This window comes from Amblyomma mixtum, chromosome 9 (assembly GCF_055824585.1).
Source record: "Amblyomma mixtum isolate Tamu chromosome 9, ASM5582458v1, whole genome shotgun sequence".
Lineage (NCBI taxonomy): Eukaryota > Metazoa > Arthropoda > Arachnida > Ixodida > Ixodidae > Amblyomma > Amblyomma mixtum.
In genome coordinates, this window is record NC_143020.1 from 67,871,451 (window position 1) to 68,156,167 (window position 284,717).

Here is a 284,717-nt window from a genome sequence, read left to right on the forward strand (position 1 = left end):
GGCACACCAAGATACACATGGGGCATAGAGCACTGAGTACTCTTCACATTTCATTTTTTCAACACAAAGAATATAGCACCTAAGTTTACACCTGCATGAGAATATTAAAAACAAGTTTAGCATTAAAGGGACACTGAGGAGAGCTCTATTATTATTTTTTTAATAGCAAAATCCGATAGTTCGGCATTTCATGGCTTTGTTGCCACTTGGCCGGCAGCGAAAGATGCATTTATTTCTAAGAAATTTGGATTCGATTTTGAAATAGTTTTTCCCGCCGCTCTGATTCAAACTTGGGATTCTGCTATGACGACACAGAACTAAGTGACGTGAAACATGACATTCACATGACGTAACGCAGACTCCGTGATTTCTGGCGGCCAGCAGTGCGGCCCAGCAGCAGCCGAAAAGAAAGCTACCGCCGGCCGCACGTTGAAGGCATCTATCGGCTATTGCGGCCGTCACTTCGTTTACATTTGCACCGGCGTTTTGCCAGCGTTACAATGGAGCCCGTTCTCGAAGTCGTCAACGAAGTTCTCTCAAATAGACGCCTTTAGCATACCGTGTACCTTGTTACCGTTAGCGGAATACCGGGAGCCCCCATACCGCTGAGAGCAAGCGCTGATTGGTCCCGGCGCAGCAGGAGCGCGCGTAGCTATCGGGTACGTGGCGCCATCTGGCGACGTTAAAAAGATTTGCGCATGCATTTGCTGCGCCTCAGTGATTCGTAACTTCTCGTGTCCTAGTGTTGCTAGAACTATTGGTTCTAGCAACACTGTTTTGTCCTATGACGCCATGAAGCTTGTACTTGCGAGTTTGGCCTGTGGCGGCGATACCTGCATTTTGGTTCTTGCTCTTTTCTATGTTACAGGAGCTTTGTTGTCAGTATGAATGGCGTTTTTGTAATCAGGAGCTGGTATTCTGTCGATGCAAGTCAACTTCAATTTCTCCTCAGTGTCCCTTTAACTAACCAGCTCAACGCTAGAGCATTACACCATACACAGGGCCTGCGCACAACCTCGAGAGCTGCTTCTTGTCGCTAACCGTAGTAATTCGAAGCAATTTTAATCAAACTAAAGCATACATGAAGTGCAGTTTACAGTGAAGTGCAAGGGCATTCAATACAACCAGTCGTTCATCGAGTAGGCACAGCGTCGTGATGCAGCCTCCTGGCCGCAGATACGCAGAAGGTTCGAAGTGCCTGGAACGAACCCTCAGGTCTCGCAGCAGGCACGGCTGAGGTTGCGGCAGAACTGCACCCATATTTTGCGCCTGGACATGATGCAGCGTGCACGTTATACAACTGCACCCAAATGGATACAATGTACTCCAAACGTCAATACGCCATGATTCCTTTCACCTAAATGCAGTACGTTATATCTTAACTGTGGCAGTAAAAGCTCGCGCCAAGCATCCGCGCCTCAGAGTGCGGTTACGCTCCCCTGATACCACGCGGCTAGCTGCTTTTCTATGCTCAAAGAGTGACGAAAATGAAGCAACGAAATCAGTTTACAATTAAGTTGGCGTGCATGTATATGTAGAACGGCCATAACTACTGCTGACCGAATTCAGTTAAGGCACCGTAAATTGAGCGCACATACACGTGGTTGAGTTTCGATACTGTCAGTTGCGAGGGGGTCCTCAAATTGGCTTCACGGTGTTGGAAAACCCAATAATGTCATGTTCAGAGCTGTTAGGCAGCAGAGTTGGTTTTAAATTGGTCTTGCAGTCATTAGAAGGAACGTGGTTTCTCCTGAGAGCACGGTGTCAAGTTCACGTTAATGCGTGTCGGCTGTACGAAACTAACTATAAATAAGAAAAATGGTGGGCCTCTTTCGCACACGCTAGGACTGCAAGTGTATGCCCGGCGGTTTACTTAAATATCCCCGATAGCATGAAGCCGAGTACGCATGAAACGATTACAGCTACGAAACAGACGCGAAAAGCCCGACAAAAGCATATCTAGAGCAGACAACAATGGCAAGAGCTCACCTGAGAAAGTACAGCCAGGTACAGTGGGAAGCGGTGTAGTAAGACACCACGGTACCTTCCACGATGTCGCAATGAGCACGAAGAAAACTTTCTTCGCATGCCGCGAGCTCATCTTCAAATGAAGAGCTAAAGGCGTCAAACGAACACTGCGAGCGTGACACAACGACAGGAAAAGGTTTCGCAGTGGCCGTACGCCGAACGAACCGGTACAACCAATAAACCTGCTGCAGCGGTGCAGCGGGGTGCACATATAACCAAATGGTGACAGAGAAGCGACGAGCAAGGACGAAAAAAACTTCTTAAAGAGGCCATTTCGCGACCAGCGAGCTTAATTTACACGCTTTCCCAGACGCGCCGTTTCAGACAGCTGGCGATAAGGAATCGCTTCGTAAGCTCCACTGCTGCTCGCAAACCGAAACACGGCCTACAAAGTCGGGCTGCAAATCCACCGCACACTCATAAACAGGCGGCGCAACAAGAGCATTCCAAAAAGTTACAAAATTACAAAAGTTACAAAAGTTACAAGTTACAAAGTTACAGAAAGTTACAAAATGTTTTGTTAAAATAATTTGCCTATTTTATAAAACGTTGCATTCAAATATTTATTTTTGTTGTTGTTGCTGTAAAGCATTTTTATTTGTTCTTTTGTATTTCTTCACATCAGCGTTCCGCCCCCCAGACTGGCTGTGCTGCAGTCGCGCTAAACCTTTTTTGAGCCCAGCCTTCGCCACCGTTCCATATCCGCCTTGCCCTGACCGTCAGACAAAGACAGTTCACAGGCGGCGTAGTAGTGAGCTAGCGCGTGTGAAGAGCGATGCCTCCCTCAAACCCGCAGTACACGCTGGTCGGGTTCTCCCCGGAGCTCGACTGGAGGCCCCTGACTTTCCTCAAGCCCATTCAGGCCAACCGAGTGTGCAGTGCATGCGGGCTGGTCTGCAGAAGGACAGTGTTGCTGCCCTGCATGCACGTGCTGTGCGAGTGTTGCTACGACCAGTGCAACCAGGACGGAACGCACGTTTGTCCGCTCGACGGCCACGAGTGGAAAGATGAAGACGACGTCGAGTGGAGGGAGTTTCCATCCGATCAGCTGCTGAGGAGAGAGGTGGGTGCCTAGGCCTCAACCCTTGTAAGGCGAAAGCCTTTTATGGCTCATACTCGGGACCAAGGTCATGTACGATGTAACGCTGTCTTCCATGAAAAACGCGGTAATTAATCAGGATACGAGAAAAAGAGTGGTAGCATCAGATAGAGGGGACAAAATGTAACCCCCCCCCCCTCCCGCCAAGTTTGATGACTGTAGAGTTATTAGTTAATTCATTATAGCCGATTATAGCCGAAAAAAACAAGCAAACAAAGAAATGCCGGCCGCCGCGGTGGCCCAGTTGTTATGGTGCTCGGCTGCTGACCCGAAAGACGCGGGTTCGATCCCGGCCGCGGCGGTTGAATTTCTTTGGAGGAGAAATTCTAGAGGCCCGTGTACTGTGCGATGTCAGTGCACGTTAAAGAACCCCAGGTGGTCGAAATTTCCGGAGCCCTCCACTACGGCGTCTCTCATAGCCTTAGTCGCTTTGGGACGTTAAACCCCATAAACCAAACCAAACCATCAAAAAGTTATTTCAAGGTGAGAACAGGGGTTCTTCTTACCATACAGAGATTTAGAGCTTGAGGGCTGACTTAACTTTAATAAACGGGCTTTAATAAACGACTGAGTAGAAAAAAACGTGCAGCCTGGTTACTTTTCACAAAGACTGTACGTGAGATGGTGTCCACGTGCAAAAAACTGTGCTTTCGCACAATATTTTGGCCGTAGCATCGGTAAACCACAAGCCGTTAATTATACCCATTTTCTTCTTCCAGCAGCAGACTCTGAAAGATACTGGAAACGTCATAGTACCTGCACACTTAACCAGCTCATGCAGTCACCCGTAATATCATAGTGACGTGGGGCTATACATCTGCTATAGAGCTCAAATTCAGAGCATGTTTGATTGCTCATTGGTATATTTTCACGAGACATCTCTGTAATCCAAAGCTTATATTCTCCATTCCTCCTGTCGACTTTACTGTTGATCGACGAAGCTTAGGTATAATAGTAGAACCGGTTTCGGCCTCTTCCCTTCTTTTGGTGATGCGTTCTGAAAAGGAGCGCTGAAACTCCAAGCGATATTTTTCTGCTTTTCTGAAAATGGCCGCATTGTGCCTAGCTAATGTGAAGTGCCGTCTGCAGACGGCATCTTGAGAAGAATTAGCATGTTGAACCAGCATTGTGAATGGGTTGTATCAGCAAACTCTAATTTAGGCCCAATGTTTAGACATCATAGGGCGACATATCACCAGACAGACTTCTTGCCGTAGGGCCATTCCTTTGGTATGACGGGGAACTAGTTTTCCTTCCACTTCGTCGCCTGGATGTCTCTTGTGCTGACATTCCTCTAATACTGCTTGCTTTGTATTTTAACGTCAGGGCGTACACTCAGAACATTATTTCATCCTTATGAATATAAAATCATTAAGAAAAACACCCCGTATAAATACGGGGTGTTTTTCTTAATGATTTTATGTTCATAAGGATGAAATAATAAACACCCCGTATAAATACGGGGTGTTTTTCTTAATGATTTTATATTCATAAAAATGAAATAATGTTCTGAGTGTACGCCCTGACGATAAAATACAAAGCAAGCAGTATTACAGGAATGTCAGCACAAGAGACGTCCAGGCGACGAAGTGGAAGGAAAACTAGTTCCCCGTCATACCAAAGGAATGGCCCTACGGCAAGGAGTCTGTCTGGTGATATGTCGCCCTATGATGTCTAAACATTGGGCCTAAATTAGAGTTTGCTGAAACAACACATTCACAATGCTGGTTCAACATGCTAATTCTTCTCAAGATGTGCAGTCCATTAAGAAAGAACAGCTTAATCAATGCTTTAAGTTCCGGTTAGCTTAAGTTCAAAGTGGGCTCCCCCAGCAGCACTACAAATTGGCCCAATATTGTAAATACATCGACAAAGGCCGGCTTTGACGATAGCTGTGACGTCAAAGTGTGGTTATATGTCACATGAGGCATTAAAAAACTTATATAATTACTGCTTCATCGGTTTAATTCACTACAGTGCTGAAGCCAGCCTTCCTCAAGAGCCGGAATGACAACGTATGTAGAAGCACCGATTATATTGCAGTTTTTCATTCCTCACGTACCCTATAGCTTCTCTTTGACGTCACAGCCATTGTTGGGCTGTTGAAACCGAAAAAGCACAAAAAAGAAATCCGAGTATAAACTTTTTTATTGTTCGTAGGAGGACACCACGTGATATTCCGGGCATAATAAGGCATTACGCCTCATTACAAAGAAGAAAACACGCAGCCAAAAGTTAGGTGCATAAACTCGTTCAAAGAAAAACTCCAGTTTAGCTCACTTGTTACGAATCGAATCTTTAGAATGTCAGCAAAAATACTAGAACGCTAGCAAAACTGATTTCTATAGGACAGAGATTCCACCTTTTTTTTTTAATTCAGGCGCAGCCCCGCTGGAATTACATTTTGAACATCGCGTAAAAACGAGGGCTAAGCAAGACACACGCACACACACGAAGCTCTGTGTGTGCGTATTTTCTTATTTTTTCACGCTGTTCAAAATGGAAAACGTACACCAAGTCGCCAAGCTTTCCGTTCTAGCCGGAACAGTCAGTTCTAAGCTATTCAAAGCGAATATATCTCTCTGACTACGCCCAACGGTCCACAGTTCTCTCACAGTAAGAGAAGCTGTCCATTATCTGTCCTTTAGGACGACTTAATCTGCCTTTCTTACCGTCACAATCATGTGGTAAAGCTGAGCCAGCCGTAGACAATAGTCCACGCTGATGCTCCAAAATCACTGCCCCTAGCGCTGGCGCCCTCTTTTTGAAGGTTTCTTTACCAATTATTAGTTACGCTACGCATTAAATCAGAAATGCGCAGATCGTCGTTTCATATAAAGTGTTAATCATCTTACTGTTTTTTTTTTTCATTTCAGCTGTTACTTGGTATGCGAATTCTTCCCGAAAGAAGTTTTTGATAGTGTTGAAGCGAAACGTCTTTTAATATCTGTTTTGAAATAAACTAAGTAACCCGTCCTTTTCTGTCTACGACCTCGTCCTTGCGCTGTTTCATCAAACACCCAATGTTGATGAATGTTGATCGCCCAACTATCCCGCACCTCAACTCCTGTAACTAACCAGCTCGCAGATGTTTGGTGTTGGTAAGTGTGAGAAGCTATCACAGCTCTCGACGGCATGGGTCCGCATCTGGTATTCGAAGCCTTAAACCACGAAGCAGGCGGTATCCTTGTTCGTAGGGAAGCACTTTCAGTTAAGCGGCTACTCAAAGTCTGACGGAGTTAATGGAGCACAATTATGGCAGTTAAAAAGAAAGCAACGCAGTGGCGGCCGGCAGGCTCCCTCGTGAGTAGAGACCAAAGTTGGCGCTTTGCTTTGCAGTTGCGTTGCCAGCGCCCGACAATGTCCGATGAGCGCGTTGGCTACCCCATCCGCCATCATACGTGACTATTTCCAAGGAGAAGTAACATTTTATTCATAAACAGATGGGTACATGCCCACGCTTTATTTACTTGAGCGCAATGCTAGTATCTAAAATAATTCCCGTAGGCTGGTTTCCATAAAACTAGAATTTGATACTAGCGTTTTCTCCGGATTCCGCGAAAAACTAGCAGGTATCTAAGAACACCGCGTGCTGTATATTTCACTGCAACGGCAGTAGATGTGCCATTCCGCAAAATCATCGCGTCTCCTCCGAGATGTGAAAGCTTCAGCGTTAAAGTGAGCGCGGGGGAGAAGGAAAGGCTCTGTTCGGGTGGCCAGCCCTGTAATGCGAGGTGATTCTGATCGTGCAGGAGAGGGGGAGGGAATCACCTCGGGTGGAGCAAGAGGAAGATAACAGGTACTATCAGTTATGAATGAAACGCCAACAAGGAAACTTAGGTGACATCAAAAAAACACCATAATATTAGCTCCTGGAGATGAAATGCAAGAAAGATTGATAATACTCTGGAAGAAGAATATTCGTGCCTCCGAAGTCAAAAGAACATGAGCTAGTCTTGAGATTCCCCTGCCTAAAATATTATTTGGCGTTTCGTGGCTCAGTTGTCTTGTTCGCGTTTCATTATTACGGATAGTACAAAGGCCAAGGCGCCCTATGAAAGAGGAGGGGTTGTGTGAAATGACTGCTGGCTGTGCGTAATGTGGACGATCAAAGAGCCACAGTGTGCCGGGTAAGGGGGAAGATAGACAGCTATAGCTACAAATTCTAACAGCTTAAGAGGGGAGGGAAGAGCGAGAGGGATGTTCCGACAGTTCGCAAGCGCACTGTAAAAGCGCCAGCGGCCTCACGTCATTGCGTCGCGCCGGAATTGACTGACAGCATTTTGCCAACCAATCGCACACCAGACCACGTTAACGCCATCACCTGTCAGAAAGCTGGTTGGTTTGGTTGGTTTATTGGGGTTTAACGTCCCAAAGCGACTCAGGCTATGAGGGACGCCGTAGTGAAGTATCCGGAAATTTCGACCACCTGGGGTTCTTTCACGTGCACTGACATCGCACAGTACGCGGGCCTCCAGAATTTCGCCTTCATCGAAATTCAGCCGCCGCGATCGGGATCAAACCCGCGTCTTTCGGGACAGCAGCCGAGCGCCGTAACCACTGAGCCACCGCGGCGGGGCAGAAAGCAGTGCTTCAGTTCCTTTTACCGTGAACGGACGTGTTTGCGCAGGTAGAAATCATATATACAATCAAAGGCAACCACCACGATCATTGGCTTAAAGTTCATAAGCATTGGTGGGCAAAAGCTAAAAGCCTCTTGATCCAAACACACTGCGCCGGACGTCAAGAAGACCGCTTCTTCTAAATGCAAACGGAATAAAATTAACGCAAATTTCAAAAGCCTTCTCCTCTCAGAAATTCACTGCATCAGTCCGTGTGAGAATCCGCCACTTTTTATTTTCTAGACACATGCTTTGAGATACGCTGCAATACAAAACTCAGCATTCGCATCAGAGAAAACATGCAATGTTCTTTAGAGGGCACGAAATTTCAATACAGGAACGGAGGCGCCTTCAGCTGGAGCCGCCTCTGCAAGGAGTAAAACAGGGGGACGTGTTGCCCCAATACCATTCTACCACAGTCGCCTAAACAACGCGAGTGAAGTTCGTGGGCCAGTGGCAGCAAACCAAAATAGCTACTTTCTTTCCATTTTTCTCAAAATCACTACCATGACCGAAGACAAATCAAATTGTTTCCATTCTATGCAGAGTTTATAACCTATCGAAATCTGCATTACTCAATCACAAACAATATGTTCTGAACAGTGGTGCAGGCTCCTATAAACCGAGTGGCTACTGTGCTCACTCAGGTTCAAATCAAGGCAGCAACTCGAACTGAACGAGAAGACTGTCGCTTTCAACGCAGCCGCTAGTGAGTAGTTCACCGAAGCTGAGCGCGTTACCATAGAAGTAAACACTTCTGTTACGCAGCTTTGAGGGCCTCTGGAAATTTTCTAGACAAGGCTCTGGCTCCCCTTCGTACTCCCGTTTCGAACCGTCTTTGGGGTGCACAATGCTCAGCCTTACTTTGTGCTGGAATGGCCAGGTAACAGAGTCGTCCATGTCACCTTTGTAAAGGGTCATCAAAGCAAAAAGCTGCACAGATTCACCGAGCTTTTTCAGGTAGATTCCTGGCAATAAGCGGTACCCGCGCAGGTACACATGCTCGCTCTCATATTTCGCCCAGCCATCCTTTAAAGCTTTCTCTTGGAGTGCTCGAACACTTGGTACAGTGAAGGTGGACACCGTTACCAAGAGTTGAGTGTGCGGCAAGGTTGCTCTGATTTTGTCCAGTAACTTGTCGTTATTTTTCTTCAATTCAGCTTTGATGCCAGTCACAGTCTGCGTCATATGGTCTCGAGTCCCGCTCGTCGCACTGACCAGTTCATCTCTCAGCGTTTTTTCAAGGCTGTTGATGCTTGCTGAAACAACGTTAATCTGAGCAGCTTGTGTGTTCCAAATCTTTTCCGCTTCCTGTTTAAAGACGGTGAGGTCACGTATCTTCTCATTAAAAATGTCTTGAGTTTGCTGTCTGTGAGCGGCCAGTTCTTGTTCTAGGTTTTCTTTCAGAGTGTTTATGCCCTGACAGATCCCGTTGATCCTGTCATCATGCATGGCGTTACCAGCGACCATTTGCTGAAGAAGTTCCCTCATTTCCTTCGCCTGCTTTTCAAACGCCGCTCGGAAGGATTCAAAGTACGTTTTGTCGTCCTTGAAGCCGACTGGTACTGGGTCTTCGATTTCAGCACGCCTCGCCGGCGACAAGCAGTCTGATCTCAGATGCGAGCCTACGTCACTGCATAGAATCCTGGTAGAGCACTTGGGGCACGATACAGAGTGGTGTCCACAATTCTGCTGGAAATGACGGGATATCTCCGAAGCTGCTGTCACAGTCTCGCAGCCACACTGCTTGTTCCAGCACTCCACCTGCAAGAATAAAGCCGTAAGTACTATTTATTTCATTTGTTAACTTAAACAATACAGGATAGGAGGGTTACATACGGGTGCGAAGTACTGGGTTAACATTGCTATGAGAGTACAGATCTTTTTTTACACTTTGAATGATCTCAGATGAGTAGGTCAGAAAGGACATAATGCTGCACTCAAATGTGGTTCGCTCGATGTTATGTACTTCATACTGAGGATTGAGTGCGGAACGTCAGAAAGGCTCCCCCACCTACTTTGCTAATACGTCTTGAGGCCTGTCACGTGAAGTGAAATTTACGAAAAGGGGCAGAGAATAATGAATACGCTACCAATTACTCATCTCAATTCTCAATAACTCGAGTAATTTCACTACCAAATGCTTAGGACGACCATGAGAAGATTATCATCGCGTAACTACGTGCAAGCAGCAAACTGCCTGACGAGAGGAAGCTGGAAGCCTAAATCTTGAACCATGCAAACCCCAAAAATGGGATCATGGAACAGGGCGCCGTAGCAGTAGCAATCTGGTGGCCCTCTTTTCATTTTGTGTCTTCTTTTCTTTCATTGCGCGTTCGAGATACGGCTCGATAGCCGGGGCGCGCACCGTCATGATGCGACCAAATGCCCGCGCGCACATGGCCAACTTGTCGTGGAAGCAGCGCATTTTTGAAACATTGAAACGAGCCAAGCGACATGTCTGCTGATAACTAAGGTCACAGTTGGGCTATCTGGGTCCGGGATGCCGCCTGTAGATTGCGTTGCAATGCACTTTTCCGTTGCTCCTGCTCCCGCCACGTGGAGTATACCACTTTTTTCTCCGATAGTACATCGAGAAGTGCCACAATTACCGCCTTTTTTTTTTTGAACGCCAATGAGGTGCTCCGACGGAATGAATCCCGCAGTTTGGGTTACCAAGTTTTGCCTACGTACTTTTTAATATATTCAAGGTATATCAAGGTCAGAGCAAATGACGGAAAATAGCATGGAATTATTCACAGAAAAAAGCGACGCTTCCCCGATGATACCGACGCCTCAGCTCTTTGAAAGCTTCTTTAAAGGGATACTGAACCTTAATTTTACTGCTGCAGTTATTATGTAGACGAGAGCTGAACCTCTGAAAGTGATGAATAGAAGCTTTTACAAAAAAAAAAAAAATCAGTGCCGCCGGGTACCCACCGCTGATACAATAGGTACAGTCGAGCGCGATTTGAAAGTTATCGCGCGAGCGTCGACCAGCATAGCATTCCAGGCACCTAGCGGCCGGTTTTGGAACAGGAACAATCATGATTTTGCACTCTTCTCTTCCTCGTTCGCTGTTCCATACAACAACCATTACCCCCGCGACAAACCCACCGCCCTTTCTCTCTATTCTAAGCTTTACATTTGTTGCAATAAAGTGTGGACTTGGTTACTGCGTTTCTTCGCGGGCGATAACAAAATTGGTGGGGAAGATCTGGTAAAGCCAGTTCTTGGCACTTCTTGATTTCAACGACTTTGAAGTTGGAAAAAATATATCAACGCAGCATCGCCTCGTCATATCGCCTTTGTTCACCAAATAATACCAAAGAATACGTCGTGCGCACTACGATCACTGCCTGTTCGCAGAACCACACACAAAAAAGAAACTGATAGCCTAGCAGGGAGTGACGGCCGCTGAAAGAACAGCAAAAAGAGTGAGGAAAGCTGGCCTGATACCTCCCTCGCCTCGGCGGAGAATTCTGGGCCATGGCGCTGTTCATGTTTCCGGTCGACGCTCGCACGATAACCTTCAAATAGAGCTCGACTGTACAAGCTTCCCCTGGCCTGGCGCTCGGCTTTTATCAGGGGGAAATGCTTGGGAAATGGTTCCTTGACCTCACCTTGAGCAAACAAAAATACCTTACGCTATGGCGCTCTTTGGCCTTTGACGCAGCAGAATCGTATATTCCAGCAAACATTTAAAAAACAACTTTGCACCCGTAAAGGAAGCTAAGCAACAATATATCCAGCGTCGTCCGCTCTTAGTACCAACACGGCTCACCGTGGCCGCACATAGAAGCGAAGCGATGGAGACAGACAGACGAACAGCAGGCAGTGTTTGGTGTTGCCTGCAAGAGCGCTTGAACATCTGGCATCGTGCTGCCGCCTCATAGCAGACGACACGAAGCACCGCCTCCAGACTCCTGTGTCGCTTCGCTTCTTTGTGCGGCCACGCCGGATGCGCATATTCGTGGAAGACCTTGACACTCAAAACAGGCAGGCAGCGAACGTTTTCATCATGACGCGCATCTGCGCCGGCAATAGATGCCCGCCATGGTTCCATCCCTTATCGAATTTGCGGACAGCGAGAGCTATATGCGCCTAGCCAGCCTATGACGCTGTCGCTTTGCACCTTTCTGAGCTGAAACATTAAGAACAATGAAATTGTGATTGGATGCAAAAGTTCTAGATAGGCCGCTTTCCCTCATACATCGCAGAACGCATTGCTGTTTTGATGCATATGCTCTAGGAAGTTTGATGCTCTAGGAAGCCAGAATATTTATCGGCATGCGTAGTTCGCACTTATCGCCATTCAACGCCCAGAAAAAGGCCCGCTCTCAAACTTACTTGTTCATGCTCTTCGTTTGTCGCAAACATCTCTCTTTTGATCACAGAGTTCGCACACACGCGCTACCCTCGTCGTTTCTAAATCTGATACACTGACGTTCCGCGCATACGCACTTCCCAAATGAGCACTAGCCGTAAGGCAATATTGTTACACCTACCGCCACCCAGAAAGCTGGCTCAAAGGTTACGAAACATTTTCAGCGGTTTTTAATCGGAGCAAAAACACCGGAGCCTGCTAACGGCTGCTGAACTCGCACACTCGAGAATGCGGGAGTAACTCCCTTCATCGAAGCGCAACAGTTGTTGAAGGCGCATGCGCAAAATCGGCACCTAAAATCGGCCGACTGCGCGAGTTCTCCCGAACGGCACACAATACCGTATTTCTTTTCACAAAGCTTTCGGCTGTACTATAAAGTTTGAAACGGTTAAGAGGATACGCTCACATACTGGCAAACTAGTCACTTGTTCCATTTTTAGTGACAGAGAAATCGCATGCTGTCAGTGGTATGTCTCCAAACTTCGAGCTCCCAACGAAGCGGGCAATAACGCCTACAGACCGTGTGATGAGATTCACTGGTCATTGACTATGGTCAAACACAAATGACGTTTCGGGAGCGCTACGGCTCTCTTGTTCGCAAAAAAATTTGCGAACAAGTGAGCCGTAGCGTCATATGTGCTTGACCATAGACAATGAATCTCATCAAGCCACGATTCCTGACCAGGTTGTATGCCGTCGAACCCTCGACCACCTGCAGACCGTGTGTTTCCACTAATTAAGGCAAAAGCCTTCAATGCCTCATAGTGTCGTGACCAACACGTGTTAGCAAATGTGTCCGCGTTTCGGACGCATACCTAAAAACAAAACCGAGTAGGAAATTGGTCGAGTTGGGGAATCGAACAAAGGTCTCCGGAGTGCGAGACGAGCGCGCTAATCACTCCGCCATGCCAGCTCGATGGCTAGGAATGAACAACTGGCTAATACGGCGTCTTCGTTCACTCCCATCCTCCTCCCTTTCCTTACGGCGAGGTTCAGGTGTCCACCGATATATGCGAGACAGATACCTTTCTGTTCCTCAAAAACCAATTTACCGTGTAGCCGCCGCGGTGGCTCAGTGGCTATGGTGCTCGGCTGCTGGTCCGAAAGACGCGGGTTCGATCCCGGCCGCGGCGGCTGAATTTCTTTGGAGGAGAAATTCGAGGCCCGTGTACTGTGCGATGTCAGTGCACGTTAAAGAACCCCAGGTGGTCGAAATTTCCGGAGCCCTCCACTACGGCGTCTCTCATAGCCTTAGTCGCTTTGGGACGTTAAACCCCATAAACCAACCAACCAATTATCGTCTAGCAAGGCGTAGAGCCGTACAGGCGATGTCGTTCTGTGGACTCCCTGGAAGCGTCGCAAGACGCTGTCGCGTTCCACTCTTATAGGCGAAGCTTAGCATCTTAACCACACACCGGTGACACAAGCAGCAACACCGCGCTAAAGGCCTTCGCCTCACCGCACTTTAGGTCAACAAAGTGCCCCCCCCCCCCCCCCCCTTAATTTTTTTCCACCTCGCTCACCTCTCTGCTCAGGAGCTGTTCTGCGCGGAACTCCCTCCAGTCGACGTCTTCGTCCTGACACTCGCAGCCGTCCAGCGGACAGACGTGTTGGCCTTCTTCAGCGCACTGCACGTAGCACGACTCGCACAGCGTGTGGGAGCATGGAAGCAGTTCCGTCTTGGGGCGCACCAATCCGCAAGCACTGCAAACTCTGTTCGGTGGAAGAGGCTTGAGGTAGTACAGGGGCCTCCAGTCCAGCTCCGCGGAAAATCCGACCGACGTGTACTGCGTACTTTCAGGTGGCATCGTTCGACACGCACGCCCGCGGCAGTGAGCACTGATGGAACTTCCTCATGAACCCCGCCAAAGGCCGCTCTTATCTCTTTTTTTTTTTCTAAGCCGTCGTCATGGCGACAATCGCTAAACCGTGGCTCTGCACCCTCTCCCTGATGGCTCCGTGCCGTTCGCGACTGGCTAGGCTTGGGCAATCACTTCTGCGTCCGCCAATTGACCTTGCGTCCGCCGTGTGGTTTTCAGCGTTCTTCCAGAACAGTTCATTCGCATCGAAATCTCGGTTTCTTTCTTTGAAGAAAAAAAAGCAATACAGGAGCATAGAAAAAAGTGTCGTTTGGCACTTCACAACTACATGCGCACTTATTCTGTCTCATTGGATTAACATTGTTGCTGCAGCTGGGTGCATATCAAAATTCTCAGCACTCACAATTTTTATATCGCATTCTCTTAGCAAAGCACAACGAGTGGGTTTGATAATGAAATTTCATTTCAGATGTCTTAATGCAGGCCTCATCGCTTTCGCATTTTAGAGGGATTAAAAAAAGGCAAAGTCCTTAAGAGAACATTTACGAGAAAATTCATAAATGCTCCTTGAATTGACATTTACTCACACTTGTTGATAGGAAAGTGGTAAGTTTTTAGTTTTTATTAACTAGTCTTTAAAGTAAGTTACCTCCAAACGAAACTAATTTTGTATAGGTAAAATGAATTCCTAGATTACTTAAGTGCAATCGCCTTGCACTTCAAGGAAATGACAAGAACTTTCCAAGCAATAATAGCAGCGACAGTGATATTGTGTTACACAAGCCGAATAATGAGTTCGTTACAGCAAATTCATCTCAGTCATGGCTCGTTCCACAAGAATACAGTTGTTTCTTTTTCGTATATTCGGCCTTAAATTCTGTACTAAAGCAGTCGTAGTCAAGATTAAAAAGATATATCAATTCAGAGCTAATATAGAGTTTTATCAGAGCTGGGCTACCGCTCTGCCAATGCGGTAACGCGTTGGTGTTGCTATTAGGCACCTTTAGCATACCGTGTACTGTGTTAGTGATACCGGAATACCGGGAGCCCGCGCGTAGTGCGCATGCGTAAATCGCCTTGACGGCGCCAGATGGCGCCAGGTACCCGGCAGCCGCACGCGCGCCTGCAGCATCGGGACCAATCAGCGCGCGCGAACCGGCGGTGAGTGGCCTTCCTGTATTCCGGTAACGGCAACGGTAACACGGTACATGGCATGCTAAAGGTGTCTGTTGTTGCAGTTCTTACTAGGCCATTTTACTATACAGTCGTGGTTGCCGTAATTTATCGTACAAGCCGGAGAACCCGGAATCGAAGCCGAGCGCGGGGGCCGCGTTTCGATGGCGGCGGAACGCAGAAGGCGAGCGTGTGCTGCGCGATGTCAGTGCACGTTAATGATCCCCCGTTGGTCGAAATTGTTCCGGAGCCCTCCACTACGCCACCTCTTCCTTCCTTTCTTCCCTCAGTTCCTCTTTTATCCCATCAATTACGGCGCGGTTCGGGTGTCCAGCCAGATATGCGAGACAGCTACTGCGCCTTTCCTTCCCACAAACACAAATTTTCCTTTTCACACAAAACACTGAGCCAACGAGACTGCCACAGGGCTTCGCTCGCTAAAAGAGCGTGCAAGGTGTCCAATGGTGTGAAGTAAACACACATAAAACAGAGGCGATGTGGCAGCGCGGGCTTGCGACGAGTTTGACATGCCCCTCTCCAGTGGCGCGCGGGCGCTCGCGCTATCAAAATACACACACGTACACTAAATGTCATGAGTCAGTGTATGCACAGTACAGTAAACCATAGAATATGCGAAAATCAAAAACCAATACCAGCGTAGTTAACCAACAACATCATCACTCCTGGTACCGCGATGCAGTTACGGGGAACTAGGCAAAAGTCATACAAGCAACAGCGATGAGCGGCAAGGCACGTAGCTTTGTACCGCTGGCGATAGGAACAAAAATAAAGGGAAATGGAGATAAGGAGATTTCTGCGCTGCAGCAGCCCTGAGAGCTAGATAAGCATGTCGATGATAACGCTTCCGCGAATGGCGACAAGCTGCTCACGGGTTCGCCATTTTCTTCCTTTCTTCCCCGTTTGGAGTTGCGGTGACGACAGTACTTATGGTGGGTGAGTTGGTAAATAAAAACTATAGAGAATGTTCACGACATTCGAATCAGAGCGAAAGCACGGTTTTGTGTTACGTAGAAGACGACGATGAGAGGGCAGTGCCGCGGGACGGAATGCTCGCGCTAGGCCAGCTGCGAACCGTCTAGGGAACAGGCAATGGACGATATTGCTCGGTGTTGATACCCATCGGATATGTGCCTATATACCAATAGCGCATGAAGTTCGTATTTAATTCTTCAAAGGCAAATTCGCGTATAGCAGGAACACAGAGCACCACGAAGGAACTGCTTCAAAGCCGTTCGTTAGGGCTCTTATTATTAGAGCAAAAAGCTACTCCTCCCATGCTGAGCCTGAAGGTCATCGGGCTTCTAGATTTGACCTCTAACGGGAGGCGCGCCGCATGTGCAAAATCGTACGTGATAGGTGCATTGATCTTCCTCTCCATCGACGCCATAGCTACGCGCTTGGCAGTCACGTCCGCCGCTGCGCCGATTCAATTCGAGCCGAGGAAGTAGTGATAGCGCTTGCTGCCGCCCACTCAAATTCGAGAATCATCACGCACTCCCGAAAAGCATGCGATCATTACCTGGCAGAGGAGATCAACCCCTTAGAAGCTTGTATTCTAATACGGACCTCCACTGACCCAAAACCGAAACGAATCATTTGGGCTCCTGGCCACCAGGACTTACGAGGTAATAAGGCCGCTGACGCGGCTACACGAGCGCTTACTCACCGGTCTCCTCATAACAAACTCTTCTGGCTCGCAGACAAACCAGCCGCTTCTGCGGTTCAGGAAAATCATAACACATTATAACGACAACCACAGCCTTTTCTTGGCCCCTGAAAAGGGGCTGAGTAAGACGGAGGAGCGAACTTTAAGTCGCCTGCAGACAGGTACTCTACTCTGTCCCGCAATCACCAAACATTACGATAATAACAGGGATGGGTGATGCCCGCACTGTGGGGAGACCTGTGGTATCTTACACATGGTGGGGGCATGTACTCAAAATCCCCACCTCCCCCCTTCACCTACCCCTTCCGTAGAGGCATGGGAGACTGCCCTCCTTAACTGCTCCTCTCTTGAGTCCCAAAGGGCTCTGGTGAAATGGGCGAGAGACGGGGCCTCGTCATGCGGTGTCCCGGACTAGGGACGCCGACCATGTAGCGGGCCCACTCTGTGGCTCCCAAACTCTATTCCGCCAAACAAAAGTTTTCACCACCACCACCGCTGCCCCAACCGCCGGTCTGGAGGCTCGCTCTTGCACTGGTGGGACGTGATGCATCACGTGATTTGCTCTCGCTGAAACAATTTGCTGTCGATCATGAAGTCATGAAGCAATAAAAATGTACAAAAGCTAAACCGTCGCTAACCATCCTTTACAAAGCCTTCCTAGCTCAGCTGAGTTGAAACACAGCCAGTTTATTCCCTTGTGCTCCCAAAATACTTGGAGCATAGCGAACGTCGGTGGCTGTCGGTGGCAGGAACGTTCGCGGTAATCACCTGACCCACTACGCAAGGACCCCGGTTCGATTCTCATATGATCTTAATTTTATTTTCTTCGCAAATAGTTTACATTCTGATATGTCATAATGGTGTTTGCGTCATGTTCCGGCATTATAATCGACAAAAGGAAATTTCTTTTCTACACCCCAGGGGTGTACGCACTTTACTGCTATCGCTATAAAATCGACCGAAACTAAACGAAGAATCAAAGTTACGTGTGATGTATGCATGCCACAACAGCAATTCTCTCAGTGAAGAAGAAAACAGAGAAATACCGCGACATCTTTGAACGTCGGCCCTTGCACGGGACGAGTATCTTGAGTTGTGACGTCATACAGCCTTGCAGCTGTCGAAGAGTTAGTAATGACGCAAACTACAGGATTGTACTTAAGCCTGCTTAAGAGCGGAAATGTGATACCCTTTCCTTTTCTTCTCGTTCTCCCCGCCGTTTTCGTTTCCAATTATTTTTTTTTAAATTTTATTTCTGATTTTTACTTCTGTTATCATCACTATCACCATCATCGCTATCACCAGCTATCCCTATCTCTGTCCTCCTCAGTATCACTATCTCTGGCCCTATCACTCTCTGTTTGGCACTATATCATTAGCTATCATTATCACTCCCAGGCAGCACAAACCGTTGGCCCAATATTGGGAGTCTGTTGGCTATGTGTGGCCCTATACAGGACCAATGTTGCCTTCATTGTCCCCATATTGGCACTGCCACAATGTGCCATTTCCAACATTGGCCCTACTTGTCCGATGTTTTCCCCATATTGGCAATGCCGCTTAGTTACACCTCCAACGATGGCCCTACTTGTCCGATGTTTTCCCCATATTGGCAATGCCACTTAGTTACACCTCCAACGATGGCCCTAAATTCCTGCTGTCGTCCCCATATTGGCAGTGCCGCCTCATTACACCCGCTATGATGGCCCTACTTGTCCGCTGTTTTCCCTGTATTGGCAGTGCCGCTCCACGACACACCAAATGATGTCCCTGTGATTATATGTGGTTATTTCTCTCAATCCGTTTTTTTTAATATTCGGACTTGTTTATTTATTTATTTTTTATGACCAACAACAGCGCTAGCGTCGAACTCTGACGCGAAATTACAATAAAAAGCGCGATGTAATTGGTTGCGCGAAAGTGAGCAGAGGTCAGATTCATTCACGAAGGTATACGAATTTTGAAAAGCGGCGTCTTTTGTAATTATGGTATGCAAAAAAAAGAAAGAGAGAAAGAGGTGCCACAATCAAGAAAATGAAATTTCGATTCGAGGAATGGTATAATAACGCGCTAATTAACGTACTGCCTCGCATATCTCTCGCATACCTCGCATACCACAGCCCCCGATTATAGGTTGCCGGTTCAAATTCGTGTCTCAAGATATAGGCTCAACTTAACTAATAAGTTTATGCTGCACGAAACGCTGAATCGTATTACACAATCCGGAATACAATGCCTCACCCACAGGATGCTCACCCTAGAAAAAAACAAATAAATCGCTTTTTCCACTTGGTCACAAATTATTGCGTGGCGCATTTTGAGAGAAGAAACGATGTGAGTAAAACGCGATTTTGGTTTTATCGCAAATAAACAGTTGACGTGAACAACTTGCTGCGCATTTACTGCGTGAAGAAGCAGCAGACGAGAAAGAAAATGTAGATGTATGTTAAATTAAAAAAATAATAATAAGCGAACAAACGGCTCTGCTTCCTGAAGCCGCGAAGCTAAGGTGGCTAGGTTTTTTTAATGTCGCAAATTGTTTTGTTATTCTGCTGTGATTTTTGGGTATTCTATAACGACGGCTCTAGCATACGTTTTTGCTTTAAATTATCACGTTTATCAAATTAAAGATCGGAACTTTTTCTCGGTCGCATTTCCACTAGTTTTTTTTTTTTGCCTTTTCTTTGCGCGTATCCTTAATACCAATGAGCCATAACAGGTGCATTGCTGATTAGCGCGCCGCGTCATTTCGAGCTAGCGCAGACACGCACGGGTGGGCCGCATGACGGCTTAGACCGACCTGCCTACACTGGTGTGTATAAAATGTAGAGTATTCGTCGCTCTAGAAGCGAATCATTGGATTATATTGATGAATGGTGTTGCTTGGACGTATGTCATCCTACTTAGTCCGCCACAAGTATCATATATAAAACACTCAAAGAACACGCATTGTTCCCGCTAATTTTATTTATTGTTTTATATTTCCGGTATTTTCATAGTAACACGTTTATCTCAGCTTCAACCAAAGAGGCACACGACCGCAGAGACTACGCTAATGTTTGGAGCCGTTTTGACGAAATTCATGCCCAAGCTCCACGTTTCCACTTCCAACATCTCCGCATTGTCGTTTCCTTGCCGCTTTTCACGTGCTCAACGCCTATGGCGCACCCTCCGGACATTCCGGAATTCTTTCACTCATTTCACCCCCCCCCCCCTCTCCACCCCCTTTTTGAAGTCCCATACAGCCGCCTTTTGCCGGGCCGAGCCTCTTTGTTGGAAGAGCGCTGGCCCTCACCATGCTAGGAGTTTTTTTTTCCTTTGTGATTTTAGGTACACTGACCTTCTCTAACCTGTTTTCCCCTCGCGCCCAACTAAGCGCAACGCCGCTCATCCACCCTCCCTAGATTTTCTTCTACCCCTTTTCCAGCTGCCGTTTCTCTTGCTGCAGCAAATTCTCCGAAAAATATAAGAAACCTGTCCCATCGTCGTCTCCTCCTTTCCCGAACACTCGCCCAACGAGTATCGCCTGTAGCTAGCAAGGCGGCGAAAAGCCACACAACCAGCGTGCCGACGAAGCATGCGCGCTCAAGCTGACGCCGTTCGTTGTCGAGAATCCGCACCCGATACGATTTGACAATTATGACGGAATTCAGTAGCCTGGCCTGCAAGATTCTATTTGTGAGTACCACCATACTTTTATATTGAAATGTGTTCGGAAATGAATATGGTTCTTGGCGTAATTGCCGCTTTGAATCAGCGCCGACCTTTTTTTTCTCCGGCAGGAAACGAGAAAGCGACAAAGCACTGGCGCCAACTTCTGAATGGCAACTTTCACAGCGAAATGTCTAGCGCAAAGGCATGCACAGAATGGTGAGAACTTTATTTTTCAGCTTTGAAAAAATGGATTTACCGAACGTTGACTATCTCTTCAATCACCGTGGCGGAGTGTCGTGTGGCCCGACTCATGTTGCGTTCATTACGACATTGGTCGTCTATCGTTTGTGCAAGATGAGTACCAGAAGCGCTTATTCTTTCACTGCAGCAGTTTTCTGGCCGCGTGTAATATTCCCGTGCCGGGTGCCCTTGTCTTGGCCAGTTGCAGGCGTACGAGAAAAGCGGAATTCCTGGTCCCAGCGAACTTTATCCATGTTGTCTCGGAATTAATCACCCATGGACTAACGGAAGAGTGATTTCGTGTGGTTTTCAAGTAAGATTTCCGTCTGCCCCGTTACATGCATGCCAAGCGGCATCGATAATCTGCTTACTTTAAAAAAAGTGTATTCGGTCTCCTGCGTTCAGCGCATTTCGCAAAACTGTGCAAGCCGTCTTTGCATGGAATATTATATTTCATAGCGAAAAAAAAATTGCTCACAGCTGTTCAATAGGGAGGAGCTGCTACCACCTGTGCCATACTTTGCTGGAACAAAAAGGCAAACAACCAGCTCGCAATAGACATATAACTTTGATAGGAAATATAAAAATAGATTGATTTGTATTAAACACTATATTTATCTCTTTTTGTGACTTTCAATATGCATTTGAGGGTGTGACACGGCAAATTGGGATTAGAAATTAGCAATACGGTGGGAAAAAATTGTTAAATTCAATTCAACATTTTGCTATTAGTGTGGGGATTTATATTAAGAGTCATTTAGAAATTATACTTTCAACATACGTTTCGAGTACCTTCTCGCACACTGCGCGCCACTAAGATCAATGTGTTATTTTATTTCTTGTCTTTTTTCTGCGATGGTTGTACTTACACTCATGATCACATCATGCACCTCTTTGCAGCTGCGATGTACAGCCAGGTCATCGTGCAAGAGCTTGGCGAGGAATTTGTTTCAAGGCACTGCAAAAGTTCTCTTACAAGAGGAGTGCAACGATTAGTGCCGATATGACTCATCGATTCAGCGGCTCCGGCACAATGCATTTCACGATGTACTGGCACCGTAGATGCAATAAATTTTGTTCTTTGAATCCGTTCTTTCTTTTTTGTATGTCTGCTGACTGCTCATATGTAAAATGTTACACATACAAGCTCCGGCTGGTGGAAAACAAGCGGTATATGTCTTCATTGTTGCTGGCCAGCAAGAGGTTTGGTACAAAACTAGGTGGGACCCCCGATCGCGTACAATTTCCCACTGGCCTTGCAATTGATATGCCACCTATAAAAGTTAGATCAAGGGTGGAAAAGTGGGCACAAGTCGGAGCAAACCTGGGGCTATTATTGATACTGGCGGAATGTGGGCATACTATTGGCGCGAATTTCGGGCCATTATTGACAGATCGACTGAATGTGGGCATACTATTGGCGTGAGATTGGATGAATATGGGCATAGTATTGGCACGAATGTCGGGCCATAATTAATAGATTGGCTGAACATGGGCATAGTCTTGGCACGAACGTTGGCCATTTGTGGATAGACTGGCTGAATGTTGGGTCAATGCTGGCAGCTAGACTGGCTGAGTATAGGCACAATCTTGGCATGAATGAAGGGCCATTGTTGGAAAAAGTCTCGGATTGCTCAAATGCCAGTGTAGGACCAATATTCATGCCAATTTCCGCCACTCTTTTGCCACTGTTGGACCAATCAATTTGTGCTGCTTGGGACTACCACCATCATGTCGGCCATAATATGTTGCTCAATCAAATTTTAATTTTTATTCTAATTACCGTACAACTTATGATTGGCAGTTCGTGCGGACACTTTTGCGCACAATTTCCGTTCTCCAGCTTCTGTCGACAGCTTCCGTCCACGACACTCATGCGCCAAGAAAGGCTGATGCCTCAAAATCAGTGAGCGATCTGGTTGAAGCTGCCAGAGCTCTCAACCTGGTATTGATTAAGCACATTATATTACTCATGGTGTGTTCTTTTTGATGTTCTTCTTGATGAAAGTTCTTGTTGATGCTTTCCTGCTGAAATGCTTCATTGTTTTTCAGTCTGAAAATAAGGATTAAGAGTACAGAGGGCAAAAAGCTTGCCTAGAACAAGCTCTGGGTTTATTTCGGTCCGAACACGCGATATCTAGCAACAGCATTCGATTAAAAATGGTCTGGACGTAAGCATGTTCAGCTCAACTCATCGGATTTTGTCTTCATTTTTTTCCTTTCCTATTCGCAGCTGCTTTGGAATCTGCGGAGCGCACAGTTCGCTCGTTCTAGACACGAGTTTTGCCCTTTGTACCTTTCACGCCTTCCGACAACGAAGTGAGCCAAAGGAAGAGCGGAACAGAGGTGATTACTAGAGCCGAAGCGACACGAGCTCCACCGTGTTATCAACAGGGTACATCCAAAGCCGCATTCTACGATTGTCTCCATGGCGACGGCTCGAAATAAGAAGCGAGCAGAACGGACTTTGGCGGGCCGTAGGAGGACGTCCTTTCAGTTCCAAGCGAAGCGAACGGACGTGTTGAACAAGATGCCTCTTGGTAGCACGCTGTACACGCTTGTGGGGTTTTATCCGGAACTCGACTACCGGCCGCTACTCTTCGTCAAGCCTATTCCACAGCATAGGGTATGCAGCGCCTGTGGATTGGTTCGCAAGAGGAGCGCATTCCTTCAATGCATGCACGTGTTGTGCGAGTCCTGCTATGAGCAGTGCGCTGCGCCAGCCTCACACATCTGCCCGCTGGACGGCCGCGAGTTCCAGGACGAGGAGGTCGATTGGAGAGAATGCCCTGCGGATGAGATGCTTCGCAGAGAGGTAAGGGATGAGAAAAAAATATCAAGTGGACTTGCGCTTTGCGGTTTGATACCATTAAGCGCCGCATGGTTGAAGGTGACTTTGTCGCAGTCGAGGGCTACATCGGATGAATCAGTGAACACTTTTAAAATTTTTTAAAATATAAGCTTTTGGGGTAGAATTACGGCCTTCGAAGCATAGTACTACCAGGGTTGACGGACACTAAAAAAACAGTGAATCGTGTTAAGTAGTACGCTGGTTAACTAGTTTTTAATAACTTTTTCAACTAGTAAAGTAAGGCGCCTACCTGCAAATCGAGATTTGTAGCCGGTCGTTAGTAGTAGCAATAACAGTTTTTGGAATTTCGAAAATGCGAATACCCTTGACGCTATGTCTCGACAAAATTAGGCTTTTTCAACTAGTTACGTGCTCTGGAGTTGCTTTGGCTGCATGCCTTCGCGAGCGCATGTGTTTCCGCACGATGCAGGCAAATTTTGTCGAAATTATTGAGGAGCCCTCCAGTAGGGTACCTCTTTCTTTCTTTCTTCTTTCACTCGCACCTTCCTCTCTTCCCTTCGGGCGTAGTTGAGGTGTCCGCCGAGATATGTGAGGCAGATAATGCGCTATTTACTTTGCTCAAAAACCAATTTACCAATTTATTTATAGGCCCAGATTGGTAGTATAACTTATTTCGCAATTTTTCTCACCAAATCGCAAATTCTCTCCAAAACAAATTTGCCATTTACCGGAACAAAGCAGTGTCAAATTTAAAACAAAAACGGCGTGCTGAGTTCCTGAAGTTGTAACAGGAATGGACGTAATGACTCCATTCGTTTTAACTTTGCAGGTGAAGTGTTGGAACGAAAAAGCAAACTGCGGGGCAGTGATGCCTGCGCACAGAATCACCCAGCACTTTCATCGTGAATGTGCTCATCACTCGATTTGCTGCCCCAAGTGCTCGGCCGCTGTTCTCTGCTCCGAGATCTGTGCGCACTTGGGATCAAAATCCTGCAGTAGAGTGACGCCTCGCGCATCTCGACGCCAAGGTGTGACCAGCTGCAACGACATAACGGCACTCCTGACATCTCTCAGAGAAACCCTGGGAGGGCAGGCCGGAGAACTGAAGGCACTTCTGGAGGGGCTCCTTGTCGAAAGTGGCGCCAACAGCGAGATACTGAACCAACTTGTTCATGGAGAAAACCGCTGCCAAGAAGCGCTCAGGCATGAACTAAGTAAAGGCATTAACTACATCAAGGAAACAGTAAGGCAAGAAGTGGCAAAAGCAATGGCCGAGCAACGTGACTGTGTGAACAACTGGTTGCACAAAATCACCGCGTTTAGCGAGGAAACTAGACATGGTTTGAGTTTAAGCTTCAGTAGCATCGGAGAAATTTCCACCAGCATGCAAAGATTGGAAGCAATACATAAAGATGAGTTGGTGCAACCAACGAGAGAAAACCTCGATAAGGTTTCAAAAATTGCAGATAGCATGGAAGAGGCAAAGAAAGAAGTTCAAGAAAGTAAGAAGGCGATATCTAGCATTGATAAAGTGCTCCGATACCCTGAGATACAGGTAGCGCACTGCGAATTTGTCGTGGAAGGTGTGAAGTTCCTGGAAGAAAAGGCGTTGGTGCTTGGGCGCGCTGAGTACGAAGACAAAAAAGTCTATCTCCGTGGCTACCGAATTGCGCCCGGAGTCTGCATAGAATGTATTTATGACATTGGAATGGTCGTGCACCCGCAGTTCCGAGTACACCAGAGTGACATGGACGACGCTTTGCTATGTCCACCCAAGCTAAGAGTCAAAGTGCGTTTCGTTCATCCAAAGTCGGGTGCCGAATGTGACAAGACAGCACTCGGTTGTTATAAATGTGAGAGAACGCAGGAAAGAGGTAGTTTGTTATGGCGTTCAAAGGATGGGCGCTTGCTCTCTAGCCTGTTTAAGGGTGGCTTTGTAGAATACAACCAGCTTCGAGTAAGGTTCGAGCTCCTGCCATGGTTGGAGCTTGAATGAGACCAGAAGCCAAGTTTCGTCGCTTATAGGCTGGTATACTTAGCAGCAGTTTTTTATTCCATGCTCTGTGTCCTAGTGTGCGGTATGGTGAAGGCTCCTCGGGCATTTCTGGCCATTACATGGTCACTCATTGCTTTATTTTAATCCCTGGATGAGGGAAATATAACCGCGGTCAAAGTGCCATATCCCTACATCCGGCTCTAACCGGAAAGGTAACGTCGGTAGCTGAAGTGTCTCAATAAAATGGGCGTTTACTTATCACTTCATGTAGTTCAAGATTTTGAATGTATGTTCCACAAAAAAATACGGGACATTTTCTCTTCAAAGAACGGTGCTTCCATCGACGGAGAACAAACTACAACGACACTTCGTTTGAAGGCAAACACTACCATCGAAGACGACGTCCGCTACTAATGACAAGTGCGCCGAGGAGTGCATGCTCCTGACGATGTAGAAGTAACTTCTACGCGACAGCGTATGGCTACAGCTCGTTCGGACGAAAAGAAGTCGGTGCATTCGGCACTGCGTGTCGCAAATAATAGGGGGCAGAGGAAAAAAAATTGTATCATGGTAATTTGCGGTTCTAGTGATTGATTTGTTTGTGATAGGTGATGACGACTTCACGAAATCGTTGTAATTATCATTTTTAAGGAAATTAAAAAATGTAAGAATTGGAAAAAGGGAGGCTCAAAGGTGCCACAATGCTCAGAATGAAAATCCATTGCTTGACGACGCTATTTCAAAAATTTAGAGTGTGCATTTCATTAATTAATTGAAACGTTTAAAAAATGAAAAAATCCTTGCTGAAAAAAAGTTCTATAATGCAATAACCTCATAGAGGCTTCATCATAGAATATCATGCAAATTATGTGATATATCATACAATTTGTATGATGTTCTATGATATCTCTATGATGACTGTATGATTTTACAGAAATCTATCACATTTGTATGATAATGTTCTATGATATGTATGATAAGTCTATGATATATGTATGACAAAGTGTATGAGTTTATAGCATCATACAAATTTTTTCAGCAGGGATGCGTGCAAAAGTGTCAAGCTGATTACAGTGGAAAACCTAACCCACTACTCTATCGCGCCATATGAGGATTCATCATCATCATCACCGTCATCATCAGCCTGACGACGCCTACTGCAGGGCAAAAGCCTCTCCCACGTCTTTCCATTTAACCCTGTCCTTCGCCAGTTGAGGCCCCCGCATTCCTGCAAATTTCTTAATCTCATCCGCCCACCTAATTTTCTGCCGCCCCTGCTACGTTTGCCTTCTCTTGGAATCCACTCCGTTACCCTTAAGTACCAGCGGTTACCTTGCCTTCGCATTACATGCCCTGCGCAAGCCCATTTCTTCTTCTTGATTTCAACTAGGATGTCATTAACCCTCGTTTGTTCTCTCACCCACTCCGCCCGCTTCCGATCTCTTAACGTTTGCAGTGACGTAAACACTTTTCCTGTATGGCCAGCTACAGTGAAGTTATAGAAACAAAATTCACTATTCTCTGAAGACTGAATTTTTCCTTACCTACGAAGTTGCATTTACGTGCCACATGTGTTATCGAAAACTAGACGCCCTGACAAAGATATCCCTTATCAGCAGGAGGATTAAATGCTAACTGACACAAATGATGTTACATCGGGGCCCTCCTGCAGGCCAGAGGTTACTCTAGCTGTGACCGTAGTGATGGTGCTGTGCACGAGGTTAGCTGGTCCAGGAAATGTTTCTAAAAAGTTTAGAGCAAAATAAATCGCTATTCCACCCTTCGTAATTCATGTCAGCGCGATATGGTACACATTGTGCATTTGGAATGAATGCAGTTGCCTAAAACGCTGCAGCCAAGCATGTCGCCATACCTGTGACGATTGTGTATGGTTGAAGAAGGTTACGAAGAGTGTTTTGTGGAGTGAGCAATTTGCTGGCGTGGACCTGAGCGTCTTGTCGAGCAGCACGTTGCAAGCAGCGTCCAAGAGCTTTCGCCCTCAGTTTGGTCCCGCCCATGGTGGAAGGAAAGAACTCAGGAGAGGCGGTTGCCTCTCATTTTTCGAAGCCGCTCCCCACTGCTCACCAAACACCCCGCCCCCCCCCCTTTCCCGCCATTTCAGCACTCTTGCGCATGCGCAGCAGGCAATGCAGCAGACGACGCTGCTGCGCCCAGCGGCAGCATTGGCTGCGGCGTCGGCCAAAAACTCCCAGTGGTCCTTGCGAAAGCGCGTGACTTCCGGAACACTTTTTTGGCCGGCAGCTCGGAAAGCGAGCGCCTATGCTGAGCTTTCTTTCCTCTATAGACCCGCCGCTTTTCTGAGGTTCTAGCCTCCTACAGATGCGCAGCTTTGAGTGCACGAAGCTCCGCGTTGGCAGCGTCCATGCCCCTCTCGCAACACGTTTGACTCCCCACGTCACCTCTGGAGCCTTTGGCATAGCTGAACCGGTTGCACGATGTTATCTTGAGCGTCGTTTCAAGCCATTTGGCATAATTTAGTGCGTGCGTGTGTGTGTGTGCGTGGGGGGGGGGGGATGCTCACGGGGTCACAGACGCTGGACGTTGACGACGTCGATGACTACAACTGCTGCGCGGAGCCCGGGATCATATAGAATTAAGAGGTATCGCTTTCAGCCGAACAAGAAAATGATAAGGCACGGAAGTGGAATGCAGTTTGTAATTAAAGATGGCAGATGGACGATAAAATGACTGGGATGTGCGTGAAATCTCCACAAATGCCCGCTTTTTACCGGGCTCAGCGCTAAATGCAATCTCAGACAAGCGATACGTTTGTCTGGCGCCAATCAAGGTCGATGTCCTTAAGGAGATGTAACACGTTCGGCGGACACGTATAGTACCGCAAGACTCTAGCCCGTCGTAAGCAACAAGAGAACGACGAAGCAAGAACAACTTTCAAGGTTCTTGCCGCTGAAAAGCATTTATACTTATTGTTAGGCTATGCATCTTCTCCGCGCCTCCACTCCGGACAGAGCGCACTCCAATTACCCAGTGGCAATAGTTTCCTGTAAGACGGCAAAAAATATCGCACAAAACTGCGGTAACAAAATATACACCTTTGCCGCCTTGCAGTCGGGTCTTGCGAAAGGCCTGGAAACAAAGACTCTTCAACTTTTATTTACTGATGGTCAATCGGTGTCAAGTGAATTAGGACAAGAAATAGTTTGTGAATGTCCAAATAAAGGGTCTTTTAACGCTAGATGAATGTTACATGTAATCGCACAGCACCCCATCTTCTTTTGCCTTACCAATCTTCGTGGCCCATGCCAGTAAGATATTGTTAAAAGACCTACGACCAGATTTGGACATTCGAGTTTGCAAGCAATGCTTGTGGGTCCGTGCGTTACGATCGTCTCAACGGAATAACACAGCCATGCTCGCCCTCTAAGAGTGTGAAAATTCAAATAAAACCGCGATCGCTGAGTGTTGCATACAACAGCAGTCTCCTAGTCCATTCAGCTGCAACCCGAGCCTTCGTTATGAGGGAAATACAAACTCAATATTTTTGGTCAGGAATTCTCTTTTACGGGAAAATTATAAACCGCAAACTTTATACTCTCCTGGCCTGGTGCATTACCGTCGTTGAAATTCGTTGGGACGTTAATTCGTGTTCGCGAATTTACTGCACAGTTTACGAGGTGCGAAACGCTCACGAAACACTGAGTGTTCAGTTACTCTGCATAGTGGTCTCGCATTTATATCACCACATTGGCATTAGCGTTACGCGCATGTTGTAGAGGCTGCCGTTTCCTTCAATAGTTGGAGCATTCGGGGGCAGTAACCAGCCATGAGGTGTGGGGGTGAGTGATAGGCGTACATCGTCTACGACTGTGTGTTCGCCAGTGTATGCTTTCACCCATTCGTGGGCGTCATCCCGATATCGGGGCTGCCGATGCACCTTCCCCCTCCCCCCTCCTGGCATATCAAATCAAATAAATGTTATTTTCTCTTCAAGGAGAAAAGGGGGTGACGGGTAAAAGCCGCATAGCTGCGGCTTGACAGAGCCCGGCCCCCTCTATTTACAGTTCGGCAGTAGTGCTAGTACAGATTATACAGGATTCAATTTCATAATTCAATTCACAGACCTAAAATTAGCACCCTACAGAACAAAACACTCCAGATGAAAGCACATCCAGTTATAAGTACATTGAAACACACATTCTAAAACACGTCAGGTTTTAAAGATTAAAATTTCAAACACACTCAGATTGAAACACATTTAGTTTAATAGTTTTAAGATTTTAAAATTCTGGAAAACGTAATCTTCACCGGTATTAGAATTTAAAGGCATATTATAGCAAAACAAAGCATAAAAAGGCACCAAAAAACAAAGCACAAAACACAATCATACAAGAGAATTAATGGACGTTGGCTATAAGGAAATGTCATGTAGCGCTCGTATTGACATCTTTTCTGGGTAGGCATCGATGAGCGCAATGCTATTTAGAAGAATAGCAGCTTGATAAGATATGGACCGGCGACCGTACTCTGTACGACAGTGAGGCACCACCCATGCGTCATTCTGACGTGTATTGTAAATGTAAATGCGTGGGTGAAGGTTTAGCAAATTCAGAATGCTCTGATTGCACGCCGATACGGATGAGCGATATGTACACGCTGGACGATAAGGTAAATGAATTCCGGGGGAAGAAGCTTATAGCAGAAGAAGTAATCAGAAGTGTATGCATGACAAGGAACATTAGCAATAGCACGCAAAGCGCGGTTCTGACAGACTCTAAGTGTCTCTATGTTTTCTTTCGATGCGGTTGACCAGATTAAATGGCAGTAATTAAGTGTCGACAAAAATAGTGCGTTATAAGTTAAGCGTTTAATTGCTATTGGCAAGAAGTTGGGGTGTCTATTTAGTATCCCGCAAACCTTACTAAGTGTGTTGCAGAGCGCATCAACATGCTTGTTTTATGTAAGAGTTTTAGATAATTTTACGCCAATAGTCTTAATTTCATTCAGTCTTACCTTACCTTTTACCTCTTCGCAGTCTAAAGGAATTTTTCCCATGATGTTTACCTTTCTGTTCTTAGTGCGGAAACGAATAGCTTGAGTTTTCTTGGTATTCAACCGCAAGTAATTTCTTTGCGACAAGACTAACTAATGATAAAGCGTGATTTGCCGAGCAGACTAAATTATCTCTAGTTGTTCCTCTGAAAAACATCAGTATCATCCGCGTACCCAACCTACGTAGCTGTGTTTTGAAGAGAAAAAAATGTTGTTAATATAAACAACAAAAAGCACAGGTTCACGAATACTCCCTTGCGGTACGCCGGAAGTGATGATTTTTATGTCTGAATTGTGATTGTTATGGCTGACCTATGGGCACCTGTTTTCAGGGTATGAGGGGAGGAGACGATTTGCACTACCGCGTATTCCATAATGCTGCAGCTTAGACAATAAAATTACATGATGGACGCACTCAAATGCTTTCGTGAAATCAATATACAGTCCTAGTACAAGTTCTTTGTACTCAAAAGAGTCAATAATAAATTCTTTTTCTGTTCATAGTGCGAATTCTGTGGATTTGCCTTTCAGGAAGCCATATTGGTGCGGCGAGATAAGTGAGAATTTGTTTAAGAAATTGTAAAGGCACGTGTGCATTATTTTTTGCAATCCTTTTGAAAACATCGGTAGTACGGAGATGGGACAATAGAAATTTATGACATTTTTATCACCTTCTTTATGTAGGGCTACCTACCACCTTTGCAATCTGCATGTTCTTGGGAAAACTGCTGCACTCCAGAGCTAAATTGTATACCTTATTCAGGACAGGTACAAACAGGTCTAGGATATATTTCACTGGGGCAATCTGAATGTCGTTCAGATCCTGTGATTTAGAATTTTTAGCTTCTGGAATGCAGCAATGATTTCCGTCTTAGTTGTGGCGAAAAATACCATAGTGTTACTAACTGCACTTGGTCCAGGAAGTGGGACAGAGCTTATTGGTGGTTTACTGCTAATGGTGCCAACTAGAGCACTGCATGGGCCTCAGTCGGAGGCCCAAGCCCGTCCCGGGCCCGTGACCTGAAGCCCGAGCGCGGACCAGGCCCGCGGCTTCAAGCCCGGGCCAGGCCCACTAAATTATCGTTCTAGCGAGCCCGGCCCGGCCCGTGAATCCCGGAGTGAAGCCCAACCCGAGCCCGGTCTGGCCTGTTTCACAGTAATACTTGAGGTATACTGCTCACTCAGAGCAAGTAGAGTGCTACTAGACCGATAAGAAATTGGCCGACAAAGGGTTTGAAACCAAAGTTTGGCTTGCAGAAATTTGGTTCGTTTTAACACAGAAGGTAGTGATTAAGAGTAGTGCTCGCCAGGCCCATCTTTTGGACAGTGATCTCGTTTTGGTGCGCAAACTCGGAAGTTCCCAGAGCCAAATAAAAAGGGCTGCATACACGCGCAATAGACTACTTTGTGTTGTGCCATGATTTTAATCAGTTATATTTTACCGTCCGCGAAATATAAACATTAAAACTGCCTAGCAAGCAGTGGGATGACATTTTACAGAAGTAAATACTCGTTTTTCTTAATTATGGTATGTTTATAGGGTTGAAGTACTATTCCTAGTATACGCCCTGGTGATAAAATACAAAGCAAGCAGTATCAGAGCAATCTCAACCCAAAAGACGTCCAGGCGACCAAGTGGAAGGAAAACATAGTTGCCCACCATACAAAGGAATGGCCCTACGACGAGAAGTCTGTCTGGTCATATTGTCACCGAGCAGTTGGTACAGGTAGCGCCGCGTCCAGACGGCAGAGGAACGCCAACAACGAGATGATGCCAGCGCACACCGAGACGGCCAGGATGGAACGTCGAGCTTCGTCTTCTTCAGCAGCGAACCGCGTGGCGCACGAGCTGCGTGCCGAACAGCCGCCGAGCGGCTATTGTTGTAGACGCGGCATTATGTCGCCCTATGATCACTAATCATTGGGCCGAAAGTGGATTTTGCTGAAACAACCGATTCACAATGCCAGTTCAACATGCTAGTTCTTCTCAAACTGTGTAGTCCATTAAGAAAGAACGGCTTACTCAATGCTTTAAGTTCCGGGAAGCTTAAGTTCACAATTTACTCAACCCCGGAGCACAACAAATCGTCCCAATATTGTGAATGCATGCAAACGACGCCTGTCACGACACTTGTGACGTCAAATAGATGTTTTAGATCTCTTGACGCATGAAAAAACTGATATAATCCCTGCTTCATCGGTGTAACTCACTATAGTGCTGAAGCCAGCCTTCCTCAAGAGCCGGAATGACCATCTGTGAATAAGCACTGATTACGTCACAGCTATTGTTCAGCTGTTGAAACCGAAAAAGCACGAGAAAGAAATTCGGATATAAATTTTTTATTCCTCGTAGGAGGACACCGCTCATTACAAAGAAGAAGACACGCACCCCAAAGTTAGGTGTTTATACTCGTTTAAAGAAAAACTCCAGTTTAGCTCACTAGTTATAAATCACCTCTTTTAGAATGTCAGTAAGATATTAGAATGCTAACAAAACTTATTTCTGCAGGCCAGAGAATCAAACTTTTTTTTTTAATTCGGACGCAGCCCCGCTAGAAGTGCATTTTGAACATTGCGTAAAAACGAGGGCTAAGCAGGAAACACGCGCACACACGAAAGGCGGTGTGTGCGTATTTCCTCCCTTTTTCGCACTGTGCAAAATGCAAAGCATTCACCAACTCGCCAAGTTTTCCGTTTTGGACGGAATAGTCTGTTCTAAGCAATTCAAAGCGAATTTTTCTCGGTCCCTACGTCCAAAGGTCCACAATTGCCTTACAATTTGAGAAAAGTTCTTTTACCTTCCCTTTAAGACGACCTAATCTGCCTTCCTTAGCATCACTATCATGAGGTAAAGCTGAGCGTGCAGTGAACAACAATCCACGCTGACGCTCCAAAAGCACTGCCCCCAGCGATGGCCCCCTCTTTTGTTGCGAAAGCAACACTACGCGAGTCGCCGAGCCATTTCGCGGAGCTGATGAAAGGTCATACTGCGCATGCGCGAGGAGCAGTGACGTCACATGGCGCACAGCTGGCGCGCCGCCGCCGTCGCTGCACGGGTGACTCAGAGGTGCCGCCGCCGCGCTCGCCAGTTGCGCATGCGCAGTAGCGGCGCGCGGCTAGCGTGCCGGGGCCGCCGCGGGCAGCTGTCGCGCGCTCTCCATCGCCTCTCTCTCTCTCTCCTTGTTGCATTCGCAATGTACCAGGTTTAACGACAGCTAAACCACTGCCAATTTTTTTCGAGGTTTATTTACCAATTCATAGATGCGCTACGCATTCAATCACAAATACGCAGATCGTCGTTTCATATAAAGTGTTAATCATCTTGCTTTTTTTTTTCATTTCAGCTTCTACTTGGTATGCGAATCCTTCCCGAAAGAAGTTTTTGAGAGTGTTGAAGTGAAACATCTGTTTTAACATTTGTTTTGAAGCAAACCAAGTAACGTGTCCTTTTCTGTCTACGACCTCGCCCTTGAGCCGTTTCATCAAACACCCAATGTTGATGAATGTTGATCGCCCAACTACCCGCACGTCAACTCTCGTAACTAACCAGCTTGCCGATGTTCGGTGCTGGTAAGTATGAGAAGCTATCCCAGCTCTCGATGGCATGGGTCCGCATCTGGTTTTCTAAGCTTTAAACCAGGAAACGGGCGGTCTCCTTGTTCTTAGGGAAGCTCTTTCAGGTAAGTGGTTACTCAGTCTGACGGAGTCAATGAAGCACAACTACCACAGCTAAAAATGAAAAAACGCAGTGGCGGCCGGCGGGCGCCGTCGTAAGTATAGAGACCAAAGTTGGCGCTTTGCTTTGCAGTTGTGGGGCCAGCGTCCGACACTCTCCGATGAGCGCGTTGGCTCTCCCATTTGCGATCATACGTGACTATCTCCAAGGAGAGTGAACATTTTAATCATAAACAAAGGGGGCACATGCCTACGCTTTATTTACTAGAGCGCACTGCTAGTAGCTGAAATAATTCCCATGGCTGCTTTCCATTAATTTCCTACGGACTCCGAGAGAAACTAGCAGGTATCTAAGAACACTGAGTGCAGTATATTTCACTGCGACCGGCAGTAGAGTAGTTTCCCAAATCATGGCGTCGCCTCCGAGATGTCGAAGCTTCAGCGTTGAGGTGAGCGCAGGGGATACGGAAAGGCGCTGTTCGGGTGGCTAGCCCTGTAATGCGAGGCGATAGTGATTCTGATAGTGCAGGAGAGGGGGGGGGGAATCACCTCGGGTGGAGCAAAAGGAGGATGATGACGTGTACTATCAGCAGTTAATGAAACGCGAACATGGAAACTGAGATGATAAAGTAAGACCATAATATTAGCTCCTGGTGACGAAATGCAAGCGAGATTGATAACAGTTCTGAAGAAGAGTATTCGTGCCTCCGAAGTCAAAAGAACATGAGCTATTATTGAGATTCCCCTGCCTAAAATATTCTTCTAAGAGGATTCTTATTTAAAATATTCTTATTTGGCGTCTCGTGGCTCAGTTGTCTTGTTCGCGTTTCATTCCTAGCGGAGAGTACAAACGCGAAGGCACCGCATGGAAAGTGAGTAGGGTGTGAAATGGCTGCTGACTGTTCGTCATGTGGAGGATCAAAGAGCCACGGTGTGCCGGGGAAGGGGGAAGATGTACAGCTCTAGCTGCAAATTCGAACAGCTTAAGAGTGGAGGGAACAGGGAACGGGATGTTCCGACAGTTCGCAAGCGCAACGTAATAAAAGCGCTGGCGGCCTCACGTCATTGCGTCGCGCCGGGATTGACTGACAGCCTTTTGCCAACCAATCGCACACCAGACCACGTTACCGCCATCACCTGTAAGAAAGCTGGTTCGTTTGGTTGGTTTATTGGGGGTTTAACGTCCCAGAGCAACTCAGGCCAGGAAAGACGCCGTAGTGAAGGGCTCCGGAAATTTCGACCACCTGGGGTTCTTTAACGTGCACTGACATCGCACAGTACACGGGCCTCTAGAATTTCGCCTTCATCGAAATTCAGTCGCCGCGGCCGGGATCGAACCCGCGTCTTTCGGGACAGCAGCGAAGCGCCGTAACAACTGAGCCACCGCGGCGGGGCAGAAAGCAGTGCTTCATTTTCTTTTACCGTTAACGGACATGTTTGCGCAGTTAGAAATCATATACACAATCAAAAGCAACAACCACGAACTTGGCTTAAAAGTTTACAAGCATTGCTGGGCAACAGCTAAAGGCCCCTTGATCCGAACACACCGCGCCTGACGTAAAGGAAATTATTTTTCATAAGTGCAAAAGGAATACAATGCAAATTTCAAAAACCTCCTCCTCCCAGAAATTCGCTGCATCAGTCCGTGTGGTCATCCGTCAGTTTTTATTTTCTTGACACACGCTTTGAGATACGCTGCCATACAATAGTCACCATTCGCATCGGAGAAAATTTCAATTTTTTTTTAGAGAGCACGAAATTTCAATACAGGAACGGAGCCGCCAATCAGCTGGAGCCGCCTGTGCAAAGAGTAAAAGTCGGGACGTCTTCCCCCGATATCACTTTACCACAGTCATTCAAACAACGTGAGTGAAGTTAGTGGGCCAGTTTCAACAAACCGAAATAGCAACATTATGTTTCTATTTTTCTGAAAAATCACTACCAAGACAAAAGATCTATCAAAATGTTTCCTTTCTACGCAGAGGTTATAGGCTATAGAAATCTGAATTATCAAGTCACAAGCAATACACTCTGAACAGTGATGCAGGCTCCTATAAACCGGTTGACTGCCGTGCTTATTCAAAGTCATGTCAAGGCAGCAACTCGCACTGAGCCAGAAGATTGTCGTTTTCAACATAGCCGCCAGTGAGAAGTTCGCCGAGGTTGAGCGAGTTATCAAAGAAGTAAGCACCTCTGTTACGCAGCTGTGAGGGTTTCTGGAAATTTTCCAGACAAGGCTTTGGCTCCCCTTCGTACTCCCGTTTCGAGCCGTCTTTGGGGTGCACAATGCTCAGCCTTACTTTGTGCGGGAATGGCCAGATAACAGAGTCGTCCAGGTCACCTTTGCAAAGGGTCATCAACGCACAAAGCTGCAGAGATTTACCGTCTTTTCTCAGACGGACTCCAGGCGATATGCGGTACCCGCGCAGGTACACATGCTCGCTCTCATATTTTTCCCAGCCATCCTTTAAAGCTTCTTCTTGGAGTACTCGAACACCTGGTACAGTGAAGTTGGACACCGCTACCATGAGTTGAGTGTGTCGCAAGACTTCTCTCATTTTGTCGAGAGCCTTGTCGTTGTCTTCCTTCAGTTCAGCTTTGAGGGCAATCACAGTCTGCGTCATATGGTCTCGAGTCCCGCTCGTCGCACTGACCAGTTCATCTCTCAGCGTTTTTTCAAGGCTGTTGATGCTTGCTGAAACAACGTTAATCTGAGCAGCTTGTGTGTTCCAAATCTTTTCCGCTTCCTGTTTAAAGACGGTGAGGTCACGTATCTTCTCATTAAAAATGTCTTGAGTTTGCTGTCTGTGAGCGGCCAGTTCTTGTTCTAGGTTTTCTTTCAGAGTGTTTATGCCCTGACAGATCCCGTTGATCCTGTCATCATGCATGGCGTTACCAACGACCATTCGCTGAAGAAGGCCCCTCATTTCCTTCGCCTGTTTTTCAAACGCTGCTCGGAAGGATACAAAGTACGCTTTGTCGTCCTTGCAGCCGAATGGTACTGGGTCTTCGGTTTCAGCATGTCTCGCCGGCGACAAGCACACTGATCTCAGATGCGAGCCTACGTCACTGCATAGAATCCTGGTAGAACACTTGAGGCACGAAACAGAGTGGTGTCCACAATCCTGCTGGAAATGACGGGATATCTCCGAAGCTGCTATCACAGTCTCGCAGCCACACTGCTTGTTCCAGCACTCAACCTGCAAGAATAAAGGCGTCAGTATTTTTCATGACGTTTTGTTTCCTTAAACGATCCAGGATAGGAGTGTTACATACGGGTGGGAAGTACTGGGTTAACATTGCTATGAGAATACCGATTTTTTTTTACACTTTGAATGATCTCAGATGAATAGGTCAGACAGCAATTAATGCTCCTAATAGGTGCACTCAAATGTGGTTCGCTCGCTGTTATGTATCTCATACTGAGGATTGAGTGCGGAACTTCGGAAAGGCTCCCCCACCTGCTTTGCTAATACGTCTTCATGTCTGTCGCGTGAAGTGCAATTTAGGAAAAGGCGCAGGGAATAATGAATGTTCTACCAATCTGAACACTCGTAATTTAACTCCCAAATGTTTAGGACGACAATGAGGAGATTATCATCGCGTAAATGCATGCGTGCAGCAAACTGCAGCACGAGAGGAATATGGATGTTTTAGTCTCGAACCATGGAAACGCGCAAAATGGGATCACGGAATAGCGAATTGCTATTGCTGGTTATTGTTCAGTTAAACCCCGTAAATGTTTTTCTAGGTGTTATTCTTTTATATTTGCCTCAAATCCGCCACTTATGAAGCCCTTGACCGAGTGAAGATGCAGTCTCTCGAGCGGTTGAACAACGCCGTTGATCTCACAAACAATGAGCGCGCCTCACCTATTCTCTTTCCTCCTTACCAGCGAGTCCTGTGTAGTTTAGACGTTGTTCAGTTATGGAATATTCCGATGCACTGTGAGTACACTGCAGGTGCGGCACATTTCTTTATGGCATTTACGGATCCTTTTGTGTCTTCAGAAACTGCAAATTTCTCGTTTTTATTTCAGCCATTTATACCAGCAACACCTTCGGCAAACTCTAGACTGCATCACTGATCTGTTCAGCTTGGGTTAAACGCCATCGTGACGGACACGTGGAGCTTCTGTCACGCATTCGAGCGAAAAGATACGAGAGGTACTTACATGCCTTCAACTGTAAACTACTGGGGCTCACGTTAATTTTGTTCCTAACAACTTAAGGGAAGGTGTTAGGTAAGATAGAAGGCCGAGAAAACTTCGCACGAAGTTTTCTTTTTCTTTCCTTTTCTCTTTTTCTACGTTTTCTTTCGTTTGTCTCCAAAAAAGGACGCAATTCAAACGAGATTCTTTTCCGACTCATGAGATCAAAACGGTTATTGGATTAGTGTGTCTAATGCCGGTTATCACTCGTGCCGTAAGAGACAGCATGGTAACAAATTTATATTAACTGACGTTTTTGAACACGAGTAAAATTTTTTTTACACTGAATTTTCGCAGTTCGCTTGCATCAAGAACTCAAAAGACCTGTGAACACGCATCACAGCGGAAAATCCTAGCCTTTAAATACTGCTATTCAACGCTTCAAAGCCAGAGCTACTCAGTAACTACGGCAGGAAACTAACGATGCCTCATTTAATGCTCTCCGAAATTTCTATTCCACCACTCATCTCCATAATCATCAGACTTACTACGCCCACTGCAGGAGAAAAGGATCTCCACTGAATTATTTCCTGTGGCAGCCGCGGTCTCCTGAACCCCGCCAAATTCTGAACCTCATCCGCCCACTTAACTTTTGCCGCCCCTGGTACGCTTGCCTTTCTCATAGAATCTAGTCTTTTACCCTTAACGACCATTCATTATCTTGCTTTCACATTCAACGCCTCTCCAAGTCCATTTCTTCATCTTGATTTCGAATAGGATGTCATTAACCCGCGTTTCTTCTCTGAACCACGCACTCTAATCTCATCCTGCCCCGCCGCGGTGACTCATTAGTTACGGCTCTAGGCTGCTGACCCGAAAGACACCGGTTTGATCCCGGCCGCACCGGGTAAATTTCGATGGAGGTGAAAATCTAGAGGTCCGTGTACTGTGCGATGTCAGTGGACGTTAAAGAACCCCAGGTGGTCGAAATTTCCGGAGCCCTTTACTACGCCCTCCCTCATAGCCTCAGTAGCTTTGGGACGTTAAGCTCCCACAAACCAAAACAAACCTAATCTCTTACTGTATCTTTATGTTACACCCATCACGTAAGCACAGCTGGCTGCGTTGTCCTTACTTTAAGTTGAACCCTTTTCGTTAGCCGCCACATCTGTGCCCCAAACGTGAATGCCGGTAAGATAAAGCTGCTATGTACTTTTCTTTATATAGAATCTTGGGCCATTACGGGGGGGAATAAAAATTAGTTCTTTGCATGATTGCTTCGGAAAAAAGCGGCTCTGAGTTACAAAGAAGCAGGACGGAGAACCGGAGATATGAGCGCCGGACGCGAGCAGCCAGCGATAAGCTCGGCGAGAGGCAGCGGATGCAGCTTCGATAGTCGCCCCGACGAACCCCGGTAAAATAGATAAGAGGCGCTCCTGTGACCGTCAGACAAAGGCAGTTGCTCAGGCGGCGTAGCAGGGAGCTAGCGCGTGTGGAGAGTGATGCCTCCTGCAAACGCCCAATACACTCTGGTCGGGTTCTCCCCGGAGCTTGACTGGAGGCCCCTGACTTTCCTCAAGCCTTTACCAGCCAACCGGGTATGCAGCGCCTGCGGACTGGTCCGCAAGAAGACCGCGTTGCTGCCCTGCACGCACGTGCTCTGCGAATGTTGCTATGACGAGTGCGACCAGGGCGGATTGCACGTTTGTCCACACGACGGCCACGAGTGGCACGACGAAGAGGACGTCGAGTGGAGGGAGTTTCCATCAGATCAGCTGCTGAGGAGAGAGGTGGGTACCTAGACTGACACCATTTTTTATATCGCACTGTCATTCCCGTTTCTTTGTTTGGCAGAAAAAAGTCATGATCTCCTAGTTGCCACTAGGACTAACATATTTCCATGCACTGAACACTGAGTGCCCCGTGAAAGGAGGTATTGGAGGATACTTCAAACGCATGCACGACCGAACTACATAAGTATAGTCTAACCTTAATATAACCTGCACTAGGAGAACGTCAGGGGAAGGGCAACAGATACGGTTTTTTCATTCGCGCTGCTCGCACCCGAAGTTAATCATTATTCTTCAGTTTCACTCAAAACAGTCTCAGTGTGAAAAACATCTGCTACAGCGCAACTTGGCTCTTTTTATTCTTCTTGCAAGGCTTGCGTTACATTAAATGCGTCACACTTTCCGCCCCTCATTGCTGCTTTCTGGGAAACCCATGTCGTGAAAAACAAATACTTCCTCATCATGCAGTAAGAGAGCGTCAGTAACCACGCCCAGTCGCTTTTGCTATCACGGGCCCATGAGGGCGGCACGAAAAGTGGCAGGGGTGATGCGCGAATGCGGGAAGATCCTGGCAAAATGCTCTTATCTCGCTCCTTATCTCGCTCCTTTTGTCGCTAGGTTCCGTGACGAGGCGCACTCGCAATGGCCAGTCAGCGTTCGCACGATAGGTTAAAAAATTTCTGGCTGCTCTTGCATGGTACTTCAAAGGTGTGGAGAGGTGTGAATAAATGCTGCTGTTTCTTCCCGAATGTTTTCAGTGCAGTATATACTGGGTATACGTAAGAAGCCTCACTAATGACCCGTAAAGCTTACTCGGAGGCCTGGAGAGGTTCAGCAAAGCAGGACACGCATTAATGCATTATTAGTGAAACTGTACGGTTTGAGCTGAGCCCTCCCTTAATGCTGTCGTCTTGATTGTGTGTGTGCGGCTCCACAAGTAGCCCATACTGTTAAAATCAGAAAGGTGTTTGTAGCGCAGCCCCTTTATTTCCTCTCGCAGCCGACTTCTATGAACGTTTTCAGAGCTTGACGACGGAATAAGAGAATTGAAAAACAAGATGTGTGAGTCGGATGAGCTGACTACTCGAGGGAACATCTCTCCATTTCTGGTTTTTCATGAAAAAGACAGCCTTCTGTTTATATATATATATATATATATATATATATATATATATATATATATATATATATATATATATATTTGACTACCATGGCACACCACAATGCAACACTAGTACAAGATAATTTAGCCAGAAGAAAAGATAAAGAAAGCTGCTGGGTAAGAATGTCGCGTCTACTATCGCAGACCTGGTTTTTTTTTTATTGAACAATAGAGTATCTGAAGAGCAACTGCTTAATTTTCCCACCTGTTGTATTTCACTAGGTTCGAACGGCGAGCACTCAAGTCGAACAAAACTGCCCGCAATATTTTTCCATATGTGTGTGCAACTCTTAATTACCACAGGGTTGATGATATAATTGGTATTTTTAATAAAACGCTACAAAATATCTTATTTTTGTTTTCGTCTATCATTTTCTTCCAGCAACACGTAGCATGTTTGCCCTGCACCGTGAATATGAAAGTAGCTTACTTTTAAAAAACCTGGTATCGTAATCCTTGCTCTGCTTTGATTACTCTTCAGCGTGAAATGAAGTCAGGTGATCCAGTAGGGTTGGGGCTGATATGGAATAAAATGCATTAGTCCTTCCCGCAGTAGAGCCTCTTCGTTGGGTTTCTCGTTGTGTAGTTCGAAGAGACGCGTATGTCATATGTTGTGATGATGATGATGATGTCCTCAGGCTGAATGTTATACTCGTCTACTACTTCAACGTTGTCTTGCCAGCTTAACCGGACAGCACGATATTTTAAGATGATACCTGTACGATCAATTATGCAGCGCACACAAACGCGGCTCGTACACAGTGTTAATCTGCAAGCACGTAATTGCTCCTGCCTTATCTAGGGCAGCTTGGACATTAACTGATATTCAACTACGGCACACTCCCAGTCTAACTCATGCCATCCAGAAGCTATCTTCGTCCTTTACTACCTTTTCTAATTTCACCTGAAAGTCATAAATTGGCCTCGTACATGCGCAAAATAATAAACAATTTTCTGAAAAAGTGCTGCATGTAGAATTTAGGCATCAAATTACATTGATGCCCCAGTGATGTCAAGGTCAGCCGGGACCTGTATTTCTATCCAGGTCAAGTAGCCTTCCACAGATGCCTATGTATCTCCCTGACTCTACCAGCTTCTTCTACTACTTCCTTTTCTGATTCCTCGATAAGCACCTGAATTACATGAATAACCTCTTCTACCATTCACGCACCTGTGTAAACAGTGTAAGCAATATCTCTTCATCGAACGATTCTGCGCCTATGAAGTTGTGAGTGCTGTTGCTATAAGGCCGATGTTCTTTTGTAACTCAGGTCCCTCTGTGGACGGTAGTAGAATTTCACTGCAGACTACCCCATGCTCTCCGTTCCGTTCGAGTACTCCATGAAACGCAGCGAGGCTTTGTTTATGCACTAAGGTACAGTCGTCAGCATGCTTGACACGAACGCTAGAATGTGCGTCCTGCACTGATATTACAGCCCCTGAGCGCTGGGCGCTGAGTCCGAGACCACGCGGCACGGCCTGTTTTTGGCGGTTGGAGACAGCTCGCTCCTTGCTCCCACCCTAATATTGTGCCAGACACAGAGGCCGAACCGCAGCGGCGCTAATGCCAGTGGAAGACACGCGCTCGAGTATTGAAGGGCATCTGCGTATGATTCAGAAATCAACGAGCTTAAAAGGGTCAAATGTGTTAAACTTGCAGGTAAACCATGCAAAGTCCTTTTGGACTATCATTTGAAATGGTAACGTAATCGCCGATTGAAATCGCGACGGCCTTCAAGCTTCTCCGCAGCGTACAGTGTCCAGTGGAGGGGGGCATGACGTCGTCATCGAAGATATCAGTACATTTCCAACGCATATTTTGCTCAGGCGTATCGCCTGCCTGCGTGTAGGATCGTGTCCATATGCTTTTTGGCAGCGAGCTTACCTTAAGCGTGCCGCGGATATCATCTGGTATGCGGACATATTGAATTGTTACCGAGGAATGAGGGCAAAGTACCACCCCCCCCCCCCAAAAAAAAAAAAAAAACCTTTTAAATCAACAAGAAGCAGTATACTGGCGGCAACTGCAAACGGGAACCTTTGCGAACTTACATATACTAAGCAAAATGTACCCGGATCAATACTCGGACATACAAGGTCTGTTAGAAAAGTATCCGACTTTATTTTTTTTTTTGCGAACACCTGATGGACATAAAACAAGCGCGCTTGCATCAGCCGACCTTGAACCTCCGTGCGCATGCACGAATTTTTTCCCGCCTGCCGATCTCGTCAGTCGCTGGGACGCAGCGTTTGAGTGAGGCAGTGCGCAGTGTTCTCGTCGGTTTTTTATTCCAAGGAAAATGACGGAGCGACAGGAGCAGCGCTACTGCATCAAATTTTGCCAGAAACTGGACGACAGCGAAATGGGAACCGTTCGGAATATTCAGTACGGCTTTCGGTGAAGATGCTATGAGCAGCACACAAATTAAACAATGGTACAATTGGTTTAAAGACGGCCGCACATTGGTGGAGAGCGAGCCACGCTCCGGTCGGCCATCAACATGCCGAAATGACCACGTCATTGCCGAAGTGAACGCTGTGGTGATGCCGGACCATCGTGTGACTATCCGGGAAATTGCGCAAGAGGTGGACATGAGCAATTTTTCTGCACATTCCATTATCACCGAAGATTTGGCCATGGAGAGAATTGCGGCGAAATTCGTGGCGAAGCTGCTCACGATGGACCAAAAGCAGCTTCGTGTTGAAGTCTCACAGAACATGCTGAATTCCACCAACAGTGACCCCGACTTCATCAACACCATATTCACTGGCGGCGAGTCTTGGGTGTACGGGTGCGACCCGGAAACCAAATCCCAGTCGTCGCAGTGGAAGCATTCCGCGTTGTCAAGACCAAAAAAGGCCCGCCAAGAGCGCAGCACTGTCAAAGTGATGTTGACTGCTTTCTTTGAATCCTTCTGTGTGGCACACCACGAGTACGCACCCTACAGGGTCAAACAATGAACAAAGTGTAGTACAGGGCTGTTCTCCGTCGCCTACATGGTGCTGTGTGGCGCAAGAGACCGGAGTTGAGGTCAACAGGAAATTGGCGCATTCATCACGACAATGCTCCTGCACATTTCTCGCACTTTATTCGGAATTTTTGACGAAAAGCCAGACTCCTGTAGTTCAACAGACTCTTTGCTCTCCTGATATGACCCCCTCCGGCTTTTGGTTGTTTCCCAAAATCAAGATGCCATTGAAAAGTGCGCTATTTCAGACAAGAGAGGACATTATGGCTGCAACGACAGCTGAGCTAAACTTCATTCCGAAAGGGGCCTTTTCGGAATACTTCCAACAATGGCAGCACCGCTGGGAGAAGTATGTGGAGTCTCAAAGAGACTACTTTGAAGGTGATTAGGTTTACAATGCTCAAGTTATGCCAGTTTTTTTTCTCCGGCCAAAGGTCGGATACTTTTCTAACAGACCTCGTATGCCCATGGTGTGGGGCCAAACCCACCCTATATCATATCACGTGGGAATGCAAAAGAAACGAGGCGGCTTTCCATAGAATACAAAGTCCGAGTGCGGAACAGCGGGAGAGTTTGTTCTCCAGCGGCAACCCGTTTCTCCAGAGAGAACTGGTCATCCATGCCCAGCGAGCAGCCAAGCTCAGCGGTGCCCTGGAATAGGGGCGCCGACCTCTGTCAACCATAATAACTTATAAAATAGAGCTAATACAGTTTACCCTATCCTATCCAACGCATAAACGGCTGCTTGCAAACCCCGCCGAGTTTTGTTTGGCAGCATCCAAAGAGGCTCGGCAGGGTGCGAATGATGGCAGCGGGAATTTGAAACTGTACCTTCCGTGACGTCACACTGAACTTCCTCGCACTTCTCCAGTGCTTTGAGGAGAAGCGCAAATTCAATCCTCGTTTGGTTTTTTTTTTTTTTTTTGAGGGGGGGGGGGTTAAACATCCCAAAGTGACTCAGGCTATGAGGAACGCCGTAGTGGAGGGCTCTGCAAATTTCGACCACCTGGCGTTCTTTAACGTGCACTGACATCGCATAGGAAACAGACCTCTAGAATTTCGCCTCCATCGAAATTCGGCCGCCGCGGCCGGGATCGGACCCGCGTCTTTCGGGCCAGCAGCCGAGCGCCGTAACCACTGAGCCACTGCGACGGGGCTAATCGTCATTTACGTCACTAATTCAAATGCTAGTGAAAAAACACTTGGCATGATTTAGCTACAGCATATTGATTGGAATGCTTCAATATCGCGAAATTCTCAAAGAGTGGCACAGTCGTGCCAGCTGTGGTACATTTCGACTTCGAGAGAGGTCTTATTATTTTTCGCAACAGTCTTCTTTGTCCACTATCTCTTTCAATTGCAAGGTCAACAAGATATCGTGGAAGGTCTAGCCTTGCCTGAACGCGCCCGTGTGTGCAGCATGAACGTACTGACATGGTTGCTGTTTAGCGACCCGCTCTTCTACTGCTTAAGGTTACCCAAGCGCGTTCTCTCGCGGATGGACAAAATTTACCGCATATGGGACGAAAAAATTGCTACATCGGACAGCGAAACGCACAGATGTAACATAGAAATTTAGTTCAGTGAGTGAGTGAAAGAGTTAAAATTAAAATGTGACCGTATCATGGCATTCACGCATCCCAGCTGCCAAGATTCAACTTTCCGGCTCAAGAAAACGCGAACGACCATACTGCCCTGTGCTTAACCAAAAGATTAGGTGAAATCGCAGGAAGAATGATATTACCAAAAAACTGAACTGAGTATTTCGAGAGGTAATGCTCATTTCTGAGTATATCCCTTTTTTGACTCGCAGGTCAAGTGCTGGAATGCGGAAAAGGGTTGCCAGCAAGTGGCAGCTGCTTCCACGATCCCCCTCCATTTCCAGCGGGAATGTGTGCACCATACTACTTGCTGCCCAAAGTGTTCGGTCAGCGTCCTCTGCAGCGATGTGTGCTCCCACCTCAGATCGGGATCTTGCGGCTCGTTGACTGACGCCTCTTTGGAATTCCAAGGACACTCCAGCCTCAAGGATGAAAATGCGTCTCTCGCAGCTTTCAGAGAAGCATTTGAAAAGCAGGCGGGTGAAATCAAGGGCTACCTCGAAAGAATGAGTGCGGATATTAGCATACATGGTGATAAGCTGAATGAATTCTCTCATGACATCAACACATTCAAAGAAGCTCGTAGGCAAGAACAAGAAACTGGATTACAAAACTCTGAGAGTTTGAGAGAAACCCTGCGTGAACTCTCCACGTCAAACGCTGAAATAGGACTACAACTTACCGCACAGAGCGCTGCAGTAAACCGCGTTTACGCAGAGATAAACCAATTAAAAAAAGGACTGAAAGATGGCTTGGCTAATGTTGGAACGGAAACTGCAGGGAACATGTCGCAAATCACAGCTGCCCTCGAAGAAATCAAAACAGAAGGGAAGAAGTTTGATCAGAACGCGCTTGAACGCATCACCAGTATGCTTCAAGTCATTCAGCTTAAAACAACACGGTGTGAGTTTTTTGCACGAGGCGTGAAATCACTCCAAGAATATGCACTTAAGGAAGGAGGGGCATCGATTTACAACGAAAAGTTGTACCTGCGCGGATATTGTTTGTCCCCTGGACTAGCTTTTAAGAAAGAAAATGGCTGCGTGACATTGCATATTGTCTTGCAGCTTCACAAAGGTGACCTGGACGACGTTTTGCCTTGGCCATTCTCGCACACTATCCAGCTGAGCGTCATACACCCGAAAGGACTTGCCGAACGTGTGGCTGAACATAAAACATTGGGAAGTGAGGAGTACTATAAGAAGCCAACGGATTCAAGCAGCAAAAGCGCGTGTATGACAAGGAAGTCGTTTGACCTCGCAGATTTAATTAATGACGGCTTTGTTGAAAATGACAGGCTTCATATTAAATGGGAGCTCCTCCCTTGAGTTTTCATTGCACTGGTGCGAGACGCAAGAGACAGTATGTCCCTGTGACAGGAATAAGACCATTCTTTTTCTTCGTGATACTAAAATAATTGTAGTGTGCTTCTTGGCCACTACAATACTTTTCACGGTTTTCTGAAAATAAATTTGCACTAGTTATTCATTTATTTATTTAGAACATACTGCAGGCCTACAGTAGGCCCAAGCAGGAGGGGCGAATACATAATATATGCAAAAAAGAACAGGTTTAGCAAAATTAAAAAATGTTAAATACAAGTTGTAACACAAAATACAGCAATAAATACAAGGCTCAGATGCAAAATACAAAAAGTAAACGTAGAAATAAATGGCTCTCAAATTAAATGCTGTGAAGAAAACATAGAGTCAAAAGAATCAGCTCTGGTTAAGAGATCTGGCGGACACCTGTTCCACTCCTCAATGGTGCGTGGAAAAAATGAGTATTTAAAGGCGTTAATCCTAGCACTGTAAGGGGTTAATGATTGTGTATGATGATTTCGTGTTTGGCGCGTAGTGTTAGGTTTGAGGAAGGGGTCTGCATTCATAGACAGTTTATGGTTTTTTAGTAATGGTTATCAGTTTATGGTTATCATAGTGCTGGGAGTAAAACCCGCATCTGCCTCCATGGAATTGTCTTGAAAAACTGCCGCCTTCACGAGCTAACTGAATGGTTAGCTATCTATGCGCTTTACTTACCAGCGTATCACCATGGGCCACTGCAGGAAGAAGTCCTCTCTCATGTATCTCTAATTAACACTGTGTTGTGCTAGCGTGGCCGCCTGATCGCCGCAAACATCGTGACCTCATCCACCTATCTAACTTTCTACTGCCCTGTGCTACTCTATCTTTATCTTGGAATCCAGACCGCTACCAATAACGACCGCTTTATTTATATATACGTCGTAAGGCATTCTAAAATGAAAATTGCCTTTTTTGTTTCGATTTAATGCCAAAGCACTACTTCACGAGGTCACACGGGTTCACCGGTCTGTGTGAAGCTTGACCTTGGTGGTTACCTTTGGCAAACAAATAATAAAAGTAATAATGCCGCGACTATGATTCGGACCCACGGCCATGCGGAAAGAACAGCTTCGCTGGTGACTGCACGAGCGCGCTATAGTATCGCCTCAGCCGATCACGTCTCGTGTTAAACTGCCGCACACTCTCGCTTTCTGCATTGCACATCGCCTTCTTCATCAACTAATACTGCCACCAAACTAATATTTGCGCTTTGACCTAAGTGGCGGCAGCGTCAAAGAAATGTGCGCTGCGTGCGTTGGGGCAACGTTGTGGCAGAAACAGTAGACTAGAGCAATACGCGTTGGCATTGACAACATTGCTGCAGAAAGGCGGCACTGGAGCATACCCCTCTGGCGTACATGGCGTAAATTATAGCTGATGGTAAAAAATAGAGGAAACACTTAAGCTTCATCTTAGAGGTGCACTGAAGAGGAACCTGAACTCGTCTTATTGACGCGGGAACTCGATCTACACGTTCCGGGCGTTCTTAGAAACTACGAATTATTGCCCTGTTTGGCTGAAATCCCTAATTAAATCGGATTAACATCCGGCTCCCGAATTTTTTTTTTTTAATTTTCCGCAGACTGTGGGAAGAGTCGACCAAAGCATGGAGTGCTTTTAGGCAGTCACATGGCAGGTTTGCTTTCGCTTTTATTTCACTTTTTTTTCGGTTTCCGCGAATAAATACATCTAGTCAGATACTACATACCTGCAAATTAGGCCCACGGGAATTATAATACGCGTCGGCTGTTTGCTTTCGCCGATCCCTACGTATCAATCCGCCGATGGCAGAGCGGCTACCGCCACGGGACTGGTTGAAAGGTTGATCGACTCCTCCCCGGGTAGTTCAAAAAAAAAAAGCGGAAGCCGGGACTTTTCATCGGATTTATATTAGAGAAATCGGCCGTACAGGGCCGATTCGAAGTTTCTAAGGACGCTCTGAACGTGTAGATCGAATCCCGGCGGTAAAAACACGAGTTCAGATTCCTCTTCAGTACACCTTTAAGTGAATGACCCGATAGCGTAATGGCTAATTCCCGTATATGCAGAGGGTCATTCTCTACTTTACAGTCATATATCCCTGGCATGATCAATCAGTCAGACAGGCAGAGCAGAACGGTGGGGTAAGAATTAACATGCAGAAAACCAAAGTAATGTTCAACAGCCTAGCAAGGGAACAGCAGTTCGCCATTGGTAGCGAGGCACTGGAAGTAGTAAGAGAATATGTCTACTTAGGGCAGGTAGTGACCGCAGATCCGGATCATGAAAGGGAAATAACTAGAAGAATAAAATTGGGGTGGAGCGCATGTGGCAGGTTCTCTCAGATCATGAATGGTAGCTTACCAATATCCCTGAAGAGAAAAGTATACAACAGCCGTATCCTACCGGTACTCACCTATGGGGCAGAAACGTGGTGGCTAACAAAAAGGGTTCAGCTTAAGTTAAGAACAACGCAGCGAGTTATGGAAAGGAAAATGATAGGTGTAACGTTAAGAGATCGAAAGCGGGCGGAGTGGGGGAGGGAACAAACGCGGGTTAAAGACATCTTAGTTGAAATCAAGAGGAAGAAATGGGCTTGGGCAGGGCATGTAATGCGAAGGCAAGATAACCGCTGGTCCTTAAGGGTAACGGAGTGGATTCCAAGAGAAAGCAAACGTAGCAGGGGACGGCAGAAAGTTAGGTGGGTGGATGAGATTAAGATGTTTGCGGGGATACAGTGGCGGCAACTGACAAAGGACAGGGTTAATTGGAGAGACATGGGAGAGGCCTTTGCCCTGCAGTGGGTGTAGTCAGGCTGATGATGATGATGATCCCTGGGAGTCCTCATACCCCTCCTGGCGCAGTGGTGCAGCGGTTAACCGATGCGCCACTGCCCTCCCTCCGATGGCACGTGCTCCCAGAGGTTGGTCGTGTGCGACCCAAGTTGCTCTTCCCGAGCGACCAATCATTAATTGCTACCTGCCACGGTGGGTAGTTTGCTCGTCATCCATTGGTCAGGTTGTGTTTACGCTGCATGGTCACGTGACCTAGGTGGCCCAACTGATTTCTGGGTTGCTCTCTGGACGCCATCTGCCAGAGTCATGAAGGTCATGTTGCACACGCGGCGATACCCGGCTTTACCTAGCAGAGTGAAGCTATCGCTCCCAAAGTTGAAGACGTACATAACTGGTTCCCTGAATCAGTGGACACCTCAAGCGCGCGTTCAGGTACGTGCGGTGGTGTCCACCTGCAAAAAACTGTGCTTTCGCTTTCGCACAATATATTTGGGGCTGTGTTTAGAAAAAATTTATTTACATATGTACACATGCCAAGGTTACAAGATACATTCACATTTACAAAAACACATGACATTAAGCATGTAAGGTAAGCCAATTAAAGAGGTACCATAAACATTTCTAAGTAACTAATAGGAATGGGCAATGTAAAATAGGAATGCATATATACCGATTGACAGAAGAGCGAAAAGTCGATAATTAGACATTGAAACATTGAAAAGTTGACCTTAGCGCCAGTTTGGCCTAAAAACCAAGACAAGACGACCGTTATTAACAGAAATAAATTGGCATGACCATTGTCGGAGAAACTCTTCCTCACCCAAGAAAAAGAGTTCCTCGGACAAAAAACTGATCAGCTCCCGTCGGAGACGGCCGAGAATTGGCCACACAGCGCGGCGTCGAAAGCCACTAGCGACCGCGGCGCATCGACTGCGCCATAAACTAAAAAGACCTGCAACTATTAACAGGCGAGCAAAACGGCCGCTGGGGAAGCGGCCGCGGGAGACGAAGCACGAAATGCCCTGCCCCCGAAATCCCGCATGAACCGCGCGCCAAAAGACACGCGCTACAACACAGGTGACTGTAGCGTGGCGATTAGATTCCGGGAGCGGGCAATTCGGACAGGTACTGGAGCGTAACACACCCCACCGCTCTAACCGATCACAAGTAGGGAGCACTGCCCAGCCAAGTTTCCAGACAAAGTCACGCAGATGATCTGGGAGAGGTGTCGACGCTAAACGCGCCCACTGAACGCGGCGCATAGGTGAGCGGCGAGACGCCGGCACAACAGGTAACAATAGCGTGCCCATAATGTCCACCACACGGTCTGCAACGATGTTGACAGCAGGTGCTACTGCTCTTACATGCCTGTAAAAGGCCACTGATGAAGCGTAGAAAGCGGTGGGTTGCTCTGACTGGGGTCCATGATTAACAGGGGCCGCTGGATCCAAAAAGCGTAAAGAAGGTCCCAAAAAGTACCGAGCCAGGATTCGCGCCGGAGACGCGTTTCCTAGCAGGATACGCAAAATACTCTTCAACGCTAACAGCGAGGACGTGACGGACAAATTTGGAAAGGCAAACCCTCCTCTATCCCGTGGTTGTCCAAGAACAGCACGGGCCACAAGCTCGGTTCCGCCTGACCAAAAGAACGAAAAAACTGTGGTCTGCACTCGCCTTATGACACGGAGGGGTGGTTTAACAGTATAGCAGAGGTACCAGAAGGCACCAAGTATGACGGACTGAACCAGGTAGCGCCTCTCAAGCAGAGGCAACTCGAATGTCTGCGCCCTTCGCACACGAGCTGTAATGTCTTCGACGACCGAAGTCCACACACCATTCCATATTCCAGCACAGTCGTAGGTCACACCTAAAATGCGCATCTGCGCGCACCACTGCAAAGGTATTGAAGATGTAATACGAGTCTGGGAAGACCCCACAAAAAAGTAACAACTCTTCGAGTAATTAAGAGCAGCCCCAGACAAGGAGGCGTACTCACGGAAAACATTTAAAGTTTCAAGCAGGCCGCGTTCATCAGCTAAGTACAGAATGATGTCGTCTGCATAAGCAGTGACGCGTACCGCTTCGCTGCCTGGCAAAGCCAGACCTCTAATAAAGGAGCGGCGATTGACTGCCAAGAGGAAAGGCTCTAATGCTAAGACAAACAAAAGGGGGGAGAGCGAACATCAAATGCGGTACTTTCCCGGCCATCGAGGAACAGAGTGCTTGAAATATCTCTGTACATCTCTTTAATGAGAAGCACGAAAGAAGGTGGGAAGCCGAAAGCAACCAGCATCCCGTAAATGTACTCGTGTTCTAAGAAGTCGAACGCCTTTTCCTGATCAAGAGAAACAAGAAGGCCCTGTGCGCGCCGTCGTAAAGTATACGCTAGGATGTCTCGCGTTACAGAAGATAAACTATGTATTTCACGGCCTGGAATGGAGCAAACCTGGTGGCAGGAAATAAGTGACGGGAGGAGAGCTCGTAGACGACGAACGAGTAATTTTGCTAATACTTTGTAATCTGAATTTAGCAGTGTGATAGGGCGCCAATCTGCCGGACATGTCGACATAGGAGACTTTTTAGGAATAAGAACAATGCGGCCTCTTTTGAATGATTCAGGAAATACGTGCTCAGTAAAGCATATTTTTAATACTTCCGAGAAAATAGGGCCCACAATATCCCAAAATTCTAAATAGAACTCCACAGGAAGGCCGTCCGGACCAGGCGCTGAGCCTCGTTTCATGGAGTCCAACGCCTCCTTGATTTCATCTGTTGTTGGCACAGCCAGAAGGCCGTCATGGAGTTCAGTGGAAACCTGCGGCAAGCCTGCTAAAAATGGGGCTGCGGAAACGACATTGCGATCGACTAGAATGACCGACTGAGCAATACTCCTGAAATGGCTAAAAAACGCACTGAAATTCCACCCACCTGGTTGGGACGTAGCCCCGGCGGAAGATGTAAACGCAGGGGCACCTTGAGTGTACAACAGCTCTTGGCGGGCCAACCGAAGCACCTCGGGATGAGCAGTTGGACTGCGTCGACATCGCCATGCAGCCGCTGTCAAAGAGGAGGCACGTAAAAGACGCTGTAGGCGCTCCGAAAGCTCCTCTCTCCATGCGCACATAAGCGACGAAGGCGACGGGGTGCGTTGAGCAATACGCAGCTTCGCCGTCACCACACGCACCTCATCTGACACGCGAGCCCTAAGGGCTCGACCAGATGCGGCGCAATGGTGACGCCACTGCTCCTTGAGACGGTCCCAGTCACCAGGCGCCGCCCCAACAACCGAAAAACGCAAGACCCGTGTGAGCCCGTCTTTAGTGCTGGCGTCGTGAAGTATGCGTACATCCAACCGCCATGGTCTATGAGGTGATACTGCAGGCGCCGGAACCGTGAGTGATAGAAGAAAAGGGCGGTGGTCTGATATGTGCACCGGCGAGGATGGCAGCGTCAGTACATTAGCTACACACACTGACCGCGAAAGGCTCGCCGGAACGTACGCCCTGTCTAGCCTACCCGACGATAACCCGCGACGCCAAGTCCACACAAAGACGTTGCCATAAAGGAGCTCATACGCGTCCGTGAGCATGAAATGGTTCACTAAGCGGCGCAACTCACGCGCATTCCAGCCTGGCCTACCCCTACCAGGGCCTTGCACATCGGCGACCGTATCGAGCACGCAGTTGAAATCGCCCAACATCACAACATTACGCCCTCCAAGAAAATACACATCTAAATCTTTAAAGAATGCGTTTACCAAATTGGAATGCGCAGGCGCATAAATACAAAGAATTCTCAAGTGAAGTGCGTTAAACGTGCAGTCGAACGCCAACACGCGTCCAAGCGCATCGTAGATAACATGATGATCGCGCAACAGTGAGCGGTTCAAAACAAGAACGCCAACGCCGCTAGAACGCGTGCTGGCGTACGAAAAGAAGGCATCGACGCCAAACCTACGCTTGAATTTCAACACGTCACTGAGACGAAAAAAACTGGTTTCTTGCAGGCAGACGATATCGCAACCCGAGGAACGAGCGAATGCGACCACCGTTGCCTGCTTCAAAACACTGCGGAACCCCTGCACGTTAAGAGTAATAATTTGAAGGTTAGTCATTTTGGAAATGAAAAATGAAACCTGAACAGTCGTGATGCTAGGCAATACAAAGCGCGCCGCGAACGGCGCTAAACCACCTCACTTTTTGCGGAGGGTCGGACCAGAGGAGGCACGAGGCCTCCTTGGCCGACCAGCAGAATTGTCCGAGTCCGTAGTGGACGCATGTGGACGCTTTAAGCTCGAACTTAAAGCGACCATCTCAATATCCAACGACTGTTCGCTAGAAGTGCTAGCGCTGATCCTCGATGTAGAAGAGGACGGCGACTGCACAGGGTCAGCGTCTGGAGATGATCTTGGCTCCCGTAAAAGCGATGACGATGACGAAGACGGCGACGTCGGGTCCTCCTCAGGCGCGATGACAGTCTCGTCAATGACGAGGTTGACTGAAGAGGCCGAGGACGTCAAGCTGCTGTCGTCACCGTCGACCTCAGCTATGTCGGCGTCCCTGCTCAAAACCGCAACGCTGGCCGCGGGTTCTAGCGCGGGCTCCGAGGGTGGCACGTTCCCGGCCTCAGATTTTTCCAGGGACACAGTAGGCTCGGCCCCTGTGTCATCAGGGACGCTCGGAGAGACTGAGGCTGACGCAGCAGGTACCTTTACTGTCTGCTCGCTTGGTGCAGCACTGGACACATCAACAGCAGACTCCGGCTCTTCCACGCAGCGACGCTGAGACGCATTGGAAGCACCCGTAACGCCGGCGGTGTTCGATCCGCCGGTCTCCTTGATGGCTTCAACCGCTCCCTGAGCGGCCTGCGGGGGCGCAGGGCGGGCCGCAGCTTCCGAGTACGAGGGCTTGATAGCGCACGCCACAGTAGCGTGCGGATCACCACAACGACGACATGGCAGCACGCAACCCTGGCCTTGGTGCCCAAAGACACCACAGCGGGCGCAGAAAGGAGCCGTGCACTGTGCCCTGAAGTGCGCAGTGGACCCGCAACGCCGGCAAACGCGCTGCATGCCCTTGTAGTCGCACGTCACGCGGTGGCCCGCGACCTTGATGTAGTTGGGTACGGGTGACTCTCGCTTCATTTCAATCCGCACGTAGCGGGTCCCGGTGGTGACAGTGGGACGCGATCCCATGACGCCGCGACTAATGTGCAGCACCTTGCCAAAAGGGGAGAGAGCCTTGGCAAGGGTGTCACTGGGTACACGTGCGGGCAGAAAAAGAACAGTCACCTGGGTCACCTGCGGGCTCAGGGGAACGATGGCGACGCGTTCCTTGCCGATGGTGAGGCAGGAAGCTTCAACGATTGTAGCCATGGCGGCTTCACTTTTCACGGTCACTTGGTAGTTGCGTCCACCGAAGTGCTGGACGCAGTACACTTCCTCCAATCCAACAACGGAGGATGTCGCATCGACGACATCCTCCGCACTAGCCCCCTCAGGGACGACAACATCAAAGGCAAGAGCCTTTGTAGGTGGCTGGCTCACCATATTGAGGCGCCCGCCAGCCGAAGGACACCTTAACAATAGGGCACGTCCAAAGGTCGACCACCGGCCACCGACGCAAGCCGGCGGCCGGAACACACACCGAAGCGTTCACCAGCTACCTCCGCCTCGTGCGACACGCCGCGTTCGGTAAACTACCAGCCGTTTATGATACCCATTTTATTCTTCCAGCAGCAGACTCTCAAAGATAGTGGAAATCTCAATAGTACCTGTGCCCTCAACCAGCTCAGTCATCGTAATATCATAGTGAGGTGGGGCTATCCGTCTGCTATAGAGCTCAAATTCTGAGCACGTTCGATTGCTCATGGGTATATTTTCACGAGGCATCTCTGTAGTCCAAAGTGTATATTCTCCCTTCCTTCTGCCGATTTTACTGTTGATCAAGGAAGCTTAGGTAAAATAGTAGAACCAGTTCCGGCCTCTTACCTTCTTTTGATGATGCGTTCTGAAAAGGAGCGCTAGAAACTCCATGCGATGGTGTAAGCTCTTGTACCATATTTCTCCGCTTTTCAAAAAATGGCCCCACTCCTTCTAGCCATTGTGAAGGGCCTTCTGCAGACGTAAATACTCTTTTTCTCAGTGATGTCATGTTTATAAGAAGTAATGTACTGAGTATACGCCCTGATGATAAAATAAAAAGCAAGCAGTATATCATAGCAATCTCAACACAAGAGACGTCCAGGTGACGAAGTGGAAGGAAAATACAGTTGCTCGTCATAACAAAGAAATGGCCTTCTGAGGAGAAGTCTGTCTGGTCATATGCCGCCCTAAGATGAATAATCACTGGGCCGAAATTGGATTTTGCTGAAACAATACATTCACAACGCTGGTTCAACATGCTATAGTTCTTCTCAAGCTGTGCAATCCGTTAAGAAAGAGCAGCTTCCTCAATGCTTTAAGTTCCGGGAAGCTTAAGTTCCCACAGCAGCGCAACCAATCGGCCCAGTATTGCAAATACATCGGCAAAGGCCGACTGTGACGATAGCTGGGACGTTAAAGAGAGGTTATATGTCAGGTGGGCGTGGAAAAACTGTGATATAATCGCTCTTCCACCGTTTTAATTCAATAGAGTGCTGAAGCCAGCCTTGCTCAAGAGCCGGAATGACAATATATGTATAAGCAGTGATTTTATTGCAGTTTTTCATGCCTCACATACCCTATAGCCCCTCTTTGATGTCACAGCCTTTGTTCGGCTGTTGAAACCGAAAAAAGCACGAGAAAGAAATTCGGATACAAACTACCTAGTGGTCGTAGGAAGAGAACAAGTGGTATTCCGTGTATAATAATGCCTTACGCCGCATTTCAAAGAAGAAAACACGCACCCAAAAGTTAGGTGTTTGTACACGTTTAAAAAGAAACTCCAGTTTAGCTCACTAGTTATAAATCACCGCTTTTAGAATGTCAGTAAAAATGTTTGAATGCTAACAAACTGACTTCTATAGGCAAGAGAATCTATTTTTTTTTTTAAATTCGGGCTCAGCCCCGCTGGAACTGCATTTTGAACACCGCGCAAAATCGAGGGCTAAGCAAGAAACACGCACACACACGAAGCGCTGTGTGTTCGTATTTCCTCATTTTTTTCGCACTGTGCAAAATGCAAAACGTCCCACCGACTCGCCAACTTCTTGGTTCCGCGGGAATAGCCTGTTCTAAGCTATTAAAAACGAATTTTTTTCCCACTAGGTACAAAGGTCCATAATTTCCTCTTAATTGGGAAATTTTTCCTTTATTTGTTCTTTAAGAAGACAATCTGCATTCCTTACTATAACGATCATGTGGTAAAGCTGAGCCAGCAGTGGATGCATCCACGCTGATGCTCCAAAAGCACTGCCCCCAGCGCTGGCGCCCTCTTTTTTGCGAAAGCAACACTGCGCCAAGTCGCCGAGCCATTTCGTGGAGCTGACGAAAGGCCATACTGCGCATGCGCGAGGAGCAGTGACGTCACACGGCGCACAGCTGGCTAGCCGCCACCTCGCTCGCCAGTTGCGCATGCGCAGTAGCGGCGCATAGCTAGCGTGCCGGGGCCGCCGCCGCTGCTGAGCGCGCTCTTCATCGCCTCTCTCTCTCCTCGTTGCTTTCGCAATCCTCCAGGTTTAACCAGAGCTGCTGCCAATCTTTTCTTTCAAAGTTTATTTAAGAATTCGTAGTTGTGCTACGCATCCAAGCACAAATGCGCAGATCGTCGTTTCATATAAGTGTTAATCATCTTGCTTTTTTTTTTCATTTCAGCTCCTGCTTAGTATACGAATTCTTCCCGAAGGAAGTTTTTGAGAATATTGAAGTTACACATGTGTTCTAACATCTGTTTTGAAATAAAATAAGTAACCAGTTATTTTCTGTCTATGACCTCGCTCTTGCGCAGTTTCATCAAACACCCAATGTTGATGAATGTTGATCGCCCAACTAGCCCGTACCTCAACTCCTGTAACTAAACAGCTCTCAGATGTTTGGTGTTGGTAAGTATGAGAAGCTATCACAGCTCTCGACGGTATGGGTCCGCATCTGGTATTCGAAGCCTCAAACCACCAAGCAGGCGGTATCCTTGTTCTTAGGAAAGCTCTTTCAGGTAAGTGCTTACTCAAAGTCTGATGGAGTCAGTGGAGCACAGTTACGAGATCTAAAAAGAAAGAAACGCAGTGGCGGCCGGTGAGCTCCCTCGTAAGTACAGACCAAAGTTGGAGCTTTGCTTTGCAGTTTTGGGGCCAGCGCCCGACAATGCCCCATCAGCGCGTTGGCTCTCCCAACCGCCATCATGCATGACTATCTCTAAGGAGAATGAACATTTTCGTCATAAATAGTGGGCACATGCCTACGCTTTATTCACTTGAGGGCAGTGTTAGTAGCTGAAATATTTCCCGTAGGCTGGTTTCTATAAAACAAGCAATCCAAACTAGCGTTTTCTCCGGATACCGAGAGAAACTTGCATCTATCGAAGAAAATTGGATGCGGTATATTTTACTGCAACGGCAGTAGATGCGCTATTCCGGAAAACCATCGCGTCATATCCGAGATGTCGAATTGAGCGCGGGGGAGAAGGAAAGGCGCTGTTCGGGTGGCCAGCCCTGTAATGCGAGGTGATAGTGATTCTGATAGTGCAGGAGAGGGGGAGGGAATCACCTCGGGTGGAGCAAGAGGAGGACGACGACCGGCACTATCAGGAATTAATGAAACGCGAACAAGGAAACTGAGGTGACATAAAAAAAATTCGCTGTGGATTAGCTTGGTTAAGCCCGGTAATTGCGAAAGCAATAACCGTACCTACGCCATAGTATAGCTAGTAGTGTAGCTGGTGGTGGTGCTTGTGGTTAGACTTGTGGTGATGCATCGGTTATGCAATCCAAACCAATACAATGCAATCCAACCCCATCCAATCCACTCCAATGTAATCTACTCTAATCTAATCTAATCCGATCCAATCCAGTCCAATCCAATCTAATGTAATCCAATCTAATACAACTAATGCAATCAAGGTCAAATGAAGGTCAATGGTGGTCACCACCGCTGGACGATGGTGGTCACCGTGCGAAGTGCAAGTAGTATTGCTTTCGCAATGAAACACCATATTAGCTCCTGGAGACGACATACACGCGAGCTTGATAACACTTCTGAAGAAGAGTATTCGTGCCTCTGAAGTCAAAAGAACGTGAGCTATTATTGAGATTCCCCTGCCTAAAATATTCTTATTTCGCTTTTCGAGGCTTATTTATCTTGTTCGCATTTCATTCCTTGCGGATAGTACAAAGACGAAAGCGCCGTATGAAAGGGGAGTTGGGGAGTGAAATGACTTCTGACTGTGCGGCATGTAGACAATCAAAGAGCCACTGTGTGCCGGGGAAGAAGGATATGGACAAAAATTAGGGTGGACGTGTAAAAAGAACGAAAAATAATAGCGCCCGGCCCGCACCGCTTAGAGCACAACGGGCTAGGGGTAAGATAGACAGCTATAGCTGCAAATTCGAACAGCTTAAGAGGGGAGGTAACAGCGAAAGGGATGTTCCGAAAGTTCGCAAGCGCACTGTAATAAAAGCGCTGCCGGCCTCACGTCATTGCGTCGCGCCGGGATTGACTGACAACGTCATGTCAACCAATCACGCACCAGTCCTCGTTAACGCCGTCACCTGTCAGAAAGCAGTGCTTCTTTTCTTTTTACCGTGAACGGACGAGTTTGCGCAGGTAGAATTCCTATATACAATCAAAAGCATCCACCAAGATCATTGGCTCAAAGTTCTTAAGCATGGCTGAGCAAAAGCTAAAAGCCCCTTGACACAAACACACTGCGCCGGACGTAGGGGAAATTATTTCTCCTACGTGCGAAAGAAAGAAATGCAAATTTCAAAAGCCTCCTCCTCTCAGATATTCGCTGCATCAGGTCATGCGAGCATTCGTCAATTTTTATTTTCTGGACACATGCTTTGCGATACACTGCAACACAAAAATCAGCATTCGCATCACAGAAAACATCCAATGTTCTTTAGAGGGCACGAAATTTCAGTACAGGAACGGAGCCGCCATTCAGCTGGAGTCGCCTGTGCAAGGAGTAAAACTGGGGACGTCCTGCCCAGATATCATTCCACCATAGTCATCTACACAACGTTAGAGAAGTTAGTGCGACAGTGCCAACACAATAATATAGCTACATCGTGTTTCTATTTTTCTCAAAAATCACTACCAAGATAGATGACAAATCAAAATGTTTCCTTTCTACACAGAGCTTATAAGCTATAGAATTCTGAAATAGCAAATCACAAGCAATATAATTCAAACTGTGGTGCAGGCTCCTATAAACCGATTAACTGCCGTGCTTATTCAAGGTCATGTCAGGGCAGCACCTCGAACTGAACCAGAAGACTGTCGCTTTCAACGTAGCCGCTACTCAGAAGTTCGCTTAAGATGAGAGAGTTACCAGGGAAGTAAACACCACTCTTAGGCAGCTGTGAGGGCTTCTGGTAATATTCCATGCGAGTCGATGGCTCCGCTTCGTACTCCCGTTTGGAACCGTTTTTGGGGTGCACAATGCTCAGCCTTACTTTGTGCTGGAATGGCCAGGTAACAGAGTCGTCCATGTCACCTTTGCAAAGGGTCATCAACGGAAAGAGCTGCACAGATTCACCGTCTTTTCCCAGATAGATTCCAGGCGATAAGTGGTACCCGCGCAGGTATACCTGCTCGCTCTCATATTTTGCCCAACCATCCTTTAAAGCTTTTTTTTTGAGTGCTCGAACACCTCGTACAGTGAAGTTGGACACCGCTACCATGAGTTGAGTATGCCGCAAGACTTCTTTGATTTTCTCGAGAGCCTTGTCGTTACCTTTCTTAAATTCAGCTTTGATGCCAGTCACAGTCTGGTCTCGCGTCCCGCTCGTCGCTTTGACCACTTCATCTCTCAGCGTTTTTTCAAGGCTGTTGATGCTTGCTGAAACAGCGTTAATCTGAGCAGCTTGTGTGTTCCAAATCTTTTCCGCTTCCTGTTTAAAGACGGTGAGGTCACGTATCTTTTCATTAAAAATGTCTCGAGTTTCCTGTCTGTGAGTGGCCAGTTCTTGCTCTAGAGTTTCTTTCATAGTGTTTATGCCTTGACAGATTCCGTTGATCCTGTCATCATGTGTGGCGCTACCAACGACCATTCGCTGAAGAAGTTCCCTCATTTCCTTCGCCTGCTTTTCAAACTCTGCTCGGAAAGATTCAAAGTACGCTTTGTCGTCCTTGCAGCCGAGTAGTACTGGGTCTTCGATTTCAGCACGCCTCGCAGGCGACAAGCAGTCTGATCTCAGATGCGAGCCTACGTCACTGCATAGAATCCTGGTAGAGCACTTTGGGCACGAAACAGAGTGGTGTCCACAATCCTGCTGGAAATGACGGGATATCTCCGAAGCTGCTATCACAGTCTCGCAGCCATACTGCTTGTTCCAGCACTCCACCTGCAAGAATAAAGGCGTAAGTATTATTGAATTCATTTTGTTATCTTAAACGATCCAGTTACCGCCCGTTTTTTTTACATACGTGTGGGAAGTACTCGCTTAACATTGGTATATATATATATATATATATATATATATATATATATATATATATATATATATATATATATATATGATGGTACAGATTTTTTTTACACTTTGAATCATCTCAGGTGAGTAGGTAAGACAGGAGGTAATCCTGCTAAAAGGTGCACTCATATGTGGTTGGCTTGCTGTTATCTATTTCATACTGAAGATTGAGTGCGGAACTTCCGAATGGTCCCCCCACGCACTTTGCTAATACGTCTTCAGGTCCGTCAGGTGTAGTGCAATTTAGGAAAGGACGCAGGGAATAGTGAATACGCTACCAATGAATGATCCGAATTCTCCATAACTCGAGTAATTTAACAACCAAATGCTTAGGCCGACCATGAGAAGATTATCATCGCGTAAGTACGTGCATGGAGCAAACTGCCTGACGAGATGAAGCTGGGTGCCTAAATCTCGAACCATGCAAACCCCCAAAATGGGATCATGGAATAGGGCGCCGTCGCAGTAGCAATCTGGTGGCCCTCTTTTCATTTTGTGTCTTCTTTTTTTCAAGGCGCGTTCGAGATACGGCTTGAGAGCCGGGGCGCGCACCGTCATGACACGACCAAATTCCCGCGCGCGCGTGGCTAACTTGTCGTGGAAGCAGCGCATTTTTGAAAGATTGAAACAAGCTAAGCGACATGCCTGCTGATAATAATGATCACAGATTGGCTATCTGAGTCCGAGATGCCGCCTGTAGATGGCGTTGAAACGCAATTTTCTGTTGCTCCGGCTCCCGCCGCGTGGAGTACACCACTTTTTTTCCCGATAGTACATCGAGAAGTGCCACAGTTACCGCCCTTTTTTTTTGAACGCCAACGAGATGCTCCGACGGAATAAATACCGCAGTTTACCAAGTTTTGCCCTCGTACTTTTCAAGATATTCATGGTTTTTCAAGGCCAGAGCAAATGACGGAAGATAGCATGGAATTATTCACAGAAAAAAGCGACGCCTACCGGATGACACCGACATGTGAGATCTTTCAAAGGTTCTTTAAAGGGATACTGAACCTTAATTTTACTGCTGCTGTCATTGTGTAGACGAGAGCTGAACCTCTAAAAGTGATGAATAGCTTATGCGAAAAAAAAATTCAGTGCCGCTGGGTACCCGCCCCTGATACAATGGGTACAAGCTTCCCCAGGCCTGGCGCTCGGCTTTTATCAGGGTGAAAATGCTTGGGAGTGGGTCCTTGACCTCACCTTGGGCAAACAAAGATACCTCACGCTATGGCGCTCTTTGGCCTCAGATTTCCTTGCACCATTAAAATTCCCGATCATGAACAGAAAAATTTTTTTTTGTTTTTCTGGCGCAGCAGAATCCTATATTCGAGCAAACCTTTAAAAAACAACTCCGCACCCGTAAAGGAAGCTAAGCAAAAATGTATATGCAGGGTCGTCCGCTCTTAGTACCAACACGGCTCACCGTGGTCGCAAATTGAAGCGAAGTGACGGAGGCAGACAGACGAACAGGAGGCAGTGTTTGGTGTCGCCTGCTAGAGCGCTTGAGCATCTTGCATCGGTCTGCCGCCTCGTAGCAGACAACAGAAAGCACCGCCTCCAGACTCCTGTGTCGCTTCGCTTCTATGTGCGGCCACGCCGGATGCGCATATTCGTGGAAGACCCTGACACTCAAAACAGCCAGGCGGTGGACATATTCATCATGACGCGCCTCTGCGCCGGCTATAGATGCCTGCCATGGTTCTATCCTTTATCGAATTTGCGGACAGCGAGCGCTATTCGCCTAGCCAGCCTATGACGCTGTAGCTTTTCACCTTTCTGAGCTGAAACATTGAGAGCAATGAAATTGTGACTGGATGCAAAAGTTCTAGGTAAGCCGCTTTCCCTCATATATCGCAGAACGCATTGCTGTTATGATGCATATCGGAATGCGCATAGCTCTAGGCAGCCAGATTAGTTATCGGCATTCGTAGTTCGCTGTTATCGCCATGCAATGTGCAGAAAAACGCCCTCTCTCAAACTTACTTTGCTCATGCTGTTTTTCGCAAACATCTCTCTTTTCATCGCGGAAATCACAGACACAGCCGACCCTCGTCGTTTCTAAATCTGATGCACTGACGTTCACTGCATACGCACTTCGCAATGCCCGCGACGCGCAAGAGATGATTGTTATATCTTCCGCCGGCCGAGACGCTGGCGTAAAGGTTACGAAACATTTTCCCGGGATTTTAATGGGAGCAAAAGCACCGAAGCGTGATAATGGTTGCTGAACTGACACATGCGAGAATGCAGGAGTATCTCTGGTTATCGAAGCGCAACAGTTGTTAAAGGCGCACGCGCAACTCGGCCCCTAAAATCGGTAGACTGCGAGTTCTGTGGAACGGCAGACAATTACGTGTTGATTTTCAAGAATCTTTCGGCTGTACTTGTAAAGTAATAAGTGCGAAACGGCTGAGAGTAGCTCAAATATGGGAAAACGAGTCACTTGTTCAATTTTTAGTGAAAGAGAAGTCGCGAGCCGTCAGTGGTATGTCTCCAAACTCCGAGCTTCCAATGAAGCGAGTAATATAGCCTACACACCGTGTGATGAGATTCACTGGTCACTGACTATGATCAAACACAAATGATGTTTCGGGAGCGCTACGGCTCTCTTGTTAACAAACGTTTTGTGAACAAGAGAGCCGTAGCGCTTCCGAAACGTCATTTGTGTTTGACCATAGTCAGTGACCAGTGAATCTCATCAGGCCATGATTCCTGACCAGGCGGTATGCTGTCGAACGCTCGACTACCTGGAGACCGTGTGTTCCCACTTATTTTTCCACCTCGCTCACCTCTCTGCTCAGGAGCTGTTCTGCGCGGAACTCCCTCCAGTCGACGTCTTCGTCCTGACACTCGCAGCCGTCCAGCGGACAGACGTGTTGGCCTTCTTCAGCGCACTGCACGTAGCACGACTCGCACAGCGTGTGGTAGCATGGAAGCAACGCCGTCTTGGGGCGCACCACTCCACACGCCCCACAAGCTCTGTTCGGTGGAAGAGGATTGAGGAAGTGCAGGGGCGTCCAGTCCAGCTCCGCGGAAAACCCGACCGACGTGCACTGCGTACTCTCAGGCGGCATCGTTCTACACGCACGTCAGCTGCAGTGAGCACTGAAGGAACTTCCTCATTCACCCCGCCAAAGGCCGCTCTTATCTCTTTTTTTCTAAGGCGTCGTCATGGCGCAATCGCTAAACCGTGGCCCGTACACCCTCTCCCTGATAGCTCCGTGCAGTCCGCAGCTGGCTAGGCTTGGGTAATCAGTTCTGCTTCCGCCGTGTGGTTTTCAGCGTTCTTCCAGCACAGTTCATACCCGTCGAAATCTCGGTTTCTTTCTTTGAAGAAAAAAAGGCAATACAGAAGCGTAGAATAAAGTGTCGTTTGGCACTGCACAACTACATGCGCACTTATTTTGTGTCATTGGATTAACAGTGTTGCTGCAGCTGGGTGCATATCAAAAATTTCAGCATGCACAATTTTTATATCGCATTCTCTTAGCCAAGTACAACGAGTGGTTTTGAAAAGGAAATTTCATTTCAGTTGTCTCAACGCACGCCTCAACACTTCCGCATTTTACAGGGATGAAAAAAAGGCAAAGTCCTTAAGAGAACATTTACGACAAAATTCATATACGCTCCTTGAATTGACATTTACTCACACTTTTTGATAGGAAAGTGGCAAGTTTTTAATTTGTATTAACTATTCTTTAAGTTAGGTTGCCAGCAAAAGAAATTATTTTGGTATAAATAGAATGAATTCCTAGAATACTCAAGTGTAACCGCCTTGCACTTCAAGGAAACGACAAGAACTTTCTAAGGAAAAATAGCAGTGACTGTGATATCGAGTTACACAAGCCCAATAATGAGTTCGTTACAGCGAATTCATTTCAGTCATGGCTCGTTCCACAAGAATGCAGTGATTTCTGCTGCGTATATTCGGCCTTAAATTCGGTACTAAAGCAGTCGTAGTCAAGATTAAAAAGATACATCAATTCAGAGCTAATATAGAGTTTTATCTGAGCTGGACTACCGCTCTGCCAATACGGTAACGCCTCGGTGTTGCTATTAGGCACCTTTAGCATACCGTGTACTGTGTTAGAGATACCGGAGTACCGGGAGCCCGCGCGCAGCCAGTGCGCATGCGTAAAGCGCCTTGACGGCGCCAGATGGTGCCAGGTACCCGGCAGCTGCACGCACGCCGGCAGCATCGGGACCAATCAGCGCGCGCGAACCGGCTGTGGGTGGCCTTTCTGTATTCCGGTAACGGCAATGGTAATACAGTACATGGTATGCTTAAGGTGTCTGTTGTTGCAATTCTTACTAGGCCAATTTACTATGCAGTCGTGGTTGCCGTAATTTATCGTACAAGCCAGAGAACCCGGAATCGAAGATGACCACGGCGGCCGCGTTTCGATGACGGTGGAACGCAAAAGGCGCGCGTGTGCTGCGCGATGTCAGTGCACGTTAATAATCCCCCGTTGGTCTAAATTGTCCCGGAACCCTCCACTACGCCACCTCTTCCTTCCTTTCTTCCCTCAGTCCCTCTTTTATCCCATCAATTACGGCGCTATTCGGGTGTCCACCCAGATATTCGGGACAGCTACTGCGCCATTTCCTTCCCACAAACACCAATTTTCATTTTCACACAAAACACTGCGCCAGCGAGACTGCCAGAGGGCTTCGCTCGGTAAAAGAGCGTGCAAGGTGTCCAATGGTGTGAAGTAAACACGCATAAAACAGAGGCGATGTGGCAGCGCGGGCTTGCAACGAGTTTCACATGCCTCTCTCCAGTGGCGCGCGCGCGCTCTCGCTCTCAAAACACACACACGTACACTAAATGTCATGAGTCAATGTGTGCACAGTACAGTAAACCATAGAATATGCGAAAATCAAAAACCAATACCAGCGTGGTTAACCAACAACATCATCACTCCTGGTACCGCGATGCAGTTACGGGGAACTAGGCAAAGGTCAGACAAGCAACAGCGATGAGCGGCAAGGCACGTAGCGTTGCACTAGCGTTGCACGTAGCGTTGCGTAATTTGGAGGCGCACAACCACAGCGACGGCGCGAGGTGGGCCCCCGTTTCTCCACTGTCGTGACGTCATCGTGTCACGTGGTGTGACGTCATGTATCACGTGATTTGGAGGCGCACAACCACAGCGACGGCGCGAGGTGGGCCCCCGTTTCTCCACTGTCGTGACGTCACCGTGTCACGTGGTGTGACGTCATGTATCACGTGATTTGGAGGCGCACAACCACAGCGACGGAGCGAGGTGGGCCCCCGTTTCTCCACTGCCGTGACGTCATCGTGTCACGTGGTGTGGCATCGTCGTGTCACGTGATTTGGAGGCGCATAACCACGGTGAAGGGCTGAAGTGGTAGCTAAAGTAGTATGCTTCGCATAAAACCAATACCAGCGTAGTTAACCAACAACATCATCACTCCTGGCACCGCGATGCAGTTACGGGGAACTAGGCAAAAGTCATACAAGCAACAGCGATGAGCGGCAAGGCACGTAGCGTTGCACTGTTGGCGATAGGAACAAAAATAAAGGGAAATTGAGATAAGGAAATTTCTGCACTGCAGCAGCCCTGAGAGCTAGATAACCATGTCGATGATAACGCTTCTTCGAATGGCGACAAGCTGCTCACGAGTTCGCCATTTTCTTCCTTTCTTCCACGTTTGGAGTTGCGGTAACGACATTACTTATGGTGGGTGAGTTGGTAAATAAAAACTACAAAGAATGTTCACGACATTCGAACCAGAGCGAAAGCACAGATTTGTGTTACGTAGAAGACGACGATGAGAGAGCAGTGCCGCGGGACGGGATGCTCGCGCTTGACCAACTGCGAACCGTCTAGGGAACAGGCAATGGACGATATTGCTCGGTGTTAATACCCATCACATTAGCGCCTAGATACCGATAGCGCATGAAGTTCGTAATTAATTCTTCAAAGGCAAATTTGCATTTAGCAAGCACAGAGAGCATCACGAAGGAACTGCTTCAAACCGTTCGTTAGGACTCTTATTATTAGAGCGAAAAGCTACTCCTCCCATGCTGACCCTGAAGGTCATCTGGCTCCTAGATTTGACCTCTAAAGGGAGGCGCGCCGCATGTGTAAAATCGTGCGTGACAGGTGCATCGATCTTCTTCTCCATCGACGCCATAGCTGCGCGCCTGGCAGTCACGTCAGCCGCTGCGCCGGTTCTATGCGAGCCGAGGAAGCAGCTATAGCGCTTGCTGCCGCCCACGCAAATTCGAGAATCATCACCACGCACTGCCGAAAAGCATGTGATCATTACCTGGCAGTCGAGATCTCCCCCTTAGCCGCTTGCATTCTAAGACGGGCTGCCACTGATCCAACACCGAAATAATCATTTGGGTTCCTGGCCATCAGGGCTTTCGAGGTAATGAGGCCGCTGAAGCGGGTGCCCGAGCGCTTACTCACCGGGCTCCTCATCCCTGCTCTTCTGAATCGGGCACAAACCAGCCGCTTCAGCGGTTCAAGAAAATCATAACACATTATAAAGACAATCACCGCCTTTTCCTGGCCCCTGAAAAGGGGCTGAGTAAGACGGAGGAGCGAACTTTAAGGCGCCTGCAGACAGGTACTCTACTCTGTCCTGCAATCATCGAACATTACGATCCTAACATAGATGAGCGATGCCCGCACTGTGGGGAGACCTGTGATATCTTCCACATGGTGTGGGCATGTACTCCAAGTCCCCGCCTCCCCCCTTCCGCTACCCCTTCCAGAGAGACATGGGAGACTGCCCTCCTCAACTGCTCCTCGCTTGAGTCCCAAAGGGCTCTGGTGAAACGGGCGCGACGGGGCCTCGTCATGAGGTGTCCCGGAATAGGAACACCGACCATATAGACTGTGTGGCTCCAAAACTCTATTCCGCCAAATAGAAGTTTTCACCACCACCACCGCTGCCCCGACCGCCGGTCTGGAGGCTCGCTCTTGCACTGGTGGGACGTGATGCATCACGGTATTTGCTCTCGCTGAAACAATTTGCTCTCGCTCATGAAGTCATGAAGCAATAAAGATGAACCAAAGCTAAACCGTCTCGAACCATAGTTAACACAGCTTTCCTGGCTCAGCTGAGTTGAACCACAGCCACTTTTTTGCCTTGTGCTCCTAGAATACTCGAAACATAGCGAACGTCGATGGCTGGCGGCGGCAGGAACGTTGGCGGTAATTACCTGATACACTACACAAGAGCCCCGGTTCGATTCTCATATTATCTTAATTTTATTTTCGTCGCAAACTGTTTACATTCTTATATGTCATAATGGTGTTTGCGTCATGTTCCACCATTATAATCGACTAAAGGAGATTTCTTTTCTACACCCCAGGGCTGTACGCACTTTACTGCTATCGCTATAAAATCGAACGATACTAAACGTAGAATCAAAGCTACGTGTGATGTGTGCATGCCAAAACAGAAATTTTCTCAGTAAAAAAGAAAATGGAAAAATGCCGCGACGTCTCTGAACGTCGGCCCTCGCACTTGACGAGTATCTCGAGTTGTGACGTCATACAGCCTTGCAGCTGTCGAAGAGTTAGTAATGAAGCAAACTACAGGACTGTAATTATGTCTGCTTAAGAGCAGAAATGCGATATCCTTTCCCTTTCCTCTCTTTCTCCCTTTCGTTTTCATTTCCGTTTTTTTTCAATTTTATTTCTGATTTTTATCTCTGTCATCATCACTATCACCAGTTATTCCTATCGCTATCCTCCTCAGTATCACTATCTCTGGCCCTATCACTGTCTATGTAGCACTATATCAGTAGCTGTCATTACTTTATCCCCATCATCGCTGCCATAATCTGTTGCTAATCAAATTTCACTTTTTATTCTAATTACCATACAACTTGTGATCGGCAGTTCGTGCGGGCACATTTGCAGACAACTTGCGTCTCCAGCTTGTATCTACAACTTACATCCACGCCACCCATGCGCCAAGAAAGCCTTTTACCTCAAAGCCGGTGAGCGACCGTGGTTGAAGCTGCCGGAGCTCTAAACCTAGGTATTGATTAAGCACATTTTATCACTCATGATGCATTCTTGTTGATGAAAGTGCGGGTAATATAGGTACCACGCTAGCTTACATCACAGCTGAATTGGGACGTTATGACGTTTGTGAAGATGGTTTGGTTTGGTTTATTGGGATTTAAGGTCCCAAAGAGTTTGGTTTGGTTTATTGGGGTTTAACGTCCCAAAGCAACTCAGGCTATGAGGGACGCCGTAGTGAAGGGCTCCGGAAATTTCGACCACCAGGGGTTCTTTAACATGCACTGTCATCGCACAGTACATGGGCCTCTAGAATTTCGCCTTCATCGAAATTCAGCCGCCGCGGCCGGGATCGAACCCGCGTCTTTTGGGTCAGCAGCCGAGCACCGTAACCACTGAGCCACCGCGGCGGGGTGTCTGTGAAGAACTTGTATGGCGATTTGAAGACGGAGGTGATTTCGTTGCTAGGCTTGTTATGATGGGCTAGATGATGTTAGATGATGGGCTCATTTCCATTTCCTAGTAATGAATGGAGCTCAAATTAAATATCATTACTGTTCATCCGCGAACCGAAAAAAGTTTCGCACATCATCACCTTTTCTGAAAGTAACGCTTTCCTGCTGAAATGCTTCATTTTTTTTTTTCAGTCTGAAAATAAGGATTAAGAATACAGAGGACGAAAAGCTTGCCTAGAACACATTCTAGGCTTATTTCGGTCTGAACACGCGATATCTAGCAATAGCATTTGATTAAAAAAGGTCTGGCCGTAAGCATGTTCAGCTCAACTCATTGGATTTCGTCTTCATTTTTTTTCCTTTCCTAGTCGCAGCTGCTTTGGAATCTGCGGAGCGCACACCTCGCTTGTTCTTGACACGAGTTTTACCCTCTGTACCTTTCACGCCTTCCGACAAAGAAGTGAGCCAAAAGAAGAACGGAACAGAGCTGATTACTAAAGTCCACGTGACACGAGCTCCGCCTTGTTATCAACGGGGGACATCCGAGGTCGCATTCTACGATTGTCTCTATAGCGACGGCTCGAAGTAAGAAGCAATCAGAGCGGACTTTGGCGGGCCGTTAGAGGACGTCCTTTTAGTTCCAGGCGAAGTGAACGGACCTCTTGAACAAGATTCCTCCTGGTAACATGCTGTACACGCTTGTGGGGTTTTCTCCGGAACTTGACTGGCGGCCGCTACTCTTCGTCAAGCCTATTCCACAGCACAGGGTATGCAGCGCCTGCGGGTTAGTGCGCAAGAGGAGCGCATTCCTTCAATGCATGCACGTGCTGTGCGAGTCCTGCTACGAGCAGTGTGCTGCGCAAGCCTCACACATCTGCCCGCTGGACGGCCGCGAGTTCCAGGACGAGGAATTCGATTGGAGGGAATGCCCTGCGGATGAGATGCTTCGCAGAGAGGTAAGGGATGAGAAAAAAATATCAAGTGGACTTGCGCTTTGCGCTTTGATACCATTAAGCGCCGCATGGTTGAAGGTGACTTTGTCGCAGTCGAGAGCTACATCGGATGAATCAGTGAACACTTTCAAAATTTTTTAAAATATAAGTTTTTGGGGTAGAATTACGGCCTTCGAAGCATAGTACTACCACGGTTGACGGACACTAAAAGAAAACAGTGAATCGTGTTAAGTAGTACGCTGGTTAACTAGTTTTTAATAACTTTTTCAAGTAGTAAAGTAAGGCGCCTACTTGCGAATGAAGATTTGTAGCCGTTCGTTAGTAGTAGCAATATCAGTTTTTGGAATTTCGAAAATGCGAATACCCTTGACGCTATGTCTCGACAAAATTAGGCTTTTTGAACTAGTTACGTGCACTGGAGTTGCTTTGGCTGCATGCCTTCGCGAGCGCATGTGTTTCCGCACGATGCAGGCAAATTGTGTCGAAATTATTCAGGAGCCCTCCAGTAGCGTGCCTCTTTCTTTCTTTCTTTCTTCCTTCCTTTCTTTCTTTCTTTCTTTCTTTCTTTCTTTCTTTCTTTCTTTCTTTCTTTCTTTCTTTCTTTCTTTCTTTCTTTCTTCTTTCACTCTCCCAACTTCCTCTCTTCCCTTCGGGCGTAGTTGAGGTGTCCGCCGAGATATGTGAGGCAGATAATGCGCTATTTACTTTGCTCAAAAACCAATTTACCAATTTATTTATAGGCCCAGATTGGTAGTATAACTTATTTCGCAATTTTTCTCACCAAATCGCAAATTCTCTCCAAAACAAATTTGCCATTTACCGGAACAAAGCAGTGTAAAATTTAAAACTAAAACGGCGTGCTGAGTTCCTGAAGTTGTAACAGGAATGGACGTAATGACTCCATTCGTTTTAACTTTGCAGGTGAAGTGTTGGAACGAAAAAACAAACTGTGGGGCAGTGATGCCTGCGCACAGAATCACCCAGCACTTTCATCGCGAATGTGCGCATCACTCGATTTGCTGCCCCAAGTGCTCGGCCACTGTTCTCTGCTCCGAGATCTGTGCGCACTTGGGATCAAAATCCTGCAGTAGAGTGAGGCCTCGCGCATCTCAACGCGAAGATGTCACCAGCTGCAACGACATGACGGCACTCCTGACATCTCTCAGAGAAACCCTGGGAGGGCAGGCCGGAGAACTGAAGGCACTTCTGGAGGGGCTCCTCGTCGAAAGTGGCGCCAACAGCGAGATACTCAACCAAGTTGTTCATGGAGAAAACCGCTGCCAAGAAGCGCTCAGGCACGAACTCAGTAAAGGCATTAACGACATCAAGGAAACAGTAAGGCAAGAAGTGGTAAAAGCAATGGCCGAGCAACGTGACTGTGTGAAAAACTGCTTGCACAAAATCACCGCGTTTAGTGAGGAAACTAGACATGGTTTGAGTTTAAGCCACAGTAGTATCGGAGCAATTTCCACCAGCATGCAAAGATTGGAAGCAATACATAAAGATGAGTTGGTGCAACCAACGAGAGAAAACCTCGATAGGGTTTCAAAAATTGCAGATAGCATGGAAGAGGCAAAGAAAGAAATTCAAGAGAGTAAGAAGGTGATATCTAGCATTGACAAAGTGCTCCGATACCCTGAGATACAGGTAGCGCAGTGCGAATTTGTCGTGGAAGGTGTGAAATCCCTGGAAGAAAAGGCGTTGGTGCTTGGGCGCGCGGAGTACGAAGCCAAAAAAGTCTACCTCCGTGGCCACCGAATTACGCCCGGAGTCTGCATAGAATGTATTCATTCTATTGGAATGGTCGTGCACCCGCAGTTCCGAGCACACCAGAGTGACATGGACGACGTTTTGCTATGTCCACCCAAGCTAAGAGTCAAAATGCGTTTCGTCCATCCAAAGACGGGTGCCGAATGTAACAAGACAGCACTTGATTATTATAAATGTGAGAGAACGCAGCAAAGAGGTAGTTTGTTATGGCGTTCCGGTGATGGGCGCTTGCTCTCTAGCCTGTTTGAGGGTGGCTTTGTAGAAAACAATAAGCTTAGAGTAAGGTTCGAGCTCGTGCCCTATTTGGCGCTTGAATGAGACCAGAGGCCAAGCTTCGTCGCTCATAGGCTGGTATACTTAGCAGCAGTTTTATATTCCATGCTCTGTGTCCTAGTGTGCGGTATGCTGAAGGCTCCTCGGCCATTTCTGGCCATTACATGGTCTGCTTTATTTTGATCCCTGAATGAGGGAAATATAACCTTGGTCACAGTGTCATATCCGTACATCCGGTTCTAACCGGACTTGGTAACTTCGGTAGCTGAAGTGTTTCATTAAAATGGGCGTTTACTTGTCACTTCATGTAGTTCAAGATTTTGAATGCATGTTCCACAAATAAACACGTAACATTTTCTCTTCAAAGAACGGTGCTTCCATCGACGGAGAACAAACAACAATGAAACTTCGTTTGAAGGCAAACACTACCATCGAAGACGACGTCAGCTACTAATCACAACTGCGTCGTGGAGTGGACGCTCCTGACGATGTACAGGTAATGACTTTTACGTGAAGGCGTAAAGTCTACAGCTCGTTCGGACGAAAAGAAGTCGGCGCATTCGGCGCCGCGTGTCGCAAATAATCGGGGGCTGCATAAAAAATATCGTATCATGGTAATTTCAGGATCTAGTGATTGATTATTGATTTGTTTGTGATAGGTAATGACGACTTCACGAAATCGTTGTAATTATCATTGTTAAGGAAATTAAAAAATGTAACAATTGGAAAAAGGGAGGCTCAAAGGTGCCACAATGCTCAGAATTAAAATCCATTGCTTGACGACGCTATTTCAAAAGTTTAGAGTGTGCATTTCATTAATTAATTAATTGAAACGTTTAAAAAATGAAAAAATCGTTGCTGAAAAAAAGTTCTATGATGCAATAACCTCATAGAGGCTTCATCATAGAATATAATGCAAATTATATGATATATCATACAATTTGTATGAAGTTCTATGATATCTCTGTGATGACTGTATGATTTTACAGAAATCTATCATATTTGTATGATAATGTTCTATGATATGTATGATAAGTCTATGATATTTGTATGACAATCTGTATGAGTTTATTGCATGATACAACTTTTTTCATCAGGGATGCGTGCAAAAGTGTCAAGCTGACTACAATGGAAAGCCTAACCCACTACTCTATCGCGTCATATGAGGATTCATCATCATCATCATCGTCATCATCAGCCTGACGACGCCCACTGCAGGGCAAAAGCCTCTCCCACGTCTTTCCATTTAACCCTGTCGTTCTCCAGTTGAGGCCCCCGTATTCCCGCAAATTTCTTAATCTCATCCGCCCATCTAACTTTCTGCCGTCCCCTGCAACGCTTTCCTTTTCTTGGAATCCTCTCCGTTACCCTTAAGTACCAGCGGTTACCTTGCCTTCGCATTACATGCCCTGTGCAAGCCCATTTCTTCCTCTTGGTTTCAACTAGGATGTCATTAACCCTCGTTTTTCTCTCACCCACTCCGCCCGCTCCCGATCTTTTAACGTTTGCAGTGACGTAAACACTTTTACTGTATGGCCAGCTACAGTGAAGTTATAGAAACAAAATTCACTATTCTCTGAAGACTGAATTTTTTCTTACCTATGAAGTTGCATTTACGTGCCACATGTGTTATCGAAAACTAGACGCCCTGACAAAGATATACCTTATCAACAGGAGGATTAAATGCTAACTGACACAAATGATGTCACATCGGGGCCCTCCTGCAGGCCAGAGGTTACTCTAGCTGTGACCGTAGTGATGGTGCTGTGCACGGAAATGTTCCAGGTCCAGGAAATGTTTCTAAAAAGTTTAGAGCAAAAGAAATCGCTATTCCACCCTTGGTAATTCATGTCAGCGCGATATGGTACACATTGTGCATTTGGATGGATGCAGTTGCTTAAAACGCTGCAGCCAAGCATGTCGCCATACCTGTGACGATTGTGTATGGTTGAAGAAGGTTAAGAAGAGTGTTTTGTGGAGTGAGCAATTTGCTGGCGTGGACCTGAGCGTCTTGTCGAGCAGCACGTTGCAGGCAGCGCCCTAGAGCTCTCGCCCTCAGTTCGGAGCCACCCATGGAGGAAGGAAAGAACTGAGGAGACGCGGTTACCTCGCATTTTTCGAAGCCGCTCCCCACTGCTCCCCAAACACCCCCCCCCCCCTTTTCCCGCCATTTCAGCACTCTTGCGCATGCGCAGCAGGCAATGCAGCAGACGACGCTGCTGCGCCCAGCGGTACCATTGGCTGTGGCATTGGCCGTAAACTCCCAGTGGTCCTTGCGAAAGCGCGTGACTTCCGGCAGACTTTTTTGGCCGGCAGCTCGGAAAGCGAGCGCCTATGCTGAGCTTTCTTTCCTCTATAGACCCGCCGCTTTTCTGAGGTTCTAGCCTCCTACAGATGCGCAGCTTTGAGTGCACGAAGCTCCGCGTTGGCAGCGTCCATGCCCCTCTCGCAACACGTTTGACTCCCCACGTCACCTCTGGAGCCTTTGGCATAGCTGAACCGGTTGCACGATGTTATCTTGAGCGTCGTTTCAAGCCATTTGGCATAATTTAGTGCGTGCGTGTGTGGGGGGGGCGTGGTGTGTGCGTGCGGGATGCTCGCGGGGCCACAGACTCTGGACGTTGACGACGTCGATGACTACAACTGTTGCGCGGAGGCCGGGGACCATTTAGAATTAAGAGGTATCGCTTTCAGCCGAACAAGAAAATGATAAGGAACGGAAGTGGAATGCAGGTTATAATTAAAGATGGCTGATGGACGATAAAATGACTGGGATGTGCGTGAAATCTCCACAAATGGCCGCTTTTTACTGGGCTCAGCGGTAAATGCAATCTCAGACAAGCGATACGTTTGTCTGGCGCCAATCATGCAAGGTCGACGTCCTTAACGAGATGTAACACGTTCGGCGGACACGTATACTACCGCAAGACTCTAGCCCGTCGTAAGCAACAAGTGAACGACGAAGCAAGAACAACTTTCAAGGTTCTTGCCGCTGAAAAAAGCACTTATACCTATTGTTAGGCTATGCATCTTCTCCGCGCCTCCACTCCGGACAAAGCGCACTCCAATTACTCAGAGGCAACAGTTTCCTGTAAGACGGCAAAAAATATCGCACGTAACTGCGGTAACGAAATATATACCTTTGCCGCCTTGCAATCGGGTCTTGCGAAAGGTGCCAGGAAACGAAGACTCTTCAACTTTTATTTACTGATGGTCAATCGGTGTCAAGTGAATTAGGACAAGAAATAGTTTGTGAATGTCCAAATGAAGCGCCTTTGGACGCTGGATGAATGTTACATGTAATCACACAGCACCCCATCTTCTTTTGCCTTACCAATCTTCGTGGCCCATGCCAGTAAGATATTGTTAAAAGACCTACGACCAGATTTGGACATTCGAGTTTGCAAGCAATGCTTGTGGGTCCGTGCGTTACGATCGTCTCAACGAAATAATACAGCCATGCTCGCCCTCTAAGAGTGTGAAAATTCAAATAAAACCGCGATCGCTGAGTGTTGCATACAACAGCAGTCTCCTAGTCCGCTCAGCTGCAGCCCGAGCCTTCGTTATGAGGGAAATACAAACTGAATATTTTTTGTCAGAAATTCTCTTTTACGAGAAAATTATAAACCTCAACTTTATACTCTCCTGGTCTGGTGCATTACCGTCGTTGAAATTCGTTGGAACGTTAATTCTTGTTCGCGAATTTACGGGACAGTTTACGAGGTGCGAAACGCTGACAAAACACTGAGTGTTCAGTTACTGCGCGTAGCCGTCTCGCATTTATATAGCCACGTTGGCATTAGCGTTACGCGCATGTTGTAGAGGCTGCCGTTTCCTGCAATTGTTGGAGTATTCAGGGGCAGTAACCAGCCATGAGGTGTGGGGGTGAGTGATAGGCGTACGTCGTCTACGACTGTGTGTTCGTCAGTGTATGGTTTCACCCATTCGTGGGCGTCATCCCGCTATCGGGGCTGCCGGTGCACGTACCCCCCCCCCCCCTCCTGGCATATCAAATCAAATCAATGTTATTTTCTCTCTCAAGGAGAAAAGGGGCTGACGGGTAAAAGCCGAATAGCTGCGGCTTGACAGAGCCCGGCCCCCTCTATTTACAGTTCGGCAGTAGTGCTAGTACAGATTATACAGGATTCAATTTCATAATTCATTTCACAGACCTAAAATTAGCACCCTACAGAACAAAACACTCCAGATGAAAGCACATCCAGATATAAGTACATTGAAACACACATTCTAAAACACGTCACGTTTTAAAAATTAAAATTTCAAACACACTAAGATTGAAACACATTCAGTTTAATAAATTTAAGTTTTTAAAATTCTGGAAAATGTAATCTTCACCGGTATCAGAATTTAAAGGCATATTATAGCAAGACAAAGCATAAAAAAGGCACCAAAGAACATAAAGCACAAAACACAATCATAAAAGAGAATTAATGGACGTTGGCTATAAGGAAATGTGCATGTAGCGCTCGTATTGACAACTTTTCTGGGTAGGCATCGATGAGCGCAATGCTATTTAGAAGAATAGCAGCTTGATAAGATATGGACCGGCGACCGTATACTCTGTACGACAGTGAGGCACCACCCATGCGTCATTATGACGTATATTGTAAATGTAAGTGCGTGGGTGAAGGTTTAGCAAATTCAGAATGCTCTGATTGCACGCATAGAATTGGGTGTGGGTAGACATCTGTTTGTAGACGCCTCCACGCCACCGCCTGTTGATTGTTGAGTGTTATGCTAGGCGGGGGAAAGTGCCTGCGATGTTGTCTATAATATTCTGTAACTTCCTGACAGGAATCCGACTGGCTGAAGAGGCCGCCGGGATACAAGAGATCCTGGCCAGCATCTGACGCGACTACCCCATGCGGCCGGATCTCTCCTGATCCTCCTCCCTCAACTGAGGGTATGGGACAGGGGAGGTCTGGGTGAGGTAGTCTCATTCTGTTGGACAATAAATGTTTTTCACTCACTCACTCTGATTGCACGCCGATACGGATGAGCGATATGTACACGCTAGACGATAAGGTAAATGAATTCCGGGGGAAGAAGCTTATAGCAGAAGAAGTAATCAGAAGTGTATGCATGACAAGGAACATTAGCAATAGCACGCAAAGCGCGGTTCTGACAGACTCTAAGTTTCTCTATGTTTTCTTTCGATGCAGTTGACCAGATTAAATAGCAGTAATTAAGTGTCGACAAAAATAGTGCGTTATAAATTAAGCGTTTAACTGCTATTGGCAAGAAGTTGGGGTGTCTATTTAGTATCCCGCAAACCTTACTAAGTTTGTTGCAGAGCGCATCCACATGCTTGTTTTATGTAAGAGTTTTTGATAATTTTACGCCAATAGTCTTAATTTCATTAAGACTTACCTTGCCTTTTACCTCTTCGCTGTCTAAAGGAATTTTGCCCATGATGTTTACCTTTTTGTTCTTAGTGCGGAAACGAATAGCTTGAGTTTTTTTGGTATTCAACCGCAAGTAATTTCTTTGCGACAAGACTAACAAATGATAAAGCGTGATTTGCCGAGCAGACTAAATCATCAATAGTTGTTCCTCTGAAAAACATCAGTATCATCCGCGTACCCAACCCACGTAGGTGTGTTTGGAAGAGAAAAAAATGTCGTTAATATAAACAACAAAAAGCACAGGTCCAAGAATACTCCCTTGCGGTACGCCGGAAGTGATGATTTTTATGTCTGAATTGTGATTGTTATGGCTGACCTACGGGCACCTGTTTTCAGGATATGAGGGGAGGAGACGATTTGCACTACCGCGTATTCCGTGATGCTGCAGCTTAGACAATAAGATTACATGATAGACGCAGTCAAATGCTTTCGTGAAATCAATATACAGTCCTAGTACAAGTTCTTTGTACTCAAAAGAGTCAATAATAAATTCTTTTTCTGTTCATAGTGCCAATTCTGTGGATTTGCCTTTGAGGAAGCCATATTGGTGCGGCCAGATAAGTGAGAATTTGTTTAATAAATTGTAAAGGCACGTGTGCATTATTTCTTCCAATCCTTTTTAAAACATGGGTAGTACGGAGATGGGACAATAGAAATTTATGGCATTTTTATCACCTTCATTATGTAGGGCTACCACCTTCGCAATCTGCATGTTCTTGGGAAAACTGCTGCACTCCAGAGCTAAATTGTATACCTTATTCAGGACAGGTACAAACATGTCTAGGATATATCTCACTGGGGCAATCTAAACGTCGTTCACATCCTGTGGTTTAGAATTTTTCAGCTTCTGGAATGCAGCAATGATTTCCGTCTCAGTTGTGGCTTAAAATACCATACTGTTATTAACTGCACTTGGTCCAGGAAGTGGGACAGAGCTTATTGGTGGTTTACTGCTAGTGGTGCCAACTAGAGCACTGCACGGGCCTCAATCCGAGGCCCAAGCCCGGCCCGGGCCCGAGACCTGAAGCCCGAGCGCGGCCCAGGCCAGCGGCTTCAAGCCCGGGCCCGGCCCAGGCCCGCTAAATTATTGCACTAGCGGTCCCGGCCCGGCCCGTGAATCCCGGAGTGAAGCCCAGCCCGAGCCCGGACTGGCCCATTTCACAGTAATGCTTGAGGTATTCTGCTCACTCTGAGCAAGTAGACTGCTACTAGACCGATAAGAAACGGCCGACAAAGGATCTGAAACCAAAGTTTGGCTTGCAGAAATTTGGTTCTTTTTAACCCAGAAGGAAGTGATTAAGAGTAGTGCTCGCAGGACCCGTCTTCTGGGCAGTGATCTCGTTTTGGTGCGCAAACTCGGAAGTTCCGAGAGCCAAATAAAAAGGGCTGCATACACGCGTAATAGACTACTTTGTGTTGTGCCATGATTTTAATCAGTGATCTTTTGCCGCCCACGAAGTATAAACACTAAAACTGCCTAGCAAGGAGTGGGATGACATTTTGCAGACGTAAACACTTAAGCAGTGGGATGACATTTTGCAGACGTAAATACTCTTGTTTTTCTTAATTATGGTATGTTTATAGGGATGAAGTAGTGATATTTCCTAGTATACGCCCTGGTGATAAAATACAAAGCAAGCAGTATCAGAGCAATCTCAACACAAAAGACGCCCAGGCGACGAAGTGGAAGGAAAACATAGTTGCCCATCATATAAAAGGAATGGCCCTACGACGAGAAGTTTGTCTGGTCGTATGTCGCCCTGTGATCAGTAATCATTGGGCCGAAAGTGGATTTTGTCGAAACAACCGATTCACGACGCCAGTTCAACATGCTAGTTCTTCTCTAGCTGTGTAGTCCATTAAGAAAGAACGGCTTACTCAATGCTTTAAGTTCCGGGAAGCTTAAGTTCAAAATGGACTCAACCCCGGAGCACAACAAATCGTCCCAATATTGTGAATGCATCGGCAAACGACGGCTGTCACGATACCTGTGACGTCAAATAGAGGTTTTAGATCACTTGAGGAATGAAAAAACTGATTTAATCGCTGCTTCATCGGTGTAACTCACTATAGTGCTGAAGCCAGCCTTCCTCAAGAGCCGGAATGACCATATGTGAATAAGCAGTGATTACGTCGCAGCTATTGTTCAGCTGTTGAAACCGAAAGAGCACGAGAAAGAAATTCGAATATAAATTTTTTATTCCTCGTAGGAGGACACCGCGTGGTATTTCGTGTATAATCATGATTTACGCTCATTACAAAGAAGAAGACACGCACCCCAAAGTTAGGTGTTTATACTCGTTTAAAGATAAACTCCAGTTTAGCTCACTAGTTATAAATCACCTCTTTTAGAATGTCATTAAGATATTAGAATGCTAACAAAACTGATTTCTGCAGGCCAGAGAATCAAACTTTTTTTTTTTAAATTCGGGCGCAGACCCGCTAGAAGTGCTTTTTGAACACTGCGTAAAAACGAGGGCTAAGCAGGAAACACGCGCACGCACGAAAGGCGGTATGTGCGTGTTTCCTCCATTTTTCGCACTGTGCACAATGCAAAACATTCACCAACTCGCCAAGTTTTCCGTTTTGGACGGAATAGTCTGTTCTAAGCTATTAAAAGCGAATTTTTCTCGGTCCCTACGTCCAAAGATCCACAATTGCCTTACAACTTGAGAGACGTTCATTTACCTGTCCTTTAAGACGACCTAATCTGCCTTCCTTAGCATCACTATCATAAGGTAAAGCTGAGCGTGCAGTGGACAAAATCCACGCTGACGCTCCAAAAGCACTGCCCCCAGCGCTGGCGCCCTCTTTTGTTGCGAAAGCAACACTACGCGAGTCGCCGAGCCATTTCGCGGAGCTGATGAAAGGCCATACTGCGCATGCGCAAGGAAAGGAGCAGTGACGTCACATGGCGCACAGCTGGCGCGCCGCCGCCGTCGCTGCAGGGGTGACCAAGAAGTGCCGCCGCAGCGCTCGCAGTTGCGCATGCCCAGTAGCGGCGCATAGCTAGCGTGCCGGGGCCGCTGCCGCGCGCTCTCCATCGCTCTCTCTCTCTCTCCTCGTTGCTTTCGCAAACCTCCAGGTTTAACCAGAGTGAAACCGCTGCCAATTTTTTTTCAAGGTTTATTTACCAATTCATAGTTGCGCTACGCATTCAAGCACAAATGCGCAGATAGTAGTTTCATATAAAGTGTTAATCATCGTGCTTTTCTTTATTTGAGCTCCTACTTAGTATACGAATTATTCCCGCAAGAAGTTTGAGAGTGTTGAACTGAAACATGTGTTTTAACATCTGTTTTGAAATAAACTAAGTAACCTGCTATTTTCTGTCTACGACCTCGCCCTTGCGCCGTTTCATCAAGCACCCAATGTTGGTGAATGCTTATCGCCCAACTAGCCCGTACCTCAGCTCTTGTAACTAACCAGCTCGCAGATGTTTGGTGCAGGTAAATATGAAAAGCTATCACAGCTCTCGATGGCATGGGCCCGCATCTGGTAAACAAAGCATCAAACCACCAAACGGGTGGTGTCCTTGTTCGTAGGAAAGCTTTCTCTGGGAAGTGGTTACTCAAAATCTGACGGAGTTAATGGAGCACAATTACGAGAGCTACAAAGAAAAAAACGCAATGGCGGCCGCCGGCACATGCCTACGCTTTATTTACTTGAGCGCAGTGCTGGTAGCTGAAATAATTCCCGTAAGCTGGTTTCCATAAAACAAGTAATCGATACTAGCGTTTCCTCAGGATTCCGAGAGAAACTAACAGGCATCTAAGCACACTGCGTGCAGTACATTTCACTGCGACTGCAGTAGATGTACCATACCACGAAATCATCACGTCTTCTCAGAGATGTGAGCAAGGGGGAGATGGAAAGGCGCTGTTCGGGTGGCTATCCCTGTAATGCGAGGTGATAGTGATTCTGATAGTGCAGGAGAGGGGGAGGGAATCACCTCGGGTGGAGCAAGAGGAGGACGATAACGTGTACTATCAGTAGTTGACGAAACGCGAAGAAGGAAACTGAGGTGACATAAAAAAAAACACCATAATATTAGCTCCTGGAGACGAAATGCAAGCGAGGTTGATAACACTTCTGAAAAAGAGTATTCGTGCCTCCGAAGTCAAAAGAACATGAGCTATTATTGAGATTCCCCTGCCTAAAATGTTCTTATTTGGCGTCTCGTGGCTCAGTTGTCTTGTTCGCGTTTCATTCCTAGCGGATTGTACAAACGCGAAGGCACCGCATGGAAAGTGAGTAGGGTGTGAAATGGCTGCTGACTGTTCGTCATGTGGAGGATCAAAGAGCCACGGTATGCCGGGGAAGGGGGAAGATAGACAGCTATAGCTGCAAATTCGAACAGCTTAAGAGGGGAGGGAACAGCGAAAGGGATGTTCCGACCGTTCGCAAGCGCACTGTAATAAAAGCGCTGGCGGGCTCACGTCATTGCGTCGCGCCGGGATTGACTGACAGCCTTTTGCCAACCAATCGCACACCAGACCACGTTAACGCCATCACCTGTCAGAAAGCTGGTTGGTTTGGTTGGTTTATTGGGGTTTAACGTCCCAGAGCAACTCAGGCTACCAGAGACGCCCTAGTGAAGGGCTCCGAAATTTCGACCACATGGGGTTCTTTACCGTGCACTGACATCGCACAGTACAGGGGCCTCTAGAATTTCGCCTTCAACGAAATTCAGCCGCCCCGGCCGGGATCGAAACCGCGTCTTTCGGGACAGCAGCCGAGCGCCGTAACCACTGAGCCACCACGGCGGGGGGAGAAAGCAGTGCTTCATTTGCTTTTACCCAGAACGGACGTGTTTTTGCTGGTAGACATCATATATACAATCAAAGGCAACCACCACGATCATTGGCTTAAAGTTCATAATCATTGCTGAGCAAACTCTGAACGCCCCGTGATCCGAACACACCACGCCGGACGTCAAGAAAATCATTTCTCCTCAGTGCGAAAGAAATAAACGCAAATTTCAAAAGCCTCCTCCTTTTAGAAATTCGCTGCATCAGTCCTTGTGACGATCCGTCAATTTTTATTTTCTAGACACATGCTTTGAGATACACTGCAATACAAAAATCAGCATTCGGATCACAGAAAACATCCAATGTTCTTTAGAGGGCACGAAATTTCAGTACAGGAACGGAGGCGCCATTCAACTGGAGCCGCCTGTGCAAGGAGTAAAACTGGGGACTTCTTGCCCAAATATCATTCTACCATAATCACCTAAACAACGTGACTGATATTAGTGCCCCAGTGGCAACACACAAAAATAGCTACATCGTGTTTCTATTCTTCTCAAAAATCACTGCCATGACAGAAGACAAATGAAAATTTTATAGAGAGTTTAGAAGCTATTGAAATCTAGATTGTTAATTCACAAGCAATATACTCTGAACAATGGTGCAGGCTCCTAGAAACCGAGTGGCTACCGTGCTCACTCAAGTTCATGTCAAGGCAGCAACTCAAACTGAGCCAGAAGATTGTCGCTTTCAACGTAGCCGCCAGTGAGAAGTTCGCCGAGGCTGAGCGAGTTATCAAAGAAGTAAACACCTCTGTAACACAACTGTGAGGGCTTCTGGAAATATTCCTGACGAGGATTTGGCTCCACTTCGTACTCCCGTTTCGAGCCGTCTTTGGGGTGCACAATGCTCAGCCTTACTTTGTGCTGGAATGGCCACGTAACAGAGTCGTCCATGTCACCTTTGTAAAGGGTCATCCGCGCACAAAGCTGCACAGATTCATCGAGTTTTTTCAGGTAGACTCCAGGCGATAGGCGGTACCCGCGCAGGTAGACCTGCTCGCTCTCATATTTCGCCCAGCCATCCTTTAAAGCTTTTTCTTGGAGTGTTCGAACACCTGGTACAGTAAAGTTGGACACCGCTACCAAGAGTTGAGTGTGTCGCAGGACTTCTCCGATTTTGTCGAGAGCCTTGTCGTTACCTTTCTTAAATTCAGCTTTGATGCCAATCACAGTCTGTGTCATATGGTCTCGCATCCCGCTCGTCGCGTTGACCACTTCATCTATCAGCGTTTTTTCAAGGCTGTTGATGCTTGCTGAAACAACGTTAATCTGAGCAGCTTGTGTGTTCCAAATCTTTTGCGCTTCCTGTTTAAAGACGGTGAGGTCACGTATCTTTTCCTTAAAAATGTCTTGAGTTTCCTGTCTGTGAGTGGCCAGTTCTTGCTCTAGAATTTCTTTCATAGTGTTTACGCCCTGACAGATCCCGTTGATCCTCTCATCATGTGTGGCGCTACCAACGACCATTCGCTGAAGAAGTTCCCTCATTTCCTTCGCCTGTTTTTCAAACGCCGCTCGGAAGGATTCGAAACACGCTTTGTCGTCCTTGAAGCTGAATGGTACTGGGTCTTCGATTTCAGCACGCCTCGCAGGCGACAAGCAGTCTGATCTCTGATGCGAGCATACGTCACTGCATAGAATCCTGGTAGAGCACTTGGGGCACGATACAGAGTGGTGTCCACAGTCCTGCTGGAAATGATGGGATATCTCCGAAGCTGCTATCACAGTCTCGCAGCCACACTGCTTGTTCCAGCACTCAACCTGCAAAAATAAAGGCGTAAGTATTATTGCATTCATTTTGTTATCTTAAACGATCCAGTTACCGCCTTTTTTTTTACATACGGGTGGGAAGTACTCGCTTAACACTGCTATATATGTATATATATATATATATATATATATATATATATATATATATATATATATATATATATATATATATATATATATATATGACGGTGCAGATTTTTTTTTTACACTTTGAATGATGTCAGATGAGTAGGTCAGACAGGAGGTAATCCTGCTAATAGGTGCACTCAAATGTGGTTGGCTCGCTGTTATCTATTTCATACTGAAGTTTGAGTGCGGAACTTCCGAATGGTCCCCCCACGTACTTTGCTAATACGTCTTCAGGTCCGTCAGGTGAAGTGCAATTTTGGAAAGGACGCAGGGAATAGTGAATACGCTACCAATGAATGATCTGAATTCTCCATAACTCGAGTAATTTAACTACCAAATGCTTAGGGCGACCATGAGAAGATTATCATCGCGTAAGTACAGGCGCGGCCAGAATAATACGGAGCACGCGAAAGGCGGCCAAGCTAGCAGAAACTGCATCTAAGCGCCACCTATCAGCACAACAAAGATACCCCTGGCTATCCGCGCGCAGCGAGAGTGCCTGCCGCCGAACCCCCCTCTTTATTGCAACCCTGCCGTTATCACTGTTGGAAAGATGCTGAGCTGGTTCGGGCAACACCGCCAGGTGCTGCCTTCACCCAGGCGTGCTCACTTCAGCCTCGGTGGCCGCGCGGACTGAAGGGCCGAGATAACACGTAATGCCAAAACGGCCGTCTTGCGTCCATGTACAGCGCACGCCGCTCCTCGATGCGAGAAACGGGGCAACGAAGCGCATGGCGCTGTCAGCAGAGTATCAGTCGATCATGAAGCAAGGGACTGCATGATATGTGCTGTGATGTTGATAGGCCTGCAGAAAAAGTGGGTCCGTGCTACCGGCGCCATCTCGCAGCGTCCAAATTAAGATAGGTCCTGTCGCCGCTGCTAGGCAGCGCGCGTAAGCACGTTTTCGCTGCTCCGCGACCCTTCCTGTGCTCCGTATTATTCTGGCCGCACCTGTACGTGCATGGAGCAAACTGCCTGACGAGATGAAGCTGGATGCCTAAATCTCGAACCATGCAAACCCCCAAAATGGGATCATGGAATAGGGCGCCGTCGCAGTAGCAATCTGGTGGCCCTCTTTTCATTTTGTGTCTTCTTTTTTTCAATGCGCGTTCGAGATACGGCTTGAGAGCCGGGGCGCGCACCGTCATGACACGACCAAATTCCCGCGCGCGCGTGGCTAACTTGTCGTGGAAGCAGCGCATTTTTGAAAGATTGAAACGAGCTATGCGACATGCCTGCTGATAATAATGATCACAGATTGGCTATCTGAGTCCGAGATGCCGCCTGTAGATGGCGTTGAAACGCAATTTTCTGCTGCTCCGGCTCCCGCCGCGTGGAGTACACCACTTTTTTCCCCGATAGTACATCGAGAAGTGCCACAGTTACCGCCCTTTTTTTGAACGCCAACGAGATGCTCCGACGGAATAAATACCGCAGTTTACCAAGTTTTGCCCACGTACTTTTCAAGATATTCAAGGTTTTTCAAGGCCAGAGCAAATGACGGAAGATAGCATGGAATTATTCACAGAAAAAAGCGACGCCTACCGGATGACACCGACATGTGAGATCTTTAAAAGGTTCTTTAAAGGGATACTGAACCTTAATTTTACTGCTGCTGTCATTGTGTAGACGAGAGCTGAACCTCTAAAAGTGATGAATAGCTTATGCGAAAAAAAAAATTCAGTGCCGCCGGGTACCCGCCCCTGATACAATGGGTACAAGCTTCCCCAGGCCTGGCGCTCGGCGTTTATCAGGGTGAAATGCTTGGGAGTGGGTCCTTGACCTCACCTTGGGCAAACAAAAATACCTCACGCTATGGCGCTCTTTGGCCTCAGATTTCCTTGCACCATTAAAATTCCCGATCATGAACAGAAAAATATTTTTTGTTTTTCTGACGCAGCAGAATCGTATATTCGAGCAAACATTTAAAAAACAACTCCGCACCCGTAAAGGAAGCTAAGCAAAAATGTATATGCAGGGTCGTCCGCTCTTAGTACCAACATGGCTCACCGTGGTCGCAAATTGAAGCGAAGTGACGGAGGCAGACACACGAACAGGAGGCAGTGTTTGGTGTCGCCTGCTAGAGCGCTTGAGCATCTTGCATCGGTCTGCCGCCTCGCAGCAGACAACAGAAAGCACCGCCTCCAGACTCCTGTGTCGCTTCGCTTCTATGTGCGACCACGCCGGATGCGCATATTCGCGGAAGACCCTGACACTCAAAACAGCCAGGCGGTGGACATATTCATCATGACGCGCATCTGCGCCGGCTATAGATGTCGCCATGGTTCTATCCCTTATCGAATTTGCGGACAGCGAGCGCTATTCGCCTAGCCAGCCTATGACGCTGTAACTTTTCACCTTTCTGAGCTGAAACATTGAGAGCAATGAAATTGTGACTGGATGCAAAAGTTCTAGGTAAGCCGCTTTCCCTCATATATCGCAGAACGCATTGCTGTTATGATGCATATCGGAATGCGCATAGCTCTAGGCAGCCAGATTAGTTATCGGCATGCGTAGTTCGCTGTTATCGCCATGCAATGCCCAGAAAAACGCCCGCTCTCAAACTTACTTTGCTCATGCTGTTTGTCGCAAACACCTCTCTTTTCATCGCGGAAATCACAGACACAGCCGACCCTCGTCGTTTCTAAATCTTATGCACTGACGTTCACTGCATACGCACTTCGCAATGCCCGCGACGCGCAAGAGATGATTGTTATATCTTCCGCCGGCCGAGACGCTGGCGTAAAGGTTACGAAACATTTTCCCGGGATTTTAATGGGAGCAAAAGCACCGAAGCGTGATAATGGTTGCTGAACTGACACATGCGAGAATGCAGGAGTATCTCTGGTTATCGAAGCGCAACAGTTGTTAAAGGCGCACGCGCAACTCGGCCCCTAAAATCGGTAGACTGCGAGTTCTGTGGAACGGCAGACAATTGCGTGTTGATTTTCAAGAATCTTTCGGCTGTACTTATAAAGTAATAAGTGCGAAACGGCTGAGAGTAGCTCAAATATGGGAAAACTAGTCACTTGTTCAGTTTTCAGTGAAAGAGAAGTCGCGAGCTGTCAGTGGTATGTCTCCAAACTCCGAGCTTCCAATGAAGCGAGTAATATAGCCTACACACCGTGTGATGAGATTCACTGGTCACTGACTATGATCAAACACAAATGATGTTTCGGGAGCGCTACGGCTCTCTTGTTCACAAACGTTTTGTGAACAAGAGAGCCGTAGCGCTTCCGAAACGTCATTTGTGTTTGACCATAGTCAGTGACCAGTGAATCTCATCAGGCCATGATTCCTGACCAGGCGGTATGCCGTCGAACGCTCGACTACCTGGAGACCGTGTGTTCCCACTTATTTTTCCACCTCGCTCACCTCTCTGCTCAGGAGCTGTTCTGCGCGGAACTCCCTCCAATCGACGTCTTCGTCCTGACACTCGCAGCTGTCCAGCGGACAGACGTGTAGGCCTTCTTCAGCGCACTGCACGTAGCACGACTCGCACAGCGTGTGGGAGCATGGAAGCAGTACCGTCTTGGGGCGCACCAATCCGCAAGCACTGCAAACTCTGTTCGGTGGAAGAGGCTTGAGGAAGTGCAGGGGCCTCCAGTCCAGCTCTGCGGAAAATCCGACCGACGTGTACTGCGTACTTTCAGGCGGCATCGTTCTACACGTTCGTCCGCTGCAGTGAGCACTGAAGGAACTTCCTCATTCACCCCGCCAAAGGCCGCTCTTATCTCTTTGTTTCTAAGCCGTCGTCATGGCGACAATCGCTAAACCATGGCTCTGCACCCTCTCCCTGATAGCTCCGTGCAGTCCGCAGTGGGCTAGGCTTGGGTAATCAGTTCTGCGTCCGCCGTGTGGTTTTCAGCGTTCTTCCAGGACCGTTTATACCCATCGATATCTCGTTTTCTTTCTTTGAAGAAAAAAAAAGCAATACAGGTGCGTAGAATAAAGTGTCTTTTGGCACTTCACAACTACATGCACACTTATTCTGTGTCATTGGATTGACATTGTTGCTGCAGCTGGGTGCATATCAAAAATCTCAGCAAGTAAAATTTTTATATCGCATTCTCTTAGCAAAGCACAACGAGTGGGTTTGATAAAGCAATTTCATTTAAGTTGCCTCAATGCACGCCTCCTTGCTTTCGCATTTTACAGGGTTGAAAAAAAGGAAATGTCCTTAAGAGAACATGTACGAGAAAATTCATAAACTCTCCTTGAATTGACATTTACTCACACTTGTTGACAGAAAACTGGCAAGTTTTTAGTTTGTATTAACTATTCATCGCAGGCAATCCCATATTCCCTCAAAATATGTTCTTTTCGGTTCTGAAGTATCATCTGTTCTTTCCTGTAAGTATCTTGGCATCACCTTAACTCATACCCTAACATGGTCTTCGCATATCACAAACATCGCTAATGACGCTAACCGCACCCTTGGCTTCCTACGTCGAAATCTTCGTTTTACTACCCCTTCTATCAAATTATTAGCTTATAAAACATTCGTCCGACCTAAACTAGAATTCGCGTCAGCAGTATGGGATCCTCATCAATCTAACCTTTCTATAATCCTTGAAAAAGTTCAAAACCGCGCTATCCGTTTTATTTATTGTGACTACTCTTACTATACTAGCGTGTCCTCTTTAAAATCCAGAGCATCCTTGCCTAACCTTGAAACTAGAAGAAAAATAACTCGACTATGCCTATTCCACAAGTTCTATCATTCACCTTTAGGATCATCTATCATATCAACAGCTCATCGTCCTTCTAGCCGCAACAACCACATCAAGACCGTATACCCACCCGCTGCAAGAACAACATCTCATTTCCGTTCTTTTTTTGTCATATCATCTCGGGACTGGAACGATCTGCCGCCGGAAGCCGTACTCATCGTCAACTGCATCGACTTCAAAAAAAAGATTGAGGCCATCCTTATGTAATCAGCAATCTTTATGTATCCTGTAATCTTTATGTATCCTGTAATCTTTATGTATCCTGATCTTTATGTACTCTGTAATCTTTATATAATCTGCATGTAATCCGCCCATCCCTCATGTAATGCCCCACAACCGGGGCCTTTGAGGTAATAAATAAAAAAAAAAAAATAAAGTAGGTTGCCAGCAAACGAAATTATTTTGGTATAAATAGAATGAATTCCTACAATACTCAAGTGTAATCGCCTTGCACTTCAAGCAAATGACGAGAACTTTCTAAGCAAAGATAGCAGTGACAGTGATATTGTGTTACACAAGCCCAATAATGAGCTTGTTACAGCGAATTCATTTCAGTCATGGCTCGTTCCGCAAGAATACAGTTATTTCTTTTTCGTATATTCGGCCTTAAATTCTGTACTAAAGCAGTCGTAGTCAAGATTAAAAAGATATATCAATTCAGAGCTAATATAGAGTTATATCAGAGCTGGACTACCGCTCTGCCAATACGGTAACGCGTCGGTGTTGCTATTAGGCACCTTTAGCATACCCTGCTCTGTGTTAGAGATACCGGAGTACCGGGAGCCCGCGCGCAGCAAGTGCGCATGCGTAATCGCCTTGACGGCGCCAGATGGCGCCAGGTATCCGGTAGCTGCACGCACGCCTGCAGCATCGGGACCAATCAGCGCGCGCGAACCGGCGGTGAGTGGCCTTCCTGTATTTCGGTAACGGCAACGGTAACACGGTACATGGCATGCTAAAGGGGTCTGTTGTTGCAGTTCTTACTAGGCCATTTTACTATGCAGTCGTGGTTGCCGTAATTTATCGTACAAGCCGGAGAACCCGGAATCGAAGCCGACCGCGGCGGCCGCGTTTCGATGGCGGCGGAACGCAAAAGGCGCGCGTGTGCTGCGCGATGTCAATGCACGTTAAAGATCCCCAGTTGGTAGAAATTGTCCCGGAGCCCTTCACTACGCTACCTCTTCCTGCCTTTCTTCCCTCAGTCCCTCTTTTATCCCATCAATTACGGCGCGGTTCGGGTGTCCAGCCAGATATGCGAGGCAGCTACTGCGCCTTTCCTTCCCACAAACACAAATTTTCATTTTCACACAAAACACTGAGCCAGCGAGACTGCCAGAGGGCTTCGCTCGCTAAAAGAGCGTGCAAGGTGTCCAATGGTGTGAAGTAAACACACATAAAACAGAGGCGATGTGGCAGCGCGGGCTTGCAACAAATTTCACATGCCCCTCTCCAGTGGCGCGCGGGCGCTTGCGCTCTCAAAATACACACACGTACACTAAATGTGATGAGTAAGTGTGTCCACAGTACAGTAAGCCATAGAATATGCGAAAATCAAAAACCAATACCAGCCTAGTTAACCAACAACATCACCACTCCTGGTACCGCGATGCAGTTACGGGGAACTAGGCAAAAGTCATACAAGCAACAGCGATGAGCGGCAAGGCACGTAGCGTTGTACCGCTGGCCATAGGAACAAAAATAAAGGGAAATGGAGATAAGGAGATTTCTGCGCTGCAGCAGCCCTGAGAGATAGATAAGCATGTCGATGATAACGCTTCCGCGAATGGCGACAAGCTGCTTTGGAGTTGCGGTGACGACATTAGTTATGGTCGGTTCGTTGGTAAATAAAAACTACAGAGAATGTTCACGACCTTCGAATCAGAGCGAAAGCACGGTTTTGTGTTACGTAGAAGGCGACGATGAGAGGGCAGTGCCGCGGGACGGAATGCTCGCGCTAGGCCAGCTGCGAACCGTCTAGGGAACAGGCAATGGACGATATTGCTCGGTGTTGATACCCATCGGATATGTGCCTAGATACCAATAGCGCATGACGTTCGTATTTAATTCTTCAAAGGCAAATTCGCGTATAGCAGGAACACAGAGCACCACGAAGGAACTGCTTCAAAGCCGTTCGTTAGGGCTCTTATTATTAGAGCAAAAAGCTACTCCTCGCATGCTGAGCCTGAAGGTCATCGGGCTTCTAGATTTGACCTCTAACGGGAGGCGCGCCGCATGTGCAAAATCGTACGTGATAGGTGCATCGATCTTCTTCTCGATCGACGCCATAGCTACGCGCTTGGCAGTCACGTCCGCTGCTGCGCCGATTCAATTCGAGCCGAGGAAGTAGTGATAGCGCTTGCGGCCGCCCACTCAAATTCGAGAATCATCACGCACTCCCGAAAAGCATGCGATCATTACCTGGCAGAGGAGATCTACCCCTTAGAAGCTTGTATTCTAATACGGACCTCCACTGACCCAAAACCGAAAAGAATCATTTGGGCTCCTGGCCACCAGGACTTACGAGGTAATAAGGCCGCTGACGCGGCCTCACGAGCGCTTACTCACCGGTCTCCTCATCCCAGCTCTTCTGGCTCGCAGACAAACCAGCCGCTTCTGCGGTTCAGGAAAATCATAACACATTATAACGACAACCACAGCCTTTTCTTGGCCCCTGAAAAGGGGCTGAGTAAGACGGAGGAGCGAACTTTAAGACGCCTGCAGACAGGTACTCTACTCTGTCCCGCAGTCACCAAACATTACGATAATAACAGGGATGGGCGATGCCCGCACTGTGGGGAGACCTGTGGTATCTTCCACATGGTGGGGGCATGTACTCAAAATCCCCACCTTCCCCCTTCACCTACCCCTTCCCTAGAGGCATGGGAGACTGCCCTCCTTAACTGCTCCTCGCTTGAGTCCCAAAGGGCTCTCGTGAAACGGGCGAGAGACGGGGCCTCGTCATGTGGTGTCCCTGACTAGGGACGCCGACCATGTAGCGGGGCCACTCTGTGGCTCCCAAACTCAATTCCGCCAAACAAATGTTTTCACCACCACCACCGCTGCCCCAACCGCCGGTCTGGAGGCTCGCTCTTGCACTGGTGGGACGTGATGCATCACGTGATTTGCTCTCGCTGAAACAATTTGTCGATCATGAAGTCATGAAGCAATAAAAATGTACAAAAGCTAAACCGTCGCTAACCATCCTTTACAAAGCCTTCCTAACTCAGCTGAGTTGAAACACAGCCACTTTATTGCCTTGTGCTCCCAAAATACTCGGAGCATAGCGAACGTCGGTGGCTGTCGGTGGCAGGAACGTTGGCGGTAATCACCTGACCCACTACGCAAGGACCCCGGTTCGATTCTCATATTATCTTAATTTTATTTTCTTCGCCAATAGTTTACATTCTGATATGTCATAATGGTGTTTGCGTCATGTTCCGGCATTATAATCGACTAAAGGAAATTTCTTTTCTACACCCCAGGGGTGTACGCACTTTACTGCTATCGCTATAAAATCGACCGAAACTAAACGAAGAATCAAAGCTACGTGTGATGTGTGCATGCCACAACAGCAATTCTCTCAGTGAAAAAGAAAACAGAGAAATGCCGCGACATCTCTGAATGTCGGCCCTTGCGCGGGACGAGTATCTCGAGTTGTGACGTCATACAGCCTTGCAGCTGTCGAAGAGTTATTAATGACGCAAACTACAGGATTGTACTTAAGCCTGCTTAAGAGCGGAAATGTGATACCCTTTCCTTTTCCTCTCGTTCTCCCCGCAGTTTTCGTTTCCAATTATTTTTTTTTAAATTTTATTTCTGATTTTTACTTCTGTTATCATCACTATCACCATCATCGCTATCACCAGCTATTCCTATCTCTGTCCTCCTCAGTATCACTATCTCTGGCCCTATCACTCTCTGTTTGGCACTATATCATTAGCTATCATTATCTCTACCACCATCATGTCGGCCATAATATGTTGCTTAATCAAATTTAATTTTTATTCTAATTACCGTACAACTTATGATTGGCAGTTCGTGCGGACACTTTTGCGGACAATGTCCGTTCTCCAGCTTCTGTCGACAGCTTCCGTCCACGACACTCATGCGCCAAGAAAGGCTGACGCCTCAAAATCGGTGAGCGATCTGGTTGAAGCTGCCAGAGCTCTCAACCTAGGTATTGATTAAGCACATTATATTACTCATGGTGTGTTCTTGTTGATGTTCTTCTTGACGAAAGTTCTTGTTGATGCTTTCCTGCTGAAATGCTTCATTGTTTTTCAGTCTGAAAATAAGGATTAAGAGTACAGAGGGCAAAAAGCTTGCCTAGAACAAGCTCCGGGTTTATTTCGGTCCGAACACGCGATATCTAGCAACAGCATTCGATTAAAAATGGTCTGGACGTAAGCATGTTCAGCTCAACCAACGCCTCCTCTATTTTTACAATGCCTGCCGAGTAGGGCCGATCCGACCGTCCAAAACCCTCTCCTGTCCTACTTTCCTACTCTCCTCCGTCGGCTAGCCTTCGCGCCGTCTGTGCATCTGTGGGGGAGAGGACCATCTGGGTGGCGCCAGACAACGGCAAGCGGTCGAGGCCTCTTTTTTATCATTTCCATCTTTCTTCGTGAGGCGGCGCTCTGCATCCTGCATTACCATCAGGCTGCCTGCCGGGTATGGACGCGTCATTGAGCGCGCTGTTCCTGGCGCTGCTCAGCGTGAAGCGCTGTTCATCGCGAAGCCGCTGCAGGCGCTAGTTTTAAAAGGAGTCACAGAGAGTGCGGCGTTGGCATTGCAACCGAAGGCTGTGGCGTCTTTGCCGAATCATGTCGGTCTTTTAGCTAAGCTATAACGCTGAAACATTCCGGGAGAGGAACTTAAACTACTTGGCGAAAATATTGTAACGCGGCGGCCAGCCGAAGAATGAGACGTGGTGAACAATGGCTATGAGATGATTTAATGGCCGCTGGCCTAGCGCGGGCGCTCCGTCCCGCGCCACTGCCAGCTTCGTCTTCGTCACACTACCCGGGGCCTCCGAGCGATCGTCCCGATCAGTGACGAACAGACGGCGAGATGGCGATGGTCTTGAGTGAAGGACCGAACAATATGTAGATGATGGTGCAGTGCTGGCCGCCACGATGAGAAAGATGAGAGAATGAGTCCCGGTCAACGAAGCATCCGCGCCGTAGGGTGCCAGCAGCTGACGGCCGAGGTCTCTGGACGCACCGAACGGCGGGGGCAGGGGGGCGGTGTCTTCATGTTTGGGTCTTGGGTCGGTGGGGTCTTGGGTCGGTGGGGTCCTGGGTTGGTGGGGTCCTGGGTCCGTCGGGTCTTGGGTCGTCGTGTCGTGTGGTCCGGGCGGGGGACGGGGCTGGGGTGAGCGGCGAGGTCGGGTCAGGTCGGGCGGGCTGGGGCACGGCCGTGCGGCGCTGACCAGGTACTCAAGGCCGACGTCCACGGCAGGCCCAGGACGCCGAAGCTCCGTGACCAGGATGGCGATGAAGGGACCCCAGCACCTCACACCAAATGTAACGCGGCGGCCAGCCGAAGAATGAGACGTGGTGAACAATGGCTATGAGATGATTTAATGGCCGCTGGCCTAGCGCGGGCGCTCCGTTGTTGTTGTTGTTGTTGTCCTCTAGAAAATGGCGCATACCCACTGCGGGGGATTGGCCAAGACACAGGCGGCAACTGATAGGTGTACAAAATGTTAAACAAGAAAATAATGGTGGGGAAAAATAAAATAATCATGATAATAATAGCAATTAGGAAATAAATGAAAGGATCTCAGATGAGTAATTGAAATAGGATAAACAAATGCTGTGTGAGCGGTGACTGAAATAGAGAACGGGGCTAAATATTCCACGTTTCAGAAAGCTTTGATTCCAGAGAAATATTGATCATGAGAAAGATCACAGCTTAAGACGGCAGCCGTTTAGTGTCTGTAAGGAAGTTTTGCATGGCGGAGAGCACATTCCAGTTGCTGTGCCCAAGGGAGGAAGCCCCAAGAGACAGAGCAACCCCAGCTGACAGACTTAAACCAAGCTGTCGTAACGGAAGCTCCAGCAGGCGGCTCCGTAAAGAGGAGAAACGGCGGCAGGTCAACAAGAAATGATCTATCGTTTCGGGTTCTCCGCAGAACGGGCACAATGGGGAGACCGCCAGACCAGATCTATAAAGGTAGAAGTTTAAAAGAGGCACGCGACAACGTAGACGCGTGAAGGAAACCTCAAACTTGCGAGATCGCCATCCTTTACTGCACCACGGGTAAAGGAGATGCCGGAATTCGGGAGAGGAGGTGAGAGCTGATGCTGCGAATTCTTTCAAGAGCAGATACCTGCGAAACCTGGCCGCGGTAATATATGCGCTGGGTGGAAGCACAGATACGACTGGGCCTTGAAGAGATGCCTTCGCCAGGGTATCAGCAGCCTCATTCAAATGGATTCCTCTGTGCCCAGGCACCCAGACCAACCGTAATGAACACACGTGGGGTGGAACCAAGCATTTGAGTAACCGAAGTGCCTGAGATGTTGTAGGCGCGGTGAGAGAGGAACACAACGATAATGAATCTGTCATAATTATGACAGAAGACAAGGAGCTGTTTAATTCGCGCAACGCTAAGACTACTGCTAGAAATTCGGCCAAATAAATAGGGGTGTAATCGGGAAGGCGGAGTGAGAATGACCAGTCAAGGGAGATGGAGAAAATGCCAACACCGGCCTTTTCTTCACACTGTGAGGCGTCTGTCGCTATGAGCACATGAGATTTAAAGCACAGCAGGTAATCCTGCAATAAACCGCTGAGCAAATGAAAAGGCATTAACTTTGCATGTTTTGGAAAGATGTCATCGAAGACAATCTGAAGAGATGAGTTGGCGCATACCGGACGGATGTCCGAAATGAGGACGTTTAAGGGGTCCAGGAGGGATTGCACCAAACATATCTGAGGGGTACGGAAACGAGACCAGGTTTCGTTGAAAAATAGCCTAGGCTGACGAAGGAAGATCAAATTGGAGGCATGGAGCGAAGAATCGCACATTCTTACGAACGTTTTCACCGTTAAGAGCCGAAATCTAGAAATCAATGATGGAGTACGCGCTTCCAGGTACAAAACGGAATTCGCCACAAATTTTGGAAGGCCCAAACAAAGGCGCAACGCCTCCCGCTCCAAGAGAATCAAGGGGCGAAGTTTATACGCTGGTGCACCAGAGAATAAAACATAGCCGAACTCTAAGACTGGACGGACGTACATTCTATAAATCATAAGAAGTGAGTGCCTTCTCATGCCAGAACGAACACTGCTCAGCCTGCGCAGCATACCGACTGCTCGGACTCCTTTCACAGTGATCTGCTCGATATGGGCCCCCCAGGAAAGAGAAGGATCATAAATTACTCCGAGGTATTTGACACTTTGCACTTGAGGAATTACATGGTTCCGGTAAACAATAGAGATATTAACTGGACGAGAGAGCGGAAAAACCAATAAAGCACATTTATTGACATTAAGGGACAGATTAATGTCTCCTAACCATTGGTCTAGGACATTCAGGTAGGGCTGTAAGGACTGGTACAAAGAGTAAATGTCGTTCTCTGAAGCAAAAAAGGCGATGTCATCAGCATACACATAAGTGGACACCTGAGGACTGCAGGGAATACTGCTGAGTAAGATGTTAAAAAGTACAGGGGAGAGGACCGCCCCTTGGGGCACTCCTCTCGCTTGTCGAAATTTGCTTGATGAAACACCGTTCTGAAAGCAGTAAAATTCCCTGTAAGCAAGGAATTCAGCAACCCAAGCCACAAAGTATCTCGGAAGTTCTACTGCCTGCAGTCTTTGCAAGAGCGTCCTGTGCTCAACGCTGTCATAGGCTTTAGATACATCTAAAGTAACAAGCGCTGCGTATTGGTTTCGGCGCCGAGCTAACTGTATGCGGCTCTCCAGATCGGTATGGGCACACCATATAGAGCATCCTGGTCTGAAACCAATCTGGCAAGGGTTCAACAACCCAGTCTCTGAAATAACAGGCATTATTCTATCATACAACACCCTCTCAATTAACTTAACGAGATTCGAAGTTAAAGAAATTGGCCTTATATTGTCTAACACATAACCATCTCCCTGCTTTTTAAGCAACGGGATAATCTTTGCTAAACGCCACTCATTTGGAATCCATGGCCCCTTAAGAGAGTAATTTATAAGCGCCAGTAAGTCGGTGGGAGATTCCTCGAACAAAATTTTAATCATAGAAGAAGTCCCACCATCAGGGCCAGGGGCCGCGGGTGGAAGGCGGGATACAGTGTTCGAGAGCTCAGTGAGGGTGACCTCCTCTAAATCGTCCAAAGTGGCAAGAAATCTGAGGAGAAGGAAGAAGAGCCGTAAACCGGCGCTCAAGACCTCTGCCTATCTCTTCCAGGGACTGTGCAAGTTCAGCCGGTGACTGAACTAGGGAGACAGCACTCATGGTGGACGAGATTAGTTTCCTGGATTTTAGGTAATTGAATAAAGCGCGCCTATTACCAGATTTTGAAAGGAATTCGTAGCGTTCAGTATCGTGCAACTCCTTTGCACGAGATACGGTGCGCTTAAACGTAGCTGCAACGAACTTATAATCGATCCAGTTTTTGGGACACTGATTATGGAGAAGTTTCTTCCAAGCAGCCTTTCGGCGCCTATAATCGCGAGCGCACTCTGCGTTCCACCAAAGGCACGGCGATGTTCCCTTATGTGCCTGAACCAAGAACTCCGATTTTTTACGAGCTCCATCCAAAATTGAACAAATGCGGATGGCATTATCTCCACTGTTGGAATGAGATAATTCCTGAAGGTCTGCTTGGAGGGCATTTTTAAAACTGTCGTAATTTATGAATGTGCGCCGTGTGCTGTTAGGAGAGGTCAACTGGCACATAACTTGGAAGCTGATCGGAAGGTGATCACTATTGGAGGCACAGTCAACTGTCGCCCAAGAGGACACAGTTATTCCGGGGGAAGAAAATGACAAGTCTAACGCTGAGCGAGCCTGACCACGGACAAATGTGGGGAGACCCGAATTTAAACATATGAGGTTATTCACACAAGCCCAGTCCCATAAGAGCGTACCGCAGCGATCTGTACGAAACCCCCACGAAACATGATGCGAGTTGAAGTCTCCAACAATTAAAACCTGTTTCCTGCAACTAGATAAAAACGAGTCAAGAGGCCGAACGTCATGCACACCTGTTGGAAAATATACATTAGCCAGAGTGAGCGGCTGATATCCAGGAATATTGAGATCAAGTGCCTGAATTTCGCACTGCCTGTCCATATATTCAAATGACACAGTTGCCCTGTGGCAAAATTTTGTGGATACGAACAATAGCAACCCACCACCTCTTGAGGGCCGGTCAAGCCTGAAAGAACGATAATTTTGTAAATTGTACCGAGAATCTTTAGAGAGCCACGTTTCCTGAAGAGCAATTAAATCTGGACTTAATTTACTGATTAAACAAACTAAATCTGTTGAAGCAGAAAGAATAGACCGGCAGTTCCACTGCAACACCTTCAACGACCCTATGTCGCCGAAAGGGCCGCAGCGGAGACCGCCTGATCCAAAATGCTGCCTTTGGGTGTAGATCTAGGGTGATTCTTTTTATTCTTCGACTGAGAGCAAGACGGACTAGTACCACCTATCGGAGACGCACTGCGCTTTTGAGCACGCATCTCAGTCTCCATATCAACGCACTCTTCAGATGAGAGTTCTGTCTCACTGTGATGTGAATAACTGGTTGTAGGGATAGACGAAGACTGTGATTGAGTCTGACTCAGTGGATTGGAAGTCACGGGCACAGAAGGTTGGGGAGGTGCAACCAATGGAGAAGTGATTGTGCCACAAAGGGGGGCAATAGAAGCTTGCAATAAAGTGGACATTTGGGATGCCATGACCTGCGAAATGCACGCGGACAGATATTCAACTATGCGATCCATGGCACTTGCCATTGCTTTCTCCACCGCCGCCGCAATCACTTGCGACAAGGAGGAATCCACAACGGTTGCATGCCGCGCTGCCACACTTGCATAGCCAGATGTCCTATCTTTGATGACTGCAACTGCCTCACGTCTTGAGCACCTGCGCTTGTCAATCAACTCTAGTACTTGCACTTCCTCAGCCCGCGCTGGGCATTCGGAATGGCTTGCTGAGTGTCCACCGCCACACAAACAGCATTTCTCTTGTTGAGCAGAACACCCAGCGGGGTCGTGGCTCTCTCCGCACCCACAGCAGCGAAAACTCGATTTACAGGCCTTGGCGCTATGGCCAAACCTCCAGCAATTACGGCACTGAAGGGGCCGAGATGTAAATTGATCCACACGGAAAATCAAAGGCCACACCTTAACTTCAGATGGACAGGACAGCCCCGCAAATGTAGCAATAACAGTCTCCGTCGGTACCTTTGTTCCATCCACCACACGACTGCATCGGTGAATGGCGATCACGCCAGCCGAAGTGAGCTTTTCTAATGTCTCGGACGCGCTTAGCCGTGGGTCTACGCCACGGACTAGCCCTTTCGAACACGCCAGATGAGGAGGTATGAACGCGCTCACCGGGTGATTGGCAAACGACGAACACTTCAGCAGGTCGGCTACGCATGCCTGGTCTGGCGATCTGCATACGATCCCTCCACGGCCGAACTGCCGGACGTCAGTAATCTTCATGTAATGGGGGGTGGTAGATTTAAGCGCAGCCTGAACAGCCTCGGGGTTATTCAGCTTGATGGCGCCCTCATCCGCGGGGACGAGAGCAACCGGTATGCTGCTAACTCCGCCACGGATGAAACAATCAAGAGGAAGCTCATCTGGGGCGAGACAAGCTGACCAGGGGGTGTTCCCCTGGCCGGGAGAGTTTGTGGACATCAGTCCACGTTCCCGCGTTCAGTCACCCTGGAAAATAGGAAGAAAACACAAGAAATCAAGCAGAAATTCAAGGAATAACTCAGCACCGCCTGGTACTTAGCCGCAACCCAACAGCAGCGCCTCGAGCGCGTGATCTGCAGGCGTCTTCGTCACAATATGAAATCAGATGGTAAACGTATTTAGTAATAAGTTATGCTATTTTGGCTTTGGATTCTATCATGTTCAGTAAGGAAAATTCGAGAATGAAATTAAGAAGGCATGGCAAATTTTCACGACAACGCATTTTTCAAGACTACCAGACAACAATAGCTTTCAAGTCGTAGTTGTACTTTTGTCAAGATAAGCTGTCATTGTTACGACTACTACATAAAGATTATTCTCTGTCCTTGGCAGCCTGCAGCTACGATTGTTTTGAGAAGCGAAAAATGAACTTCATTCGCAAATATACGGCGCAGCAGCTGTTGCCAAAGCATATCGGAAGTTCTGCCTGGTCCTGACTGCAACCAGGCGCTAATAAAACTATGCAAAACAAAGAAAAGCGCCTGAAGAAAAAGAGGCAGATAAAGCGGAAATCAAGACCTCTTCAGCGCGTGTTCAGGGGCCGTCTCCGTAAAGGCCGAAACACAAGGCAGAGTTTCTTCAGCGCCGCGTCAGCGTCTCTTATACCGGCGTTGTCGTTCGGCGCCGCAAGAGAGGGTAACGAAACACATGAAGGCGTTCGAACTGGCGTCTCCACCCGGGCGTTAGGTGTGTTTTGATTGTTGTTGAGCTCCGCTCGCTCACGAGATGCTTTGTCCTCCTCGTGCGTCCAAAAGCGGTTGCGCTTCAATGCAAACTTCTTAAGGCTGTAAAATACCTGCTAATACAAACAAAGAGACACCAATTCTAAAAATGGAAAATGGCTATAAATACAAACAGTTGTATATACGATTACGGTAAATTGTTGTAAATATATGTGAATAAATGCAAGTAAACGTCAATTTCTTTTGTACTGTCTATGGAGCGAAGTTCCTCAGCTCCACATAAACGAGCTTAAAATTGCCCACTATTCACACAAAACTGAAAGCAGCAGCCCTGCAGCAGATAATTATCCGGTGCCATTTTACTGCTGCAGCGAGGACACCTCGTCAGCTTCGCGGACCACAACATTTACCCGCGCAAAAAAATTTCGTTAACAATGGTGCCACGAAACGAACGAGCCTTAAAACTTATAACACTCTACTCGTCTGGCAGTCTGACAAGGAAGAGCAAAAAGTAGCGCAAGTACCTCAAACAGCGCATCAAGTATGCCAGCCGCCATCCTCAAGGGATAGGCGGAGCGATCGCCACAGGCCACCTCTGCAAACTGCGAGCAGCTGCCGCTCCAGCCGATTCCCGTTGGAAAAAGCGCCGCGCCACGGATGAAGCGAGAGCTACACAAGAAAGGGTAAACAGCTACAACCTGACAGACGCCAGGAGTAGGAGTAGGACAGCGCTATCACCACCGCGCGCCCATACGCAAGCATGACGCAAGCAGTGCTACCATATGGCTAGCTCCGCAACGCGGCAACTAACTGAAATGAGGTGTACCGACGGCTCCCATTGCGAAGCGGGCGATGCGGCTGGCATTGTAAAAATAGAGGAGGCGCTGGCTCAACTCATCGGATTTCGTCTTCATTTTTTTCCTTTCCTAGCCGAACTGCTTTGGAATCTGCGGAGCGCACAGTTCGCTCGTTCTAGACACGAGTTTTGCCCTTTGTACCTTTCACGCCTTCCGACAACGAAGTGAGCCAAAGGAAGAGCGCAACAGAGGTGATTACTAGAGCCGAAGCGACACGAGCTCCATCGTGTTATCAACGGGGTACATCCAAGGCCGCATTCTACGATTGTCTCCATGGCGACGGCTCGAAATAAGAAGCGATAAGAACGGACTTGGGCGGGCCGTAGGAGGACGTCCTTTCAGTTCCAAGCGAAGCGAACGGACGTGTTGAACAAGATGCCTCTTGGTGGCACGCTGTACACGCTTGTGGGGTTTTCTCCGGAACTCGACTACCGGCCGCTACTCTTCGTCAAGCCTATTCCACAGCATAGGGTATGCAGCGCCTGTGGATTGGTGCGCAAGAGGAGCGCATTCCTTCAATGCATGCACGTGCTGTGCGAGTCCTGCTATGAGCAGTGCGCTGCGCAAGCCTCACACATCTGCCCGCTGGACGGCCGCGAGTTCCAGGACGAGGAGGTCGATTGGAGGGAATGCCCTGCGGATGAGATGCTTCGCAGAGAGGTAAGGGATGAGAAAAAAAGATCAAGTGGACTTGCGCTTTGCGGTTTGATACCATTAAGCGCCGCATGGTTGAAGGTGACTGTCGCAGTCGAGAGCTGCATCGGATGAATCAGAGAACACTTTCAAAATTTTTTAAAATATCAGCTTTTGGGGTAGAATTACAGCCTTCGAAGCATAGTACTACCAGGGTTGACGGACACTAAAAAAAACAGTGAATCCTGTTAAGTAGTACGCTGGTTAACTAGTTTTTAATAACTTTTTCAACTAGTAAAGTAAGGCGCCTACCTGCAAATCGAGATTTGTAGCCGGTCGTTAGTAGTAGCAATATCAGTTTTTGGAATTTCGAAAATGCGAATACCCTTGACGCTATGTCTCGACAAAATTTGGCTTTTTCAACTAGTTACGTGCACTGGAGTTGCTTTGGCTGCATGCCTTCGCGAGCGCATGTGTTTCCGCACGATGCAGGCAAATTTTGTCGAAATTATTCAGGAGCCCTCCAGTAGGGTGCCTCTTTCTTTCTTCCTTCTTTCACTCCCACCTTCCTCTCTTCCCTTCGGGCGTAGTTGAGGTGTTCGCCGAGATATGTGAGGCAGATAATGCGCTATTTACTTTGCTCAAAAACCAATTTACCAATTTATTTATAGGCCCAGATTGGTAGTATAACTTATTTCGCAATTTTTCTCACCAAATCGCCAATTCTCTCCAAAACAAATTTGCCATTTACCGGAACAAAGCAGTGTCAAATTTAAAACAAAACGGCGTGCTGAGTTCCTGAAGTTGTAACAGGAATGGACGTAATGACTCCATTCGTTTTAACTTTGCAGGTGAAGTGTTGGAACGAAAAAGCAAACTGCGGGGCAGTGATGCCTGCGCACAGAATCACCCAGCACTTTCATCGTGAATGTGCTCATCACTCGATTTGCTGCCCCAAGTGCTCCGCCGTTGTTCTCTGCTCCGAGATCTGTGCGCACTTGGGATCAAAATCCTGCAGTAGAGTGACGCCTCGCGCATCTCGACGCCAAGGTGTGACCAGCTGCAACGACATCACGGCACTCCTGACATCTCTCAGAGAAACCCTGGGAGGGCAGGCCGGAGAACTGAAGGCACTTCTGGAGGGGCTCCTTGTCGAAAGTGGCGCCAACAGCGAGATACTCAACCAACTTGTTCACGGAGAAAACCGCTGCCAAGAAGCGCTCAGGCACGAACTCAGTAAAGGCATTAACGACATCAAGGAAACAGTAAGGCAAGAAGTGGTCAAAGCAATGGCCGAGCAACGTGACTGTGTGAACAACTGCTTGCACAAAATCACCGCGTTTAGCGAGGAAACTAGACATGGTTTGAGTTTAAGCTTCAGTAGCATCGGAGAAATTTCCACCAGCATGCAAAGATTGGAAGCAATACATAAAGATGAGTTGGTGCAACCAACGAGAGAAAACCTCGATAAGGTTTCGAAAATTGCAGATAGCATGGAAGAGGCAAAGAAAGAAATTCAAGAAAGTAAGAAGATGATATCTAGCATTGACAAAGTGCTCCGATACCCTGAGATACAGGTAGCGCAGTGCGAATTTGTCGTGGAAGGTGTGAAATCCCTGGAAGAAAAGGCGTTGGTGCTTGGGCGCGCGGAGTACGAAGCCAAAAAAGTCTATCTCCGTGGCTACCGCATTACGCCCGGAGTCTGCATAGAATGTATTCATTCTATTGGAATGGTCGTGCACCCGCAGTTCCGAGTACACCAGAGTGACATGGACGACGTTTTGCTATGTCCACCCAAGCTAAGAGTCAAAATGCGTTTCGTCCATCCAAAGACGGGTGCCGAATGTAAGAAGACAACACTTGATCATTATAAATGTGAGAGAACGCAGCAAAGAGGTAGTTTGTTATGGCGTTCCGATGATGGGCGCTTGCTCTCTAGCCTGTTTGAGGGTGGCTTTGTAGAATACAACCAGCTTAGAGTAAGGTATGAGCTCCTGCCATGGTTCGCGCTTGAATGAGACCAGAGGCCAAGTTTCGTCGCTCATGGGCTGGTATACTTAGCAGCAGTTTTGTATTCTATGCTATATGTCCTAGTGTGCGGTATGCTGAAGGCTCCTCGGCCATTTGTGGCCATTACATGGTCACTCATTGCTTTATTTTGATCCCTGAATGAGGGAAATATAACCGCGGTCACAGTGCTATATCCCTACATCCGGCTCTAACCGGAATGGTAACGTTGGTAGCTGAAGTGTTTCAATAAAATGGGCGTTCACTTGTCACTTGATGTAGTTCAAGGTTTTGGAATGTATGTTCCATAAATAAACACGGGACATTTCCTCTTCAAAGAGCGGTGCTTCCATCGACGGAGAACAAACAACAATGACACTTCGTTTGAAGGCAAACACTACCATCGAAGACGAAGTCAGCTACTAATCACAACTGCGTCGTGGAATGGATGCTCCTGACGATGTACAGGTAATGACTTTTACGTGAACGCGTAAAGGCTACAGCTCGTTCGGACGAAAAGAAGTCGGCGCATTCGGCACCGCGTGTCGCAAATAATCGGGGGCTGCATAAAAAAATATCGTATCATGGTAATTTGAGGATCTAGTGATTGATGATTGATTTGTTTGTGATAGGTGATGACGACTTCACGAAATCGTTGTAGTTATCATTGTTAAGGAAATTGAAAAATGTAACAATTGGAAAAAGGGAGGCTCAAAGGTGCCACAATGCTCAGAATGAAACTCCATTGCTTGACGACGCTATTTCAAAAATTTAGAGTGTGCATTTCATTAATTAATTAATTGAAACGTTTAAAAAATGAAAAAACTTGCTGAAAAAAAGTTCTATGATACAATAACCTCATAGAGGCTTCATCATAGAGTATAATGCAAATTATATGATATATCATACAATTTGTATGAAGTTCTATGATATCTCTACGATGACTGTATGATTTTACAGAAATCTATCACATTTGTATGATAATTTTCTATGATATGTATGATAAGTCTATGATATTTGTATGACAAAATGTATGAGTTTATTGCATCATACAACTTTTTTCAGCAGGGATGCGTGCAAAAGTGTCAAGCTGATTACAATGGAAAGCCTAACCCACTACTCTATCGCGTCATATGAGGATTCATCATCATCATCGTAATCATCAGCCTGACGACGCCCACTGCAGGGCAAAAGCCTCTCCCGCGTCTTACCATTTAACCCTGTCCTTCGCCAGTTGAGGCCCAAGTATTCCCGCCAATTTCTTAATATCATCCGCCCATCTAACTTTCTGCCGCCCCCTGCTACGCTTGCCTTCCCTTGGAATCCACTCCGTTACCCTTAAGAACCAGCGGCTATCTTGCCTTCGCTTTACATGCCCCTTCCCAAGCCCACTTCTTCCTCTTGATTTCAACTAGGATGTCATTAACCCTCGTTTGTTCTCTCACCCACTCCGCCCGCTTCCGATTCTTAACGTTTGCAGTGGCGTAAACACTTTTCCTGTATGGCCAGCTACAGTGAAGTTATAGAAACAAAATTCACTATTCTCTGAAGACTGAATTTTTTCTTACCTATGAAGTTGCATTTACGTGACACATGTGTTATCGAAAACTAGACGCCCTGACAAAGATATCCCTTATCAACAGGAGGATTAAATGCTAACTGACACAAATGATCTCACATCGGGGCCCTCCTGCAGGCCAGAGGCTACTCTAGCTGTGACCGTAGTGATGGTGCTGTGCACGAGGTTAGCTGGTCCAGGAAATGTTTCTAAAAAGTTTAGAGCAAAAGAAATCGCTATTTCACCCTTCGTAATTCATGTCAGCGCGATATGGTACACATTGTGCATTTGGAATGAATGCAGTTGTTTAAAACGCTGCAGCCAAGCATGTCGCCATACCTGTGACGATTGTGTATGGTTGAAGAAGGTTAAGAAGAGTGTTTTGTGGAGTGAGCAATTTGGTGGCGTGGACCTGAGCGTCTTGTCGAGCAGCACGTTGCAGGCCGCGCCCACGAGCTCTCGCCCTCAGTTCGGTCCCGCCCATGGAGGAAGGAAAGAACTGAGGAGACGCGGTTACGTCGCATTTTTCGAAGCCGCTCCCCACTGCTCACCAAACACCCCCCCCCCCCCCTTTCCCGCCATTTCAGCACTCTTGCGCATGCGCAGCAGGCAATGCAGCAGACGGCGCTGCTGCGCCCAGCGGTACCATTGGCTGTGGCATTGGCCGTAAACTCCCAGTGGTCCTTGCGAAAGCGCGTGACTTCCGGCAGACTTTTTTGGCCGGCAGCTCGGAAAGCGAGCGCCTATGCTGAGCTTTCCTTCCTCTATAGACCAGAATACGATACTCTCGAACCGGACGAGCCATGTGCATACTCCGGAACCCAGCGACCGGCCGCCATCTTTGCTGGACTGCCAAAACTCGTTCGCGTGTACGTGGGTGTGTGTGTCTGCGGTGCTTTTCGATGAGCCAACATGTCTATTCCTGCCGCAACGAAGTACAAAAGTTCATCAGGGCTTCACTGCGCCATTTATGGATGTGCAAATAACCAACGGAAAAGAAGCAGGCTGCTGACCACCGTTTGCGACGAGCACGGCGTACGTCGCGAGTTGTGCCGCTGTGGCATATTCAGCCTGCATCGCTTTCCGCCGGGCACAAAAAACGCCGAGCTCCGCCACAAGTGGATTACTGCGGTTCATAGAAAGGACTATGTTCCCAGCACAAATGCAAGAGTAAGTTGATTTTCGTTAAGATGCCGGTGCGACTGCCTCGTTGCCGTAGCCACCGCGCTATGCTTACGAAGTCGCGGCACCTGGTAACTGCGTAATGGCATATGCAGGTCTGCTCGGACCATTTTATCGACAAGCGGCCAACGGAGTTGAACCCTGTGCCTATGCTTCACCTCGGCTACGCTAAGAAGGTAAACGCTACGTTCAGTTTACACCAGCTTGCTGCGTGCGCACTGAGCGGCGCCGGCCTGCACTGTACGTAGCGCGGCGCGGCGATGCTCGCTTGTACAAATTTGATTCGTGGGATAAGGAATCCTGCTGCGCAACATGGTTTTTCTATCGTTTAACATAATAATGGTCGGAGTGATGACTCGGGCTAAGTTATTTCTATAAGGTTAGTGCTTTTGCTAGTTGCTACAATACTCAGATAGCCTACAAATGTAGAGCTTGCCAGAGCGCCATTTACATTAATCGCTGCACAAAGAATGACACGTACACACGTTGATAGTAAGTGGTTTTGAAAGGCACAGCGAGGTTTTGCTATGCAGTGAAAGTTGATGCGTTGGTGCACTGTACAGGAGTCACCTAATAATGTTACATCAGAGAAGTGCTTTGCAAAACGTAGAGAACTTTCAAATGGTTATGCTGCATGAAAGAATCGCGAGTGTGGTAATTCTGAAAAGGAGCTAATTATGTTGTATAGAAGACAGCCGATGCAGAAGTGTGGAAATCGATATTGCTAATTAGAGAACAAAATTGGCTGAATGCTCAAACCATAATAGATATGAGCTAATGTGAACGGATATTTCTGTTTCAAAGAAAGAGTCTCAGATTTTTTGTCGTTGTCAAATTGGAGTTATTTGTTTCAACAGTAAAGTTGCCTTAATGTGGGGAGGCTGCCATTTGATTAAAATGTATTCTAAATAAGGCTTCATAAGCAAATTATACCTTTGATCTGGAAACTGCTTAAATGCCCAGTGGGACAAGGGACAGACAAACGGAACATAGCCACCATTGGATGCAGCGCTGGGTGCTAGAAGGAAGCTGTGTCTCACTGTTGTCACTATCTCATTTCTGTTATTGTGTTCAGTGTAACTGCAGGTAGAAGTGTCAGTATTTTAATGCTTTTAAGTTGACTTGTTACATAAGAATTAAAAAAAAAGCCAAACTATATATGAGAATGATTCCAATAAATTAATGCATCCTTATTTGTGTAAATGTAAATATTGTTTGTTTCCGTCTTCTGTGTACATATAAATTATGTCCTGCTGTTCTGAGCAAGATTTGAGATAAGAAAATTGTATAACCTTTTATATTGTCAACACAGGTTGTCGAGGGAAGGCGGAAGCTGTTGAGGCAGGCAAGCTACCCTGCTAAGAGGCGACACCAGAAGGCCGCTGAGCACAGCCCACAAGAGGAAAACAACAGTCAGACTGCACAAGCCATGGACATGACATCAGATCACGAGTCTCCATCGGCACACCAAGACGCCAGTTTTGCAAGTGAGGTGCAACCTACTGGCATCGCTGATCATGATGAAAGCACTGTTACCGTCATTGTTATCGCAGCACAGCAAACAGATAGTACGGGTATTGACTTTTCATGTGAGACCATGGGAACCGTTGAAGTGTCAAGTGCCATGAATGCTGCATCACCAAACACAGAACTTCAATTATTGTCCAGCCATGCACCATCGGCCTATAAGAATGTTGAACATGACCATAACTATGCTGCACATAAAGTAATTACCATGGACATAGGCACCCAAACACACTGTTACACTGTTGCAGCACTACCACCAAAACAGTACCCTTTTTATACAGGCTTAAATTGCAACACCTTCTGTAAGCTTGTTGCTATCCTAGAAACAAAGCCAAAATTTCAGAACACACTTACAGTCAGTGATGCTGTTCTGTTGACGCTAATGCGCCTGAGGCTTGGTCTCTTGTATGCAGATTTGGCATATAGATTCAATGTGTCTGTTTCACTTGCTGGAAAAGTTTTTGGCAAGACAGTGGCCATATTGGCAGACATTAGCCGGACACACTTGACTGCATGGCTTCCTCGTGAAACAATCCAATGGTCGCTTCCAAACACGTTTGCGCAAAGTGCGTACAAAGGAACTACTTGCATAATTGACTGTACAGAAGTCTACATGCAGCGCCCCAAGAAGTTGTATGCACGGGCTCAAACATACAGCCACTACAAAGGGGCAAACACAGGAAAATTTCTGGTTGCAGTTGCACCCAGTGGATTCATCATGTTTGTTTCTGATATGTATGGGGGCCGTGCTTCCGATAGGTTTATAGTGCAAGACTCGGGGTTCTGCAGCTACCTTGATGACGGGGACGAGCTGATGGCCGACCGAGGCTTTGTCTTAAATGATGAAATGAAAGCCAAACATATCCGCCTAAATATCCCGGCTTTCACGCATGGAAGGAAGAGGCTTGAAGAAAAAGAGGTCACCTCAACAAGGCGAATTGCATCCCTGAGAATTCACGTTGAAAGGGCGATAAATCGAATTAAAAATTACAGAATACTGAAGCAGAGTTTGCCAATTCACCATAAGGCTCTTATGAATGACATTATAACAGTGTGTGCAGGGCTCTGCAATCTAATGTCTTCTCTCATTAAGAGTAAATGTTGAATTTTCAGTTGTACACCTATGTTCTCATCTAAAGTAGATTCCCTTTAAGACACACTCCAAGGGACCATGCGTAAAGCTGCATGGGTGAGGCGCGGCTGGCCGTGAAAGTTCATCTTAACCAGTTAGCGCTTGCCCAGTGTTCATATTAGGAGGATTTTTTTTTGCACTGACTCTATGGGAAACCAAACAAACGACCTCCACTGTTCATCTTACCAGAGGGTTCATCTTAAGAGAGTTCGTCTTAACGGGAGTCCACTGTATTTAGAAAATTGACATCCGAGTCTTTTCTGGATAAACAGCTCTTGTGGCAAACAGCATGTAATTGCCAGTGTTTGGACACAAAATGAAGGAGTTCGGAACATCAAGAATGACTTCCTCTTATTCCCTCATATCACTTTGCAACAAAATGTTGCAACATTCTGGAAGGTGTGCAGGTTTGTCTTTGATTATTGAGTGCTAACCCTTTGTTGTTGATTTTGATGCAGTTTTTACCCAGCACTGAATGTGCATTGCTGCAGGTCACGTAGTGGGGACTCAACCTTCAAAACGTGCCTGTCTCTTCTACTGCTGCCAACCTCTATTCTAAGTGCCACTTTGCTCATGTTTTTTGTTACCCGACTCCTGTTGTGTTGTTGTTGCAGTATAACACTGAATGTGAATTGCTGCAGGTCACGTAGTGCGGACTCGACCTTCAAAATGTGCCTGTTTCTTCTACTGCTGCCAACCTCTATTCGAAGTGCCACTTTGCTCATGTTGTTTGTCGTTATCTGACTGCTGTTGTGTTGTTGTTGCAGTATTTCCCAAGCCACAGAATAATAAACAGTTCTAATGACTCATCTTTATTTGTATGGCGTGTAATGTATGCAGCCTTTTTGTCAGCATGAGAGATGTGGGTACAGGGCATGTACAAGTGCTTGGTACAACAGAGATAAAGAGCAACAAAACAGGCACACAAAAGCCAATGCATAGCAAACCATCCTATGAACAAAGGACAACAGTGTTAATCGCATTCATACAAAATAACGGTATCAAGAACAATGTGCACTCATGTACTATACTGCACTCATTAGCTTCGCAATGGCTGCTGCATTATTTTTTTTTTTCATTTATTTCAGCAGATGTCGGGGACCTGCTGCAGTGGCAGAGATGAAAGGCTACAATGCCTGACTAGATATCTGTCCCGCTGCAGTTGAGTGTACTTGGCCGTGCGAAATGAAAGTTGGGACGTGCATCAATAGAGTGACAGGAATTATTTGCATAAAAACAAAACATAACATTGTGTGAGGCATAAATACCTGATACAGCATAAGACGTGAACAATTTACATAAACAAGAAAATAAAAAAATATATATACATTTATACAATACAGTATGGATACCATACAGTATATGAGCATTCTCGACTGATTAAATAATCAGTCGAGAATGCTCACATACCATAGAGCATAAGGACGGATACTCAAACTTCATAACACCTGGTGCACGTAGCACCCTTCTAATGTGTTTTAGTTCTCAAAATATTTCAACTTATCTGGTGGTACTTTTGACTCCCTGTAGACAATTTATATTCCTGTTAGCCGATGTAACAAGTCAATATTTCACCTTCAACATCATGGTGTAGTGCTGATGTAACTGGTTACCTGCATTTGCAGGGCCTCTGGTTGAACCTGATCTACCTCCCTAGCCAGTACACTTTCTTTTATATCGCGAAAGAGTCTTCAAGATGTCCAATCTAGAAAACTTGCATGAAAAAATGGCAGTGGTTTAGCTTTGGTTAAACTGGGTATGTTGCATTAGCTTCAATCGGCTACACCAGGTAAAGCATTGAGTTTTCCTCCTTCGAACCCGCACGCGATAGCTTTTCCAGAGCTGAAAGTGCCATTGAGGTGCCCGCTAAACCAGAGAAGCTACTGCGCCTTTCCATTTGGCTCCTTTCCTTTAAATTAAATTGGTGGAGTTCCATGCTGCTGACCCGAATGTCTAGCAGTAGCTTGGAACGCTGCTTTCAATGTTCAATGATCGTTTAAGTTCCTTCTCATCTTATGCACCGACAACTCGCCCAGTACTCGTCTTCAGCTGATTTGATTCCTTGCGCTGCCTAGAAACATGCAGTAATCTTCCAGTTCTACAGAGTTCCGATCCGCAGTCTCATCAACCAAAGCAGGCAAATAGAAACAGAAATAAAAGCTGCGTAGTGTGAGATTGCTGCCTATAAATTCAGAGTCATATTTGACCTCAACTAGGAGAGTCCTTTTCCGTGTCCACACATAAAAGAAGCAGTGCTGTCTTTGGCAGCAGTACATTGTAAATTGTACTTGGCTGTAATAGCCTGCCCGGCCGGTTTTGCACAAGTGATAGGCATAATTTTCTTTTCTCACATCATACTTCCCACTCTCTAAGAGGGCAGAACAGTCTTCCATATATGGACACTTAATCTCCAGAGTAGAATCACTGCCAATAAGGCCATCCGGACTTGCGAACAGAAAGGGGTGGCTGTGAGAAACTACAGTACCTATTCTCAGCACCTTCTTACCAGTCTCTAGCTCAAATGCCTCTCTGGCTAGTGGCTCATACTGCTTCCCATGCTCTGTCGCTTTATTTCCCTGAAATGTATCTTTGAGCAAGCGGGCCAGTGCCTTGTCTGGTTTGGTCTGTTTACGCTTTGGAATTATCGATGCTGTGGAGGCTGTTATTCTAACTCGACGGCTTCCTTGCCACACATTTCCGCGTTGCTCGACTGTGCCTTTTGCTAGCCTAAGCTGCGCTTCTTTTGATATGGCCACATATTTTTGATAGAACACACAGCAGCACTGACAGTTCTCGGGCCCAGCACTGCTGTGAGCACCATGAGTTGGTAGGCGCAAAGAAGTAGATGCTTCAGGCGGGGGTGGTTCAAGCACAGATCGGTAATGCGGAGGGTTTAATGTCAAATGTAGAAGTGTGCCCTCAACACCAGCAAGATCCTTAAAGGGATGGGTTTGGAAATGTTCGACAAGAGCACTGTGGTCTTTAAACTTTTTAAATTGAGGCTGTGCTCCTTCGTGGGCACCTTTGTTTGGTGGCATCTCTTTGCGCAGCCTGAAGTCCATTTCTTTGACAACTCCAGGAACAACATTTTTCTTGGTTCCCCGGTTCCATTCAGCGCTTTTGTCGGTACAAGCTGTGCCGGTCAAACCAAGTCGTACAGCAAACTCTATCTTCCAGAGCAAAGCTCCTGAAACAAAACACATTCTGTGCTGTAGTTTTTCACAAGGCAAAAAGCATTTGCATGTTTCAGTACAAGCAGATTGAAAAGTGCATAATCTTGAAAACTTCCCTTTTCAGACAGCCTTGTTATAACAATATTTCACAAGAAAACGTTTGCTTGCATTGTCAGTGCATCTAAATGCTTCCTAATCTTTCTGCTGTGGCAGCATGAAAAAACAGAAGATGTAACATTCAGTGAACTTACCAATGTGACTGCAAACACGTGCAGCACCTGCCATACAAGTGCAGTCAGCTGTGACAACTGTGCCTGTCGATGTCAAACAAACCCAAGCTTTATGTGGAGGCAAATTAACTGCTTGGGACCTCTGAACCTCACCCTTGAGAAAAATACGGTTTTGAGATGGGTCCTTGTGTGCCAGCAGGCAGCCAACCTTCCCGCTTTCCACGTAATTGTATGCTTCAGTACTCTTGATAGCATTTACTTCTTCCAGATCGCAAGCCTTAGTCTTTAGGAGGTAGTATATGATGTGGGGTTCCTGTAGAGAAGGCCACATTTTCATCTCCTCAACCCAGTCTGTGGTGTCTGGAATGGATAAAGTGTCTGAAAAATGCAAGAGCATTTCAGGACCACGACGAAATACACTGATGGTGATCTATTCCACGCATACAACCAGCAGAATGTCTGGACATAATTTGGGCAAGTAACTTCAAGTGATAGCCTTAAGAGCTCGTTCGGTCGCAAAGCCGTCAACCCATTAGTAGTGGTTGGCACTGCGTGTCGAAAATAATGGGGAGGCTGCGCAAAAAAAAATTATATGATAATTTGTGGCTCTAGACATTGATGACTGATTGATGTGTGATAGGCAATCACGAGTGAATGAAATCATTGTAATACCTTATGAATTAAAGGTGAAAAAATTGGTAGGGTGGGCGCTAAAATGTGACAAAATGAACAGGATGAAAAGCCAGTGCTTGTTGACGCTAATAAAGGAAATTTGGACTCTGTAAACGATCAATTTATTGAAATAATCGAAAAAATGAAAAATATGTTCGGCAGTTCCAAATTGCTCAGAATAGAACACTAAAACTTGATGATGGTAAGAAAAAGTAGTGTGGAACTGATCATACAATTATTTGAAATAATTGAAAAAAAGTAAAAGACGCTTTCAAAAGTGTCAAACTGCTCAGAATGGAAAATCATTGTTTGCTGATGCTAAGTACCAGTGTAGAAAAGAAATAAGGTCACAAAAGAAAATAAAACAAAAATTAAAACAAAAAAGTCTCCGTGTGTGTGTGTGAAATGCTATCGCGTCTTAGCCTTAACGGGAATGTTTAAGTGGCCCCCTATTTGTTTTTTAAACCAGATTCATGTCTCCATAACTATTCAGAAGCTGTAGCGGCGTAATAGTTCACAGGCAGTGATATTCTGGAACGACAAGAAGTAAAATAAATTAAACTACACTTTGGCTTGGATAAAAAAAAAGGCTCGGTGAGAGCCGTTATTATATTTAAACATTAGACGGAAGCGGCTGCTTAGCGGTGACGATTCCTACACACTGCTGCATGGCCTTGGTAGCAAGAACATCGTCCAAGTAACAATTAAGCAGTTCGCGATCTGCTCCCCTTGTAGAAAAGCTATGCGCGTGCGTGCGTAGGGACCTGTAATACAGGAAGGCCCTCCGTATTGACTCGCTTTAATAATGTGCCTGCTTTGCAAGAAATGCAGCGGAAGTTTTCGCGCCGCTACGAGGTTCTGGCGCTCAATAACCAATCTCTAGGTAACAAATGAACTGCCATTGGCGGTGTGAAACTTCGCAGAACCTCCAAACAACTCTTCAAAACATATTTTACAATGCGAAAGTAAAATATATTGCGTGATTTTATTAGTACATGACATACTGAGCATGCAAATCAGATTGGAAAAACTTTACACAGAAAGGTAGCATACATGCATGCACTTACCCGGGCAATCCGCTGCAATTGTGGACGCAGTGTTTGCCTCCGCCATCGCCAGATGTGCAGAGCGACCTTGGCATGAGGCTGAAATTTACCTTATATGATTGTTCTAGCAACCAGTCACAAAATCTTCTATGAAACGTAAGAGCGCGAGCGATACCCATACCCGCGGCCGCCTCGCGTGGCAGTCCAGTGCCGCCGTTTTGCCGCGCGCCCCATAGATGGCGCCACAGCTCTCTCAAAATGGTGGATTTCAATTTACCCGCCGTATTCTGGTCTATAGACCCGCCGCTTTTCTGAGGTTCTAGCCTCCTACAGATGCGCAGCTTTGAGTGCCCGAAGCTCCGTCTTGACAGCCTCCATGCCCGTCTCGCAACACGCTTGACTCCCCACGTCACCTCTGGAGCATTTGGCATAGCTGAACCGGTTGCACAATGTTATCTTGAGCGTCGTTTCAAGCCATTTGGCATAATTTAGTGCGTGCGTGTGTGTGTGTGTGATTGGGGGGGGGGGGGGGGGGCGTGCGCGCGTGTGTGTGTGCGGGATGCTCACGGGGTCACACACGCTGGACGTTGACGACGTCGATGACTACAACTGCTGCGCGGAGGCCGGGGACGATATAGAATTAAGAGGTATCGCTTTCAGCCGCACAAGAAAATGATAAGGAACGGAAGTGGAATGCAGGTTTTAATTAAAGATAGCTGATGGACGATAAAATGACTGGGATGTGCGTGAAATCTCCACAAATGCCCGTTTTTACCGGGCTCAGCGCTAAATGCAATCTCAGACAAGCGATACGTTTGTCTGGCGCCAATCAAGGTCGAAGTCCTTAAGGAGATGTAACACGTTCGGCGGACACGTATACTACCGCAAGACTCTAGCCCGTCGTAAGAAACAAGAGAACGACGAAGCAAGAACAACTTTGAAGGTTCTTGCCGCTGAAAAAAGAACTTATACTTATTGTTAGTCTATGCATCTTCTCCGCGCCTCCACTCCGGACAGAGGGCACTCCACTCACACAGTGGCAACAGTTTCCTGTAAGACGGCAAAAAGTATCGCACGAAACTGCGGTAACAAAATGTACACCTTTGCCGCCTTGCAATCGGGTCTTGCGAAAGGTGCCAGGAAACGAAGACTCTTCAACTTTTATTTACTGATGGTCAATCGGTGTCAAGTGAATTAGGACAAGAAATAGTTTGTGAATGTCCAAATAAAGGGCCTTTGGACGCTAGATGAATGTTACATGTAATCGCACAGCACCCCATCTTCTTTTGCCTTACCAATCTTCGTGGCCCACGCCAGTAAGATATTGTTAAAAGACCTACGACCAGATTTGCACATTCGAGTTCGCAAGCAATGCTTGTTGGTCCGTGCGTTACGATCGTCTCAACGAAATAATACAGCCATGCTCGCCCTCTAAGAGCGTGAAAATTCAAATAAAACCGCGATCGCTGAGTGTTGCATACAACAGCAGTCTCCTAGTCCACTCAGCTGCAGCCCGAGCCTTCGTTATGAGGGAAATACAAACTCAATATTTTTGGTCAGGAATTCTCTTTTACGGGAAAATTATAAACCGCAAACTTTATACTCTCCTGGCCTGGTGCATTACCGTCGTTGAAATTCGTTGGGACGTTAATTCGTGTTCGCGAATTTACGGCACAGTTTACGAGGTGCGAAACGCTCACGAAACACTGAGTGTTCAGTTACTCTGCGTAGCGGTCTCGCATTTATATCGCCACATTGGCATTAGCGTTACGCGCATGTTGTAGAGGCTGCCGTTTCCTTCAATAGTTGGAGCATTCGGGGGCAGTAACCAGCCATCAGGTGTGGGGGGGGGGGGGGGGGGGGGGTGAGTGATAGGCGTACATCGTCTACGACTGCGTGTTCGTCAGTGTATGCTTTCACCCATTCGTGGGCGTCATCCCGCTATCGGGGCTGCCGATGCACCTCCCCCCCCCCCCCTCCTCCTGGCATATCAAATCAAATCAATGTTATTTTCTCTCTCAAGGAGAAGAGGGGGTGACGGGTGGTAAAAGCCGCATAGCTGCGGCTTGACAGAGCCCGGCCCCCTCTATTTACAGTTCGGCAGTAGTGCTAGTACAGATTATACAGGATTCAGTTTCATCATTCATTTCACAGACCTAAAATTAGCACCCTACAGAACAAAACACTCCAGATGAAAGCACATCCAGTTATAAGTACATTGAAACACACATTCTAAAACACGTCAGGTTTTAAAGGTAATTTTTTTTTTCAGCACTACAAACTTCTTCATGTAAACTATATGTATGAGTACAGACTCTTACGCTCACATTACTTTTCAGCTGTCGGTTTTCGGTCACTTTTAGCAATTACTGGTCCATTGCAGCATCACACTAACATCCTGAACACACGCAGTAAAGACACATGGCTCGTACCCTTTTTCCGCACCGACTACAAGCTCCAGTCTTTACGTCACAATCTTCCGTCCATATTAAACAAATATCAACACATCAAATGTTTAACACCTGTTCAACTTCTACAGCTTCTTTCCAATTTGTAACGCAGTTTTCGCTACAGTATTTTCTAGTTATTCGTTCATAGTTTCCTTCCATTTGCTCACGAAGATGCCTTCTCATTACTCATGTGATTTGTGTCAATCTGTAATAAAAAAAATACAGTGTTTTTGCACACTTTTCCTGCTGACCTACTTATAAGTGTTTCTTATTTTTTGTAAAGATTAATATTTTATGTTAACCTTTTTTTTCATTATTATTATCAGTATTGTTATTATTTATTGGTGTCGTCTATGCTGCCTTGTAAGGGTTGCCTGGGCCTCGTCAAGCTGTTTGATTACAGCTTTTAGCCCAGGTGACCCACCAGCCTCTGTGGTAAATAAATCTCAAGTTCGACTTCAAACACACTCAGATTGAAACACATTCAGTTTAATAAATTTAAGTTTTTAAAATTCTGGAAAATGTAATCTTCACCGGTATTAGAATTTAAAGGCATATTCTACCAAAACAAAGCATAAAAAAGGCACCAAAAACATAAAGCACAAAAAAAATCATACAAGACAATTAATGGACGTTGGCTATAAGGAAATGTGCATGTAGCGCTCGTATTGACATCTTTTCTGGGTAGGCATCGATGAGCGCAATGCTATTTAGAAGAATAGCAGCTTGATAAGATATGGACCGGCGACCGTACTCTGTACGACAGTGAGGCACCACCCATGCGTCATTCTGATGTGTATTGTAAATGTAAGTGCGTGGGTGAAGGTTTATCAAATTCAGAATGCTCTGATTGCACGCCGATACGGATGAGCGATATGTACACGCTAGACGATAAGGTAAATGAATTCCGGGGGAAGAAGCTTATAGCAGAAGAAGTAATCAGAAGTGTACGCATGACAAGGAACATTAGCAATAGCACGCAAAGCGCGCTTCGGACAGACTCTAAGTGTCTCTATGTTTTCTTTCGATGCAGTTGACCAGATTAAATGGCAGTAATTAAGTGTCGACAAAAATAGTGCGTTATAAATTAAGCGTTTAACTGCTATTGGCAAGAAGTTGGGGTGTCTATTTAGTATCCCGCAAACCTTACTAAGTGTGTTGCAGAGCGCATCAACATGCTTGTTTTATGTAAGAGTTTTAGATAATTTTACGCCAATAGTCTTAATTTCATTCAGTCTTACCTTACATTTTACCTCTTCGCAGTCTAAAGGAATTTTTCCCATGATATTTACCTTTCTGTTCTTAGTGCGGAAACGAATAGCTTGAGTTTTCTTGGTATTCAACCGCAAGTAATTTCTTTGCGACAAGACTAACTAATGATAAATCATGATTTGCCGAGCAGACTAAATTATCTCTAGTTGTTCCTCTGAAAAACATCAGTATCATCCGCGTACCCAACCTACGTAGCTGTGTTTTGAAGAGAAAAAAATGTTGTTAATATAAACAACAAAAAGCACAGGTTCACGAATACTCCCTTGCGGTACGCCGGAAGTGATGATTTTTATGTCTGAATTGTGATTGTTATGGCTGACCTACGGGCACCTGTTTTCAGGGTATGAGGGGAGGAGACGATTTGCACTACCGCGTATTCCATAATGCTGCAGCTTAGACAATAAAATTACATGATGGACGCAGTCAAATGCTTTCGTGAAATCAATATACAGTCCTAGTACAAGTTCTTTGTACTCAAAAGAGTCGATAATAAATTTTTTTTCTGTTCATAGTGCGAATTCTGTGGAATTGCCTTTCAGGAAGCCATATTGGTGCGGCGAGATAAGTGAGAATTTGTTTAAGAAATTGTAAAGGCACGTGTGCATTATTTTTTGCAATCCTTTTGAAAACATCGGTAGTACGGAGATGGGACAATAGAAATTTATGGCATTTTTATCACCTTCTTTATGTAGGGCTACCTACCACCTTTTCAATCTGCATGTTCTTGGGAAAACTGCTGCACTCCAGAGCTATATTGTATACCTTATTCAGGACAGGTACAAACAGGTCTAGGATATATTTCACTGGGGCAATCTGAATGTCGTTCAGATCCTGTGATTTAGAGTTTTTTAGCTTCTGGAATGCAGCAATGATTTCCGTCTTAGTTGTGGCGAAAAATACCATAGTGTTGCTAACTGCACTTGGTCCAGGAAGTGGGACAGAGCTTATTGGTGGTTTACTGCTGATGGTGCCAACTAGAGCACTGCATGGGCCTCAGTCGGAGGCCCAAGCCCGTCCCGGGCCCGTGACCTGAAGCCCGAGCGCGGACCAGGCCCGCGGCTTCAAGCCCGGGCCAGGCCCACTAAATTATCGTTCTAGCGAGCCCGGCCCGGCCCGTGAATCCCGGAGTGAAGCCCAACCCGAGCCCGGCCTGGCCTGTTTCACAGTAATACTTCAGGTATACTGCTCACTCAGAGCAAGTAGACTGCTACTAGACCGATAAGAAATTGGCCGACAAAGGGTCTGAAACCAAAGTTTGGCTTGCAGAAATTTGGTTCGTTTTAACACAGAAGTTAGTGATTAAGAGTAGTGCTCGCCAGGCCCGTCTTTTGGACAGTGATCTCGTTTTGGTGCGCAAACTCGGAAGTTCCCAGAGCCAAATAAAAAGGGCTGCATACACGCGCAATAGACTACTTTGTGTTGTGCCATGATTTTAATCAGTTATATTTTGCCGTCCGCGAAATATAAACATTAAAACTGCCTAGCAAGCAGTGGGATGACATTTTACAGAAGTAAATACTCGTTTTTCTTAATTATGGTATGTTTATAGGGTTGAAGTACTATTCCTAGTATACGCCCTGGTGATAACATACAAAGCAAGCAGTATCAGAGCAATCTCAACACAAAAGACGTCCAGGCGACCAAGTGGAAGGAAAACATAGTTGCCCATCATACAAAGGAATGGCCCTACGACGAGAAGTCTGTCTGGTCATATTGTCACGGAGCAGTTGGTACAGGTAGCGCCGCGTCCAGACGGCAGAGGAACGCCAACACCGAGATGATGCCAGCGCACACCGAGACGGCCAGGATGGAACGTCGAGCTTCGTCTTCTTCAGCAGCGAACCGCGTGGCGCACGAGCTGCGTGCCGAACAGCCGCCGAGCGGCTATTGTTGTAGACGCGGCATTATGTCGCCCTATGATCACTAATCATATGGCCGAAAGTGGATTTTGCTGAAACAACCGATTCACAACGCCAGTTCAACATGCTAGTTCTTCTCAAGCTGTGTAGTCCATTAAGAAAGAACGGCTTACTCAATGCTTCAAGTTCCGGGAAGCTTAAGTTCACAATGGACTCAACCCCGGAGCACAACAAATCGCCCCAATATTGTGAATGCATCGGCAAACGACGCCTGTCAGGACACTTGTGACGTCAAATAGATGTTTTAGATCACTTGAGGCATGAAAAAACTGATATAATCCCTGCTTCATCGGTGTAACTCACTATAGTGCTGAAGCCAGCCTTCCTCAAGAGCCGGAATGACCATCTGTGAATAAGCACTGATTACGTCACAGCTATTGTTCAGCTGTTGAAACCGAAAAAGCACGAGAAAGAAATTTGGATATAAATTTTTTATTCCTCGTAGGAGGACACCGCTCATTACAAAGAAGAAGACACGCACCCCAAAGTTAGGTGTTTATACTCGTTTAAAGAGGAACTCCAGTTTAGCTCACTAGTTATAAATCACCTCTTTTAGAATGTCAGTAAGATATTAGAATGCTAACAAAACTTATTTCTGCAGGCCAGAAAATCAAACTTTTTTTTTTTAATTCGGGCGCAGCCCCGCTAGAAGTGCATTTTGAACACTGCGTAAAAACGAGGGCTAAGCAGGAAACACGCGCACACACGAAAGGCGGTGTGTGCGTATTTCCTCCCTTTTTCGCACTGTCCACAATGCAAAACATTCACCAACTCGCCAAGTTTTCCGTTTTGGACGGAATAGTCTGTTCTAAGCTGTTCAAAGCGAAATTTTCTCGGTCCCTACGTCCAAAGGTCCACAATTGCCTTACAATTTGAGAAAAGTTCTTTTACCTGCCCTTTAAGACGACCTAATCTGCCTTCCTTAGCATCACTATCATCAGGTAAAGCTGAGCGTGCAGTGAACAACAATCCACGCTGACGCTCCAAAAGCACTGCCCCCAGTGCTGGCCCCCTCTTTTGTTGCGAAAGCAACACTACGCGAGTCGCCGAGCCATTTCGCGGAGCTGATGAAAGGCCATACTGCGCATGCGCGAGGAGCAGTGACGTCACATGGCGCACAGCTGGCGCGCCGCCGCCGTCGCTGCACGGGTGACTCAGAGGTGCCGCCGCCGCGCTCGCCAGTTGCGCATGCGCAGTAGCGGCGCACGGCTAGCGGGCCGGGGCCGCCGCAGCCGCTGTCGCGCGCTCTCCATCGCCTCTCTCTCTCTCTCCTTGTTGCATTCGCAATGTACCAGGTTTAACGACAGCTAAACCACTGCCATTTTTTTTCGAGGTTTATTTACCAATTCATAGTTGCGCTACGCATTCAATCACAAATACGCAGATCGTCGTTTCATATAAAGTGTTAATCATCTTGCTTTTTTTTTCATTCCAGCTTCTACTTGGTATGCGAATTCTTCCCGAAAGAAGTTTTTGAGAGTGTTGAAGTGAAACATCTGTTTTAACATTTGTTTTGAAGTAAACCAAGTAACGTGTCCTTTTCTGTCTACGACCTCGCCCTTGTACCGTTTCATCAAACACCCAATGTTGATGAATGTTGATCGCCCAACTACCCCGCACGTCAACTCTCGTAACTAACCAGCTTGCCGATGTTCGGTGTTGGTAAGTATGAGAAGCTATCCCAGCTCTCGATGGCATGGGTCCGCATCTGGTTTTCTAAGCTTTAAACCAGGAAACGGGCGGTCTCCTTGTTCTTAGGGAAGCTCTTTCAGGTAAGTGGTTACTCAGTCTGACGGAGTCAATGAAGCACAACTACCACAGCTAAAAATGAAAAAACGCAGTGGCGGCCGGCGGGCGCCGTCGTAAGTATAGAGACCAAAGTTGGCGCTTTGCTTTGCAGTTGTGGGGCCAGCGTCCGACACTCTCCGATGAGCGCGTTGGCTCTCCCATTTGCGATCATACGTGACTATCTCCAAGGAGAGTGAACATTTTAATCATAAACAAAGGGGGCACATGCCTACGCTTTGTTTACTAGAGCGCACTGCTGGTAGCTGAAATAATTCCCATGGCTGCTTTCCATAAATTTCCTACGGACTCCGTGAGAAACTAGCAGGTATCTAAGAACACTGAGTGCAGTATATTTCACTGCGACCGGCAGTAGAGTAGTTTCCCAAATCATGGCGTCGCCTCCGAGATGTCGAAGCTTCAGCGTTGAGGTGAGCGCGGGGGATACGGAAAGGCGCTGTTCGGGTGGCTAGCCCTGTAATGCGAGGCGATAGTGATTCTGATAGTGCAGGAGAGGGGGGGGGGGAATCACCTCGGGTGGAGCAAAAGGAGGATGATAACGTGTACTATCAGCAGTTAATGAAACGCGAACATGGAAACTGAGATGATAAAGTAAGACCATAATATTAGCTCCTGGTGACGAAATGCAAGCGAGATTGATAACAGTTCTGAAGAAGAGTATTTGTGCCTCCGAAGCCAAAAGAACATGAGCTATTATTGAGATTCCCCTGCCTAAAATATTCTTATTTGGCGTCTCGTGGCTCAGTTGTCTTGTTCGCGTTTCATTCCTAGCGGAGAGTACAAACGCGAAGGCACCGCATGGAAAGTGAGTGGGGGTGTGAAATGGCTGCTGACTGTTCTTCATGTGGAGGATCAAAGAGCCACGGTGTACCGGGGAAGGGGGAAGATGTACAGCTATAGCTGCAAATTCGAACAGCTTAAGAGGGGAGGGAACAGGGAACGGGATGTTCCGACAGTTCGCAAGCGCAACGTAATAAAAGCGCTGGCGGCCTCACGTCATTGCGTCGCGCCGGGATTGACTGACAGCCTTTTGCCAACCAATCGCACACCAGACCACGTTAACGCCATCACCTGTAAGAAAGCTGGTTCGTTTGGTTGGTTTATTGGGGGTTTAACGTCCCAGAGCAACTCAGGCTAGGAAAGACGCCGTAGTGGAGGGCTCCGGAAATTTCGACCACATAGGGTTCTTTAACGTGCACTGACATCGCACAGTACACGGGCCTCTAGAATATCGCCTTCATCGAAATTCAGTCGCCGCGGCTGGGATCGAACCCGCGTCTTTCGGGACAGCAGCGAAGCGCCGCACAACTGAGCCACCGCGGCGGGGCAGAAAGCAGTGCTTCATTTTCTTTTACCGTTAACGGACATGTTTGCGCAGTTAGAAATCATATACACAATCAAAAGCAACAACCACGAACTTGGCTTAAAAGTTTACAAGCATTGCTGGGCAACAGCTAAAGGCCCCTTGATCCGAACACACCGCGCCTGACGTAAAGGAAATTATTTTTCATAAGTGCAAAAGGAATACAATGCAAATTTCAAAAACCTCCTCCTCCCAGAAATTCGCTGCATCAGTCCGTGTGGTCATCCGTCAGTTTTTATTTTCTTGACACACGCTTTGAGATACGCTGCCATACAATAGTCACCATTCGCATCGGAGAAAATTTCAAATGTTTTTTAGAGACCACGAAATTTCAATACAGGAACGGAGCCGCCAATCAGCTGGAGCCGCCTGTGCAAAGAGTAAAAGTCGGGACGTCTTCCCCCGATATCACTTTACCACAGTCATTCAAACAACGTGAGTGAAGTTAGTGGGCCAGTTTCAACAAACCGAAATAGCAACATTATGTTTCTATTTTTCTGAAAAATCACTACCAAGACAAAAGATCTATCAAAATGTTTCCTTTCTATGCAGAGGTTATAGGCTATAGAAATCTGAATTATCAAGTCACAAGCAGTACACTCTGAACAGTGATGCAGGCTCCTATAAACCGGTTGACTGCCGTGCTTATTCAGTCATGTCAAGGCAGCAACTCGAACTGAGCCAGAAGACTGTCGCTTTCAACGTAGCCGCCACTGAGAAGTTCGCCGAGGCGGAGAGAGTTCCTAGGGAAGTAAGCACCTCTGTTACGCAGCTGCGAGGGCTTCTGGAAATTTTCCAGGCAAGAATTTGGCTCCGCTTCGTACTCCCGTTTCGAACCGTCTTTGGGGTGCCCAATGCTCAGCCTTACTTTGTGTTGGAATGGCCAGGTAACAGAGTCGTCTATGTCACCCATGCAAAGGGTCATCCGCGCACGAAGCTGCAGAGATTCACCGCACTTTTTCAGGTAGATTCCAGGTGATAAGTGGTACCCACGCAGGTAGACCGGCTCGCTCTCATATTTTTCCCAGCCATCCTTTAAAGCTTTTTCTTGGAGTGCTCGAACACCTGGTACAGTGAAGTTGGACACCGCTACCAAGACTTGAGTGTTCCGCAAGACTTCTTTGATTTTGTCGAGAGCCTTGTCGTTATTTTCCTTCAATTCACCTTTCATGACAGTCACTGTATGGGTCATATGGCCTCGCGTCCCGCTCGTCGCGTTGACCACTTGATCTCTCAGCGCTTTTTCAAGGCTGTTGATGCTTGCTGAAACAACGTTAATCTGAGCAGCTTGTGTGTTCCAAATCTTTTCCGCTTCCTGTTTAAAGACGGTGAGGTCACGTATCTTTTCACTAAAAATGTCTCGAGTTTCCTGTCTGTGAGCGGCCAGTTCTTGCTCTAGAATTTCTTTCAGAGTGTTTATGCCCTGACAGATCCCATTGATCCTGTCATTATGCATGGCGTTACCAACGGCCATTCGCTGAAGAAGGTCCTTCATTTCCTTCGCCTGTTTTTCAAACACTGGTCGGAAGGATTCAAAGTACGCTTTGTCGTCCTTGCAGACGAATGGTACTGGGTCTTCGGTTTCAGCATGTCTCGCCGGCGACAAGCAGTCTGATCTCAGATGCGAGCCTACGTCACTGCATAGAATCCTGGTAGAACACTTGAGGCACGAAACAGAGTGGTGTCCACAATCCTTCTGGAAATGACGGGATGTCTCCGAAGCTGCTATCACAGTCTCGCAGCCACACTGCTTGTTCCAGCACTCAACCTGCATGAATAAAGGCGTCAGTATTTTTCATGACGTTTTGTTACCTTAAACGATCCAGGATAGGAGTGTTACATACGGGTGGGAAGTACTGGGTTAACATTGCTATGAGAGTACAGATTTTTTTTTTTACACTTTGAATGATCTCAGATAAGTAGGTCATACAGGGGGTAATGCTCCTAATAGGTGCACTCAAATGTGGTTCGCTCGCTGTTATGTATCTCATACTGAGGATTGAGTGCGGAACTTCGGAAAGGCTCCCCCACCTGCTTTGCTAATACGTCTTCATGTCTGTCGCGTGAAGTGCAATTTAGGAAAAGGCGCAGGGAATAATGAATGTTCTACCAATCTGAACACGCGTAATTCAACTCCCAATGAGGACAATGACAAGGACGACAATGAGGAGATTATCATCGCGTAAATGCATGCGTGCAGCAAACTGCAGCACGGGAGGAATATGGATGTCTAAGTCTCGAACCATGGAAACGCGCAAAATGGGATCACGGAATAGCGAATTGCTATTGCTGGTTATTGTTCAATTAAACCCCATAAATGTTTTTCTGGGTGTTATTCTTTTATATTTGCCTCAAATCCGCCACTGCTCAAGCCCTTGACCGAGTGAAGATGCAGTCTCTCGAGCGGTTGAACAACGTCGTTAATCTCGCGAACAATGAGCGCGCCTCACCTATTCTCTTTCCACCTTACTAGCGAGTCCTTAGTACTTTACACGTTGTTCAGTTATGGAATATTCCGATGCACTGTGAGTACAGTGCAGGTGTGGCACATTTCTTTATGGCATTTACGGATCCATTTGTGTCTTCAGAAACTGCAAATTTCCAGTTTTTATTTCAGCCATTTATACCAGCAACAGCTTCGGCAAACTCTAGACTGCATCACTGATCTGTTCAGCTTGGGTTAAACGCCATCGTGACGGACACGTGGAGCTTCTGTCACGCATTCGAGCGAAAAGATACGAGAGGTACTTACATGCCTTCAACTGTAAACTACTGGGGCTCACGTTAATTCTGTTCCTAACAACTTAAGGGAAGGTGTTAGGAAGGGAAGGCCGAGAAAACTTCGCACGAAGTTTTCTTTTTCTTTCCTTTTCTCTTTTTCTACGTTTTCTTTCGTTTCTCTCCAAAAAAGGACGCAATTCAAACGAGATTCTTTTCCGACTGATGAGATCAAAAAGGTTATTGGATTAGTGTGTCTAATGCCGGTTATCACTCGTGCCGTAAGAGACAGCATGGTAACAAATTTATATTAACTGACGTTATTGAACACGAGTAAAATTTTTTTACACTGAATTTTCGCAGTTCGCTTGCATCAAGAACTCAAAAGACCTGTGAACATGCATCACAGCGGAAAATCCTAGCCTTTAAATACTGCTATTCAACGCTTCAAAGCCAGAGCTACTCAGCAACTACGGCAGGAAACTAACGATGCCTCATTTAATGCTCTCCGAAATTTCTATTCCACCACTCATCTCCATAATCATCAGCCTTACTACGCCCACTGCAGGAGAAAAGGAACTCCACTGAATTATTTCCTGTGGCAGCCGCGGTCTCCTGAACCCCGCCAAATTCTGAACCTCATCCGCCCACTTAACGTTTGCCGCCCCTGGTACGCTTGCCTTTCTCATAGAATCTAGTCTTTTACCCTTAACGACCATTCGCTATCTCGCTTTCACATTCAACGCCTCTCCAAGTCCATTTCTTCTTCTTGATTTCGAATAGGATGTCATTAACCCGCGTTTCTTCTCTGAACCATGCACTCTAATCTCATCCTGCCCCGCCGCGGTGACTCATTAGTTGCGGCCCTAGGCTGCTGACCCGAAAGACACCGGTTTGATCCCGGCCGCACCGGGCAAATTTCGATGAAGGTGAAATTCTAGAGGCCCGTGTACTGTGCGATGTCAGTGCACGTTAAAGAACCCCAGGTGGTCGAAATATCTGGAGCCCTTCACTACGCCCTCCCTCATAGCCTCAGTAGCTTTGGGACGTTAAGCTCCCACAAACCAAAACAAACCTAATCTCTTACTGTATCTTTATGTTACACCCATCACGTATGCACAGCTAGCTGCGTTGTCCTTACTTTAAGTTGAACCCTTTTCGTTAGCGGCCACATTTCTGCCCCAAAAGTGAATGCCGGTAAGATACAGCTGCTATGTACTTTTCTGTATATAGAATCTTGGGCAATTACGGGGGGAATAAAAATTAGTTCTTCGCATGATTCCTTCCGAAAAAAGTGTCTCTGAGTTACAAAGAAGCAGGACGGAGAACCGGAGTGAACGCCGGACCCGAGCAGCCAGCGATAAGCTCGGCGGGAGGCAGCGGATATAGCTTCGATAGTCGCCCCGACGAACCCCGGTAAAAGAGATACGAGGCGCTCCTGTGACCGTCAGACAAAGGCAGTTGTTCAGGCGGCGTAGCAGAGAGCTAGCGCGTGTGGAGAGCGATGCCTCCTGCAAACGCCCAATACACTCTGGTCGATTTCTCCCCGGAGCTTGACTGGAGGCCCCTGAGTTTCCTCAAGCCTTTACCAGCCAACCGGGTATGCAGCGCCTGCGGACTGGTCCGCAAGAAGACCGCGTTGCTGCCCTGCACGCACGCACTCTGCGAGTGTTGCTACGACCAGTGCTACCAGGGCGGATTGCACGTTTGTCCACACGACGGCCACGAGTGGCACGACGAAGAGGACGTCGAGTGGAGGGAGTTTCCATCAGATCAGCTGCTGAGGAGAGAGGTGGGTACCAAGACTTACACCATTTTTTATATCGCACTGTCATTCCCGTTTCTTTGTTTGGCAGAAAAAAGTCATGATCTCCTAGTTGCCGCTAGGACTAACATATTTCCATGCATTGAACACTGAGTGCCCCGTGAAAGGAGGTATTGGAGGACCCTTCAAACGCATACACGACCGAATTACATAAGTATAGTCTAACCCTAATATAACGTGCACTAGGAGAACGTGAGGGGAAGGGCGACAGATACGGTTTTTTCATTCGCGCTGCTCGCACCCGAAGTTAATCATTATTCTTCAGTTTCACTCAAAACAGCCTCAGTGTGAAAAACATTTGCTACAGCGCAACTTGGCTCTTTTTATTCTTGCTGCAAGGCTTGCGTTTCATTAAATGCGTCACAATCTTCGCCCTTCTTTGCTGTTTTCTGGGCAACCCATGTCACGAAAAACAAATACTTCCTTTTCATGCAGTACGAGATCGTCAGTAACCACGCCCAGTCGCTTTTGCTATCGCGAGCCCATGAGGGCAGCACGAAAAGTGGCAGGGGTAATGCGCGAATGCGTGAAGATCCTGGCAAAATGCTCTTATCTCGCTCCTTATCTCGCTCCTTTTGTCGCTAGGTTCCGTGACGAGGCGCACTCGCAATGGCCAGTCAGCGTTCGCACGATAGTTTAAAAAATTTCTGGCTGCTCTTGCATGGTACTTCAAAGGTGTGGAGAGGTGTGAATAAATGCTGCTGTTTCTTCCCGAATGTTTTCAGTGCAGTATATACTGGGTATACGTAAGAAGCCTCACTAATGACAAGTAAAGCTTACTCGGAGGCCTGGAGGTGTTCAGCAAAGCAGGACACGCATTAAGGCATTATTAGTGAAACTCTACGGTTTGAGCCGAGCCCTCCCTTAATGCTGTCGTCTTGATTGTCGGTGTGCGGCTACACAAGTAGCGCATACTGTTAAAATCAGAAAAGTGTTTGTAGCGCAGTCCCTTTATTTCCTCTCGCAGCCGACTTCTCTGAACGTTTTCAGAGCTTGACGAGGGAATAAGAGAATGTGTGAGTCAGATGCGCTGACTACTCGAGGCAACATCTCTCCATTTGTGGTTTTTCATGACAAAGACAGCCTTCTGTTTATATATATTTTGACTACCATGGCACACCACAATGCAGCACTAGTGCAAGATAATTTAGCTAGAAGAAAAGATAAAAAAGCAACTGGGTAGTAATGTCGCGTCTACTATCGCAGTCCTGGTTTTTTTTTATTGAACAATAGAGTATCTGAAGAGCAATGGCTTAATTTTCCCACCTGTTGTATTTCACTAGGTCCGAAGGGGCAGCACTCAAGTCGAACAAAACTGCCCGCAATATTTTTCCATATGTGTGTGCAACTCTTAATTACCACCTGGCTGATGAGATAATTGGTATTTTTAATAAAACGCTAAAAATATCTTATTTTTGTTTTTCGTCTATCATTTTCTCTCAGCAACACGTAGCATGTTTGCCCTGCACCGTGAATATCAAAGTAGCTTACATTTAAAAAAACCTGGTATTGTAATCCTTGCTCTGCTTTGATTACTCTTCAGAGCGAAATGAAGCCAGTTGGTCGAGTACGGTTGTGGGCTAGTAGGGCTGTGGGCTGATATGGAATAAAATGCATTAGTTAGTCCTTCCCGCAGTAGAGCCTCTTCGTTGGGTTTCTCGTTGTGTAGTTCGAAGAGACGCGTGTGTCCTATGTTGTTATACTCGTCTACTACTTCAACGTTGTCTTGCCAGCTTAACTGGACAGCACAATATTTTAGGATACCTGTGCGATCAATTATGCAGCGCACACAAACGCGGCTCTGTACACAGTGTCAATCTGCAAGCGCGTAATTGCTCCTGCCTTATCTAGGGCAGCTTGGACACTAACTTTTATTCAACTGCTTCACGGTCCCAGTCAAACTCATGCAGTCCAGAAGCTATCTTCGTCCTTCACGGCATTTTCTAATTTCACCTCAAAAGTCATAAATTGGCCTTGTACATACGCACAATAATAAACAATTTTCTCAGTAAGTGCTGCATGTAGAATTTAGGCGTAAAATTACATCGGTGCCCCAGTGATGTCAAGGTCAGCCTGGACCTGTATATCTCTCCAGGTCAAGTAGCCTTCCATAGATGCCTATGTATTTCCCTGACTCTACCAGCTTCTTCTACTACTTCTTTTTATTATTCCTCGATGAGCACCTGAATTACATGAATAACCTCTTCTACCATTCACGCACCTGTGTAAACAGTGTAAGCAATATCTCTTCATCGAACGATTCTGCGCCTATGAAGTTGTGAGTGCTGTTGTTATAAGGTCGATGTTCTTTTGTAACTCATGTCCCTCTGTGGACGGTAGTAGAATTTCACTGCAGGTTACCCCATGCTATCCGTTGCGTTCGAGTACTCCATGAAACGCAGCGAGGCTTTGTTTATGCACTAAGGTACAGTCGTCAGCATGCTTGACACGAACGATAGAATGTGCGTCCTGCACTGATATTACAGCCCCTGAGCGCTGGGCGCTGAGTCCGAGACCACGCGGCACGGCCTGTTTGTGGTGGTTGGAGACAGCTCGCTCCTTGCTCCCACCCTAATATTGTGCCAGACACAGAGGCCGAACCGCAGCGGCGCTAATGCCAGTGGAAGACACGCCCTCGAGTACTGAAGGGCATCTGCGTATGGTTCAGAAATCAACGAGCTTAAAAGGGTCGAATGTGTTAAACTTGCAGGTAAACCATGCAAAGTCCTTTTGGACTAGCATTTGAAATGGTAAGGTAATCGCCGATTAAAATCGCGACGGCCTTCAAGCTTCTCCGCAGCGTACAGTGTCCAGTGGAGGGGGGCATGACGTCGTCATCGAAGATATCGGTACATTTCCAACGCATATTTTGCTCGGGCGTTTCGCCTGCCTGCGTGTAGGATCGGGCCCATATGTTTTTTGGCAGCGAGCTTACCTTAAGCTTGCCGCGGATATCGTCTGGTATGCGGACATATTGAATTGTTACCGAGGAATCAGGGCAAAGTATCACCCCCCCCCCCCAAAAAAAAAAAAAAACCTTTTAAATCAACAAGAAGCAGTATACTGGCGGCAACTGCAAGCGGGAACCTTTGCGAACTTACATATACTAAGCAAAATGTATCCGGATCAATACTGGGACATACAAGGTCTGTTAGAAAAGTATCCGACTTTATTTTTTTTTGCGAACACCTGATGGATATGAAACAAGCGCGCTTGCATCAGCCGACCATGAACCTCCGTGCGCATGCACGAATTTTTTCCCGCCTCCCGATCTCGTCAGTCGCTGGGACGCAGCGTTTGAGTGAGGCAGTGCGCAGTGTTCTCGTCGGTTTTTTATTCCGAGGAAAATGGCGGAGCTACAGGAGCAGCGCTACTGCATCAAATTTTGCCAGAAACTAGACGACAGCGAAATGGGAACCGTTCGGAATATTCAGTACGGCTTTCGGTGAAGATGCTATGAGCAGCACACAAATTAAACAATGGTACAATTGGTTTAAAGACGGCCGCACATTGGTGGAGAGCGAGCCACGCTCCGGTCGGCCATCAACATGCCGAAATGACCAGGTCATTGCCGAAGTGAACGCTGTGGTGATGCCGGACCATCGTGTGACTATCCGGGAAATTGCGGAAGAGGTGGACATGAGCAATTTTTCTGCACATTCCATTATCACCGAAGATTTGGCCATGGAGAGAATTTCTGCGAAATTCGTGGCGAAGCTGCTCACGATGGACCAAAAGCAGCTTCGTGTTGAAGTCTCACAGAACATGCTGAATTCCACCAACAGTGACCCTGACTTCATCAACACCATATTCACTGGCGGCGAGTCTTGGGTGTACGGGTACGACCCGGAAACCAAATCCCAGTCGTCGCAGCGGAAGCATTCCGCGTTGCCAAGACCAAAGAAGGCCCGCCAAGAGCGCAGCACTGTCAAAGTGATGTTGACTGCTTTCTTTGAATCCTTCTGTGTGGCACACCACGAGTACGCACCCTACAGCGTCAAACAATGACCAAAGTGTACTACAGGGCTGTTCTCCGTCGCCTACATGGTGCTGTGTGGCGCAAGAGACCGGAGTTGAGGTCAACAGGAAATTGGCGCATTCATCACGACAATGCTCCTGCACATTTCTCGCACTTGATTCGGACTTTTTGGCGAAAAGCCAGACTCCTGTAGTTCAACAGACTCTTTGCTCTCCTGATATGACCCCCTTCGGCTTTTGGTTGTTTCCCAAAATCAAGATGCCATTAAAAAGAGCGCTATTTCAGACAAGAGAGGACATTATGGCTGCAACGACAGCTGAGCTAAACTTCATTCCGAAAGGGGCCTTTTCGGAATACTTTCAACAATGGCAGCACCGCTGGGAGAAGTATGTGGAGTCCCAAAGATACTACTTTGAAGGTGATTAGGTTTACAACGCTCAAGTTATGCCAGTTTTTTTTTTCTCCGGCCAAAGGTCGGATACTTTTCTAACAGACCTCGTATGCCCATGGTGTGGGGCCAAACCCACCCTATATCATATCACGTGGGAATGCAAAAGAAACAAGGCGGCTTTCCATAGAATACAAAGCCCGAGTGCGGAACAGCGGGAGAGTTTGCTCTCCAGCGGCAACCCGTTTCTCCAGAGAGAAGTGGTCATCCATGCCCAGCGAGCAGCCAAACTCAGCGGTGCCCTGGAATGGGCGCGCCGATTTCTGTCAACCGTAATAACTTATAAAATAGAGCTAATAAAGTTTACCCTGTCCTATCCAACGCATAAACGGCTGCTTGCAAACCCCGCCGAGTTTTGTTTGGCAGTATCCAAAGAGGCTCGGCAGGGTTCGAATGATGGCAGCGGGAATTTGAAACTATACCTTCCGTGACGTCACTCTGAACTTCCTCGCACTTCTCCAGTGCTTTGAGGAGAAGCGCAAATTCAATCCTCGTTTGGTTGGTTTATGTTTTTTTTTTTTTTTTGGGGGGGGGGGGGGGGGGGTTAAACATCCTAAAGTGACTCAGGCTATGAGGAACGCCGTAGTGGAGGGCTCTGCAAATTTCGACCACCTGGCGTTCTTTAACGTGCACTGACATCGCATAGGAAACAGACCTCTAGAATTTCGCCTCCATCGAAATTCGGCCGCCGCGGCCGGGATCGGACCCGCGTCTTTCGGGCCAGCAGCCGAGCGCCGTAACCACTGAGCCACTGCGGCGGGGCTAATCGTCATTTACGTCACTAATTCAAATGCTAGTGAAAAACCACTTGGCATGATTTAGCTACAGCATATTGATTGGAATGCTTCAATATCGCGAAATTCTCAAAGAGTGGCACAGTCGTGCCAGCTGTAGTACATTTCAATGACTATTTTCTGCGGAGGACTTCGAGAGTGGTCTTAGTATTTTTCGCAACAGTCTTCTTTGTCCACTATACCCTGCTCTTTCAATTGCAAGGTCAACAAGATATCGTGGAAGGTCTAGCCTTGCCTGAACGCGCCCGTGTATGCAGCATGAACGTACTGACATGGTTGCTGTTTAGCGACCCGCTCTTCTACTGCTTAAGGTTACCCAAGCGCGTCCTCTCGCGGACGGCCAAAATTTACCGCATATGGGACGAAAAAATTGCTACATCGGACAGTGAAACGCACAGATTTAACATAGAAATTTAGTTCAGTGAGTGAGTGAAAGAGCTCAAATTAAAATGTGACCGTATCATTGCATTCACGCATCCCAGCTGCCAAGTTTCAACTTTGCGGCTCAAGAAAACGCGAACAACCGTACTGCCCTGTGCTTAACCAAAAGATTAGGTGAAATCGCAGGAAGAATGATATTACCAAAAAACTGAACTGAGTATTTCGAGAGGTAATGCTCATTTCTGAGTATATCCCTTTTTTGACTCGCAGGTCAAGTGTTGGAATGCGGAAAAGGGTTGCCAGCATGTGATAACTGCTTCCATGATCGCCCACCATTTTCAGCGGGAATGTGTGCACCATTCTACTCGCTGCCCAAAGTGTTCGAACAGCGTCCTCTGCAGCGATGTGTGCTCCCACCTCAGTTCTGGATCTTGCAGCTCTTTCACTGACCCCTCGTCGGAATTCCAAGGACACTCCAGCCTCAAGGATGAAAATGCGTCTCTCGCAGCTTTCAGAGAAGCATTTGAAAAGCAGGCGGGTGAAATCAAGGGCTACCTCGAAAGAATGAGTGCTGATATTAGCATACATGGTGATAAGCTGAATGAATTCTCTCATGACATTAACACATTCAAAGAAGCTCGCAGGCAAGAACAGGAAACTGGATTACAAAACTCTGAGAGTTTGAGAGAAACCCTGCGTGAACTCTCGACGTCAAACGCTGAAATAAGACTACAACTGACCACACAGAGCGCTGCAGTAAACCGCGTTTACGCAGAGATAAACCAATTAAAAAAAGGACTGAAAGATGGATTGGCTAATGTTGGAACGAAAACTGCAGGGAACATGACGCAAATCACAGCTGCCCTCGAAGAAATCAAAACAGAAGGGAAGAAGTCTGATCAGAACGCGCTTGAACGCATCACCAGTATGCTTCAAGTCATTCAGCTTAAAACAACACGGTGTGAGTTTTTTGCACGAGGCGTGAAATCACTCCAAGAATACGCACTTAAGGAAGGAGGGGCTTCGATTTACAACGAAAAGTTGTACCTGCGCGGATATTGTTTGTCCCCTGGACTAGCTTTTAAGAAAGAAAATGGCTGCGTGACATTGCATATTGTCTTGCAGCTTCACAAAGGTGACCTGGACGACGTTTTGCCTTGGCCATTCTCGCACACTATCCAGCTGAGCGTCATACACCCGAAAGGACTTGCCGAACGTGTGGCTGAACATAAAACTTTGGGAAGTGAGGAGTACTATAAGAAGCCAACAGATTCAAGCAGCAAAAGCGCGTGTATGACAAGGAAGTCGTTTGACCTCGCAGATTTAATTAATAACGGCTTTGTTGAAAATGACAGGCTCCATATTAAATGGAAGCTCCTCCCTTGAGTTGTTATTGCACTGGTGCGAGACGCAAGAGACAGTATGTCCCTGTGACAGGAATAAGACCATTCTTTTTCTTCGTGATACTAAAATAATTGTAGTGTGCTTCTTGGCCACTACAATACTTTTCACGGTTTTCGGAAAATAAATTTGCACTAGTTATCATACTGCTGGGAGTAAAACCCGCATCTGCCTCCATGGAATTGTCTTGAAAAACTGCCGCCTTCACGAGCTAACTGAATGGTTAGCTATCTATGCGCTTTACTTACCAGCGTATCATCATGGGCCACTGCAGGAAGAAGTCCTCTCTCATGTATCTCTAATTAACACTGTGTTGTGGTAGCGTGGCCGCCTGATCGCCGCAAACATCGTGATCTCATCCACCTATCTAACTTTCTACTGCCCTGTGCTACTCTATCTTTATCTTGGAATCCAGACCGCTACCAATAACGACCGCTTTATTTATATATACGCCGTAAGGCATTCTAAAATGAAAATTGCCTGTTTTGTTTCGATTTAATGCCAAAGCACTACTTCACGAGGTCACACCGGTTCACCGGTTTGTGTGAAGGTTGACCTTGCTGGTTACCTTTGGCAGACAAATAATAGAAGCAATAATGCCGCGACTATGATTCGGAGCCACGGCCATGCGAAAAGAACAGCTTCGCTGGTGACTGCACGAGCGCGCTATGGTATCGTCTCAGCCGATCACGTCTCGTGTTAAACTGCTGCACAGTCTCGCTTTCTGCATTGCACATCGCCTTCCTCATCAACTAATACTGCCACCAAACTAATAATTGCGCTTTGACCTAAGTGGCGGCAGCGTCAAAGAAATGTGCGCTGCGTGCGTTGGGGCAACGTTGTGGCAGAAACAGTAGACTAGAGCAATACGCGTTGGCATTGACAACATTGCTGCAGAAAGGCGGCACTGGAGCATACCCCTCTGGCGTACATGGCGTAAATTATAGCTGATGGTAAAAAATAGAGGAAACACTTAAGCTTCATCTTAGAGGTGCACTGAAGAGGAACTTGAACTCGTCTTATTGACGCGGGAACTCGATCTACACGTTCCGGGCGTTCTTAGAAACTACGAATTATTGCCCTGTTTGGCTGAAATCCCTAATTAAATCGGATTAGCATCCGGCTCCCGAGTTTCTTTTTTAATTTTCCGCAGACAGTGGGAAGAGTCCACCAAAGCATGGAGTGCTTTTAGGCAGTCACATGGCAGCTTTGCTTTCGCTTTTTTTTCGCTTTTTTTTTGGTTTCCGTGAATAAATACATCTAGTCAGATACTACATACCTCCAAATTAGGCCCACGGGAATTATAATACGCGTCGGCTGTTTGCTTTCGCCGATCCCTACGTATCAATCCGCCGATGGCAGAACGGCTACCGCCACAGGACTGGTTGAAAGGTTGATCGACTGCTCCCCGGGTAGTTCAAAAAAAAAAACGGAAGCCAGGACTTTTAATCGGATTTATATTAGAGAAATCGGCCGTACAGGGCCGATTCGCAGTTTCTAAGGACGCTCTGAACGTGTAGATCGAATCCCGGCGGTAAAAACACGAGTTCAGATGCCTCTTCAGTACACCTTTAAGTGAATGACCCGATAGCGTAATGGCTAATTCCCGTATATGCAGAGGGTCATTCTCTACTTTACAGGCATATATCCCTGGCATGATCAATCAGTCAGACAGGCAGAGCAGAACGGTGGGGCTAAGAATTAACATGCAGAAAACCAAAGTAATGTTCAACAGCCTAGCAAGGGAACAGCAGTTCGCCATTGGTAGCGAGGTACGGGAAGTAGTAAGAGAATATGTCTACTTAGGGCAGGTAGTGACCGCAGATCCGGATCATGAAAGGGAAATAACTAGAAGAATAAGAATGGGGTGGAGCGCATGTGGCAGGTTCTCTCAGATCATGAATGGTAGCTTACCAATATCCCTGAAGAGAAAAGTATACAACAGCTGTATCCTACCGGTACTCACCTATGGGGCAGAAACGTGGAGGCTAACAAAGAGGGTTCAGCTTAAGTTAAGAACAACGCAGCGAGTTATGGAAAGGAAAATGATAGGTGTAACGTTAAGAGATCGAAAGCGGGCGGAGTGGGTGAGGGAACAAACGCGGGTTAAAGACATCTTAGTTCAAATCAAGAGGAAGAAATGGGCTTGGGCAGGGCATGTAATGCGAAGGCAAGATAACCGCTGGTCCTTAAGGGTAACGGAGTGGATTCCAAGAGAAAGCAAACGTAGCAGGGGACGGCAGAAAGTTAGGTGGGCGGATGAGATTAAGAAGTTTGCGGGGATACAGTGGCGGCAACTGACAAAGGACAGGGTTAATTGGAGAGACATGGGAGAGGCCTTTGCCCTGCAGTGGGTGTAGTCAGGCTGATGATGATGATGATCCCTGGGAGTCCTCGTACCCCTCCTGGCGCAGTGGTGCAGCGGTTAAGCGATGCGCCACTGCCCTCCCTCCGATGGCACGTGCTCCCAGAGGTTGGTCGTGTGCGACCCAAGTTGCTCTTCCCGAGCGACCAATCATTAATTGCTACCTGCCACGGTGGGTAGTTTGCTCGTCATCCATTGGTCAGGTTGCGTTTACGCTGCATGGTCACGTGACCTAGGTGGCCCAACTGATTTCTGGGTTGCTCTCTGGACGCCATCTGCCAGAGTCATCAAGGTCATGTTGCACACGCGGCGCTACCCGGCTTTACCTAGCAGAGTGAAGCTATCGCTCCCAAAGTTGAAGACGTACATAACTGGTTCCCTGAATCAGTGGACACCTCAAGCGCGCGTTCAGGTACGTGCGGTGGTGTCCACCTGCAAAAAACTGTGCTTTCGCTTTCGCACAATATATTTGGGGCTTAGCAGCGGTAAACCACCAGCCGTTTATGATACCCATTTTATTCTTCCAGCAGCAGACTCTCAAAGATAGTGGAAATCTCAATAGTACCTGTGCCCTCAACCAGCTCAGTCATCGTAATATCATAGTGAGGTGGGGCTATCAGTCTGCTATAGAGCTCAAATTCTGAGCACGTTCGATTGCTCATGGGTATATTTTCACGAGGCATCTCTGTAGTCCAAAGTGTATATTCTCCCTTCCTTCTGCCGATTTTACTGTTGATCAAGGAAGCTTAGGTAAAATAGTAGAACCAGTTCCGGCCTCTTACCTTCTTTTGATGATGCGTTCTGAAAAGGAGCGCTAGAAACTCCGTGCGATGGTGTAAGCTCTTTTACCATATTTCTCCGCTTTTCTAAAAATGGCCCCACTCCTTCTAGCCATTGTGAAGGGCCTTCTGCAGACGTAAATACTCTTTTTTTCTCAGTGATGTCATGTTTATAAGAAGTAATGTACTGAGTATACGCCCTGATGATAAAATAAAAAGCAAGCAGTATCATAGCAATCTCAACACAAGAGACGTCCAGGTGACGAAGTGGAAGGAAAATACAGTTGCTTGTCATAACAAAGAAATGGCCTTCTGAGGAGAAGTCTGTCTGGTCATATGGCGCCCTAAGATGAATAATCATTGGGACGAAATTGGAGTTTGCTGAAACAACACATTCACAACGCTGGTTCAACATGCTATAGTTCTTCTCAAGCTGTGCGTCCATTAAGAAAGAACAGCTTACTCAATGCTTTAAGTTCCGGGAAGCTTAAGTTACCACAGCAGCGCAACCAATCGGCCCAGTATTGAAAATACATCGGCAAAGGCCGACTGTGACGATAGCTGGGACGTTAAAGAGAGGTTATATGTCAGGTGAGGCATGGAAAAAGTGTGATATAATCGCTCGTCCACCGTTTTAATTCAATAGAGTGCTGAAGCCAGCCTTGCTCAAGAGCCGGAATGACAATATATGTATAAGCAGTGATTTTATTGCAGTTTTTCATGCCTCACGTACCCTATAGCCCCTCTTTGATGTCACAGCCATTGTTCGGCTGTTGAAACCGAAAAAAGCACGAGAAAGAAATTCGGATACAAACTACCTAGTGGTCGTAGGAAGAGAACAAGTGGTATTCCGTGTATAATAATGACGTACGCCTCATTACAAAGAAGCAAAACACGCACCCAAAAGTTAGGTGTTTGTACTCGTTTAAAAAGAAACTCCAGTTTAGCTCACTAGTTATAAATCACCTCTTTTAGAATGTCTGTAAAAATGTTTGAATCTAACAAACTGACTTCTATAGGCAAGAGAATGTATTTTTTTTTTTAATTCGGGCTTAGCCCCGCTGGAACTGCATTTTGAACACCGCGTAAAATCGAGGGCTAAGCAAGAAACACGCACACACACGAAGCGCAGTGTGGTCGTATTTCCTCATTTTTTTCGCACTGTGCAAAATGCAAAACGTCCCACCAACTCGCCAACTTCTTGGTTCCGCAGGAATAGCCTGTTATAAGCTATTCAAAACGAATTTTTTTCCCACTAGGTACAAAGGCCCATAATTTCCTCTTAGTTGGGAAAATTTTCCTTTATTTGTCCTTTAAGAAGACAATCTGCATTCCTTACTATCACGATCATGTGGTAAAGCTGAGCCAGCAGTCGATGCGTCCACGCTGATGCTCCAAAAGCACTGCCCCCAGCGCTGGCGCCCTCTTTTTTGCGAAAGCAACACTGCGCAAGTCGCCGAGCCATTTCGTATAGACCAGATTCTTTTACCCTCACAAGCAGGCTGCTGACGCGCCCCTACTCTCGACACCAGTCGCCATCTATCGGCGCGCGCGGACCGATGGACTGCGGGTCGCGCCGGCTCCGCGCGTAGGATGCATGTTTACGTGTTCGCTTCTGTCGTTGTAGTGCTTCATCATAACGTATGAGGGTGTGTGCCGTGCATCACTACTCGCATTTTCCCTCTACCAGACAGTACTGCGGTTATCTTGCGCGCAGTTAGTCGTTAACGTGACATCTCCGAGTTTTTTTCGGTTCGTTTGGATGTAAGTGCGGCGAGGCAGTGCGCGTCTGTCTCGTTGTTTGTGCCCGCCATGATGATATTGATAATGATGATTAGCGCTTGTGTCCTGACTTCACATTTTCTGCGTCTCGTTTTTCAATGATGATATTCTGCTCGCTCAGGATTCTAAACGCTGGCACCGCAGCGGCGACGCTGCTCCACCGAGCCGCTGGTGCGGCGGCGCTGCTCAGGGAAATTCTGGAATATTATTGCAAACAGCAAGGATTTTTCCCGCGGAGTAGTCGGCCAGGTAGCGTACGGACTGGAAACCGGCACTTCTAAGCAGATTTCTGCGCTGGCGTGTCGTTTGTTGCCGTCTTTTACGTGCGCTATCATCTCTGATAATTTTAGGCACTGGAATAATTACAGGCACTGGAAAGGGTTTACCGTAGTGTCTTTCTGCTTTTGCTATCTACCTTAATCATAGGAAAATATGTGCAATTTTAATACATTCATTCACACTTAGCCAAACGCCTACGCAACGCTGTCACACGCGGCGAGAGCTACAGAATAGCGACTTCGGGCCTCAGAATTCGTGAAAGCTTGATTCGCTGCTAATATCTATTCAAGCTTTGATAATTTGAGCAAAAGTACGTTTTTATGCACCAGGTTACATAAACCATGACAAATTTTGTTTTTGTTGGCGCTGGGACTCGGTTAAGCTCACAGCGGTAATTTCTTGATAAACTGGTGCACCACGCATGCGACAAGAAAGCCCTGTTTGTGGGTGGTACTTTATGGCCGAAGAATTAAGAGTGCATGGGAATTGGAACTGCATGCTAGCCGCACACCTAACACTTGATATTGAACAAAAAGTTTTTTTTTTTTTTGCAGTGGAGCACCTAGACGGTAGCGATATAAGCACGAGCGCTTTCTAAGCGTCAGCACAATTCACGTGAATGTCAAGCTAAATGTCATTAAAACGCATCAATGTGCTCCCTCTGATAACGTGAATACTTCCTGCAACACAGCCACGCTGTGGAAGTATGCTCGGCAATGTTTTTTTAGCGCCCGAAGCGCGGCTATATGCAGGCGCGCCCGCGGAGCTGCCGCAGCCCCGCAGTCCCCAAAGAAACGCCCGCACCGCGGTGCACCAGTCGGCGGAAAATGGCCGCGCCCAGGAGCAGCTCTGGATTCTGGGCGCAGCTGGCACGTCGCCGCCGTCGCTGCACGGGCGACTCAGAGGTGCCGCCGCCACGCTCGCCAGTTGCGCATGCGCAGTAGTGGCGCATAGCTAGCGTGCCGGGGCCGCCGCCGCTGCTGAGCGCGCTATTCATCGCCTCTCTCTCTCTCTCTCCTCGTTGCTTTCGCAATCCTCCAGGTTTAACCAGAGCTAAACCACTGCCAATTTTTTCAAGGTTTATTTAACAATTCATAGTTGCGCTACGCATCCAAGCACAAATGCGCAGATCGTGGTTTCATATAGTGTTATTGATCTTGGTTTTTTTTCATTTCAGCTCCTGCTTAGTATACGAATTCTTCCCGAAGGAAGTTTTTGAGAATGTTGAAGTTACACATGTGTTCTAACATCTGTTTTGAAATAAAATAAGTAACCAGTTATTTTCTGTCTATGACCTCGCTCTTGCGCAGTTTCATCAAACACCCAATGTTGATGAATGTTGATCGCCCAACTAGCCCGTACCTCAACTCCTGTAGCTAAGCAGCTCTCAGATGTTTGGTGTTGGTAAGTATGAGAAGCTATCAGAGCTCTCGACGGCATGGGTCCGCATCTGGTATTCGAAGCCTCAAACCACCAAGCAGGCGGTATCCTTGTTCTTAGGAAAGCTCTTTCAGGTAAGTGCTTACTCAAAGTCCGAAGGAGTCAGTGGAACACAGTTACCAGAGCTAAAAAGAAAGAAACGCAGTGGCGGCCGGTGAGCTCCCTCGTAAGTACAGACCAAAGTTGGCGCTTTGCTTTGCAGTTTTGGGGCCAGCGCCCGACAATGCCCGATCAGCGCGTTGGCTCTCCCATCCGCCATCATACATGACTATCTCTAAGGAGAATGAACATTTTCGTCATAAATAGTGGGCACATGCCTACGCTTTATTTACTTGACGGCAGTGTTAGTAGCTGAAATATTTCCCGTAGGCTGGTTTCTATAAAACAAGAAATCCAAACTAGCGTTTTCTCCGGATACCGAGAGAAACTTGCATCTATCGATGAAAATGGGATGCGGTATATTTTACTGCAATGGCAGTAGATGCGCTATTCCGCAAAACCATCGCGTCATATCCGAGATGTGAAGGCTACCCTGTTGAAGTGAGCGCGGGGGAGAAGGAAAGGCGCTGATCGGGTGACTAGCCCTATAATGCGAGGTGATTCTGATAGTGCAGGAGAGGGGGGGGGAATCACCTCGGGTGGAGCAAGAGGAGGACGACGACAGGCACTATCAGGAATGAAACGCGAACAAGGAAACTGAGGTGACATAAAAAAAATTCGCTGTGGATTAGCTTGGTTAAGCCCGGTAATTGCGAAAGCAATGACCGTACCTACGCCATAGTATAGCTAGTAGTGTAGCTGGTGGTGGTGCTTGTGGTTAGACTTGTGGTGATGCATCGGTTATGTAATCCAAACCAATACAATGCAATCCAACCCCATCCAATCCACTCCAATGTAATCTACTCTAATCTAATCTAATCCGATCCAATCCAGTCCAATCCAATCTAATGTAATCCAATCTAATACAACTAATGCAATCAAGGTCAAATGAAGGTCAATGGTGGTCACCACCGCTGCACGATGGTGGTCACCGTGCGAAGTGCAAGTAGTATTGCTTTCGCAATAGAACACCATATTAGCTCCTGGAGACGACATACACGCGAGCTTGATAACACTTCTGAAGAAGAGTATTCGTGCCTCTGAAGTCAAAAGAACGTGAGCTATTATTGAGATTCCCCTGCCTAAAATATTCTTATTTCGCTTTTCGAGGCTTATTTATCTTGTTCGCATTTCATTCCTTGCGGATAGTACAAAGACGAAAGCGCCGTATGAAAGGGGAGTTGGGGAGTGAAATGACTTCTGACTGTGCGGCATGTAGACAATCAAAGAGCCACTGTGTGCCGGGGAAGAAGGATATGGACAAAAATTAGGGTGGACGTGTAAAAAGAACGAAAAATAATAGCGTCCGGCCCGCACCGCTTAGAGCACAACGGGCTAGGGGTAAGATAGACAGCTATAGCTGCAAATTCGAACAGCTTAAGAGGGGAGGTAACAGCGAAAGGGATGTTCCGAAAGTTCGCAAGCGCACTGTAATAAAAGCGCTGCCGGCCTCACGTCATTGCGTCGCGCCGGGATTGACTGACAACGTCATGTCAACCAATCACGCACCAGTCCTCGTTAACGCCGTCACCTGTCAGAAAGCAGTGCTTCTTTTCTTTTTACCGTGAACGGACGAGTTTGCGCAGGTAGAATTCCTATATACAATCAAAAGCATCCACCAAGATCATTGGCTCAAAGTTCTTAAGCATTGCTGAGCAAAAGCTAAAAGCCCCTTGACACAAACACACTGCGCCGGACGTAAGGGAAATTATTTCTCCTACGTGCGAAAGAAAGAAATGCAAATTTCAAAAGCCTCCTCCTCTCAGAAATTCGCTGCATCAGGTCATGCGAGCATTCGTCAATTTTTATTTTCTGGACACATGCTTTGCGATACACTGCAACACAAAAATCAGCATTCGCATCACAGAAAACATCCAATGTTCTTTAGAGGGCACGAAATTTCAGTACAGGAACGGAGCCGCCATTCAGCTGGAGTCGCCTGTGCAAGGAGTAAAACTGGGGACGTCCTGCCCAAATATCATTCCACCATAGTCATCTACAGAACGTTAGAGAAGTTAGTGCGACAGTGCCAACACACTAATATAGCTACATCGTGTTTCTATTTTTCTCAAAAATCACTACCAAGATAGATGACAAATCAAAATGTTTCCTTTCTACACAGAGCTTATAAGCTATAGAATTTTGAAATAGCAAATCACAAGCAATATAATTCAAACTGTGGTGCAGGCTCCTATAAACCGATTAACTGCCGTGCTTATTCAAGGTCATGTCAGGGCAGCACCTCGAACTGAACCAGAAGACTGTCGCTTTCAACGTAGCCGCTACTCAGAAGTTCGCTTAAGATGAGAGAGTTACCAGGGAAGTAAACACCACTCTTAGGCAGCTGTGAGGGCTTCTGGTAATATTCCATGCGAGTCGATGGCTCCGCTTCGTACTCCCGTTTGGAACCGTCTTTGGGGTGCACAATGCTCAGCCTTACTTTGTGCTGGAATGGCCAGGTAACAGAGTCGTCCATGTCACCTTTGCAAAGGGTAATCAACGGAAAGAGCTGCACAGATTCACCGTCTTTTACCAGATAGATTCCAGGCGATAAGTGGTACCCGCGCAGGTATACCTGCTCGCTCTCATATTTTGCCCAACCATCCTTTAAAGCTTTTTTTTTGAGTGCTCGAACACCTCGTACAGTGAAGTTGGACACCGCTACCATGAGTTGAGTATGCCGCAAGACTTCTTTGATTTTCTCGAGAGCCTTGTCGTTACCTTTCTTAAATTCAGCTTTGATGCCAGTCACAGTCTGGTCTCGCGTCCCGCTCGTCGCTTTGACCACTTCATCTCTCAGCGTTTTTTCAAGGCTGTTGATGCTTGCTGAAACAGCATTAATCTGAGCAGCTTGTGTGTTCCAAATCTTTTCCGTTTCCTGTTTAAAGACGGTGAGGTCACGTATCTTTTCATTAAAAATGTCTCGAGTTTCCTGTCTGTGAGTGGCCAGTTCTTGCTCTAGAGTTTCTTTCATAGTGTTTATGCCCTGACAGATCCCGTTGATCCTGTCATCATGTGTGGCGCTACCAACGACCATTCGCTGAAGAAGTTCCCTCATTTCCTTCGCCTGCTTTTCAAACTCTGCTCGGAAAGATTCAAAGTACGCTTTGTCGTCCTTGCAGCCGAGTGGTACTGGGTCTTCCATTTCAGCACGCCTCGCAGGCGACAAGCAGTCTGATCTCAGATGCGAGCCTACGTCACTGCATAGAATCCTGGTAGAGCACTTGGGGCACGAAACAGAGTGGTGTCCACAATCCTGCTGGAAATGACGGGATATCTCCGAAGCTGCTATCACAGTCTCGCAGCCATACTGCTTGTTCCAGCACTCCACCTGCAAGAATAAAGGCGTAAGTATTATTTAATTCATTTTGTTATCTTAAACGATCCAGTTACCGCCCGTTTTTTTTACATACGTGTGGGAAGTACTCGCTTAACATTGCTATACAAATATATATATATATATATATATATATATATATATATATGATGGTACAGATTTTTTTTTACACTTTGAATTATCTCAGATGAGTAGGTAAGACATGAGGTAATCCTGCTAATAGGTGCACTCAAATGTGGTTGGCTTGCTGTTTTTTATTTCATACTGAAGATTGAGTGCGGAACTTCCGAATGGTCCCCCCACGCATTTTGCTAATACGTCTTCAGGTCCGTCAGGTGAAGTGCAATTTAGGAAAGGACGCAGGGAATAGTGAACACGCTACCAATGAATGATCTGAATTCTCCATAACTCGAGTAATTTAACAACCAAATGCTTAGGCCGACCATGAGAAGATTATCATCGCGTAAGTACGTGCATGGAGCAAACTGCCTGACGAGATGAAGCTGGGTGCCTAAATCTCGAACCATGCAAACCCCCAAAATGGGATCATGGAATAGGGCGCCGTAGCAGTAGCAATCTGGTGGCCCTCTTTTCATTTTGTGTCTTCTTTTTTCCAATGCGCGTTCGAGATACGGCTTGAGAGCCGGGGCGCGCACCGTCATGACACGACCTAATTCCCGCGCGCGCGTGGCTAACTTGTCGTGGAAGCAGCGCATTTTTGAAAGATTAAAACGAGCTAAGCGACATGCCTGCTGATTATAATGATCACAGATTGGCTATCTGAGTCCGAGATGCCGCCTGTAGATGGCGTTGAAACGCAATTTTCTTTTGCACCGGCTCCCGCCGCATGGAGTACACCACTTTTTTCCCCGATAGTACATCGAGAAGTGCCACAGTTACCGCCTTTTTTTTTTTTGAACGCCAACAAGATGCTCCGACGGAATAAATACCGCAGTTTACCAAGTTTTGCCCACGTACTTTTCAAAATATTCAAGGTTTTTCAAGGCCAGAGCAAATGACGGAAGATAGCATGGAATTATTCACAGAAAAAAGCGACGCCTACCGGATGACACCGACATGTGAGATCTTTCAAAGGTTCTTTAAAGGGATACTGAACCTTAATTTTACTGCTGCTGTCATTGTGTAGACGATAGCTGAACCTCTAAAAGTGAAGAATAGCTTTTGCGAAAAAAAAATTCAGTGCCGCCGGGTACCCACGTACCGCTGATACAATGGGTACAAGCTTCCCCAGGCCTGGCGCTCGGCTTTTATCAGGGTGAAATGCTTGGGAGTGGGTCTTTGACCTCACCTTGGGCAAACAAATATACCTTACGCTATGGCGCTCTTTGGCCTTTGACGCAGCAGAATCGTATACTCGTGCAAACCTTCAAAAAACAACTCCGCACCCGTAAAAGAAGCTAAGCAAGAATGCATATGCAGGGTCGACCGCTCTTAGTACCAACACGGCTCACCGTGGTCGCAAATTGAAGCGAAGTGACGGAGGCAGACAGACGAACAGGAGGCAGTGTTTGGTGTCGCCTGCTAGAGCGCTTGAGCATCTTGCATCGGTCTGCCGCCTCGTAGCAGACAACAGAAAGCACCGCCTCCAGACTCCTGTGTCGCTTCGCTTCTATGTGCGGCCACGCCGGATGCGCATATTCGTGGAAGACCCTGACACTCAAAACAGACAGGCGGCGAACGTTTTCATCATGACGCGCATCTGCGCCGGCAATAGATGCTCGCCATGGTTCTATCCCTTATCGAACTTGCGGACAGCGAGAGCTATGCGCCTAGCCAGCCTATGACGCTGTCGCTTGGCACCTTTCTGAGTTGAAACATTAAGAACAATGAAATTGTGATTGGATGCAAAAGTTCTAGGTAAGCCGCTTTCCCTCATACATCGCAGAACGCATTGCTGTTTTGATGCATATGCTCTAGGAAGCCAAATTATTTATCGGCATGTGTAGTTCGCACTTATCGCCATTCAACGCCCAAAAAAACGCACCCTCTCAAACTTACTTGTTCATGCTGTTCGTTTGTCCCAAACATCTCTCTTTTGATCACAAAGTTCGATGACACATGCTACCCTCGTCGTTTCTAAATCTGATACACTGACGTTCACTGCATACGCACTTCGCAATGCCTGCGACGCGCAAGAGATGATTGTTATATCTTCCGACGCCCGAGAAGCTGGCGTAAACGTTACGAAACATTTTCCCGGGATTTTAATGGGAGCAAAAGCACCGAAGCGTGATAATGGTTGCTGAACTGGCACATGCGAGAATGCAGGAGTATCTCCAGTCATCGAAGCGCAACAGTTGTTAAAGGCGCATGCGCAACTCGGCACCTAAAATCGGTAGACGGCGCGAAATCAGTAGACTGCGAGTTCTGTGGAACGGCAGACAATTCCGTGTTGCTTTTCAAGAATCTTTCGGCTGTACTTATAAAGTAATAATTGCGAAACGGCTGAGAGTAGCTCACGTATGGGAAAACGAGTCACGTGTTCAATTTTTAGTGAAAGAGAAGTCGCGTGCTGTCAGTGGCACGTCTCCAAACTCCGAGCTTCCAAAGAAGCGGGTAATATGGCCTACAGACCGTGTGATGAGTTTCACTGGTCAGTGACTATGATCAAACACAAATGATGTTTCGGGAGCGCTACGGCTCTCTTGTTCACAAACGTTTTGTGAACAAGAGAGCCGTAGCGCTCCCGAAACGTCATTTGTGTTTGACCATAGTCAGTGACCAGTGAATCTCATCAAGCCATGATTCCTGACTAGGCGGTATGCCGTCGAACCCTCGACTACCTGGAGACCGTGTGTTCCCACTTATTTTTCCACCTCGCTCACCTCTCTTTTCAGGAGCTGTTCTGCGCGGAACTCCCTCCAGTCGACGTCTTCGTCCTGACACTCGCAGCCGTCCAGCGGACAGACGTGTAGGCCTTCTTCAGCGCACTGCCCGTAGCACGAGTCGCACAGCGTGTGGCAGCATGGAAGCGACGCCGTTTTCGGGCGCACCAATCCGCAAGCACTGCAAACTCGGTTCGGTGGAAGAGGCTTGAGGAAGTGCAGGGGCCTCCAGTCCAGCTCTGCGGAAAATCCGACCGACGTGTACTGCGTACTTTCAGGCGGCATCGTTCTACACGTTCGTCCGCTGCAGTGAGCACTGAAGGAACTTCCTCATTCACCCCGCCAAAGGCCGCTCTTATCTCTTTGTTTCTAAGCCGTCGTCATGGCGACAATCGCTAAACCATGGCTCTGCACCCTCTCCCTGATAGCTCCGTGCAGTCCGCAGCGGGCTAGGCTTGGGTAATCAGTTCTGCGTCCGCCGTGTGGTTTTCAGCGTTCTTCCAGGACCGTTCATACCCATCGATATCTCGTTTTCTTTCTTTGAAGAAAAAAAAGCAATACAGGTGCGTAGAATAAAGTGTCTTTTGGCACTTCACAACTAGATGCACACTTATTCTGTGTCATTGGATTGACATTGTTGCTGCAGCTGGGTGCATATCAAAAATCTCAGCAAGTACAATTTTTATATCGCATTCTCTTATCAAAGCACAACGAGTGGGTTTGATAAAGCAATTTCATTTAAGTTGCCTCAATGCACGCCTCCTTGCTTTCGCATTTTACAGGGTTGAAAAAAAGGAAATGTCCTTAAGAGAACATGTACGAGAAAATTCATAAACTCTCCTTGAATTGACATTTACTCACACTTGTTGACAGAAAACTGGCAAGTTTTTAGTTTGTATTAACTATTCTTTAAAGTAGGTTGCCAGCAAACGAAATTATTTTGGTATAAATAGAATGAATTCCTACAATACTCAAGTGTAATCGCCTTGCACTTCAAGCAAATGACGAGAACTTTCTAAGCAAAGATAGCAGTGACAGTGATATTGTGTTACACAAGCCCAATAATGAGCTTGTTACAGCGAATTCATTTCAGTCATGGCTCGTTCGGCAAGAATACAGTTATTTCTTTTTCGTATATTCGGCCTTAAATTCTGTACTAAAGCAGTCGTAGTCAAGATTAAAAAGATATATCAATTCAGAGCTAATATAGAGTTTTATCAGAGCTGGGCTACCGCTCTGCCAATACGGTAACGCGTCGGTGTTGCTATTAGGCACCTTTAGCATACCCTGCTCTGTGTTAGAGATACCGGAGTACCGGGAGCCCGCGCGCAGCCAGTGCGCATGCGTAATCGCCTTGACGGCGCCAGATGGCGCCAGGTATCCGGTAGCTGCACGCACGCCTGCAGCATCGGGACCAATCAGCGCGCGCGAACCGGCGGTGGGTGGCCTTCCTGTATTCCGGTAACGGCAACGGTAACACGGTACATGGCATGCTAAAGGGGTCTGTTGTTGCAGTTCTTACTAGGCCATTTTACTATGCAGTCGTGGTTGCCGTAATTTATCGTACAAGCCGGAGAACCCGGAATCGAAGCCGACCGCGGCGGCCGCGTTTCGATGGCGGCGGAACGCAAAAGGCGCGCGTGTGCTGCGCGATGTCAATGCACGTTAAAGATCCCCAGTTGCTAGAAATTGTCCCGGAGCCCTTCACTACGCTACCTCTTCCTGCCTTTCTTCCCTCAGTCCCTCTTTTATCCCATCAATTACGGCGCGGTTCGGGTGTCCAGCCAGATATGCGAGACAGCTACTGCGCCTTTCCTTCCCACAAACACAAATTTTCATTTTCACACAAAACACTGAGCCAGCGAGACTGCCAGAGGGCTTCGCTCGCTAAAAGAGCGTGCAGGGTGTCCAATGGTGTGAAGTAAACACACATAAAACAGAGGCGATGTGGCAGCGCGGGCTTGCAACAAGTTTCACATGCCCCTCTCCAGTGGCGCGCGGGCGCTTGCGCTCTCAAAATACACACACGTACACTAAATGTGATGAGTAAGTGTGTCCACAGTACAGTAAACCATAGAATATGCGAAAATCAAAAACCAATACCAGCCTAGTTAACCAACAACATCACCACTCCTGGTACCGCGATGCAGTTACGGGGAACTAGGCAAAAGTCATACAAGCAACAGCGATGAGCGGCAAGGCACGTAGCGTTGTACCGCTGGCGATAGGAACAAAAATAAAGGGAAATGGAGATAAGGAGATTTCTGCGCTGCAGCAGCCCTGAGAGCTAGATAACCATGTCGATGATAACGCTTCCGCGAATGGCGACAAGCTGCTCACGGGCTCGCCATTTTCTTCCTTTCTTCCCCGTTTGGAGTTGCGGTGACGACATTAGTTATGGTCGGTTCGTTGGTAAATAAAAACTACAGAGAATGTTCACGACATTCGAATCAGAGCGAAAGCACGGTTTTGTGTTACGTAGAAGACGACGATGAGAGGGCAGTGCCGCGGGACGGAATGCTCGCGCTAGGCCAGCTGCGAACCGTCTAGGGAACAGGCAATGGACGATATTACTCGGTGTTGATACCCATCGGATATGTGCCTAGATACCAATAGCGCATGAAGTTCGTATTTAATTCTTCAAAGGCAAATTCGCGTATAGCAGGAACACAGAGCAACCCGAAGGAACTGCTTCAAAGCCGTTCGTTAGGGCTCTTATTATTAGAGCAAAAAGCTACTCCTCCCATGCTGAGCCTGAAGGTCATCGGGCTTCTAGATTTGACCTCTAACGGGAGGCGCGCCGCATGTGCAAAATCGTACGTGATAGGAGCATCGATCTTCTTCTCGATCGACGCCATAGCTACGCGCTTGGCAGTCACGTCCGCTGCTGCGCCGATTCAATTCGAGCCGAGGAAGTAGTGATAGCGCTTGCGGCCGCCCACTCAAATTCGAGAATCATCACGCACTCCCGAAAAGCATGCGATCATTACCTGGCAGAGGAGATCTACCCCTTAGAAGCTTGTATTCTAATACGGACCTCCACTGACCCAAAACCGAAAAGAATCATTTGGGCTCCTGGCCACCAGGACATACGAGGTAATAAGGCCGCTGACGCGGCCTCACGAGCGCTTACTCACCGGTCTCCTCATCCCAGCTCTTCTGGCTCGCAGTCAAACCAGCCGCTTCTGCGGTTCAGGAAAATCATAACACATTATAACGACAACCACAGCCTTTTCTTGGCCCCTGAAAAAGGGCTGAGTAAGACGGAGGAGCGAACTTTAAGACGCCTGCAGACAGGTACTCTACTCTGTCCCGCAGTCACCAAACATTACGATAATAACAGGGATGGGCGATGCCCGCACTGTGGGGAGACCTGTGGTATCTTCCACATGGTGGGGGCATGTACTCAAAATCCCCACCTTCCCCCTTCACCTACCCCTTCCCTAGAGGCATGGGAGACTGCCCTCCTTAACTGCTCCTCGCTTGAGTCCCAAAGGGCTCTCGTGAAACGGGCGAGAGACGGGGCCTCGTCATGTGGTGTCCCGGACTAGGGACGCCGACCATGTAGCGGGGCCACTCTGTGGCTCCCAAACTCAATTCCGCCAAACAAATGTTTTCACCACCACCACCGCTGCCCCAACCGCCGGTCTGGAGGCTCGCTCTTGCACTGGTGGGACGTGATGCATCTCGTGATTTGCTCTCGCTGAAACAATTTGCTGTCGATCATGAAGTCTTGAAGCAATAAAAATGTACAAAAGCTAAACCGTCGCTAACCATCCTTTACAAAGCCTTCCTAGCTCAGCTGAGTTGAAACACAGCCACTTTATTGCCTTGTGCTCCCAAAATACTCGGAGCATAGCGAACGTCGGTGGCTGTCGGTGGCAGGAACGTTGGCGGTAATCACCTGACCCACTACGCAAGGACCCCGGTTCGATTCTCATATTATCTTAATTTTATTTTCTTCGCCAATAGTTTACATTCTGATATGTCATAATGGTGTTTGCGTCATGTTCCGGCATTATAATCGACTAAAGGAAATTTCTTTTCTACACCCCAGGGGTGTACGCACTTTACTGCTATCGCTATAAAATCGACCGAAACTAAACGAAGAATCAAAGCTACGTGTGATGTGTGCATGCCACAACAGCAATTCTCTCAGTGAAAAAGAAAACAGAGAAATGCCGCGACATCTCTGAACGTCGGCCCTTGCGCGGGACGAGTATCTCGAGTTGTGACGTCATACAGCCTTGCAGCTGTCGAAGAGTTATTAATGACGCAAACTACAGGATTGTACTTAAGCCTGCTTAAAAGCGGAAATGTGATACCCTTTCCTTTTCCTCTCGTTCTCCCCGCAGTTTTCGTTTCCAATTATTTTTTTTTTAATTTTATTTCTGATTTTTACTTCTGTTATCATCACTATCACCATCATCGCTATCACCAGCTATTCCTATCTCTGTCCTCCTCAGTATCACTATCTCTGGCCCTATCACTCTCTGTTTGGCACTATATCATTAGCTATCATTATCTCTACCACCATCATGTCGGCCATAATATGTTGCTTAATCAAATTTAATTTTTATTCTAATTACCGTACAACTTATGATTGGCAGTTCGTTCGGACACTTTTGCGGACAATGTCCGTTCTCCAGCTTCTGTCGACAGCTTCCGTCCACGACACTCATGCGCCAAGAAAGGCTGACGCCTCAAAATCGGTGAGCGATCTGGTTGAAGCTGCCAGAGCTCTCAACCTAGGTATTGATTAAGCACATTATATTACTCATGGTGTGTTCTTGTTGATGTTCTTCTTGACGAAAGTTCTTGTTGATGCTTTACTGCTGAAATGCTTCATTGTTTTTCAGTCTGAAAATAAGGATTAAGAGTACAGAGGGCAAAAAGCTTGCCTAGAACAAGCTCCGGGGTTATTTCGGTCCGAACACGCGATATCTAGCAACATCATTCGATTAAAAATGGTCTGGACGTAAGCATGTTCAGCTCAACCAACGCCTCCTCTATTTTTACAATGCCTGCCGAGTAGGGCCGATCCGACCGTCCAAAACCCTCTCCTGTCCTACTTTCCTACTCTCCCCCGTCGGCTAGCCTTCGCGCCGTCTCTGCATCTGTGGGGGAGAGGACCATCTGGGTGGCGCCAGACAACGGCAAGCGGTCGAGGCCACTTTGTTATCATTTCCATCTTTCTTCGTGAGGCGGCGCTCTGCATCCTGTATTACCATCAGGCTGCCTGCCGGGTATGGACGCGTCATTGAGCGCGCTGTTCCTGGCGCTGCTCAGCGTGAAGCGCTGTTCATCGCGAAGCCGCTGCAGGCGCTAGTTTTAAAAGGAGTCACAGAAAGTGCGGCGTTGGCATTGCAACCGAAGGCTGTGGCGTCTTTGCCGAATCATGTCGGTCTTTTAGCTAAGCTACAACGCTAAACATTCCGGGAGAGGAACTTAAACTACTTGGCGAAAATATTGTAACGCGGCGGCCAGCCGAAGAATGAGACGTGGTGAACAATGGCTATGAGATGATTTAATGGCCGCTGGCCTAGCGCGGGCGCTCCGTCCCGCGCCACTGCCAGCTTCGTCTTCGTCACACTACCCGGGGCCTCCGAGCGATCGTCCCGATCGGTGACGAACAGACGGCGAGATGGCGATGGTCTTGAGTGAAGGACCGAACAATATGTAGATGATGGTGCAGTGCTGGCCGCCACGATGAGAAAGATGAGAGAATGAGTCCCGGTCAACGAAGCATCCGCGCCGTAGGGTGCCAGCAGCTGACGGCCGAGGTCTCTGGACGCACCGAACGGCGGGGGCAGGGGGGCGGTGTCTTCATGTTTGGGTCTTGGGTCAGTGGGGTCTTGGGTCGGTGGGGTCCTGGGTTGGTGGGGTCCTGGGTCCGTCGGGTCTTGGGTCGTCGTGTCGTGTGGTCCGGGCGGGGGACGGCGCTGGGGTGAGCGGCGAGGTCGGGTCAGGTCGGGCGGGCTGGGGCACGGCCGTGCGGCGCTGACCAGGTACTCAAGGCCGACGTCCACGGCAGGCCCAGGACGCCGAAGCTCCGTGACCAGGATGGCGATGAAGGGACCCCAGCAACTCACACTAAATGTAACGCGGCGGCCAGCCGAAGAATGAGACGTGGTGAACAATGGCTATGAGATGATTTAATGGCCGCTGGCCTAGTGCGGGCGCTCCGTCCCGCGCCACTGCCAGCTTCGTCTTCGTCACAATATGAAATCAGATGGTAAACGTATTTAGTAATAAGTTATGCTATTTTGGCTTTGGATTCTATCATGTTCAGTAAGGAAAATTCGAGAATGAAATTAAGAAGGCATGGCAAATTTTCACGACAACGCATTTTTCAAGACTACCAGACAACAATAGCTTTCAAGTCGTAGTTGTACTTTTGTCAAGATAAGCTGTCATTGTTACGACTACTACATAAAGATTATTCTCTGTCCTTGGCAGCCTGCAGCTACGATTGTTTTGAGAAGCGAAAAATGAACTTCATTCGCAAATATACGGCGCAGCAGCTGTTGCCAAAGCATATCGGAAGTTCTGCCTGGTCCTGACTGCAACCAGGCGCTAATAAAACTATGCAAAACAAAGAAAAGCGCCTAAAGAAAAAGAGGCAGATAAAGCGGAAATCAAGACCTCTTCAGCGCGTGTTCAGGGGCCGTCTCCGTAAAGGCCGAAACACAAGGCAGAGTTTCTTCAGCGCCGCGTCAGCGTCTCTTATACCGGCGTTGTCGTTCGGCGCGTAACGAAACACAAGAAGGCGTTCGAACTGGCGTCTCCACCCGGGCGTTAGGTGTGTTTTGATTGTTGTTGAGCTCCGCTCGCTCACGAGATGCTTTGTCCTCCTCGTGCGTCCAAAAGCGGTTGCGCTTCAATGCAAACTTCTTAAGGCTGTAAAATACCTGCTAATACAAGCAAAGAGACACCAATTCTAAAAATGGAATATGTCTATAAATACAAAGAGTTGTATATACGATTACGGTAAATTGTTGTAAATATATGTGAATGAATGCAAGTAAACGTCAACTTCTTTTGTACTGTCTATGGAGCGAAGTTCCTCAGCTCCACATAAACGAGCTTAAAATTGCCCACTATTCACACAAAACTGAAAGCAGCAGCCCTGCAGCAGATAATTATCCGGTGCCAATTTACTGCTGCAGCGAGGACACCTCGTCAGCTTCGCGGACCACAACATTTACCCGCGCAAAAAAATTTCGTTAACAATGGTGCCACGAAACGAACGAGCCTTAAAACTTATAACACTCTACTCGTCTGGCAAGGAAGAGCAAAAAGTAGCGCAAGTACCTCAAACAGCGCATCAAGTATGCCAGCCGCCATCCTCAAGGGATAGGCGGAGCGATCGCCACAGGCCACCTCTGCAAACTGCGAGCAGCTGCCGCTCCAGCCGATTCCCGTTAGAAAAAGCGCCGCGCCACGCATGAAGCGAGAGCTACACAAGAAAGGGTAAACAGCTACAACCTGACAGACGCCAAGAGTAGGAGTAGGACAGCGCTATCACCACCGCGCGCCCATACGCAAGCATGACGCAAGCAGTGCTACCATATGGCTAGTTCCGCAACGCGGCAACTAACTGAAATGAGGTGTACCGACGGCTCCCATTGCGAAGCGGGCGATGCGGCTGGCATTGTAAAAATAGAGGAGGCGCTGGCTCAACTCATCGGATTTCGTCTTCATTTCTTTCCTTTCCTAGCCGCAGTTGCTTTGGAATCTGCGGAGCGCACAGTTCGCTCGTTCTAGACACGAGTTTTGCCCTTTGTACCTTTCACGCCTTCCGACAACGAAGTGAGCCAAAGGAAGAGCGCAACAGAGGTGATTACTAGAGCCGAAGCGACACGAGCTCCACCGTGTTATCAACGGGGTACATCCAAAGCCGCATTCTACGATTGTCTCCATGGCGACGGCTGGAAATAAGAAGCGATAAGAACGGACTTGAGCGGGCCGTAGGAGGACGTCCTTTCAGTTCCAAGCGAAGCGAACGGACGTGTTGAACAAGATGCCTCTTGGTGGCACGCTGTACACGCTTGTGGGGTTTTCTCCGGAACTCGACTACCGGCCGCTACTCTTCGTCAAGCCTATTCCACAGCATAGGGTATGCAGCGCCTGTGGATTGGTGCGCAAGAGGAGCGCATTCCTTCAATGCATGCACGTGTTGTGCGAGTCCTGCTATGAGCAGTGCGCTGCGCAAGCTTCACACATCTGCCCGCTGGACGGCCGCGAGTTCCAGGACGAGGAGGTCGATTGGAGGGAATGCCCTGCGGATGAGATGCTTCGCAGAGAGGTAAGGGATGAGAAAAAAAGATCAAGTGGACTTGCGCTTTGCGGTTTGATACCATTAAGCGCCGCATGGTTCAAGGTGACTGTCGCAGTCGAGAGCTACATCGGATGAATCAGTGAACACTTTCAAAATTTTTTAAAATATCAGCTTTTGGGGTAGAATTACAGCCTTCGAAGCATAGTACTACCAGGGTTGACGGACACTAAAAAAAACAGTGAATCGTGTTAAGTAGTACGCTGGTTAACTAGTTTTCAATAACTTTTTCAACTAGTAAAGTAAGGCGCCTACCTGCAAATCGAGATTTGTAGCCGGTCGTTAGTAGTAGCAATATCGGTTTTTGGAATTTCGAAAATGCGAATACCCTTGACGCTATGTCTCGACAAAATTAGGCTTTTTCAACTAGTTACGTGCACTGGAGTTGCTTTGTCTGCATGCCTTCGCGAGCGCATGTGTTTCCGCACGATGCAGGCAAATTTTGTCGAAATTATTCAGGAGCCCTCCAGTAGGGTGCCTCTTTCTTTCTTTCTTCTTTCACTCCCACCTTCCTCTCTTCCCTTCGGGCGTAGTTGAGGTGTCCGCCGAGATATGTGAGGCAGATAATGCGCTATTTCCTTTGCTCAAAAACCAATTTACCAATTTATTTATAGGCCCAGATTGGTAGTATAACTTATTTCGCAATTTTTCTCACCAAATCGCAAATTCTCTCCAAAACAAATTTGCCATTTACCGGAACAAAGCAGTGTCAAATTTAAAACAAAACGGCGTGCTGAGTTCCTGAAGTTGTAACAGGAATGGACGTAATGACTCCATTCGTTTTAACTTTGCAGGTGAAGTGTTGGAACGAAAAAGCAAACTGCGGGGCAGTGATGCCTGCGCACAGAATCACCCAGCACTTTCGTCGTGAATGTGCTCATCACTCGATTTGCTGCCCCAAGTGCTCGGCCGCTGTTCTCTGCTCCGAGATCTGTGCTCACTTGGGATCAAAATCCTGCAGTAGAGTGACGCCTCGCGCATCTCGACGCCAAGGTGTGAGCAGCTGCAACGACATAACGGTACTTCTGACATCTCTCAGAGAAACCCTGGGAGGGCAGGCCGGAGAACTGAAGGCACTTCTGGAGGGGCTCCTTGTCGAAAGTGGCGCCAACAGCGAGATACTCAACCAACTTGTTCACGGAGAAAACCGCTGCAAAGAAGCGCTCAGGCACGAACTCAGTAAAGGCATTAACGACATCAAGAAAACAGTAAGGCAAGAAGTGGTAAAAGCAATGGCCGAGCAACGTGACTGTGTGAACAACTGCTTGCACAAAATCACCGCGTTTAGCGAGGAAACTAGACATGGTTTGAGTTTAAGCTTCAGTAGCATCGGAGAAATTTCCACCAGCATGCAAAGATTGGAAGCAATACATAAAGATGAGTTGGTGCAACCAACGAGAGAAAACCTCGAAAAGGTTTCAAAAATTGCAGATAGCATGGAAGAGGCAAATAAAGAAATTCAAGAGAGTAAGAAGGCGATATCTAGCATTGATAAAGTGCTCCGATACCCTGAGATACAGGTAGCGCACTGCGAATTTGTCGTGGAAGGTGTGAAGTTCCTGGAAGAAAAGGCGTTGGTGCTTGGGCGTGCTGAGTACGAAGACAAAAAAGTCTATCTCCGTGGCTACCGAATTGCGCCCGGAGTCTGCATAGAATGTATTTATGATATTGGAATGGTCGTGCACCCGCAGTTCCGAGTACACCAGAGTGACATGGACGACGCTTTGCTATGTCCACCCAAGCTAAGAGTCAAAGTGCGTTTCGTCCATCCAAAGTCGGGTGCCGAATGTGACAAGACAGCACTCGGTTGTTATAAATGTGAGAGAACGCAGGAAAGAGGTAGTTTGTTATGGCGTTCAAAGGATGGGCGCTTGCTCTCTAGCCTGTTTAAGGGTGGCTTTGTAGAATACAACCAGCTTCGAGTAAGGTTCGAGCTCCTGCCATGGTTGGAGCTTGAATGAGACCAGAAGCCAAGTTTCGTCGCTTATAGGCTGGTATACTTAGCAGCAGTTTTATATTCCATGCTCTGTGTCCTAGTGTGCGGTATGGTGAAGGCTCCTCGGCATTTCTGGCCATTACATGGTCACTCATTGCTTTATTTTGATCCCTGAATGAGGGAAATATAACCGCGGTCACAGTGCTATATCCCTATATCAGGCTCTAACCGGAATGGTAACGTTGGTAGCTGAAGTGTTTCAATAAAATGGACGTTTACTTGTCACTTGATGTCGTTCAAGGTTTTGGAATGTATGTTCCACAAATAAATACGGGACATTTTCTCTTCAAAGAATGCCGCCGCGGTGGCTCAGTGGCTATGGTGCTCGGCTGCTGACCCGAAAGACGCGGGTTCGATCCCGGCCGCGGCGGCTGGAATTTCTTTGGAGGAGAAATTCTAGAGGCCCGTGTACTGTGCGATGTCAGTGCACGTTAAAGAACCCCAGGTGGACGAAATTTCCGGAGCCCTTCACTACGGCGTCTCTCATAGCCTCAGTCGCTTTGGGACGTTAAACCCCATAAAACCAAAACCAATCTCTTCAAAGAACGGTGCTTCCATCGACGGAGAACAAACTACAACGACACTTCGTTTGAAGGCAAACACTACCATCGAAGACGACGTCCGCTACTAATGACAGGTGCGCCGAGGAGTGCATGCTCCTGACGATGTAGAAGTAACTTCTACGCGACAGCGTATAGGCTACAGCTCGTTCGGACGAAAAGAAGTCGGTGCATTCGGCACTGCGTGTCGCAAATAATAGGGGGCAGAGCAAAAAAAATTGTATCATGGTAATTTGCGGTTCTAGTGATTGATTTGTTTGTGATAGGTGATGACGACTTCACGAAATCGTTGTAATTATCATTTTTAAGGAAATTAAAAAAATGTAAGAATTGGAAAAAGGGAGGCTCAAAGGTGCCACAATGCTCAGAATGAAACTCCATTGCTTGACGACGCTATTTCAAAAATTTAGAGTGTGCATTTCATTAATTAATTAATTGAAACGTTTAAAAAATGAAAAAATCCTTGCTGAAAAAAAGTTATATGATACAATAACCTCATAGAGGCTTCATCATAGAATATCATGCAAATTGTCGTGTCCGGTCGCTGTGTTGAATGCAGCGAAAGACGCACACGGTACTTTAAGACTTCGTTTATTTAAAGCCGATGAGGGTGCGACCAGCGTCGACCGAGGCAGGAGCCGAACTGGCCGCCCGAAGAAAGGAGGGAGCGGAGAAGCGTCCACGGGGGGGAGTGGCTTCCCAGAACAGGAGGAGGGTGCGGGGGCGCACTGTGGGGGGGCATCTGGCGACAGCGTGCGACGAGGGGCAACTGTCGTGGTCGTTAGGAGGAGGATGCGAGTGGTCGTTAGGAGGAGGACGCGGGGGCGCACACACACAAAAGCAATAATGGGACACAACACTTCCTTCCCCCTTAGAAAGTTGCCTGGTATCGTGCAGGGGGTCGGCGCTCACGCGTGGAGGCGCGCTGGCTTTGTGCGCTCGGGGGAGAAACACTTGTAGGCTGGCTGTTGTTCGCTGTGTCTCCTAGGTCTGTCCTGGGCGAAGTCTCTTCTTCCGGGAAGAGATGCCAGGCAATGTGGGAAGATGGTGCACGTGTTCTCTCCGCTGGCGGACAGCTCTCAGACGGCGTCGTAAATCTACGCAGCTGGTTGAGATGTCGGCGTGCTACTGTGCCATGTATGTTGACGAGCCAAGAGCGCAGGCCTATGCGTCTGACAATTGTAGCTTCCTCCCAGCGTGGCTTTTTCAGAAACTGTCGGGCGAGGACGCGCTGCCCCTCATTAAGCGTGCCGCAGCGCGGAATTGCTTTTTCTTCCCGGAACGTCTCTGCTTTTGGCTCGGGGAGGATGGCTGTGAGCTGGGTTCGCATTTCACGCTCGAACATCATTTTCGAGGGGGTCTCGCCTGTTGTGCTCTGAACCGTCGTGTGCTGCTTGAAGAGAAAGCGCGCAAGGCGGCGCTGCAGCGAGCCTGTCTGATCTCTTTCAAGGGCGCGTTTTAGCTCGGCTACGTAGCGCTCGGCTTGTCCGTTTGTCGCTGGGTGGTAGGGGGCCGATGTAACTGATGAGATCCCGTTGTCGCGATAAAACTTGAGGATCTCCGCAGACACAAACGGTGTTCCGTTGTCCGACACTACCTTGCGCGGCAGGCCGAACGTTGCAAATAGTGATCGGAGGTTGTCAATGACTGCTGCCGAAGTCGTCTGTCCCATTTGCCTTATCTCAAGCCACTTTGTGTAGGCATCTACGACCACAAGGAAAGTGCAGCCCTCAATTGGTCCTGCAAAATCAATGTGCAGTGTGTGCCATGGTGTGTCTGGCTTTTCCCATTCTGGGACAGGAGCTTTCGGCGGGGCGCTCCGGCTGCTCTGGCAAGGCTTGCATTCTCGCACCACTGTTTCGATGTCGTTGTCAATGCCAGGCCACCACATGTAGCTTCTGGCACACTTTTTCATTGCAACGATGCCCCGATGTCCGGCGTGGATGAGAGACATAGCTTGTGCGCGTAGTTCTCTCGGCATCACAACTCGGGACCCAAATATGATGCAGCCGCGATGGGTGCTCAACTCTGTAGCTCGCCTGCGGTAAGCGTCGAAGTTGTCCCCTTTCAGTTTATGCACGTTGCCTTGTTGAACAGCTGTGTAAACTAGCCGGAGAGCTGCGCACTTCTGCGTAGATGCTGCAACTGTGCCTGCTGTAAGCGGAGGCTCTGGCAGTGCTTCGAACATCAGAACGTCTCCTGGTGGAAATGGTTCGTCAACAGTTGCGTCTAGTGGCAGACGGCTTAGCGCATCGGCGTTTTGATGTTTACTAACCATGTTCTGGCTCGGCGTCTGGTGTATGCCGCATATCATCACGCCTAGTGGAGAAAACCAGTTTCTCCCTAGAAGGCTTGATCCTGTGCCCTTCACAACAAGCAGAGGTAGCGTATGGGTCTGGCCGTTGTAGTTAACCTGCACGTTGGCAGAGCCCAATAGTGGCAGATTCTGTCCTGACCACGTTCGCAGGTGCGTGTCGTCTTGTTGCAGGGCGGGTGCGTCAGATGGCCATGAAGTTCGGAATGTGTCCTCACTGATCAGAGTACAGGCTGCGCCGGAGTCCACCTCGAACTTAATCAGCTGGTGATGTACGCTTACTTCTGTAAAAATCTTCGGTCGCGTGCCGAGATTCATGGTGTTCAGGTCGTACAACACAGATGGTGTTGCTGATGTTGCTCCATGGAGATCAGATAGCGGCGTATTCTCTGAGGCGTTGACGCTGTGATTAGGCTGGGAAGGTGACTTTATCTTGGCAAGTCTCCGTTTCGTAATGCATGCTCTTTCGATATGCCCTCGCTTGTGGCAAAAATTACACGTGGCTGACTGGAATCGACATCCCTGGGGGTTGTGTTGGTCGTCACACCGCCAGCAGCGTTGTGCCTTTTTGACCGATTTTACAACAACAGAAGGCTTGCGCACCTGGTTGCTTGTCTGGTGTACCGGCTCGGTGTTCCGGCGAATCCCTCTCTGCTGGTGACCGGCGCTCTCCGCTCGAACGGCGATGTCGTAAGCTTTGCTGAATGTGAGGTCCTTCTCAGCGAACAGGCGCTGCTGCAGTGACTCGTCACTCAGTCCGCACACAAATCTGTCGCGTAACATCACGTCCAAGGGAAGCATGGTGGTGTTAGCAGAAGAAGCTGCGTCTCCCTCCTGCCCGGTAGCTGTTGTCGACAGCGTTCCAAAATTGCAGTCGGCAGCGAGCTTCTTGAGCGCGGCTACGTAGGCGCTCACAGTTTCTCCTCCCAGTTGATCTCGTCGTTGGAAGCGAGCCCGGCTGTAGACCTCGGATGGCCTTGGGTCGTAGTGCTTTTGCAGCGCTTTTACGATGTCGACGTAAGACACTGCCGCTGGTGTGCTTGGCTGAATAAGGGCGCAGACAGTATCGTAGGTCTGCTCCCCGCACAGCGTCAGCAGGTTGGCCCTCTTCAAGGCTGGGTCTGTGATGTTGTTAGCTTCAAAGTAGAACTGAAGGCGTCCAACCCACGATGACCACGATGAGCCGTTGAATTCTGGTATCTGATTGGGAAACCTTCGCGTAGCCATGGCTTGTCAATAGCGTTGCGTAGCGCGGGTCGAATCCACTTTCTCGTCGCCACTGTCGTGTCCGGTCGCTGTGTTGAATGCAGCGAAAGACGCACACGGTACTTTAAGACTTCGTTTATTTAAAGCCGATGAGGGTGCGACCAGCGTCGACCGAGGCAGGAGCCGAACTGGCCGCCCGAAGAAAGGAGGGAGCGGAGAAGCGTCCACGGGGGGGAGTGGCTTCCCAGAACAGGAGGAGGGTGCGGGGGCGCACCGTGGGGGGGCATCTGGCGACAGCGTGCGACGAGGGGCAACTGTCGTGGTCGTTAGGAGGAGGATGCGAGTGGTCGTTAGGAGGAGGACGCGGGGGCGCACACACACAAAAGCAATAATGGGACACAACACAAATTATATGATATATCATACAATTTGTATGATGTTCTACGATATCTCTACGATGACTGTATGGTTTTACAGAAATCTATCACATTTGTATGATAATGTTCTATGATATGTATGATGAGTCTATGATATTTGTATGACAAACTGTATGAGTTTATTGCATCATACAACTTTTTTCAGCAGGGATGCGTGCAAAAGTGTCAAGCTGATTACAATGGAAAGCCTAACCCACTACTCTATCGCGTCATATGAGGATTCATCATCATCATCATCGTCATCATCAGCCTGACGACGCCCACTGCAGGGCAAAAGCCTCTCCCGCGTCTTACCATTTAACCCTGTCCTTCGCCAGTTGAGGCCCAAGTATTCCCGCAAATTTCTTAATCTCATCCGCCCATCTAACTTTCTGCCGTCCCCTTCAACGCTTTCCTTTTCTTGGAATCCTCTCCGTTACCCTTAAGTACCAGCGGTTACCTTGCCTTCGCATTACATGCCCTGTGCAAGCCCATTTCTTCCTCTTGATTTCAACTGGGATGTCATTAACCCTCGTTTGTTCTCTCACCCACTCCGCCCGCTTCCGATCTCTTAACGTTTGCAGTGACGTAAACACTTTTCCTGTATGGCCAGCTACAGTGAAGTTATAGAAACAAAATTCACTATTCTCTGAAGACTGAATTTTTCCTTACCTACGAAGTTGCATTTACGTGCCACTTGTGTTATCGAAAACTAGACGCCCTGACAAAGATATCCCTTATCAGCAGGAGGATTAAATGCTAACTGACACAAATTATGTCACATCGGGGCCCTCCTGCAGGCCAGAGGTTACTCTAGCTGTGACCGTAGTGATGGTGCTGTGCACGGGGTTAGCTGGTCCAGGAAATGTTTCTAAAAAGTTTAGAGCAAAAGCAATCGCTATTCCACCCTTGGTAATTCATGTCAGCGCGATATGGTACACATTGTGCATTTGGAATGGATGCAGTTGCTTAAAACGCTGCAGCCAAGCATGTCGCCATACCTGTGACGATTGTGTATGGTTCAAGAAGGTTAAGAAGAGTGTTTTGTGGAGTGAGCAATTTGCTGGCGTGGACCTGAGCGTCTTGTCGAGCAGCACGTTGCAAGCAGCGTCCAAGAGCTTTCGCCCTCAGTTCGGAGCCGCCCATGGAGGAAGGAAAGAACTCAGGAGAGGCGGTTGCCTCGCATTTTTCGAAGCCGCTCCCCACTGCGCACCAAACACCTCGCCCCCCCCCCCCTTTCCCGCCATTTCAGCGCTCTTGCACATGCGCAGCAGGCAATGCAGCAGACGACGCTGCTGCGCCCAGCGGTACCATTGGCTGTGGCATTGGCCATAAACTCCCAGTGGTCCTTGCGAAAGTGCGTGACTTCCGGAACACTTTTTTGGCCGGCAGCTCGGAAAGCGAGCGCCTATGCTGAGCTTTCTTTCCTCTATAGACCCGCCGCTTTTTTGAGGTTCTAGCCTCCTACAGATGCGCAGCTTTGAGTGCACGAAGCTCCGCGTTGGCAGCGTCCATGCCCCTCTCGCAACACGTTTGACTCCCCACGTCACCTCTGGAGCCTTTGGCATAGCTGAACCGGTTGCACGATGTTATCTTGAGCGTCGTTTCAAGCCATTTGGCATAATTTAGCGCGTGCGTGTGTGTGTGGGGGGGGGGGGGGGAGGCGTGGTGTGTGTGTGCGGGATGCTCACGGGGCCACAGACGCTGGACGTTGACGACGTCGATGACTACAACTGCTGCGCGGAGGCCGGGGACCATATAGAATTAAAAGGTATCGCTTTCAGCCGAACAAGAAAATGATAAGGAAAGGAAGTGGAATGCAGGTTTATATAAAGATGGCTGATGGACGATAAAATGACTGGGATGTGCGTGAAATCTCCACAAATGCCCGCTTTTTACCGGGCTCAGCGCTAAATGCAATCTCAGACAAGCGATACGTTTGTCTGGCGCCAATCATGCAAGGTCGACGTCCTTAACGAGATGTAACACGTTCGGCGGACACGTATACTACCGCAAGACTCTAGCCCGTCGTAAGCAACAAGTCAACGACGAAGCAAGAACAACTTTCAAGGTTCTCCCCGCTGAAAAAAGCACTTATACCTATTGTTAGGCTATGCATCTTCTCCGCGCCTCCACTCCGGACAGAGCGCACTCCAATTACCCAGTGGCAACAGTTTCCTGTAAGACGGCAAAAAGTATCGCACGAAACTGCGGTAACAAAATATACACCTTTGCCGCCTTGCAATCGGGTCTTGCGAAAGGTGCCAGGAAACGAAGACTCTTCATCTTTTATTTACTGATGGTCAATCGGTGTCAAGTGAATTAGGACAAGAAATAGTTTGTGAATGTCCAAATAAAGGGCCTTTGGACGCTAGATGAATGTTACATGTAATCGCACAGCACCCCATCTTCTTTTGCCTTACCAATCTTCATGGCCCATGCCAGTAAGATATTGTTAAAAGACCTACGACCATATGTGGACATTCGAGTTTGCAAGCAATGCTTGTGGGTACGTGCGTTACGATCGTCTCAACGAAATAATACAGCCATGCTCGCCCCCCAAGAGTGTGAAAATTCAAATAAAACCGCGATCGCTGAGTGTTGCATACAACAGCAGTCTCCTAGTCCATTCAGCTGCAGCCCGAGCCTTCGTTATGAGGGAAATACAAACTGAATATTTTTGCTCAGGAATTCTCTTTTACGGGAAAATTATAAACCTCAACTTTATACTCTCCTGGCCTGGTGCATTACCGTCGTTGAAATTCGTTGGGACGTTAATTCTTGTTCGCGAATTTACGGGACAGTTTACGAGGTGCGAAACGCTGACGAAACACTGAGTGTTCAGTTACTCTGCGTAGCGGTCTCGCATTTATATCGCCACATTGGCATTACCATTACGCGCATGTTGTAGAGGCTGCCGTTTCCTGCAATTGTTGGAGTATTCAGGGGCAGTAACCAGCCATGAGGTGTGGGGGGGGGGGGGGGGGTGAGTGATAGGCGTACATCGCCTACGACTGTGTGTTCGTCAGTGTATGCTTTCACCCATTCGTGGGCGTCATCCCGCTATCGGGGCTGCCGATGCACCTCCCCCCCCCTCCTGGCATATCAAATCAAATCAATGTTATTTTCTCTCTCAAGGAGAAAAGGGGGTGACGGGTAAAAGCCGCATAGCGGCGGCTTGACACAGCCCGGCCCCCTCTATTTACAGTTCGGCAGTAGTGCTAGTACAGATTATACAGGATTCAATTTCATAATTCAATTCACAGACCTAAAAAAGTTGGAGGCTTGTCAAGGTTAAGCCCAGTGGATGCGAAGCAGCCTTCGTTTTGCATTCTTATTATTAACGTCCTTAGCGTTTGGAGGCATCTTGACCGCATACACGCCCGGCGCAAAGACGCTGGCGCGGTTGCGGGCACAGAGACTGACGCGACGGCGGGCGCGCGCCGCTTCATCCCTGGCGTGACGTCACATATCACGTGATGCAGCGATAGTGGCGCCGCCGCCGCGTCGCGCGCGACGGCGCGAACCGAAGCGTGGAGGCCTCCGCCGGGCGACGTCCGACGGCGCGATATGAGGCCCCATCTGCAGCCGGTGTGACGTCATCACGTGACGTCACATCATGTGATCTCACTTCAAGGTCAATGGTGGCCACCGCCGGGCGTCGCGCTAAGGCCCGAAACCTACGTTAATACGCTTCGCATAAAATTAGCACCCTACAGAACAAACCACTCCAGATGAAAGCACATCCAGTTATAAGTACATTGAAACACACATTCTAAAACACGTCAGGTATTAACGATAAAAATTTCAAACACACTCAGATTGAAACACATTCAGTTGAATAAATTTAAGTTTTTAAAATTCTGGAAAATGTATTCTTCACCGGTATTAGAATTTAAAGGCATATTATAGCAAAACAAAGCATAAAAGTGCACCAAAAACACAAAGCACAAAACACAGTCATACAAGAGAATTAATGGATGTTGGCTATAAGGAAATGTGCATGTAGCGCTCGTATTGACATCTTTTCTGGGTTGGCATCGATGAGCGCAATGCTATTTAGAAGAATAAGATATGGACCGGCGACCGTACTCTGTACGACAGTGAGGCACCACCCATGCGTCATTATGACGTATTTTGCAAATGTAAGTGCGTGGGTGAAGGTTTAGCAAATTCAGAATGCTCTGATTGCACGCCGATACGGATGAGCGATACGAGGTCTGTTAGAAAAGTACCCGACCTTTAGCGGAAGAAAAAAAACTGGCATAACTGGAGTGTTGGAAACCTAATCACCTTCAAAGTAGTCTCCTTGGGACTCCACATACTTCTCCCAGTGGAGCTGCTATTGTTTGAGGTATTCCGAAAAGGCCCTTTCGTTATGAAGTTTAGCTCAGCTGTCGTTGCAGCCATAATGTTCTCTCTTGTCTGAAATATCGCTCCTTTCAATGGCCTCTTGATTTTGGGAAACAGCCAGAAGTCACAGGAGGCCATATCAGGAGAGTAAGGAGTCTGTTGAACTACAGCAGTCTGGTTTTTCGCGAAAAAAGTGTGAATTTAGTGCGAGGAATGTGCAGGAGAATTCTCATGATGGATGCGCCAATTTCCTGTTGACCTCAACTTCGGCTTCTTCCGGCGCACAGCACCACGCAGGTGACAGAGGACATCCCTGTAGTATTCTTTTGGTCAATGTTTACTTTGTGGGGTGCGTACGCGTGGCGTGCCACACAAAGGGAGTGAAAGAAAGCAGTCAGCATCACTCTCACAATGCTGCGCGTTTAGCGGGCCTTCTTTGGTCTTGGAGACGTGGAATGCTGCCATTGTGGCGACTGGGATTTGGTTTCCGGGTCGTACCTGTACACCCAAGACTCGTCACCAGCGATTATGGTGTTGATGAAGACGGGGTCATTGTTTGTGGAATCCAGCATATCCTGTGAGATTTCAACACGAAGCTGCTTTTTGCGCCACCGTGAGCAGCTTCGGCGCGAATTTCGCCGCATCTTTCTACATGGCCAAATTTTCGGTGATAATGGAATGTGCAGAAATATTGATGATTTCCACCTCTTCCACAACTTCTCGGATAGTCACACGATGGTCCCGCGTCACCACAGCGTTCACTTCGGCAATGACCTGGTCATTACGGCATGTTGATGGCCAACAGGAGCGTGGCTCTAGCTGCACCAATGTGCGGCCATCTTTAAACCAATTGTACCACTGCTTAATCTCTGTGCTGCTGATAGCATTGTCACCGAAAGCAGTCTGAATATTCCGAATGGTTTCCACTTGGCTTTCGCCTAGTTTCTGGCAAAATTTGACGCAGTAGCGCTGCTTTTGTCTCTCCGCCATTTTCCTGGCAATAAAAAAACCGACGAGAGCACTGCGCACTGCTTCACTCAAACGCTGCGTGCCAGTGACTGACGCTATCGGCAGGCGAGAAAACATTTGTGCATGCGCACGAAGGTTCAAGGTAGGCTGGTGCAAGCGTGCTTGTTTCAAATCCATCAGGTGTTCGCAAAAAAAAATAAAGTCGGATACTTTGCTTACAGACCTCGTATGTACACGCTAGACGATAAGGTAAATGAATTCCGTGGGAAAAAGCTTATAGGAGAAGAAGTAATCAGAAGTGTATGCATGACAAGGAACATTAGCAATAGCACGCAAAGCGCGCTTCTGACACACTCTAAGTTTCTCTATGTTTTCTTTCGATGCAGTTGACCAGATTAAATGGCAGTAATTAAGTGTTGACAAAATAGTGCGTTATAAATTAAGCGTTTAACTGCTATTGGCAAGAAGTTAGGGTGTCTATTTAGTATCCCGCAAACCTTACTAAGTTTGTTGCAGAGCGCATAACATGCTTGTTTTATGTAAGAGTTTTTGATAATTTTACGCCAATATTCTTAATTTCGTTAAGACTTACCTTACCTTTTACCTCTTCGCAGTCTAAAGGAATTTTGCCCATGATGTTTACCTTTTTGTTCTTAGTGCGGAAACGAATAGCTTGAGTTTTTTTGGTATTCAACCGCAAGTAATTTCTTTGCGACAAGACTAACTAATGATAAAGCGTGATTTGCCGAGCAGACTAAATCATCAATAGTTCTTCCTCTGAAAAACATCAGTATCATCCGCGTACCCAACCCACGTAGCTGTGTTTTGAAGAGAAAAAAATGTCGTTAATATAAACAACAAAAAGCACAGGTCCAAGAATACTCCCTTGCGGTACGCCGGAAGTGATGATTTTTATGTCTGAATTGTGATTGTTATGGCTGACCTACGGGCACCTGTTATCAGGGTATGAGGGGAGGAGACGATTTGCACTACCGCGTATTCCGTAATGCAGCTGCTTAGACAATAAGATTACATGATGGACGCAATCAAATGCTTTCGTGAAATCAATATACAGTCCTAGTACAAGTTCTTTGTACTCAAAAGAGTCTATAATAAATTCTTTTTCTGTTCACAGTGCGAATTCTGTGGATTTGCCTTTCAGGAAGCCATATTGGTGCGGCGAGATAAATGAGAATTTGTTTAAGAAATTGTAAAGGCACGTGTGCATTATTTTTTGCAATCCTTTTGAAAACATCGGTAGTACGAAGATGCGACAATAGAAATTTATGGCATTTTTATCACCTTCTTTATGTAGGGCTACCCCTTTGCAATCTGCATGTTCTTGGGAAAACTGCTGCACTCCAGAGCTAAATTGTATACCTTATTCAGCACAGGTACAAACAGGTCTAGGATATATTTCACTGGGGCAGTCTGAATGTCGTTCACATCCTGTGATTTAGAATTTTTCAGCTTCTGGAATGCAGCAATGATTTCCATCTCAGTTGTGGCGAAAAATACGATAGTGTTACTAACTGCACTTGGTCCAGGAAGTGGGACAGAGCTTATTGGTGGTTACTACTTATGGTGCCAACTAGAGCACTGCACGGGCGTCAGTCTGAGGCCCAAGCCCGTCCCGAGCCCGAGACCTGAAGCCCGAGCGCGGCCCAGGCCCGCGGCTTCAAGCTCGGGCCTGGCCCACTAAATAATCGTTCTAGCGAGCCCGGCCCGGCCCGTGAATCCCGGAGTGAAGCCCAGCCCGAGCCCGGCCTGGCCTGTTTCAAAGTAATACTTGAGGTATACTACTCACTCAGAGCAAGTAGACTGCTACTAGACCGATAAAAAACTGGCCGACAAAGGGTCTGAAACCACAGTTTGGCTTGCAGAAATTTGGTTCTCTTTAACACAGAAGGTAGTGATTAAGAGTAGTGCTCGCCAGGCCCGTCTTTTGGACAGTGATCTCGTTTTGTTGCGCAAACTCGGAAGTTCCCAGAGCCAAATAAAAAGGGCTGCATACAAGCGTAATAGACTACTTTGTGTTGTGCCGTGATTTTAATCAGTTATATTTTGCCGTCCGTGAAATATAAACATTAAAACTGCCTAGCAAGCAGTGGGATGACATTTTACAGAAGTATATACTCGTTTTTCTTAATTATGGTATGTTTATAGGGTTGAAGTATTATTCCTAGTATACGCCCTGGTGATAAAATACAAAACAAGCAGTATCAGAGCAATCTCAACACAAAAGACGTCCAGGCGACCAAGTGGAAGGAAAACATAGTTGCCCATCATACAAAGGAATGGCGCTACGACGAAAAGTCTGTCTGGTCATATGTCGCCCTATGATCACTAATCATTGGGCCGAAAGTGGATTTGGCTGAAACAACCGATTCACAACGCCAGTTCAGCATGCTAGTTCTTCTCAAGCTGTGTAGTCGATTAAGAAAGAACGGCTTACTCAATGCTTTAAGTTCCGGGAAGCTTAAGTTCAAAATGGACTCAACTCCGGTGCACAACAAATCGTCCCAATATTGTGAATACATCGGCAAACGACGGCTGTCACGATACTTGTGACGTCAAATAGAGGTTTTAGATCACTTGAGGCATGAAAAAACTGATATAATCGCTGCTTCATCGGTGTAACTCACTATAGTGCTGAAGATAGCCTTCCTTAAGAGCCGGAATGACCATATGTGAATAAGCACTGATTACGTCACAGCTATTGTCCAGCTGTTGAAACCGAAAAAGCACGAGAAAGAAATTCGAATATAAATTTTATAATTCCTCGTAGGAGGACACCGCGTGGTATTCCGTGTATAATCATGATTTACGCTCATTACAAAGAAGAAGACACGCACCCCAAAGTTAGGTGTTTATACTCGTTTAAAGAGAAACTCCAGTTTAGCTCACTAGTTATAAATCACCTCTTTTAGAATGTCATTAAGATATTAGAATGCTAACAAAACTGATTTCTGCAGGCCAGAGAATCAAACTTTTTTTTTTAATTCGGGCGCAGACCCGCTAGAAGTGCTTTTTGAACACTGCGTAAAAACGAGGGCTAAGCAGGAAACACGCGCACGCACGAAAGGCGGTGTGTGCGTATTTCCTCCATTTTTCGCACTGTGCACAGTGCAAAACATTCACCAACTCGCCAAGTTTACCGTTTTGGACGGAATAGTCTGTTCTAAGCTATTCAAAGCGAATTTTTCTCGGTCCCTACATCCAAAGGTCTACAATTGCCTTACAATTTGAGAGACGTTCTTTTACCTCTCCTTTAAGACGACCTAATCTGCCTTCCTTAGCATCACTATCATGAGGTAAAGCTGAGTGTGCAGTGGACAACAATCCACGCTGACGCTCCAAAAGCACTGCCCGCAGCGCTGGCGCCCTCTTTTCTTGCGAGAGCAACACTACGCGAGTCGTCGAGCCATTTCGCGGAGCTGACGAAAGGCCATACTGCGCATGCGCAAGGAGCAGTGACGTCACATGGCGCACAGCTGGCGCGCCGCCGCCGTCGCTGCGCGGGTGACCAAGAGGTGCCGCCGCAGCGCTCGCAGTTGCGCATGCCCAGTAGCGGCGCATAGCTAGCGTGCCGGGGCCGCTGCCGCGCGCTCTCCATCGCTCTCTCTCTCTCTCCTTGTTGCTTTCGCAAACCTCCAGGTTTAACCAGAGTGAAACCGCTGCCAATTTTTTTTCAAGGTTTATTTACCAATTCATAGTTGCGCTACGCATTCAAGCACAAATGCGCAGATAGTAGTTTCTTATAAAGTGTTAATCATCGTGCTTTTTTTTATTTGAGCTTCTCCTTAGTATACGAATTATTCCCGCAAGAAGTTTGAGAGTGTTGAACTGAAACATGTGTTTTAACATCTGTTTTGAAATAAACTAAGTAACCTGCCCTTTCCTGTCTACGACCTCGCCCTTGCGCCGTTTCATCAAGCACCCAATGTTGGTGAATGCTTATCGCCCAACTAGCCTGTACCTCAGCTCTTGTAACTAACCAGCTCGCAGATGTTTGGTGCAGGTAAATATGAAAAGCTATCACAGCTCTCGATGGCATGGGTCCGCATCTGGTATACAAAGCATTAAACCACCAAACGGGTGGTGTCCTTGTTCGTAGGAAAGCTTTCTCTGGTAAGTGGTTACTCAAAATCTGACGGAGTTAATGGAGCACAATTGCGAGAGCTAAAAAGAAAAAAACGCAATGGCGGCCGCCGGCACATGCCTACGCTTTATTTACTTGAGCGCACTGCTAGTAGCTGAAATAATTCCCATGACTGCTTTCCATAAAATTTCTCCGGATTCCGAGAGAAACTAGCAGGTATCTAAGAACACTGAGTGCAGTATATTTCACTGCATCCGGCAGTAGTGTCGTTTCCCAAATCATGGCGTCGCCTCCGAGATGGCGAAGCTTCAGCGTTGAAGTGAGCGCAGGGGAGAAGGAAAGGCGCTGTTCGGGTGGCTAGCCCTGTAATGCGAGCTGATAGTGATTCTGATAGTGCAGGAGAGGGGGAGGGAATCACCTCGGGTGGAGAAAGAGGAGGACGATAAGGTGTACTATCAGTAGTTGACGAAACGCGAAGAAGGAAACTGGGGTGACATAAGAAAAACACCATAATATTAGCTGCTGGAGACGACATGCAAGCGAAGTTGATAACACTTCTGCAAAAAAGTATTCGTGCCTCCGAAGTCAAAAGAACATGAGCTATTTTTGAGATTCCCCTGCCTAAAATATTCTTATTTGGCGTCTCGTGGCTCAGTTGTCTTGTTCGCGTTTCATTGCTAGCGGATAGTACAAACGCGAAGGCACCACATGGAAAGTGAGTGGGGCTGTGAAATGGCTGCTGACTGTTCGTCATGTGGAGGATCAAAGAGCCACGGTGTGCCGGCGAAGGGGGAAGATAGACAGCCAAAGCTGCAAATTCGAACAGCTTAAGAGGGGAGGGAACAGCGAAAGGGATGTTCCGACAGTTCGCAAGCGCAACGTAATAAAAGCGCTGGCGGTCTCACGTCATTGCGTCGCGCCGGGATTGACTGACAGCCTTTTGCCAACCAATCGCACACCACATCACGTTAACGCCATCACCTGTCAGAAAGCTGGTTGGTTTGGTTGGTTTATTGGGGTTGAACGTCCCAAAGCAACTCAGGCTACGAGAGACGCCGTAGTGAAGGGCTCCGGATATTTCGACCACATGGGGTTCTTTACCGTGCACTGACATCGCACAGTACGCGGGCTTCCAGAATTTCGCCTTGATCGAAATTCAGCCGCCGCGACCGGGAGCAAACCCGCGTCCTTCGGGACAGCAGCCGAGCGCCGTAACCACTGAGCCACCGCGGCGGGGGAAAAGCAGTGCTTCATTTGCTTTTACCGCGAACGGACGTGTTTGTGCAGGTAAAAATCATATATACAATCAAAGGCAACCACTACGATCATTGGCTTCGAGTTCACAATCATTGCTGAGAAAAAGCTGAACGGCCCGCGATCCGAACACACTGCGCCGGACGTCAAGAACATCGCTTCTTCTAAATGCAAAAGGAATAAAATAAACGCCAATTTCAGAAGCCTCCTCCTCTCATAAATTCGCGGCATCAGTCCGTGTGACAATCCGCCAGTTTTTATTTTCTAGACACATGCTATGAGATACACTACAATACAACTCAGCATTCGCAACAGAGAAAACATGCAATGTTCTTTAAAGGGCACGAAATTTCAATGCAGGAGCGGAGGCGCCTTCAGCTGGAGCCGCCTATACAAAGAGTAAAAGTGGGGACGTCTTGCCCCAATATCATTCTCCCATATATCACCTAAACAACGTGACGGAAGTTAGTGCCCCAGTGGCAACACACAAAAATAGCTACATCCTTCTTCTATTCTCAAAAATCACTGCCATGACAGAAGACAAATGAAAATGTTTCCATTTTATAGAGAGTTTAGAAGCTATTGAAATATAGAGTGTTAATTCACAAGCAATATACTCTGAACAATGGTGCAGGCTCCTAGAAACCGAGTGGCTACCGTGCTCACACAAGTTCATGTCAAGGCAGCAACTCAAACTGAGCCAGAAGATTGTCGCTTTCAACGTAGCCGCCAGTGAGAAGTTCGCCGAGGCTGAGCGAGTTATCAAAGAAGTAAACACCTCTATAACACAACTGTGAGGGCTTCTGGAAATATTCCTGACGAGGATTTGGCTCCACTTCGTACTTCCGCTTCGAGCCGTCTTTGGGGTGCACAATGCTCAGCCTTACTTTGTGCTGGAATGGACACGTAACAGAGTCGTCCATGTCACCTTTGTAAAGGGTCATCCGCGCACAAAGCTGCACAGATTCATCGAGTTTTTTCAGGTAGACTCCAGGCGATAGGCGGTACCCGCGCAGGTAGACCTGCTCGCTCTCATATTTCGCCCAGCCATCCTTTAAAGCTTTTTCTTGGAGTGCTCGAACACCTGGTACAGTGAAGTTGGACACCGCTACCAAGAGTTGAGTGAGCCGCAAGACTTTTGATTTTGTCGAGAGCCTTGTCGTTACCTTTCTTAAATTCAGCTTTGATGCCAGTCACAGTCTGTGTCATATGTTCTCGCGTCCCGCTCGTCGCTTTGACCAGTTCATCTCTCAGCGTTTTTTCAAGGCTGTTGATGCTTGCTGAAACAACGTTAATCTGAGCTGCTTGTGTGTTCCAAATCTTTTCCGCTTCCTGTTTCAAGACGGTGAGGTCACGTATCTTTTCATTAAAAATGTCTTGAGTTTGCTGTCTGTGAGCGGCCAGTTCTTGCTCTAGAATTTCTTTCAGAGTGTTTATTCCCTGACAAAGTCCGTTGATCCTGTCATCATGTGTGGCGCTACCAGCGACCATTTGCTGAAGAAGTTCCCTCATTTCCTTCGCCTGTTTTTCAAATGTCTCTCGGAAGGATTCGAAATACGCTTTGTCGTCCTTGGAGCCGAGTGGTACTGAGTCTTGGATTTCAGCACGCCTTGCAGGCGACAAGCAGTCTGATCTCAGATGCGAGCCTACGTCACTGCATAGAATCCTGGTAGAGCACTTGGGGCACGAAACAGAGTGGTGTCTACAATCCTGCTGGAAATGACGGGATATCTCCGAAGCTGCTATCACAGTCTCGCAGCCACACTGCTTGTTCCAGCACGCCACCTGCAAGAATAAAGGCGTCAGTATTTTTTATTTCATTTGTTACCTTATACAATACAAGATAGGAGTGTTACATACGGGTGGGAAGTACTGGGTTAACATTGCTATGAGAATACAGATTTTATTTTTACACTTTGAATGATCTCAGTTGAGTAGGTCACACAGCAATTAATGCTCCTAATAGGTGCACTCAAATGTGGTTCGCTCGCTGTTATGTATCTCATACTGAGGATTGAGTGCGGAACTTCGGAATGGCTCCCCCACCTGCTTTGCTAATACGTCTTCAGGTCTGTCGCGTGAAGTGCAATTTAGGAAAAGGCGCAAGGAATAATGAATGTTCTACCATCTGAATTCTGTATAACACGCGTAATTTCACTACCAAATGTTTAGGACGACAATGAGGAGATTATCATCGCGTAAATGCATGCGTGCAGCAAACTGCAGCACGAGAGGAATATGGATGTCTAAGTCTCGAACCATGGAAACGCGCAAAATGGGATCATGGAATAGGGAATTGCTATTGCTGGCTATTGTTCAATTAAGCCCCGTAAATGTTCTTCTAGGTGTTATTCTTTTATATTTGCCTCAAATCCGCCACTGCTCAAGCCCTTGACCGAGTGCAGATGCAGTCTCACGAGCGTTTGAACAACGTCATTAATCTCGCGAACAATGGGCGCGCCTCACCTATTCTCTTTCCACCTTACTAGCGAGTCCTGAGTACTTTACACGTTGTTCAGTTATGGGATATTCCGATGCACTGTGAGTACAGTGCAGGTGTTGCACATTGCTCTATGGCATTTACGGATCCTTTTGTGTCTTCAGAAACTGCAAGTTTCTCGTTTTTATTTCAGCCATTTATACCAGCAACAGCTTCGGCAAACTCTAGACTGCATCACTGATCTGTTCAGCTTGGGTTAAACGCCATCGTGACGGACAAGTGGAGCTTCTGTCACGCATTCGAGCGAAAATATACGAGAGGTACTTACATGCCTTCAACTGTAAATTACTGGGGCTCACGTTAATTCTGTTCCTAACAACTTAAGGGAAGGTGTAAAGAAAAGTCTTGGTGGTACAAGCCTGGCGAGCAACAATTAAACAGGCACTAAAGAGGAATCTGAACTTGTCTTTTTGCCGCGGGAACTCGATCTGCACGTTTCGAGCATTCTAAGAAACTTCTAATTCCTGTCCTGCGTGGCCGATATCATTATTGAATAGAATTAAACGTCTCGGCTCCGGCCCCCTTTTTTTTTTTTAACTCCCCTTCGAAAAGAGGATGAGTCAGCCAACGCGTGGAGTGCCTTTCAGCCAGTCGTGTGGCGGCCTGCCGCGCTGCCATCGGCGGAGTGATACGTAGCGATCGGAGAAAGTAAAGAGTCCACGCGTATTTTTATTTCCTTGGGCCTAATTTGCAGCTATCTTGTGTCTGACTAGAGCTATCTATTCATAGAAATCTGAAAAACAAAATAAAAACGAAAGCGAAACTGCCACGCGGCAGGCTGAAAAGAACTCCACGCGTTGGCTGACTCCTCCTGTTTTCGAAAGTGAGTTAAAAAAAAAGCGGCAGCCGAAACATTTAATCGATTTGATAATAAAATCGGCCGCACAGGACAATAATTCGAAGCTTCTAAGAATGCTCGGAGAGTGTAGATCGAGTTCCTGCGGTAAAAAAGACAATTTCAGATACCACTTTAGTGCACCTTTGACCGGTCGTTCTGAGAAGCGCATAGCGATAAGAGGAAGACACATGAGGAGGACATGTATGGGGAAACCTCGCCCTGTCAGCACGCTCCCCCCCCCCCCCCCCTTTTTATCTTATTCCCCGCTCAAAGCAATTCACGTGATAGGGGCGTGCTGTGCGATGTCATTCCACGTTGAAGATACCCAGGCAATCGAAATTAGAGAGTTTTAGAATAGGGGGCCTCAAAAACATAGCGCGCCCCAACGATACGGACGCGTACACCACTGACCTTTAGAATAGGGTCTCCTCTGCGCACTGACGCTAGGCTTGGGTTGGTTAACTGCACCACCATTGCGGCCAAAAAACAAAAATGCGAAAAAACGAAAACAAACAAATAAAAATAAAAAGTAATGACCAAACGAGTCACTTGTTCCATTTTTAGTGAGATAGAAGTCGCGTGCTTTCAACGTTATGTCTAGAAGCTCCGAACTTCCAAGAAAGCGAGTAATAAAGACTACAAACGTTTTTTCGGACTTATTTTTTCATCTCGCTTACCTCCCTTCGAAGCATCTCATCTGCAGGGCAGTCCCTCCACTCGACGTCCTCTTGCTGGCACTCGCAGCCGTCCAGCGGACAGACGTGCGAGCCTTCCTGCCTGATCTGCTCGAAGCAAGATTCGCACAGTACATGGACGCATGGTAGGAACACGGTCTTCTTTCGCACTAGTCCGCAGGCGGCGCACACTCTGTTCGGGGGCAGCGGCTTGGAAAAGCTCAGAGGCCTCCAATCGAGCTCCGGAGAAAACCCGACCAACGTGTACTGCGTACTTTCAGGCGGCATCGTTCGACACGCACGCCCGCTGCAGTGAGCACTGAAGGAACTTCCTCTTGCACCCCGCCAAAGGCCGCTCTTATCTCTTTTTTTTTCTAAGCCGTCGTCATGGCGACAATCGCTAAACCGTGGCTCTACACCCCCTCTCTGATAGCTCCGTGCAGTCCGCGGCTGGCTAGGCTTGGGTAATCAGTTCTGCGTCCGCCGTGTGGTTTTCAGCGTTCTTCCAGGACCGTTCATACCCATCGAAACCTCGTTTTCTTTCTTTGAAGAAAAAAATGCAATACAGGAGCGTAGAATAAAGTGTCGTCAACACGATAGAACACGAACGGAAAGAAGAAATATTGAACTAAAAATAATATACTTCATTATCTCATGACGTAACGTGATATAAGTGAAATGACAGCAAGGATTTTGCAACGTAGCAACAACGAAGTGTTTGAGAACACATGCCATTCGGGAGAACTGCGTATATATTCACTATTCCAACAGTTCTTGGCGACCTTGCTACATCATTCAAAATATTTCTCTTCTCAGTGCAGTGAGCCGTACGTGACCCTGATGGTTGTGAGTGACAGAAGGTATGTTCAGATTTTTTATTGTCATACTGTTGAAGAAATGTTTTCAACCTTTTTGAAATTTGGAAAAGAAAGATCGCATCATAAATAAATAAATAAAAAATAAAGGTCGCATTTTCAAGACCATCTCTTCTAAACCGGATGACTGGTTCCGACATCCCCCTTCCCTGTATTTATTTCTTCTCGTTAAAGGGTAATTTTTGCGCAGAATGCGCTTATATTTTAGTGTACTACATGCACGCACAATTTCTGCCTCGAGTTCTACGCCTACTACACCGCACTTTGACCCATGGAGTAGAAAGCCGGAACAATGGCATATGCACCAATTGCCTTTGTGAAAAGGCTGCGCATAAGCGCCCTGTGGAATCGAGAGGAAAGAAAAGGCCGACGCGTATTGCTTCATATAAGCAACAGCGATGAGCGGAAAGGCATGTAGCGCTGTCCCGTTGGCGATTGGAACAAAAAATAAAAGGAAATAGAGATAAGGAGATTTCTGCGCTGCAGCAGCCCTGAGTGCTAGAGAAGCATGTCGATGATAACGCTTCAGCGAGTGGCGACAATCTGCTCACGGGTCCATTATTTTCTTCCTAAGTTCCCCGTTTGGAGTGGCGGTGACGACATTAGTTATGGTTGGTGCGCTGGTAAATAAAAACCACAGAGAATTTTCACGCCATTCAAATCTGTGCGAAAGCACGGATTTGTGCACGTAAACGACGACGATGAGCGGGCAGTGCAGCGAGACGGAGCGCTCGCGCTAAGACAGCTGCGAACCGTCTAGGGAACAGACAATGGACGATATTGCTCAGGGTTGGTACCCATCGGATTAGTGCCTACATACCAATAGCGCATGAAGTTGGTATTTATTTCTTCAAAGGCAAATTTGCATTTAGCAGGAGCAGAGAGCATCACGAAGGAACTGCTTGAAAGCCGTTCGTTAGGGCTCTTATTATTAGAGCGAAAAGCTACTCCACCCATGCTGACCCTGAAGGTCATCTGGCTCCTAGATTTGACCTCTAACGGGAGGCGCGCCGCATGTGCAAAATCGCGCTTGACAGGTGCATCGACCTTGTTCTCCATCAACGCAATAGCTGCGCGCTTGGCAGTCATGTCTGCCGCTGCGCCGATTCTATGCGAGCCGAGGAAGCAGCGATAACGCTTGCTCCCGCCCACGCAAATTCGGGAATCATCATCACGCCCTTCCGAAAAGCTTGTGATCATTACGTGGCAGGGGAGATCTCCCCCTTAGCTGCTTGTATTCTAAGACGGACTGCCACTGATCCAACTCCGAAAAGAAGCATTTGGGCTCCTGGCCACCAGGGCTTACGAGGTAATGAGGCCGATGACGCGGCTACCCGAGCGCTTACTCACCGGTCTCTCATCCCAGCTCTTCTGGCTAGCAGACAAACCACACACTGCTGCGGTTCAGGTAAATCATAACACATTATAGCGACCACTACCGCCTTTTCACGGCCCCTACAACGGGCTGAGTAAGGCGGCGGAGCGAACTTTTAGGCGCCTGCAGACAGGTACTCTAGTCGGTCCTGCAATCATAAAGCATTACGACCCTAACACGGATGGGCGATGCCCGCACTGTGGGGAGACCTGTGATGTCTTCCACATGGTGTGGGCATGTACTCAAAACCCCCACCTCCCCCCTTCCCCTACCCCTTCCAGAGAGGCATGGCAAACTGCCCTCCTCAACTGCTCCTCGCTTGAGTCCCAAAAGGCTCTGGTGAAACGGGCGAGAGACGGGCCCTCGACATGCGGTGCTCCGGACTAGGGACGCCGACCATTCAGCGGGCCCACTCTGTGACTCCCAAACTCTGTTCCGCCAAATAAAAGTTTTCACCACCACCACCGGTGCCCCGACCGCCGCTCTGGATGCTCACTCTTTAACTTGTGGCACGGGAGGCATCACGTGATTTGCTCTCGCTGAAACAATTTGCTGTCGATCATGAAGTCATGAAGTAATAAAAATGTACAAAAGCTAAACCGTCGCTAACCATCCTTTACAAAGCCTTCCTAGCTCAGCTGAGTTGAACCACAGCCAATTTTTTGCCTTGTGCTCCTAGAATACTTCGAACATAGCGAACGTCGATGGCTGTCGGCGGCAGGAACGTTAGCGGTAATCACCTGACCCACTACGCGAGGGCCCCGGTTCGATTCTCATATTATCTGAATTTTAGTTTCATCGCAAATAGTTTACATTCTTATATGTCATATTGGTGTTTGCGTCATGTTTCACCATTATAATCGACTAAAGGAGTTTTCTTTTCTACACCCCAGGTGTGTACGCACTTTACTGCTATCGCTATAAAATCGACCGTAACTAAACGTATAATCAAAGGTACGTGTGATCTATGCATACCACAACAATTCTCTCAGTGAAAAAGAAAATGGAGAAATGCCGAGACGTTTCTGAACGTCGGCCCTTGCACGGGACGAGTATCTCGAATTGTGACGTGATACAGCCTTGCAGCTGTCGAAGAGTTAGTAATGACGCAAACTACAGGATTGTACTTAAGCCTGCTTAAGAGCGGAAATGCGATACCCTTTCCTTTTCCTCTCGTTGTCCCTGCCGTTTTCGTTTCCAATTATTTTTTTTTCAATTTTGTTTCTGATTTTTCTTCTGTCATCATCACTATCACCATCATCGCTATCACCAGCTCTCCCTATCTCTGTCCTCCTCAGTATCACTATCTCTGGCCCTATCACTCTCTGTTTGGCACTATATCATTAGCTATCATTATCACTACCACCATCATGTCGGCCATAATATGTTGCTTAATCAACTTTTAATTTTCATTCTAATTACCATACAACTTATGATTGGCAGTTCGTGCGGACACTTTTGAGGACAATTTCCCTTCTCTAGCTTCTGTCCACAGCTCCGCCCACGACACTCATGCGCCAAGAAAGGCTGACGCCTCAAAATCGGTGAGCGATCTGGTTGAAGCTGCCAGAGCTCTCAACCTAGGTATTGATTAAGCACATTATATTACTCCTGGTGTGTTCTTGTTGATGTTGTTGTTGATGAAAGTTCTTGTTGATGCTTTCCTGCTGAAATGCTACATTGTTTTTCAGTCTGAAAATAAGGATTAAGAGTACAGAGGGCAAAAAGCTTGCCTAGAACAAGCTCTGGGTTTATTTCGGTCCGAACACGCGATATCTAGCAACAGCATTCGATTAAAAATGGTCTGGACGTAAGCATGGTCAGCTCAACTCATCGGATTTCGACTTCATTTTTTTCCTTTCCTAGTCGCAGCTGCTTTGGAATCTGCGGAGCGCACAGTTCGCTCGTTCTAGACACGAGTTTTGCCCTCTGTACCTTTCACGCCTTCCGACAACGAAGGGAACCAAAGGAAGAGCGGAACAGAGGTGATTACTAGAGCCGAAGCGACACGAGCTCCGCCGTGATATCAACGGGGTACAGCCAAGGCCGCATTCTACGATTGTCTCCATGGCGACGGCTCGAAGTAAGAAGCGATCAGAACGGACTTTGGCGGGCCGTCGGAGGACGTCCTTTCAGTTCCAAGCGAAGCGAACGGACGTGTTGAACAAGATGCCTCTTGGTGGCACGCTGTACACGCTTGTGGGGTTTTCTCCGGAACTCGACTACCGGCCGCTACTCTTCGTCAAGCCTATTCCACAGCATAGGGTATGCAGCGCCTGTGGATTGGTGCGCAAGAGGAGCGCATTCCTTCAATGCATGCACGTGCTGTGCGAGTCCTGCTATGAGCAGTGCGCTGCGCAAGCCTCACACATCTGCCCGCTGGACGGCCGCGAGTTCCAGGACGAGGAGGTCGATTGGAGGGAATGCCCTGCGGATGAGATGCTTCGCAGAGAGGTAAGGGATGAGAAAAAAAGATCAAGTGGACTTGAGCTTTGCGGTTTGATACCATTAAGCGCCGCAAGGTTGAAGGTGACTTTGTCGCAGTCGAGAGCTACATCGGATGAATCAATGAACACTTTCAAAATTTTTTAAAATATAAGCTTTTGGGGTAGAATTACGGCCTTCGAAGCATAGTACTACCAGGGTTGACGGACACTAAAAAAAACAGTGAATCGTGTTAAGTAGTACGCTGGTTAACTAGTTTTTAATAACTTTTTCAACTAGTAAAGTAAGGCGCCTACCTGCAAATGGAGATTTGTAGCCGGTCGTTAGTAGTAGCAATATCAGTTTTTGGAATTTCGAAAATGCGAATACCCTTGACGCTATGTCTCGACAAATTTAGGCTTTTTCAACTAGTTACGTGCACTGGAGTTGCTTTGGCTGCATGCCTTCGCGAGCGCATGTGTTTCCGCACGATGCAGGCAAATTTTGTCGAAATTATTCAGGAGCCCTACAGTAGGGTACCTCTTTCTTTCTTCATTCACTCCCACCTTCCTCTCTTCCCTTCGGGCGTAGTTGAGGTGTCCGCCGAGATATGTGAGGCAGATAATGCGCTATTTACTTTGCTCAAAAAGCAATTTACCAATTTATTTATAGGCCCAGATTGGTAGTATAACTTATTTCGCAATTTTTTCTCACCAAATCGCAAATTCTCTCCAAAACAAATTTGCCATTTACCGGAACAAAGCAGTGTCAAATTTAAAACAAAAACGGCGTGCTGAGTTCCTGAAGTTGTAACAGGAATGGACGTAATGACTCCATTCGTTTTAACTTTGCAGGTGAAGTGTTGGAACGAAAAAACAAACTGCGGGGCAGTGATGCCTGCGCACAGAATCACCCAGCACTTTCATCGTGAATGTGCGCATCACTCGATTTGCTGCCCCAAGTGCTCGGCCACTGTTCTCTGCTCCGAGATCTGTGCGCACTTGGGATCAAAATCCTGCAGTAGAGTGACGCCTCGCGCATCTCGACGCCAAGGTGTGACCAGCTGCAACGACATAACGGCACTCCTGACATCTCTCAGAGAAACCCTGGGAGGGCAGGCCGGAGAACTGAAGGCACTTCTGGAGGGGCTCCTTGTCGAAAGTGGCGCCAACAGCGAGATACTCAACCAACTTGTTCACGGAGAAAACCGCTGCCAAGAAGCGCTCAGGCATGAACTAAGTAAAGGCATTAACGACATCAAGAAAACAGTAAGGCAAGAAGTGGTAAAAGCAATGGCCGAGCAACGTGACTGTGTGAACAACTGCTTGCACAAAATCACCGCGTTTAGCGAGGAAACTAGACATGGTTTGAGTTTAAGCTTCAGTAGCATCGGAGAAATTTCCACCAGCATGCAAAGATTGGAAGCAATACATAAAGATGAGTTGGTGCAACCAACGAGAGAAAACCTCGATAAGGTTTCAAAAATTGCAGATAGCATGGAAGAGGCAAAGAAAGAAGTTCAAGAAAGTAAGAAGGCGATATCTAGCATTGATAAAGTGCTCCGATACCCTGAGATACAGGTAGCGCACTGCGAATTTGTCGTGGAAGGTGTGAAGTTCCTGGAAGAAACGGCGTTGGTGCTTGGGCGCGCTGAGTACGAAGACAAAAAAGTCTATCTCCGTGGCTACCGAATTACGCCCGGAGTCTGCATAGAATGTATTGATTCTATTGGAATGGTCGTGCACCCGCAGTTCCGAGTACACCAGAGTGACATGGACGACGTTTTGCTATGTCCACCCAAGCTAAGAGTCAAAATGCGTTTCGTCCATCCAAAGACGGGTGCCGAATGTAAGACAACAATTGATCATTATAAATGTGAGAGAACGCAGCAAAGAGGTAGTTTGTTATGGCGTTCCGATGATGGGCGCTTGCTCTCTAGCCTGTTTGAGGGTGGCTTTGTAGAATACAACCAGCTTAGAGTAAGGTATGAGCTCCTGCCATGGTTCGCGCTTGAATGAGACCAGCGGCCAAGTTTCGTCGCTCATGGGCTGGTATACTTAGCAGCAGTTTTGTATTCTATGCTATATGTCCTAGTGTGCGGTATGCTGAAGGCTCCTCGGCCATTTGTGGCCATTCATGGTCACTCATTGCTTTATTTTGATCCCTGAATGAGGAAAATATAACCGCGGTCACAGTGCTATATCCCTACATCCGGCTCTAACCGGAATGGTAACGTTGGTAGCTGAAGTGTTTCAATAAAATGGGCGTTTACTTGTTACTTGATGTAGTTCAAGGTTTTGGAATGTATGTTCCATAAATAAACACGGGACATTTCCTCTTCAAAGAGCGGTGCTTCCATCGACGGAGAACAAACAACAATGACACTTCGTTTGAAGGCAAACACTACCATCGAAGACGACGTCAGCTACTAATCACAACTGCGTCGTGGAGTGGATGCTCCTGACGACGTACAGGTAATGACTTTTACGTGAACGCGTAAAGGCTACAGCTCTTTCGGACGAAAAGAAGTCGGCGCATTCGGCACCGCGTGTCGCAAATAATCGGGGGCTGCATAAAAAAACATCGTATCATGGTAATTTGAGGATCTAGTGATTGATGATTGATTTGTTTGTGATAGGTGATGACGACTTCACGAAATCATTGTAGTTATCATTGTTAAGGAAATTGAAAAATGTAACAATTGGAAAAAGGGAGGCTCAAAGGTGCCACAATGCTCAGAATGAAAATCCATTGCTTGACGACGCTATTTCAAAAAAGTTAGAGTGTGCATTTCATTAATTAGTTCATTGAAACGTTTAAAAAATGAAAAAATCTTTGCTGGAAAAAAGTTCTATGATGCAATAACCTCATAGAGGCTTCATCATAGAATATCATGCAAATTATATGATATATCATACAATTTGTATGATGTTCTATGATATCTCTACGATGACTATGATTTTACAGAAATCCAGAAATCTACCACATTTGTATGATAATGTTCTATGATATGTATGATAAGTCTATGATATTTGTATGACAAACTGTATGAGTTTAGTGCATGATACAACTTTTTTCATCAGGGATGCGTGCAAAAGTGTCATGCTGATTACAATGGAAAGCCTAACCCACTACTCTATCGCGTCATATGAAGATTCATCATCATCATCATCATAATCATCAGCCTGACGACGCCCACTGCAGGGCAAAAGCCTCTCCCACGTCTTTCCATTTAACCCTGTCCTTCGCCAGTTGAGGCCCAAGTATTCCCGCAAATTTCTTAATCTCATCCGCCCATCTAAATTTCTGCCCCCCCCCCCCCCCCTCCTACGCTTGCCTTCCCTTGGAATCCACTCCGTTACCCTTAAGAACCAGCGGTTATCTTCCCTTCGCTTTACATGCCCCTTCCCAAGCCCACTTCTTCCTCTTGATTTCAACTAGGATGTCATTAACCCTCGTTTGTTTTCTCACCCACTCCGCCCGCTTCCGATATCTTAACGTTTGCAGTGACGTAAACACTTTTCCTGTATGGCCAGCTACAGTGAAGTTATAGAAACAAAATTCACTATTCTCTGAAGACTGAATTTTTCCTTACCTACGAAGTTGCATTTACGTGCCACATGTGTTATCGAAAACTAGACGCCCTAACAAAGATATCCCTTATCAGCAGGAGGATTAAATGCTAACTGACACAAATGATCTCACATCGGGGCCCTCCTGCAGGCCAGAGGTTACTCTAGCTGTGACCGTAGTGACGGTGCTGTGCACGAGGTTAACTGGTCCAGGAAATGTTTCTAAAAAGTTTAGAGCAAAATAAATCGCTATTCCACCCTTCGTAATTCATGTCAGCGCGATATGGTACACATTGTGCATTTGGAATGAATGCAGTTGCTTAAAACGCTGCAGCCAAGCATGTCGCCATACCTGTGACGATTGTGTATGGTTGAAGAAGGTTACGAAGAGTGTTTTGTGGAGTGAGCAATTTGCTGGCGTGGACCTGAGGGTCTTGTCGAGCAGCACGTTGCAAGCAGCGTCCAAGAGCTTTCGCCCTCAGTTCGGAGCCGCCCATGGAGGAAGGAAAGAACTCAGGAGAGGCGGTTACGTCGCATTTTTCGAAGCCGCTCCCCACTGCCCACCAAACACCCTGCCCCCCCCCCCCTTTCAACTTTCCCGCCATTTCAGCCCTCTTGCGCATGCGCAGCAGGCAATGCAGCAGACGAGGCTGCTGCGCCCAGCGGCACCATTGGCTGTGGCATTGGCCAAAAACTCCCAGTGGTCCTTGCGAAAGCGCGTGACTTCCGGCACACTTTTTTGGCCGGCAGCTCGGAAAGCGAGCGCCTATGCTGAGCTTTCTTTCCTCTATAGACCCGCCGCTTTTCTGAGGTTCTAGCCTCCTACAGATGCGCAGCTTTGAGTGCACGAAGCTCCGCGTTGGCAGCGTCCATGCCCCTCTCGCAACACGTTTGACTCCCCACGTCACCTCTGGAGCCTTTGGCATAGCTTAACCGGTTGCACGATGTTATCTTGAGCGTCGTTTCAATCCATTAGGCATAATTTAGTGCGTGTGTGTGTGGGGGGGGGGGGGTGGCGTGGTGTTTGTGTGCGGGATGCTCACGGGGTCACAGACGCTGGACGTTGACGACGTCGATGACTACAACTGCTGCGCGGAGGCCGGGGACCATATAGAATTAAGAGGTATCGCTTTCAGCCGAACAGGAAAATGATAAGCAACGGAAGTGGAATGCAGGTTTTAATTAAAGATGGCTGATGGACGATAAAATGACTGGGATATGCGTGAAATCTCCACATATGCCCGCTTTTTACCGGGCTCAGCGCTAAATGCAATCTCAGACAAGCGATACGTTTGTCTGGCACCAATCAAGGTCGATGTCCTTAAGGAGATGTAACACGTTCGGCGGACACGTATACTACCGCAAGACTCTAGCCCGTCGTAAGGAACAAGTGAACGACGAAGCAAGAACAACTTTCAAGGTTCTCCCCGCTGAAAAAAAAAACACACACCTATTAAGCAAACAAGGGAAGGGGAATGAGGGGCTTGTTATAATTATGACAGAAGCCAACAGCCACAGAAACCAAGGGGCACAAGGGATTTTTTTGTAATTAATATATTTATTTTGTGCTGTTGATCAATTTAGAATATTACTGAATGTGTTATCAATTAAAGCTAATTGATTAGAAAAGCAGAAGAAAAAACAACCATGTGCCGCCGGTGGGATCCGAACCCACGACCTCCGAATTACGCGTCCGGTGCTCTACCTCTGAGCTATGGCGACGGCTGTCAAACCTTCTGATTTCGGGGGTATTTATGTTTATAAGTAACCGAACCTTGAGAGTATTCATCAGCGCCACCCACGTTCATAAGCGGCGGACGTAGAACGTCCTGAGTTACCGCAGGTGTGACGTAGAACGTCATCGAACGGAGAGGGTGGAAGCAGCGTGAGAACCCTCTTATGCTTCCTATGGCGTCAAGGCTGCCAGAACCGAGGCCCTCGCTAAGCAATTAAGCAAACAAGGGAAGGGGAATGAGGGGCTCGTTATAAATATGACAGAAGCCAACAGCCACAGAAACCAAGGGGCACAGGGGAATTTTTTATTAATTTATTTATTTTGTGGTGTTGATCAATTTAGAATATTACTGAATATGTTATCACTTAAAGCTAATTGATTAGAAAAGCAGAAGAAAAACAACCATGTGCAAGAACGAAGCAAGAACAACTTTCAAGGTTCTTGCCGCTGAAATAAACACTTATACCTATTTTTAGGCTGTGCATCTTCTCCGCGCCTCCACTCCGCACAGAGCGCACTCCACTCACCCAGAGGCAACAGTTTCCTGTAGGACGGCAAAAAGTATCGCACGTAACTGCGGTAACAAAATATACACCTTTGCCGCCTTGCAATCGGGTCTTGCGAAAGGTGCCAGGAAACGAAGACTCTTCAACTTTTATTTACTGATGGTCAATCGGTGTCAAGTGAATCAGGATAAGAAATAGTTTGTGAATGTCCAAATGAAGCGCCTTTGGACGCTGGATGAATGTTACATGTAATCGCACAGCACCCCATCTTCTTTTGCCTTACCAATCTTCATGGCCCATGCCAGTAAGATATTGTTAAAAGACCTAAGATCAGATTTGGACATTCGAGTTTGCAAGCAATGCTTGTGGATCCGTGCGTTACGATCGTCTCAACGGAATAATACAGCCATGCTCGCCCTCTAAGAGTGTGAAAATTCAAATAAAACCGCGATCGCTGAGTGTTGCATAAAACAGCAGTCTCCTAGTCTATTCAGCTGCAACCCGAGCCTTCGTTATGAGGGAAATACAAACTCAATATTTTTGGTCAGGAATTCTCTTTTACGGGAAAATTATAAACCTCAACTTTATGCTCTCCTGGTCTGGTGCATTACCGTCGTTGAAATTCGTTGGAACGTTAATTCTTGTTCGCGAATTTACGGGACAGTTTACGAGGTGCGAAACGCTGACGAAACACTGAGTGTTCAGTTACTCTGCGTCGCAGTCTCCCATTTATATTGCCACATTGGCATTACCGTTACGCGCATGTTGTAGAGGCTGCCCTTTCCTTCAAAAGTTGGAGCATTCGGGGGCAGTAACCAGCCATCAGGTGTGGGGGGGGGTGAGTGATAGGCGTACATCGTCTACGACTGTGTGTTGGCCAGTTTATGCTTTCACCCATTCGTGGGCGTCATCCCGCTATCGGGGCTGCCGATGCACCCCCCCCCCCCCTCCCGGCATATCAGATCAAATCAATGTTATTTTCTCTCTCAAGGAGAAGAGGGGGTGACGGGTGGTAAAAGCCGCATAGCTGCGGCTTGACAGAGCCCGGCCCCCTCTATTTACAGTTCGGCAGTAGTGCTAGTAAAGATTATACAGGATTCAGTTTCATCATTCATTTCACAGACCTAAAATTAGCACCCTACAGAACAAAACACTCCAGATGAAAGCACATCCAGTTATAAGTACATTGAAACACACATTCTAAAACACGTCAGGTTTTAAAGGTAATTTTTTTTTCAGCAGTACAAACTTCTTCATGTAAACTATATGTATGAGTACAGACTCTTACGCTCACGTTACTTTTCAGCTGTCGGTTTTCGGTCAATTTTAGCAATTACTGGTCCATTGCAGCATCACACTAACATCCTGAACACACGCAGTAAAGACACATGGCTCGTACCCTTTTTCCGCACCGACTACAAGCTCCAGTCTTTACGTCACAATCTTCCGTCCATATTAAACAAATATCAACACATCAAATGTTTAACACCTGTTCAACTTCTACAGCTTTTTTCCAATTTGTAACGCAGTTTTCGCTACAGTATTTTCTAGTTATTCGTTCATAGTTTCCTTCCATTTGCTCACGAAGATGCCTTCTCATTACCCATGTGATTTGTGTCAATCTGTAATAAAAAAATGCAGTGTTTTTGCACACTTTTCCTGCTGACCTACTTATAAGTGTTTCTTATTTTTTGTAAAGATTAATATTTCATGTTAACCTTTTTTTTCATCATTATTATCAGTATTGTTATTATTTATTGGTGTCGTCTATGCTGCCTTGTAAGGGTTGCCTGGGCCTCGTCAAGCTGTTTGATTACAGCTTTTAGCCCAGGTGACCCACCAGCCTTTCTGGTAAATAAATCTCAAGTTCAACTTCAAACACACTCAGATTGAAACACAATCAGTTTAATAAATTTAAGTTTTTAAAATTCTGGAAAATGTAATCTTCACCGGTATTAGAATTTAAAGGCATATTCTAGAAAAACAAAGCATAAAAAAGGCACCAAAAACATAAAGCACAAAAAAAATCATACAAGACAATTAATGGACGTTGGCTATAAGGAAATGTGCATGTAGCGCTCGTATTGACATCTTTTCTGGGTAGGCATCGATGAGCGCAATGCTATTTAGAAGAATAGCAGCTTGATAAGATATGGACCGGCGACCGTATACTCTGTACGACAGTGAGGCACCACCCATGCGTCATTCTGACGTGTATTGTAAATGTAAGTGCGTGGGTGAAGGTTTAGCAAATTCAGAATGCTCTGATTGCACGCCGATACGGATGAGCGATATGTACACGCTAGACGATAAGGTAATTGAATTCCGGGGGAAGAAGCTTATAGCAGAAGAAGTAATCAGAAGTGTATGCATGACAAGGAACATTAGCAATAGCACGCAAAGCGCGGTTCTGACAGACTCTAAGTTTCTCTATGTTTTCTTTCGATGCAGTTGACCAGATTAAATAGCAGTAATTAAGTGTCGACAAAAATAGTGCGTTATAAATTAAGCGTTTAACTGCTATTGGCAAGAAGATGGGGTGTGTATTTAGTATCCCGCAAACCTTACTAAGTTTGTTGCAGAGCGCATCAACATGCTTGTTTTATGTAAGAGTTTTTGATAATTTTACGCCAATAGTCAATTTCATTAAGACTTACCTTACCTTTTACCTCTTCGCTGTCTAAAGGAATTTTGCCCATGATGTTTACCTTTTTGTTCTTAGTGCGGAAACGAATAGCTTGAGTTTTTTTGGTATTCAACCGCAAGTAATTTCTTTGCGACAAGACTAACTAATGATAAAGCGTGATTTGCCGAGCAGACTAAATCATCAATAGTTGTTCCTCTGAAAAACATCAGTATCATCCGCGTACCCAACCCACGTAGGTTTGTTTGGAAGAGAAAAAAATGTCGTTAATATAAACAACAAAAAGCACAGGTCCAAGAATACTCCCTTGCGGTACGCCGGAAGTGATGATTTTTATGTCTGAATTGTGATTGTTATGGCTGACCTACGGGCACCTCTTTTCAGGATATGAGGGGAGGAGACGATTTGCACTACCGCGTATTCCGTGATGCTGCAGCTTACACAATAAGATTACATGATAGACGCAGTCAAATGCTTTCGTGAAATCAATATACAGTCCTAGTACAAGTTCTTTGTACTCAAAAGAGTCAATAATAAATTCTTTTTCTGTTCATAGTGCCAATTCTGTGGATTTGCCTATCAGGAAGCCATATCGGTGCGGCGAGATAAGTGAGAATTTGTTTAAGAAATTGTAAAGGCACGTGTGCATTATTTTTTCCAATCCTTTTTAAAACATGGGTAGTACGGAGATGGGCCAATAGAAATTTATGGCATTTTTATCACCTTATTTATGTAGGGCTACCACCTTTGCAATCTGCATGTTCTTGGGAAAACTGCTGCACTCTAGAGCTAAATTGCATACCTTTTTCAGGACAGGTACAAACATGTCTAGGATATATCTCACTGGGGCAATCTAAACGTCGTTCACATCCTGTGATTTAGAATTTTCCAGCTTCTGGAATGCAGCAATGATTTCCGTCTCAGTTGTGGCTTAAAATACCATACTGTTATTAACTGCACTTGGTCCAGGAAGTGGGACAGAGCTTATTGGTGGTTTACTGCTCAAGGTGCCAACTAGAGCACTGCACGGGCCTCAGTCCGAGGCCCAAGCCCGGCCCGGGCCCGAGACCTGAAGCCCGAGCGCGGCCCACGCCAGCGGCTTCAAGCCCGGGCCCGGCCCAGGCCCGCTAAATTATTGCACTAGCGGTCCCGGCCCGGCCCGTGAATCCCGGAGTGAAGCCCATCCCGAGCCCGGCCTGACCCATTTCACAGTAATGCTTGAGGTATTCGGCTCACTCTGAGCAAGTAGACTGCTACTAGACCGATAAGAAACGGCCGACAAAGGATCTGAAACCAAAGTTTGGCTTGCAGAAATTTGGTTCTTTTTAACCCAGAAGGAAGTGATTAAGAGTAGTGCTCGCAGGACCCGTCTTCTGGGCAGTGATCTCGTTTTGGTACGCAAACTCGGAAGTTCCGAGAGCCAAATAAAAAGGGCTGCATACACGCGTAGTAGACTACTTTGTGTTGTGCCATGATTTTAATCAGTTATCTTTTGCCGCCCACGAAGTATAAACACTAAAACTGCCTAGCAAGCAGTGGGATGACATTTTGCAGACGTAAATACTTAAGCAGTGGGATGACATTTTGCAGACGTAAATACTCTTGTTTTTCTTAATTATGGTATGTTTATAGGGATGAAGTAGTGATATTTCCTAGTATACGCCCTGGTGATAAAATACAAAGCAAGCAGTATCAGAGCAATCTCAACACAAAAGACGCCCAGGCGACGAAGTGGAAGGAAAACATAGTTGCCCATCATATAAAAAAGTGGCTTAGGCTTAGCTAAGGTTAAGCCTAGTCAGATGCGAAGCATATTGATGGCTAGGCTTGGTAATACATGGCTTTCCTTGGTTGAATGCCTGGTCATTTTAATACAACCACTAGAAGCCTTCGTCGTGGGGGAAGACAACGGCATGGCTACAGCGGAACGCCGACTAACCCCGAGACGCGCGTTGGGTGAGCGCCTGGATTGCCACGGAAGCCGCGTCCGCCTGCCCGGTGGAGCGAGCGTTTCACCAACACCGAGTGTGAACGCGCGTTCGAAATGCGCGGGAATGCCGCTCGAGGACATTCCGGCGTCTGTGCGATGGCATCGTTCTCCCTCTCCCAGCGCGTGACGGCGATCTGTCGTGAAGTTATTGTGTCACGTGGTGTGACGTCACCATACCACGTGGTCTGCACGGCGTGCAACCACAGCGACGGCGCGAGGTGGACCCCCGTCTTCCTCTGTCGTGACGTCATGTGTCACGTGGTATGTCACGTGGTGTGACGTCACTGTACCACGTGGGCTGCACGGCGTGCAACCACAGCGACGACGCGAGGTGCACCCCCCGTCTTCCTCTGTCGTGACGTCATGTGTCACGTGGTATGTCACGTGGTGTGACGTCACTGTACCACGTGGTGTGCACGGCGTGCAACCACAGCAACTGCGCGAGGTGGACCCCCTCTTCCTCTGTCGTGACGTCTTGTGTCACGTGGTATGTCACGTGGTGTGACGTCACTGTACCACGTGGTGTGCACGGCGCGTAACCACGGCCAAGGGCTGTAGTGGTGGTGGTGGTGAAAACATTTATTTCGAATGAACTGGAGGTATGTTTGGATCAGCCCGTAAGGGACCGATCCTTACAAACACTAGGTGGAGGTCCCTAGTATGGGACCCCAGTGGCGGTTGCCGCCGCCCGGGCGCGCCCGACTAAGGCTTGTTGGGCCTGTAAGTCGTGGCAGCCGAGCAGGGTCGCCTCCCAGTCCTCCCGGGTTGGGTTGGGGATGGGGGGAATAGCGGGGTTGGAGGGGCAGGCCCACACCATGTGATAAGTGTCAGAAGACACTGCACTACAGTGTGGGCAGCTGCCGCTAAAGGAGGGGTCAAAATGTTTTAGCGCTGCCGGGCACAGCAAAGTATTGGTGAGAAGGCGGAGAAGGAGCCGCTCATCCGCCTTCTTCAGGCCTTTGCATGGGCTAGGGTAAAGGCGATGACAATTTTGATAATATGTTGTAATATCTTTGAATGTATAGACCGGATTAAAATCGGGTTCCTGTAGTGTACCTCTAGTAATGTGCTTCGCATAAAAGGAATGGCCCTACGACGAGAAGTTTGTCTGCTCATATGTCGCCCTATGATCAGTAATCATTGGGCCGAAAGTGGATTTTGCCGAAACAACCGATTCACGACGCCAGTTCAACATGCTAGTTCATCTCAAGCTGTGTAGTCCATTAAGAAAGAACGGCTTACTCAATGCTTTAAGTTCCGGGAAGCTCAAGTTCAAAATGGACTCAACCCCGGAGCACAACAAATCGTCCCAATATTGTGAATGCATCGGCAAACGACGGCTGTCACGATACCTGTGACGTCAAATAGAGGTTTTAGATCACTTGAGGAATGAAAAAATCTCTGCCTCTCCCGTAACCGAGAGTCGAGTAAGCATGAAATGTTTACGGGCCTAATGTCATCTCGGTGGACACCCGAACCGCACCGTACAGGAAGGGAGGAACGCCACCACCCGTTCAGCGCGATGCCTTGCCATTTGAACGCAAGGTTTTTTGAGGAAAGGAAATGACGTAGTAATTCTCTGCCATCTCGGTGGACACCCGAACCGCACCGCAACGGAAGGGAGGAACGCCACCACCCGTTCGGCGCGATGCCTTCCCCTTTGAACGCAGCGCTTCTCCCCCGGGCCCCTGTGCGCCTTCGCGGCTTTGCTTTGATGCGCGAAGCTTCTAAGAGATCACGTATGACAACGAAGTGTATCGTGACATTTATGTGCTTTTTGCACGCGTTATTAGAAATCGGAAATTATAATTCCGTGCATTATCAAACGCACAGCGACTGATATCTTGATAAACATTGAGAAGGCACTGGCAGCAGTTATTTTTTGTGACTCCTTTGGAGACCAACCGGCGCTTGCATGTCGGTCGCGTAGGAGGGCTTAGAGAGTCGCGTTAAATCTCGTTAAGTCTCGTACGGTGCCCGGATGCCGTTACGCTGCCCGTCGAGCCAGCGGATCATCGAGCTTTCCCTGTCCAGGCGGGCCCCCGGATCCAGCGTCCCGGAGGTCCTGCCTGCCGTCCTGCTGCCCGGCGCCGCGCTACTGCCGTGGTGACCCGGCCCAGTCGCGATGGAGAGACCCTGCCCTGCAGTGCGCCCCACAAAGGCGCAATGCTTTTTGTTTACTGTGCCGGAACCTGTTCCGGCCGATCGCCTCATCGACCTGCTCGAGGAGGTGCTCGGAGTCGGGGGGCTGACATATTTGCAGCACCTTGGTGGTTTACGTTTCCTGGCGGCCGTGGCTTCCATGGCGCAGGCAGCGAAAATGGTGGCGTTGGGCTCGCTGCTCATCGCCGGAAAGGAGGTGCCACTGGAGCAGATGGGGGTTCCAGTGGTGCACGTGACGGTTTTCCGTCTCCCCCCGTGCGTCAGCGACGAGGACCTCGCCGCGGCGTTCCAACCGTACGGGAAGGTGCGCGCCATCACCGAGGTCGCCTTCCAGTCCAGGAACCGCATCGGGAACGGGACGCGCCTGGTGAAGCTCGAGATGACCCGGGCTCCGCCGAACTTCCTCACGGTGGCCGGTGTTCGAGCCATGATTGAATACCGAGGCATGAAACGCGTCTGTTCCCGGTGCGGCGCCGAGGGCCACTTCGGCGCTACGTGTAAGGCGGTGCGCTGCGGCCGGTGCGGCGCGTACGGACACATCGGCGCCAACTGCAAGCCGGTATGCAAGAGGTGCGGAGGCGACCACCCGTCCTCCGACTGCGTCGTGCCGCGGTCCTACGCGGCGGCCGCGGCTGCTGCGGCAGCCAGACCTTCCCAGGAGCCTGGTGTGCAACCCGGGCCGAAGGCGACACCTGAGGGGGCTGGCGCCGGTTCGAGCGGCGCGGCACAGGAGGCGGCGGCGAGCCCTCTCGAGGGGGCTGACGTGCGGGACGACGCCGCGAACAAGCCCGATGACGACCAGGCGGGCACGGAGACGGCGGGCACCTCGTCCGGCCAATCCGCGACGGAGCTGTCCACGGGCAACTCCGACGTCGCGGAATCGACCTCGCCCGAGTCTGACGACTCGCAGGGCGAGTCCTCTTTTGTGGAACCTCCGAGTTTGGAGGTTTCGCTGCTTGACGCGCCCACGGCGGCGCAGCACGAGGGCACGGGCACGGACACCACGTCGCCTGGCTCGCCCTCCCCCAGTGACGCCCTGCACACACCCGTGAAGGACGCCCCGAGCAGCGACGGCTCAAGCGAGTCGCGACCGAAGCCGCCGCACATCCCGGTCGCCCTGCCGCCGCATGGCCCGTGCGCAGCTAAGTTGGTGCGGGGGGCGCGCAAGGCTCTCGTGCTCGACGACCCCAAGCGCCAGCTCTCCTCGTCGTCGGACGGCGGCGCGACCTGCTCTTCGGCCACCCAGGCGCCGAAGAAGAAACCGAGGACGGCAGACGACGACGGCGACGGCGTCCACATGGACGTCGAGGGAAACGAATATTTTCCGCCATGGCACCTCCTCGCCGGACTTCAGGCCCTGCTGGACCTTTTCCTCCTCCCCTCCCTGCTCGGCGGCCGCCCGAGCGCCGTTCTTTCGACGCTCTACGCCGCCGTTATCTTTTCGGCGCGCTGGCTCCGTCGGCGCGTTTGGCGAACGATGGACGGTGTTTGCGCGGTGGAGTGTGTTGGTGCGTGTGTGACTGTGTTGCTGCCGCAGCCGCGCGCATCGGCCGGACCTTTCCACCGCGCAACCATTAGCACCGCTTGGCATCGTCGTCCCGCCGCCGTGGGGCCGCCAGCCAGGACGCCAGCAGGGACCCGGGACGCCTCCCAAGCGCCTCGACGCCCCCCCAGCGCCGGTGTATCAACGCACTCGCAGACTCTATCCGCAGAACTGTACTGTGAGTCCGTCAGCGTTTTGTTTTGTTTACTTGTTTCGTTGTTTATTTTTGTTACATTGCTTCCTTTATTTTCATGATGGCTGTTTTTCGTTTCGCCTCCTTTAAAGCGCAGGGTTTTCGCTCTCCCGATAAGCAACGGGAGGTGCTTCACCTTGCGCGTTCGTACCAAATTGATGTTTTGTTTTTGCAGGAGTGTAATTTTCGCACCCCTGCAGACGTTATTTCTTTCCGTTCACGCTTTCATGTCGATGCTTTCTTTTCCTTGACGGACTCACGGTCTTGCGGTGTGGGCGTTGTTTTCCTCACGCCGGCTTTCCGCGCAGGTGCGCATTGTACCTTTGGTTACAATGGTCGAGTACTGGTGGTGGACATTTTCCTCGACGGGCGGAGGACTCGCTTTGTAAACCTGTACGCGCCCGTCACGCGATCTCTGACAGGCGAGTTTTTCCGCTCTCTTACATCCCACCTGCTTGAATCCGTGTCATATGTCCTGCTGGGGGATTTTAATTGCGTCCTAGACTCGTGGCGTGACATTCAGGGCCCCGGTCAAGGTGCGTCCAATTATTACGCCAAGGAGCTAGGCAAACTGGTTCGCCAGCTGCACCTTACGGACGCGTGGGTCGAACTGCACGGGAACCTTTTCGTGGCCACACGTGCTAGGGGCCGTAGCGCAGTCGAATCGACCGGGTGTACCTACCTCCAGCCCTCGTGCCGCAACTAGTATCCTGCGAGGTAGTGCCATTTCCACCAAGCGCCCGAGCACTCAGCGACCACTTACCTGTCGCGGTATCATTGAGGTGCGCTTCGGGCCGAATTGCGACGTTCTCTACTTGGAGAATGGACATCTCACTCTTGGTGGACGACCAGAGCATTCACGACATCCGTGCAGATTTGGTGGACTCTGTTGCCCTCTTTGAGTTCAGTCCCTTGATTTGGGACGCCCTGAAAACACGATGGCGAGAAGTTCTCATTCGGGCTGGCAGAGCAAAGCACGCGCGGAAGACTGCGGCGCTCAACGACGTGCTACGCCGCATGCGTATCGTGAAGCAAGGGGGTGAGCTCACCTTTGCGATGCGAGAGTACCTGGACACTCTTCGCGTCCGGTACCACCACATCCTGGAAGAGGGGTCCCAGGCCTCCTGTACCGCAGCGAATATCCGCATGCCGTCGCAGGAACGCGCTGACCTCTTTCACGCGAACAGCTGCCGCCACAAGAGCGACCGACCGGCCCGTATTGGAAGCGTAACTATGCCAGATGGCACGATTTCCGAGCAGGTCCAAGACATCGAGCACGTCTTCCGTGATCACTTTGCCCATCTCTTTGCGTCGCAAGGCCTGTGCGAGTGGGATGGGTTTGACGCTGCTGTAGACGCCTTTTTCGCCGCCCTTCCCCACGCGCCCGACGACGCGGAATCGGCTCTTTGCGCTCGCGCCACGCGGGAGGAGGTCTAGGCAGTCTTAAGCGACATGAATCGCGCCTCCGCACCCGGACCAGATGGTCTAGTCTCCGGGTTTTACTACACCTTCTTTGATGTGCTCGGGGATTTCCTCACGCATTTGGTGAACGCCTTCCTCGAGGAAGGAGCTAAGCCACCGTCTTTCGGTGCGGGCCGAATCGTGTTGATACCAAAGCAGGGAACAACGTCGTCATGCCCGGCGGCGTGGCGGCCGATAACCCTGCTCAATACTGACTACAAACTGGTCGCCTCGATTCTCGTCGCTCGCTTGCGTCTTCTTTTGCCAAACCTCGTTAGCCCCTTCCAGGCTTGCGCTGTTCCTGGCCGTTCGGTCTTTGCGTCGCTCACGCTCACGCGCGATGTGTTCGCATACGCACACGCGAAAGGGACTAGCGGGGTTTTTGTTTCGTTAGACCAAGCTAAGGCCTTTGATAGAGTAGAGCATCGCTACTTATACTCCGTTTTGCGGTGCTTTGGGCTGCCTGCCAGCTTCATTGAGCGCATCAAATCGTTGTACTCGGGCCTCACGGCCGAACTCTTGGTGAACGGGTCAGTCACCGCTCCTTTCCCCGTAACACGTGGCGTGCGCCAGGGATGCCCTCTTTCTCCAGCTCTGTTCGTCCTGTCTTTGGACCCCCTGCTGCGCAGCGTCGCCTCCAACGAACGCATCCGCGGCTTTCCATTGACAGGACAGGAAACAATCGTCGTCTCGGCCTATGCCGACGATATTTCAATCTTCGTCCGAGACACCCGGAGTTTTGAGGCCTTCCTGGCCGTATTTACTACTTACGCGGCGCTGTCTGGTGCCGAGCTCAACGCCAGCAAGAGCCGGGCGCTTCGTTTTGGGACCTTCAGCGATCCCCTCCCGGTGCCCATTCCTTTCGTGGACGGGGTCCGAGTGCTAGGAGTCCTTTTTGAGCAGAGCGGTGTATCGTCCCGGACATGGGATGAAGTTGTTGCGCGCACGACGAGCGCGCTAAGGATGGCAGCGCAGTTCGGCCTCTCCATGGAGGGCAGGGTGAGCGTCATCAAGGGCCGCGCGTGCGCCTTTGCCCACTATGTGGCCCGCGTAGCAGTGATGCCGCGTCGTACGGCGGGTCGGCTCGCGTCCCTTGTGGGCGCCTTTGTCTGGGACGGTGGCACGGCGCAGGTCGCTCGACGCCTTTGCCAGCTGCCGCCTTCTAGAGGAGGACTCGGGCTGCCCTGTGAAGCCACCATGGCGCGTGCGATCAGCGCCAAGCTCGTAACCACGCTGGTGGAGAGCGACGCATACCTTGGGCGTTCGCTCATGTTTTATTGGATGAGCACAGTGCGGCGCTTCTTCACCACTGAGCGCCATATAGGTCCACAGGCCGAGAGGCCTCTGCGCTTCTATAGAGCGGCTGCTGGTTTTAAGCAGTCTGTTTGTACTGACTTGCCAGGAGTCGACCTGACTGAGACGCCCGCGTCTCGGCTGAGCGAGATGATCGCGTGCGTGCGCCTTGGCGCCGACGACCAGCGGCGCACCGCGGTACGCAAGTGGCGCACGTGGTGCACAAGTCGTCTCCCTCCGCAGGTCCGCGACTTTGAGTGGAGGAGGAGATGGAGAGTCCTCCCCACGCGCGAACGCCTCTTATTATGGGGCCTTGTGCCCAACGCCCAGTGCGCGCAATGTGGAGCGCGAGAGACAGCGCGACACACTTTCTTTGAGTGCCGTGTTGCCCGGATAATGTGGTGGCAGGTGTATCGGATGTTTTCAGTTCGTGCCGGGCCAGGCATCCGGCAACCACGGGATTATTTTGGCAAACTAGTGTTTATGTCCGCTATGTTTGTTTTGTGGCGTCGCCGCTGTCTGGCCGAAGCCCGGCGTCAACCGGCGACGGCTATGTACCCCGCGTTGCAGAGCCTGCGTCTCCTCATCTGGCAATACCTGTCTGAAAGGCTTGCAGCGGATGGGGAGGCGCGGTTTCTGCGACGGTGGCACACACGCTTCTTTGTCGTGCACGAAGGTCGGCTGGTTATGCCGGGGCTGCGGTATTAGCCGGGCCGACCCCCCCCCCCCCCCCTCTCTTTACCGACTATGCTGGTTTGTTCGAGGATGGTGGTGTATAATTTTGAAAGGGCCAATCACCCTGAGAAAGATCCGTGCCCCCCCCCCCCCCCCCCCCGTGTGCTTCGTTGCTACGGGAGGCTGATTCTTCTTTGTCCAGTGTTCGTTCTATGCACTATAGGCTGTAATTTGTGATATGTACGGTGTGTTAAAATAAGGTCATGGTGTTTCTGGGTGGCCACCCACTTTGTATACATTTGTTATGCCCTCAGTCATGAGTGTGTTTCCAATGTTTTGTTTGCTTGCACTGTTGAATAAACTTCCCTTTTATTCAGAGCCCGGATGACTGGAATTCAGTGCCCGGATGAGTGGATTTCAGTGCCCGGATGATGGCTCTCGGTCTCGGCGTGACGTCACCACACTGCCGACAACGGGGGCTAAAAGCATTTCATGCTTAAAAACTGATTTAATCGCTGCTTTATCGGTGTAACTCACTATAATGCTGAAGCCAGCCTTCCTCAAGAGCCGGAATGACCATATGTGAATGAGCAGTGATTACGTCACAGCTATTGTTCAGCTGTTGAAACCGAAAGAGCACGAGAAAGAAATTCGAATATAAATTTTTTATTCCTCGTAGGAGGACACCGCGTGGTATTTCGTGTATAATCATGATTTACGCTCATTACAAAGAAGAAGACACGCACCCCAAAGTTAGGTGTTTATACTCGTTTAAAGAGAAACTCCAGTTTAGCTCACTAGTTATAAATCACCTCTTTTAGAATGTCATTAAGATATTAGAATGCTAACAAAACTGATTTCTGCAGGCCAGAGAATCAAACTTTTTTTTTTTAATTCGGGCGCAGACCCGCTAGAAGTGCTTTTTGAACACTGCGTAAAAACGAGGGCTAAGCAGGAAACACGCGCACACACGAAAGGCGGTGTGTGCGTGTTTCCTCCATTTTTCGCACTGTGCACAATCCAAAACATTCACCAACTCGCCAAGTTTTCCGTTTTGGACGGAATAGTCTGTTCTAAGCTATTCAAAGCGAATATTTCTCGGTCCCTACGTCCAAAGGTCCACAATTGCCTTACAATTTGAAAGACGTTCATTTACCTGTCCTTTAAGACGACCTAATCTGCCTTCCTTAGCATCACTATCATAAGGTAAAGCTGAGCGTGCAGTGGACAAAATCCACGCTGACGCTCCAAAAGCACTGCCCCCAGCGCTGGCGCCCTCTTCTGTTGCGAAAGCAACACTACGCGAGTCGCCGAGCCATTTCGCGGAGCTGATGAAAGGCCATACTGCGCATGCGCAAGGAAAGGAGCAGTGACGTCACATGGCGCACAGCTGGCGCGCCGCCGCCGTCGCTGCACGGGTGACCAAGAGGTGCCGCCGCAGCGCTCGCAGTTGCGCATGCCCAGTAGCGGCGCATAGCTAGCGTGCCGGGACCGCTGCCGCGCGCTCTCCATCGCTCTCTCTCTCTCTCTCCTCGTTGCTTTCGCAAACCTCCAGGTTTAACCAGAGTGAAACCGCTGCCAATTTTTTTTTCAAGGGTTATTTACCAATTCATAGTTGCGCTACGCATTCAAGCACAAATGCGCAGATAGTAGTTTCATATAAAGTGTTATTCATCGTGCTTTTCTTTATTTGAGCTCCTACTTAGTATACGAATTATTCCCGCAAGAAGTTTGAGAGTGTTGAACTGAAACATGTGTTTTAACATCTGTTTTGAAATAAACTAAGTAACCAGCTATTTTCTGTCTACGACCTCGCCCTTGCGCCGTTTCATCAAGCACCCAATGTTGGTGAATGCTTATCGCCCAACTATCCCGTACCTCAGCTCTTGTAACTAACCAGCTCGCAGATGTTTGGTGCAGGTAAATATGAAAAGCTATCACAGCTCTCGATAGCATGGGCCCGCATCTGGTAAACAAAGCATCAAACCACCAAACGGGTGGTGTCCTTGTTCGTAGGAAAGCTTTCTCTGGTAAGTGGTTACTCAAAATCTGACGGAGTTAATGGAGCACAATTACGAGAGCTACAAAGAAAAAAACGCAATGGCGGCCGCCGGCACATGCCTACGCTTTATTTACTTGAGCGCAGTGCTGGTAGCTGAAATAATTCCCGTAAGCTGGTTTCCATAAAACAAGTAATCGATACTAGCGTTTCCTCAGGATTCCGAGAGAAACTAACAGGCATCTAAGCACACTGCGTGCAGTACAGTTCACTGCGACTGCAGTAGATGTACCATTCCACGAAATCATCACGTCTTCTCAGAGATGTGAGCACGGGGGAGATGGAAAGGCGCTGTTCGGGTGGCTAGCCCTGTAATGCGAGGTGATAGTGATTCTGATAGTGCAGGAGAGGGGGAGGGAATCACCTCGGGTGGAGCAAGAGGAGGACGATAACGTGTACTATCAGTAGTTGACGAAACGCGAAGAAGGAAACTGAGGTGACATCAAAAAAACACCATAACATTAGCTCCTGGAGACGACATGCAAGCGAGGTTGATAACACTTCTGCAAAAAAGTATTCGTGCCTCCGAAGTCAAAAGAACATGAGCTATTATTGAGATTCCCCTGCCTAAAATATTCTTATTTGGCGTCTCGTGGCTCAGTTGTCTTGTTCGCGTTTCATTCCTAGCGGATAGTACAAACGCGAAGGCACCGCATGGAAAGTGAGTGGGGCTGTGAAATGGCTGCTGACTGTTCGTCATGTGGAGGATCAAAGAGCCACGGTGTGCCGGAGAAGGGGGAAGATAGACAGAAAAAGCTGCAAATTCGAACAGCTTATGAGGGGAGGGAACAGCGAAATGGATGTTCCGACAGTTCGCAAGCGCAACGTAATAAAAGCGCTGGCGGTTTCACGTGATTGCGTCGCGCCGGGATTGACTGACAGCCTTTTGCCAACCAATCGCACACCACATCAGGTTAACGCCATCACCTGTCAGAAAGCTGGTTGGTTTGGTTGGTTTATTGGGGTTCAACGCCCCAAAGCAACTCAGGCTACGAGAGACGCCGTAGTGAAGGGCTCCGGAAATTTCGACCGCATGGGGTTCTTTACCGTGCACTGACATCGCACAGTACGCGGGCTTCCAGAATTTCGCCTTCATCGTAATTCAGCCGCCGCGACCGGGAGCAAACCCGCGTCCTTCGGGACAGCAGCCGAGCGCCGTAACCACTGAGCCACCGCGGCGGGGCGGAAAGCAGTGCTTCAGTTCCTTTTACCGTGAACGGACATGTTTGCGCAGGTAGAAATCATATATACAATCAAAGGCAACCACCACGATCATTGGCTTAAAGTTCATAAGCATTGCTGGGCAAAAGCTAACAGCCTCTTGATCCAAACACACTGCGCCGGATGTCAAGAACATCGCTTCTTCTAAATGCAAAAGGAATAAAATAAACGCCAATTTCAAAAGCCTCCTCCTCTCATAAATTCGCTGCATCAGTCCGTGTGACAATCCGCCAGTTTTTATTTTCTAGACACATGCTTTGATATACACTACAATACAAAACTCAGCATTCGCATCAGAGAAAACATGCAATGTTTTTTAGAGGGCACGAAATTTCAATGCAGGAGCGGAGGTGCCTTCAGCTGGAGCCGCCTATACAAGGAGTAAAAGTGGGGACGTCTTGCCCCAATATCATTCTCCCATATATCACCTAAACAACGTGACTGAAGTTAGTGCCCCAGTGGCAACACACAAAAATAGCTACATCGTGTTTCTATTCTTCTCAAAAGTCACTGCCATGACAGAAGACAAATGAAAATGTTTCCATTTTATGGAGAGTTTAGAAGCTATTGAAATCTAGATTGTTAATTCACAAGCAATATACTCTGAACAATGGTGCAGGCTCCTAGAAACCGAGTGGCTACCGTGCTCACTCAAGTTCATGTCAAGGCAGCAAGTCAAACTGAGCCAGAAGATTGTCGCTTTCAACGTAGCCGCCAGTGAGAAGTTCGCCGAGGCTGAGCGAGTTATCAAAGAAGTAAACACCTCTGTAACACAACTGTGAGGGCTTCTGGAAATATTCCTGACGAGGATTTGGCTCCACTTCGTACTCCCGTTTCGAGCCGTCTTTGGGGTGCACAATGCTCAGCCTTACTTTGTGCTGGAATGGCCACGTAACAGAGTCGTCCATGTCACCTTTGTAAAGGGTCATCCGCGCACAAAGCTGCACAGATTTATCGAGTTTTTTCAGGTAGACTCCAGGCGATAGGCGGTACCCGCGCAGGTAGACCTGCTCGCTCTCATATTTCGCCCAGCCATCCTTTAAAGCTTTTTCTTGGAGTGCTCGAACACCTGGTACAGTAAAGTTGGACACCGCTACCAAGAGTTGAGTGTGTCGCAGCACTTCTCCGATTTTGTCGAGAGCCTTGTCGTTACCTTTCTTAAATTCAGCTTTGATGCCAATCACAGTCTGTGTCATATGGTCTCGCGTCCCGCTCGTCGCGTTGACCACTTCATCTTTCAGCGCTTTTTCAAGGCTCTTGATGCTTGCTGAAACAATGTTAATCTGAGTGCCGTGGGCGTTCCAAATCTTTTCCGCTTCCTGTTTAAAGACGGTGAGGTCACGTATCTTTTCATTAAAAATGTCTTGAGTTTCCTGTCTGTGAGTGGCCAGTTCTTGCTCTAGAATTTCTTTCATAGTGTTTACGCCCTGACAGATCCCGTTGATCCTCTCATCATGTATGGCGCTACCAACGACCATTCGCTGAAGAAGTTCCCTCATTTCCTTCGCCTGTTTTTCAAACGCCGCTCGGAAGGATTCGAAACACGCTTTGTCGTCCTTGAAGCTGAATGGTACTGGGTCTTCGATTTCAGCACGCCTCACCGGCGACAAGCAGTCTGATCTCAGATGCGAGCCTACGTCACTGCATAGAATCCTGGTAGAGCACTTGGGGCACGATACAGAGTGGTGTCCACAGTCCTGCTGGAAATGATGGGATATCTCCGAAGCTGCTATCACAGTCTCGCAGCCACACTGCTTGTTCCAGCACTCAACCTGCAAGAATAAAGGCGTAAGTATTATTGCATTCATTTTGTTATCTTAAACGATCCAGTTACCACCTTTTTTTTACATACGGGTGGGAAGTACTCGCTTAACACTGCTATATATATATATATATATATATATATATATATATATATATATATATATATATATATATGACGGTGCAGATTTTTTTTTACACTTTGAATGATGTCAGATGAGTAGGTCAGACAGGAGGTAATCCTGCTAATAGGTGCACTCAAATGTGGTTGGCTCGCTGTTATCTATTTCATACTGAAGTTTGAGTGCGGAACTTCCGAATGGTCCCCCCACGTACTTTGCTAATACGTCTTCAGGTCTGTCAGGTGAAGTGCAATTTTGGAAAGGACGCAGATAATAGTGAATACGCTACCAATGAATGATCTGAATTCTCAATAACTCGAGTAATTTAGCTACCAAATGCTTAGGGCGACCATGAGAAGATTATCATCGCGTAAGTACGTGCATGGAGCAAACTGCCTGACGAGATGAAGCTGGATGCCTAAATCTCGAACCATGCAAACCCCCAAAATGGGATCATGGAATAGGGCGCCGTAGCAGTAGCAATCTGGTGGCCCTCTTTTCATTTTGTGTCTTCTTTTTTTCAATGCGCGTTCGAGATACGGCTTGAGAGCCGGGGCGCGCACCGTCATGACACGACCAAATTCCCGCGCGCGCGTGGCTAACTTGTCGTGGAAGCAGCGCATTTTTGAAAGATTGAAACGAGCTACGCGACATGCCTGCTGATAATAATGATCACAGATTGGCTATCTGAGTCCGAGATGCCGCCTGTAGATGGCGTTGAAACGCAATTTTCTGCTGCTCCGGCTCCCGCCGCGTGGAGTACACCACTTTTTTCCCCGATAGTACATCGAGAAGTGCCACAGTTACCGCCGTTTTTTTGAACGCCAACGAGATGCTCCGACGGAATAAATACCGCAGTTTACCAAGTTTTGCCCACGTACTTTTCAACATATTCAAGGTTTTTCAAGGCCAGAGCAAATGACGGAAGATAGCATGAAATTATTAACAGAAAAAAGCGACGCCTACTGGATGACACCGACATGTGAGATCTTTCAAAGGTTCTTTAAAGGGATACTGAACCTTAATTTTACTGCTGCTGTCATTGTGTAGACGAGAGCTGAATCTCTAAAAGTGATGAATAGCTTATGCGAAAAAAAAATTCAGTGCCGCCGGGTACCCGCTCCTGATTCAATGGGTACAAGCTTCCCCAGGCCTGGCGCTCGGCTTTTATCAGGGTGAAATGCTTGGGAGTGGGTCCTTGACCTCACCTTGGGCAAACAAAAATACCTCACGCTATGGCGCTCTTTGGCCTCAGATTTCCTTGCACCATTAAAATTCCCGATCATGAACAGAAAAATATTTTTTTTTGTTTTTCTGACGCAGCAGAATCGTATATTCGAGCAAACCTTTAAAAACAACTCCGCACCCGTAAAGGAAGCTAAGCAAAAATGTATATGCAGGGTCGTCCGCTCATAGTACCAACACGGCTCACCGTGGTCGCAAATTGAAGCGAAGTGACGGAGGCAGACAGACGAACAGGAGGCAGTGTTTGGTGTCGCCTGCTAGAGCGCTTGAGCATCTTGCATCGGTCTGCCGCCTCGTAGCAGACAACAGAAAGCACCGCCTCCAGACTCCTGTGTCGCTTCGCTTCTATGTGCGACCACGCCGGATGCGCATATTCGCGGAAGACCCTGACACTCAAAACAGCCAGGCGGTGGACATATTCATCATGACGCGCATCTGCGCCGGCTATAGATGTCCGCCATGGTTCTATCCCTTATCGAATTTGCGGACAGCGAGCGCTATTCGCCTAGCCAGCCTATGACGCTGTAACTTTTCACCTTTCTGAGCTGAAACATTGAGAGCAATGAAATTGTGACTGGATGCAAAAGTTCTAGGTAAGCCGCTTTCCCTCATATATCGCAGAACGCATTGCTGTTATGATGCATATCGGAATGCGCATAGCTCTAGGCAGCCATATTAGTTATCGGCATGCGTAGTTCGCTGTTATCGCCATGCAATGCCCAGAAAAACGCCCGCTCTCAAACTTACTTTGCTAATGCTGTTTGTCGCAAACACCTCTCTTTTCATCGCGGAAATCACAGACACAGCCGACCCTCGTCGTTTCTAAATCTTATGCACTGACGTTCACTGCATACGCACTTCGCAATGCCCGCGACGCGCAAGAGATGATTGTTATATCTTCCGCCGGCCGAGACGCTGGCGTAAAGGTTACGAAACATTTTCCCGGGATTTTAATGGGAGCAAAAGCACCGAAGCGTGATAATGGTTGCTGAACTGACACATGCGAGAATGCAGGAGTATCTCTGGTTATCGAAGCGCAACAGTTGTTAAAGGCGCACGCGCAACTCGGCCCCTAAAATCGGTAGACTGCGAGTTCTGTGGAACGGCAGAGAATTGCGTGTTGATTTTCAAGAATCTTTCGGCTGTACTTATAAAGTAATAAGTGCGAAACGGCTGAGAGTAGCTCAAATATGGGAAAACTAGTCACTTGTTCAGTTTTCAGTGAAAGAGAAGTCGCGAGCTGTCAGTGGTATGTCTCCAGACTCCGAGCTTCCAATGAAGCGAGTAATATAGCCTACACACCGTGTGATGAGATTCACTGGTCACTGACTATGATCAAACACAAATGATGTTTCGGGAGCGCTACGGCTCTCTTGTTCACAAACGTTTTGTGAACAAGAGAGCCGTAGCGCTTCCGAAACGTCATTTGTGTTTGACCATAGTCAGTGACCAGTGAATCTCATCAGGCCATGATTCCTGACCAGGCGGTATGCCGTCGAACGCTCGACTACCTGGAGACCGTGTGTTCCCACTTATTTTTCCACCTCGCTCACCTCTCTGCTCAGGAGCTGTTCTGCGCGGAACTCCCTCCAATCGACGTCTTCGTCCTGACACTCGCAGCTGTCCAGCGGACAGACGTGTAGGCCTTCTTCAGCGCACTGCACGTAGCACGACTCGCACAGCGTGTGGGAGCATGGAAGCAGTACCGTCTTGGGGCGCACCAATCCGCAAGCACTGCAAACTCTGTTCGGTGGAAGAGGCTTGAGGAAGTGCAGGGGCCTCCAGTCCAGCTCTGCGGAAAATCCGACCGACGTGTACTGCGTACTTTCAGGCGGCATCGTTCTACACGTTCGTCCGCTGCAGTGAGCACTGAAGGAACTTCCTCATTCACCCCGCCAAAGGCCGCTCTTATCTCTTTGTTTCTAAGCCGTCGTCATGGCGACAATCGCTAAACCATGGCTCTGCGCCCTCTCCCTGATAGCTCCGTGCAGTCCGCAGTGGGCTAGGCTTGGGTAATCAGTTCTGCGTCCGCCGTGTGGTTTTCAGCGTTCTTCCAGGACCGTTTATACCCATCGATATCTCGTTTTCTTTCTTTGAAGAAAAAAAAAGCAATACAGGTGCGTAGAATAAAGTGTCTTTTGGCACTTCACAACTACATGCACACTTATTCTGTGTCATTGGATTGACATTGTTGCTGCAGCTGGGTGCATATCAAAAATCTCAGCAAGTAAAATTTTTATATCGCATTCTCTTAGCAAAGCACAACGAGTGGGTTTGATAAAGCAATTTCATTTAAGTTGCCTCAATGCACGCCTCCTTGCTTTCGCATTTTACAGGGTTGAAAAAAAGGAAATGTCCTTAAGAGAACATGTACGAGAAAATTCATAAACTCTCCTTGAATTGACATTTACTCACACTTGTTGACAGAAAACTGGCAAGTTTTTAGTTTGTATTAACTATTCTTTAAAGTAGGTTGCCAGCAAACGAAATTATTTTGGTATAAATAGAATGAATTCCTACAATACTCAAGTGTAATCGCCTTGCACTTCAAGCAAATGACGAGAACTTTCTAAGCAAAGATAGCAGTGACAGTGATATTGTGTTACACAAGCCCAATAATGAGCTTGTTACAGCGAATTCATTTCAGTCATGGCTCGTTCCGCAAGAATACAGTTATTTCTTTTTCGTATATTCGGCCTTAAATTCTGTACTAAAGCAGTCGTAGTCAAGATTAAAAAGATATATCAATTCAGAGCTAATATAGAGTTATATCAGAGCTGGACTACCGCTCTGCCAATACGGTAACGCGTCGGTGTTGCTATTAGGCACCTTTAGCATACCCTGCTCTGTGTTAGAGATACCGGAGTACCGGGAGCCCGCGCGCAGCAAGTGCGCATGCGTAATCGCCTTGACGGCGCCAGATGGCGCCAGGTATCCGGTAGCTGCACGCACGCCTGCAGCATCGGGACCAATCAGCGCGCGCGAACCGGCGGTGAGTGGCCTTCCTGTATTCCGGTAACGGCAACGGTAACACGGTACATGGCATGCTAAAGGGGTCTGTTGTTGCAGTTCTTACTAGGCCATTTTACTATGCAGTCGTGGTTGCCGTAATTTATCGTACAAGCCGGAGAACCCGGAATCGAAGCCGACCGCGGCGGCCGCGTTTCGATGGCGGCGGAACGCAAAAGGCGCGCGTGTGCTGCGCGATGTCAATGCACGTTAAAGATCCCCAGTTGGTAGAAATTGTCCCGGAGCCCTTCACTACGCTACCTCTTCCTGCCTTTCTTCCCTCAGTCCCTCTTTTATCCCATCAATTACGGCGCGGTTCGGGTGTCCAGCCAGATATGCGAGGCAGCTACTGCGCCTTTCCTTCCCACAAACACAAATTTTCGAGACTGCCACAGGGCTTCGCTCGCTAAAAGAGCGTGCAAGGTGTCCAATGGTGTGAAGTAAACACACATAAAACAGAGGCGATGTGGCAGCGCGGGCTTGCAACAAATTTCACATGCCCCTCTCCAGTGGCGCGCGGGCGCTTGCGCTCTCAAAATACACACACGTACACTAAATGTGATGAGTAAGTGTGTCCACAGTACAGTAAACCATAGAATATGCGAAAATCAAAAACCAATACCAGCCTAGTTAACCAACAACATCACCACTCCTGGTACCGCGATGCAGTTACGGGGAACTAGGCAAAAGTCATACAAGCAACAGCGATGAGCGGCAAGGCACGTAGCGTTGTACCGCTGGCCATAGGAACAAAAATAAAGGGAAATGGAGATAAGGAGATTTCTGCGCTGCAGCAGCCCTGAGAGATAGATAAGCATGTCGATGATAACGCTTCCGCGAATGGCGACAAGCTGCTCACGGGTTCGCCATTTTCTTCCTTTCTTCCCCGTTTGGAGTTGCGGTGACGACATTAGTTATGGTCGGTTCGTTGGTAAATAAAAACTACAGAGAATGTTCACGACCTTCGAATCAGAGCGAAAGCACGGTTTTGTGTTACGTAGAAGGCGACGATGAGAGGGCAGTGCCGCGGGACTGAATGCTCGCGCTAGGCCAGCTGCGAACCGTCTAGGGAACAGGCAATGGACGATATTGCTCGGTGTTGATACCCATCGGATATGTGCCTAGATACCAATAGCGCATGACGTTCGTATTTAATTCTTCAAAGGCAAATTCGCGTATAGCAGGAACACAGAGCACCACGAAGGAACTGCTTCAAAGCCGTTCGTTAGGGCTCTTATTATTAGAGCAAAAAGCTACTCCTCGCATGCTGAGCCTGAAGGTCATCGGGCTTCTAGATTTGACCTCTAACGGGAGGCGCGCCGCATGTGCAAAATCGTACGTGATAGGTGCATCGATCTTCTTCTCGATCGACGCCATAGCTACGCGCTTGGCAGTCACGTCCGCTGCTGCGCCGATTCAATTCGAGCCGAGGAAGTAGTGATAGCGCTTGCGGCCGCCCACTCAAATTCGAGAATCATCACGCACTCCCGAAAAGCATGCGATCATTACCTGGCAGAGGAGATCTACCCCTTAGAAGCTTGTATTCTAATACGGACCTCCACTGACCCAAAACCGAAAAGAATCATTTGGGCTCCTGGCCACCAGGACTTACGAGGTAATAAGGCCGCTGACGCGGCCTCACGAGCGCTTACTCACCGGTCTCCTCATCCCAGCTCTTCTGGCTCGCAGACAAACCACCCGCTTCTGCGGTTCAGGAAAATCATAACACATTATAACGACAACCACAGCCTTTTCTTGGCCCCTGAAAAGGGGCTGAGTAACGCGGAGGAGCGAACTTTAAGACGCCTGCAGACAGGTACTCTACTCTGTCCCGCAGTCACCAAACATTACGATAATACTAGGGATGGGCGATGCCCGCACTGTGGGGAGACCTGTGGTATCTTCCACATGGTGGGGGCATGTACTCAAAATCCCCACCTTCCCCCTTCACCTACCCCTTCCCTAGAGGCATGGGAGACTGCCCTCCTTAACTGCTCCTCGCTTGAGTCCCAAAGGGCTCTCGTGAAACGGGCGAGAGACGGGGCCTCGTCATGTGGTGTCCCGGACTAGGGACGCCGACCATGTAGCGGGGCCACTCTGTGGCTCCCAAACTCAATTCCGCCAAACAAATGTTTTCACCACCACCACCGCTGCCCCAACCGCCGGTCTGGAGGCTCGCTCTTGCACTGGTGGGACGTGATGCATCACGTGATTTGCTCTCGCTGAAACAATTTGCTGTCGATCATGAAGTCATGAAGCAATAAAAATGTACAAAAGCTAAACCGTCGCTAACCATCCTTTACAAAGCCTTCGTAGCTCAGCTGAGTTGAAACACAGCCACTTTATTGCCTTGTGCTCCCAAAATACTCGGAGCATAGCGAACGTCGGTGGCTGTCGGTGGCAGGAACGTTCGCGGTAATCACCTGACCCACTACGCAAGGACCCCGGTTCGATTCTCATATTATCTTAATTTTATTTTCTTCGCCAATAGTTTACATTCTGATATGTCATAATGGTGTTTGCGTCATGTTCCGGCATTATAATCGACTAAAGGAAATTTCTTTTCTACACCCCAGGGGTGTACGCACTTTACTGCTATCGCTATAAAATCGACCGAAACTAAACGAAGAATCAAAGCTACGTGTGATGTGTGCATGCCACAACAGCAATTCTCTCAGTGAAAAAGAAAACAGAGAAATGCCGCGACATCTCTGAACGTCGGCCCTTGCGCGGGACGAGTATCTCGAGTTGTGACGTCATACAGCCTTGCAGCTGTCGAAGAGTTATTAATGACGCAAACTACAGGATTGTACTTAAGCCTGCTTAAGAGCGGAAATGTGATACCCTTTCCTTTTCCTCTCGTTCTCCCCGCAGTTTTCGTTTCCAATTATTTTTTTTTTAATTTTATTTCTGATTTTTACTTCTGTTATCATCACTATCACCATCATCGCTATCACCAGCTATTCCTATCTCTGTCCTCCTCAGTATCACTATCTCTGGCCCTATCACTCTCTGTTTGGCACTATATCATTAGCTATCATTATCTCTACCACCATCATGTCGGCCATAATATGTTGCTTAATCAAATTTAATTTTTATTCTAATTACCGTACAACTTATGATTGGCAGTTCGTGCGGACACTTTCGCGGACAATGTCCGTTCTCCAGCTTCTGTCGACAGCTTCCGTCCACGACACTCATGCGCCAAGAAAGGCTGACGCCTCAAAATCGGTGAGCGATCTGGTTGAAGCTGCCAGAGCTCTCAACCTAGGTATTGATTAAGCACATTATATTACTCATGGTGTGTTCTTGTTGATGTTCTTCTTGACGAAAGTTCTTGTTGATGCTTTCCTGCTGAAATGCTTCATTGTTTTTCAGTCTGAAAATAAGGATTAAGAGTACAGAGGGCAAAAAGCTTGCCTAGAACAAGCTCCGGGTTTATTTCGGTCCGAACACTTGATATCTAGCAACAGCATTCGATTAAAAATGGTCTGGACGTAAGCATGATCAGCTCAACCAACGCCTCCTCTATTTTTACAATGCCTGCCGAGTAGGGCCGATCCGACCGTCCAAAACCCTCTCCTGTCCTACTTTCCTACTCTCCCCCGTCGGCTAGCCTTCGCGCCGTCTGTGCATCTGTGGGGGAGAGGACCATCTGGGTGGCGCCAGACAACGGCAAGCGGTCGAGGCCGCTTTGTTATCATTTCCATCTTTCTTCGTGAGGCGGCGCTCTGCATCCTGCATTACCATCAGGCTGCCTGCCGGGTATGGACGCGTCATTGAGCGCGCTGTTCCTGGCGCTGCTCAGCGTGAAGCGCTGTTCATCGCGAAGCCGCTGCAGGCGCTAGTTTTAAAAGGAGTCACAGAGAGTGCGGCGTTGGCATTGCAACCGAAGGCTGTGGCGTCTTTGCCGAATCATGTCGGTCTTTTAGCTAAGCTACAACGCTGAAACATTCCGGGAGAGGAACTTAAACTACTTGGCGAAAATATTGTAACGCGGCGGCCAGCCGAAGCATGAGACGTGGTGAACAATGGCTATGAGATGATTTAATGGCCGCTGGCCTAGCGCGGGCGCTCCGTCCCGCGCCACTGCCAGCTTCGTCTTCGTCACACTACCTGGGGCCTCCGAGCGATCGTCCCGATCGGTGACGAACAAACGGCGAAATGGCGATGGTCTTGAGTGAAGGACCGAACAATATGTAGATGATGGTGCAGTGCTGGCCGCCACGATGAGAAAGATGAGAGAATGAGTCCCGGTCAACGAAGCATCCGCGCCGTAGGGTGCCAGCAGCTGACGGCCGAGGTCTCTGGACGCACCGAACGGCGGGGGCAGGGGGGCGGTGTCTTCATGTTTGGGTCTTGGGTCAGTGGGGTCTTGGGTCGGTGGGGTCCTGGGTTGGTGGGGTCCTGGGTCCGTCGGGTCTTGGGTCGTCGTGTCGTGTGGTCCGGGCGGGGGACGGGGCTGGGGTGAGCGGCGAGGTCGGGTCAGGTCGGGCGGGCTGGGGCACGGCCGTGCGGCGCTGACCAGGTACTCAAGGCCGACGTCCACGGCAGGCCCAGGACGCCGAAGCTCCGTGACCAGGATGGCGATGAAGGGACCCCAGCACCTCACACCAAATGTAACGCGGCGGCCAGCCGAAGAATGAGACGTGGTGAACAATGGCTGTGAGATGATTTAATGGCCGCTGGCCTAGCGCGGGCGCTCCGTCCCGCGCCACTGCCAGCTTCGTCTTCGTCACAATATGAAATCAGATGGTAAACGTATTTAGTAATAAGTTATGCTATTTTGGCTTTGGATTCTATCATGTTCAGTAAGGAAAATTCGAGAATGAAATTAAGAAGGCATGGCAAATTTTCACGACAACGCATTTTTCAAGACTACCAGACAACAATAGCTTTCAAGTCGTAGTTGTACTTTTGTCAAGATAAGCTGTCATTGTTACGACTACTACATAAAGATTATTCTCTGTCCTTGGCAGCCTCCAGCTACGATTGTTTTGAGAAGCGAAAAATGAACTTCATTCGCAAATATACGGCGCAGCAGCTGTTGCCAAAGCATATCGGAAGTTCTGCCTGGTCCTGACTGCAACCAGGCGCTAATAAAACTATGCAAAACAAAGAAAAGCGCCTGAACAAAAAGAGGCAGATAAAGCGGAAATCAAGACCTCTTCAGCGCGTGTTCAGGGGCCGTCTCCGTAAAGGCCGAAACACAAGGCAGAGTTTCTTCAGCGCCGCGTCAGCGTCTCTTATACCGGCGTTGTCGTTCGGCGCCGCAAGAGAGGGTAACGAAACACATGAAGGCGTTCGAACTGGCGTCTCCACCCGGGCGTTAGGTGTGTTTTGATTGTTGTTGAGCTCCGCTCGCTCACGAGATGCTTTGTCCTCCTCGTGCGTCCAAAAGCGGTTGCGCTTCAATGCAAACTTCTTAAGGCTGTAAAATACCTGCTAATACAAGCAAAGAGACACCAATTTTAAAAATGGAAAATGGATATAAATACAAAGAGTTATATATACGATTACGGTAAATTGTTGTAAATATATGTGAATAAATGCAAGTAAACGTCAACTTCTTTTGTACTGTCTATGGAGCGAAGTTCCTCAGCTCCACATAAACGAGCTTAAAATTGCCCACTATTCACACAAAACTGAAAGCAGCAGCCCTGCAGCAGATAATTATCCGGTGCCATTTTACTGCTGCAGCGAGGACACCTCGTCAGCTTCGCGGACCACAACATTTACCCGCGCAAAAAAATTTCGTTAACAATGGTGCCACGAAACGAACGAGCCTTAAAACTTATAACACTCCACTCGTCTGGCAAGGAAGAGCAAAAAGTAGCGCAAGTACCTCAAACAGCGCATCAAGTATGCCAGCCGCCATCCTCAAGGGATAGGCGGAGCGATCGCCACAGGCCCTCTGCAAACTGCGAGCAGCTGCCGCTCCAGCCGATTCCCGTTGGAAAAAGCGCCGCGCCACGGATGAAGCGAGAGCTACACAAGAAAGGGTAAACAGCTACAACCTGACAGACGCCAGGAGTAGGAGTAGGACAGCGCTATCACCACCGCGCGCCCATACGCAAGCATGACGCAAGCAGTGCTACCATAAGGCTAGCTCCGCAACGCGGCAACTAACTGAAATGAGGTGTACTGACGGCTCCCATTGCGAAGCGGGCGATGCGGCTGGCATTGTAAAAATAGAGGAGGCGCTGGCTCAACTCATCGGATTTCGTCTTCATTTTTTTCCTTTCCTAGCCGCAGTTGCTTTGGAATCTGCGGAGCGCACAGTTCGCTCGTTCTAGACACGAGTTTTGCTCTTTGTACCTTTCACGCCTTCCGACAACGAAGTGAGCCAAAGGAAGAGCGGAACAGAGGTGATTACTAGAGCCGAAGCGACACGAGCTCCACCGTGTTATCAACGGGGTACATCCAAAGCCGCATTCTACGATTGTCTCCATGGCGACGGCTCGAAATAAGAAGCGATAAGAACGGACTTGGGCGGGCCGTAGGAGGACGTCCTTTCAGTTCCAAGCGAAGCGAACGGACGTGTTGAACAAGATGCCTCTTGGTGGCACGCTGTACACGCTTGTGGGGTTTTCTCCGGAACTCGACTACCGGCCGCTACTCTTCGTCAAGCCTATTCCACAGCATAGGGTATGCAGCGCCTGTGGATTGGTGCGCAAGAGGAGCGCATTCCTTCAATGCATGCACGTGCTGTGCGAGTCCTGCTATGAGCAGTGCGCTGCGCAAGCCTCACACATCTGCCCGCTGGACGGCCGCGAGTTCCAGGACGAGGAGGTCGATTGGAGGGAATGCCCTGCGGATGAGATGCTTCGCAGAGAGGTAAGGGATGAGAAAAAAAGATCAAGTGGACTTGCGCTTTGCGGTTTGATACCATTAAGCGCCGCATGGTTGAAGGTGACTGTCGCAGTCGAGAGCTACATCGGATGAATCAGTGAACACTTTCAAAATTTTTTAAATATCAGCTTTTGGGGTAGAATTACAGCCTTCGAAGCATAGTACTACCAGGGTTGACGGACACTAAAAAAAACAGTGAATCGTGTTAAGTAGTACGCTGGTTAACTAGTTTTTAATAACTTTTTCAACTAGTAAAGTAAGGCGCCTACCTGCAAATCGAGATTTGTAGCCGGTCGTTAGTAGTAGCAATATCAGTTTTTGGAATTTCGAAAATGCGAATACCCTTGACGCTATGTCTCGACAAAATTAGGCTTTTTCAACTAGTTACGTGCACTGGAGTTGCTTTGGCTGCATGCCTTCGCGAGCGCATGTGTTTCCGCACGATGCAGGCAAATTTTGTCGAAATTATTCAGGAGCCCTCCAGTAGGGTGCCTCTTTCTTTCTTTCTTCTTTCACTCGCACCTTCCTCTCTTCCCTTCGGGCGTAGTTGAGGTGTCCGCCGAGATATGTGAGGCAGATAATGCGCTATTTACTTTGCTCAAAAACCAATTTACCAATTTATTTATAGGCCCAGATTGGTAGTATAACTTATTTCGCAATTTTTCTCACCAAATCGCAAATTCTCTCCAAAACAAATTTGCCATTTACCGGAACAAAGCAGTGTCAAATTTAAAACAAAAACGGCGTGCTGAGTTCCTGAAGTTGTAACAGGAATGGACGTAATGACTCCATTCGTTTTAACTTTGCAGGTGAAGTGTTGGAACGAAAAAGCAAACTGCGGGGCAGTGATGCCTGCGCACAGAATCACCCAGCACTTTCATCGTGAATGTGCTCATCACTCGATTTGCTGCCCCAAGTGCTCGGCCGCTGTTCTCTGCTCCGAGATCTGTGCGCACTTGGGATCAAAATCCTGCAGTAGAGTGACGCCTCGCGCATCTCGACGCCAAGGTGTGACCAGCTGCAACGACATAACGGCACTCCTGACATCTCTCAGAGAAACCCTGGGAGGGCAGGCCGGAGAACTGAAGGCACTTCTGGAGGGGCTCCTTGTCGAAAGTGGCGCCAACAGCGAGATACTCAACCAACTTGTTCATGGAGAAAACCGCTGCCAAGAAGCGCTCAGGCATGAACTAAGTAAAGGCATTAACGACATCAAGGAAACAGTAAGGCAAGAAGTGGCAAAAGCAATGGCCGAGCAACGTGACTGTGTGAACAACTGCTTGCACAAAATCACCGCATTTAGCGAGGAAACTAGACATGGTTTGAGTTTAAGCTTCAGTAGCATCGGAGAAATTTCCACCAGCATGCAAAGATTGGAAGCAATACATAAAGATGAGTTGGTGCAACCAACGAGAGAAAACCTCGATAAGGTTTCAAAAATTGCAGATAGCATGGAAGAGGCAAAGAAAGAAGTTCAAGAAAGTAAGAAGGCGATATCTAGCATTGATAAAGTGCTCCGATACCCTGAGATACAGGTAGCGCACTGCGAATTTGTCGTGGAAGGTGTGAAGTTCCTGGAAGAAAAGGCGTTGGTGCTTGGGCGCGCTGAGTACGAAGACAAAAAAGTCTATCTCCGTGGCTACCGAATTGCGGCCGGAGTCTGCATAGAATGTATTTATGATATTGGAATGGTCGTGCACCCGCAGTTCCGAGTACACCAGAGTGATATGGACGACGTTTTGCTATGTCCACCCAAGTTAAGAGTCAAAATGCGTTTCGTCCATCCAAAGTCGGGTGCTGAATGTGACAAGACAGCACTCGATTATTATAAATGTGAGAGAACGCAGCAAAGAGGTAGTTTGTTATGGCGTTCCTGTGATGGGCGCTTGCTCTCTAGCCTGTTTAAGGAAGGCTTTGTAGAATACAACAAGCTTAGAGTGAGGTTTGAGCTCCTGCCATGTCTCGAATGAGACCAGAGGCCAAGCTTCGTCACTCATGGGCTGGTATACTTAGCAGCAGTTTTGTATTCTATGCTATATGTCCTAGTGTGCGGTATGGTGAAGGCTCCTCGGCCGCTTTTGGCCATTCATGGTCACTCATTGCTTTATTTTGATCCCTGAATGAGGGAAATATAACCGCGGTCACAGTGCTATATCCCTACATCCGGCTCTAACCGGAATGGTAACGTTGGTAGCTGAAGTGTTTCAATAAAATGGGCGTTTACTTGTTACTTGATGTAGTTCAAGGTTTTGGAATGTATGTTCCATAAATAAACACGGGACATTTCCTCTTGAAAGAGCGATGCTTCCATCGACGGAGAACAAACAACAATGACACTTTGTTTGAACGCAAGCACTACCATCGAAGACGACGTCAGCTACTAATCACAACTGCGTCGTGGAGTGGATGCTCCTGACGACGTACAGGTAATGACTTTTACGTGAACGCGTAAAGGCTACAGCTCGTTCGGACGAAAAGAAGTCGGCGCATTCGGCACCGCGTGTCGCAAATAATCGGGGGCTGCATAAAAAAATATCGCATCATGGTAATTTGAGGATGTAGTGATTGATGATTGATTTGTTTGTGATAGGTGATGACGACTTCACGAAATCATTGTAGTTATCATTGTTAAGGAAATTGAAAAATGTAACAATTGGAAAAAGGGAGGCTCAAATGTGCCACAATGCTCAGAATGAAAATCCATTGCTTGACGACGCTATTTCAAAAAATTTAGAGTGTGCATTTCATTAATTAGATAATTGAAACGTTTAAAAAATGAAAAAATCTTTGCTGAAAAAAAGTTCTATGATGCAAAAACCTCATAGAGGCTTCATCATAGAATATCATGCAAATTATATGATATATCATACAATTTGTATGATGTTCTATGATATCTCTACGATGACTGTATGATTTTACAGAAATCTACCACATTTGTATGATAATGTTCTATGATATGTATGATAAGTCTATGATATTTGTATGAGAAATTGTATGAGTTTATTGCATCATACAACTTTTTTCAGCAGGGATGCGTGCAAAAGTGTCAAGCTGATTACAATAGAAAGCCTAACCCACTACTCTATCGCGTCATATGAAGATTCATCATCATCATCATCGTAATCATCAGCCTGACGACGCCCACTGCAGGGCAAAAGCCTCTCCCGCGTCTTACCATTTAACCCTGTCCTTCGCCAGTTGAGGCCCAAGTATTCCCGCCAATTTCTTAATATCATCCGCCCATCTAACTTTCTGCCGCCCCCTGCTACGCTTGCCTTCCCTTGGAATCCACTCCGTTACCCTTAAGAACCACCGGTTATCTTGCCTTCGCTTTACATGCCCCTTCCCAAGCCCACTTCTTCCTCTTGATTTCGACTAGGATGTCATTAACCCTCGTTTGTTCTCTCACCCACTCCGCCCGCTTCCGATATCTTAACTTTTGCAGTGACGTAAACACTTTTCCTGTATGGCCAGCTACAGTGAAGTTATAGAAACAAAATTCACTATTCTCTGAAGACTGAATTTTTCCTTACCTATGAAGTTGCATTTACGTGCCACATGTGTTATCGAAAACTAGACGCCCTGACAAAGATATCCTTTATCAGCAGGAGGATTAAATGCTAACTGACACAAATGATGTCACATCGGGGCCCTCCTGCAGGCCAGATGTTACTCTAGCTGTGACCGTAGTGATGGTGCTGTGCACGGGGTTAGCTGGTCCAGGAAATGTTTCTAAAAAGTTTAGAGCAAAAGAAATCGCTATTCCACCCTTGGTAATTCATGTCAGCGCGATATGGTACACATTGTGCATTTGGAATGGATGCAGTTGCTTAAAACGCTGCAGCCAAGCATGTCGCCATACCTGTGACGATTGTGTATGGTTGAAGAAGGCTAAGAAGAGTGTTTTGTGGAGTGAGCAATTTGCTGGCGTGGACCTGAGCGTCTTGTCGAGCAGCACGTTGCAAGCAGCGTCCAAGAGCTTTCGCCCTCAGTTCGGAGCCTACCTCGCATTTTTCGGAGCCGCTCCCCACTGCTCACCAAACACCCCCCCCCCCCCCCCTTACCCGCCATTTCAGCGCTCTAGCACATGCGCAGCAGGCAATGCAGCAGACGACGCTGCTGTGCCCAGCGGCACCATCGGCTGCGGCGTCGGCCAAAAACTCCCAGTGGTCCTTGCGAAAGCGCGTGACTTCCGGAACACTTTTTTGGCCGGCAGCTCGGAAAGCGAGCGCCTATGCTGAGCTTTCTTTCCTCTATAGACCCGCCGCTTTTCTGAGGTCCTAGCCTCCTACAGATGCGCAGCTTTGAGTGCACGAAGCTCCGCGTTGGCAGCGTCCATGCCCCTCTCGCAACACGTTTGACTCCCCACGTCACCTCTGGAGCCTTTGGCATAGCTGAACCGGTTGCACGATGTTATCTTGACCGTCGTTTTAAGCCATTTGGCATAATTTAGTGCGTGCGCGTGTGTTGGGGGGGGGGGGGCGTGGTGTGTGTGTGCGGGATGCTCACGGGGTCACAGACGCTGGACGTTGACGACGTCGATGACTACAACTGTTGTGCGGAGGCCGGGGACCATATAGAATTAAGAGGTAGCGCTTTCAGCCGAACAAGAAAATGATAAGGAACGGAAGTGGAATGCAGGTTTTAATTAAAGATGGCTGATGGACGATGTGCGTGAAATCTCCACAAATGCCCGCTTTTTACCGGGCTCAGCGCTAAATGCAATCTCAGACAAGCGATACGTTTGTCTGGCGCCAATCATGCAAGGTCGACGTCCTTAACGAGATGTAACACGTTCGGCGGACACGTATACTACCGCAAGACTCTAGCCCGTCGTAAGCAACAAGTGAACGACGAAGCAAGAACAACTTTCAAGGTTCTCCCCGCTGAAAAATGCACTTATACCTATTGTTAGGCTATGCATCTTCTCCGCGCCTCCACTCCGGACAGAGCGCACTCCAATTACCCAGTGGCAATAGTTTCCTGTAAGACGGCAAAAAATATCGCACAAAACTGCGGTAACAAAATATACACCTTTGCCGCCTTGCAGTCTGGTCTTGCGAAAGGCCTGGAAACAAAGACTCTTCAACTTTTATTTACTGATGGTCAATCGGTGTCAAGTGAATTAGGACAAGAAATAGTTTGTGAATGTCCAAATAAAAGGCCTTTGGACGCTAGATGAATGTTACATGTACTCGCACAGCACCCCATCTTCTTTTGCCTTACCAATCTTCATGGCCCATGCCAGTAAGATATTGTTAAAAGACCTAAGACCAGATTTGGACATTCGAGTTTGCAAGCAATGCTTGTGGGTCCGTGCGTTACGATCGTCTCAACGAAATAACACAGCCATGCTCGCCCTCTAAGAGTGTGAAAATTCAAATAAAACCGCGATCGCTGAGTGTTGCATACAACAGCAGTCTCCTAGTCCATTCAGCTGCAACCCGAGCCTTCGTTATGAGGGAAATACAAACTCAATATTTTTGGTCAGGAATTCTCTTTTACGGGAAAATTATAAACCGCAAACTTATAATCTCCTGGCCTGGTGCATTACCGTCGTTGAAATTCGTTGGGACGTTACTTCGTGTTCGCGAATTTACGGCACAGTTTACGAGGTGCGAAACGCTCACGAAACACTGAGTGTACAGTTACTCTGCATAGTGGTCTCGCATTTATATCGCCACATTGGCATTAGCGTTACGCGCATGTTGTAGAGGCTGCCGTTTCCATCAATAGTTGGAGCATTCGGGGGCAGTAACCAGCCATGAGGTGTGGGGGTGAGTGATAGGCGTACATCGTCTACGACTGTGTGTTCGCCAGTTTATGCTTTCACCCATTCGTGGGCGTCATCCCGCTATCGGGGCTGCCGATGCACCCCCCCCCCCTCCCGGCATATCAGATCAAATCAATGTTATTTTCTCTTCAAGGAGAAAAGGGGGTGACGGGTAAAAGCCGCATAGCTGCGGCTTGACAGAGCCCGGCCCCCTCTATTTACAGTTCGGCAGTAGTGCTAGTACAGATTATACAGGATTCAATTTCATAATTCAATTCACAGACCTAAAATTAGCACCCTACAGAACAAAACACTCCAGATGAAAGCACATCCAGTTATAAGTACATTGAAACACACATTCTAAAACACGTCAGGTGGTCGAAATATCGGGAGCCCTCCACTACGGCGTCTCTCATAGCCTTAGTCGCTTTGGGACGTTAAACCCCATAAACCAAACCAAACCAAACCAAACCGTTTTAAAGATTAAAATTTCAAACACACTCAGATTGAAACACATTCAGTTTAATAAATTTAAGTTTTTAAAATTCTGGAAAATGTAATCTTCACCGGTATTAGAATTTAAAGGCATATTATAGCAAGACAAAGCATAAAAACGGCACCAAAAAACATAAAGCACAAAATACAATCATACAAGAGAATTAATGGCCGTTGGCTATAAGGAAATGTGCATGTAGCGCTCGTATTGACATCTTTTCTGGGTAGACATCGATGAGCGCAATGCTATTTAGAAGAATAGCAGCTTGATAAGATATGGACCGGCGACCGTATACTCTGTACGACAGTGAGGCACCACCCATGCGTCATTATGATGTATATTGTAAATGTAAGTGCGTGGGTGAAGGTTTAGCAAATTCAGAATGCTCTGATTGCACGCCGATACGGATGAGCGATATGTACACGCTAGACGATAAGGTAAATGAATTCCGGGGGAAGAAGCTTATAGCAGAAGAAGTAATCAGAAGTGTATGCATGACAAGGAACATTAGCAATAGCACGCAAAGCGCGCTTCTGACAGACTCGAAGTTTCTCTATGTTTTCTTTCGATGCAGTCGAGCAGATTAAATGGCAGTAATTAAGTGTCGACAAAAATAGTGCGTTATAAATTAAGCGTTTAACTGCTATTGGCAAGAAGTTGGGGTGTCTATTTAGTATCCCGCAAACCTTACTAAGTTTGTTGCAGAGCGCATCAACATGCTTGTTTTATGTAAGAGTTTTTGATAATTTTACGCCAATAGTCTTCATTTCATTAAGACTTACCTTACCTTTTACCTCTTCGCATTCTAAAGGAATTTTGCCCATGATGTTTACCTTTTTGTTCTTAGTGCGGAAACGAATAGCTTGAGTTTTTTTGGTATTCAACTGCAAGTAATTTCTTTGCGACAAGACCAACTAATGATAAAGCGTGATTTGCCGAGCAGACTAAATCATCAATAATTGTTGCTCTGAAAAACATCAGTATCATCCGCGTACCCAACTAACGTAGCTGTGTTTTGAAGTGATGATGATTTTCATGTCTGAATTGTGATTGTTATGGCTCACCTACGGCCACCTGTTTTCAGGGTATGAGGGGAGGAGACGATTTGCACTACCGCGTATTCCGTAATGCTGCAGCTTAGACAATAAGATTACATGATGGACGCAATCAAATGCTTTCGTGAAATCAATATACAGTCCTAGTACAAGTTCATTGTACTCAAAAGAATCAATAATAAATTCTTTTTCTGTTCATAGTGCCAATTCTGTGGATTTGCCTTTCAGGAAGCCATATTGGTGCGGCGAGATAAGTGAGAATTTGTTTAAGAAATTGTAAAGGCACGTGTGCATTATTTTTTCCAATCCTTTTGAAAACATGGGTAGTACGGAGATGGGACAATAGAAATTTATGGCATTTTTATCGCCTTCTTTATGTAGGGCTACCACATTTGCAATCTGCATGTTCTTGGGAAAACTGCTGCACTCCAGAGCTAAATTGTATACCTTATTCAGGACAGGTACAAACAGGTCTAGGATATATTTCACTGGGGCAATCTGAATGTCGTTCACATCCTGTGATTTAGACTTTTCAGCTTATGGAATGCAGCAATGATTTCCGTCTTAGTTGTGGCGAAAAATACGATAGTGTTACTAACTGCACTTGGTCCAGGAAGTGGGACAGAGCTTATTGGTGGTTTACTGCTTATGGTGCCAACTAGAGCAGTGCACGGGCCTCAGTCTGAGGCCAAAGCCCGTCCCGGGCCCGAGACCTGAAGCCCGAGCGCGGCCCAGGGCCGCGGCTTCAAGCCCGGGCCTGGCCCACTAAATTATCGTTCTAGCGAGCCCGGCCCGGCCCGTGAATCCCGGAGTGAAGCCCAGCCCGAGCCCGGCCTGGCCTGTTTCACACTAATACTTGAGGTATACTGCTCACTCAGAGCAAGTAGACTGCTACTAGACCGATAAGAAACTGGCCGACAAAGGGTCTGAAACCACAGTTTGGCTTGCAGAAATTTGGTTATTTTAACACAGAAGGTAATGATTAAGAGTAGTGCTCGCCAGGCCCGTCTTTTGGACAGTGATCGCGTTTTGGTGCGCAAACTCGTATCTTCCCACAGCCAAATAAAAAGGGCTGCATACACGCGTAATAGACTACTTTGTGTTGTGCAATGATTTTAATCAGTTATATTTTGCCGTCCGCGAAAAATAAACATTAAATCTACCTAGCAAGCAGTGGGATGACATTTTACAGAAATAAATACTCGTTTTTCTTAATTATGGTATGTTTATAAGGTTGAAGTATTATTCCTAGTATACGCCCTGGTGATAAAATACAAAGCAAGCAGTATCAGAGCAATCTCAACACAAAAGACGTCCAGGCGACCAAGTGGAAGGAAAACATAGTTGCCCATCATACTAAGGAATGGCCCTACGACGAGAAGTCTGTCTGGTCATATGTCGCCCTATGATCACTAATCATTGGGCCGAAAGTGGATTTTGCTGAAACAACCGATTCACAACGCCAGTTCAACATGCTAGTTCTTCTCTAGCTGTGTAGTCCATTAAGAAAGAACGGCTTACTCAATGCTTTAAGTTTCGGGAAGCTTAAGTTAAAAATGGACTCAACCCCGGAGCACAACAAATCGTCCCAATATTGTGAATACATCGGCAAACAACGGCTGTCACGATACCTGTGACGTCAAATCGAGGTTTTAGATCACTTGAGGAATGAAAAAACTGATATAATCGCTGCTTCATTGGTGTAACTCACTATAGTGCTGAAGCCAGCCTTCCTCAAGAGCCGGAATGACCATATGTGAATAAGCACTGATTACGTCACAGCTATTCTTCAGCTGTTGAAACCGAAAAAGCACGAGAAAGAAATTCGAATATAAATTTTTTTATTCCTCGTGGGAGGACACCGCGTGGTATTCCGTGTATAATCATGCTTTACGCTCATTACAGAGAAGAAGACACGCACCCCAAAGTTAGGTGTTTATACTCGTTTAAAGAGAAACTTCAGTTTAGCTCACTAGTTATAAATCGCCTCTTTTAGAATGTCAGTAAGATATTAGAATGCTAACAAAACTGATTTCTGCAGGCCAGAAAATCGAACTTTTTTTTTTAATTCGGACGCAGCCCCGCTATAAGTGCATTTAGGACACTGCGTAAAAACGAGGGCTCAGCAGGAAACACGCGCACGCACGAAAGGCGGTGTGTGCGTATTTCCTCCTTTTTTCTCACTGTGCAAAATTCAAAGCATTCACCAACTCGCCAAGTTTTCCGTTTTGGACGGAATAGTCAGTTCTAAGCAATTCAAAGCGAATTTTTCTCGGTCTCTACGTCCAAAGGTCCACAATTGCCTTACGATTTGAGAAACGTTCTTTTACCTGTCTTTTTAGACGACCTAATCTGCCTTCCTTAGCATCACTATCATGAGGTAAAGGTGAGCCTGCAGTGGACAACAATCCACGCTGAAGCTCCAAAAGCACTGCCCCCAGCGCTGACGCCCTCTTTTGTTGCAAAAGCAACACTACGCGAGTCGCCGAGCCATTTCGCGGAGCTGACGAAAAGTCATACTGCGCATGCGCGAGGAGCAGTGACGTCACATGGCGCATAGCTGGCGCGCCGCCGCCGTCGCTGCGCGGGGGACCAAGAAGTGCCGCCGCAGCGCTCGCTAGTTGCGCATGCCCAGTAGCGGCGCATAGCTAGCGTGCCGGGGCCGCTGCCGCGCGCTCTCCATCGCCTCTCTCTCTCTCCTCGTTGCTTTCGTAACCCTCCAGGTTTAACCAGAGTGAAACCGCTGCCAATTTTTTTCAAGGTTTATTTACCAATTCATAGTTGCGCTACGCATTCAAGTACAAATGCGCAGATAGTACTTTCATATAAAGTGTTAATTATCGTGCTTTTTTTTTATTTGACCTCCTACTTAGTATACGCATTATTCCCGAAAGAAGTTTGAGAGTGTTGAAGTGAAACATGTGTTTTAACATCTATTTTGAAATAAACTAAGTTACCTGCCCTTTTCTGTCTACGACCTCGCCCTTGCGCAGTTTCATCAAACACCCAATGTTGATGAATGTTGATCACCCAACTAGCCTGTACCTCAACTCCTGTAACTAACCAGCTCTCAGATGTTTGGTGTCGGTAGGTATGAAAAGCTATCACAGCTCTCGATGGCATGGGTCCGTATCTGGTATTCTAAGCCCTAAACCACCAAACGGGTGGTATACTTGTTCATAGGGAAGCTCTTTCAGGTAAGTAGCTACTCAAAGTCGGAACTTGAAGCAGTTAATGCAGCAAAATTATGAAAGCTAAAAAGATAGAAATGCAGTGGCGGCCGGCGGGCGCCGTCGTAAGTATAGAGACCAAAGTTGGCGCTTTGCTTTGCAGTCGTGGGGCCAGCGTCCGACACTCTCCGATGAACGCGTTGGCTCTCCCATTTGCGATCATACGTGACTATCTCCAAGGAGAATGAACATTTTAATCATAAACAAAGGGGGCACGTGCCTAAGCTTTATTTACTTGAGCGCACTGCTAGTAGCGGAAATAATTTCCATGGCTGCTTTCCATAAAACAATAAATCGATACTGGCGCTTTCTCCGGATTCCGAGAGAAATAGGTATCTAAGAACACCGCGTGCAGTATATTTCACTGCGACGGCAGTAGATGTGCCATTCCGCAAAATCATCGCGTCTCCTCCGAGATGTGAACGCTTCAGCGTTGAAGTGAGCGCGGGGGAGAAGGAAAGGCGCTGTTCTGGTTGCTAGCCCTGTAATGCGAGGTGATAGTGATTCTGATAGTGCAGGAGAGGGGGAGGGAATCACCTCGGGTGGAGCGAGATGAGGATGATTACGTGTACTATCAGCAGTTAATGAAACGCGAACAAGGAAACTGAGGTGACACCATAAAAACACCATGATATTAGCTCCTAGAGACGAAATGCAAGCGAGGTTGATAACACTTCTCAAGAAGATTATTTGTGCCTCCGAAGTTTAAAGAACATAGATTCCCCGGCATAAAATATTGTTATTTGGCGTTTCGTGGCCCAGTTGTCTTGTTCGCGTTTCATTCCTTGCGGATAGTAAAAAGCGAAGACGTCGTACGGAAGGGGAGTGGGGGTGTGAAATGACTGCTGACCGCGCGTCATGTGGAGGATCAAAGAGCCACGGTGTGCCGGGGAAGGGGGAAGATGGGCAGCTATAGGTGCCAATGCAAACACATGTAAGAGGGGACGGTACAGCGCAAGGGATGTTCCAAAAGTTCGCGAGTGCACTGGAAAAGCGCTGGCGGCCTCACGTCATTGCGTCCCGCCGGTATTGACTGACAGCATCATGCGAACAAATCTCGCGCGTGACCACATTAACGCCATCACAGGTCAGAAACCAGTCCCTCGTTTGCTTTTACCATGAACGGACATGTTTGCGCAGGTAGAATTCATATAAACAATCAAAAGCAACCACCACGATATCTTGTTGAAAGTTCATAAGCATTGCTAGGAAACAGCTAAACGCCCTTTGACCCAAACACACTGCGCCGGACGTAAGGGAAATTATTTCTCCTACATGCGAAAGGAATAAATGCAAATTTCAAAATCCTATTTCTCTCAGAAATTCGCTGCAGCAAGCCGTGTGATCATCCGTAAATTTTTATTTTCTTGACACATGCCTTGAGATACACTGCAATACAATAGTCAGCATTCGCATACGAGCAAATTTCAAATATTCTTTAGACAGCACGAAATTTGAATAGAGGAACGGAGCCGCCAATCAACTGGAGCCGCCTCTGCAAGAAGTAAAATTGAGGAAGTCTTGCCCCAATATCATTCTACCATAGTCACCTATGCAACTTTAGAGAAGTTAGTGCGACAGTGCCAACACACTAGAATAGCTGCACCATATTTATATTTTTCTCAAAAATCAGTACCATGAGAGAAGAGAAATCAAAATGTTTCCAGTTTATACATAGTTTACAAGATATTGATATTAAGATTATCAAGTCACAAGCAACACACTCTGAACAGTGGCGCAGGCTTCTATAAACTGAGCGGCTACTGTGCTTACTCAAGTTCATTTCAAGGCAGTAACTCGAACTGAGCCAGAAGATTGTCGTTTTGAACGTAGCCGCTAGTAAGAAGTTCACTGAGGCTGAGCGAGTTACAAGAGAAGCAAACACCTCTGTTACGCAGCTGCGTGGGCTTCTGGTAATATTCCATGCAGGCCTTTGGCTCCGCTTCATACTCCCGTTTGGAACCGTCTTCGGGGTGCACAATGCTCAGCCTTACCTTGTGCTGGAATGGCCAGGTAACAGACTCGTCCAGGTCACCTTTCCAAAGGGTCATCCGTGCAAAGAGCTGCACAGATTCACCGTCTTTTCTCAGGTAGATTCCAGGCTTTAAGCGGTACCCTCGCAGGTAGACCTGCTCGCTCTGATATTTCGCCCAGCCAGCCTTTAAAGCTTTTTCTTGGAGTGCTCGAACACCTGGTACAGTGAAGTTGGACACCGCTACCAAGAGTTGAGTGTGCCGCAAGACTTCTCTGATTTCGTCGAGAGCCTTGTCGTTACCTTTCTTAAATTCAGCTTTGATGCCAGTCACAGTCTGTGTCATATGTTCTCGAGTCCCGCTCGTCGCTTTGACCACTTCATCTCTCAGCGCTTTTTCAAGGCTCTTGATGCTTGCTGAAAGAACGTTAATCTGAGCTCCCTGTGTCTTCCAAATCTTTTCCGCTTCCTGTTTAAAGACGGTGAGGTCACGTATCTTTTCATTAAAACTGTCTCGAGTTTCCTGCCTGTGAGTGGCCAATTCTTGTTCTAGAATTTCTTTCAGAGTGTTTATGCCCTGACAGATCCCGTTGATCCTGTCATCATGCATGGCGCTACCAACGACCATTCGCTGAAGAAGTTCCCTCATTTCCTTCGCCTGCTTTTCAAACTCTGCTCGAAAGGATTCGAAACACACTTTGTCGTCCCTGAAGCCGAGTGGTACTGGGTCTTTCATTTCAGCACGCCTCGCAGGCGACAAGCAGTCTGATCTCAGATGCGAGCCTACGCCACTGCATAGAATCCTGGTTGAGCACTTGGGGCACGAAACAGAGTGGTGTCCACAATTCTGCTGGAAATGACGGGATATCTCCGAAGCTGTTATCGCAGTCTCGCAGCCATACGGCTTGTTCCAGCACTCCACCTGCAAGAATAAAGGCGTAAATATTATTTATTTCATTTGTTACTTTAAACAATACAGGATAGGAGTGTTACATACGGGTGGGAAGTACTGGGTTAACATTGCTATGAGAATACAGATTTTTTTTTTACACTTTGAATGATCTCAGATGAGTGGGTTAGACAGCAAGTAATGCTCCTAATAGGTGCACTCAAATGTGGTTCGCTCGCTGTTATGTATCTCATACAGAGGATTGAGTGCGGAACTTCGGAGAGGCTCCCCCACCTGCTTTGCTAATACGTCTTCAGGTCTGTCGCGTGAAGTGCAATTTAGGAAAAGACGCAGGGAATAATGAATGTTCTACCAATCTGAATTCTGTATAACACGCGTAATTTAACTACCAAATGTTTAGGACGACAATGAGGAGATTATCATCGCGTAAATGCATGCATGCAGCAAACTACAGCACAAGAGGAATATGGATGTCTAAGTCTCGAACCAATGAAACGCGCAAAATGGGATCACGGAATAGCGAATTGCTATTGGTGGTTTTTGTTCAATTAAACCCCGTAAATGTTTTTCTAGGTGTTATTCTTTTATATTTGCCTCAAATCCGCCACTGCTCAAGCCCTTGACCGAGTGAAGATGCAGTGTCAGGAGCGGTTGAACAACGTCGTAAATCTCGCGAACAATGAGCGCGCCTCACCTATTCTCTTTCCACCTTACCAGCGAGTCCTGTGCAGTTTACACGTTGTTCAGTTATGGAATATTCCGATGCACTGTGAGTACACTGCAGGTGCGGCACATTTCTTTATGGCATTTACGGATCCTTTTGTGTCTTCAGAAACTGCAAATTTCTCGTTTTTATTTCAGCCATTTATACCAGCAACAGCTTCGGCAAACTCTAGACTGCATCACTGATCTGTTCAGCTTGGGTTAAACGCCATCGTGACGGACACGTGGAGCTTCTGTCACGCATTCGAGCGAAAAGATACGAGAGGTACTTACATGCCTTCAACTGTAAACTACTGGGGCTCACGTTAATTCTGTTCCTAACAACTTAAGGGAAGGTGTTAGGAAGGGAAGGCCGGCCGAGAAAACTTCGCACGAAGTTTTCTTTTTCTTTCCTTTTCTCTTTTTCTACGTTTTCTTTCGTTTCTCTCCAAAAAAGGACGCAATTCAAACGAGATTCTTTTCCGACTGATGAGATCAAAAAGGTTATTGGATTAGTGTGTCTAATGCCGGTTATCACTCGTGCCGTAAGAGACAGCATGGTAACAAATTTATATTAACTGACGTTTTTGAACACGAGTAAAATTTTTTTTACACTGAATTTTCGCAGTTCGCTTGCATCAAGAACTCAAAAGACCTGTGAACACGCATCACAGCGGAAAATCCTAGCCTTTAAATACTGCTATTCAACGCTTCAAAGCCAGAGCTACTCAGCAACTACGGCAGGAAACTAACGATGCCTCATTTAATGCTCTCCGAAATTTCTATTCCCCCACTCATCTCCATAATCATCAGCCTTACTACGCCCACTGCAGGAGACAAGGATCTCCACTGAATTATTTCCTGTGGCAGCCGCGGTCTCCTGAACCCCGCCAAATTCTGAACCTCATCCGCCCATTTAACTTTTGCCGCCCCTGGTACGCTTGCCTTTCTCATAGAATCTAGTCTTTTACCCTTAACGACCATTCATTATCTTGCTTTCACATTCAACGCCTCTCCAAGTCCATTTCTTCTTCTTGATTTCGAATAGGATGTCATTAACCCGCGTTTCTTCTCTGAACCATGCACTCTAATCTCATCCTGCCCCGCCGCGGTGACTCATTGGTTACGGCGCTAGGCTGCTGACCCGAAAGACGCGGGTTCGATCCCGGCCGCACCGGGTAAATTTCGATGGAGGTGAAATTCTAGAGGCCCGTGTACTGTGCGATGTCAGTGCACGTTAAAGAACCCCAGGTGGTCGAAATTTCCGGAGCCCTTTACTACGACCTCCCTCATAGCCTCAGTAGCTTTGGGACGTTAAGCTCCCACAAACCACAACAAACCTAATCTCTTACTGTATCTTTATGTTACACCCATCACGTATGCAAAGCTGGCTGCGTTGGCCCCAATTTAAGTTGAACCCTTTTCGTTAGCGGCCACATTTCTGCCCCAAATGTGAATGCCGGTAAGATACAGCTGCTATGTACTTTTCTGTATATAGTATCTTGGGCCATTACGGGGGGAATAAAAATTAGTTTTGTTTTTCGCATGATTGCTTCGGAAAAAAGCGGCTCTGAGTTACAAAGAAGCAGGACGGAGAACCGGAGATATGAGCGCCGGACGCGAGCAGCCAGCGATAAGCTCGGCGGGAGGCAGCGGATATAGCTTCGATAGTCGCCCCGACGAACCCCGGTAAAAGAGATACGAGGCGCTCCTGTGACCGTCAGACAAAGGCAGTTGTTCAGGCGGCGTAGCAGAGAGCTAGCGCGTGTGGAGAGCGATGCCTCCTGCAAACGCCCAATACACTCTGGTCGATTTCTCCCCGGAGCTTGACTGGAGGCCCCTGACTTTCCTCAAGCCTGTTCCAGCCAACCGGGTATGCAGCGCCTGCGGACTCTAGTCCGCAAGAAGACCGCGTTGCTGCCCTGCACGCACGTGCTCTGCGAGTGTTGCTACGACCAGTGCGACCAGGGCGGATTGCACGTTTGTCCACACGACGGCCACGAGTGGCACGACGAAGACGACGTCGAGTGGAGGGAGTTTCCATCCGATCAGCTGCTGAGGAGAGAGGTGGGTGCCTAGACTTACACCATTTTTTATATCGCACTGTCATTCCCGTTTCTTTGTTTGGCAGAAAAAAGTCATGATCTCCTAGTTGCCACTCGGACTAACATATTTCCATGCATTGAACACTGAGTGCCCCGTGAAAGGAGGTATTGGAGGACCCTTCAAACGCATGCACGACCGAACTACATAACTATAGTCTAACCCTAATACAACCTGCACCAGGAGAACGTCAGGGGAAGGGCGACAGATACCGTTTTTTCATTCGCGCTGCTAGCACCCGAAGTTAATCATTATTCTTCAGTTTCACTCAAAACAGCCTCAGTGTGAAAAACATGTGCTACAGCGCAACTTGGCCCTTTTTATTCTTCCTGCAAGGCTTGCGTGTCATTAAATGCGTCACACTCTACGCCCCTCATTGCTGCTTTCTGGGAAACCCATGTTGTGAAAAACAAATACTTCCTCATCATGCAGTAAGAGAGCGTCAGTAACCACGCCCAGTCGCTTTTGCTATCACGGGCCCATGAGGGCGGCACGAAAAGTGGCAGGGGTGATGCGCGAATGCGGGAAGATCCTGGCAAAATGCTCTTATCTCGCTCCTTATCTCGCTCCTTTTGTCGCTAGGTTCCGTGACGAGGCGCACTCGCAATGGCCAGTCAGCGTTCGCACGATAGGTTAAAAAATTTCTGGCTGCTCTTGCATGGTACTTCAAAGGTGTGGAGAGGTGTGAATAAATGCTGCTGTTTCTTCCCGAATGTTTTCAGTGCAGTATATACTGGGTATACGTAAGAAGCCTCACTAATGACCCGTAAAGCTTACTCGGAGGCCTGGAGAGGTTCAGCAAAGCAGGACACGCATTAATGCATTATTAGTGAAACTGTACGGTTTGAGCTGAGCCCTCCCTTAATGCTGTCGTCTTGATTGTGTGTGTGCGGCTCCACAAGTAGCCCATACTGTTAAAATCAGAAAGGTGTTTGTAGCGCAGCCCCTTTATTTCCTCTCGCAGCCGACTTCTATGAACGTTTTCAGAGCTTGACGACGGAATAAGAGAATTGAAAAACAAGATGTGTGAGTCGGATGAGCTGACTACTCGAGGGAACATCTCTCCATTTCTGGTTTTTCATGAAAAAGACAGCCTTCTGTTTATATATATATATATATATATATATATATATATATATATATATATATATTTGACTACCATGGCACACCACAATGCAACACTAGTACAAGATAATTTAGCCAGAAGAAAAGATAAAGAAAGCTGCTGGGTAAGAATGTCGCGTCTACTATCGCAGACCTGGTTTTTTTTTTTTATTGAACAATAGAGTATCTGAAGAGCAACTGCTTAATTTTCCCACCTGTTGTATTTCACTAGGTTCGAACGGCGAGCACTCAAGTCGAACAAAACTGCCCGCAATATTTTTCCATATGTGTGTGCAACTCTTAATTACCACAGGGTTGATGATATAATTGGTATTTTTAATAAAACGCTACAAAATATCTTATTTTTGTTTTCGTCTATCATTTTCTTCCAGCAACACGTAGCATGTTTGCCCTGCACCGTGAATATGAAAGTAGCTTACTTTTAAAAAACCTGGTATTGTAATCCTTGCTCTGCTTTGATTACTCTTCAGCGTGAAATGAAGTCAGGTGATCCAGTAGGGTTGGGGCTGATATGGAATAAAATGCATTAGTCCTTCCCGCAGTAGAGCCTCTTCGTTGGGTTTCTCGTTGTGTAGTTCGAAGAGACGCGTATGTCATATGTTGTGATGATGATGATGATGTCCTCAGGCTGAATGTTATACTCGTCTACTACTTCAACGTTGTCTTGCCAGCTTAACCGGACAGCACGATATTTTAAGATGATACCTGTACGATCAATTATGCAGCGCACACAAACGCGGCTCGTACACAGTGTTAATCTGCAAGCACGTAATTGCTCCTGCCTTATCTAGGGCAGCTTGGACATTAACTGATATTCAACTACGGCACACTCCCAGTCTAACTCATGCCATCCAGAAGCTATCTTCGTCCTTTACTACCTTTTCTAATTTCACCTAAAAGTCATAAATTGGCCTCGTACATGCGCAAAATAATAAACAATTTTCTGAAAAAGTGCTGCATGTAGAATTTAGGCATCAAATTACATTGATGCCCCAGTGATGTCAAGGTCAGCCGGGACCTGTATTTCTATCCAGGTCAAGTAGCCTTCCACAGATGCCTATGTATCTCCCTGACTCTACCAGCTTCTTCTACTACTTCCTTTTCTGATTCCTCGATAAGCACCTGAATTACATGAATAACCTCTTCTACCATTCACGCACCTGTGTAAACAGTGTAAGCAATATCTCTTCATCGAACGATTCTGCGCCTATGAAGTTGTGAGTGCTGTTGCTATAAGGCCGATGTTCTTTTGTAACTCAGGTCCCTCTGTGGACGGTAGTAGAATTTCACTGCAGACTACCCCATGCTCTCCGTTCTGTTCGAGTACTCCATGAAACGCAGCGAGGCTTTGTTTATGCACTAAGGTACAGTCGTCAGCATGCTTGACACGAACGCTAGAATGTGCGTCCTGCACTGATATTACAGCCCCTGAGCGCTGGGCGCTGAGTCCGAGACCACGCGGCACGGCCTGTTTTTGGCGGTTGGAGACAGCTCGCTCCTTGCTCCCACCCTAATATTGTGCCAGACACAGAGGCCGAACCGCAGCGGCGCTAATGCCAGTGGAAGACACGCGCTCGAGTATTGAAGGGCATCTGCGTATGATTCAGAAATCAACGAGCTTAAAAGGGTCAAATGTGTTAAACTTGCAGGTAAACCATGCAAAGTCCTTTTGGACTATCATTTGAAATGGTAACGTAATCGCCGATTGAAATCGCGACGGCCTTCAAGCTTCTCCGCAGCGTACAGTGTCCAGTGGAGGGGGGCATGACGTCGTCATCGAAGATATCAGTACATTTCCAACGCATATTTTGCTCAGGCGTATCGCCTGCCTGCGTGTAGGATCGTGTCCATATGCTTTTTGGCAGCGAGCTTACCTTAAGCGTGCCGCGGATATCATCTGGTATGCGGACATATTGAATTGTTACCGAGGAATGAGGGCAAAGTACCACCCCCCCCCCCCCCAAAAAAAAAAAAAAACCTTTTAAATCAACAAGAAGCAGTATACTGGCGGCAACTGCAAACGGGAACCTTTGCGAACTTACATATACTAAGCAAAATGTACCCGGATCAATACTCGGACATACAAGGTCTGTTAGAAAAGTATCCGACTTTATTTTTTTTTTTTGCGAACACCTGATGGACATAAAACAAGCGCGCTTGCATCAGCCGACCTTGAACCTCCGTGCGCATGCACGAATTTTTTCCCGCCTGCCGATCTCGTCAGTCGCTGGGACGCAGCGTTTGAGTGAGGCAGTGCGCAGTGTTCTCGTCGGTTTTTTATTCCAAGGAAAATGACGGAGCGACAGGAGCAGCGCTACTGCATCAAATTTTGCCAGAAACTGGACGACAGCGAAATGGGAACCGTTCGGAATATTCAGTACGGCTTTCGGTGAAGATGCTATGAGCAGCACACAAATTAAACAATGGTACAATTGGTTTAAAGACGGCCGCACATTGGTGGAGAGCGAGCCACGCTCCGGTCGGCCATCAACATGCCGAAATGACCACGTCATTGCCGAAGTGAACGCTGTGGTGATGCCGGACCATCGTGTGACTATCCGGGAAATTGCGCAAGAGGTGGACATGAGCAATTTTTCTGCACATTCCATTATCACCGAAGATTTGGCCATGGAGAGAATTGCGGCGAAATTCGTGGCGAAGCTGCTCACGATGGACCAAAAGCAGCTTCGTGTTGAAGTCTCACAGAACATGCTGAATTCCACCAACAGTGACCCCGACTTCATCAACACCATATTCACTGGCGGCGAGTCTTGGGTGTACGGGTGCGACCCGGAAACCAAATCCCAGTCGTCGCAGTGGAAGCATTCCGCGTTGTCAAGACCAAAAAAGGCCCGCCAAGAGCTCAGCACTGTCAAAGTGATGTTGACTGCTTTCTTTGAATCCTTCTGTGTGGCACACCACGAGTACGCACCCTACAGGGTCAAACAATGAACAAAGTGTAGTACAGGGCTGTTCTCCGTCGCCTACATGGTGCTGTGTGGCGCAAGAGACCGGAGTTGAGGTCAACAGGAAATTGGCGCATTCATCACGACAATGCTCCTGCACATTTCTCGCACTTTATTCGGAATTTTTGACGAAAAGCCAGACTCCTGTAGTTCAACAGACTCTTTGCTCTCCTGATATGACCCCCTCCGGCTTTTGGTTATTTCCCAAAATCAAGATGCCATTGAAAAGTGCGCTATTTCAGACAAGAGAGGACATTATGGCTGCAACGACAGCTGAGCTAAACTTCATTCCGAAAGGGGCCTTTTCGGAATACTTCCAACAATGGCAGCACCGCTGGGAGAAGTATGTGGAGTCTCAAAGAGACTACTTTGAAGGTGATTAGGTTTACAATGCTCAAGTTATGCCAGTTTTTTTTCTCCGGCCAAAGGTCGGATACTTTTCTAACAGACCTCGTATGCCCATGGTGTGGGGCCAAACCCACCCTATATCATATCACGTGGGAATGCAAAAGAAACGAGGCGGCTTTCCATAGAATACAAAGTCCGAGTGCGGAACAGCGGGAGAGTTTGTTCTCCAGCGGCAACCCGTTTCTCCAGAGAGAACTGGTCATCCATGCCCAGCGAGCAGCCAAGCTCAGCGGTGCCCTGGAATAGGGGCGCCGACCTCTGTCAACCATAATAACTTATAAAATAGAGCTAATACAGTTTACCCTATCCTATCCAACGCATAAACGGCTGCTTGCAAACCCCGCCGAGTTTTGTTTGGCAGCATCCAAAGAGGCTCGGCAGGGTGCGAATGATGGCAGCGGGAATTTGAAACTGTACCTTCCGTGACGTCACACTGAACTTCCTCGCACTTCTCCAGTGCTTTGAGGAGAAGCGCAAATTCAATCCTCGTTTGGTTTTTTTTTTTTTTGAGGGGGGGGGGGTTAAACATCCCAAAGTGACTCAGGCTATGAGGAACGCCGTAGTGGAGGGCTCTGCAAATTTCGACCACCTGGCGTTCTTTAACGTGCACTGACATCGCATAGGAAACAGACCTCTAGAATTTCGCCTCCATCGAAATTCGGCCGCCGCGGCCGGGATCGGACCCGCGTCTTTCGGGCCAGCAGCCGAGCGCCGTAACCACTGAGCACTGCGACGGGGCTAATCGTCATTTACGTCACTAATTCAAATGCTAGTGAAAAAACACTTGGCATGATTTAGCTACAGCATATTGATTGGAATGCTTCAATATCGCGAAATTCTCAAAGAGTGGCACAGTCGTGCCAGCTGTGGTACATTTCGACTTCGAGAGAGGTCTTATTATTTTTCGCAACAGTCTTCTTTGTCCACTATCTCTTTCAATTGCAAGGTCAACAAGATATCGTGGAAGGTCTAGCCTTGCCTGAACGCGCCCGTGTATGCAGCATGAACGTACTGACATGGTTGCTGTTTAGCGACCCGCTCTTCTACTGCTTAAGGTTACCCAAGCGCGTTCTCTCGCGGATGGACAAAATTTACCGCATATGGGACGAAAAAATTGCTACATCGGACAGCGAAACGCACAGATGTAACATAGAAATTTAGTTCAGTGAGTGAGTGAAAGAGTTAAAATTAAAATGTGACCGTATCATGGCATTCACGCATCCCAGCTGCCAAGATTCAACTTTCCGGCTCAAGAAAACGCGAACGACCATACTGCCCTGTGCTTAACCAAAAGATTAGGTGAAATCGCAGGAAGAATGATATTACCAAAAAACTGAACTGAGTATTTCGAGAGGTAATGCTCATTTCTGAGTATATCCCTTTTTTGACTCGCAGGTCAAGTGCTGGAATGCGGAAAAGGGTTGCCAGCAAGTGGCAGCTGCTTCCACGATCCCCCTCCATTTCCAGCGGGAATGTGTGCACCATACTACTTGCTGCCCAAAGTGTTCGGTCAGCGTCCTCTGCAGCGATGTGTGCTCCCACCTCAGATCGGGATCTTGCGGCTCGTTGACTGACGCCTCTTTGGAATTCCAAGGACACTCCAGCCTCAAGGATGAAAATGCGTCTCTCGCAGCTTTCAGAGAAGCATTTGAAAAGCAGGCGGGTGAAATCAAGGGCTACCTCGAAAGAATGAGTGCGGATATTAGCATACATGGTGATAAGCTGAATGAATTCTCTCATGACATCAACACATTCAAAGAAGCTCGTAGGCAAGAACAAGAAACTGGATTACAAAACTCTGAGAGTTTGAGAGAAACCCTGCGTGAACTCTCCACGTCAAACGCTGAAATAGGACTACAACTTACCGCACAGAGCGCTGCAGTAAACCGCGTTTACGCAGAGATAAACCAATTAAAAAAAGGACTGAAAGATGGCTTGGCTAATGTTGGAACGGAAACTGCAGGGAACATGTCGCAAATCACAGCTGCCCTCGAAGAAATCAAAACAGAAGGGAAGAAGTTTGATCAGAACGCGCTTGAACGCATCACCAGTATGCTTCAAGTCATTCAGCTTAAAACAACACGGTGTGAGTTTTTTGCACGAGGCGTGAAATCACTCCAAGAATATGCACTTAAGGAAGGAGGGGCATCGATTTACAACGAAAAGTTGTACCTGCGCGGATATTGTTTGTCCCCTGGACTAGCTTTTAAGAAAGAAAATGGCTGCGTGACATTGCATATTGTCTTGCAGCTTCACAAAGGTGACCTGGACGACGTTTTGCCTTGGCCATTCTCGCACACTATCCAGCTGAGCGTCATACACCCGAAAGGACTTGCCGAACGTGTGGCTGAACATAAAACATTCGGAAGTGAGGAGTACTATAAGAAGCCAACGGATTCAAGCAGCAAAAGCGCGTGTATGACAAGGAAGTCGTTTGACCTCGCAGATTTAATTAATGACGGCTTTGTTGAAAATGACAGGCTCCATATTAAATGGGAGCTCCTCCCTTGAGTTTTCATTGCACTGGTGCGAGACGCAAGAGACAGTATGTCCCTGTGACAGGAATAAGACCATTCTTTTTCTTCGTGATACTAAAATAATTGTAGTGTGCTTCTTGGCCACTACAATACTTTTCACGGTTTTCTGAAAATAAATTTGCACTAGTTATTTATTTATTTATTTAGAACATACTGCAGGCCTACAGTAGGCCCAAGCAGGAGGGGCGAATACATAATATATGCAAAAAAGAACAGGTTTAGCAAAATTAAAAAATGTTAAATACAAGTTGTAACACAAAATACAGCAATAAATACAAGGCTCAGATGCAAAATACAAAAAGTAAACGTAGAAATAAATGGCTCTCAAATTAAATGCTGTGAAGAAAACATAGAGTGAAAAGAATCAGCTCTGGTTAAGAGATCTGGCGGACACCTGTTCCACTCCTCAATGGTGCGTGGAAAAAATGAGTATTTAAAGGCGTTAATCCTAGCACTGTAAGGGGTTAATGATTGTGTATGATGATTTCGTGTTTGGCGCGTAGTGTTAGGTTTGAGGAAGGGGTCTGCATTCATAGACAGTTTATGGTTTTTTAGTAATGGTTATCAGTTTATGGTTATCATAGTGCTGGGAGTAAAACCCGCATCTGCCTCCATGGAATTGTCTTGAAAAACTGCCGCCTTCACGAGCTAACTGAATGGTTAGCTATCTATGCGCTTTACTTACCAGCGTATCACCATGGGCCACTGCAGGAAGAAGTCCTCTCTCATGTATCTCTAATTAACACTGTGTTGTGCTAGCGTGGCCGCCTGATCGCCGCAAACATCGTGATCTCATCCACCTATCTAACTTTCTACTGCCCTGTGCTACTCTATCTTTATCTTGGAATCCAGACCGCTACCAATAACGACCGCTTTATTTATATATACGTCGTAAGGCATTCTAAAATGAAAATTGCCTTTTTTGTTTCGATTTAATGCCAAAGCACTACTTCACGAGGTCACACGGGTTCACCGGTCTGTGTGAAGCTTGACCTTGGTGGTTACCTTTGGCAAACAAATAATAAAAGTAATAATGCCGCGACTATGATTCGGACCCACGGCCATGCGGAAAGAACAGCTTCGCTGGTGACTGCACGAGCGCGCTATGGTATCGCCTCAGCCGATCACGTCTCGTGTTAAACTGCCGCACACTCTCGCTTTCTGCATTGCACATCGCCTTCTTCATCAACTAATACTGCCACCAAACTAATATTTGCGCTTTGACCTAAGTGGCGGCAGCGTCAAAGAAATGTGCGCTGCGTGCGTTGGGGCAACGTTGTGGCAGAAACAGTAGACTAGAGCAATACGCGTTGGCATTGACAACATTGCTGCAGAAAGGCGGCACTGGAGCATACCCCTCTGGCGTACATGGCGTAAATTATAGCTGATGGTAAAAAATAGAGGAAACACTTAAGCTTCATCTTAGAGGTGCACTGAAGAGGAACCTGAACTCGTCTTATTGACGCGGGAACTCGATCTACACGTTCCGGGCGTTCTTAGAAACTACGAATTATTGCCCTGTTTGGCTGAAATCCCTAATTAAATCGGATTAACATCCGGCTCCCGAATTTTTTTTTTTAATTTTCCGCAGACTGTGGGAAGAGTCGACCAAAGCATGGAGTGCTTTTAGGCAGTCACATGGCAGGTTTGCTTTCGCTTTTATTTCACTTTTTTTTCGGTTTCCGCGAATAAATACATCTAGTCAGATACTACATACCTGCAAATTAGGCCCACGGGAATTATAATACGCGTCGGCTGTTTGCTTTCGCCGATCCCTACGTATCAATCCGCCGATGGCAGAGCGGCTACCGCCACGGGACTGGTTGAAAGGTTGATCGACTCCTCCCCGGGTAGTTCAAAAAAAAAAAGCGGAAGCCGGGACTTTTCATCGGATTTATATTAGAGAAATCGGCCGTACAGGGCCGATTCGAAGTTTCTAAGGACGCTCTGAACGTGTAGATCGAATCCCGGCGGTAAAAACACGAGTTCAGATTCCTCTTCAGTACACCTTTAAGTGAATGACCCGATAGCGTAATGGCTAATTCCCGTATATGCAGAGGGTCATTCTCTACTTTACAGTCATATATCCCTGGCATGATCAATCAGTCAGACAGGCAGAGCAGAACGGTGGGGTAAGAATTAACATGCAGAAAACCAAAGTAATGTTCAACAGCCTAGCAAGGGAACAGCAGTTCGCCATTGGTAGCGAGGCACTGGAAGTAGTAAGAGAATATGTCTACTTAGGGCAGGTAGTGACCGCAGATCCGGATCATGAAAGGGAAATAACTAGAAGAATAAAATTGGGGTGGAGCGCATGTGGCAGGTTCTCTCAGATCATGAATGGTAGCTTACCAATATCCCTGAAGAGAAAAGTATACAACAGCCGTATCCTACCGGTACTCACCTATGGGGCAGAAACGTGGTGGCTAACAAAAAGGGTTCAGCTTAAGTTAAGAACAACGCAGCGAGTTATGGAAAGGAAAATGATAGGTGTAACGTTAAGAGATCGAAAGCGGGCGGAGTGGGGGAGGGAACAAACGCGGGTTAAAGACATCTTAGTTGAAATCAAGAGGAAGAAATGGGCTTGGGCAGGGCATGTAATGCGAAGGCAAGATAACCGCTGGTCCTTAAGGGTAACGGAGTGGATTCCAAGAGAAAGCAAACGTAGCAGGGGACGGCAGAAAGTTAGGTGGGCGGATGAGATTAAGATGTTTGCGGGGATACAGTGGCGGCAACTGACAAAGGACAGGGTTAATTGGAGAGACATGGGAGAGGCCTTTGCCCTGCAGTGGGTGTAGTCAGGCTGATGATGATGATGATCCCTGGGAGTCCTCATACCCCTCCTGGCGCAGTGGTGCAGCGGTTAAGCGATGCGCCACTGCCCTCCCTCCGATGGCACGTGCTCCCAGAGGTTGGTCGTGTGCGACCCAAGTTGCTCTTCCCGAGCGACCAATCATTAATTGCTACCTGCCACGGTGGGTAGTTTGCTCGTCATCCATTGGTCAGGTTGTGTTTACGCTGCATGGTCACGTGACCTAGGTGGCCCAACTGATTTCTGGGTTGCTCTCTGGACGCCATCTGCCAGAGTCATGAAGGTCATGTTGCACACGCGGCGATACCCGGCTTTACCTAGCAGAGTGAAGCTATCGCTCCCAAAGTTGAAGACGTACATAACTGGTTCCCTGAATCAGTGGACACCTCAAGCGCGCGTTCAGGTACGTGCGGTGGTGTCCACCTGCAAAAAACTGTGCTTTCGCTTTCGCACAATATATTTGGGGCTGTGTTTAGAAAAAATTTATTTACATATGTACACATGCCAAGGTTACAAGATACATTCACATTTACAAAAACACATGACATTAAGCATGTAAGGTAAGCCAATTAAAGAGGTACCATAAACATTTCTAAGTAACTAATAGGAATGGGCAATGTAAAATAGGAATGCATATATACCGATTGACAGAAGAGCGAAAAGTCGATAATTAGACATTGAAACATTGAAAAGTTGACCTTAGCGCCAGTTTGGCCTAAAAACCAAGACAAGACGACCGTTATTAACAGAAATAAATTGGCATGACCATTGTCGGAGAAACTCTTCCTCACCCAAGAAAAAGAGTTCCTCGGACAAAAAACTGATCAGCTCCCGTCGGAGACGGCCGAGAATTGGCCACACAGCGCGGCGTCGAAAGCCACTAGCGACCGCGGCGCATCGACTGCGCCATAAACTAAAAAGACCTGCAACTATTAACAGGCGAGCAAAACGGCCGCTGGGGAAGCGGCCGCGGGAGACGAAGCACGAAATGCCCTGCCCACGAAATCCCGCATGAACCGCGCGCCAAAAGACACGCGCTACAACACAGGTGACTGTAGCGTGGCGATTAGATTCCGGGAGCGGGCAATTCGGACAGGTACTGGAGCGTAACACACCCCACCGCTCTAACCGATCACAAGTAGGGAGCACTGCCCAGCCAAGTTTCCAGACAAAGTCACGCAGATGATCTGGGAGAGGTGTCGACGCTAAACGCGCCCACTGAACGCGGCGCATAGGTGAGCGGCGAGACGCCGGCACAACAGGTAACAATAGCGTGCCCATAATGTCCACCACACGGTCTGCAACGATGTTGACAGCAGGTGCTACTGCTCTTACATGCCTGTAAAAGGCCACTGATGAAGCGTAGAAAGCGGTGGGTTGCTCTGACTGGGGTCCATGATTAACAGGGGCCGCTGGATCCAAAAAGCGTAAAGAAGGTCCCAAAAAGTACCGAGCCAGGATTCGCGCCGGAGACGCGTTTCCTAGCAGGATACGCAAAATACTCTTCAACGCTAACAGCGAGGACGTGACGGACAAATTTGGAAAGGCAAACCCTCCTCTCTCCCGTGGTTGTCCAAGAACAGCACGGGCCACAAGCTCGGTTCCGCCTGACCAAAAGAACGAAAAAACTGTGGTCTGCACTCGCCTTATGACACGGAGGGGTGGTTTAACAGTATAGCAGAGGTACCAGAAGGCACCAAGTATGACGGACTGAACCAGGTAGCGCCTCTCAAGCAGAGGCAACTCGAATGTCTGCGCCCTTCGCACACGAGCTGTAATGTCTTCGACGACCGAAGTCCACACACCATTCCATATTCCAGCACAGTCGTAGGTCACACCTAAAATGCGCATCTGCGCGCACCACTGCAAAGGTATTGAAGATGTAATACGAGTCTGGGAAGACCCCACAAAAAAGTAACAACTCTTCGAGTAATTAAGAGCAGCCCCAGACAAGGAGGCGTACTCACGGAAAACATTTAAAGTTTCAAGCAGGCCGCGTTCATCAGCTAAGTACAGAATGATGTCGTCTGCATAAGCAGTGACGCGTACCGCTTCGCTGCCTGGCAAAGCCAGACCTCTAATAAAGGAGTGGCGATTGACTGCCAAGAGGAAAGGCTCTAATGCTAAGACAAACAAAAGGGGGGAGAGCGAACATCAAATGCGGTACTTTCCCGGCCATCGAGGAACAGAGTGCTTGAAATATCTCTGTACATCTCTTTAATGAGAAGCACGAAAGAAGGTGGGAAGCCGAAAGCAACCAGCATCCCGTAAATGTACTCGTGTTCTAAGAAGTCGAACGCCTTTTCCTGATCAAGAGAAACAAGAAGGCCCTGTGCGCGCCGTCGTAAAGTATACGCTAGGATGTCTCGCGTTACAGAAGATAAACTATGTATTTCACGGCCTGGAATGGAGCAAACCTGGTGGCAGGAAATAAGTGACGGGAGGAGAGCTCGTAGACGACGAACGAGTAATTTTGCTAATACTTTGTAATCTGAATTTAGCAGTGTGATAGGGCGCCAATCTGCCGGACATGTCGACATAGGAGACTTTTTAGGAATAAGAACAATGCGGCCTCTTTTGAATGATTCAGGAAATACGTGCTCAGTAAAGCATATTTTTTAATACTTCCGAGAAAATAGGGCCCACAATATCCCAAAATTCTAAATAGAACTCCACAGGAAGGCCGTCCGGACCAGGCGCTGAGCCTCGTTTCATGGAGTCCAACGCCTCCTTGATTTCATCTGTTGTTGGCACAGCCAGAAGGCCGTCATGGAGTTCAGTGGAAACCTGCGGCAAGCCTGCTAAAAATGGGGCTGCGGAAACGACATTGCGATCGACTAGAATGACCGACTGAGCAATACTCCTGAAATGGCTAAAAAACGCACTGAAATTCCACCCACCTGGTTGGGACGTAGCCCCGGCGGAAGATGTAAACGCAGGGGCACCTTGAGTGTACAACAGCTCTTGGCGGGCCAACCGAAGCACCTCGGGATGAGCAGTTGGACTGCGTCGACATCGCCATGCAGCCGCTGTCAAAGAGGAGGCACGTAAAAGACGCTGTAGGCGCTCCGAAAGCTCCTCTCTCCATGCGCACATAAGCGACGAAGGCGACGGGGTGCGTTGAGCAATACGCAGCTTCGCCGTCACCACACGCACCTCATCTGACACGCGAGCCCTAAGGGCTCGACCAGATGCGGCGCAATGGTGACGCCACTGCTCCTTGAGACGGTCCCAGTCACCAGGCGCCGCCCCAACAACCGAAAAACGCAAGACCCGTGTGAGCCCGTCTTTAGTGCTGGCGTCGTGAAGTATGCGTACATCCAACCGCCATGGTCTATGAGGTGATACTGCAGGCGCCGGAACCGTGAGTGATAGAAGAAAAGGGCGGTGGTCTGATATGTGCACCGGCGAGGATGGCAGCGTCAGTACATTAGCTACACACACTGACCGCGAAAGGCTCGCCGGAACGTACGCCCTGTCTAGCCTACCCGACGATAACCCGCGACGCCAAGTCCACACAAAGACGTTGCCATAAAGGAGCTCATACGCGTCCGTGAGCATGAAATGGTTCACTAAGCGGCGCAACTCACGCGCATTCCAGCCTGGCCTACCCCTACCAGGGCCTTGCACATCGGCGACCGTATCGAGCACGCAGTTGAAATCGCCCAACATCACAACATTACGCCCTCCAAGAAAATACACATCTAAATCTTTAAAGAATGCGTTTACCAAATTGGAATGCGCAGGCGCATAAATACAAAGAATTCTCAAGTGAAGTGCGTTAAACGTGCAGTCGAACGCCAACACGCGTCCAAGCGCATCGTAGATAACATGATGATCGCGCAACAGTGAGCGGTTCAAAACAAGAACGCCAACGCCGCTAGAACGCGTGCTGGCGTACGAAAAGAAGGCATCGACGCCAAACCTACGCTTGAATTTCAACACGTCACTGAGACGAAAAAAACTGGTTTCTTGCAGGCAGACGATATCGCAACCCGAGGAACGAGCGAATGCGACCACCGTTGCCTGCTTCAAAACACTGCGGAACCCCTGCACGTTAAGAGTAATAATTTGAAGGTTAGTCATTTTGGAAATGAAAAATGAAACCTGAACAGTCGTGATGCTAGGCAATACAAAGCGCGCCGCGAACGGCGCTAAACCACCTCACTTTTTGCGGAGGGTCGGACCAGAGGAGGCACGAGGCCTCCTTGGCCGACCAGCAGAATTGTCCGAGTCCGTAGTGGACGCATGTGGACGCTTTAAGCTCGAACTTAAAGCGACCATCTCAATATCCAACGACTGTTCGCTAGAAGTGCTAGCGCTGATCCTCGATGTAGAAGAGGACGGCGACTGCACAGGGTCAGCGTCTGGAGATGATCTTGGCTCCCGTAAAAGCGATGACGATGACGAAGACGGCGACGTCGGGTCCTCCTCAGGCGCGATGACAGTCTCGTCAATGACGAGGTTGACTGAAGAGGCCGAGGACGTCAAGCTGCTGTCGTCACCGTCGACCTCAGCTATGTCGGCGTCCCTGCTCAAAACCGCAACGCTGGCCGCGGGTTCTAGCGCGGGCTCCGAGGGTGGCACGTTCCCGGCCTCAGATTTTTCCAGGGACACAGTAGGCTCGGCCCCTGTGTCATCAGGGACGCTCGGAGAGACTGAGGCTGACGCAGCAGGTACCTTTACTGTCTGCTCGCTTGGTGCAGCACTGGACACATCAACAGCAGACTCCGGCTCTTCCACGCAGCGACGCTGAGACGCATTGGAAGCACCCGTAACGCCGGCGGTGTTCGATCCGCCGGTCTCCTTGATGGCTTCAACCGCTCCCTGAGCGGCCTGCGGGGGCGCAGGGCGGGCCGCAGCTTCCGAGTACGAGGGCTTGATAGCGCACGCCACAGTAGCGTGCGGATCACCACAACGACGACATGGCAGCACGCAACCCTGGCCTTGGTGCCCAAAGACACCACAGCGGGCGCAGAAAGGAGCCGTGCACTGTGCCCTGAAGTGCGCAGTGGACCCGCAACGCCGGCAAACGCGCTGCATGCCCTTGTAGTCGCACGTCACGCGGTGGCCCGCGACCTTGATGTAGTTGGGTACGGGTGACTCTCGCTTCATTTCAATCCGCACGTAGCGGGTCCCGGTGGTGACAGTGGGACGCGATCCCATGACGCCGCGACTAATGTGCAGCACCTTGCCAAAAGGGGAGAGAGCCTTGGCAAGGGTGTCACTGGGTACACGTGCGGGCAGAAAAAGAACAGTCACCTGGGTCACCTGCGGGCTCAGGGGAACGATGGCGACGCGTTCCTTGCCGATGGTGAGGCAGGAAGCTTCAACGATTGTAGCCATGGCGGCTTCACTTTTCACGGTCACTTGGTAGTTGCGTCCACCGAAGTGCTGGACGCAGTACACTTCCTCCAATCCAACAACGGAGGATGTCGCATCGACGACATCCTCCGCACTAGCCCCCTCAGGGACGACAACATCAAAGGCAAGAGCCTTTGTAGGTGGCTGGCTCACCATATTGAGGCGCCCGCCAGCCGAAGGACACCTTAACAATAGGGCACGTCCAAAGGTCGACCACCGGCCACCGACGCAAGCCGGCGGCCGGAACACACACCGAAGCGTTCACCAGCTACCTCCGCCTCGTGCGACACGCCGCGTTCAGTAAACCACCAGCCGTTTATGATACCCATTTTATTCTTCCAGCAGCAGACTCTCAAAGATAGTGGAAATCTCAATAGTACCTGTGCCCTCAACCAGCTCAGTCATCGTAATATCATAGTGAGGTGGGGCTATCCGTCTGCTATAGAGCTCAAATTCTGAGCACGTTCGATTGCTCATGGGTATATTTTCACGAGGCATCTCTGTAGTCCAAAGTGTATATTCTCCCTTCCTTCTGCCGATTTTACTGTTGATCAAGGAAGCTTAGGTAAAATAGTAGAACCAGTTCCGGCCTCTTACCTTCTTTTGATGATGCGTTCTGAAAAGGAGCGCTAGAAACTCCATGCGATGGTGTAAGCTCTTGTACCATATTTCTCCGCTTTTCAAAAAATGGCCCCACTCCTTCTAGCCATTGTGAAGGGCCTTCTGCAGACGTAAATACTCTTTTTCTCAGTGATGTCATGTTTATAAGAAGTAATGTACTGAGTATACGCCCTGATGATAAAATAAAAAGCAAGCAGTATATCATAGCAATCTCAACACAAGAGACGTCCAGGTGACGAAGTGGAAGGAAAATACAGTTGCTCGTCATAACAAAGAAATGGCCTTCTGAGGAGAAGTCTGTCTGGTCATATGCCGCCCTAAGATGAATAATCACTGGGCCGAAATTGGATTTTGCTGAAACAATACATTCACAACGCTGGTTCAACATGCTATAGTTCTTCTCAAGCTGTGCAATCCGTTAAGAAAGAGCAGCTTCCTCAATGCTTTAAGTTCCGGGAAGCTTAAGTTCCCACAGCAGCGCAACCAATCGGCCCAGTATTGCAAATACATCGGCAAAGGCCGACTGTGACGATAGCTGGGACGTTAAAGAGAGGTTATATGTCAGGTGGGCGTGGAAAAACTGTGATATAATCGCTCTTCCACCGTTTTAATTCAATAGAGTGCTGAAGCCAGCCTTGCTCAAGAGCCGGAATGACAATATATGTATAAGCAGTGATTTTATTGCAGTTTTTCATGCCTCACATACCCTATAGCCCCTCTTTGATGTCACAGCCTTTGTTCGGCTGTTGAAACCGAAAAAAGCACGAGAAAGAAATTCGGATACAAACTACCTAGTGGTCGTAGGAAGAGAACAAGTGGTATTCCGTGTATAATAATGCCTTACGCCGCATTTCAAAGAAGAAAACACGCACCCAAAAGTTAGGTGTTTGTACACGTTTAAAAAGAAACTCCAGTTTAGCTCACTAGTTATAAATCACCGCTTTTAGAATGTCAGTAAAAATGTTTGAATGCTAACAAACTGACTTCTATAGGCAAGAGAATCTATTTTTTTTTTAAATTCGGGCTCAGCCCCGCTGGAACTGCATTTTGAACACCGCGCAAAATCGAGGGCTAAGCAAGAAACACGCACACACACGAAGCGCTGTGTGTTCGTATTTCCTCATTTTTTTCGCACTGTGCAAAATGCAAAACGTCCCACCGACTCGCCAACTTCTTGGTTCCGCGGGAATAGCCTGTTCTAAGCTATTAAAAACGAATTTTTTTCCCACTAGGTACAAAGGTCCATAATTTCCTCTTAATTGGGAAATTTTTCCTTTATTTGTTCTTTAAGAAGACAATCTGCATTCCTTACTATAACGATCATGTGGTAAAGCTGAGCCAGCAGTGGATGCATCCACGCTGATGCTCCAAAAGCACTGCCCCCAGCGCTGGCGCCCTCTTTTTTGCGAAAGCAACACTGCGCCAAGTCGGCGAGCCATTTCGTGGAGCTGACGAAAGGCCATACTGCGCATGCGCGCGGAGCAGTGACGTCACACGGCGCACAGCTGGCTAGCCGCCACCTCGCTCGCCAGTTGCGCATGCGCAGTAGCGGCGCATAGCTAGCGTGCCGGGGCCGCCGCCGCTGCTGAGCGCGCTCTTCATCGCCTCTCTCTCTCCTCGTTGCTTTCGCAATCCTCCAGGTTTAACCAGAGCTGCTGCCAATCTTTTCTTTCAAAGTTTATTTAAGAATTCGTAGTTGTGCTACGCATCCAAGCACAAATGCGCAGATCGTCGTTTCATATAAGTGTTAATCATCTTGCTTTTTTTTTTCATTTCAGCTCCTGCTTAGTATACGAATTCTTCCCGAAGGAAGTTTTTGAGAATATTGAAGTTACACATGTGTTCTAACATCTGTTTTGAAATAAAATAAGTAACCAGTTATTTTCTGTCTATGACCTCGCTCTTGCGCAGTTTCATCAAACACCCAATGTTGATGAATGTTGATCGCCCAACTAGCCCGTACCTCAACTCCTGTAACTAAACAGCTCTCAGATGTTTGGTGTTGGTAAGTATGAGAAGCTATCACAGCTCTCGACGGTATGGGTCCGCATCTGGTATTCGAAGCCTCAAACCACCAAGCAGGCGGTATCCTTGTTCTTAGGAAAGCTCTTTCAGGTAAGTGCTTACTCAAAGTCTGATGGAGTCAGTGGAGCACAGTTACGAGATCTAAAAAGAAAGAAACGCAGTGGCGGCCGGTGAGCTCCCTCGTAAGTACAGACCAAAGTTGGAGCTTTGCTTTGCAGTTTTGGGGCCAGCGCCCGACAATGCCCCATCAGCGCGTTGGCTCTCCCAACCGCCATCATGCATGACTATCTCTAAGGAGAATGAACATTTTCGTCATAAATAGTGGGCACATGCCTACGCTTTATTCACTTGAGGGCAGTGTTAGTAGCTGAAATATTTCCCGTAGGCTGGTTTCTATAAAACAAGCAATCCAAACTAGCGTTTTCTCCGGATACCGAGAGAAACTTGCATCTATCGAAGAAAATTGGATGCGGTATATTTTACTGCAACGGCAGTAGATGCGCTATTCCGGAAAACCATCGCGTCATATCCGAGATGTCGAATTGAGCGCGGGGGAGAAGGAAAGGCGCTGTTCGGGTGGCCAGCCCTGTAATGCGAGGTGATAGTGATTCTGATAGTGCAGGAGAGGGGGAGGGAATCACCTCGGGTGGAGCAAGAGGAGGACGACGACCGGCACTATCAGGAATTAATGAAACGCGAACAAGGAAACTGAGGTGACATAAAAAAAATTCGCTGTGGATTAGCTTGGTTAAGCCCGGTAATTGCGAAAGCAATAACCGTACCTACGCCATAGTATAGCTAGTAGTGTAGCTGGTGGTGGTGCTTGTGGTTAGACTTGTGGTGATGCATCGGTTATGCAATCCAAACCAATACAATGCAATCCAACCCCATCCAATCCACTCCAATGTAATCTACTCTAATCTAATCTAATCCGATCCAATCCAGTCCAATCCAATCTAATGTAATCCAATCTAATACAACTAATGCAATCAAGGTCAAATGAAGGTCAATGGTGGTCACCACCGCTGGACGATGGTGGTCACCGTGCGAAGTGCAAGTAGTATTGCTTTCGCAATGAAACACCATATTAGCTCCTGGAGACGACATACACGCGAGCTTGATAACACTTCTGAAGAAGAGTATTCGTGCCTCTGAAGTCAAAAGAACGTGAGCTATTATTGAGATTCCCCTGCCTAAAATATTCTTATTTCGCTTTTCGAGGCTTATTTATCTTGTTCGCATTTCATTCCTTGCGGATAGTACAAAGACGAAAGCGCCGTATGAAAGGGGAGTTGGGGAGTGAAATGACTTCTGACTGTGCGGCATGTAGACAATCAAAGAGCCACTGTGTGCCGGGGAAGAAGGATATGGACAAAAATTAGGGTGGACGTGTAAAAAGAACGAAAAATAATAGCGCCCGGCCCGCACCGCTTAGAGCACAACGGGCTAGGGGTAAGATAGACAGCTATAGCTGCAAATTCGAACAGCTTAAGAGGGGAGGTAACAGCGAAAGGGATGTTCCGAAAGTTCGCAAGCGCACTGTAATAAAAGCGCTGCCGGCCTCACGTCATTGCGTCGCGCCGGGATTGACTGACAACGTCATGTCAACCAATCACGCACCAGTCCTCGTTAACGCCGTCACCTGTCAGAAAGCAGTGCTTCTTTTCTTTTTACCGTGAACGGACGAGTTTGCGCAGGTAGAATTCCTATATACAATCAAAAGCATCCACCAAGATCATTGGCTCAAAGTTCTTAAGCATGGCTGAGCAAAAGCTAAAAGCCCCTTGACACAAACACACTGCGCCGGACGTAGGGGAAATTATTTCTCCTACGTGCGAAAGAAAGAAATGCAAATTTCAAAAGCCTCCTCCTCTCAGATATTCGCTGCATCAGGTCATGCGAGCATTCGTCAATTTTTATTTTCTGGACACATGCTTTGCGATACACTGCAACACAAAAATCAGCATTCGCATCACAGAAAACATCCAATGTTCTTTAGAGGGCACGAAATTTCAGTACAGGAACGGAGCCGCCATTCAGCTGGAGTCGCCTGTGCAAGGAGTAAAACTGGGGACGTCCTGCCCAGATATCATTCCACCATAGTCATCTACACAACGTTAGAGAAGTTAGTGCGACAGTGCCAACACAATAATATAGCTACATCGTGTTTCTATTTTTCTCAAAAATCACTACCAAGATAGATGACAAATCAAAATGTTTCCTTTCTACACAGAGCTTATAAGCTATAGAATTCTGAAATAGCAAATCACAAGCAATATAATTCAAACTGTGGTGCAGGCTCCTATAAACCGATTAACTGCCGTGCTTATTCAAGGTAAGTCAGGGCAGCACCTCGAACTGAACCAGAAGACTGTCGCTTTCAACGTAGCCGCTACTCAGAAGTTCGCTTAAGATGAGAGAGTTACCAGGGAAGTAAACACCACTCTTAGGCAGCTGTGAGGGCTTCTGGTAATATTCCATGCGAGTCGATGGCTCCGCTTCGTACTCCCGTTTGGAACCGTTTTTGGGGTGCACAATGCTCAGCCTTACTTTGTGCTGGAATGGCCAGGTAACAGAGTCGTCCATGTCACCTTTGCAAAGGGTCATCAACGGAAAGAGCTGCACAGATTCACCGTCTTTTCCCAGATAGATTCCAGGCGATAAGTGGTACCCGCGCAGGTATACCTGCTCGCTCTCATATTTTGCCCAACCATCCTTTAAAGCTTTTTTTTTGAGTGCTCGAACACCTCGTACAGTGAAGTTGGACACCGCTACCATGAGTTGAGTATGCCGCAAGACTTCTTTGATTTTCTCGAGAGCCTTGTCGTTACCTTTCTTAAATTCAGCTTTGATGCCAGTCACAGTCTGGTCTCGCGTCCCGCTCGTCGCTTTGACCACTTCATCTCTCAGCGTTTTTTCAAGGCTGTTGATGCTTGCTGAAACAGCGTTAATCTGAGCAGCTTGTGTGTTCCAAATCTTTTCCGCTTCCTGTTTAAAGACGGTGAGGTCACGTATCTTTTCATTAAAAATGTCTCGAGTTTCCTGTCTGTGAGTGGCCAGTTCTTGCTCTAGAGTTTCTTTCATAGTGTTTATGCCTTGACAGATTCCGTTGATCCTGTCATCATGTGTGGCGCTACCAACGACCATTCGCTGAAGAAGTTCCCTCATTTCCTTCGCCTGCTTTTCAAACTCTGCTCGGAAAGATTCAAAGTACGCTTTGTCGTCCTTGCAGCCGAGTAGTACTGGGTCTTCGATTTCAGCACGCCTCGCAGGCGACAAGCAGTCTGATCTCAGATGCGAGCCTACGTCACTGCATAGAATCCTGGTAGAGCACTTTGGGCACGAAACAGAGTGGTGTCCACAATCCTGCTGGAAATGACGGGATATCTCCGAAGCTGCTATCACAGTCTCGCAGCCATACTGCTTGTTCCAGCACTCCACCTGCAAGAATAAAGGCGTAAGTATTATTGAATTCATTTTGTTATCTTAAACGATCCAGTTACCGCCCGTTTTTTTTACATACGTGTGGGAAGTACTCGCTTAACATTGGTATATATATATATATATATATATATATATATATATATATATATATATATATATATATATATATATATATATATATATATATATGATGGTACAGATTTTTTTTACACTTTGAATCATCTCAGGTGAGTAGGTAAGACAGGAGGTAATCCTGCTAAAAGGTGCACTCATATGTGGTTGGCTTGCTGTTATCTATTTCATACTGAAGATTGAGTGCGGAACTTCCGAATGGTCCCCCCACGCACTTTGCTAATACGTCTTCAGGTCCGTCAGGTGTAGTGCAATTTAGGAAAGGACGCAGGGAATAGTGAATACGCTACCAATGAATGATCCGAATTCTCCATAACTCGAGTAATTTAACAACCAAATGCTTAGGCCGACCATGAGAAGATTATCATGGCGTAAGTACGTGCATGGAGCAAACTGCCTGACGAGATGAAGCTGGGTGCCTAAATCTCGAACCATGCAAACCCCCAAAATGGGATCATGGAATAGGGCGCCGTCGCAGTAGCAATCTGGTGGCCCTCTTTTCATTTTGTGTCTTCTTTTTTTCAAGGCGCGTTCGAGATACGGCTTGAGAGCCGGGGCGCGCACCGTCATGACACGACCAAATTCCCGCGCGCGCGTGGCTAACTTGTCGTGGAAGCAGCGCATTTTTGAAAGATTGAAACAAGCTAAGCGACATGCCTGCTGATAATAATGATCACAGATTGGCTATCTGAGTCCGAGATGCCGCCTGTAGATGGCGTTGAAACGCAATTTTCTGTTGCTCCGGCTCCCGCCGCGTGGAGTACACCACTTTTTTTCCCGATAGTACATCGAGAAGTGCCACAGTTACCGCCCTTTTTTTTTTTAACGCCAACGAGATGCTCCGACGGAATAAATACCGCAGTTTACCAAGTTTTGCCCTCGTACTTTTCAAGATATTCATGGTTTTTCAAGGCCAGAGCAAATGACGGAAGATAGCATGGAATTATTCACAGAAAAAAGCGACGCCTACCGGATGACACCGACATGTGAGATCTTTCAAAGGTTCTTTAAAGGGATACTGAACCTTAATTTTACTGCTGCTGTCATTGTGTAGACGAGAGCTGAACCTCTAAAAGTGATGAATAGCTTATGCGAAAAAAAAATTCAGTGCCGCTGGGTACCCGCCCCTGATACAATGGGTACAAGCTTCCCCAGGCCTGGCGCTCGGCTTTTATCAGGGTGAAAATGCTTGGGAGTGGGTCCTTGACCTCACCTTGGGCAAACAAAGATACCTCACGCTATGGCGCTCTTTGGCCTCAGATTTCCTTGCACCATTAAAATTCCCGATCATGAACAGAAAAATATTTTTTTTTTGTTTTTCTGGCGCAGCAGAATCGTATATTCGAGCAAACCTTTAAAAAACAACTCCGCACCCGTAAAGGAAGCTAAGCAAAAATGTATATGCAGGGTCGTCCGCTCTTAGTACCAACACGGCTCACCGTGGTCGCAAATTGAAGCGAAGTGACGGAGGCAGACAGACGAACAGGAGGCAGTGTTTGGTGTCGCCTGCTAGAGCGCTTGAGCATCTTGCATCGGTCTGCCGCCTCGTAGCAGACAACAGAAAGCACCGCCTCCAGACTCCTGTGTCGCTTCGCTTCTATGTGCGGCCACGCCGGATGCGCATATTCGTGGAAGACCCTGACACTCAAAACAGCCAGGCGGTGGACATATTCATCATGACGCGCCTCTGCGCCGGCTATAGATGCCTGCCATGGTTCTATCCTTTATCGAATTTGCGGACAGCGAGCGCTATTCGCCTAGCCAGCCTATGACGCTGTAGCTTTTCACCTTTCTGAGCTGAAACATTGAGAGCAATGAAATTGTGACTGGATGCAAAAGTTCTAGGTAAGCCGCTTTCCCTCATATATCGCAGAACGCATTGCTGTTATGATGCATATCGGAATGCGCATAGCTCTAGGCAGCCAGATTAGTTATCGGCATTCGTAGTTCGCTGTTATCGCCATGCAATGCGCAGAAAAACGCCCTCTCTCAAACTTACTTTGCTCATGCTGTTTTTCGCAAACATCTCTCTTTTCATCGCGGAAATCACAGACACAGCCGACCCTCGTCGTTTCTAAATCTGATGCACTGACGTTCACTGCATACGCACTTCGCAATGCCCGCGACGCGCAAGAGATGATTGTTATATCTTCCGCCGGCCGAGACGCTGGCGTAAAGGTTACGAAACATTTTCCCGGGATTTTAATGGGAGCAAAAGCACCGAAGCGTGATAATGGTTGCTGAACTGACACATGCGAGAATGCAGGAGTATCTCTGGTTATCGAAGCGCAACAGTTGTTAAAGGCGCACGCGCAACTCGGCCCCTAAAATCGGTAGACTGCGAGTTCTGTGGAACGGCAGACAATTACGTGTTGATTTTCAAGAATCTTTCGGCTGTACTTGTAAAGTAATAAGTGCGAAACGGCTGAGAGTAGCTCAAATATGGGAAAACGAGTCACTTGTTCAATTTTTAGTGAAAGAGAAGTCGCGAGCCGTCAGTGGTATGTCTCCAAACTCCGAGCTTCCAATGAAGCGAGTAATATAGCCTACACACCGTGTGATGAGATTCACTGGTCACTGACTATGATCAAACACAAATGATGTTTCGGGAGCGCTACGGCTCTCTTGTTAACAAACGTTTTGTGAACAAGAGAGCCGTAGCGCTTCCGAAACGTCATTTGTGTTTGACCATAGTCAGTGACCAGTGAATCTCATCAGGCCATGATTCCTGACCAGGCGGTATGCTGTCGAACGCTCGACTACCTGGAGACCGTGTGTTCCCACTTATTTTTCCACCTCGCTCACCTCTCTGCTCAGGAGCTGTTCTGCGCGGAACTCCCTCCAGTCGACGTCTTCGTCCTGACACTCGCAGCCGTCCAGCGGACAGACGTGTTGGCCTTCTTCAGCGCACTGCACGTAGCACGACTCGCACAGCGTGTGGTAGCATGGAAGCAACGCCGTCTTGGGGCGCACCACTCCACACGCCCCACAAACTCTGTTCGGTGGAAGAGGATTGAGGAAGTGCAGGGGCTTCCAGTCCAGCTCCGCGGAAAACCCGACCGACGTGCACTGCGTACTCTCAGGCGGCATCGTTCTACACGCACGTCAGCTGCAGTGAGCACTGAAGGAACTTCCTCATTCACCCCGCCAAAGGCCGCTCTTATCTCTTTTTTTCTAAGGCGTCGTCATGGCGACAATCGCTAAACCGTGGCCCGTACACCCTCTCCCTGATAGCTCCGTGCAGTCCGCAGCTGGCTAGGCTTGGGTAATCAGTTCTGCTTCCGCCGTGTGGTTTTCAGCGTTCTTCCAGCACAGTTCATACCCGTCGAAATCTCGGTTTCTTTCTTTGAAGAAAAAAAGGCAATACAGAAGCGTAGAATAAAGTGTCGTTTGGCACTGCACAACTACATGCGCGCTTATTTTGTGTCATTGGATTAACAGTGTTGCTGCAGCTGGGTGCATATCAAAAATTTCAGCATGCACAATTTTTATATCGCATTCTCTTAGCCAAGTACAACGAGTGGTTTTGAAAAGGAAATTTCATTTCAGTTGTCTCAACGCACGCCTCAACACTTCCGCATTTTACAGGGATGAAAAAAAGGCAAAGTCCTTAAGAGAACATTTACGACAAAATTCATATACGCTCCTTGAATTGACATTTACTCACACTTTTTGATAGGAAAGTGGCAAGTTTTTAATTTGTATTAACTATTCTTTAAGTTAGGTTGCCAGCAAAAGAAATTATTTTGGTATAAATAGAATGAATTCCTAGAATACTCAAGTGTAACCGCCTTGCACTTCTAGGAAACGACAAGAACTTTCTAAGGAAAAATAGCAGTGACTGTGATATCGAGTTACACAAGCCCAATAATGAGTTCGTTACAGCGAATTCATTTCAGTCATGGCTCGTTCCACAAGAATGCAGTGATTTCTGCTGCGTATATTCGGCCTTAAATTCGGTACTAAAGCAGTCGTAGTCAAGATTAAAAAGATACATCAATTCAGAGCTAATATAGAGTTTTATCTGAGCTGGACTACCGCTCTGCCAATACGGTAACGCCTCGGTGTTGCTATTAGGCACCTTTAGCATACCGTGTACTGTGTTAGAGATACCGGAGTACCGGGAGCCCGCGCGCAGCCAGTGCGCATGCGTAAAGCGCCTTGACGGCGCCAGATGGTGCCAGGTACCCGGCAGCTGCACGCACGCCGGCAGCATCGGGACCAATCAGCGCGCGCGAACCGGCGGTGGGTGGCCTTTCTGTATTCCGGTAACGGCAATGGTAATACAGTACATGGTATGCTTAAGGTGTCTGTTGTTGCAATTCTTACTAGGCCAATTTACTATGCAGTCGTGGTTGCCGTAATTTATCGTACAAGCCAGAGAACCCGGAATCGAAGATGACCACGGCGGCCGCGTTTCGATGACGGTGGAACGCAAAAGGCGCGCGTGTGCTGCGCGATGTCAGTGCACGTTAATAATCCCCCGTTGGTCTAAATTGTCCCGGAACCCTCCACTACGCCACCTCTTCCTTCCTTTCTTCCCTCAGTCCCTCTTTTATCCCATCAATTACGGCGCTATTCGGGTGTCCACCCAGATATGCGGGACAGCTACTGCGCCATTTCCTTCCCACAAACACCAATTTTCATTTTCACACAAAACACTGCGCCAGCGAGACTGCCAGAGGGCTTCGCTCGGTAAAAGAGCGTGCAAGGTGTCCAATGGTGTGAAGTAAACACGCATAAAACAGAGGCGATGTGGCAGCGCGGGCTTGCAACGAGTTTCACATGCCTCTCTCCAGTGGCGCGCGCGCGCTCTCGCTCTCAAAACACACACACGTACACTAAATGTCATGAGTCAATGTGTGCACAGTACAGTAAACCATAGAATATGCGAAAATCAAAAACCAATACCAGCGTGGTTAACCAACAACATCATCACTCCTGGTACCGCGATGCAGTTACGGGGAACTAGGCAAAGGTCAGACAAGCAACAGCGATGAGCGGCAAGGCACGTAGCGTTGCACTAGCGTTGCACGTAGCGTTGCGTAATTTGGAGGCGCACAACCACAGCGACGGCACGAGGTGGGCCCCCGTTTCTCCACTGTCGTGACGTCATCGTGTCACGTGGTGTGACGTCATGTATCACGTGATTTGGAGGCGCACAACCACAGCGACGGCGCGAGGTGGGCCCCCGTTTCTCCATTGTCGTGACGTCACCGTGTTACGTGGTGTGACGTCATGTATCACGTGATTTGGAGGCGCACAACCACAGCGACGGAGCGAGGTGGGCCCCCGTTTCTCCACTGCCGTGACGTCATCGTGTCACGTGGTGTGGCATCGTCGTGTCACGTGATTTGGAGGCGCATAACCACGGTGAAGGGCTGAAGTGGTAGCTAAAGTAGTATGCTTCGCATAAAACCAATACCAGCGTAGTTAACCAACAACATCATCACTCCTGGCACCGCGATGCAGTTACGGGGAACTAGGCAAAAGTCATACAAGCAACAGCGATGAGCGGCAAGGCACGTAGCGTTGCACTGTTGGCGATAGGAACAAAAATAAAGGGAAATTGAGATAAGGAAATTTCTGCACTGCAGCAGCCCTGAGAGCTAGATAACCATGTCGATGATAACGCTTCTTCGAATGGCGACAAGCTGCTCACGAGTTCGCCATTTTCTTCCTTTCTTCCACGTTTGGAGTTGCGGTAACGACATTACTTATGGTGGGTGAGTTGGTAAATAAAAACTACAAAGAATGTTCACGACATTCGAACCAGAGCGAAAGCACAGATTTGTGTTACGTAGAAGACGACGATGAGAGAGCAGTGCCGCGGGACGGGATGCTCGCGCTTGACCAACTGCGAACCGTCTAGGGAACAGGCAATGGACGATATTGCTCGGTGTTAATACCCATCACATTAGCGCCTAGATACCGATAGCGCATGAAGTTCGTAATTAATTCTTCAATGGCAAATTTGCATTTAGCAAGCACAGAGAGCATCACGAAGGAACTGCTTCAAACCGTTCGTTAGGACTCTTATTATTAGAGCGAAAAGCTACTCCTCCCATGCTGACCCTGAAGGTCATCTGGCTCCTAGATTTGACCTCTAAAGGGAGGCGCGCCGCATGTGTAAAATCGTGCGTGACAGGTGCATCGATCTTCTTCTCCATCGACGCCATAGCTGCGCGCCTGGCAGTCACGTCAGCCGCTGCGCCGGTTCTATGCGAGCCGAGGAAGCAGCTATAGCGCTTGCTGCCGCCCACGCAAATTCGAGAATCATCACCACGCACTGCCGAAAAGCATGTGATCATTACCTGGCAGTCGAGATCTCCCCCTTAGCCGCTTGCATTCTAAGACGGGCTGCCACTGATCCAACACCGAAATAATCATTTGGGTTCCTGGCCATCAGGGCTTTCGAGGTAATGAGGCCGCTGAAGCGGGTGCCCGAGCGCTTACTCACCGGGCTCCTCATCCCTGCTCTTCTGGATCGGGCACAAACCAGCCGCTTCAGCGGTTCAAGAAAATCATAACACATTATAAAGACAATCACCGCCTTTTCCTGGCCCCTGAAAAGGGGCTGAGTAAGACGGAGGAGCGAACTTTAAGGCGCCTGCAGACAGGTACTCTACTCTGTCCTGCAATCATCGAACATTACGATCCTAACATAGATGAGCGATGCCCGCACTGTGGGGAGACCTGTGATATCTTCCACATGGTGTGGGCATGTACTCCAAATCCCCGCCTCCCCCCTTCCGCTACCCCTTCCAGAGAGACATGGGAGACTGCCCTCCTCAACTGCTCCTCGCTTGAGTCCCAAAGGGCTCTGGTGAAACGGGCGCGACGGGGCCTCGTCATGAGGTGTCCCGGAATAGGAACACCGACCATATAGACTGTGTGGCTCCAAAACTCTATTCCGCCAAATAGAAGTTTTCACCACCACCACCGCTGCCCCGACCGCCGGTCTGGAGGCTCGCTCTTGCACTGGTGGGACGTGATGCATCACGGTATTTGCTCTCGCTGAAACAATTTGCTCTCGCTCATGAAGTCATGAAGCAATAAAGATGAACCAAAGCTAAACCGTCTCGAACCATAGTTAACACAGCTTTCCTGGCTCAGCTGAGTTGAACCACAGCCACTTTTTTGCCTTGTGCTCCTAGAATACTCGAAACATAGCGAACGTCGATGGCTGGCGGCGGCAGGAACGTTGGCGGTAATTACCTGATACACTACACAAGAGCCCCGGTTCGATTCTCATATTATCTTAATTTTATTTTCGTCGCAAACTGTTTACATTCTTATATGTCATAATGGTGTTTGCGTCATGTTCCACCATTATAATCGACTAAAGGAGATTTCTTTTCTACACCCCAGGGCTGTACGCACTTTACTGCTATCGCTATAAAATCGAACGATACTAAACGTAGAATCAAAGCTACGTGTGATGTGTGCATGCCAAAACAGAAATTTTCTCAGTAAAAAAGAAAATGGAAAAATGCCGCGACGTCTCTGAACGTCGGCCCTCGCACTTGACGAGTATCTCGAGTTGTGACGTCATACAGCCTTGCAGCTGTCGAAGAGTTAGTAATGAAGCAAACTACAGGACTGTAATTATGTCTGCTTAAGAGCAGAAATGCGATATCCTTTCCCTTTCCTCTCTTTCTCCCTTTCGTTTTCATTTCCGTTTTTTTTCAATTTTATTTCTGATTTTTATCTCTGTCATCATCACTATCACCAGTTATTCCTATCGCTATCCTCCTCAGTATCACTATCTCTGGCCCTATCACTGTCTATGTAGCACTATATCAGTAGCTGTCATTACTTTATCCCCATCATCGCTGCCATAATCTGTTGCTAATCAAATTTCACTTTTTATTCTAATTACCATACAACTTGTGATCGGCAGTTCGTGCGGGCACATTTGCAGACAACTTGCGTCTCCAGCTTGTATCTACAACTTACATCCACGCCACCCATGCGCCAAGAAAGCCTTTTACCTCAAAGCCGGTGAGCGACCGTGGTTGAAGCTGCCGGAGCTCTAAACCTAGGTATTGATTAAGCACATTTTATCACTCATGATGCATTCTTGTTGATGAAAGTGCGGGTAATATAGGTACCACGCTAGCTTACATCACAGCTGAACTGGGACGTTATGACGTTTGTGAAGATGGTTTGGTTTGGTTTATTGGGATTTAAGGTCCCAAAGAGTTTGGTTTGGTTTATTGGGGTTTAACGTCCCAAAGCAACTCAGGCTATGAGGGACGCCGTAGTGAAGGGCTCCGGAAATTTCGACCACCAGGGGTTCTTTAACATGCACTGTCATCGCACAGTACATGGGCCTCTAGAATTTCGCCTTCATCGAAATTCAGCCGCCGCGGCCGGGATCGAACCCGCGTCTTTTGGGTCAGCAGCCGAGCACCGTAACCACTGAGCCACCGCGGCGGGGTGTCTGTGAAGAACTTGTATGGCGATTTGAAGACGGAGGTGATTTCGTTGCTAGGCTTGTTATGATGGGCTAGATGATGTTAGATGATGGGCTCATTTCCATTTCCTAGTAATGAATGGAGCTCAAATTAAATATCATTACTGTTCATCCGCGAACCGAAAAAAGTTTCGCACATCATCACCTTTTCTGAAAGTAACGCTTTCCTGCTGAAATGCTTCATTTTTTTTTTTCAGTCTGAAAATAAGGATTAAGAATACAGAGGACGAAAAGCTTGCCTAGAACACATTCTAGGCTTATTTCGGTCTGAACACGCGATATCTAGCAATAGCATTTGATTAAAAAAGGTCTGGCCGTAAGCATGTTCAGCTCAACTCATTGGATTTCGTCTTCATTTTTTTTCCTTTCCTAGTCGCAGCTGCTTTGGAATCTGCGGAGCGCACACCTCGCTTGTTCTTGACACGAGTTTTACCCTCTGTACCTTTCACGCCTTCCGACAAAGAAGTGAGCCAAAAGAAGAACGCAACAGAGCTGATTACTAAAGTCCACGTGACACGAGCTCCGCCTTGTTATCAACGGGGGACATCCGAGGTCGCATTCTACGATTGTCTCTATAGCGACGGCTCGTAGTAAGAAGCAATCAGAGCGGACTTTGGCGGGCCGTTAGAGGACGTCCTTTTAGTTCCAGGCGAAGTGAACGGACCTCTTGAACAAGATTCCTCCTGGTAACATGCTGTACACGCTTGTGGGGTTTTCTCCGGAACTTGACTGGCGGCCGCTACTCTTCGTCAAGCCTATTCCACAGCACAGGGTATGCAGCGCCTGCGGGTTAGTGCGCAAGAGGAGCGCATTCCTTCAATGCATGCACGTGCTGTGCGAGTCCTGCTACGAGCAGTGTGCTGCGCAAGCCTCACACATCTGCCCGCTGGACGGCCGCGAGTTCCAGGACGAGGAATTCGATTGGAGGGAATGCCCTGCGGATGAGATGCTTCGCAGAGAGGTAAGGGATGAGAAAAAAATATCAAGTGGACTTGCGCTTTGCGCTTTGATACCATTAAGCGCCGCATGGTTGAAGGTGACTTTGTCGCAGTCGAGAGCTACATCGGATGAATCAGTGAACACTTTCAAAATTTTTTAAAATATAAGTTTTTGGGGTAGAATTACGGCCTTCGAAGCATAGTACTACCACGGTTGACGGACACTAAAAGAAAACAGTGAATCGTGTTAAGTAGTACGCTGGTTAACTAGTTTTTAATAACTTTTTCAAGTAGTAAAGTAAGGCGCCTACTTGCGAATGAAGATTTGTAGCCGTTCATTAGTAGTAGCAATATCAGTTTTTGGAATTTCGAAAATGCGAATACCCTTGACGCTATGTCTCGACAAAATTAGGCTTTTTGAACTAGTTACGTGCACTGGAGTTGCTTTGGCTGCATGCCTTCGCGAGCGCATGTGTTTCCGCACGATGCAGGCAAATTGTGTCGAAATTATTCAGGAGCCCTCCAGTAGCGTGCCTCTTTCTTTCTTTCTTTCTTTCTTTCTTTCTTTCTTTCTTTCTTTCTTTCTTTCTTTCTTTCTTTCTTTCTTTCTTTCTTTCTTTCTTTCTTTCTTTCTTTCTTTCTTCTTTCACTCTCCCAACTTCCTCTCTTCCCTTCGGGCGTAGTTGAGGTGTCCGCCGAGATATGTGAGGCAGATAATGCGCTATTTACTTTGCTCAAAAACCAATTTACCAATTTATTTATAGGCCCAGATTGGTAGTATAACTTATTTGGCAATTTTTTCTCACCAAATCGCAAATTCTCTCCAAAACAAATTTGCCATTTACCGGAACAAAGCAGTGTCAAATTTAAAACAAAAACGGCGTGCTGAGTTCCTGAAGTTGTAACAGGAATGGACGTAATGACTCCATTCGTTTTAACTTTGCAGGTGAAGTGTTGGAACGAAAAAGCAAACTGTGGGGCAGTGATGCCTGCGCACAGAATCACCCAGCACTTTCATTGTGAATGTGCTCATCACTCGATTTGCTGCCCCAAGCGCTCGGCCGCTGTTCTCTGCTCCGAGATCTGTGCGCACTTGGGATCAAAATCCTGCAGTAGAGTGACGCCTCGCGCATCTCAGCGCGAAGATGTCACCAGCTGCAACGACATAACGGCACTCCTGACATCTCTCAGAGAAACCCTGGGAGGGCAGGCCGGAGAACTGAAGGCACTTCTGGAGGGGCTCCTCGTCGAAAGTGGCGCCAACAGCGAGATACTCAACCAACTTGTTCACGGAGAAAACCGCTGCCAAGAAGCGCTCAGGCACGAACTCAGTAAAGGCATTAACGACATCAAGGAAACAGTAAGGCAAGAAGTGGTAAAAGCAATGGCCGAGCAACGTGACTGTGTGAACAACTGCTTGCACAAAATCACCGCGTTTAGCGAGGAAACTAGATATGGTTTGAGTTTAAGCTTCAGTAGCATCGGAGAAATTTCCACCAGCATGCAAAGATTGGAAGCAATACATAAAGATGAGTTGGTGCAACCAACGAGAGAAAACATCGATAAGGTTTCAAAAATTGCAGATAGCATGGAAGAGGCAAATAAAGAAATTCAAGAGAGTAAGAAGCCGATATCTAGCATTGATAAAGTGCTCCGATACCCTGAGATACAGGGAGCGCACTGCGAATTTGTCGTGGAAGGTGTGAAGTTCCTGGAAGAAAAGGCGTTGGTGCTTGGGCGCGCTGAGTACGAAGACAAAAATGTCTATCTCCGTGGCTACCGAATTGCGCCCGGAGTCTGCATAGAATGTATTTATGATATTGGAATGGTCGTGCACCCGCAGTTCCGAGTACACCAGAGTGACATGGACGACGCTTTGCTATGTCCACCCAAGCTAAGAGTCAAAGTGCGTTTCGTCCATCCAAAGTCGGGTGCCGAATGTGACAAGACAGCACTCGGTTGTTATAAATGTGAGAGAACGCAGGAAAGAGGTAGTTTGTTATGGCGTTCAAAGGATGGGCGCTTGCTCTCTAGCCTGTTTAAGGGTGGCTTTGTAGAATACAACCAGCTTCGAGTAAGGTTCGAGCTCCTGCCATGGTTGGAGCTTGAATGAGACCAGAAGCCAAGTTTCGTCGCTTATAGGCTGGTATACTTAGCAGCAGTTTTATATTCCATGCTCTGTGTCCTAGTGTGCGGTATGGTGAAGGCTCCTCGGGCATTTCTGGCCATTACATGGTCACTCATTGCTTTATTTTGATCCCTGAATGAGGGAAATATAACCGCGGTCACAGTGCTATATCCCTATATCAGGCTCTAACCGGAATGGTAACGTTGGTAGCTGAAGTGTTTCAATAAAATGGACGTTTACTTGTCACTTGATGTTGTTCAAGGTTTTGGAATGTATGTTCCACAAATAAATACGGGACATTTTCTCTTCAAAGAACGGTGCTTCCATCGACGGAGAACAAACTACAACGACACTTCGTTTGAAGGCAAACACTACCATCGAAGACGACGTCCGCTACTAATGACAGGTGCGCCGAGGAGTGCATGCTCCTGACGATGTAAAAGTAACTTCTACGCGACAGCGTATAGGCTACAGCTCGTTCGGACGAAAAGAAGTCGGTGCATTCGGCACTGCGTGTCGCAAATAATAGGGGGCAGAGCAAAAAAAATTGTATCATGGTAATTTGCGGTTCTAGTGATTGATTTGTTTGTGATAGGTGATGACGACTTCACGAAATCGTTGTAATTATCATTTTTAAGGAAATTAAAAAAATGTAAGAATTGGAAAAAGGGAGGTTCAAAGGTGCCACAATGCTCAGAATGAAAATCCATTACTTGACGACGCTATTTCAAATTTCAAAAATTTAGAGTGTGCATTTCATTAATTAATTGAAACGTTTAGAAAATGAAAAAATCCTTGCTGAAAAAAAGTTCTATGATGCAATAACCTCATAGAGGCTTCATCATAGAATTTCATGCAAATTATATGATATATCATACAATTTGTATGAAGTTCTATGATATCTCTATGATGACTGTATGATTCTACAGAAATCTATCACATTTGTATGATAATGTTCTATGATATGTATGATAAGTCTATGATATATGTATGACAAACTGTATGAGTTTATTGCATCATACAACTTTTTTCAGCAGGGATGCGTGCAAAAGTGTCAAGCTGATTACAATGGAAAGCCTAACCCACTACTCTATCGCGTCATATGAGGATTCATCATCATCATCACCGTCATCATCAGCCTGACGACGCCCACTGCAGGGCAAAAGCCTCTCCCGCGTCTTACCATTTAACCCTGTCCTTCGCCAGTTGAGGCCCCCGTATTCCTGCAAATTTCTTAATCTCATCCGCCCACCTAATTTTCTGCCGCCCCTGCTACGTTTGCCATCTCTTGGAATCCACTCCGTTACCCTTAAGTACCAGCGGTTACCTTGCCTTCGCATTACATGCCCTGCGCAAGCCCATTTCTTCTTCTTGATTTCAACTAGGATGTCATTAACTCTGGTTTGTTCTCTCACCCACTCCGCCCGCTTCCGATCTCTTAACGTTTGCAGTGACGTAAACACTTTTCCTGTATGGCCAGCTACAGTGAAGTTATAGAAACAAAATTCACTATTCTCTGAACACTGAATTTTTCCTTACCTACGAAGTTGCATTTACGTGCCACATGTGTTATCGAAAACTAGACGCCCTGACAAAGACATCCCATATCAGCAGGACGATGAAGTGCTAACTGACACAAATGATGTCACATGAGGGCCCTCCTGCAGGCCAGAGGTTACTCTAGCTGTGACCGTAGTGACGGTGCTGTGCACGAGGTTAGCTGGTCCAGGAAATGTTTCTAAAAAGTTTAGAGCAAAATAAATCGCTATTCCTTCCTTGGTAATTCATGTCAGCGCGATATGGTACACATTGTGCATTTGGAATGGATGCAGTTGCCTAAAACGCTGCAGCCAAGCATGTCGCCATACCTGTGACGATTGTGTATGGTTGAAGAAGGTTACGAAGAGTGTTTTGTGGAGTGAGCAATTTGCTGGCGTAGACCTGAGCGTCTTGTCGAGCAGCACGTTGCAGGCAGCGCCCACGAGCTCTCGCCCTCAGTTCGGTCCCGCCCATGGAGGAAGGAAAGAACTCAGGAGAGGCGGTTACGTCGCATTTTTCGAAGCCGCTCCCCACTGCTCACCAAACACCCGCCCCCCCCCCCCTTTCCCGCCATTTCAGCACTCTTGCGCATGCGCAGCAGGCAATGCAGCAGACGGCGCTGCTGCGCCCAGCGGTACCATTGGCTGTGGCATTGGCCATAAACTCCCAGTGGTCCTTGCGAAAGCGCGTGACTTCCGGCAGACTTTTTTGGCCGGCAGCTCGGAAAGCGAGCGCCTATGCTGAGCTTTCTTTCCTCTATAGACCCGCCGCTTTTCTGAGGTTCTAGCCTCCTACAAATGCGCAGCTTTGAGTGCACGAAGCTCCGCGTTGGCAGCGTCCATGCCCCTCTCGCAACACGTTTGACTCCCCACGTCACCTCTGGAGCCTTTGGCATAGCTGAACCTGTTGGACGATGTTATCTTGAGCGTCGTTTCAAGCCATTTGGCATAATTTAGTGCGTGCGTGTGTGTGTGTGTGTGTGTTTGGGGGGGGGGGCTGCGCGTGTGTGTGTGTGCGGGATGCTCACGGGGTCACAGACGCTGGACGTTGACGACGTCGATGACTACAACTGCTGCGCGGAGGCCGGGGACGATATAGAATTAAGAAGTATCGCTTTCAGCCGAACAAGAAAATGATAAGGAACGGAAGTGGAATGCAGGTTTTAATTAAAGATAGCTGATGGACGATAAAATAACTGGGATGTTCGTGAAATCTCCACAAATGCCCGCTTTTTACCGGGCTCAGCGCTAAATGCAATCTCAGACAAGCGATACGTTTGTCTGGCGCCAATCAAGGTCGAAGTCCTTAAAGGGAGACTGAAGCACTTTTTTTGAAAATCCGGCTGGCAGCGGCGTCCTATAGTTTTTCATGCTCTATGCTCGAATATCGCATCCAAATAAGGCTAAAACAAGCGCTAGTTGCCTTTTTTAGCAGAAATATGCGGCCTGTGCCGCGGGGCACGCCGCGCGGCGCGCCGCCGCCCGTGATTGGTCAAGAGAGGTCGTGACGTCACTTTGAGGACGAGAAGCTGCCGATGCGGATCCGGCGCTGCGCTGAGTGCAGATCGCAGCTTTCCGTGGCGTTGTAAAAGCGGATATGGCGACGATTTTTTTTTACTGACCTCCAAAGAAAAGGATACTACAGTTTGTTCATTCCACGTATCACCTGAAAGCAAAAAAGACACGAGCAAAAAATTCTACGCCTAGTACAAGCATACACTAGCGTGAGACACGTATGCAGACCATGCGTAAAAGGTGCCAGCACAACCTCGGCTGGTATTGTCGGAAAGGAAGGGGTGCGAACAATACTCAAGTCAGTTACCACCACCGGACGCCTCCTGGCTCGCCCGAAAGGGCGTCATCCTAAAGAAAAGGCCCAAAGCGCTGTGTACAAAAAATTTTATTCTCACTACGCGGCGTAGGTTGGGGCAAGAAAGTATTTCAAGGAAACGATGAAGCAGAACAAAGCTGATGTCAAAATTAGCGAAGCGCAGTGGCCAAGCACTGCGAGGCATGTGACCACAGGATAGTGACGCAATCATTGTGCGCGGGAAACCAAGCTAAATACGCGCACAAGGCTGCTGCTTCACTCACGGCGCGTTCAGCAGATGCCAGAAAATATTAATCGCTGCCTCGAAAACGTTCGCCCTTCCTAGATTTGCAGTTTAGGTTCAGTGAAGTAGTGGCCAACTATATGTGTGTTTAAAAGCCAAGCTAGCTGCAACTCTTTCGCTGTCACAACTTGATGAAGAAACCGACTAAGGTTGCGAGACATGGTGTTTTTTTGCAAAACCTTGGTTGGCATTCATTTCCCTGTTAAATTTGCATCCGAAATCAGAACGTCGAACGCTTTCATTTAAAATCGCTTAGCTACGATTAAACGAGATGCCGCATATGAAGTGCTTCGGTGCTTGATTGGTTTGCTTTATTGTGTTTTGCTTTGCTTGCTTGCTTGGACACTTCGAAGCTAAAATAAAATCACTAACCGAGCCTTGCTGAGCACGCCTCAGGTGGTCTGGCCGCACCTAAGCTGAGAAGAGCAACACATGCTTGAGCATCTATTAGGTTTCTGCAGGGGCTTAGTGAGCATGTTTCTACTTTTAGAAGAGGCGCTTATTCGAAATGGTGACACGCCTCTCATGCGCGAGGAAATGAAAGGAACTGCGTCATGGTTCATCCGCGACAGAAATCTCCAGAGATCACATTAGGGACAAGCTCTGCATGTAGCCGGTTTCACGAAAGTGCTTCGAGCAGAGTACGCTTGCTTTGGTCGGCTTGAATTCTTCGTCACAGCAGCGAGCGCTTGCGCTGCGAGCTTATGATCTTGCGGAAAACAGTGGAAGACGACACAGTCGCGGGCGTAGTTGTTCGTGGACACGAAAGCTGAGTAGTACCTCGTGTTGAATCTGATTCTCAAGGTCGGCTGACACGCTTTGTACGTTACAACGCACGCAATACGAGGAACAACGCATGCAGCACGAGAAACAACGCGCGCTGAAACCTCTCTCGGGTGCGCCGAAGTCTCGCCGGCTCCTCAACGTGACGTCACGTTGGCCGACATGGACGAGGTTCCCCTCTCCGCTGTTCTCCTCTCCTGCGGCGGCGCGGGGCGCGGGAGATTTAAACATCGCGTTTTTAAATGGTGATTGCGCCACTGTTTTGGTCAAAATCGAAAAAATAATTTCACAGACGTGATCAGCAATGACACTACTTCAAAACCCCAAAACATTAGCTGATTCGAAAACCGCCTCAGTTTCCCTTTAAGGAGATGTAACACGTTCGGCGGACACGTATACTACCGCAAGACTCTAGCCCGTCGTAAGCAACAAGAAAACGACAAAGCAAGAACAACTTTCGAGGTTCTTGCCGCTGAAAAAAGCATTTATACTTATTGTTAGGCTATGCATCTTCTCCGCGCCTCCACTCCGGACAGAGCGCACTCCACTCACCCAGTGGCAACAGTCTCCTGTAAGACGGCAAAAAGTATCGCACGAAACTGCGGTAACAAAATATACACCTTTGCCGCCTTGCTATCGGGTCTTGAGAAAGGTGCCAGGAAACGAGGACTCTTCAACTTTTATTTACTGATGGTCAATAGGTGTCAAGTGAATTAGGACAAGAAATAGTTTGTGAATGTCCAAATAAAGGGCCTTTGGACGCTAGATGAATGTTACATGTAATCGCACAGCACCCCATCTTCTTTTGCCTTACCAATCTTCGTGGCCCATGCCAGTAAGATATTGTTAAAAGACCTACGACCAGATTTGGACATTCGAGTTTGCAAGCAATGCTTGTGGGTCCGTGCGTTACGATCGTCTCAACGAAATAATACAGCCATGCTCGCCCTCTAAGAGTGTGAAAATTCAAATAAAACTGCGATCGCTGAGTGTTGCATACAACAGCAGTCTCCTAGTCCATTCAGCTGCAACCCGAGCCTTCGTTATGAGGGAAATACAAACTCAATATTTTTGTTCAGGAATTCTCTTTTACGGGAAAATTATAAACCGCAACTTTATACTCTCCTGGCCTGGTGCATTACCGTCGTTGAACTTCGTTGGGACGTTAATTCGTGTTCGCGAATTTCCGGCACAGTTTACGAGGTGCGAAACGCTGACGAAACACTGAGTGTTCAGTTACTCTGCATAGTGGTCTCGCATTTATATCGCCACATTGGCATTAGCGTTACGCGCATGTTGTAGAGGCTGCCGTTTCCTTCAATAGTTGGAGCATTCGGGGGCAGTAACCAGCCATGAGGTGTGGGGGTGAGTGATAGGCGTACATCGTCTACGACTGTGTGTTCGCCAGTGTATGCTTTCACCCATTCGTGGGCGTCATCCCGCTATCGGGGCTGCCGATGCACCCCCCCCCCCCTCCCGGCATATCAGATCAAATCAATGTTATTTTCTCTTCAAGGAGAAAAGGGGGTGACGGGTAAAAGCCGCATAGCTGCGGCTTGACAGAGCCCGGCCCCCTCTATTTACAGTTCGGCAGTAGTGCTAGTACAGATTATACAGGATTCAATTTCATAATTCAATTCACAGACCTAAAATTAGCACCCTACAGAACAAAACACTCCAGATGAAAGCACATCCAGTTATAAGTACATTGAAACACACATTCTAAAACACGTCAGGTGGTCGAAATATCCGGAGCCCTCCACTACGGCGTCTCTCATAGCCTTAGTCGCTTTGGGACGTTAAACCCCATATACCAAACCAAACCAAACCGTTTTAAAGATTAAAATTTCAAACACACTCAGATTGAAACACGTTCAGTTTATTAAATTTAAGTTTTTAAAATTCTGGAAAATGTAATCTTCATCGGTATTAGAATTTAAAGGCATATTATAGCAAGACAAAGCATAAAAACGGCACCAAAAAACATAAAGCACAAAATACAATCATACAAGAGAATTAATGGCCGTTGGCTATAAGGAAATGTGCATGTAGCGCTCGTATTGACATCTTTTCTAGGTAGACATCGATGAGCGCAATGCTATTTAGAAGAATAGCAGCTTGATAAGATATGGACCGGCGACCGTATACTCTGTACGACAGTGAGGCACCACCCATGCGTCATTATGACGTATATTGTAAATGTAAGTGCGGGGGCGAAGGTTTTAGCAAAATCAGGATGCTGTGATTGCACGCCGATACGGATGAGCAATATGTACACGCTAGACGGTAAGGTAAATGAATTCCGGGGGAAGAAGCTTATAGCAGAAGAAGTAATCAGAAGTGTATGCATGACAAGGAACATTAGCAATAGCACGCAAAGCGCGGTTCTGACAGACTCTAAGTTTCTCTATGTTTTCTTTCGATGCAGTTGACCAGATTTAATGGCAGTAATTAAGTGTCGACAAAAATAGTGCGTTATAAATTAAGAGTTTAACTGCTATTGGCAAGAAGTTGGGGTGTCTATTTAATATCCCGCAAACCTTACTAAGTTTGTTGCAGAGCGCATCAACATGCTTGTTTTATGTAAGAGTTTTTGATAATTTTACGCCAATAGTCTTAATTTCATTAAGACTTCTCTTACCTTTTACCTCTTCGCTGTCTAAAGGAATTTTGCCCATGATGTTTACCTTTTTGTTCTCAGTGCGGAAACGAATAGCTTGAGTTTTTTTGGTATTCAACCGCAAGTAATTTCTTTGCGACAAGACTAACTAATGATAAAGCGTGATTTGCCGAGCAGACTAAATCACCAATAGTTGTTCCTCTGAAAAACATCAGTATCATCCGCGTACCCAACCCACGTAGGTGTGTTTGGAAGAGAAAAAAATGTCGTTAATATAAACAACAAAAAGCACAGGTCCAAGAATACTCCCTTGCGGTACGCCGGAAGTGATGATTTTTATGTCTGAATTGTGATTGTTATGGCTGACCTACGGTGTCACAAAATTCGGCGCATTCTAGAAAGAAACAAAGTAAAACCGCCGCGCGCACGGCGTCTCGCCGGCGCGAGCCCAACGGGAGAGAGGGAAAGTCCCCGCCGAGCGCGTGCCTCTCTCTCCATCTCCACGGCGTGCGCCGAAGGAATGAGTCATCCACGCCGAAGATTCTCGAACATGCGAGTCGGTTCTTCTGCTGACCGGAGGAAAAGGGCGTAGCCTTGCGTGCACTAAGTCACGTCCCCCTCCTCTGCACTCGGACGTCGGCGACGCCGCCACGACGGCGCCACGCTAGAACACGCTGGAACCTTCGCGAAACGACTCCTGAGTCTGACCAATGGGGACGCGCGGCCAGTGAGAAGAGAGAAGGGAGACAGCACTGCAAATGCTGCGTGTATGTGCACGCCTACTCTGGCGCGTTGAACAAACAGACGTGAAAGCGAGCCTATAAAAGAAGGACGCTGACAGCTACCAGTCAGTCCGAACCGCCGTTTAAGCTTCGGTGAAGCGCGCCCGTTCGACTCCCGGGGAAAACACCACTCGGCCAGCCACGGACCAACGAGGCAACGTTCGCCAGTCTGCGGGACGGCATCGTCGTGGAACTCTGGTAGTCGGACTGCCGCAGTGCCCGGTGAACAAATTGTGTTTTGTTTGTTTACCTTTGTCTCTTGTTTTAGTGCACTTTAGGTGCAATATTGCCTTTGTATTGTTTTCTCTCTCTCGAGTTAAACTTTGCACGAGTTGCATTGTTTTGTTGATCACTTTGTATGTGTCTGTACTAATGATTGTGAAATCCTCTGTATCGTCTCATCGCTGTATAAACTTTGTTTTGGTTTTGTTTTGTGAACCTTTGGCTCCGACCCATTCTCTGGCTTGCGACCAGCGAAAGCTGGGCACCGAACGCCCAAAAACCTCTTGTCACTTGGTAGCTGGTCTCCGCTGAGTTTGCCACGCTGAGTCGAGGGCATCTCCTTTGAGTCCGAGACCGCTACCCCCACGCGCTCTAAGGGTGTCTGGGAGCTTCCCACGTTTAAGTGCGCGAAGTCTGGGTGACATACGGGCACCTGTTTTCAGGATATGAGGGGAGGAGACGATTTGCACTACCGCGTATTCCGTAATGCTGCAGCTTAGACAATAAGATTACATGATAGACGCAGTCAAATGCTTTCGTGAAATCAATATACAGTCCTAGTACAAGTTCTTTGTACTCAAAAGAGCCAATAATAAATTCTTTTTCTGTTCATAGTGCAAATTCTGTAGATTTGCCTTTCAGGAAGCCATATTGGTGCGGCGAGATAAGTGAGAATTTGTTTAAGAAATTGTAAAGGCACGTGTGCATTATTTTTTGCAATCCTTTTTAAAACATGGGTAGTACGGAGATGGGACAATAGAAATTTATGGCATTTTTATCACCTACTTTATGTAGGGCTACCACCTTTGCAATCTGCATGTTCTTGGGAAAACTGCTGCACTCCAGAGCTAAATTGTATACCTTATTCAGGACAGGTACAAACATGTCTAGGATATATTTCACTGGGGCAATCTAAACGTCGTTCACATCCTGTGATTGAGAATTTTTCAGCTTCTGGAATGCAGCAATGATTTCCGTCTCAGTTGTGGCGTAAAATACCATACTGTTATGAACTGCACTTGGTCCTGGAAGTGGGACAGAGCTTATTGGTGGTTTACTGCTCGTGGTGCCAACTAGAGCACTGCACGGGCCTCAATCCGAGGCCCAAGCCCGGCCCGGGCCCGAGACCTGAAGCCCGAGCGCGGCCCAGGCCAGCGGCTTCAAGCCCGGGCCCGGTCCAGGCCCGCTAAATTATTGCACTAGCGGTCCCGGCCCGGCCCGTGAATCCCGGAGTGAAGCCCAGCCCGAGCCCGGCCTGGCCCATTTCACAGTAATGTTTGAGGTATTCTGCTCACTCTGAGCAAGTAGACTGCTACTAGACCGACAAGAAACGGCCGACAAAGGATCTGAAACCAAAGTTTGGCTTGCAGAAATTTGGTTCTTTTTAACCCAGAAGGAAGTGATTAAGAGTAGTGCTCGCAGGACCCGTCTTCTGGGCAGTGATTTTGTTTTGGTGCGCAAACTCGGAAGTTCCGAGAGCCAAATAAAAAGGGCTGCATACACGCTTAGTAGACTACTTTGTGTTGTGCCATGATTTTAATCAGTTATCTTTTGCCGCCCGCGAAATATAAACAATAAAACTGCCTAGCAAGCAGTGGGATGATATGTTACAGAAGTAAATACTCGTTTTTCTTAATTATGGTGTGTTTATAGGGTTGAAGTATTATTCCTAGTATACTCCCTGGTGATAAAATACAAAGCAAGCAGTATCAGAGCAATCTCAACACAAAAGACGTCGAGGCGACCAAGCGGAAGGAAAACATAGTTGCCCATCATACAAACGAATGGCGCTACGACGAGAAGTCTGTCTGGTCACATGTCGTCCTATGATCACTAATCATTGGGCCGAAAGTGGATTTTTCTGAAACAACCGATTCGCAACGCCAGTTCAACATGCTAGTTCTTCTCTAGCTGTGTAGTCCATTAAGAAAGAACGGCTTACTCAATGCTTTAAGTTCCGGGAAGCTTAAGTTCGAAATGGACTAAACCCCGGAGCACAACAAATCGTCCCAATACTGTAAATACATCGGCAAACGACGGCTGTCACGATACCTAGCTGTGACGTCAAACAGACGTTTTAGATCACTTGAGGCATGAAAAAACTGATATAATCGCTGCTTCGTCGGTGTAACTCACTATAGTGCTGAAGCCAGCCTTCCTCAAGAGCCGGAATAACTATATGTGAATAAGCAGTGATTACGTCACAGCTATTGTTCAGCTTTTGAAACCGAAAAAGCACGAGAAAGAAATTGGAATATATATTTTTTATTCCTCGGAGGACACCACGTGGTATTCCGTGGATAATCATGCTTTACGCTCAGTATAAAGAAGAAGACACGCAACTCAAAGTTAGGTGTTTATACTCGTTTAAAGAAAAACTCCAGTTTAGCTCACTAGTTATAACTCACCTCTTTTAGAATGTCAGTAAGATATTAGAATGCCAACAAAACTGATTTCTGCAGGCCAGAGAATCAAACTTTTTTTTTTAATTCGGACGCAGCCCCGCTAGAAGTGCATTTTGAACATTGCGTAAAAACGAGGGCTAAGCAGGAAACACGCGCACACACGAAAGGCGGTGTGTGCGTATTTCCTCCCTTTTTCGCACTGTGCAAAATGCAAAGCATTCAGTAACTTGCCAAGTTTTCCGTTTTGGACGGAATAGTCTGTTTTAAGCAATTCAAAGCGAATTTTTCTCGGTCCCTACGTCCAAAGGTCCACAATTGCCTTACAATTTGAGAAACGTTTTTTTACCTGTCTTTTAAGACGACCTAATCTGCCTTCCTTAGCATCACTATCATGAGGTAAAGGTGAGCGTGCAGTGGACAACAATCCACGCTGAAGCTCCAAAAGCACTGCCCCCAGCGCTGACGCCCTCTTTTGTTGCAAAAGCAACACTACGCGAGTCGCCGAGCCATTTCGCGGAGCTGACGAAAAGCCATACTGCGCATGCGCGAGGAGCAGTGACGTCACATGGCGCATAGCTGGCGCGCCGCCGCCGTCGCTGCGCGGGGGACCAAGAGGTGCCGCCGCAGCGCTCGCTAGTTGCGCATGCCCAGTAGCGGCGCATAGCTAGCGTGCCGGGGCCGCTGCCGCGCGCTCTCCATCGCCTCTCTCTCTCTCTCTCCTCGTTGCTTTCGTAACCCTCCAGGTTTAACCAGAGTGAAACCGCTGCCAATTTTTTTCAAGGTTTATTTACCAATTCATAGTTGCGCTACGCATTCAAGTACAAATGCGCAGATAGTACTTTCATATAAAGTGTTAATTATCGTGCTTTTTTTTATTTGAGCTCCTACTTAGTATACGCATTATTCCCGAAAGAAGTTTGAGAGTGTTGAACTAAAACATGTGTTTTAACATCTGTTTTGAAATAAACTAAGTTACCTGCCCTTTTCTGTCTACGACCTCGCCCTTGCGCAGTTTCATCACTGGCAAGAATATAAGCGCAACAAGACGACACAAAGAAGGAGGAAAAACGACAGGACAGGCGCCTGTCCTGTCGTTTTTCCTCCTTCTTTGTGTCGTCTTGTTGCGCTTTTATTCTTGCCAGCTATGAACCAACATGCCCCGGAGAGTGTTTTACTGAGCAGTTTCATCAAACACCCAATGTTGATGAATGTTGATCACCCAACTAGCCTGTACCTCAACTCCTGTAACTAACCAACTCTCAGATGTTTGCTGTCGGTAGGTATGAAAAGCTATAACAGCTCTCGATGGCATGGGTCCGTATCTGGTATTTTAAGCCCTAAACCACCAAAAGGGTGGTATACTTGTTCATAGGGAAGCTCTTTCAGGTAAGTAGCTACTCAAAGTCGGAACTTGAAGCAGTTAATGCAGCAAAATTATGAAAGCTAAAAAGATAGAAACGCAGTGGCGGCCGGCGGGCGCCGTCGTAAGTATAGAGACCAAAGTTGGCGCTTTGCTTTGCAGTTGTGGGGCCAGCGTCCGACACTCTCCGATGAGCGCGTTGGCTCTCCCATCCGCAATCATACGTGACTACCTCCAAGGAGAATGAACATTTCAATCATAAAGAGAGGGGGCACGTGCCTACGCTTTATTTACTTGAGCGCACTGCTAGTAGCTGAAATAATTCCCATGGCTGCTTTCCATAAAACAATAAATCGATACTGGCGCTTTTTCCGGATTCCGAGAGAAATAGGTATCTAAGAACACCGCGTGCAGTATATTTCACTGCGACGGCAGTAGATGTGCCATTCCGCAAAATCATCGCGTCTCCACCGAGATGTGAACGCTTCAGCGTTGAAGTGAGCGCGGGGGAGAAGGAAAGGCGCTGTTCTGGTGGCTAGCCCTGTAATGCGAGGTGATAGTGATTCTGATAGTGCAGGAGAGGGGGAGGGAATCACCTCGGGTGGAGCGAGATGAGGATGATTACGTGTACTATCAGCAGTTAATGAAACGCGAACAAGGAAACTGAGGTGACGCCATAAAACACCATAGTATTAGCTCCTAGAGACGAAATGCAAGCGAGGTTGATAACACTTCTCAAGAAGATTATTTGTGCCTCCGAAGTTTAAAGAACATAGATTCCCCTGCATAAAATATTCTTATTTGGCGTTTCGTGCCCAGTTGTCTTGTTCGCGTTTCATTCCTTGCGGATAGTACAAAGTGAAGACGTCGTACGGAAGGGGAGTGGGGGTGTGAAATGACTGCTGACCGCTCGTCATGTGGAGGATCAAAGAGCCACGGTGTGCCGGGGAAGGGGGAAGATGGGCAGCTATAGCTGCCAAAGCAAACACATGTAAGAGGGGACGGTACAGCGGAAGGGATGTTCCAAAAGTTCGCGAGTGCACTGGAAAAGCGCTGGCGGCCTCACGTCATTGCGTCCCGCCGGTATTGACTGACAGCATCATGCGAACAAATCTCGCGCGTGACCACATTAACGCCATCACAGGTCAGAAACCAGTCCCTCGTTTGCTTTTACCATGAACGGACGTGTTTGCGCAGGTAGAATTCATATAAACAATCAAAAGCAACCGCCACGATATCTTTTTTTAAAGTTCATAAGCATTGCTGGGAAACAGCTAAACGCCCCTTGACCCAAACACACTGCGCCGGACGTAAGGGAAATTATTTCTCCTACGTGCGAAAGGAATAAATGCAAATTTAAAAATCCTATTTCTCTCAGAAATTCGCTCCAGCAAGCCGTGTGATCATCCGTAAATTTTTATTTTCTTGACACATGCTTTGCGATACACTGCAATACAATAGTCAGCATTCGCATACGAGAAAATTTCAAATATTCTTTAGACAGCACGAAATTTGAATAGAGGAACGGAGCCGCCAATCAACTGGAGCCGCCTCTGCAAGGAGTAAAATTGAGGAAGTCTTGCCCCAATATCATTCTACCATAGTCACCTAGACAACTTTAGAGAAGTTAGTGCGACAGTGCCAACGCACTAGAATAGCTGCACCATATTTCTATTTTTCTCAAAAATCAGTAGCATGAGAGAAGAGAAATCAAAATGTTTCCAGTTTATACATAGTTTACGAGATATTGATATTTAGATTATCAAGTCACAAGCAACACACTTTAAACAGTGGTGCATGCTCCTATAAACTGAGTGGCTACTGTGCTTACTCAAGTTCAAGTCAAGGCAGCAACTCGAACTGAACCAGAAGATTGTCGCTTTCAACGTAGCCGCTATTCAGAAGATCACTGAGGCTGAGCGAGTTAGTATTGAAGTAAACACCTCTGTTACGCAGCTGCGTGGGCTTCTGGAAATATTCCATGCAAGGCTTTGGCTCCCCTTCGTACTCCCGTTTCGAACCGTCTTTTGGGTGCACAATGCTCAGCCTAACTTTGTGCTGGAATGGCCAGGTAACAGAGTCGTCCAGGTCACCTTTGCAAAGGGTCATCAACGCGCAAAGCTTCAGAGATTCACCGTCTTTTCTGAGTTGGATTCCAGGCGTTAAGCGGTACCCTCGCAGGTAGACCTGCTCGCTCTTATATTCCGCCCAGCCATCCTTTAAAGCTTTTTCTTGGAGTGCTCGAACACCTGGTACAGTGAAGTTGGACACCGCTACCAAGAGTTGAGTGTGACGCAAGACTTCTTTGATTTTGTCGAGAGCCTTGTCGTTATTTTCCTTCAATTCAGCTTTCATGACAGTCACAGTCTGTGTCATATGGTCTCCAGTCCCGCTCGTCGCTTTGACAACTTCATCTCTCAGCGTTTTTTCAAGGCTGTTGATGCTTGCTGAAACAACGTTAATCTGAGTGCCCTGTGCGTCCCAAATCTTTTCCGCTTCCTGTTTAAAGACGGTGAGGTCACGTATCTTCTCATTAAACATGTCTTGAGTTTGCTGTCTGTGAGCCACCAGTTCTTGTTCCAGAATTTCTTTCACGGCGTTTATGCCCTGACATATTCCGTTGATCCTGTCATCGTGCATGGCGTTACCAACGACCATTCGCTGAAGAAGTTCCCTCATTTCTTTCGCCTGTTTTTCAAACGACTCTCGGAAGGATTCGAAACACGCTTTGTCCTCCTTGCAGCCGAGTGGTACTGGGTCTTCCATTTCAGCACGCCTCCCAGGCGACAAGCAGTCTGATCTCAGATGCGAGCCTACGTCACTGCATAGAATCCTGGTAGAGCACTTGGGGCACGATACAGAGTGGTGTCCACAGTCCTGCTGGAAATGACGGGATATCTCCGAAGCTGCGATCACAGTTTCGCAGCCATACTGCTTGTTCCAGCACGCCACCTGCAAGAATAAAGGCGTCAGTATTTTTCCATTTCATTTCTTACCTTAAACGATAGAGTATAGGAATGTTACATACGGGTGGGAAGTACTGGGTTAACATTGCTATGATAGTACTGATTTTTTTTTACACTTTGAATGATCTCGGATGAGTGCGTCAGACAGGAGATAGTGCTGCTAATAGGTGCACACAAATGTGTTCCGCTCGCTGTTATGTATTTCATCCTGAGGATTGAGTGCGGAACTTCAGAACGGCTCCACCACCTACTTTGCTAATATGGCTTCAGGTCTGTCGCGTGAAGTGAAATTTAGGAAAAGGGGCACGGAATAATGAATATGCTACCAATTAATTATCTGAATTCAATGTAACTCGCGCAATTTCACTACGGAATGTTTAGGACGATTATGAGGAGATTATCATCATATAAATACATGCATGCAGCAAACTGCCGGACGACGGGAAGCTGGATGCCTTAATCTCGAACCATGCAAGCGCACAAAATAGGATCATAGAATAGCGAATTGCTATTGCTGGTTATTGTTCAATTAAACCACGTAAATGTTTTTACCAGGTGTTATCCTTTTATATCTGCCTCCAATCCGCCATTTCCCAAGCTCTTGACTGAGTCCAGATGCAGTCTCACGAGCGGCTGAACAACGTCGTTAATCTCGCAAACAATGAGCGCGTATTACTTATTTTCTCTTTCCTCCTTACCAGTGAGTTCTGAGTAGCTTACACGTTGTGGAGTTATGGGGTATTTCGATGCACTTTGAGTACACTGTAGGTTTGCAGCCTTTCCTTTATGGCATTTACGGATCATTTTCAGTGTTCAGAAACAGAAAGTTTCTCGTTTCCTTTTGAGCCATTTAGACCAGCAACAGCTTCGGCAAACTCCAGACTTCGCCACTGCTCGGTTCAGCTGGGGTTAAACGCAATCGTGAAAGGCACGTGGAGGTTCTGTCACGCATTTGAGCGAGAAAGTACATTCCTGCACATTTAATTTACTTGGACCCACGTAAATTATGTTCCTAAAAACTTAAGCGAAGGTGTAAAGAAAAAACTTGGTGGTGCAAGGCTGGCAAGCAAGAATTAAACGTGCACTAGAGTGGATTCTGAACTCGTCTTTTTACCGCCGGAATTTGATCTGCATGCTCTGAGCATTCTAAGAAACTTCGAATTACTGCCCTGTGCGATCTATTTCAATAATAAGTCGAATTAAACGTCGCGGTTCCGCCATTTTTTTTTAATTTACCCTACGAAAAAAGGAGGAGTCAGCCAACGCGTGGAGTACCTTTCAGCCAGTCGCGTGACGGCTTGCCGCTCTGCCGTCGGCGGAGTGATACGTAGTGGTCGGCGAAAGCAAAGAGTCCACGCGTATTTTTATTTCCGCGGGCCTAATTAGCAGCTATGTAGCCTCTGATTGAAACTATTTATTCGCGGAAACCTCAAAAACAATATAAAAGCGAAAGCAAAGCCGCCACATGACTGACTAAAGGAACTCGACGCGTTGGCTAACTCCTCTTTTCAAAGGTTGGTATAAAAAAAAAAGGCGGCAGCCGAGACGTTTGATCCGACTTAAATTATTGAAGTCAGCCACACAGGACAATAATTCGAAGTTTCTAAGAACTCAGAGAGTGTAGATGGAGTTCATGCGGCAAAAAAAGACGATTTCAGATTCCTCTTTAGTGCACCTTTAAGCGGTCATTCAGAGGAGCCCATAGCGGTAAGAGGAAGACACAAAGAAGTGACCCCCCCCCCCCCCATATCTTATTCACCCCTCAAAGCAATCCACCCCGATTGGGAAGTTGCAAATTTGACCTACTGCAGGAAATATCACACTTCACGAAAATATCTATTTTACTTCAATACATCATTTTAACTCCTCCTGGGGGATCTAATGGCGGAGAGCATTGCTAGAAAATTTCTTAGAAAATTGCTGGTTCATCCGGTGACGCAAGCAGACAGAGGCCGGGAGGCGGGGCTTGGTGTCGCCTGCTAGAGCGTTTGAGCAGCCTGTATCGTGCTGCCGCCACGTAGCAGACGACACAAAGCACCGCCTCGAGACTCTTGTGCGCCTGCATGCATCGCTTCGCTTCGATGTGCGGCCACTGTGGGCCCTGTTCGTACTAAGAGTGGACGACCATGTAGAGGTGCGGCCAGAGTAATTCGGAGCACGCGAAAGGCGGCGAAACTAGAAGAAACAAAGCACATGAAGGCTCTGCAAAAGAAACCGCATATAAGCGCCACCTACAACCGCCAGAAAAGAGCGACTCGCTCTCCACGCGCAGCGATAGTGCCCGCCGCCGTGGCCCCCTCTTGGCAGCAACCCTGGAGTTATCAGTGTTCGAAAGGGGCTGAGCTCTTTCGGGCAACACCGCCAGTAATTGCCTTTCTCCAAATGTATTCAGTTTAGATGTAGGGCTGAGTTTAGCGTCGTGGAAGCGATGGCACTGAGCGGGCTAGATAACTCGCAGTGCCAGACGGCAGTCCTGCGCCCGTTCCCAGCGTGAGCCGCTCTTTGATGGAAGCGACGAAGTACCGGCTGCTGTCACCTGAATATCAGTTAAGAGGTGATGGTAGGCATGCGGCAAAATGCGGGTCCGTCCCACTCGAGCCCTGTCTGCGCTCCCAAGTGAAGATAGTTCCAAACGGTACAGCTATGTAGCGCCCATAACCAGTTCTTCGTAATTTTGGCAGCGTTCCTGTCCGCCGTATTACTATGGCCGCACCTGTACATCAAAAGAGTCACGCGGCAGACGTATTTATCATGACGTGCGTCTGCCCCGGCTATAAATGTTCACCATTGTTCTTTCCCTTATTGAAATTGCGAAAGACAGCGCTATTCGCCTAGGCAGCTAATGAGGCTATCGCTTTTCGCCTTTCTGAGCTGAAACATTGAAAGCAATGAAAGTGTGATTCGATGCAAAAGTTCAAGATGAGCCGTTATTTTGTCATACATCGCATAACGCATTGCCGTTATCATGCATATCGGAATACGCATCGCTCTAGGCAGCCAGATTACTTATCGGCATGCGTAGTTCGCAGTTATCGCCATTCAGTGCCGAGAGAAACGCCCCCTCTCAAGCTTCGCTCATGCGGTTCGTTTGCCGCAAACATCTCTCTTTTGATCACAGAGTTCACAGACACATGCAACCCTCGTCGTTTCTAAATCTGATACACTGACGTTCACTGCATACGCACTGCGCAATGCGCGCGAGGTGCAAGACAATATTGTTATATCTACCGCCGCCCGCAAAGCTGGCACAAAGATTACGAAACATTTTCGCGGGATTTTAATCGGAGCAAAAGCACCGAAGCGTGATAATGGTTGCTGAACTGACACATGCGAGAATGCGGGAGTAACTCTGCTCTTAGAAGCGCAACAGTTGTCAAAGGCGCATGCGCAACTCAGCGCGCAGCTAAAATTGGTAGAATGCGCAAGCTCTCCGTAACGGCACTCACTTCCGTGTTGCTTTTCAAGCAGCTTCGGCTGTACTCTAAAGTAATAAGTGCGAAACGGCTTAGAGGTTACGCTCACATACGACCAAACGAGTCACTTGTCCCATTTTTAGTGACACAGAAGTCGCGTGCT

General features: G+C 47.6%; 17 protein-coding genes, 1 long non-coding RNA gene and 1 pseudogene across 24 annotated transcripts in view; 11 read left to right on the forward strand and 8 right to left on the reverse strand.

Annotated features, from left to right (window-relative positions):
* Positions 1 to 7,964: 7,964 nt before the first annotated feature.
* On the reverse strand, positions 7,965 to 14,077 carry LOC149329507 (TNF receptor-associated factor 6-like). The gene is made up of 2 exons (XM_089562271.1): positions 13,660 to 14,077; positions 7,965 to 9,513 (listed from the first exon to the last, which is right to left on the reverse strand). The coding sequence occupies exons 1-2, from the start codon at positions 13,942 to 13,944 to the stop codon at positions 8,404 to 8,406; spliced, it is 1,395 nt and encodes a 464-aa protein (XP_089418397.1). The 5' UTR covers positions 13,945 to 14,077; the 3' UTR covers positions 7,965 to 8,403.
* A 9,130-nt stretch (positions 14,078 to 23,207) lies between these two features.
* LOC149329508 (uncharacterized) lies at positions 23,208 to 25,955 on the forward strand. The gene is made up of 2 exons (XM_089562272.1): positions 23,208 to 23,525; positions 24,352 to 25,955. The coding sequence occupies exons 1-2, from the start codon at positions 23,241 to 23,243 to the stop codon at positions 25,516 to 25,518; spliced, it is 1,452 nt and encodes a 483-aa protein (XP_089418398.1). The 5' UTR covers positions 23,208 to 23,240; the 3' UTR covers positions 25,519 to 25,955.
* Positions 25,956 to 39,811: 13,856 nt separating this feature from the next.
* On the forward strand, positions 39,812 to 47,380 carry LOC149329509 (uncharacterized). Its single transcript, XM_089560280.1, has 2 exons — positions 39,812 to 40,164; positions 46,109 to 47,380. Exons 1-2 carry the CDS (start codon positions 39,877 to 39,879, stop codon positions 47,222 to 47,224), a joined length of 1,404 nt encoding a protein of 467 aa, XP_089416406.1. The 5' UTR covers positions 39,812 to 39,876; the 3' UTR covers positions 47,225 to 47,380.
* Positions 47,381 to 50,022: 2,642 nt separating this feature from the next.
* LOC149329510 (uncharacterized) lies at positions 50,023 to 78,077 on the forward strand. 5 transcript variants are annotated; one of them, XR_016285573.1, is made up of 5 exons: positions 50,023 to 61,531; positions 64,446 to 64,742; positions 70,480 to 71,067; positions 71,986 to 73,603; positions 77,923 to 78,077. XR_016285573.1 is itself a non-coding variant. In XM_089560282.1 (4 exons), the coding sequence occupies exons 1-3, from the start codon at positions 70,798 to 70,800 to the stop codon at positions 73,559 to 73,561; spliced, it is 786 nt and encodes a 261-aa protein (XP_089416408.1). In that variant the 5' UTR covers positions 64,779 to 70,797; the 3' UTR covers positions 73,562 to 73,603; positions 77,923 to 78,077. The 5 variants fall into 5 exon arrangements, 2 of the variants coding, with proteins under 2 accessions (XP_089416408.1, XP_089416407.1); XR_016285572.1 differs by lacking the exon at positions 50,023 to 61,531 and having other exon boundaries at positions 64,323 to 64,742; XR_016285574.1 differs by lacking the exons at positions 50,023 to 61,531; positions 64,446 to 64,742 and adding an exon at positions 64,779 to 69,672.
* LOC149329511 (TNF receptor-associated factor 6-like) lies at positions 59,971 to 64,718 on the reverse strand. The gene is made up of 2 exons (XM_089559258.1): positions 64,434 to 64,718; positions 59,971 to 61,515 (listed from the first exon to the last, which is right to left on the reverse strand). The coding sequence occupies exons 1-2, from the start codon at positions 64,716 to 64,718 to the stop codon at positions 60,415 to 60,417; spliced, it is 1,386 nt and encodes a 461-aa protein (XP_089415384.1). The 3' UTR covers positions 59,971 to 60,414.
* A 5,461-nt stretch (positions 78,078 to 83,538) lies between the features above and the next one.
* LOC149329512 (TNF receptor-associated factor 6-like) lies at positions 83,539 to 89,016 on the reverse strand. Its single transcript, XM_089562273.1, has 2 exons — positions 88,615 to 89,016; positions 83,539 to 85,101 (listed from the first exon to the last, which is right to left on the reverse strand). Exons 1-2 carry the CDS (start codon positions 88,897 to 88,899, stop codon positions 83,992 to 83,994), a joined length of 1,395 nt encoding a protein of 464 aa, XP_089418399.1. The 5' UTR covers positions 88,900 to 89,016; the 3' UTR covers positions 83,539 to 83,991.
* Positions 89,017 to 102,744: 13,728 nt separating this feature from the next.
* LOC149329513 (uncharacterized) lies at positions 102,745 to 105,853 on the forward strand. The gene is made up of 2 exons (XM_089562274.1): positions 102,745 to 103,110; positions 103,935 to 105,853. Exons 1-2 carry the CDS (start codon positions 102,826 to 102,828, stop codon positions 105,099 to 105,101), a joined length of 1,452 nt encoding a protein of 483 aa, XP_089418400.1. The 5' UTR covers positions 102,745 to 102,825; the 3' UTR covers positions 105,102 to 105,853.
* Positions 105,854 to 106,860: 1,007 nt separating this feature from the next.
* On the forward strand, positions 106,861 to 111,294 carry LOC149329514 (uncharacterized). Its single transcript, XR_016285864.1, has 2 exons — positions 106,861 to 108,006; positions 109,143 to 111,294. It is a non-coding gene; the product is annotated as an uncharacterized LOC149329514 (long non-coding RNA).
* A 17,147-nt stretch (positions 111,295 to 128,441) lies between these two features.
* On the forward strand, positions 128,442 to 136,127 carry LOC149329515 (uncharacterized). Its single transcript, XM_089560283.1, has 2 exons — positions 128,442 to 128,930; positions 134,836 to 136,127. The coding sequence occupies exons 1-2, from the start codon at positions 128,643 to 128,645 to the stop codon at positions 135,949 to 135,951; spliced, it is 1,404 nt and encodes a 467-aa protein (XP_089416409.1). The 5' UTR covers positions 128,442 to 128,642; the 3' UTR covers positions 135,952 to 136,127.
* Positions 136,128 to 144,498: 8,371 nt separating this feature from the next.
* Positions 144,499 to 149,376, reverse strand: LOC149329516 (TNF receptor-associated factor 6-like). The gene is made up of 2 exons (XM_089560285.1): positions 148,894 to 149,376; positions 144,499 to 146,041 (listed from the first exon to the last, which is right to left on the reverse strand). Exons 1-2 carry the CDS (start codon positions 149,176 to 149,178, stop codon positions 144,941 to 144,943), a joined length of 1,386 nt encoding a protein of 461 aa, XP_089416411.1. The 5' UTR covers positions 149,179 to 149,376; the 3' UTR covers positions 144,499 to 144,940.
* A 7,027-nt stretch (positions 149,377 to 156,403) lies between these two features.
* On the forward strand, positions 156,404 to 160,503 carry LOC149329517 (uncharacterized). The gene is made up of 2 exons (XM_089560284.1): positions 156,404 to 157,201; positions 158,026 to 160,503. Exons 1-2 carry the CDS (start codon positions 156,917 to 156,919, stop codon positions 159,190 to 159,192), a joined length of 1,452 nt encoding a protein of 483 aa, XP_089416410.1. The 5' UTR covers positions 156,404 to 156,916; the 3' UTR covers positions 159,193 to 160,503.
* A 14,138-nt stretch (positions 160,504 to 174,641) lies between these two features.
* On the reverse strand, positions 174,642 to 178,757 carry LOC149329518 (uncharacterized). Its single transcript, XM_089560286.1, has 2 exons — positions 178,417 to 178,757; positions 174,642 to 176,186 (listed from the first exon to the last, which is right to left on the reverse strand). Exons 1-2 carry the CDS (start codon positions 178,699 to 178,701, stop codon positions 175,434 to 175,436), a joined length of 1,038 nt encoding a protein of 345 aa, XP_089416412.1. The 5' UTR covers positions 178,702 to 178,757; the 3' UTR covers positions 174,642 to 175,433.
* Positions 178,758 to 182,739: 3,982 nt separating this feature from the next.
* LOC149329519 (uncharacterized) lies at positions 182,740 to 185,431 on the forward strand. The gene is made up of 2 exons (XM_089562276.1): positions 182,740 to 183,117; positions 183,942 to 185,431. The coding sequence occupies exons 1-2, from the start codon at positions 182,833 to 182,835 to the stop codon at positions 185,103 to 185,105; spliced, it is 1,449 nt and encodes a 482-aa protein (XP_089418402.1). The 5' UTR covers positions 182,740 to 182,832; the 3' UTR covers positions 185,106 to 185,431.
* An 18,931-nt stretch (positions 185,432 to 204,362) lies between these two features.
* LOC149329520 (TNF receptor-associated factor 6-like) lies at positions 204,363 to 209,225 on the reverse strand. Its single transcript, XM_089562277.1, has 2 exons — positions 208,824 to 209,225; positions 204,363 to 205,914 (listed from the first exon to the last, which is right to left on the reverse strand). The coding sequence occupies exons 1-2, from the start codon at positions 209,106 to 209,108 to the stop codon at positions 204,805 to 204,807; spliced, it is 1,395 nt and encodes a 464-aa protein (XP_089418403.1). The 5' UTR covers positions 209,109 to 209,225; the 3' UTR covers positions 204,363 to 204,804.
* A 7,162-nt stretch (positions 209,226 to 216,387) lies between these two features.
* LOC149329521 (uncharacterized) lies at positions 216,388 to 219,480 on the forward strand. The gene is made up of 2 exons (XM_089562279.1): positions 216,388 to 217,116; positions 217,941 to 219,480. Exons 1-2 carry the CDS (start codon positions 216,832 to 216,834, stop codon positions 219,099 to 219,101), a joined length of 1,446 nt encoding a protein of 481 aa, XP_089418405.1. The 5' UTR covers positions 216,388 to 216,831; the 3' UTR covers positions 219,102 to 219,480.
* A 13,552-nt stretch (positions 219,481 to 233,032) lies between these two features.
* LOC149329522 (uncharacterized) lies at positions 233,033 to 240,538 on the forward strand (annotated as a pseudogene).
* A 2,437-nt stretch (positions 240,539 to 242,975) lies between these two features.
* LOC149329523 (uncharacterized) lies at positions 242,976 to 267,031 on the forward strand. Of its 3 annotated transcripts, none has more exons than XM_089560287.1 (3): positions 242,976 to 254,687; positions 257,624 to 264,246; positions 265,170 to 267,031. In XM_089560287.1, the coding sequence occupies exons 2-3, from the start codon at positions 263,977 to 263,979 to the stop codon at positions 266,334 to 266,336; spliced, it is 1,437 nt and encodes a 478-aa protein (XP_089416413.1). In that variant the 5' UTR covers positions 242,976 to 254,687; positions 257,624 to 263,976; the 3' UTR covers positions 266,337 to 267,031. The 3 variants fall into 3 exon arrangements, with proteins under 3 accessions (XP_089416413.1, XP_089416414.1, XP_089416415.1); XM_089560288.1 differs by lacking the exon at positions 242,976 to 254,687 and having other exon boundaries at positions 257,505 to 262,851; positions 263,659 to 264,246; XM_089560289.1 differs by lacking the exon at positions 242,976 to 254,687 and having other exon boundaries at positions 257,505 to 257,920; positions 263,659 to 264,246.
* Positions 253,128 to 257,935, reverse strand: LOC149329524 (TNF receptor-associated factor 6-like). Its single transcript, XM_089560290.1, has 2 exons — positions 257,612 to 257,935; positions 253,128 to 254,671 (listed from the first exon to the last, which is right to left on the reverse strand). Exons 1-2 carry the CDS (start codon positions 257,894 to 257,896, stop codon positions 253,571 to 253,573), a joined length of 1,386 nt encoding a protein of 461 aa, XP_089416416.1. The 5' UTR covers positions 257,897 to 257,935; the 3' UTR covers positions 253,128 to 253,570.
* A 12,539-nt stretch (positions 267,032 to 279,570) lies between the features above and the next one.
* LOC149329525 (TNF receptor-associated factor 6-like) overlaps positions 279,571 to 284,717 on the reverse strand; it is a 5,563-nt gene continuing 416 nt past the window's right edge. The window contains exon 2 of the mRNA XM_089562280.1: positions 279,571 to 281,127. Coding sequence (XP_089418406.1) covers positions 280,018 to 281,127 — 1,110 coding nt within the window. The 3' untranslated portion in view covers positions 279,571 to 280,017. The remainder of the gene's footprint in view (positions 281,128 to 284,717) is intronic.

Coding starts and splice junctions, on each gene's coding strand:
- LOC149329507 (XM_089562271.1), bottom strand. CDS start 13,944: ATGCCACCTGAAAGTACGCAGTACACGTCGGTCGGATTTTCCGCGGAG. Junction 9,514..13,659: donor AACAGCTCCTGAGCAGAGAG/GTGAGCGAGGTG, acceptor TTATTCTTGCAG/GTGGAGTGCTGGAACAAGCA.
- LOC149329508 (XM_089562272.1), top strand. CDS start 23,241: ATGCCTCTTGGTAGCACGCTGTACACGCTTGTGGGGTTTTATCCGGAA. Junction 23,526..24,351: donor ATGAGATGCTTCGCAGAGAG/GTAAGGGATGAG, acceptor TTAACTTTGCAG/GTGAAGTGTTGGAACGAAAA.
- LOC149329509 (XM_089560280.1), top strand. CDS start 39,877: ATGCCTCCTGCAAACGCCCAATACACTCTGGTCGGGTTCTCCCCGGAG. Junction 40,165..46,108: donor ATCAGCTGCTGAGGAGAGAG/GTGGGTACCTAG, acceptor TTTGACTCGCAG/GTCAAGTGCTGGAATGCGGA.
- LOC149329511 (XM_089559258.1), bottom strand. CDS start 64,718: ATGCCGCCTGAGAGTACGCAGTGCACGTCGGTCGGGTTTTCCGCGGAG. Junction 61,516..64,433: donor AACAGCTCCTGAGCAGAGAG/GTGAGCGAGGTG, acceptor TTATTCTTGCAG/GTGGAGTGCTGGAACAAGCA.
- LOC149329510 (XM_089560281.1), top strand. CDS start 70,798: ATGCTGTACACGCTTGTGGGGTTTTCTCCGGAACTTGACTGGCGGCCG. Junction 71,068..71,985: donor ATGAGATGCTTCGCAGAGAG/GTAAGGGATGAG, acceptor TTAACTTTGCAG/GTGAAGTGTTGGAACGAAAA.
- LOC149329512 (XM_089562273.1), bottom strand. CDS start 88,899: ATGCCGCCTGAAAGTACGCAGTACACGTCGGTCGGATTTTCCGCAGAG. Junction 85,102..88,614: donor AACAGCTCCTGAGCAGAGAG/GTGAGCGAGGTG, acceptor TTATTTTTGCAG/GTTGAGTGCTGGAACAAGCA.
- LOC149329513 (XM_089562274.1), top strand. CDS start 102,826: ATGCCTCTTGGTGGCACGCTGTACACGCTTGTGGGGTTTTCTCCGGAA. Junction 103,111..103,934: donor ATGAGATGCTTCGCAGAGAG/GTAAGGGATGAG, acceptor TTAACTTTGCAG/GTGAAGTGTTGGAACGAAAA.
- LOC149329515 (XM_089560283.1), top strand. CDS start 128,643: ATGCCTCCTGCAAACGCCCAATACACTCTGGTCGATTTCTCCCCGGAG. Junction 128,931..134,835: donor ATCAGCTGCTGAGGAGAGAG/GTGGGTACCAAG, acceptor TTTGACTCGCAG/GTCAAGTGTTGGAATGCGGA.
- LOC149329516 (XM_089560285.1), bottom strand. CDS start 149,178: ATGCCGCCTGAAAGTACGCAGTACACGTCGGTCGGATTTTCCGCAGAG. Junction 146,042..148,893: donor AACAGCTCCTGAAAAGAGAG/GTGAGCGAGGTG, acceptor TTATTCTTGCAG/GTGGAGTGCTGGAACAAGCA.
- LOC149329517 (XM_089560284.1), top strand. CDS start 156,917: ATGCCTCTTGGTGGCACGCTGTACACGCTTGTGGGGTTTTCTCCGGAA. Junction 157,202..158,025: donor ATGAGATGCTTCGCAGAGAG/GTAAGGGATGAG, acceptor TTAACTTTGCAG/GTGAAGTGTTGGAACGAAAA.
- LOC149329518 (XM_089560286.1), bottom strand. CDS start 178,701: ATGCCGCCTGAAAGTACGCAGTACACGTTGGTCGGGTTTTCTCCGGAG. Junction 176,187..178,416: donor ATGAGATGCTTCGAAGGGAG/GTAAGCGAGATG, acceptor TTATTCTTGCAG/GTGGCGTGCTGGAACAAGCA.
- LOC149329519 (XM_089562276.1), top strand. CDS start 182,833: ATGCCTCTTGGTGGCACGCTGTACACGCTTGTGGGGTTTTCTCCGGAA. Junction 183,118..183,941: donor ATGAGATGCTTCGCAGAGAG/GTAAGGGATGAG, acceptor TTAACTTTGCAG/GTGAAGTGTTGGAACGAAAA.
- LOC149329520 (XM_089562277.1), bottom strand. CDS start 209,108: ATGCCGCCTGAAAGTACGCAGTACACGTCGGTCGGATTTTCCGCAGAG. Junction 205,915..208,823: donor AACAGCTCCTGAGCAGAGAG/GTGAGCGAGGTG, acceptor TTATTCTTGCAG/GTTGAGTGCTGGAACAAGCA.
- LOC149329521 (XM_089562279.1), top strand. CDS start 216,832: ATGCCTCTTGGTGGCACGCTGTACACGCTTGTGGGGTTTTCTCCGGAA. Junction 217,117..217,940: donor ATGAGATGCTTCGCAGAGAG/GTAAGGGATGAG, acceptor TTAACTTTGCAG/GTGAAGTGTTGGAACGAAAA.
- LOC149329524 (XM_089560290.1), bottom strand. CDS start 257,896: ATGCCGCCTGAGAGTACGCAGTGCACGTCGGTCGGGTTTTCCGCGGAG. Junction 254,672..257,611: donor AACAGCTCCTGAGCAGAGAG/GTGAGCGAGGTG, acceptor TTATTCTTGCAG/GTGGAGTGCTGGAACAAGCA.
- LOC149329523 (XM_089560287.1), top strand. CDS start 263,977: ATGCTGTACACGCTTGTGGGGTTTTCTCCGGAACTTGACTGGCGGCCG. Junction 264,247..265,169: donor ATGAGATGCTTCGCAGAGAG/GTAAGGGATGAG, acceptor TTAACTTTGCAG/GTGAAGTGTTGGAACGAAAA.